We start from the raw sequence: 288,358 nt of genomic DNA, 5'->3' as shown, positions 1-288,358 counted from the left end.
TAAAGCTCTGTATCCCGTTCGCATAAATAAGCCTCCCTGCCTTGTATGAACCTGCCTGAGTCCTGTAAGGTGCTATATGTGTTATTTCCATTAACTGTGCATCATGATCAGATAGCCCATTAACAACTGGGTACACACTAATTGTTTCTGCCTGAGCACTGTCTATGAAAATGTTATCGATAGGTGACCTACTATCCTGCTGCACATGAGTTGGAAAATTTACAACAGATACTAGATTGAAACAACCAAATAAAGATTCTAGCTCATTTTTCCTATCCATATCGTTTAAGAAATCTACATTAAAATCACCACAAACCACTAACTGCTTCTTTTTGTCTCACAGGTAGCTCAATAATGCCTCAAGATTTTTCATGAATAGCTGAAAGTTACCCTGAGGAGATCTGTAGATTGTTACAATTACTATAGAAGTATATTGCAGTAGCAACTCACAAGCACATGCTTCAAGGATGCGATCTACACGAAAACTATTTGTTTCAATATTTTTGACTTTGTGTCCAGTTTTTATATAAGTAGCAACTCCTCCTTTTTCCATGTTGACTCTACATGAATAAGATGCTAATCTGTATCCCCTTAAATTTAACTTCTCCATCCCTGCAGTTACATGGTGTTCAGAGAGACACAAAACATCTCTACCTACAGAATTTACCCCATTTTCTAGGCATACAAAAAGCTCATCTATCTTATTTTTCAGTCCTCTAATGTTCTGATGAAACACACAAATGTTATTTCTTTGGATACTGCTACAGACATTATGGCACTGTTCTGTTTTAATTTCTTTCAATGCTCTGTCTGTAACCTGACTCTAACCTAAAAAATGTGTCCCTCTGACTCCAGTAATCACAGGCATTTTGTCTTGTGTGCATGTGGCCCCCCTTACATTTTCTGCCAGAAGATCAACTAATCTATCCATCCCCCTCTTATTCAGGTGCAGGCCATGATTAGTGTAACCACACCTCCCAATTGCATCAATAGGCACAGCACAGATATGAGATTTAGTTTCTGTCAACAGTAACCCCCCCCCCCTCCTCCCCCCCTCCCCACAGCTCTCTGTTAACACAGTTGACAGCCGTATTAACCCAGGGCTGGTCGTGGAGCTGCAAAACATCCAAAAACCCCACATGATTGTGAGCTGTTGCTGCACCTATTACCTCCAGGTCACACCTAATACTATTGTCCGAATTGCTAGCCAGGCTGTTTGCTGCTCCTCCTACTATAAGAACATGTTCCTCACCATCAAAATCTTTGCACAAGGCCCCTAGGTTTTCTGTAACCTGACTAAACTTAGCACTAGGTTTCACAATGCTTGTGACCTTGTACTTGACTCCTAGCCTGTCCAGTAGCAACTGGCCTACTCCTCTCCCGTGACTGCTAGCAGGACTCTTTTCTTCCTGCTTGACTTTACGCCTGACCTTGCATTACAATTGTTACTATGAGTCTGCTGCACCCTACTTTACTCAAAAACTGTTTGCGGCTCTTCTACTTCAGGTAACAAATCAAACTCATTGCTCACTGGAATCTGAAAAGTGATTTCTGAGGTTTTCTCCTTCTGACTACAACTTGTTACCTGTTCACCGCTTCCATTGTCTCTTTCCCCCTTCAACTTGTCTAATTCAAAGTACACCATTTCTAGTTTAGCCTGAAGGGCCGCTGCTTAAATCTGAGGTGGTGAAACAACGGCATTGCCCCAGACTGTCTAATGTCTCTGTGACAAGAGGCATGAGTTATGCATCAGCAACAATTCGCTGATTTACGAATCTGTAGCAAAATATATACATGTTTTTCCCATGTAATGACTCCTTGGGCATGACTACAACTGGGGCTAACAAGGTGCTAGTACTTTCTTTTATGATTCCACCCTGGATGTGTGGGTCTATGAACTCCTCCATTACTGGTTGCAAATATTAAGGAACACATTATGGTTTTTTGTATACTAGCAGCTCGTTCCCAGTGAGAATTCTGTGTTGTACCAGAGGTGTAGCTGGTAGTGGTCTAGACAGGTTAAACAATCCTGCACATTGTTCTAGTAGTTTCTCCATACCTATTATCTCACATTCATTCATATGCGACACTTTTCCTCTCAGTGCAGTTAAATCGACAGATTGTCCCACCTTTTGATATTCTGCATTGAAATCCCCTTCTAATTCATCCTCTAAAACCTCTAAGCTAGCTATCAGAGTTCCTTTTGATAGCCTTGCCTCCTCTGAGCCAAAATTATTTATTCTGATGGGTACTACTTGGCTACTGTCTAACTCTTGCACATATGACAAACATCAGCATGCAAAGCATTGCACCTGATCCAGTAGCTCATTCCCTGGCAAGGGCTCTGCTATGTACTTACACAGTATTAACCAGCAGATCAGCAGGTACGTTCATCCAGACTGGTGTTCCTATACCTTTCGGTATCACATCCCTTGTGACAGTTCGGCCCTTTCAGCCATAGAACAGAGATGGAACAATGCCCATTCAGCTGTACTGTGCACTGCTCCAGATTGACTTTAGCACAAAGGAAGTCCAGACCCAGAATGACATTGTAGCTAATGCCCATATAAGGCAGAACTTCCACACATTTTTGCAAGTCCCCAATCTCTCTCACTTAGAAATCCAACAATGTGGAACCGAGTGAATTCACACTTTTGCCACCTAAATCATTTAAATTCATGGTGGCAGGTTCAGAATCACTGCTAGCCACGGATACCTCCGATTCTGTATCCAACAACACACACTGAATTGCCAATGAAACTGCTATAGGCATGCGTATTCAAATACAAAGGTATGTGCACAGGTAGAATACGACGCTACGGCCGGGAACACCTATATAAGACAACAAGTGTCTGGCGCAGTTGTTAGATCAGTTACCGCTGCTACAATGGCAGGTTATCAAGATTTAAGTGAGTTTGAACGTGGTGTTATAGTTGGCGCACGAGTGATGGGACACAGCATCTCCGAGGTAGCAATGAAGTGGAGATTTCTCCCTACAACCATTTCACGAGTGTACTGTCAATATCAAATGTCTGACATCACTGCTGCCAGAAAAAGATTCTGCAAGAATGGGACCAAGGACGACTGAAGAGAATCATTCAGTGTGACAGAAGTGCAACCCTTCCGCAAACTGCTGAAGATTTCAATGCTGGGCCATCCACAAGTGTCAGCGTGCGGACCATTCAATGAAACATCATCAATATGGGCTTTCAGACCTGAAGGCCCACTCATGTACTCTTGATGACTGCATGACACAAAGCTTTACGCCTCACTTGGGTCCATCAACACCGACATTGGACTGTTGATGACTGAAAACATGTATCGAGTGGATGAACTTGTTTGAGTATGGAGACAACCTCATGAATCCATGGTCCCAGCATATCAGCCGGGGATTGTTCAAGCTGGTGGAGGCTCTCTAATGGTGTAGGGCATGTGCAGTTGGAATGATATGGGATCCCTCATACATCTAGATACGACTCTGACAGGTGACACGTATGTAAGCATCTTCTCTGATCACCTGCATCCATTCAAGTCCACTGTGCATTCCAATGGACTTGGGCAATTCCAGCAGGACAATGCGACACCCCACACGTCCAGAATTGCTACAGAGTGGCTCCAGGAACACTCTTCTGAGTTTAAACACTTCTGCTGGCCACCAAACTCCCCAGACATGAACATTATTGAGCCTATCTGGGATGTCTTGCAATGTACTGATCAGAAGAGATCTCCATCCCTTCTCTAACGGATTTATGGATAGCCCTGCAGGATCCATGGTGTCAATTCTCGCCAGCACTACTTCTGACATTACTCAAATACATTCCATATCGTGTTGCGTCACTTCTACATGCTTGTAGGGGCGCTATACGATATTAGGCAAGTGTTCCAGTTTCTTTGTCTCTTCAGTGTAATACACTCCTGGAAATGGAAAAAAGAACACATTGACACCGGTGTGTCAGACCCACCATACTTGCTCCGGACACTGCGAGAAGGCTGTACAAGCAATGATCACACGCACGGCACAGCGGACACACCAGGAACCGCGGTGTTGGCCGTCGAATGGCGCTAGCTGCGCAGCATTTGTGCACCGCCGCCATCAGTGTCAGCCAGTTTGCCATGGCATACGGAGCTCCATCGCAGTCTTTAACACTGGTAGCATGCCGCGACAGCGTGCACGTGAACCGTATGTGCAGTTGACGGACTTTGAGCGAGGGCGTATAGTGGGCATGCGGGAGGCCAGGTGGACGTACCGCCGAATTGCTCAACACGTGGGGCGTGAGGTCTCCACAGTACATCGATGTTGTCGCCAGTGGTCGGCGGAAGGTGCACGTGCCCGTCGACCTGGGACCGGACCGCAGCGACGCACGGATGCACGCCGAGACCGTAGGATCCTATGCAGTGCCGTAGGGGACCGCACCGCCACTTCCCAGCAAATTAGGGACACTGTTGCTCCTGGGGTATCGGCGAGGACCATTCGCAACCGTCTCCATGAAGCTGGGCTACGGTCCCGCACACCGTTAGGCTGTCTTCCGCTCACGCCCCAACATCGTGCAGCCCGCCTCCAGTGGTGTCGCAACAGGCGTGAATGGAGGGACGAATGGAGACGTGTCGTCTTCAGCGATGAGAGTCGCTTCTGCCTTGGTGCCAATAATGGTCGTATGCGTGTTTGGCGCCGTGCAGGTGAGCGCCACAATCAGGACCGCATACGACCGAGGCACACAGGGCCAACACCCAACATCATGGTGTGGGGAGCGATCTCCTACACCGGCCGTACACCACTGGTGATCGTCGAGGGGACACTGAATAGTGCACGGTACATCCAAACCGTCATCGAACCCATCGTTCTACCATTCCTAGACCGGCAAGGGAACTTGCTGTTCCAACAGGACAATGCACGTCCGCATGTATCCCGTGCCACCCAACGTGCTCTAGAAGGTGTAAGTCAACTACCCTGGCCAGCAAGATCTCCGGATCTGTCCCCCATTGAGCATGTTTGGGACTGGATGAAGCGTCATCTCACACGGTCTGCACGTCCAGCACGAACGCTGGTCCAACTGAGGCGCCAGGTGGAAATGGCATGGCAAGCCGTTCCACAGGACTACATCCAGCATCTCTACGATCGTCTCCATGGGAGAATAGCAGCCTGCATTGCTGCGAAAGGTGTATATACACTGTACTAGTGCCGACATTGTGCATGCTCTGTTGCCTGTGTCTATGTGCCTGTGGTTCTGTCAGTGTGATCATGTGATGATTCTGACCCCAGGAATGTGTCAATAAAGTTTCCCCTTCCTGGGACAATGAATTCACGGTGTTCTTATTTCAGTTTCCAGGAGTGTATATAATCTTTCTTCAGGGGGTATCTGCCTTGCCCCGGACGGCAGGTTCAGGGGGTGCAAAATTCATATTCTTGAAGAAAAATATACTGTTTCACAAAGCGCCTAGCATCCAGCGTACGCTGGTCTGTCGATTGTGCACATAATTTCGAGATGCATCCCAGTTGGTTTTTAAACATTCTAAGTTAATTTCTGAACGAATCGTAAGTTGATTTTTAAATGAGTGCTTAATGTACTTTAAATCTCTGCCAGGGGAAATCCCCGTCGCATCTAGAAGTAATAAAACTTTTCCACTGACAAAATAGTCGAGTAAACCCAAAGGGGTGAATGCCAATCGCTGTTAGTCTATATGGTTGATGGGCGTGCGAATGATCAGCGTTGTTGTAATTATTAGCAAAATCCATGGATTCAGACTACGAGAGTGGAAATAAACGACTAATGGGAATAACGAGTAAGAAAGATTACATATTATCTTCTCGCTGTATCCAATTAAATGAAATTTCGGCAGATAATTTTTGCCAGATCGTTACACAATTAAGGATCAATTGTACAGTCCCTGGTTAGCAGCCGCTAGTCTCAGAATAGCGCGGAAAACGCGTTGTACGAGCACGTAATAACGACTAAGCGGAGAATAAACGCGGGATAACTGAACAGGTGATTCTGACAGGGTTAGTGAAGTTAATCAGAGAATAAGTTTTGACAATGGCAGGAATAGTTATAGAATTAATTATATCTATGTTGTTTGTTAGAACGATAAAGGAGAAGAAACGGGTACATCTCACAGTGGAAGACTAGATTTATATAAAAATTTCGTACAACTACTTTTCGATCTCATGCTTGAGAAACTGGAGCATATGATTGAAACGTAAAATTATTTCCTAACATAAAACTTTTTGCTTGTAGTAGGCCTAATAGGCATTCGATAGTGGTACCTCATGAATTATATTCTGTCTTGTTGTTTATGTTAATGAGTGGCGTGTGTTAAAATTGCTCCAACATCAGAAAGGCGTATTTCGTTTTCTCTAGCAGACAGTGACAAAATAGCCGTAAGCAAAATGGAGAAACCACACCAGTCATGGATACTACTCGTATTGACAGCTTTTTCAGTATTAGACAACGAGATTTTGATTTTGCATGTAGTAAACCTTTGGCGAACTTTGATGAGGGAACAGATTCTTTCACAGAAACGAAAGCGTGCCTTCCTGCAAAAGCTGTAGCAAGATTAGAGAGAAAAAATGCTGGGCCAAAGACATTAAGAAATGTGTACTGTCTTGCTTGTCTCTTGTCTTTATTGGTTTTATGTTTCCTATATGTAATTTTATGTCACACAAAAGGGAATGTTATGAGCTAATAGGCAATAAAGAGCGCAAATCTTCTGAAGAGTTCTTATTCTCCTGGTCACATATAATCCCACTCAGTATTAATTGTGAGGTTTTCTTTTAATTTTTTTAATTGGGGTAGGATGTCAAACCGGCCGACTGGGAGCGGGAGAGGCACCACGCGACTTTTAATCTCCCTGAACATGGGTTTGATGGCTTCCATTACAAAATATACACTTTTGAATTCCATAGAGGGAAATACAGTATGATTTATACATCAAACTCTTCGGAAAGATGTGTGCTGCAAAATGAACGTATCGTCGATTTTTTAAAAATTTTTATGTCTCATCGTAAACGCTCGAGAGAGGAGGCGGCACCACTATCAAGTTTTTGCTCCGGTTCAGAAATATCATAGATTCGGCGATGTCTTTCTTCCCTATTATTCCTGTTAGTCGTTCATTTCCACTCTGGTAGTCTGAATCAATGGCTTTCGCTAATAATTATAACAACATGGGTCATTTAGACACCCAATCAACCACATAGACATAGATTGGCATTCACCTGTTCAGGTTTACACAACTCAGGTGTTATAGCCCCATCATCTTTTGTCTGTGGGAAAGTTTTTTTTATTTCTAGATGTGACGGGGATTTCCCTGGCAGAAACATCACGTACACTATGCACGCATTCAAAAATCAACTCATGATTCGTTCAAAAATTGACTTAGAATGTGTACATAAATGTTTAAAAACCAACTGGTATGCGTTTGAAAACCATGTGCATAAACGATAGACCAACGTGCCCTGGATGCCATGCGCTTAATTAAGAAAGGTCTTTTTCCTCAAGAATATGAATTTAGCACCCCCTGAAATTCCCGCCCAGGGCAGATACCCCGCTTTGCCCCCCCCCCCCCCCCCCCCCCCCCCCCCCGATCTTGGCCTGTAAAGGGTCGAACTTACTGGGGACATTGCATATGGTCACACCAGCTGCTGTACTGTTAACACAGGGGCTCGAGTTTTACACTGACTCCACCGTCTGTCGCCTGTTGACATTTCTGAATGAATGCCCAACTTTCTTGCAGCTCTGACATAGCGGTTTCCTACAGAAACGTTGAATGTGGCCCAGAGCACCACACTTACAACACACAATCTCCACATTAAACACTACCGCTTATCCCTTGGTCCAGTTACAGGGTCAATTTCAGTCAAAGCTGCTACCTCGCTCATGGTTCTCGCAAATTCCATGCACAATTTCTGCATCATTTTGCATGGCAGATCCCACAAAAACAAATCAAGCGCTCGTTGTTCACCTTCCTACAGAACAGCTTTATTGGCATGTTGATTGATATGTACTGACATTGATTTGCCTGACACAGTCCACAAAACCTCCTACTGGTTCTCCCTGTTTCTGTGCTGCACCATCATGTTGTTCCTGATAATACTGCAAGGTATTCTTCTTCCTGCAGCGATCCACTAATCCTTCCTGAAAGATGGCGAAGGACTGAGCGTCCCACAATTTTTCATTGCACATCACGTATGCCCTGGCATCTCCCACCAATTTTAAATAAGCTATACTTAACCACCGTTCATCACTCCAGTTTCCTAGTCTTACGGGCATATGCAGACTATTCAGGAACACAAAAATATCTTCCCCAGATTTACTGGAAAGAGGTACCCCCAATGAGACCAAAGGTAGATGAAGAGATACCTGCGCATAACCCTTCCCTTCTTTCACCCTCCAAACGATTCACTTCTCTACAGAAAACTTCACTGTCATCTCTAGTGTTAACTGCCTCGTTCAGTAGATGCTGAATTTCCTCCTGCGTTGTTTCTTTATCAGAGACAGCCATTTTGCTCAAAACTACCACCAAAGCGTATAGTATACCCAAAACAAAAAGGAAAGGACAAAACACAACGAGACAGGACCAAGATAAAACACTTGTTGCCTGCACTTACTTGAAAACTTGCGCTGGACTCCACTGCTGCCGTACCTTTTCCTCGTCAGGGCTCCTTTGGATGATCATTTCCAGCCCAGGGGGTATCCTGACACCAATATTGCAACAGGCTTTTAGCGCAAGGCAGGAGTGGGAGAGTGGTTCTTTGCTGGAAACTGGCGATGGGAAATGCAAAGAAGGCAGCCAATCAGTTGATAGAAGACTTTATTGATGGAGAGCTGCAATGGAGTATACCTTCTGACAATTAGAAACAAAGATGTTGAAAATGTTGGACACAGCTGTTACAGGATCACCTCTGTTCCTTTTTTCGTGAGTAGATGCATCATCAAACCTGAGAGCCACCAGTTATACTTCACATCGTTTTAGAGACTTGTTTGCACGAAAAATGGGACGTCTGGTGAAGTCATTTGCAAAAAGTGATGCCAATATTCGTGTGCAGATTTGAAAATGGGCCATAGAACCATCAAACAAATCAGCGCCTCAATTTCAGTTTTGTCTGTATCTTTATAACTGGAGGACGAAGGATTCTTTAATTTATTCCTTACGACTTGCAGTTTGAAATTGAAATGTTTTGCAATCTCATCCAGAATCTCAGTGCTGACAAAAAAACTTCGTATTTCTTCTGGGTTTGGGTTGTTACCTAACCGATTGGCAGGGTCTAGCAATGAGGACAAACTAATTTTTAGTATATTTTGTGTGGTGTCTTAGAGCTGCAAATGGGTGCTCTGGAAGTCCAAGTGAAACAGTTCATCTTGCCATGGTAAGCTATGTCAGTTTCGCTATCTTCATTTCCCCTACTCAGAACAGAGTCACACTATCATGTTCATTCTCAGAGGAGATGAGAATGTCATTCACATCTGTCTCAATCACTGAATCTGTTAGGTGATCTCCTTCAGAAACACAGTATGTGATCAAAAATATCCAGACACATGGCTGAAAATGACTTACAAGTTCGAGCGCCCTCCATCAGTAATGATGGAATTCAGTACGGTGTTGACCCACCCTTAGCCTTGATGACAGCTTCCAGTCTCGCAGGCATACGTTCAGTCAGGTGCTGGAAGGCTTCTTGGGTAATGGCAGCCCATTCTTCACGGAGTGGTGCGCTGAGGAGAGGTATTGATGTCGGTCGGTGAAGCCTGGCACGAAGTCGGCGTTCCAAAACATCCCAAAGGTGTTCTATAGGATTCAGGTCAGGACTCTGCGCAGGCCAGTCCATTACAGGGATGTTATTGTCGTGTAACCACTCGGACACAGCCCGTGCATTATGAACAGGTGCTCGATCGTGTTGAAAGATACAATTGCCATCCCCAAATTGTTCTTCAACTGTGGGAAGCTAGAAGGTGCTTAAAACATCAATGTAGGTCTGTGCTGTGATAGTGCCACGCAAAACAACAAGGGGTGCAAGCCCCCTCCATGGAAAATACGACCACACCTGAACACTACCGCCTCCGAATTTTATTGTTGGCACTAAACACGCTGACAGATGTTCACCGAGCATTCGCCATACCCACACCCTGCCATCGGATCACCACATTGTGTACCGTGATTCGTCACTCCACACAACGTTTTTCCACTGTCCAATAGTCCAATGTATATGCTCCTTACACCGAGCGAGGCATCGTTTGTCATTTACCGGCGTCATGTGTGGCTTATGAGCAGCCGCTCGACCACGATATCCAATTTTTATCACCTCCCGCCTAACTGTCATCGTACTTGCAACAGATCCTGATGCTCGATCGTGTTGAAAAATACAATCGCCATCCCCAAATTGTCCTTCAACAGTGGGAAGCTAGAAGGTGCTTACAACATCAATGTAGGTCTGTGCTGTGATACTGCCACGCAAAACAACAAGGGGTGCAAGCCCCCTCCATGAAAAACACGACCACACCTTAACACTACCGCCTCCGAATTTTACTGTTGGCACTACACATGCTGGCAGATGATGTTCACCGGGCATTCGCCATACCCACACCCTGCCATCGGATCACCACATTGTGTACCGTGATTCGTCACGCCACACAACGTTTCCCCACTGTTCAATCGTCCAAGGTTTATGCTCTTTACACCAAGCAAGGCACCGTTTGGCATTTACCGGGGCGTGATGTGTGGCTTATGAGGAGCCACTCGACCATGAAATCCAAGTTTTTTCACCTCCCTCCTAACTGTCACAGTACTTACAGTGGATCCTGATGCAGTTTGGAATTCCTGTGTGGTGGTCTAGACAGATGTCTGCCTATTACACATTACGACCCTCTTCAACTGTCGGCGGCCTCTGTCAGTCAACAGACGAGATCAGCCTGTACGCTTTTGTACTGTATGTGTCCCTTCACGTTTCCATTTCACTATCACAGCGGAAACAGTGGATCTAGGATTGTTTAGAAGTGTGGAAATCTCGAGTACAAACGTATGACAGAAGTGACACCCAGTCACCTGACCACGTTCGAAGTCAGTGAAAAATGGCTCTGAGCACTATGCGACTTAACTGCTGAGGTCATCAGTCGCCTAGAACTTAGAACTAATTAAACCTAACTAACCTAAGGACATCACACACATCCATGCCCGAGGCAGGATTCGAACCTGCGACCGTAGCGGTCACGCGGTTCCAAACTGAAGCGCTAGAACAGCAAGGCCACACCGGCCGGCGAAGTCAGTGAGTTCCGCGGAGAGCCCCATTCTGCTCTCTCACGGTATCTAATGACTACTGAGGTCGCTGATATGGAGTACCTGGCAGTAGGTGGCAGCACAATGCACTCATATGAAAAACGTATGTTTTTGGGGTCTGGATACTTTTGATCACATAGTGTATAAGAATCGTCTGAATGTTAATCATCTTCGCTCTCCTCGAACTGCTCTAAAGCCATCTGCACCATTATTTTGCTTCTTTATGACACATTAGGTATCCCACCACTAGCAGCCATCTACAAATCGTTCAAATGGCTCTGAGCACTATGGGACTTAACATCTGAGGTCATTAGTCCCCTAGACTTAGAAACTACTTAAACCTAACTAACCTAAGGACATCACACACATCCATGCCCGAGGCAGGATTTGAACCTGTGACTGTAGCGGTCGCGCGGTTCCACACTGTAGCGCCTAGAACCGCAAGGCCACACCGGCCGGCGAAGTCAGTGAGTTCCGCGGAGAGCCCCATTCTGCTCTCTCACGGTATCTAATGACTACTGAGGTCGCTGATATGGAGTACCTGGCAGTAGGTGGCAGCACAATGCACTCATATGAAAAACGTATGTTTTTGGGGTCTGGATACTTTTGATCACATAGTGTATAAGAATCGTCTGAATGTTAATCATCTTCGCTCTCCTCGAACTGCTCTAAAGCCATTTGCACCATTATTTTGCTTCTTTATGACACATTAGGTATCCCACCACTAGCAGCCATCTACAAATCGTTCAAATGGCTCTGAGCACTATGGGACTTAACATCTGAGGTCATTAGTCCCCTAGACTTAGAAACTACTTAAACCTAACTAACCTAAGGACATCACACACATCCATGCCCGAGGCAGGATTTGAACCTGTGACTGTAGCGGTCGCGCGGTTCCACACTGTAGCGCCTAGAACCGCAAGGCCACACCGGCCGGCGAAGTCAGTGAGTTCCGCGGAGAGCCCCATTCTGCTCTCTCACGGTATCTAATGACTACTGAGGTCGCTGATATGGAGTACCTGGCAGTAGGTGGCAGCACAATGCACTCATATGAAAAACGTATGTTTTTGGGGTCTGGATACTTTTGATCACATAGTGTATAAGAATCGTCTGAATGTTAATCATCTTCGCTCTCCTCGAACTGCTCTAAAGCCATTTGCACCATTATTTTGCTTCTTTATGACACATTAGGTATCCCACCACTAGCAGCCATCTACAAATCGTTCAAATGGCTCTGAGCACTATGGGACTTAACATCTGAGGTCATTAGTCCCCTAGACTTAGAAACTACTTAAACCTAACTAACCTAAGGACATCACACACATCCATGCCCGAGGCAGGATTTGAACCTGTGACTGTAGCGGTCGCGCGGTTCCACACTGTAGCGCCTAGAACCGCAAGGCCACACCGGCCGGCGAAGTCAGTGAGTTCCGCGGAGAGCCCCATTCTGCTCTCTCACGGTATCTAATGACTACTGAGGTCGCTGATATGGAGTACCTGGCAGTAGGTGGCAGCACAATGCACTCATATGAAAAACGTATGTTTTTGGGGTCTGGATACTTTTGATCACATAGTGTATAAGAATCGTCTGAATGTTAATCATCTTCGCTCTCCTCGAACTGCTCTAAAGCCATTTGCACCATTATTTTGCTTCTTTATGACACATTAGGTATCCCACCACTAGCAGCCATCTACAAATCGTTCAAATGGCTCTGAGCACTATGGGACTTAACATCTGAGGTCATTAGTCCCCTAGACTTAGAAACTACTTAAACCTAACTAACCTAAGGACATCACACACATCCATGCCCGAGGCAGGATTTGAACCTGAGACCGCGTGGTTCCGCACTGAAGCATCTACAACCGCTCGTCCACCGCGGCCGGCATCTACAAATAAAAGATATTTGGAAAGTATGGAGTATAATACAAAAATAGTATTCTTTTAAATTAATATTCGTCCATCAGACGGAGGAAAAGTCTTACCTTTGCAGTAATATTCACCAGTGAGACGATGTGGCTGAAGTGGATGCGCTAGTAAAACGATACTATCGCGGAAGCGAAACAATGACGTCCGCACACTAATAACTTCAACTTGCGACTGAAACAGTCGAAATAACAGATCAAATTAACACTGTACGTGTGCCAGCAAAGCATTAAGAAATTTTATATCCGCCAGTGAGGCAAATGTTACCAACAAAGGGCTAGTAAAGTCGTCCAAAGATCAAAATCAATTGCAGAATCATTTTGACAAGACAGCTGTATGGTGCGGAAATGGCAATTGACCCTAAATACCGAAAAGTGTGAGGTCATCCACATGAGTGCTAAAAGGAATCTATTTCATTGCAGTTTTGTGATAAATCACACAAATCTAAAGGTTATCAATTCAGCTATATTCCTAGGAATTGCAAGGATTGCAACTGCGAAGACTCAGATGGGCTCACGTAGATAATCTTGTGAGGAAGGTGAGCTGAAGATTGGGTTTTATTTGCAGAACACTTGAAAACAAATCCACAAAAGGGACTGCCTACACTACGCCTGCCCATCCTCAGCTAGCCTATTGCTGTGCAGTATGGGATCCTGACGATTTGGGATTGACGGAGGACATCGAAAAAGTTTAAAGAAGGGCAATTCGATTTGTTCTATCACGAGATAAGGGAGGAGTGTCACAGATACGACAAGCAACTTGGGGTGGCTGTCACTAAACCAAAGGCGTTAGTCGTTGCGGCAAGATTTTCTCCCGAAATTTAAATTACCAGCTTTATCCTCAGAAATCGAAAACATTTTGTTGAGCCATCTTACATGGGGAGAAATTATCATCGTAACAATATAAGAGAAATCAGAGCTCGCACGGGATGATTTAAGTGTTCGTTTTCCCACGCACTGTCCCAGACTCAGATTCAGATTCTTTGTTGGTCATTCAGCAGTATTACATGCAATAGACTTCGTCAGCTTACTTAACCTATTAATTTTACAAAATAAATTTTTACATATTTCAGTTGATGTTGGGCATTTCTAAAAATTCTTCTAAGGAATAGAATGGATTAGCTAACAAGAAGTTATGAACATTGTCTTTAAATAATTTGTCAGGCTTGATTGACCCATTTTTAGACAATTTGTTATATATTTAAGTTGCAGGTACTAGTAGATGGGAACAATAGCAGGAGGCTGTCCACAATGAGGAAATCAAAGAAAAACTGGGAATGAACTCTATAGATGTAGCAGTCAGGGCGAACAGGCTTAGATGGTGGGGTCATGTTACACGCATGGGAGAAGCAAAGTTACCCAAGAGACTCATGGGTTCAGCAGTAGAGGGTAGGAGGAGTCGGGGCAGACCAAGGAGAAGGTACCTGGATTCGGTTAAGAATGATTTTGAAGTAATAGGTTTAACATCAGAAGAGGCACCAATGTTAGCACTGAATAGGGGATCATGGAGGAATTTTATAAGAGGGCTATGCTCCAGACTGAACGCTGAAAGGCATAATCAGTCTTAAATGATGATGATGATGATGATGCCATATACTTATGACTATCGTTAGTTTTAGCTAATCTATTTTGTGGCAACAGCAGAGAAGTACACGTTCTTGTATAGTAGTCATGCCTTTCATTTGTTACACTTAAATTAGGTAGTTCAGCAAGTTTGTAGTTAACACTGTCAAGAGTATATAAATTAATAACTGTTAAAATTCTATATTTAATGAACAATGGTTTACAATGTGTTCTATTATCTACCTTAGCCATTACTCTGATTGCTTTCTTCTGCATCACCATAATTTCATTTATTTTTCTGCTGTTTCCAGAGAGTATTAACCCATACCTTAAAACAGATTGAAAAAAGGCAAAGTACGCTGTCCTTACGCACTCAAATGTCACACAACACATCAGTCTCTTCAACAAATATATAACTCTTGACAACCTAACCACTATGTGATCAACATGAGAGTTCCAAGTTGACTGTTGTCAATTATGATACCTAAAAACGTTGACTTTTGTTTTTCTATTTTTGTAGTCTTTGATAGACTGAACCACATATTCTGTGTCTTTTCCTCATTTAATAGTAGACCATTGGCATTAAACCATGATGGTGCATTTTCTTTTGCCAATTTCATATCACTTACAAGGCCATCAAGTACATGGTTTACAGATAGAAAAGTTGTGTCACCTGCATACATATATGTCTTTACATTTATATTTCCTAGTAAGTCATTTATGTGTACAAGGAAAAGAAGTGGCCCCGATTTAGATCCCTGTGGCACTCCATGTTGAACCTCGAGTATGTTTGACAGATAACTTCCTGAACTCACCACCTGTTTCCTTTTATTGAGATATGCTTTGATGAGTTTTAAACTTTTATCACATATCCCATAGTACTCAAGTTTAGAGAGCAGAAGTGAGTGGTCAACACAGTCAAAAGCTTTGCTCAGAACACATAAGGTTACCTGTGTGTGCGCATGGTCCTCAAATGCTGCTAGAATGTCTCTGACTAAGAGCTCTATGGCATGTATAGCTGACCTTCCTTTTCTGTAACCAAACTGTAATGCACTAGATATACCATTTAGTTCTAGGTAGTCATACATCTGCTTACATATTATGCCTTCAAAGACTTTTCCTAGTACTGGAATTAGTGAAATTGGTCTGTAGTTTGCAGAATCTGATTTGACACCCTTCTTAAAGACTGGAGTTACCTTGGATAGTTTGAGAGGATCAGGAAAAACCCTTCTATGAGACACAGGTTTATAGAATATGTTAATGGTGCTGCAATGTAATGTATGATTTCTTTCAATAGATTGTTTGCCATATTAAAAATATCTGTACTGTATGAATTTTTCTTTTCTTTGGCTATTTTAAGAACTTCACGTTGGCGTACCTCTCTGAAGTGTTTCAATGATGATCTGGCCCTATTATGATTTAGGTTTGCACTCTTAAGATAATCTATACATGTTACATTGGGTTTACTGATCAGCTTTTTGATATCATCAGCACAGCTTACAAAATGTTTATTGAATGTTTCTGCTGGTATTGGGACTGTCTTGTCGAAGTTTCTGACTTCACCTTTAACAGTATTAATTACTGACCATTCTGTTTTGCATTGGTTTTTACTATTTTTTATGAAATTTGCGTTGTATCTTTGTTTCACCAATTGCAACTCTTTCTTATACAGTTTCTTAGTGATTTTTTCGAGATCCTTAATTTCATTAAAATTGTTTACTTTGGCAAGGCGCTTCAGCAGCAGTAGCTTATTTTTTAGATTCTCCAGTTCTTTGGTGTACCAAAATTTACACTTTCTTGTTTTATGGTATTTTTTTTGAACAAGATGGGCTTTTAAAATACCTGTTAAGTAATTGTGGAATGTTTCATAAACTGTTTGGGCACTGGAGCCACAGTTTTGAAATAATTTGTCCCAGTTGGTTATGCTCAGCTGGTGTGTTAGTTTTATGAGATTGTGTTTTGTTAATATTAAGGTATTCGATTTTGTTAACTTTTGTGCAGCCTTGCTCTCATCCCCTTTTATAAAATGTCTTAACTTTACTGTTAACATGGAGTGGTCTGAGAAAACAAACTCCTTTACCTTGGTGGAGTACATATCACGAGCACAGTTGACAAAAGCATTATCCAATTATTGGTTCTGAATTTACATGATGGAAGTTGTGCTGCCTTAGCATATTCAGTAACTAATTTACACTGGGTTTGTTACATGTTACATCAAAGCTTGAATTGAAGTCTCCCCCAATTACAGTTACATACTGTTTCCACTTCGTTATGTAGCAGAGTATACTGTCTAAATTATCTAAAAAAGTTTTATCATCTGAGTCAGGGGAATGGTAGATACATACTATGATAAGTTTCGTCATATCCCATATGATCCCGGTAATTTCAAAGTGTTTCTCTACACATGCCTAGCTAAGATCTAGTGCTCTACACTCTATTTCATTTGAAACATAGATAACAGTACCATCATTACGGTACTGAGGCCTGCAAAAACTGTTTCCATGTTTATTACCTTTTGGTTGGTACATAGTATTGCATTTGTTCAGGTTTAAGCCAATGTTCAGATAAACATAAGAAAGAATACTTATTCTGTGGCAATGACTCCTCCAGAATTCCAACTTTACTTTCACAACCCTGAATGTTTAAAAATAAGATGTTGCTGTGACTTACCTGTGAGTTAGCAGGCTGGTTTTTCACATTTTTATATTCTTCTTGGCTTGAAAGGAAAAAAAAATCACTGAATGACACAGATGTATTTTTCCTTTGGCTCCTCCTTAAACATTTCTGTGTTGCTGCTCCAGTCGTTGTTGGTTCTGTTACTGCTGCTGCTTCTGCTGATAATGATGGTGCTGCTGCTGTTTCACCCATTTCTGGTGTTTGTTGTTCCATAACTGATGTGCCTTTCTGTGAATTGTTAACATTTGGGGTGTTCACTTGCATTGATAAAATTTCACATTTGTCTTCGAGAGGTGTAGCTTCACCGACAGCAGATTTCACATTTGAGTCTCCAGGTAACACACACTTCCTGTCCATGAGAGGTATGACTTTTCTATCATCACACTGCACATTTGAGATTTTATTTACAAGTTCTAAAATTTTTGTTACTATTACGTTTTTTCCAAGTACATTTAGATGAGAACCATGTGTTGTGTGGGATCTTTTCCCTAAATAGCTGATGTTACATTTTCAAACCGCTTGCAAATATTTTGCATCTCTTTATTTGCAGTTTCAATTTCTTTATTTACACAGGACGATTCTATCAAGTCGTAACGGTGTGACACTGAAAAAACAGTAACATTTGTTCCTCTCAGCTCATACAGTTTTCTTTTTAGCGAGATTAAGAGATCGTTTTTTTTCGTTCCTAGCTATATCATTTGATCCCGCCAGGAAGATGGAAAAGTCCTTTCTGCTCAATGAGGAAATTTTTTCTTGACTCATTCACGTAGCAGCACTGAATTTTGCTCCTGGTTTTATTGTACAGTTAAAATTAAAATTCTGACTACTTGTACGCCGAAATTCAGTGGCTATATTTCGTCCTTGGCTGTCGGCATACAGTTCAATTTTACCGGTATTTCCTGTTCCAAGGTTACCTGTTTTCTGCCTACCTTTGCAGTAAGCGAAGTCTTGTTTGACACTATTTATTATGACTTTTTTGCTAATACATGTCGATATTGTCTCAGTAGAGCAGCTTAGCGGTGGATGATTTTTCGTGAGCAATTTCGCATATGATCTTTTACTTAACTGCTGCTGAAATATTCCATGTTTTACCCTATTCACAAAGTCGTTTGGTTTTCCACATGGTACACTCGCACTGTTAACTTCACTTTCACAATCCGTAGTCGAAAGAGCTTGAAAGTAATTTTCGTTCACTACATTTATGTTTCTTTCGCCGTTTTCAGTATCTTGTGTTATCTGTTTGCGTCTTTTGTACTTCACTTCCGTCCAATTCTCCGACATATTCGTACTTTCATGGCGCGAGTTTTTCATGTTCCGTTCACTTTTTTCTTCTTTAAGTTTCTGATATCCATCTGCAAGGAACTGATAATAAATTGTAAACTAGACACCCGTTCGCTGAGCTTTGTAATTTCATTCTGACAACTGTCACAATTTTTCTTTTTCACGGCAAAATTCACACTTTTTCTCGGAGACGCACAACGAATTTTTACACTAGCCGCCAAAGTAGAATGGTACAGAAATGATGTGAAAGTGGTTCGATAAACCCTTTGCCAGGCACTTAAGATTCAGATGCAGAGTAGTCATGTTCATGTAGATGTATATGTAGAAGAAATATGCATCTCCTACGTTGAAAACAGATTTCCGAATTAAGGAAACAGGTACTGAACAAATGAGAAAATTCCAGTCGATTGGAAATTGTCTACAATAATACCTATTGACAAGAAAGGAGACAGAACAACTGGAAAGAATATAGCGGCATATTCCTGCTAAACACGGGGTATAAAATATATTTTCAAATAGTAACAGATATTAGATGAGGACTGGATTCACAGCCTTTGTGAAATTTTTGTACGAAGCTATTCCACTATACGCTGTTAAAATATTTATGACGAATGCAGTTTCAACAGATGCTACTTGTCACGCTTTCTGAAAACAATCAGTACCAAATAAAACAAGTGATTAAGTAATCACAAAATTAACAATTGTAAAATGAAAATTAGAAAGCTATTTACGTGGGATGTTGTAACCCACACTTGCTCAGTAGAGGAGATGTGTTTCACATTAGCGAAGATGAACGAGTGGTCATAGCTCCTCAGGTATGCAATTTAGAGCCCACGTTTACTGGACATTTTTTCTCGTTTTTGTCCACACTACCACCACTTAAAGTTACCAGCCCTACACTCTTCGCAACGTAAGAACCGGTACATGTATTCAACTGTCAGGGGTATCAGAACGGTTTTCGTTTATAACTTTCGACTCGTTATTTTCCGGTACAGGGATCCTTACTTCAAATTAATACATTTATCGTTCTCCATCGTCCTAGAAAGTCTGTGACATCATCACGGCATCACCCCGTGTATACGTACATTTACAGACGCCCGAGCCTGTAACTTTGACGCTCTGTAGTCTAGTTGGATGACGTTTCCTGACATGGGTTCCTATTCAAAATACGGTGTACTCACTCCCCTCTACAAGTCCAAGAAGTCTGTAACGGGAATTTCCGACCACCCTGTATGTTAATTTCGTGCGAAATTTGTACCTTACGAGGCAGCAACTCATCGGCACTGGGAGCGCTAAGCAACAAACACGTCAGTATTTCCCCTGGCAAGTACTCTCTCCAGATAGTGACCAAATTACTGTTCTTTCCTTCTTCATCTTGTTTCATCCCGTGAGGTAGGCCCTTACAGTCAAATTTCCGAACGCAGTGCCGACAGACGTATGCAACATTTAAAATTTATACAGTTTGGCAACATTTTCTTTTATAGTCTCTTATTTTGCAATTTTTCTTCCTTGAACAAAAAGTTCCTACGTTTCACAGACAAATAGGAAATCCGTCCATACACTTTGGAAAAAACAGCCAAAGTCACTACACATGGGAATGTATCTGTTACCGTGAATGACCGAAATTGGAGAATGTCGACTTTCACCGGTGAATGTCAACAGATACCAAATACGTCGGTGAAAGATCGAATATTTCATTACATTGTTGTACATTCGGACCCTCTCCGGTGTCTGTCGACAATCACAGATATGCTCTGGCGGAGGTCCAAAACAGAAGAGTCAAAACACAGACGACTGGCTCTCTCCCGCCAAGTCCTTTGTTCTGCTCGGAGTCAATCAGCTTTGTCAGTCCTATGCAAGCTTTTATAACGCGTTTTCTTAATTTTTTCCGATACCCTAATTTATACTAAATGGATACTGCAGTAAATCGTGATCTTTTTCATGAAAAGTTAAATGCATTAATTGCGGTAGACGAGAAGAATTGTTTTTATTTTTCTCAAAAAAAGTATTTATTCTAAAATACTTTCTGAAGTGGTTTCTGCTAAAATTAAATGCAACACACCTTTGGATTACAGACGATTAAAACGTTTTGATGTTTTAAAAATTATTGATGAAGAGAAGTTAATTGTACCATTAAAATCAAGGGAAACGAACATACAGCATTATGTTACCAATGAAGAATTGTACGGTATAGTATATGAAACTCACATCGGAATAGGCCACGGAGGAAGAACACTTATGCTTAAAGAGTTGCAAGTTAAATACAAAAATATTACATATGAAGTTGTAATGTTGTATTTAAATTTATGCAAATAGTGTCAAATGAAACACAGTGCACCTAAGAAAGGTATTGTTGTGAAGCCAATGGTTAGTTCTGAATTAAACTCAAGATGTCAAGTTGATCTGATAGATCTGCAGTCAAACAGAGATGGCGAATAAAAGTTCATAATGGTGTATCAAGATCATTTAACTAAGTTTGTCCAGCTACGACCTTTGAAAACTAAAAGAGCTGAAGAAGTAGCGCATCAAGTTCTTTAAATATTTTTAAATTCGGTGCACCAGCAATATTGCAATCAGATAATGGTAAAGAATTTAGTAATCAAGTCATATCCGAAATATGAGCTATGTGGAAAGATGTTAAAATAGTTCATGGAAAGCCTCATCACAGTCAAACACAAGGCTCAGTTGAAAGGGCGAATCAGGATATGCAGAAATGCTAACTGCATGGATGAACGATAACGATACAAATAAATAGTCGGATGGTTTATCCTTTGTTCAATTGGCCAAGAACACTACATACCACGAAGGAATACGCCAAAGTCTTTATGAAGCCATGTTTGCCTTTAAAGCAAAAAGAGGCATAGCATGCCTGTTGAACAAATCGCAAATATTCAAACTGAAGAACAACTCGAAGAAATTGCCAGTACTTCTGAAACCGAAGAACAGCTTGAAGAAACTGTTAATTCTTATAAAAAAAAATTGAGCTGTGGTCATACCGAAAACCATATTCCAAAGAAAAATACTGAAGAGGACCTACAATCTACAACGTCTTCACGTCAAATTCTGTCTGAAAAACACGAGTTGATTTCTACAAAAAGAGCGGCCGCGAAAGAAAATATTCTACTGCAAGCAACAAAGATGTTACGAACCTCACAAAATTAATTTCCTCCCGCTCAAATTGGTGATAATGTACGAATACAAGTCCCTGATGTCGACCGTGGTCGTACAGATAGCCGAAATGTGTTAGCGGTTGTTGTTGGAATAGAAGACTCCGACTTCTATAAACTGCCAAAGAAAATGGTACCCTCAAACAGCTTTACACACGTAATCAGTTCGTAATATCTAAAGAAAAGTTACTTTCCATAGATGAGATTTCTTTTCAAGAAATGTCGCTGAGAGAAGCATCTGCAGCTAATTCGAGAAGCAGAGGACAAGGCTATACACGCTGTCATTGCAAAAGGAAGTGTTCTACAAATAAATGCAGTTGTAAAAGCAAGGGACTCTTGTGCAATTCAAAGTGTCATAATAGTTTAACTTGTTGCAATAAATAAGATTTGAATCACATAAGTAAGTACTTTTTTTATAACTATTATTTTCTTTTCTCATGTAGAATGTACTGTGTATTTTAAATTCTTGGTCATTCCTTGGTCACTCTTGTGACGTTTTATAGCGACTGAATTACGGAGAAGAAAATATAAATCTCCAACATGTTCAACATTCACCATTAGTGCATGGTGACTGTCAGCATTTACCGGTGTAAGTCAGAAATAAGGGCATTTAGCAAATATTTCGGACACACACTAAGGGACTATTTGAATGTTGACATTCACAGGTGAAAGTCGACATTCTCCAGATTTCGGTGTTTCACTGTAACATATCCCTATGGTTGGCAACTATGTACTGAACGCTGAATTTACATTGGTGGCAGTGGGCTCTGTATGCGCTATGGCTCATGCACAGTAACAAACGTGTACAGAGTCAGTCTGGCCCCGGTGTACACTATAGTAGTGTTAACAAAGAACACAAAAATCGGAGAAGCGATTCCTAAGAAGAGTATCTGGGTGCATAGTATCGGACGTGAGGAAGAATGCTGAGATCAGGGAAGTACTGGTTGTGAAAAGCTTAGATGAGCAGATTACAGAAGGCATTAAGAACCGGTAAGACCGTTATCACAAGAATACCATAACTAACGGTGAATTATTGCCCAGTAGACAGAAGGTCGTTAGAACGAACGAAGACAAGGTAGTAAGATCAGTAATTTCAACCAAGAGGGTGTGAAAGGCTAACACACGCAGAAAGAAGACGATACAAAATAATATCTGTGCCTTTTGCGATTATTAAAGACGTTCTTCTAATTTGGTGGTGCCTGGTAAGGAATATCACTGACGTAGGCCCTCTCCAGTGCGAGGTCATTTCCTGATGGAGAGCTGGCTGTCCGGAGTTATCTTCGTCCCAATATTTGCCCCGACGCAAGAGGAAATGTAGGGGGGCGTCAGGCAGACGGATCGCATTGGCCGCCACTCACAGGGAAGCCTGTCAGTTTGACAGGAGTGCGGTTAAATACACAGTCGAGCTGACAGGAGAGCGGTTAAACACACAGTCTAACGAACTGGCATCGCTGGGGTCACTGGAGAAGAATCTCTAGGTCGCCTTGACCGTTTCGGTTGTAGCCTGAGGGCAAAAAGTGTTCAAATGTGTGTGAAATCTTATGGGACTTAACTGCTAAGGTCATCAGTCCCTAAGCTTACACACTACTTAACCTAAATTATCCTAAGGGCAAACACACACACCCATGCCCGAGGGAGGACTCGAACCTCCGCCGGGATCAGCCGCACAGTCCATGACTGCAGCGCCCTAGAAGGCTCGGCTAATCCCGCGCGGCGCCTTTGAGGGCATTTAGTGTCTCGAAATTTGGTAAAAAGTCCGAAGAAATTCTGGTCGTATGTAAAGCACACAAGCGGCAAGGCGCAGTCAATACATTTGCTGCGCAGTGCCGATGGTACTGTTACCGACGACTGTGCCGCTAAAGCGGAGTTACTGAACGCAGTTTTCCGAAATTCCTTCACCAGAGAAGACGAATGGAATATTCTAGAATTTGAAACACGAACAGCTGCTAGCATGAGTTTCTTAGAAGTAGATGCCTTAGGGGTTGCGAAGCAGCTCAAATCGCTTGATACGGGCAAGTCTTCAGGTCCAGATTGTATACCGATTAGGTTCCTTTCAGATTACGCTGATACAATAACTCCCTACTTAGCAATCATATACAACCGCTCGCTCACCGATAGATCTGCACCTACAGATTAGAAAATTGCGCAGGTCGCACCAGTGTTTAAGAAGGGTAGTAGGAGTAATCCATCGAACTACAGACCTATATCATTGACGTCGGTTTGCAGTGGGGTTTTGGAGCATATATTGTATTCAAACATTATGAATCTCCTCGAAGGGAACGATCTATTGATACGTAATCAGCATGGCTACGGAAAACATCGTTCTTGCGCAGCTAGCTCTTTATTCGCACGAAGTAATGGCCGCTATCGATAGGGGATCTCAGGTTGATTCCGTATTACTAGATTTCCGGAAAGCTTTTGACACCGTTCCTCACAAGCGACTTCTAATTTAGCTGTGGGCCTATGGGGTATCGTCTCAGTTGTGCGACTGGATTCGTGATTTCCTGTCAGGAAGGTCGCAGTTCGTAGTAATAGACAGCAAATCATCGAGTAAAATTGAAGTGACATCAGGTGTTCCCCAGGGAAGCGTCCTGGGACCTCTGCTGTTCCTGATCTATATAAATGACCTGGGTGACAATCTGAGCAGTTCTCTTAGGTTGTTCGCAGATGATGCTGTAATTTACCGTCTAGTAAGGTCATCCAAAGACCAGTATCAGTTGCAAAGCAATTTAGAAAAGATTGCTGTATGGTGTGGCGGGTGGCAGTTGACGCTAAATAACGAAAAGTGTGAGGTGATTCACATGAGTTCCAAAAGAAATCCCTTGGAATTCGATTACTCGATAAATAGTACAATTCTCAAGGCTGTCAATTCAACTAAGTACCTGGGTGTAAAAATTACGAACAACTTCAGCTGGAAAGACCACATAGATAATATTGTGGGGAAGGTGAGTCAAAGGTTGCGTTTCATTGACAGGACACTTAGAAGATGCAACAAGTCCACTAAAGAGACAGCTTACACTACACTCGTTCGTCCTCTATTACAATATTGCTGCGCGGTGTGGGATCCTTACCAGGTGGAATTGACGGAGGACATCGAAGGGGTGCAAAAAAGGGCAGCTCGTTTTGTATTATCACGTAATAGGGGAGAGAGTGTGGCAGATATGATACGCGAGTTGGGATGGAAGTCATTAAAGCAAAGACGTTTTTCGTCGTGGCGAGATCTATTTACGAAATTTCAGTCACCAACTTTCTCTTCCGAATGCGAAAATATTTTGTTGAGCCCAACCTACACAGGTAGGAATGATCATCAAAATAAAATAAGAGAAATCAGAGCTCGAACAGAAAGGTTTAGGTGTTCGTTTTTCCCGCGCGCTGTTCGGGAGTGGAATGGTAGAGAGATAGTATGATTGTGGTTAGATGAACCCTCTGCCAAGCACTTAAATGTGAATTGCAGAGTAATCATGTAGATGTAGATGTAGAAACCACAGAGATGGGTTATTAGATCATTTCATCAAGTAACACATTTGTCTTGTTTGGGGATGACCGCTGTAACACATCTTTCCAGCCTGGTACATAATAAAGTGAAAAAAAAAGTTAAATCGGGCTAAAAGTACGCAATGCACGAATGCTTCGGGAAAGACACGCCACAAATGCGGAGACACGTTACGGTCACTATTATAGTGCACACCAATAAGTAATCAGTTATCTTACATTTTATCATCTTCGTTGTATTTTGTTGGCAGTCGCTTATTATCTTTCTTTTGAAGTAATAGGCCTTGGTGGCTATTTTACATCATTGTTTAAAAGAATTTTGACCCAAAATGTCAAACTGACTTCCACGTAAAAAGTGCTAGTAAGTATTAGTTCGAACTTCGTAGAAAAGAATGTGGGTGTTCGACTTTTTAAGGACGCAGTATCTAAAAGACACCTATCGGTCTTTCTGCTTTCACATAATGTGTGCACAATTCCTGACGCATTTCCCTGTTAAGATACAACTCTTTTCTGCAATGAACGCAGAGAAAGCTACTGTCAGTATGACAATCATTATTCAATAAATGAGATAAATTACAGAGATCAATCACAAGTACCTCCTAAATGTTTGTAGCCAACATCTGGAGGGAGTTACACGACGATGAAGGCCAAGCTTCCGAATCTTTTGTTTTACAAAAAATTGTATGAGGTTGACAGGTTTTCTTTAACGGTTCTCGTATACTCTGCTTTTGAATTACAACCAATATTCATTCTCTAGCCTTCGATATTATATACGTATTTTATGATATGCCTCTCTTACAGATTAATTGTTTCATAGTAAGAATTAAAGAAAATGAAAAATACTACATCTCTTACAAGATACGTTTCACTGCCATGTTTGCTGTACTTGTTTTTTCCCCCACAATCGCATCTATGTTCCGAGATAAAACATACATGTGATTGTGTCTAAAGATAAAATAAAATAGATAGTTTCAACGAAATGTAGGATTCGAAGTGTAAATATAGGACAGAATGTAGTACGCAAAGCTAGTGTAGAATTTAAAGTCAAAATTAGAAAGCTAAAGTTTCATTCTGTTTATAAACGTAACAACATTATACAGGGTGGCCAGGAGGAATGGTCAGTGGATATGACAGGAACGATCATTTGAAAAAAAAAAAAAAAAGTTGACCTAATTTTCAACATTCTTCTGAAGCAGTATCAAGTGAGAAATACATTTTTTAACACGCTGGCCTCTAAGCACTATCGCACAAGTCACATTACGGCTCGCTGTTGTACGGTTCGCAATAAATGTTGAAATACCCCACCTTTAACTTCAGTGGAACATTTTATGTTGCTTGGTTGAGTGCTAAAGAGAGCACCATCGTTTATAATATAAGCAAGGATTTCATCTCCCGTATTCACCTTTCGTTTGCACACTTCACACTTTATCCAATCCCATAAACAAAAATCTGATGGCGCAGGGTCTCGCGATCTTGAGGGCCGTTAACTGTACTACCGTGACCACGCCAGAGATTAGAGGGTAAGTGTGACTGAGACGTCTGGTAAAGCGTGGAGGGGCTCCGTCATCGTGGAAACACACTGCAGCCTGCGTGGTCAAAGGACCGTTCTTAAGATGCTCAACAAACGGTTTTTCCGAAAAATGTATGTGATTTAGACCCGTTATTCGCTCTTCTAAAATGAATGGACCTATCAATATGTTACTGATCATCCGCACCGAACTTGGAAATTGGTTTCCACCGTTGTTGTTGTCTTCAGTCCTGAGACTGGTTTGATGCAGCTCTCCATGCTACCCTATCCTGTGCAAGCTTCTTCATCTCCCAGTACTTACTGCAACCTACATCCTTCTGAATCTGCTTAGTGTATTCATCTCTTGGTCTCCCTCTACGATTTTTACCTTCCACGCTGCCCTCCAATGCTAAATTTGTGATCCCTTGATGCCTCAGAACATGTCCTACCAACCGGTCCCTTCTTCTTGTCAAGTTGTGCCAAAAACTCCTTTTCTCCCCAATTCTATTCAATACCTCCTCATTAGTTATGTGATCTACCTATCTAATCTTCAGAATTCTTCTGTGGCACCACATTTCAAAATCTTCTATTCTCTTCTTGTCCAAACTATTTATCGTCCATGTTTCACTTCCATACATGACTACACTCCATACAAATACTTTCAGAAATGATTTCCTGACACTTACATCTACACTCGACGTTAACTAACTTCTCTTCTTCAGAAACGCTTTCCTTACCATTGCCAGTCCACATTTTATACCTTCTCTACTTCGACCATCATCAGTTATTTTGCTCCCCAAATAGCAAAAGTCCTTTACTACTTTAAGTGTCTCATTTCCTAATCTAATTCCCTCAGCATCACCCGACTTAATTCGACTACATTCCATTATCCTCGTTTTGCATTTGTTGATATTCATCTGATATCCTCCTTTCAAGACACTGTCCATTGCGTTCAACTGCTCTTCCAAGTCCTTTGCTGTCTCTGACAGAATTACAATGTCATCGGCGAACCTCAAAGTTTTTATTTCTTCTCCATGGATTTTAATACCTACTCTGAATTTTTCTTTTGTTTCCTTTACTGCTTGCTCAATATACAGATTGAATATCATCGGGGTGAGGCTATAACCCTGTCTCACTCCCTTCCCAACCACTGCTCCCCTTTCATGCCCCTCGACTCTTACAACTGCCATCTGGTTTCCACTGTAGCGTGTGGATTTTCCTACGACCATCAATGATTATTAAGTATGTTGTTGATTCCGTGTGAACGTGGCTTCATAAGTGAGTAGTATTAATGGAAGCAAATGGCGATTGTCATTTGACCAGTGACAAAATTCAAGACACGTGGCATTGTCGACAATGTGAAGAATGTGGACACGCTATATGTGAAGTGGGTACAAGTTTTCCGCATGTAATGTTCACCATATACGTGTTTGTGGGATACGTGCAGAAAGTCGTCGTGTGCTTGTAGTAGGACAGAGCTGCACCATTTCAACAGTGTGTCGTTGTTTCAGGACTGGTTGTTGAACTACACATTCTGGAAAAAAAAGGGAACTTGGAAGAATACCCGTTTCGCGAGGCGTCCTGAAAACTGGTAAACACTCGACAATCAGCAATGCGATGTGTCGGAGAGCGCCGATGGTATTCTTAGGCAGCAGCAGGAGCATTACCACTGCAGAAGCCGTAACCATTCACCATATCTGCACGTTCTTCTTTGGTGTAGATACGTGGCATTTTAGCCAACGCGTTGACAAACTTAGTTAACCGGTGTTTCTCCCTGATGTACTCAATCTATCGCACTACATCACTCGAAACACAGTGGAAAACAACGTGATCAATGGGTGAGTTTAATGGTAGAAAGATTCCCCGAGCAAAGAGGAATAAAGTAACACGTTAGGTTGGGCTAGAATAAAACGTCAAAGATACATTTGTGCGCGCCACTAGCCAAAAACAAATGTGTAGGTTAGAGTCATAACTCACATGCTCCAAAATAATGAAAATTGAGATGCCGACATATTCTCATATAGCTTTATACATAGAACATAATTCACGAAACAGTTATTCTCATTTGGCACAAGATCCTTGAGAAAACCGGTGTTAAACTTCATGGTTAGTTTCAAAAGTCTCATGATCTGCCGGATCTTGTGAGTTTGTCCCGTACCTCATCTTGACCACCAGCGATTAGCTCACTCGGGGCCATTTTCTTGTGTAGTAGTAAATATTGATGCCAGTGGAGTGTGTTTTCTGTTCTGTTCAGTTATTTTGGGGAATATAATAATACACTGTAGAAGAGAAAGTGGCTTGCGGTCGGAACCAAAAAGCGTTGCATATCGAGTCGCAACACGATAGTTTCCGCGAAACCAACATTGTCCAAACAGCTCAGTACCTAAACTCACAAGATCCAAAATGGTGATTGTCAAAACTTACATGTTCCATAGCTCATTAACAAAACTCACATGATCCATAATATAACCTTCAATAATTGTAATTTCTCAATAAGCAAACATAACCTGAAATATACACAATTAGTTATAGCTATTGTTCTTCCACGTACTGATGTCAATATATGGGACATGAGCACGGCGCATGTAAAACACGTTTATAGCCATTTGTGAAAATTTTTGTTTCTGGAGCTTGTGAGTTATGCTTCTAACCTACTCAAATGTAAATTAAATGTGTCTATCTAGCAAAGCATTTGGAATAGGGCATACGTCCATATGAAATTTTTTGCTTCAAACGGGCATTTCTATTTCCCTGAATACTGTGCATTCCTCCTGCGACATCGTGTATATTCAACGCGTAGCTGTAAAAAATTTCCTCGGAGTTATAGCAATATTTTTGTGAGGAATTTATCATATTCCGTATCTCTCATTGCCCTGAGAAATACAGATCTATATCGTGCGCGGCACCAGTACGTTAAAAAAATCGCCTAGCGGAAATGTGATTTTTCATGGGAATATAACTCGAGTTCTGTTGATCACAGAGATACGAGAACAAGCATTTTGGATAGCCCTGGCGTAACGAGCGTTTGTATACATATCGGGGAACGGGCATACTGAAGCTATCATACAGTACAGGGTCAAAATTTGAACATTGCTCACTTCTTCCAGCCCAAGCAAATCGTATTGTTCTTTTGCATTGTAGACCTCAGGCGTGTTATAAAAACACCATTTGCTCACGGCCTGTACTTGAGATACCCTCGAAAAACCACGATTTTCGGGTACGAAAAGTACCAGTTGTGGCTTGGTCACTTCTGTAATTACTTCTCTTCATGGCAGATCGTACACTAGTTATGCAGGAAACTCAAAAACAGATTTTAGCCGTTTTTGCTACGCGGGCAGTATTTATCTAAATAACTAACTTACCATAGGTAATGGCTCAAATATTAAATGTACATTCTTTGGACATTTATCTAGAAACGCCATTTTTCCGTTTTCGAAAACCTGTGTCCGTTATCAAGATACACCCGAAACCACGATTTTTGAGTACCAAAAGTAACAAATGTGGGGATCGTCACTTCTACAGTTTCTGTTCGTGGCAAATAGTGCAAAATTATACTGTATATTCTCAAGATGATGTTCTCTGGAAACCTTATTAAAACTTTTTGCGATATCATTATCCGTTATCGTCATTCAGCGGTAGAAAAATTTACCGTACGCATGCACGCAAAATATGCGCGTAATATCTCGTCTGATGAGTAAATGTAGTTTTAACCGACGCAGTGAACACATGGCAAGGGTTCTAGAGTCATTGCAAGTGTTTTGAGGTTCTCAAACTGCGTTTTTAGTCAGCATTTTTTTACCAATAAAATTTTTGACGTTCTGTCATTATATACTGTGCACCTCACGCCCTTGCAAATATACCCAAAGTGGTACACCAGTGAAAAAAGGGCTAAAAAGGGTCTTAACATGTCAGAAAGGAACTTACCATGTTTGCCACAAACTATGTAAAACTGCAAAGACTGCAAATTCTGTAAAATATTTCCATTAACATTTTTTGTCTTTGAAGAAACAAATTACAAGCTGCACATTTTCGATGAATTGCGATCGATGTGCAAAGTATCCATAGAAAACGTAAAGCAAACGATTTTCTGTTACCCCTATGTAATACGTACTTATTCGTTGTTTATCTGTTCAAAGTGTATAAATGCGCCGGAGCCTATATATAAACCGTCAAAACGTTACTGACATATAGACTTTGTCTCATATAAGCAGCACACCCCTGCTGCATCAGGAAAAGGAGGGAACGGCGGAGAAATACTCCTGTCGGAGAACAAGAAAGGTGAATATGCACCACCTTAAAATGATCTAAACTAAACTCCGTCCTAACAGGCCTTGGGAGGCGCATCGGTACCGACCGACCGCCGCGTCATCCTCACCCACAGGCGTCACTGGATGCGGATGTGGAGGGGCGTGTGGTCAGCTCACCACTCTCCCGGCAGTGTGTCAGTTTACGACACCGGAGCCGCTACTTCTCAGTCAAGTAGCTCTTCAATTTGCCTCACAAGGGCTGAGTGCACCCCGCTTGCCAACAGCGCTCGGCAGACCGGATGGTCATCCATCCAAGTGCTAGCCCAGCCTGACAGTACTTAACTTCAGTGTTCTGACAGGAACCGGTGTTACCACTTTCAAATACTCTTGACAAAAAAGTGGGGAACCACGTGCCTCAATCCTCATTCCACCATCCTAACCAAAAATTACGGCTTGCGAATATATTCGCCTTTCTTGTGTTGAAGTAGAACAGCAGACAGCCAGTGACAATGGAAGAGAGAGGACACAGTATCAGTGGGGGGGAAAGAGAGAGCAGACGTTGATGGTGGAAGAGAGAAAGTGGCTGTGAAAGAGAAATAGAGACGTTTTAAAATAACAGCAGTGGGAACCAAAGAGAGAGGACAGATCGATGGTCAATGAGAGACAGTGGCAGTGAAAGACAAATAGAGATGGACGGAGATAAAGGTAGTGAGGGCAAAGGAGAGAGGAGACAGTGGAATTGAAAAACACTGATAAGTGGAGACCATACAATTACATATGCTTGGTAGGTCCAGACCCTCTAAGACCGACAGATTCTAACAATTAGGTATAAGGGAACGCGCATTTTTGACTGATATTTTGAACACATGGGTCTAGGGGAAAAGATGAGTTGGACTCCCCAGAGTTTTTGAGCTGCTGAGGTAAGGCAGAGACAGTGGCGTTGGGAAAGCCAGTCAGAAGGAGACAGTGTGAGAAATGAGATAGTGCACCGAGGTATAGTGTACAGGGTGACAATTATTGAAGTACATGAAATAAAATTGTCATAACTTCTGAACGGTTTGCGTTAGGATGTTCAAACTGCATGGTTGGCAGTGGGATGTGATGGGAATTACACACATCAAAAAAAGTGTTGCACCACCCCAGTTCCCAGAACTCCTGAAGATAGACATTGACTGTGGATATTGTATCACATACACAGTCCCTTTGACTCTTCAGAGATGTCAGTAAACCTGCCCAAAGATGTAAACAACCATGCACAGATTATGGCTCGGAGGAACCCTGACAGCAACGTCACCATGTTGGATAATGCGTTTTGGGCAGCCACAGGACGTCTTGTTACGACTCAAACGGTGCGCAAAAGGTTGCATGATGTGCAACTTGACTCCTGACATCCATGGCGAGGTCTATCTTTACAACCACAACACCATGCAGTGCGGTACACATGGGCCCAACAACATGCCGAATGGACCACTCAGGATTGGCATCGAGTTCAAATGGCTCTGAGCAATATGGGACTTAACATCTGAGGTCATCAGTCCCCTAGAACTTAGAACTACTTAAACCTAACTAACCTAAGGACATCACACACACCCATGCCTGAGGCAGGATTCGAACCTGCGACCGTAGCGGTCGCGCAGTTCCAGACTGAAGCGCCTGGAATAGCTCGGCCACAACGGCCGGAGAGCATCGAGTTCTCTTCACCGATGAGTGTTGCTGTTATAACCAGGAATAACACAATAACCTCGTCAGTCTGGTTTATTAAATCACAAATCACTTTTTAACATTTATGTTAGCCAAGCGTCTACCCAGGCTCACACTCAGAAGTAATGCATAATTAAAGTTTGGTTATACCAATGTCCAAATGTGCGTAGTTGGGTGCACGTCCCGTAATTATTCCCAAGTCCAGTGAAGTTCAGTATCTCCAAGTGAAGTCGCTAGATTTCCGCCGAGCAGCCAGGTAACCTCGAGTGGTGCGGCGAGTCATCCACAAGCAGCTGGAACACGGCGTAATGCACTTCCCGATGAGACTGTCGTTTGCGGCGGCGGCCGGGTTTATATAAGGCTTGCTAGTTAATGGAGCCGTAGGCTGTGGTCGCTGTTTTCCAGGGAAAACCAATCGCAATGTTTCCTGGCGTAGCCAATTGCTGTGTGCTGACAATTGCGCGCGCACGAAGGTGGCCAGCGATGATAGCCGCGAGCCGCCCGGAGAAGTGCGGCCAGCGATGTATTTGGCGGCCGCGTACTGGAGCGCGTTGTTCGGTGTTTGTTAGAAGTGGTGTATACCACAGTTGCACATGCCTTCAACCATAAAATCGTCGGAGACGTGTTTGGAGGCAACCCGGTCAGACTGAACGCCTTAGACACACTATTGAAACTTCTGACATGGGTTTATTTTCAATGAGCTCATCCCAGTGCTGCAGTTCCAAAGCTTTCATTGAATTTTCTCTAACACGCTTAACGAATTTTATGTATTTCCATTAAAATTATATTAATGGCGATATTCCAAGTCACATGCCCCTCCATCTTAGCTCGCTCTGTGGAACACATCCCTCTCTTTGCCTGCAAAAACCCCGATGACCGCTGGGCCTCGTGACTTTCTAGCCACCTGTACTTGCACTCATCTCGCCTGTCACGGTCCATCCGACAGCTGTCCACCTCGACAAACATTGACGCCAGCCCACAGCCGACCTGTCAAATTCAGTCCGTCCTGTGGCAGTCAACCCAGCTCTCTGTGACGTTATACATTCAAACACAGTAATTACTTTCTGTCATTCTGTCACATCTACATGTCGACCCACCTATTTTTTCATTTCTGAGGGAAGTGGATGGGCCAGGTGAGAGTTCTCTGACTCTTTACGAGAAATGTTCAAATATTTATACATTTATACTGTCTTAAAGCTGTTTATTTGTAACTTGGAAGGGTTGGTTTTTTTGCGGGGGGGGGGGGGGGGGGGAGGGAGGGAGCTGGTTGGAAACCTACTAAAATCCCAGCTAGATCTGCTGGTGTTGCCATGTATCTTTCGCACTTAACGTAGACATCATTAAGGATCCTGGCTTCTAGCTGCTGGTAGAGCCTCTCCCTAGCTTAGCTGATGACTGCTTCAGTGCGATTGTTCAGTATAATTCTGGTCGCCTTGTTGTCAAGGGTCCAAGCATCTTTGTCTGTCGCAGCTGCAATAGGATCTACTCTGCGTTCCGTTTCTGACTCTTTTGAGTGAGTCCGGTTTCCCCCACCAATCTTACTGGCAGACATCCTCGTCTGCACTCTGGGTGGGAGTGGCTGCTGCCAGCAGATCTAAAGGCTAGTTTACACGACGACACTAGGTTGCAGGCAACTGCGCTACCGGCCACTGCGCATGATCGCTGTGCGTTTGCGCAACTCTTCGGCGAAACTAAACACTTTCGGCATGTTCCAACTTTGGCGACACTAGTTGCATGAGTTTTGAGGTTATATATGGTCATAAAGTGTAGACAAACTGAAATATGCATTGAGAAACGGAGAATAAAATTCAATTTTTGGATATTTATGCTTTGCATAGATATTTATAGGTCTTCAGTGATGCTGATTACAAAAATAAGCAACATATTGCTGCTCCTGAGACCGTCACTTACGGTCAGAACACAGACGGTTTGACAATATCTGAGCAGCAGGGCAAAATTTATTGAATTAGAAGCACATATACAACTGAATTAAGAAAAATACAAGCAAATGTAAGTCTAGCTGTGGAAATGCTCTCGTCTACAAGACTAAAATCCCAACGTTCGAGTTGGCCGACTTTTTTTTTAAAATGAAACTGAATCACTGACAACAGGTCCAGCACTAGAATCTCCACTTTCGTCACAAACAGCTGAGATAAATGAGTCAACTAGGACAGAAGTTTCCAAAGCAGCTTCAGCAGAAGCAGCTACATACTACGCAACTGCATCATTAACAAGAAAAAAAACGCCTGATGTGCCAACAGCCAATGACCTTTCATCAGTATTGGCCGCTCCTCAGTCTTCAACAGTGAAAGACTTTTCACCAGCTTCACCATCATCATCAGTAACAGAAGCAAACAGAAGAAGCACAAGAACCAGGAAACTTTCAACTCTGCAGGATTTTTGGTACCCGGCCTCAGTTACAAGACTAACATAAGGCAGATACCCTCAGATACACCAACTTCCAAGTCAAACCGGCAACAGACTCACCTCCACTGTCATCAACAGAAGAATAACCATGCCACCAGCTCATCTGAAAGATTTTTTTAGCATCAGGTCTAAAGGGAAAGGTGCCACCAAGATAAGTGAAAACAAATACCTAACAGTGTTTCACCAAAACATTCAAGCCATAAAGAACAAAGCAAAACAGCTAGAAGTAGAATTGGAAAAATTTGATAGCCAAATTTTGTGTATCACTGAACACTGGTGCAAAGGGAAGCAAATTGAACACATTGCATTAGCCTCATTTGACCTTGCATGTTACTATAGCAGAATCTCAATGAATGGTGGAGGTTCATGTATCTATGTAAAAAAAGGTATGTCATTTAAAGTAAGATATGATCTTTTAGATCTAGATGAGGACAAACATTTCGAACTTTCCGTCGTTGAAATAATAGGACCTGGCATAGCAAAAAAATTAGTCATATTTTGTGTGTACCGCTCTCCTAGTGGAGACATTGATATATTCTTCTCAAAACTGAATCAAAGCTTAGACAGGGTTTCTGGACCAAAAGCAAATGTAATTATCTGTGGTGACTTAAACATTAATATGATGAAGCCTGATAAGGCTAGCAACATATATGTGAATATTCTAAGCTGTTACGGAATATCCTCCCTTGTTAATTGTCCAACTAGAATAACGAAAGAATCCTCCTCATCTATAGATCATGTAGCTACAGATATTGATAGTAAAAAATGTCATATTGTTGTCCAAAACCTGGGCCTAGCAGACCACCTCTGCCAGATCTTAAAAACTAACATTCATGTAGAAACTCCTCCTAAACTTTGTACATACAAAAGAATGTTTTCCAAATCAGCCCTGCATCAGTTTAAATCCCAGCTAGAATATGAAGATTGGAGGGAAGTCTATGCAGAAACCAACGCAAATCAGAAATTTATCAATTTCATGTCAATTTTTAAACTCAGATTTGAAGAGATGTTTCCCAAAACACTTTATCAAATTTTCTACAAAGAGAAATCAGTGGGTGACTACAGGTATCAAAAAATCCTCAGAAACTCTTAGATATCTCCACTCCATAAAAAATAATCTGTCTAACCCAGAAGTTCTGCAATCCTACAAAAAGTACAGGAAAATTTACAGAAAGGTGTTGCTAGCCGCAAAAAAACTTTCAAACAACAAAATATTACTTGAAGCTGAAAACAAGAGCAAAGCAGCCTGGAACATCGTCAAACAGGAAACATCTAACTCTGCTAAAAAGGACCTCAATTCACATATTAAAAACAAAGATGTACCAGTAGGTAACCCTAAAAAATTAGCTGATTTTGTAAACTCATATTTCAGTAGTATTGCAAAAAAATTACAGCAGAAATTTCCAGATACGTATGATTTACCTACTCAGAACCAGCCAACAAACTCAATGGTGCTCTTGCCAACTACAGAAAGGGAAGTGGCACTAGTAGTACACCAACTAAAAAATAAAACTTCAGTAGGACTTGTTGAAATTCCAGTCTGCGTAATTAAAGATTGTATAGACTCCATAAAGGGCCCATTAACAGACATAATTAATGAATCTTTCGAGTCTGGATACTTTCCGGAGTACCTAAAACAAGCAAAAGTTATACCTATATCTTAAAAACGGAGATGTGGAAAATGTAGAGAACTACAGGCCGATCTCTATACTGTCTATCATTTCTAAAATAATAGAAATACTAGTCAAAAAGAGACTGCTAAATTACCTGAATAAATATAATCTTCTTTCCAATGACCAATTTGGTTTTAGGCCCCGAAAAGGCACACAATATGCTATAGCACAGTTCACTAAAGCAATTTTAGAATCACTGGACAAAGGTGAAAATGTAAGTGGTATCTTTTTAGACTTGTCCAAGGCCTTTGATACAGTTGACCACAAAATCTTACTTCATAAATTAGGGCAAATAGGAATAAGAGGTGTGACAAAGAAGTGGTTCAAATCATACTTGGTAAACAGAGTTCAACGAGTTGAGATATCACAAGTTTCAAACAATTCCCTTATAAAACACCTGTCTGACCCAGAAAATGTGAATATAGGCGTTCCACAGGGAAGTGTATTAGGCCCAATATTGTTTCTTATATACATTAACGACTTCCCACAAAGTATCAGACATGGCGAAAAAATACTTTTTGCTGATGATAGCAACATAGTAATAACAGGTGAAAATCCAACACAACTGTCAGAAAGCGCAAACGAGGCTCTCAATGATGTCCACAACTGGTCATTAAGAAATAAAGTAACCCTAAATGTAAAGAAAACTAACTATATTAACTTCCAATTGAACAAAAAACACAATGCCACTAGAATAAAAGTTAATAATAATGAATTAGAATGTGTATCAAGTACCAAATTCTTAGGGATGAATGTAGACAGCCAACTGAAATGGACAAACCATGTCAACATTTTGGCAAAGAAATTATCCACAGCATGCTATGCTCTTAGAATCCTTGCACTGGTATGCAATAATACCTGTCTTAAAATAACATATTACGGATATCTACACTCAGTCCTCAGCTATGGGATCATGTTTTGGGGAACAAGTGCCAGTAACATACAAACTGTGTTCAAAGTACAAAAAAGAGCCATAAGGATAATAACAAATAGCAACAACAGGGCCCACTGTCTAGAATTGTTTAGAAAGCTAGGAATTCTAACTGTTTCTTGTGAGTATATCTTTCAGAACATAATGTTCATTAAGAAAAATCTTAACATGTACAACACAAACAGCCTAATACATGACCATGAAACAAGAGCTTGTCACCACATCCATCTAGATAGAAAGAACAAGGCAAAGACACAAAAAAGTATATTTTACAATGGGATAAAACTGTAAAACAAATTACCACAAGAAATTAAAGAAATAAATGAGCCCCTCACTTTCAGGCAAAAGCTTAAAACCTTTTTAGTAAGTAAAAGTTTTTATACTGTAAAAGAATATTTAACATAGATGTAGATTATTAGCAACATATGACATTATCACCAAAATATTACGTAATTATAAATATGTGTATGACTAGTTATAAAAACTACACAAAATATGAGAAACCTGTTTAATTGTAAATGTAAGTGTGTGCTCATGTGTTGTAATCTGACGACATCCATACAATATTTATTGTTCCACGGATGAATAAATAAATAAATAAATAAATAAATGGAATATTGTTGACAGGAGGGAAGACTACACAAATCAAGAAGCTACATTCTTTATTCAATATTATCATCTATTTAAAACGTCGCAGCAGTGCTTTCCATTCACATATGTTTGAATTTTGAAATATTGCCATTGTACAGATCTATCTTCAAGAGAGTAGTTTGCAAATCACTCTCTTCTTAATGTGGCCTGCTTCGAATAATTACTTCTGTTAATGTTAATAATTATTACTATTAATGTACATAATTATTGGTGTTAATGAAAGAGCGCCATCACCAACTAAAACCGCATCATATTGCATGCCGAGTGGTCTAGATTGTAATGTATGCAATGTGATATGTAATTTTAGTTCTGGCGACAGTGCTTCGCCGGCCGGAGTGGCCGAGCGGTTCTAGGCGCTACAGTCTGGACCCGCGCAACCGCTACGGTCGCAGGTTCGAATCCTGCCTCGGGCATGGATGTGTGTGATGTCCTTAGGTTAGTTAGGTTTAAGTAGTTCTAAGTTCTAGGAGACTGATGACCTCAGAGGGTAAGTCCCATAGTGCTCAGAGCCATTTGAACCATTTGACAGTGCTTCATGTATTACAGTATCTTTATTCTTCATCGCATAATGAACTCTATTTAGAAAAAAAAAACGTTAACAGTTCTGGTTACATTCTAAGATACGAGTAATTAAAAGAACTTCTTCGGTCTTACATTACAAATTATTTCAGCAAGGATGCTGTGCAACCAAGCTGACGTCTTTTCTTCATCTAATCACAAATCGAAACACGTTTTTTTTTTTTTCAGCTATTCCACGCAACAACCTTTAACTCCATCACAATTCAACTCGTGCGATGTGCAGCTGCCAAAACTTTCATTTCAGACACGACTCAGGAACCCAACCCACAACACAACGAAACTGAAGTGTATGCTGGTTTCGCCGTGTCTGCAGTCAAACATTAAACCATTTACGTGCAACTCAAGCTACAGTATGAGTGGCGCAACCCAATGTCGTCGTGTAAACTAGGCTTGAGTTCTTCTCTGGCTGTGAGGTTGGAGTCTTGTGATGCTGCCTCCTCTTATTCGTCTTGGTGCACCAAACAGCAGCTGGGTTCACCTGCCTTGATTGCATTTCCTATTTCTTCTTTCTACTGTAAAGTAGCCTGAGAAGGCCTTGCATCCACATCAGCTCGTATCTGCTGCCTGCAGCATCGAGCGCATGTTAGTTGATCTCCTTTTTTCCGTGCGCAATACCGGCTGTCATTATTACTAGCGCATTTGGTGCACGTCACGGGGTTCTTGCGGCAACACTTTGCCATGCATCCTCCTTGTTGACACTTGAAGTACTATTGCTTGGTGTCGAACCCAGTGGGGAGAAATGCTGTCTTGATGTCGAAGCCTTCAAGACTATTTATTTATTTCATGTTCCGTAGATCTCGTATTGTGAGCACGTCACATGAGATGTGGAACGAGTCAAACATACAAAAAGATACAAAACAGTCTTCATTAAATATAACTGCGAGGTCATCGGTCTCATTGGATTAGGGAAGGACGGGGAAGGAAATCGACCGCGCCCTTTCAAAGGAACTATCCCGGCATTTGCCTGGAGCGATTTAGGGAAATCACGGAAAACGTAAATCAGGATGGCCGGATGCGGGATTGAACCGACGTCCTCTCGAATGCGAGTCCAGTGTGCTAGCCACTGCGGCACCCCGCTCGGTCTACTGATTGTGGCACAGCATAGTATTCATTAGGATTTGTCAATGTTTTCATTGTCAAGCTTTGCTCTTAGTGGTTCTTCTGACTGAGTACGGTAAGTATAAGAATCGACTGTTGATGTAATTGTTGGTGTTTCGGTGGCGCTTCTAATTTGAGAGCCAAGTCAAACTGCAGTGTAGTACCATTCCCGGAGTGTGAAGCATATCATTAGTGACTAGTGAGGAAGTTTCAGTTCAAAATGAATAATGTTGTGCTCCGAATTACGGCACTACAATTTTAAATTGCAGCAAGTGAGGGTGTTGCTCCTGTGCAAGTAATAACAATCAGCTGAAGCTTAGTATGTTACAGTTTTGAAGATCAGTGAGGGGACAAATTAGTGACAATTACAACCAGTATTCCCAAAACTAAAATTATAAGCTTGAGTGGGCTGGTTAACGCGAAGAAAAAAGGTGTTGTGCGTATTATAAAACGGGTGATTACGATGTAAACTTGGGAACATCGAAGAAATACGTCTTAGGCACGCAAAAAGCAAAGAAACGAAATAGAAACATACATAGAGAATCGTTGTGCAAACACTTTAGTTTAAAATTAATAATATCACAATCTACCGTAAAGTTAGACACGAAAGTAAAAAAAGGAAGAAATTCGTCTTTCAGATTTCATTGCTGAGCACAATATTGCATTTAATGCAATGGAACATTTGCCTGCTACAATCAAGTCTGTGTGCCCCAATTCAGAAATTGTGGTCGAACGAAAATCGCAGCTTTGTTAAGCATGTTGGAAGAAAAGACGTTGTTTGCGATATTCTTCGCAAACCAAAATTTCTGTGTTAATCGGTGAGGCGACGTACATTAACTGCACGAAACATTTGTGTATTGGTGTTAGGGCAGACTCAATTGAAGACATGTTTTCTTATGCATGTTTTGATTTGGTTCCACTTGGCGATGCCACTGCTATACACCAGAGTGTGGTTGGGTCTCTGGAATCCAAAAGTATCACTTTCTAAAGAAAATTTAATTGGATTTGCTGCCGGTGGGGTCAATGTTATGGCGCAAAACAGACGGTCTTTGACCACTGTAATGAAAGAGGATATTCCTTAACAATTTATGGTGAAGTGTACTGTATGTCAATCTTTCAATGTGTTCCTCATTTGCTTGTGCAAAGCTCCCTCGAGCTTCTGAAGATATGGTGCAGGATATGTACACAGCTGCTTCCACGCTGGTGCTAAACAGGTAGAAGAGTTACCACAAAGGAATTTCAGGCTTTTCTGAACGTGGAGCCAAATTAGCTTTTACATCCATGCCAGACCGGCAGTTTCATTTCATGCCTTTGTATCCCATGTTTTGGGACAAAGAGCGCTCATGTCTATTTCTTCACTCATGCATTAGTAGAAGATATGTTGCTAGCTTCAGAAACTATTCGTCAGAGACTAAAAGGTCCACATAATATGCCCTGTTTAGAACATATAGCCCCTGTTTAGAGTTTTTTGATTTTATTTCGCCTATTTTCAATAATCTCAACAAATGGATGATCCCCGTTTGCCGCCTTGCACACAAGCCCTCCTTGAATTCTATATAAGCTGGATCACTTAAGCGATGCAGAGATGGATTATAGAAACCCTTACACCTTCTTACCTCTCGAAAGAACGTATTTTGGTACAAAAGCAGAGGCTTCACTGATGTCATTAAAGCTAACACAACAAGCAATAAAGATTTTCAAAACAAAGCCTCCGAAATAGTGCGAAGAATCTGTCAGCCAAATTCTTCAATGATTTGATTTTCTACACAAAGTAATGAACGACATGGAGACACTAGCATCCACAAAAATAGTCATTTAAATCTCTTGTGCTCCTTATGATCATTTGGACAAGACTTGGCATGAAGAGTGGGCATAAACTTACCAGACTCACCCCCAGATGTAACTAAAAACTTTGGAGAAAACATCAGATCACAAATATATATGTCACCCAATCATTCTGTCATAATTGCAAAAGACTTTATTCGTCCAGTTGGATAATAAAAGTTTTATAAGTGGTGGTAATGACAAGATATCTTGGGAAACAATACTAAATGTCTTCTCTGGAAATTAAAAAGTGCAGGGAGTTCAGAAGCCATCATGATGGAGCTATATTAGATTTAATGTCTGGCCATCCAGATTTAGGTTTTCTGTGATTTCCCTAAATTGCTCCAGACATGGCCTTTGAAAGAAAGTGGCCGATTTCCTTCCCCATCCATCACATACTATGAGCTTGTGCTCCAATGACCTTGATGTTGATAGTACAGTAAAACCAACATTTCTTCCTATTCAGGCTTCCAGCCCCATCAGGTAGTTGAAACCCCACAAGCTTTTGACCGAGCTCTCCTTGGCCATTGTCAAGTGGTACAGGACTGCCACATTGCTGTGGCCTCACCATTACATACCTGCACTGCTGGCTGTGATGTCACTGGTACGCTCTTCCTCACCAACTGTGGCAAAATTTTCATCCCGCGTCCGTCATGCCCACTTCAACCTAATAGTGGCTGGGTCCCAGGCTGTCCTGAGATGCAAACTGTCATCATTGTTGATGATGTTTTCGGATAAGTTGTCTCAGATGTCGAAAATCAGCGACTAGAACTAAGCCACATCTGAAAAGTCTTCCAGGGAAATGGTTACTATCACTGCCAGGTGTCACAGGCTATATCTACTGGGACAGGCAGAAAAAACACCACTGAAGAAGAGAATAAGAAACTTCCATTTTTGCCCTTCTGTGGCACGGTTTAGGGAAAGATTAGCCAGTTGCTGAAGAGACATAACATCTCATCATTGTTCAGGCCCCTGCAAAAATACGACAGCTAATGAGGCCTGATGAAGGACTATGTAGGACTTGGAACATCTGAGTGTACAAAATACCAAGTCATTGGGGCTGCTACCATGTCAACCAAACAGTACTCACTGCGGAGCATACCAGACAGAACACGAAAGGTGCTTATGCCTACACTATCCTGAAAAATGAGCCATGGTGGAACGTGCTTTAGAAAATTGTCACCACATTCTATTTGACAAAAAAAGATGAGTCATTATGAGAATGAAAGGATTTTGGGATAGCTTCATAAAAGAAGCAGTGGAATTAAAGCTATCTGAAAACCCCATCAACAAGGCTGGCAGTTTGCAGCTCAGCACAGCATGGGACCCGGCTATTGCAAGGTTTAAGTGGGCGCAATGGACACAGGATGAGAAAATTACCACAGTTGGCAATGAAGAGCACACCAATGATGTCAGAGCCAGCCGCACGGCTATATAATGGCGAGGCTGTGGCAGTCATATACCACTTGACAATGGCGGAGGAGAGCTCGGTTGAAAGCTTGTGGGATTTTCACCGCATGACATGACTGGAAACTCAAGGAGATTTTACTGTGAGACCATGCATTCATACATATATTGGACCTAATGGCAACAAATACACCGAATGCCATTGATTATGTCCACAATGAAACTAATATATGTGATCAGGATGCAGTTGTAGCCGCAGTTGAATACAGAAGTATCATATTTAGAGCTAGTTGTTGCTCATTTGCAGTATTGTCTGTAGTAAAATTCTGTGACTGTCTTTTATGTGTGATAAAACTCCCACTTGAATGCAGTTTTTAATGGACCAGAACTGCCAAAAAACTGATGAGAAATGGTAGAAATATATTATAAATGTCATTGATTTTCCTTGTATTTTCTGTTTCTTGCCAAGTGTGCCCTTAGATAGGCTTTCAATGGCTATGATGCAAGTGGACTCATGGGTCTAAATCTTTTTATTTGCTACCTTAGTATAGTGTAGTTTACTATCATGCTTTGTGTTGCCTACAAGATATAGGAATTGTCATAATACTCTACAGCATATGCACAGCACAATTCTACAGATTAATATAATAGATAAATAATATCATATAGCGTATTAAAAAAATTGGTGCAATGAAGTAATGCATTGCTCTTATTCATGCTCTCTGAACAAGTAAATAATAATTTGATATACGTGCAGTACACTTTGAGAAACTCATTTATCATATTGTTTTGATTTAAAAGATTAGACAAACAAAATATAAAATCTACGATTAGAACAGAATGAGTGAAGAGATAGTGAGGAAAATACAAGTATTTACCAGTGATTTAGAGATCCAAAATTTTCCTCTATGTTATAAAAAACATTTATTTATAATTTTTGAAATTCTATCTTAAATTTTCCTGCATCTTCAAATTGGTTGATGAAAGTGATTCTGCCTTAATTTCTTTTAGTGTTTCTATTTGTGCATTATGATTTGGTAGGCCATTACTATATTTTCTCACAGTGTGCCCACAGCTAGCGAACAGTCTATGAAAATAAAATATTGTTGATAACTATGCCACTGTGTTTATTTTCTCTGGCTCTAAAGTGCACACATTGTATGACTCAAGCAGATCTATTAACATTCTTTTCCCTGTTTAATTTGCAAAATGTTGACAGCGAAATCCTCAAACAAAATTAACTTGATGTCTTTTTAAGGACTAAGCCTAGTATAGCAAGATTTTTTTTTTCCCCAGTTAAAATCCTATAGTCGTAACTGAGGTAACTGTGTAATCTCTGAAATCGTTCTTGCACAACCTTTCGATATTTATTCTGTACAATGTTTTGCAGCTGTATGTCAGTTTTAAATGATACATTACATTTGGCTTAAATGGCTACTTCATCCTCCTGCAAAGAAGCCTTCACGTGGAAATCATATTAGAATGTTTAAAATGGGTGATTTTTTTTTAAGGGTGGATGTCTTGGTCTCAGGCTGTACATGCTTGGCTAAGAACCATTTTGCAAAACATTGATGTGGATCTGAATTTGAATCTACACATATTTGTCAATGTGTTTGAGGAAATATCTGGATCCATAGACCATCTGTACTTTATGGCTTTCTGACCTCTCCAGATAGAATGTATACAGAGCCATTTCTTGTAGCTGCATTTGAAAACCTGACAAACATTAACAAATGGACTTTTTCCAACTATGGGATGAACTTACTGTACTTATTCATTTGCAGAATTCTGCAATAAAGACCATTATAAACAAGTGTTAAGGAGAGCAAATTTATAACAGCTGTATCTGTAGTTTATAAGGTAACAATACTGATTGTACTGTGCACAAGACTTGTATAAAACATAATTTTCTGTAACAAAAATGTTAAAAAACATGTTACTATGTGTAAATGATGTGTGAACTCAAATGGGAATTGCTGGAGAGAAGATTTTTCATGTAACATTACTATGAAAATTTAGACAACAGGCACTTGTAGCTGACTGCAGAATGATGAGTCTACTGCTGCCAATGTATGTTTCACATAAGGACTTAAAAGACAAGGTAGGAGAAATTAGGGCCCATACAGAGGCATACAGACAGTTATTTTTCCCTCACTCCATCTGTGAGTAGAACTGGAAAGAGAATGGCTTGAACAGTGGTTCAAAGTATGCTCCACCATGCACTCTGCGGCATCTATTAGAGCATGTAAGTAGATTTACTATGTGTAGAAGAATTGAGAACGTGTTTCAGTCTTGGCAGGTCTATTAAGAGAAAAGGCTGTACTCATTCAGTTAAAGATTACTTAACATCCCATGAAAAAATGATCACTACCTTTACTCAGTAAGAATACTTTACTTACAGTACTAATAAGCTGCCAAAGTAAATGGATCTTTAGAGTGACAGAATACAAGAAAACAAGTATATTATATTTTACCTTTTCATCACTACATATCTCTTGTCAAAATTGTTGCACTTGCTAAAATGTTTGTCCAGAAAGTGTTATTTACTGTTCATAGGTACATTTTTTCATAGCCCTATTTTACAGTCAGAAGATTGTAAAAAAGAATGATGAATAAGCCAGTGCCATTGTAATTCGATAAACCAAAATGTAGTTAAAGCATAGATGCTTGTGGAACTGTTGAAAAATTACACTACAATATAGCAATACTGTATGAAGGAAGACAAACCCAAAAGTAAATCATTTGCTTCAAGATTCAGTAACATTCTCATATAAAACCTTCCATTTTTTCAAGTCAGTTATAGATTATTTTTGCCTAGTGGACTCAAGATATTTCTTTTTATGAAGTAACATACATATACAATCCTAGAATAAAATTGCAATATACTTATCTGATACCAATAACAGTATTTCAGTTTGTTAAGTGTTGTTATAATCAATCGTACAAAACCAATGATTCATACCATACCCACAATACCAGGAGGAAGATGGACCTCAATTATGAATCAAAAAACCTTACTATTGTACAAAAAGGAGTCCATTACATGAGCTGCAAGGTGTTCAATGCTCTCCCACCATCACTGAAATCACTTATCCACGAGATTCCCAAATTTAAACAACAGCTCAAACAGTATTTATTAGATAATTCCTTCTATTCGGTAGAAGAATATTTCAGTAGAGTTAACTGTAATTGATTTTTTCATTTACTAATTTGATATGCTATTGTGCATTACGATACAATTACTGTTAACATTACTGCGTCTTTCATTTAGCAATTAAGATCTACCATTTTTTTTAATGTAATTTTTTCTGTACCTATTAATGTGTATTTTGTCTTATACCAGATATTCTCTGCAAGAAGTACTTTTATGTATTCCTTTTGTATTATTTGTAATAATTCTGACATGTCCTACATCCGTGCGAATGCCTCGCAGTATTGGATTTATGGGATATAAATAAATAAATAATAAATAGCCTAAATAAATATTCAGTCCTATAGGCACATTCTTTATCTTGTGGAAAGTAAAACGTTACATCACTGTGTTTGAGACAGTACAAGGAAAACCCAAGTGTATGGCCTTGATCAAGAGAAACTTTGGCCCTTCTCCCATGTTTGCTCTTGGAAGGCAATATATATAACCAGTGGGCTAATGCGGCAGCAGTAAGAGCCAAGTAAGTGACAACATGGAAACCAGACTACTAATAAGCTTCTCCCTACTCTGTCTCTTCAGTCATCATGTGCAGGTAAAATGCTGTGACACATTAAATCTTTTCTTCTGATCCCTTACATTGTTTCATCCTACTGGTTATATTGCATGCTGAAACTGTTCTAATTTGTGTGACGTATGCAGATGCAATGGTTGTTACTTAAAGAATTGTTGGCCTTTGAAGGTTCTAACTATTTTGTGAGTATCAATCGGCATGATTAGATTAGATGTATTTTTTGTTCCAATACATATATAGCGATGAGATTCTCCAGGATATTGAACATGCAAGAAAAAAAAAAGAATGATTGAGCGATGTGGCACAATGGTTAGCACACTGAACTTGCATTCAAGAGAACAATGGTTAAAACCCACATCTGGCCATCCTGATTTAGGTTGTCCGTGATTTCCCTAAATCACTTCAGACAAATGCCGGAATGGTTCCTTTATAAGGGCACCACCAACTTCCTTCCCCATCCTTCCCTAATTGGATCGGACTGATGACCTCACTGTTTGGTCCCCTCCCCCAAATCGACCAACTGAAAACAAGAATGCACAACAAGTATTTACAAAGAAAAACAAATATGCTATTGTATCTTCCATAGATTGCAAGTAACTCCTATTGGATGTGGAATAAGTCAAACAAATTCTTTCATTTATTTTATTTTCATTTATTCTTTTTATTTTCATTTAAAAGATGATAAATAACTTGTCACAACGTCTGATACACTGTAGTGTATGTGATAATTCTTAGGTTATTTTGGGCGTGCATCATTAAATAGAAGTACCATTTTACAACTTATTGACAATGGATGCTTTACTGCACTGAATTTGTCCAGAAGTCAGATTGTACTAATACTTGCATTATTTGATATTGAGAAATTCATCAATGAAGCAGCAGGTAGCCACCAATAAATCCTTTAGGCCCCTGTTAAACTGAACTTTATTGTTAGTTAAACTTCTTATGGCTGCTGACAAGTTATTGAAAGTGTGTGTCCCTGAATAATGAACACATTTCTAGACCAAAGTAAGTGACTTTAAATCTTTGTGAAGATTATTATTTTTAGCATTGATTTCATAAACTGAGCTGTTGGTTTGAAAAAGAAAAATGTTTTTAATGACATTTCATTCAGAAAAAAATATTGGGAAGCAGTAGTTAGTATCCCTAGTTCCCTAAACAGATCTTTGCAGGATGTTCTCGAGTACACACAATAAATAATTCTTATTACACATAGGGCAAACTTCATTGTACTGTTTTTTGTTGCGTTGAGACAGTGCAGAATTCTCTTCACTGTCATCTAATGAGTCATACCAGGTATGTTACAGAATCCACACACCAACCAGTGGCATGTATAAGATCCAGTCTGGTTCCTAACTCAGCTTACGTGAGACTACATATTGGTTCCTGTACAAGGAATAGTCTTCATTGCTTATCTTTCTTCCTCGCTTTAGAAATCATTTCATTGGCCAGGATTTGATTTTTATCCAGAATCATTGAGACTTGACTGCAATTTTGCATATTGTGCTTATTCAGGACCTGATTCTTATAATGAGTTTGAGCCCTCCAAGGAAGCCAGTGTTTTGCAACCCTTATAATGCAAATACATAAACAATTTGAAATATAAAACTTTGAACATAGCTGCTAAGGTTCAGTGACCGTGTCAGAAGTTATATTGTAACAAATAAGCCCTCGGTCACAAATATTAAGTCAAAATTGACCTGGTTGCAACCCTTGTTGACAGTACGAGCAGCCCTTAGCGGCTCGCCATCTCACAAGTGTTCATGACGTCGCCTTTCCGGCTTAGATCTTTTTTAATATGTGACTTGTAAGTATTGCATCTTTTCCAGTCAGTACAAACTTTAATTTTATTAATGTACTATATACCTAATGTTTTAGTACAGTTAGTCTAATTCCGAAGACGATGCTCATAGTAGCGTCGAAACCAGGTCAATTTTGACTTAATATTTGTGACCGAGGGCTTATTTGTTCCAATATAAATTTGAAATATCTTTTGCACAGGCTTCTTCTGTTGAGAATTATTGCTGGAAAGCATCTGTGACCTACACTAACTGTGGTTTTATCCAGAATAAATGGGACAAAATGGGACTAGAACGCAGTTTTACATATTGTGCTTATTCAGGATCTGATTCATGTAATGAGTTTGAGCCCTCCAAAGAAGCTTGTGTTTTGCAATACTTATAATACAAATGCATAAACAGTTTGAAACATCTTTTGGGTAGTCTTCTTCTGTTGAGAATTATTGCTGGAAATCACCTATCATCCACATTTATTGTGACAATGGACAATGATTTCCATGATAAACTTCAAGATTTGCATTTGATCTTTGTCTTACCCAACTTAAGATCCAAGCGGTTACCTTGTTTTGTACCATTAACATTTTTTGGTTAAGATTGCAGACATCTGTATCTTGAATTAGTTTAATAGTGAGATCAATTTCTGAAACTTTCACATAAATTTATTCATATTGTTGACAGCTCCTTTATATGTGGCACCATGTTCAAAGCTGTACTTAAAGCTTCCATTGCACTAGTATGTAAATTTCATACTCTCTCATCCTGCAGATTAGTATTAGATGCTGACTTTCCTTCACCAGATCATGTATGCAACTCACTCAATTTTTACATTTTATTAATAAGAGAGTCTGTTCCATCAAGATTCTATGCTGCATTATTCATAGGGTCAGAGATAAAAAACAGTCAAAGGAATCTTTTCTATTGCTTTTGTACCGAAACCAAATATTTACTTAATTTTTGTACATAAAGTGCTTTCATTATTTTAATCTCTTCTTTGTACCATCCCCAATAACACAAGTGTGTGTGCAGCTGATTTCTTCTGCAAAAGTTTTCCCTTTGCTTGCTACAATACATTATCAACAGAGGTTTGCCTTGGATGAATTTAATCCACGCAGCTAGTCTGACACATAGAGCTGCACTAGAATCTTTATAACAGTCTGTTATAATAGAATGACCTGACACTGTAAAGAATGTCATATTTTTTGTTGACCTTGTTGACGGCCTACAGTCTTGGTTATGTTCCCACACTTCTTCAGTAAATGGCCATATTTATTACAACTGTGACATCTTGATGCTTCAGGAATGTGTCATGTGTCATTATGGTTATTCTTCCTCTCAGTATGAAGAATATATGTCATCTCTTACATCATGCTGTAACTTTGTATTTATTGAATATTCTGTGATGAGAATATTCAAATTTTCCAAACCCATGATTGTTGTGTGAAACTGTTGAGGCCTTCGTGGCGACTTGTTTACATATTGCCTGCTGGCCCCTGTATTTGAATATTTGACTGATGTTTGTTTAGTGATTTTCCTGATGCTTTACCAGTATAGGTGAAAGGCAAAATGTGAGGAATGTCATTAAACAGACTTCAGCCGAAGATTGATCCCAAGACTGAGGCCACGAGAATATACACCATAATTGTTGGCTTGTACTTTTTAGGTAGTGCAGCAGATAGAACAGAATAACCAGTTCAAAACGCTCTTCTGCAAGAAAAGGTTTACTCAGGAAATCAAAGAGATAAGTAGGGTTACTAAGGCATTAGTAATGTATTACTTTTGCATATAGCTGGCATGAATGTCTTAAGGATTTGTCACACCAGTAAACCAATTAGTTGAAACCAGCATAAAATAAATCCAGGTCCATGTCTAGGATCCACTTTAACAGATGTCATCTGAATGTAGACATTGATTATGAATTGATTTTAACACTAAAAATTCGAGACTATATCCCTAAAATAGTGGCGGCAATCAAACTGCCTGCACCTGTAGAGGTACTGTTTCACATTCTTATGTTAAAAAAAAGCTTCATTTATAAAGAGAACTTTCAAATTGAATTTGTAGGTAATATTGACATCTTTATTTGTGTATGGAATCATTTTGGAGTAATAATACAACAGAAAGTAAAAGTGGGTTTCCTTATAATCACGAATCCTGAATACAAACAATACATTACTTTGAGATCACTTCTGTGCATTTTCCACATACCGGTTTGTCACATGCTTCATGTGTGTTTATCATTTTATGTATTTTGACACTCTACACTGCCATCTCTGTTTCTTACCTGCTGGTCATCTTTATTAATTGATGCATTGCTGGTTAGAAGAAATACTTTTTGGATCTATTTTTCATATGTGCATGTCTAGTTCTTCACCAAGATTCACAGAAACTGCTGACATCTAATAAGTTTCCTTGTAACTGCTGATAAAGATTCCATGCATTTTTCTGGAGTAGTCCAATATAGTGCAAAACACTTGAATTGGGTGCTTTCACAGACTATTTTCTAGTCATCTGGTCCAGTGTATCCGCTTCATAGTTTGTTTTACTATAAAATTCTATGACTTTTTAGAGATATTTTGAATCATTCCCAATTTCTAGACTTGAATAAAATGTTCTGAAAATGAGAACATTTTAATATTTCTCGCCTTGATAAATGAACAAAGTTGTCAAAAAATGTGTTCAAATGTGTGTGAAATCTTATGGGACTTAATTGCTAAGGTTATCAGTCCCTACAAAGTTGTCCTTCCATGCTTTATCATATTACTTACACATAGTAGCCTTTTTTTATTCATAATGTTTCTCTTTGAAACTCTGTATTCATTATGATTATCCCCATCATCTCCAGTATTTTTACCAGTGCAAAGATGTGAACAAATTATCTTTTATTACATTCCTTCTGCTACTAAGGAATAGCGCAGTAAGCTTCATGATGATATATTCAGGAAAGATTTGAATCTCTAGTCAATGTGCATGCTTTCCCAGGTACAGAAATCTGTTGAACAGATATTTGGTGTCTACATCCACTTCTTTTTTATGCCAAATTTTTGCAGCCTACTAGCCTTTAATTGTGAAAACTGACATGTGGCATTAATGGGAAAGAGCTGTTGTGAAAACTGACATGTGGCATTAATGGGAAAGAGCTGTTTATCAGTTGCAAGGTTTTTAGCCAGACTGTAAAGCAGGGAACAGTTTTCAGTGAAGTGATTCCTTATTTTTGACACTGTAGCAAACTTGTGTGTTTTAAGTGTTATTGATCCTTGTTCCCTGATATCAAAGCATATTAATTTTGTAATATCTCTAAATATGTCTCTTGACATTGTTCGTGAAAGAATGGTCATCTGCAGTTGACTGTGGTCTTTTGTCTCAGTGCACCATATTGTATCTTTTAGCATTATATCCTCCTCCTTTGTAGCATCAAATGTCATCCATCTCTGAACAATATGCTGGGTTTGATGTGTTTACCCTACTGCTGATGCAACTTGTGTGGACAAGTGACTACTGCTTACACTTGGTTCAGTGCTATCTGAAATATAATAATCACTACTCATTTCTACTTGTCTTTCAGTTTATCTGTCTTTGAACTCTTGCTCTTGAACTTAAGTGCATGTGTTCTACAAGGTGCATTCAAGTTCTAAGGCCTCCGATACTTTTTCTAATTAACTACTCTCCCGAAATCGATGAAACTGGCGTTACTTCTCAACGTAATCGCCCTGCAGACGTACACATTTTTCACAATGCTGACGCCATGATTCCATGGCAGTGGCGAAGGCTTCTTTAGGAGACTGTTTTGACCACTGGAAAATCGCTGAGGCAATAGCAGCACGGCAGGTGAATGTGCGGCCACGGAGTCTTTCATTGTTGGAAAAAGCCAAAAGTCACTAGGAGCCAGTTCAGGTGAGTAGGGAGCATGAGGAATCACTTCAAAGTTGTTATCACAATGAAACTGTTGTGTAACGTTAGCTCGATGTGCGGGTGCGTTGTCTTGGTGAAACAGCACACGCGCAGCCCTTCCCGGACATTTTTGTTGCAGTGCAAGAAGGAATTTGTTCTTCAAAACATTTTCGTAGGATGCACCTGTTACCATAGTGCCCTTTGGAATGCAATGGGTAAGGATTACGCCCTCGCTGTCCCAGAACATAGACACCATCATTTTTTCAGCACTGGCAGTTATCCGAAATTTTTTTGGTGGCGGTGAATCTGTGTGCTTCCATTGAGCTGACTGGCGCTTTGTTTCTGGATTGAAAAATGGCATCCACGTCTCATCCATTGTCACAACCGACGAAAAGAAAGTCCCATTCATGCTGTCGTTGCACGTCAACATTGCTTCGCAACATGCCACATGGGCAGCCATGTGGACGTCCGTCAGCATTCGTGGCACCCACCTGGATGACACTTTTCGCATTTTCAGGTCGTCATGCAGGATTGTGTGCACAGAACCCACAGAAATGTCAACTCTGGAGGCGATCTGTTCAACAGTCATTCGGCGATCCCCCAAAACAATTCTCTCCACTTTCTCGATCATGTCGTCAGACTGGCTTGTGCGAGCCCGAGGTTGTTTCGGTTTGTTGTGACACGATGTTCTGCCTTCATTAAACTGTCGCACCCACGAACGCACTTTCAACACATCCATAACTCCATCACCACATGTGTCCTTCAACTGTCAATGAATTTCAATTGGTTTCACACCACCCAAATTCAGAAAACAAATGATTGCATGCTGTTCAAGTAAGGAAAACGTCGCCATTTTAAATATTTAAAACAGTTCTCATTCTCGCCGCTGGCAGTAAAATTCCATCTGCTGTACGGTGCTGCCATCTCTGGGACGTATTGACAATGAACGTGGCCTCATTTTAAAACAATGTGCATGTTTCTATCTCTTTCCAGTCCAGAGAAAAAAAATCGGAGGCCTTAGAACTTGAATGCACCTCGTAAATATTCCATTACATCCTTACCGGACACTTTCCAGATCATTTTCAATATCTGTCTCACTGCTTGCACACTAACATACACTTTTGGTATAGTAGGAAGCAATGATCAGCTGAGGAGGTTTAGCATACAATGTAACATCATGTCACAAGCATGTGCAATGCAAGTGAGTATTTGCAGTATTCTCGCATCACATAGCAGTTAAATTGACCACCACCTAAGATCTGGGAACACAATGGGGAAATAAAAATTCAGGTCTATAATTTTTGCAATATAATCTTTGTTGAAAAGAAATAAAAGTCATAAAATTTCAAAGTATTATAAAAAATATCTCTGATATAGATGGACAAAAGTTCAGAATGTCAGATTTGATCAATTCCGCAGTTCTGATGTTAATGGGCAAAAAAAAAAAAAAAACAAAAAAAAACATGAAAATCACTTGGTGTGAAATCTGAGCTAGGAGGGTGTCCTAAAACAGTCCATCGGAAAAGCTGGACCAAATCATGCACAGATGACGCCTTATGTGGTCGACTATTGTTGCACAATAACACAACAGATTTCAATAGCAGTGCCCGTCTTTTCCTCCAAGTCACCTTCTGCAGTGATTCCACCATGACACAATAACTAGCAGCATTCACGATATCTGCATGGATGAGGAAACCAACTAGCAGCACACCTTGCATATCTCAAAAGATTATGACCACAACTGCCTTCATGGATACCATTGCTTTCAACTTTTTTGGGAGGTAGACAAGCAGCTTCTCCATGACAATTGGTGCTTTCTTCATCTTAAGTGTCACATGATGCACCCATGCTTATCCTTGTGATGATATTATGAAGTGTAGATTTACCTTGTCTGTAGCACTGCTGCCATTTATTTTGAACAGCCAGTGATTGTTTTAGACAGCTCAGTCAGGTGCTAGCCTCAACTTGTGAATCACTAAGAGAGTAAATTCTTTGTCTGTCAGCATATAATTAACTAGAACCAGTAACAGACTCACTGTTTTCAAGTAGCTTGAATTTATCTTTAATAAAACTGACGTGGAAAATCCTTATCTAAAAGAAAAGAGGGATAATTTTTAATCTTTCTTTGTACCTATTGTCTTTATTCAAATTTTAGCAGTGAACGGATAGTGTGTGCATATTGACACAGGAGGAGCTGGCCACAGCTCACAAACAACTAAATATGTTGTTGGCTGTGATCAGCCATCCGCAGGCAGCTGCTTCAGAAACTGATATGTCACGTAGCACACCTCAGGTGTCACACTTTTCACCCACGGGCTGAGCTGCTTAGGCCCCTTACAGCATGCCTGTGGTGCAGATTTCCTCTGTCTGTAGCTCTGCTTTTGTTTGTTTTGAATAACCAGTGATTGTTTTAGATGTTACAGTTAGACAGGAGAAACATGTTGTTGGCAATGGTCAGTTGTCTTCATGCTGCAGCCTCGGAGTGTAGCGATGGTGAAAAAACTTGCATTTTGTGTGAGACACGGTTTCGCACATTTCACCCTCAGTTTCTATTGCCAAGGCACCTAACAGCATGCCTGATGTCTGGAAACCTCACTAACCACAGAATGAGTGGCATGTTGTAACATGTTCATGGCACTAGAAGCAGAGAGTCGATGTGGGGACTGACCATCTGCCCTCACACATCCACTCTGTGAGTGAAAAAGTGGCCACTCCTGCAGGAGTATGCAAGCAGGCACACATGGAAGGGGCTTGTTAGTTATTAGGAGCTCCAATGGCATATTATGGAGCTTCTTAGGGAAATAGTACCCAAGACTGGAAAGAAGTCCAGTGTGTGCTCGCTGTATCTGCAGGGGGGGGGGCTCATCTTAAATGTGGAGGATGCCCTGCCTGCAGCTATCAATTGCGCAGGGTGCAGTTGTCTGCAAGTTGTGGTTTACGTCATCACGAATATTGCCTATTGCCTGGGTTCTGCTGCCATCCGCAATTCGTACATGCAGCTGGCGGAAGTGGTGAAGACCAATGACCTCTCTTGTGGGTTGTAACCCATTCTTGAATACTGTTGAAGTGTTTGGGATCCCACCAGAGCAATTCAGAAGCATGCTGCTAAATATGTTATCAACAGATGCAAGCAACGAGCGAGTATTACACATTTGCCTCCTGATCTCAAATGGGATCTGTGGTGGGAAAACAGCATTCGTTTCACAACATACTATTGAGAAAATTTAGAGAACAGGCATTTGAGGATCACTGCAGAATTATTCTTCTGTCACCAACATATATTTTGCCATTTTGCATAAGGACCATGAAGAGAAGATAAGAGAAATTAGGGCTTGTACAGCATATACAGGATGAAAAGTATTTAAACCGACAAACTTTGGGAGGTTGTAGGGGACATCAAAACAAATATTTTTCTCTAATGTCATTTTTTCCTATGAGAATTATTTAAACCGGTGGAGGTCGTATTATGCTCGTCAGTTGTTAGAGGCCATATTACGATCTTCAGTTGTAGGCAACTGCTGTCCACCAGTGTAGTAGGGCATTGTCTCTGTTTACTAATGGAGCGATACACCTGGAGTGACTACACTGATGTGGTTGGTGCATACTACATAGTGCACCACAATGGACGTGCCGCACAGCAGGTTTATCAACAACAATAGCCAAATCGCCATATCCCGCATCATACAACCTTTGCTGCTGTGTACCAACGTCTGCGTCAGACTGGGTCATTTAGCAGATTACCTGGACAGGGACGCCATCGCACGGTAAGAACGCCACAATTCGAGGAAGCTGTCTTGCAGCATGTGGAGCGGGATCCTTCAATCAGTACTCATGCAATTACACGTAACATGGGGACGAATCAGACAAATGTAAGAACAGTCCTCTGAGAGCAATTGTTACATCCCTTTCACTTACAGCGTGTCCACAGCATGGAACCAGTTGATTATCCACCCAGAGCAGTTTCTGCAGCGGTACCTAGAACAGTGTGAAATGCATCCTACATTTCCATCCTCTGTGTTGTTTACCGATGAAGCAGCGTTTGGGCTTGATGGAGTCTTCAGCACACACAATTCGCATGTTTGGAGTGAGTATAACCCACATGCCACAGTTACTAGCGCTCATCAAGTGCGGTTCTTCATTAATGTGTGGGTTAATGTTGTTGGGGACTGTTTAATTGGGCCGTATCTGCTACCTAGGCCATTAAATAGCAACCACTATTACAAATTTCTTACTAGAACATTGCCAGAATTGTTTGATGATGTGCCGCTTCCTACAAAACAATGCATGTGGTTCCAACATGACGGGGTGCCGGCACATTTCAGTCGTCCTGTGCATCGATTCCTGGACCGACTGTTCCCAGAAATATGGATTGGCAGAGGTGGTCCTGTACCATAGCCTGCGCGTTCCCCAGATATGTCCCCTCTGGACTTTTTTGTGTGGGGAGAGATGCGCAACCTTGTTTACGCAACTCCTGTTGCATCAGAAGAGGATCTGGTTGCCTGGATAGTAGCAGCAGCAGGAACAATTCAGGATACTCCTGGGGTTTTTGCCCGTGTCAGACAGAACATGATCCGACGGTGTAACCTTTGTTTACGTGTCCGTGGAGGCATTTTTGAAAATCTACTGTAATTGAAATTGAGTTGTGTTAATGCGTTGTCTGTTGGTCATAAAATAATGGAAAGGTGTTTGTTGATTTAATTAATTTGCCGCCAGAGAAATCTTCCTCTACCGGTTTAAATACTCCTCATAGGAAAAAATGACATCAGGGAAAAATATTTGTGTTGATGTCCCCTACAACCTCCCAGAGTTTGTTGGTTTAAATACTTTTCACCCTGTATAGACAGTCATTTTTCTCCCTTTACGTTTATGAGTGGAACAGTGTAGGGAATGAATAGTAGTGGTACAATATAACATCTCCCATGCACTATATGGTTGCTTGTGGAGCAAGTATGTAGAGGTAGAATGCATGGAACATCCTGTGCCTGATACGACATACGTGCTGATTAGAAAACCACATTTATGTGATGTCATTGTCATCTGAGAGATACTGCGGTACTCATCAAGAAATGCTTTCCATTAGTTCAGTTTGTTGTGCTACATATCTGCTATACTATCACTGGAGATGTTGTGTTCATGAATAATCTGCATGAATCAACCTTTTGACAAGGCTCATTGTGTCACCTGGTACGGATGTGTTAAGGCCACTCTGACTTTTACTTGTCTTCCATATCTGTTCTGTCTTTATCGAATTCATAACATGAAAACTACACCTGTTCTAATAACATTACACTTTCTCTCTACACATCCACTAATTCACTAACTGTCGCTGAATTGTAGCTTTCAGTCCAAAGACCTTATTACGCTTTGTACTTCAATCACCAACCTGACATAAATTAAAGACTCCTTATTGAAACTGTATTTCAAAGTACAACAGCAGATCTACCATCATCTACACTTTGATCTTCTCTTCTGTTTAGAGATAGAATTCAATTTGCATCAGGATACACCCATGAGAGCTCTTACTACTTTACTTATTGAACCAATGTCACAGATATAACTTTGACAATATTATGAAAAGGAAAGTTGCTACTCACCATGTAGTGAGGATGTGTTGAGTCACTGATAGGCACAACAAAAATACTGTCACAAATCAGCTTTCAGCCAGTAAGACCTTCGTCAAAAATAGAGGGGACACACACACACACACACACACACACACACACACACACACACACACATATACATGAATGTAGCTCACACACACATGACTGCAGTCTCTGGAAACTGGAGCCACACTGCGAGCAGCACCAGTGCGTGATGGGAGTGGCAGCAGGCTGGGTGTAAGGAGGAGTCTGGGGCAGGGAGCGGGAGGGATAGTAGGGTAGGGGAGGTGGACAGTGAAGTGCTGCTGGGGCGTGCACAGGGACAAGGTGGAGAGAGGGTAGGGCAGCTATGTGCAATCGGGAGGTTAGACGGTGGTCAAGGGAGGAGGGGGGGGGGGGGGGGGGCGGTTTAGTGGAAAAGGAGAGAAGTAAAAAGACTGGGTGTGACTGTGGAATGAGGGCTGTGTAGTACTGGAATGGGAACAGGGAAGGGGCTGGATGGAGGTGGACAATGACTAACGAAGGTTGAGGCCACAGGATTATGGGAATGAAGGATATATTGCAGGGAAAGTTCCCACCTGCACAATTCAGAAAAGTTGGTGGGAAGGATCCATATGGCACAAGCTGTGAACCAGTTGTTGAAATGAAGGATGTCATGTTTGGCAGTGTGCTCAGCGACAGGGTGGTCCACTTGTTCCTTGGCCACAGTTTGTTGGTGGCCATTCCTGTGGACAGACAGCTTGTTGGTTGACATACCCACATAGAATACAGTACAGTGGTTGCAGCTTAGCTTGGAGATCACCTGACTGGTTTGACAGTTAGCCCTGCTTTTGATGGGATAGGTGATATTTTGTGACTGGTCTGGATCAGTTGGTTGTGGTGGAAGGATGCATGGGACAGATCTTGCATGATATGTTACAGGGGCATGAGCCATGAGGCAAGGGTTTGGGAGCAGGTGTTGTGTAGGGATGGACAAGGATACTGTGTAGGTTCGGTGGGTGCTGGGATACCACTCTGGGAGAGGAGGCAAGAATAGCGGGTAGGACATTTCTCACTTCAGGGCACAAGCAGAGTTAGTTGGAATAGTGGCAGTGAATGTGATTCTGTTGTTCCAGTCTTGGGTGGTGCTGATTCATGAGGGAAATGCTATAATGGTGGTTTGAAAAGTTCTCGGAATCACCACGAAGAATCAGCGCTAGCGCAATGAGTCGTTCACGTGATAATTCATTGGACTGTTGCCTGTAAACACTTGTCACATCAGTGCTCTTGGAAGAAAACTGTGGCAGCAACAGGTCTCTATTGTTGTTCCCATGTTAGTGATTTGCGAAGATGGAAAAAATCGAGATTCGAGCAGTGATTAAGTACTTCGTAAAGGAAGGTATGAAAGTAAAGAACATTCATGCTGATCTCCAGAATACACTGGGGTACTCTGCTCCTTCATATTCAACTGTTTCCAAGAGAACAAATGAATTTAAATTTGGTTGGGAGAGCTTAGATGATGATCCGTGCAGTGGTCGGCCAAGGTGTGTCACTACTCCAGAAATCATTGCTAAAGTGCACAAAATGGTCATGGAGGATCGCTGATTGAAAGTGCTTGAAATTGCTTACGCTTGCCAGATGTCATCTGAAAGGGTACATACATTTAAACTAAAGAATTAGAAATGATAAATCTGTGAGTTGGGTGCCGTGACTCTTTATGCTGGATCAAAAACGCATGAGAATGGATATATCGGAACAGTGTGCAGCCCGTTTTAGGAGAAACGAACAAGATTTTTTGCACAGGCTTGTGACCACAGATGTAACTTGGGTGCACTATTATACCCCAGAGACAAAACAACAGCCAAAGCAGTGTAAATGTGCTGATTCTCCACCACAAAAGAAAGCAAAGACAATTCCTTCAGCGGGATGGGTCATGGCATCAGTGTTCTGAGATATGAAGGGGATTCTGTTTGTAGATTATCTCCCTACTGGGCAAACAATTGCTGGAGAATACTATGCTAACCTCCTGGACAAATTGCAAATAAAGATACATGAAAAAAGGCCAGATTTAGCAAGAAAGAATGACATCTTCCATCAAGACAATGCACACCCACACACATGTGCCATCGCCATGGCAAAATTACACAAACTAAGGTATGAATTGTTGCCACACCCACCTTATTCACCTGATATGGCTCTGCCAGACTTACACCTCTTTCCAGACCTGAAAATTTTCCTTTGTGGGCGTAGATTCACTTCAAATGAAGAAGTGTTAGTCGAAGTTGATAACTATTTTGCAAGCCTGGAGTAAACCCATTTTTGAAGTGGGATGAAGGCACTTGAACATCATTGGACCAAGTGCATTAATCAACAAGGAGACTATATTGAAAAATAAAAAAAAGTTCCAGTGATGTAAGTACTTTTGTTCTATTCCATTCTGAGGACTTTTCAAACCGCCCTCGTATTCTGTGGCCAGATAGTGGGAATTTGGGAGGTGATGGGTGACTGGAGAGATAAGGCATGGGAAATCTGTTTTTGTACAAGGTTGGGAGTGTAATAACAATCTGTGAAGGCGTCAGTGAGGACCGCTCGTCACTGCAGATGTGAAGGCCATGGGTGGGCAGGCTGTATGGGGGAGACATCTTGGTATGGAATGGGTGACAGCTGTTGAAATGGAGATATTGCTGGTGGTTGGTGGGTTTGATATGGACAGAGGTAGTGATGTAGCCATCTTTGAGTGGGAGGTCAACATTGAGTAAGGTGGCATGTTTGGTTAAGTAGGACCAGGTGAAGTGAATGGGGGAAAGGTTTTGAGGTTCTGGGGGAGTGTGGATAGGGTGTCCCCACCCGAGATCCATGTCATGATGAGGTCATCAATGAATCTGAACCAGGTGAGGGGTTTGGGATTCTGGGTGTTTAGGAAGGGTTCATCTAGATGGCTCATGAATAGGTTGGCATAGGATGGTGCCATGCAGGTGCCCATAGCTGTACTCCAAATTTGTTTGTTGGTAATGCCTTCAAAGGAGAAGTAATTGTGGGTGAGGATATAGTTGGTCATGGTGACTAGGAAGGAGGTTGTTGGTTTGGAGTCCATTGGGAGTTGTGAAATGTAGTGTTCAATAGTGGTAAGGCCATGGGCATTAGGGATGTTTATGTAAAGGGAGGTGGCATCGTAGTGACAAGCAGGGCACCATGTGGTAAAGGGCAGGAACTGTGGAGAGTCAGTGGAAGAAGTGGTTGGCATCTTTTATATAGGAGGGTAGGTTCTGGGTAATAGGTTGAAGGTGTTGGTCTACAAGGGGAGAGATTCTCTCAGTGGTGGCACAGTAACAGGCCACAATGGGGCATCCTGGGTTGTTGGGTTTATGGACTTTAGGATGCATGTAGAAGTAGGAGTGCGGGGAGTGGTAGGGGTGATCAGAGAGATGGAGTCTGGGGGAAGGTTCTGGGGTAGGCCTAAGGATTTGAGGAGTGACTAGAGATCTTGCTGGATTTCCGGAATGGGATTATTGTGGAAAGGTGTGTAGATATATCTGACAACTGGCAAAGTCCTTTTGCCATGTAATCCTTGCAGTTCAAAACAACAGTGGTGGTGCCTTTGTCCTCAGGTAGGATTATAAGATCCTGATCAGTTTTTAGATGGTGGACTGCAGTTCTTAAGACCAATGTTTAACCCTGTGTAACTCAGTTCACTCCTTCATCCAACTGTGATGCACCCCCACTGCCCCCAAATCACCCTCTGTTAAATTTCCAGAATTTCTTAACCTCAAACCTTGCTTTACAATCAGTCTCTAAATCCCTCAACAGCTAACCTTACATCAGCAGAAATAAATGCAGTCCTTCTCGAAATATATCAAGGGTCTCACTGAAGCCTTCACAGATCGTAATTATCTTCCCAACCTCATACAAGAACAAATGTCCTGTGCCATATCTTTCCAGTCTCTCACCACTTCCCAATCTCACCGTCCAGCAACAGAGGAGCATTACCCTTGTAACTCAGTACGACCCACGACTGGAGCAACTGAATTACATTCTCTGCCAGGGTTTCGACTATTTCTTATTGCACCCTGAAATGAGAAATGTCCTGCCCACTATCCATCTCACCCCTCCCTCCTTTGAACCTACACAATATATTCGTCCATCCCTACACAACTCCTGCTCCTAACCCCGTACCTCATGGCTCATAGCCCTGTAACAGACCTAGATGCAAGACCTGTCCCATACATCCTCCCATCACCACCTACTCCTGTCCAGTCACAAACATCATCTATCCCATCAAAGGCCGGGCTACCTATGAAACCAGTCTTGTGATCTACAAGCTAAGCTGCAACCCCAGCCTCCTCCTTACCCCCACCCAGTTGCTATTCACATCAAGCACTGGTGCTGCTGCTCACAATGTGGCTCCACTTACCAGAGACTGCAGTCTTGTGTGTGGGAGTTGCATTTGTGTGTGTGTGGGGGGTCTGTCATCTGTTTTTGATGAAGGCCTTACTGGCCAAAAGCTAATTTGTGACAGTCTTTTTGTTGTGCCTATCTGCGACTCAGCATCTCTGCTACATGGTGAATAGCTACTATCATTTTTATAATATTGTTACATTCCATCGTGGATTTCTTGTTGATTAAACATAAATTTGATATGAAATATTATGTAATGACACTGTGAATATTTAAAGACTCTAAAGATATGAGTATGAATCCCTAAACCCACAGTTTCAGTGACTGAAACAAATTGTACTACGCAAGTTGTTCTACAGATGTGAGGTAAGGTCTCAAAACTGATAAAATTGGTTAAGCATACTGAAATACATGCAAAGTAGTTATATATGAACAAACCTTATATTACATTGTACTCAGATATTAAAAATATATGACTGCAAAGATGAAAACAGTACACAAAGTGAGCTCTGGCAACAACAAAAAAAAAAAAACTGATGTTGGTGAATGTGATGAATATGAAGAAATGGGTGTAGGGGTGGTAGGCAGAGGTTCTTTAGGGGTAGTGGTGGATTGGAGGTGTGTGGGAAAAGGCACAGGAGCTCTGTCTGTGGACTAGATCTGGTGGTAGTACCTGCCTGTGGAGGCCGTGGGAGAGCTTCAGCAAACAGGGCCCACCATCCAAGAACCAGCTACAAAAGAGTATCCCCCACATCACCCAGTACCACCCGAGACTGGATCAGCTAAACCACATCCTTTGTCAGGGCTTTGATTAACCATCATCATGCCCTGAAATGAGGTACAACCTACCCAAGATCCTTGCCACCCTTGCTAAATGGTTTTCGTCTCCCACTCAACCTCCACAACACCCTAGTCCAAACCTGTACCACTCCTAATCCTAAGGCCCAGGTGCAAAACCTGCTCAACCCACCCACGCAGCACTTCCTATTCCAGTCGTCACAGATTTATCCTGTCCTATCAGGGACAGGGGCACATGTGACAGCAGCCATGACATTACCAGCGCTGCTGCAATCAGTGCACAGCTTTTTATACTGAGATGACTACCAACCAGCTGTCCACCAGGACGAACGGCCACCGTCAAACTTTGAGCAAGAGTGTGATAAACCACCACCCTGTGGCACAACATGTGGCTGAGCATAACAAGCTTGATTTCAGTGCCTGCTTTACAACTCAGACCATGTGGATCCTTCCCTCTCAAATGCACAGATGGGAGTTATCCTTACAACACATTCTCTGCTCCCGAATTTATTCAGGTAACCTACCGTCCCCAAACACTTCATCCAACAGTTTCTGCTCCCTCTATCATATCATCTTCTCCCTATTCATGCCCCCTCACTCTTACTCTTCCCCCCCCCCCCCATCCTGTTATCCCTCCCCATTCCCTGCCAACCTCCAGATTTCCACTCAACACGACAGTTGCATTTCGATCTGAGTTGCCAAAGATAGTGGTCATGTGTGTATGAGGTGTGCTTGTTTGTGTGTATGTGTTTTCTTTTCTGAAGAAGGCTTTGGCCAAAAGCTAAATGTGTAACAGTTTTTTCATTTTGATCTTATAATTAAATTTTCCTTGTGACATTTTAAGTTACGTCTTTATCTACAATAATGCTGGAAGCTGAAGAAACGAATTAAAATTCATGCAGATGGTCAGGACTCGAACCTAGAGCTTCTTGCTTACGAGGCAGAAATCCTGACCACTACACCACCACAGCACAGTAGTCAACAGTGCTGCACAAACTACCCAAGATGATTGCCCTCCTGAACACAAACTTCAACTCATACCTTCAGCTTATTTCCCCCCTAAATTGTCACTATTGCCAGGGCTCTCCAGCATTGTAATAGCACTCCAGCATTGGACATGGTTCAGGACTTCCCCATTACCTCCAATTCAGGTGGAAAATAAGCTGAAAAAATGAATTGAAATTTGTCTTGGGGAGGGCATTCGGCTTGGGTAGTTAGTGCAGGGCTGTTGGCCATAGTGCTTTGGTGGTGTAATGGTCAGCATTTTTGCCTAGTAAACAAGATGACCTCGGTTCGAATCCTGGCTGTGGCATGAATTTTAATTCATTTCTTCTGCTTTCAGCATTATTGTAGTTTTTTCATTGTCCCTGTCATCAACTCAGTATGCCATCTTTATGGTGAGTAGCACTCTATCATTTTCCTAGTATTATCAATTTTCCTACTGGAGTTTCTGATGTTTTAACAATACTGTGATATTTTTGTCACTTCAGTAGCCTTGTTAAATATTGTTATTGCTGTGATAGCATCTTGTCTGACCAGTTATATACACACTGGGGATGTTTAATGCCTTAGTATATGGTTGCTCTAGGTCAGTAATCTAACTTCAAGTCTTCTATCACTTTCATAACTTCATACCATGTACCATCACTTCTCTTTGCATTGAGCTCTTTTCTATATTTGTCTCCATTTGGGATGACAGGTACATATTAGGTACCTGCTACAACACACAACTGCATAGATCAGGAGTACTCAATCTTTTTTACTGACCATCCACTTCTGGATCTTTGTTAGTAGCAATATTTCCTAACCAATCACCTCTTCCACAGTAATGGTGATTTATAAAGTAGGGAAGTAACTTTACTTCATAAAATTTGTAAAGCAGAGTTACAGTGAGTTAAAGTATTTAATAATAATCAATTTACAAATACTTTATTTCAAAATTTTATGGAACTCTTAATCAAAACGTTTTTAAATGAGTGCCTTCTGGTGCCCACCAAGAAACCTGGAACATCCACTAGTGGATGGTAGGGACCATGTTGACTACCACTGACATAGATGCCGTCCCTAATTGTTGCATATTGTTGCAAATGGCTCCAGATATTTGGAATAGCGTCAAATCTGGTGCTTTTAAGGCTAAAGCAGACATCTAACTGCCCTCAGCTGTTCTTTACCTTTACCAACAGTCTGGGGTTTGAGACCTGTTACCTTGGATATCCATGTTGGTAGTGTTACGGCACTCATTAAGAACTTGATCATTCAGGCAACATGGCAGCCCTGTTGGTGTTTCCTCAACCAAGGAATCCTTTTTTGCCTAATTAAACTGATGTCAGAAACCAGTGGCAGTCGCTGAGGCATTCCATTGGCAGTGTCAAAAAAAACTTAGTTTGGTAGCGTCGAACGTATTACGGCATTTCATCAGTAATTCCTATATAACGTATACAGAAACAGAAATAAACATTTATTACAACAGCACCCTTCTTAAGCACAGTGAGAGTTTGATATATTCCTGAAGAACATGATAGGAAGTGTTTGTATAAGAGAGAGAGAAAGAGAGAGAGTGAGGTTGCTTCCCATGTGTGCATGAGGTATAAAACATAACACTAACTCCAAAAATCTCTCTCGTACACACATATGCATGTGTGCACACACATATCAGCAGCACAATTCTTCACTGCTCACAGGGTATGTGCGGTCAATTGTATGTGGCAGATGTAAGTTGGGGGTGTTTTGATGTATGGTTGCTTAAGATACCAATGGAGATCGGGCCTGAACTACCACGTTAACGACACTGCAAATCTCAACTAACAATTGCGCTCTACCCGTTACCGAATAATTTATGTGCTCCACTTTGCTTTGAGTTGTGCTTGCTGGTTGTTTCCTTTTCTTATTTTAAAATTAGTGCAGACAGCAATCTTGCTCTGTCACAGTGCTCGAAGCCACGTGGTTTGAGATGCCATGCCACGGATTGCATGCCCCCTCCCGCCGGAGGTTTGAGTCCTCCCCCCGGCATAGGTGTGTGTGTGTGTGTGTGTGTGTGTGTGTGTGTGTGTGTGTGTGTGTGTGTGTGTGTGTGTGTGTGTGTGTGTGTGCGCGTGCGTGCGTGCGTGCATGTGTGTTGTTCTTAGCATAACTTAGTTTAAGTAGTATATAACTCTAGGGACCGATGACCTCAGCAGTTCCATGCCTTAGGAATTCACACACACACACACACACACACACACACACACACACAGGGTTTGAATACGAATCTCACAACACCAGAAGGAATCAGCAATTGATATGTCCATTATTACATTGGTTCTGCCTTTGCAGGAGCACAGAACATGGGCGTAGGCTGCCATCCTCATGAGAGGGAAGTGTGGCTTGTCCTCCTATCCGCTCTTCTCCCCTCGACAGCTAGAACTCCTCATTTGGTTTATTGCCAGAAAAGTGTCCACTACAACACGTGTGCCATTACTGGAAATAATAGAGCAAGTATAAATTATTCAAACCTGTAATCTGGATTTTGAGACGCAAATATAATCAAATTGCTGATATTTAAAACTAAAGGCACTCTACTCACCAAAAGTAGTAACTCCATGACTTTGGGAAGACAGCTTCAAAATATTTAGTAGGAACGGTATTGGAAATCCATTCCTTGTTGGCAAATGAATCTGTCACTCTCAAATTGAAATCTTCACTTTTACACTTGAATGACTTTTCACAGGATAACACCCATAAGGCACTCAGTCGTTCTTTTTTCAAGGTGTTTCACAGAAATGTTTTACTTGTCTTGAGCATTGAAAAGCATCATTCAGCTTCTAATGTCATCATTAGTAGCAGCTTCAAAACTTTTAACAGTCTTGTTGAATGTGTCATTAAGTTCATCCTCTAGAATCAGTGAAGAAAATGGAAGTGTGCCAGAAACTGCTCTAGCATGAACTCGCAAAAAGATTATAGAACTGGATTACGAGAAGTTTGCATCCCGATGTATTCTAACGTAATTGCTAGATGGCAGATCATGCTTCTGTAGTTCTACACTGTACTGCTCTCTGGTGGAAGGAATGTAAAGCTCTGAGCCAGATCAGCTGTGGCTTCATTTGCCGCCATAAGAAGCGTGTAGAAACTGATGGCCGAGCCTTTCACATAGTGCTTATGAGAGCAGACGGTGCCAATCTGCAGTTGGCTTCAAGCTTCAGAAAACCACCGTGAGAGCGTGTGCAGCAAAACACGCCTTTTCAAATCAGAAAATACATACTCCAAAACAATGTTCTACATGCAATTCTTATAGATTCCTCTTTCTTTCTTTCTTTTTTTTTTATACAAGTGGTGCCATGGCACAGCAGCACTACCTCAGAAGCTGCCCCTGTCTGAGACACAAGAAAGTCTCCTCCAATTTATACTACCTCTTCTTGACAGTCCTGGAGGGGTTTTTGCCTTCTGTAATGAATATGGAGCAACATATCTTTCATGTATCTAGAGAAAAAATTTTATCTCGCCACCTTCCAGGTGCCTGCAGAAACATTTTTATCTAATCAGATAATATGTTTTGAGCTCTCCAGTAACCCATTGGTGGTGTGCCTTTTCTCGATGTAACAGAGCAATTTTGATGGCAGGAATGAGCAGCAGTTTATTTGAGGTAGCTATGTTACTAATAATTTTATGATGCTATTCCAGTGGAGTGTTCATAATGCGGTAGGCTGAGAAAGACAAGCATTAATATCCTGCAGCCATTCATCCCCCATAGCAATGCATTTGTAGCGACAGGACAGTGAAGAAATTTATAGCACTTGTCTATTGTGGTTGTCTTTTGGCTGGAAATATAATATCTATTCCTTGTAGATCAAGATAGCTACCATTGTTCATAAACATGTTGTCCAGTATGTAACAATACATTTGTGAAATGTGCCACTTCCTTAACAGCATAGTGTTTGGTATACCACAAGGCAATCACTTTCTTTTGTCTCTCAATTACACACACACACACACACACACACACACACACACACACAAATATACTAGCTTCTTCCATATTATTTGCAAGTGATTGTTAGCTTTGACACATCTATATGTGTAGTTTTGTATCTGCAAAAAAAAGAAAGGGAGATATATTCAGGGCAAAAGATTGCAGTAAAAAATAAAGAGCTATGCTATGTTGAAGATAATCATAATTAAATTTCCAGACAAATTAAAACTGTAAAACTGGCACTTGAAACTGGGTATTTTGGAAAATTAAAAGAGTGATTTTGGTAGCCCTAAACTTTCAGTTAAGTTCAGACACAAACTCAATTGGTCCACTTGGAACTGTGTTGCCTATGAAAGATGGAGGCTTAACTTTGAGGTCATCTCTGTCAGAACTTCATTTGTGATATCATAAATGGTTATTCAGCAGAGAATAATATGTGAAGCCAAGCTTCTTTCTCAGTAATCATTGGAAATATTGAAAAGTGAAATGGATGTATAACTGGAGTTACTTCTCCTATTGTAATTTTTGTAGGTGGATGTTACAACTGCACACTTTGGTCACTAAAGTTGTGAATAAACCCCAAATAATAGAACGTAATATATTTTGTATGAAATTTTTGTGACATGCAAAAATTAGGTTAAAAATGTGTGACTAAATAATGTGATATAATTAATCATTGCCTCAATTGGGGTATATGAAAAAAGTCCTTTATAGGTCATTCTAAGTTGTGAAGCAGAATTCCCCATATCGCAGCTGCCTTACCACTTTCTATTAAAGGTACTAGATATTCACAATATTTGTTGTTGTTTTCTTTCAGACACAGCAGTTGTCTCAAACACAGACTTTATCGCTGGGCTTGAACATACCAGGTAGAGGTCGGCTGAACCTCACACAAACACAGTCGAGTTCCATATCATTCAGTAATCCTTGGAACATTCTTCTTATGTTTGATCGCATTGCAGAGCCATTGTTTGTGCCTAAAGGAATAGACAACAGAATTGTGTTCAACCTCCCAACAAATTATCTGGTGAGTTTAAAGTGAATTAATTTTTCAAATTGCTAACAATAATTATAATAATCTTTAGTGTGTGCATCTGAGAGTCGTTTATTTATTGTTTGCTGTTTTAATGAGTAGGAGATAGCTCTGCTTTCCAACCTGCATTTCTTAAATTGAGTGCAGCCGTACATATGTTTCACTTACAGCAATAAATTCCTGTAAAGGTCAGACACAGATCATTTGTTCAGTTAACAGACAAGTGGAATAGCTAACACTTACCTGCAGAAGGTGTAACTTCCATTGTAAACAATAGTAACACACATCAATAAATGTCTGTTTTTCAGTGATCAATGACAAGCACTGGCATCGCTAGCAACATCCATCTTATTGTCTTGTGTGTGTGTGTGTGTGTGTGTGTGTGTGTGTGTGTGTATGTGTGTGTGTGTGTGTGCGTGTGTGTGTGCAGACACATGTGCACATGTGTCTACTGCTTCTCATTGCATTATGTTGTTCATTCTTAGGTCTCTCAGATTGTTCTTATTTCATCAGTCTATCTCAGTCTTAGTCATCCAATGGTTCTTCAACCAACTGGGTTTCCTTACCTATTGCTCTTCTATCTATCCTCTCCCATTTTTGCTTTGTGCAGTAGACATCTCACCTAGTTTCCTCTCAGCTTCTGAGCAATATCAGATTAACTCTGATTCCATATAAAACTGCTGTACTAACCAATTATATATTTTTATAAAGACATCTCACCTAGTTTCCTCTCAGCTTCTGAGCAATATCAGATTAACTCTGATTCCATATAAAACCGCTGTACTAAGCAACTATATATTATTATAAGGGAGGATAGGAATGCAGCAATCAGTTGCAATACCATTGCTTTTTTTATTATTCTTGCAATGCAGATTTCAGCTATAAATAGCCATCTTCATTGTATTTGAGTGAGTTAAAATCCAACAAACTTCCAACAGCACAAGTAACCACTTGACTAGTAAAGTCATATGGTGAAATGTACTGCTGGGAGTTCATTGGATTATAACTCACCCAAATGCACTGAAGACGGCTATTTATAGCCGAAATATGGATATGCAAGAATAATAAAAAACCAATGGCATTGCGACTGATTGCTGTATTCCTATGGGTCCTTACAAAATCAGATTGTTACATCAATTTTTATGTTGCTACATATTCTGTATCTTTGTTCTCTCTTAATTAGCCTCCATATCTTTTTGACTGTTCCTCTGCTTGAATATTATCACTTCATGTCCCTCTTCCTCAATTGCACTCCAGATTTCTGCTACATACAATGTTGTAGGACGTGTAGCATCATAAGCTCTTAATTTTTCCCTTGTTGAATGTTTTGTGACATGAATATTATCTTCAAACTGTAATAGCATTTTAATCCACTTGCAGTCTGCTCCTTGAATTTGTGGTGCTACATACTCATTCTCAGAACACCATCTTGGTGTGATGTATTAATTTCGGCAGTCCGTTGAAGTATTGAATTTGGGTTGCTTCATAACACTTGGAGTTGTATTGCAGGTGATCCTTAATGGAGCTGCTTTATTTGAATAATCCACAACATATCCACACTGAAGTCATTAACAACTTATTCAGTTCACTCTGAATTAACAGAGTAAGCAAAGTTAGTGTTCAGATTACCTCAGTTACTTTTTCTGCAGAAGCTTCACTGGTTTTTTCTCTTTCAAAGACTCTATATAAACCAAATAAATAATGTGATTCTTAAAGTTTCTCCAGAGTGTAATGAGCATTTCATGAAGCTTCAGGATTGCAGCTAGATGATATCAACAGGTTGCCATGATATTTTGGTTGACAACAATTCTGCCGCCTTCAGATGAGCATTTTACACTGGAGATTGCAAGATTATTAATTTGACATTTGAAATTTTAACTTTATTGGTCTGCATTCTCACAGAGTTCATATGTGCAGTATCATTTTTATGCAGGTGCCTGTGCACCATAGATAGAACAATATTTGATGCTAAACTTGACACAAGGTGCTCACACTGTGGTAACCCATGCGCATGGACCTCCACAAGAAATTTTGACATCAACTTATTGACATGCATTAGCAGTCTCCAGTGTAAACAACTCACTTGTGAAGATGGCTGAATGGTTGCCAGCCTAAATATTGTGATAAGATCATTTGGCTGCAATCCCAAAATTTCGTAGGCTAAAAATAATAATGTTGGCACTGGTAAACAGTGATCTGATGGTTAATTTTTTAATGAGTGTATGGGAACAGGATATGAATAGTGGTGTACAGAATAAACTGTCCTGACTAATATCTGCACATACATATATTTCGACAATTATCATACACGTGCGCACAGTACAAGGTATAAGAACAGACTGAATTAACATGGCGGCTCGGTTGAGCAACCTGAGTCCCAGAGATTAATATTGTCTATGGTCGATATGACCTATCGACGCCACACAGCCCCCCCCCCCTCCCCCCCTGCAGTATGGAGTACCGCACATGAGTCTTGAGGGAAGACCGTGTGGGCATCGATGCTGTTGGTGGTCGTACCAGCTGGTAGATGCACGACCGGGACCTCCACCCAGACTGGCGCAGGGTATGGAGGCGGAGCAACGGGAGGCAGGTCCACCTCAAAGTCATTGAGCCAGAAAGAATGGATGATGCAGCGGCCAGCCCAAGAGCAAACGGGTTGAACGGCGGATGGCGGGGTGTAGGCGTGGCAAGCCTGGATGCTAATCGAGCCGTCCGACGAGATGAAGGCGCGAATTTTTGCCTGGCTGCACTCATGAGGGAGGGTGAAGCTATGCACAAGACTGACGTTTAACTGGTCATTGGGTGGTGGGGTCATGGTGTCTGGGAGCAGAATGAGAATTCGATCATCGAGAATGACGATTGAAATGTTGTCCGTGTGGTGTGGGAGTATGTTGCAGAGCAGGGTGACTATGGAAGAGGGTGTCTCCATAGTTGATGAGGTTGCAGTGAAACCCACACACGGGGTGGAGAGTGACATGTCTGAGAAACGCGAAAGGTGGCGGGGAGGTGTCAGATGAACAAAACGGCATGGTGGCCCGAGGAAAAACATTGTCAAACTCCACATCGGGTGGGAGACTGGCGGGAGAGTCATTAGGAGAATCAGACTGAGCCGGCAGAGGGATGTCGGGGTCCACGAATGCTGCTTTGAGTCAGTGTAACGAAACAGTTTGCGGACTGTCTTTGACGATGATGTCAAAAGTTGTATCGCCCCACCGGAGGACTTTAAAGGGGCTGAGATAAGATGGTTGTAGAGGTTGTCGGACCGAATCGTCTTTCAGCATTACGTGGGAGCGAGTGTTGAGAGCGATTGGCATGTAGTGGCTGTGGCTGATAGGTGGGTGCAGGCGTGCATGTTTGACGTGGGTGCGTGTGCAACTTACGAAATCTGGGGAGGGGGAGGGAAGTCTTCAGGTACTTGAGGCTGAATGAATTCCCATGATTGGATGGGGTTCTCCCCGAAAACGAATTCTGAGATAGTTCCCTGTAAATCAGGCTTGAAAGTTGAATGGCGGCCAAGCAGTACCCATGGAAGTGCTTCGGACCAGAGAGAGTCGTGGCACCTGACTGCCGTTTTTAGAGTGCAGTGCCACCGTTCCACTAACCTGTTGCTTTGTGGGTGGTAGGCTGTGGTGTGAATTTTCTTTATGCCACAGACATTACATAAAAAGGTGAACAGGGAAGACTGCCTCTACCCAGTGGGACATGCGGTCAATTGTGGATAGAATGTATCTGTGGCCCTCCAACGTTGGAAGAGGACCGATATGTACATGACAAAATCGTCCTGGAGGGATGTCGAACTTGCCCAGTGGTGGGGTGGTATGGTGGCCGATTTTGTAGCATTGGCAGGGGATGCAGCTGTGTGCCCAGGTCTGACAGTCTCATTTTATATTTTTCCAAATGAAACACTCAGAGAAGAGCAGAGTAGTGGCACAGACACCCGGGTGAGCGAGGTTATGCAAAGCAAAGTATCAAAGGCCTGCCAGCACAGGCAGGGGGGTGGGGGGTAAAGAACAGGCATCAGGTACTGATAGAAGAGTCGCACCACACCCTGTCCACAATGCTGGGGAATTTAGATTTAGTAAACACAAGGGATGTTTGAGGGCCCGTGAGGAGTGCTTGAGATTCCTCGTTGGAGGCTTGTAGGGCGGCCAGGTTGGATAAGTCAATGATGCATCAATAGTATTGATCTGTGACAAAAAATCTGCAGTGATGTTTTCCGTGCCATTGATGTAGTGAATGCCGGTTGTGAATTGGGAGACTAGATCAAAGTGACCGAAAAGCTGAGGTGGTGGGTCCTTGGGGGTGGGGGGAGGGTTGCAGAAAGTGTCTGCGAGTGGTTTGTGATCTGTGAGGATGAAGAACGAGCGACTCTCCATGTCGGTGCAGAAGTGTTTGACCACCTCGTAGACTGCAAGGAGTTCTCTGTCGAAAGCGGAATATTTCCTCTGAGGTGTTGTTAGTTTTTTAGAGAAGAAATGTAGAGGGGAAACTGTGTCTGCCTTGTGTTGATGTAGTACCACTCCCACTGCGATGTCACTGGCATCCGTAGTGATGAACAACTTGATCGAGGGGTCAGGGTGGCTGAGTGTCACAACGTGAGCTAAAGAAGTCTTTAATGCATTGAAAGCCCCCAGCACAGGTGCAGTCCAGCAAACGGGTTTGAGTCCTGAAGTCTGTTTATCCAACAGTGAGTCTGTCAGTGGGGCCTGCACGATGGCAGTGGAAGGCAGCTGATGATGGTAGTAATTTATCGTGCCCAGGAAACTTTGGAGTTCTTTGTAAGTAGCCGTGGGTGGCAGTGAAGTGATGGCGTGCACACGATATTTGGGAGGCTGTATTCCGTCGGTGGAGATGTTGTAACCCAAGAAAGTGACGGAAGGCTGACGCAACTGGAATCTTTCTTTGTTGACCTCGATGCCGTTGGAGTTCAAGGTCTGGAGGACCATGGATAAATGATTTTCATGTTCCTCAGCTGACTTACTGAAAATGAGTATGTCGTCCAGATGTGTGCAGCAGAACTCGAACTGTCATAAGATGGAGTCAATGAAATGCTGTCACATTTGCGCCGCGGTTTTTAGGCTGAATGGCATGAACTTGTATTGGAACAAACCAAACGGCGTGATGACAGATGTTTTATGGATGTCATCTGGCGCTACAGGAATCTGGGGGTAGGCACGTTTACAGTCAATAAAACTGAAGATTGTAGCGCCCAATAACATTTGGCTGAAATCAGTTACGTTAGGCACGGGGTGACTGTCAATGACAGTACAAGCGTTTAAACATCTGTAGTCACTGCACATTCGGAAAGAGCAGTCATGTTTGGAGATGAGGTGGATCAGTGAAAACCAATTGCTGTCTGACGGTTGCAGGATACCTGCCTCCAAAAGTTCGTTAATTTGCTGCCAGGCTGTGCACAACTTAATAGGGTTAGGCATCTAACCTTGTGCCTAATAGGAGGGCCGGCAGTGGTAACTATCTTGTGTGTCATTCCATCAGTGACGGAAGAAACTGAGAACTGCACACGAGACTGCTCAATGTCCTGATGCAAAGTTTTTGGGCGGGTGGGGTGCGATGATGTGTAGCTTCTAGTGCGAGTGGGAAAAGGCAGCATGAAAGTCACATGTCTAATATGTGAGCACAGCGTGTGCTTGTTTGGAGAGGGCGGCTGCACGCACAGCATGGAGTGGACAAGAATGCACGGCGACTGTCTGCTGTCAACCTTGCACTTGGTACCCGGCGTGGGTGAGAGTGGCATTGGTGTCGCGTGTGGGACAGCAACGGCCACCGAGTCTTGTGGCTGGCGTGCAAGAGAGGGGGAACGTTTATCAACAAGTGGGGCAGCTGCCTGCATGGTGAGCATGGTCGTATTGTGCGTGTGACTGTTATTAGAAGTACTGTCTGACACATATGGCAGTGAATGTGGTGAGCGCTTTGGGGATGTGGAGTCTTCCGGACGCGAATCATCACACTCAATTAATGTTTTTGGACTAACCTGATGAGTGTCCAAGCTGGTGTCTGCTGGAGAAACATGATTAGGTGGCTGGACTGTGGACTGCAGTTTCAGCAGTGAGGTACGAGCTGCGACAAGCTAGTTGCAAATGTGTGCTATTCGTCATTTCATCTCATCATTTTACAGGCGGAGTTGTGCCACTGAGTGGTATTCTGACAGTATGTTAGTGACGCAGATCGCAATGTCACCCGCGAGGCCGGAGCGCTCGCATGCCAACTCACATGCTGCAAGAGAAACAGAATGTGGAACATAAATGCAGGAGCACAGTATCTGAGTGTTAGAGGGATAGTGTAGCATTGAGGCCTGAACTATGTTCAGAGAGAGTTTGTAATGGAAAAAAAAATCCATACCGAGAATTGGTTCATCGATGTCAGCAATGTAGAAAGTCCATGGAAAACACAGAGAAGGAGATAGGTGCACCGTAACTTTGACAGAGCCTGAGGTTTGTAACGTTGATGTGTTGACAGCTCATAGAAGTGACTTCGTCAGTGAAAAGGCGGGGGGAGCCATCAGTGTAGATGTGATAGACATGTCAGCACCAGTGTCAACTAGGAAAATGAGCCGTGATGAAATGTATTAAATTTTTCTACTATGTCAGTCACGTACAAATAACCAGTTGGCCGGGCGAGCGAGTGGGCAGAATGCGATGTATGAGGCCGCCTGTGAGGTTCCCCTCAGGACTCAGCATCTTTTAGGTCCTGCAGTCAGCGTTTGGGTGCTGACAAGGTAATCAGCACTTCTTGGCATTATCGCCAAAAATCTTGTGGTACCAGCAGTACGGATGAGCTAGATGCAATGGTGGTGGTGACTGTGGCAGTGGAGGAGGCTTGTCCTTGTTGAGTTGTTCCGGCATGTATACCGGCACGTATGGTGCTTGGGCGATCCTGGAGTGCTTGGATGGTGGAGAGAGTGAGCTGATACTGCCAGGTGACGTAGAAGGTGTTGAGGCAGAGGGAGCCCTGCCTCTGCCAGCAGACGGCAGGTAAGCAGGAGCAGTTGTACCAACTAGTGGTGAGTGGTGAGCTGGTTGGTGTTGTCGTAGCAATGATGCGGATGTAGCAGGTGGATCTGTAGGTTTGCAGACCACACGGCCCACAAAGTGATGTCCGGCATGGTGTGCTCTCTCACAAGTAACTGAAGGTGGCGCCAGAGTTGCGATAGAGTTCGGCCCCCCAGTGTTCCTCATACAAGATCTTGGCAATTAATTCTTGTAGTGAGCAGGCGAGTCGTTCCATGATCGTTTTCTTTGCGAACTCATACTTTGGTGGAGGCAGTGCAAGAGGAGTAGATCGCAAATTAAGTCCAAGTGATCATGGAGGTGCATGACGAGACACAGGAATTGAGAGTTGTTGTCGGACACATGATGCAACTCGAAAAGATGCTCGACAAGCACAAACCATGATACAGGGTTGTCTTCGTGTAAAGGTGGCAGCTTCAGCAGATGATCTGGGGAGGGGATGAAGGCAGCTTCTGTGTCCCTTGGAAAACGGGCTGGTCCATGGCAGGAGAGGCTGTACAGCAGGCCAGCACAGTAGGTGTGGGTGCGTTATTGGTAAGAACGTCTGTAGCAATGGTAGGTTGCATTGTCCTTGACATGTAGCAAAAACCCGACGCGGCTGGCACAGTTGGTACCGTGGGAATGAGCGGTTGTGCAATATGTGTAGGGGTCCCATAAACTGGACCGTAGGTTACAGGTACTGATTTGAACTTGCCCATCTTAGAAATAATGCAGAAGGCCAGTGCGGCAGACACAGGTGGAGCTGTGAGAGAGGTGAGTGGCTGAGCGGTTGGAACTGGGGTCCCTTGGGAATGTGGGGGGGGGGGGGGGGGGCAGGGGGGTTAGTAACTCATGTGACAAAAGAGTGACTTCTTCGCGCACGTTGAAAACATGCCCCGTGGGTTCTGACTATAAATTACCGGTTGAACTTGTGGAAGATCACTGTGGTGTGGTATGACACCCCTGGAAGGCGAAACATCAAAAGATGTACTCGAACCCACGTGGTCGAAAAGTTGAGCAACTGGTCTGGCGGGTGAGCAATGTGGTTGGAGATCGCGAATCACCATGGAGTAATGGAGAGCCGGCCATTGGCGAAGGATTGAAGGGGCCCGGCGGTTGTAGTTGGGCTTTCAAATCTTCTAACAAAGCGTTGGGTGAGGTGGTCATGGCGGCGTGCGCATAACCTGTTGATTTACAACACCCGGCGCGGAATTCGTGGAAGACATAGAAACTTCGGGGTCACCAGCATGGGAACAGGATATGAATAGCGGTGTATGGAATAAACTGCCCCCACTAATATCTGCACATACATATAGTTAAGACAATTATCATACATGTGCTCACAGTACAAGGTATAAGAACAGAATTAATTAACATGGTGACTTGGCTGAGTGACCTGAGTCCTAAAGATTAATGTTGTCTATGGTCAATACGGCCTATCGTCACCACAAGTGTTTCCTCTTAATAGATTGAAAATTGCAAACTCATTTAGCTGATTGACCAGATTTGTGTTGGTGCTTCCATATGGAGAAGGTGTTTATTATTTTAACGAGATCTGTTATTTGAGCTTATAGCTGTTTAAACAATGATGAGCAATTTTTTCTTATCTCTGCCAATATCTTTCTACATGATCCTTAAAAATACTCAGTTAAAAAAAATCACTATTTTTCTCCGTCTCAAAACAGATACACTTTTTCCTTTAAACTGTGTATGTGCTTTCACTAGATAAATCACTTTAACTGAATGAAGTTTCAGCTGTAGCTCCAATAGCAGTAAACTGTAATCTCAAGTACAGCTGAACAACATCTCAACCACACCACAAAGGAATGCAAACAGCAACTGAATATGAAAACAAGTTAGTTAGTTCCACTTTTTTAACAATTAAATAAATAATGCCCAATGATGGCACTGTTAACTGAAGTAAATTCTCTTTCTAATGCTGGCTTGTGCTAAGCATTCTTATAATAGGAAGCTTTGCAGACAATTTTTGATTTATGAAGGATGGAATTTGCTAAGACACAACTTAATCCAATGAACATAAAACACAAGAAAAACAAAGCAATAAATCAGTCATATGCTTTACAGAGATTAATAAAAGTGTAAAATACACACTATTTGTTCTCATTATCAGATGTTGCAGAAGTGGAAGAAATGTGAGTGTAATAGTTTAAATTTTGTGACACTACAGTGTCTTTTTTAGCAGATGTTTGAATTTGTTTGTTCTGTGCAGTGTCATCAGTCCAATTTCAGTTTTACCATGCTTCCTTGATAATAATTGTATCACATTTTTCTTTACGTCTCCAATATTGAATCCAAGCATTACTGCATTCCACCTGAACTCCTTTAGACTTTCTTTCACCTCTTATTTATTTTCAGCCATTATTATCATTTGCATAATCCATCTGTTCATTGTTCATTTAGAAGTACTCTTTGTCATTCTGTTTTCTTGTTTGTGCCCTACATAATCTTCTCCATAATTAAGTTGAAAAGCATATGTGTATTGCATCCCCTTGTTTGATGTCAGTTTTATCTGTAATTCATGTTTTAGCCTTGCTCTTTAATTTAACGCTCATCTCAAGGCCTGTGTGCACCCTACAATAATCCTCCTGAGCTCTTTAATTGCTTTCAGTACACAGTATGTAATTTCTTGGTGAATGCTACTGTATGCTTCGGAGAAAACAATTAAGGTTGTCAATATCATATTCCCAGCATTTTACTGATGTTTCTGTCTTTGTAAATATGTTGTTGATATTTAAATAAATTGGTTTTTTTTCCAGCCTTTTCGTTACCAGTCAATAGCTTCCGATTTAGCTAACAGATTTGGTGGGCCATCGGATAAATTAGAAATAGATGTGAAGTCCATCACCCTGCCTGATCTTTCATTCCCCATGACTCTTGGCCGCAAAGAGAACTTCTCTCCTCTTATACCATATCATAACAGAATGGCAGCACGGCTAGTAGAAACATTTATGGGTAAGTACTATAGTAGAAAAATTTAATATATGTTATATCAGTTTAACCTTAATACCTCTTTAGTTAGCAGAATTTGGAAATAAATTCAATATTCTGATTAAAATAATTAGGCTTTTTCCATTGGCTAGGTTGATTAAAATTTGCTACCGTTATGAGTATCTTTAACAAGGACTAATTAATTATTTTGATATTGTTGATTGAGGTAGCACCATTGTTTCAAGAATGGACTCACATTCTCAAGGGGTGAGGTCCAAGTTCCAATCCATCTTTCCAGATTTGGGTTTTCCATGGTTTCTCTAAATCACTTAATGTTAATACAAAGAAGGTTTATTCAGAAAGGACACTTCCATTTCTCCTTTCCATCCTTTTTTCAATCCAACCAGGTGATCCATTTTCAAAGACCTCCTTGTCAAGGGGGGGTTAAACTCTAATCTTCCTCCATTTCTGTTTTCTTGTTTTATAAATCATGTTTGTGATATTTCTATATGAACTGAAATGTGTAGAATTGTTAGAATGGAGCATACACTTTCTCAGTGAATGCATTGTTACATGGTTGCCATTTGTGTGTTTTCACTTGTCAGTGATGAGTGGCCCGGTGCACCTATATCATCTCGCACTTAAAATTTGGGTGTGAGCAGGGCTGTCAACAGGTGATGGCAGCATTACTGAAATGTGCACGGTACCAGCATTGTGGAGGCGGTGTGGTGGCAGAATCAGATGGCCTGATGCTGTCAGTTGTTGGTGTCATGTCTTACGCATTGTAGGCATTAACAAGAAATTAGTGTAATGCATAATATCACTGTAATAGCGGCATTTCTGCAGTCAGGGTTGCCATTTAGGCAAGGAATAACCCAATGATACACAGAGACTTTGAATCTCAACATACAACAGTGAGCCAAAACATTATTACCAACTGTTTAACAGTGTGATGTTCCACTTTTCAAACACAGTACAGCAGAGACTCTGCTTGGCATGGATTCTAAAAGTGTTTGACAGGATTCCAGAAGTGCGTGGCACCAGATGTCTATGCACAGGTCAAACAATTCTCTCAAATTAAAGGAGGGTGGTTTAAGGGCACACAACTGGCGCCTAATATGTGTTCCAATGGGTACAGATCAGACATATTTGCTGGCAAAGACATCAATGTGAGTTCACTATATTGCCCATCAAACCACTGTAGCATGATTCTGACCTTGCAACACAGACAGTTATCCTGCTGGAACATATCATTGCATGGAGGGAGACTTCAAGCATGATGCAGGTCATCCACAATAACTTTCATGTAGTTCACTGCTATCATGATGCCTTTGATTACCTTCCACAGTCCCATGGATGTCCAACTCAATATACCCCATAGCATAATTCAACCCACACCGGCCTGCATCTGTGGCACAGTGCATGTTTCGAGCAGCCACTCGCCTGGATGAAGTCGTGTAAGGACCCAACCATTGACCTGGTGTAACAAGAAATGCAATTCATTCAACTGGCAATACATTTCTGTTTTATTTATGCCACGTGGCTAGGGCCTACCGTTGGGCAGGCTGGTTGCCTGGTGCAAGTCCTTCGAGTTGACACCACTTTGGTGACTTGCGTGTCGATAGGGATGAAATGATGATGATGATAACAACGCAACACCCACTCCCTGAGCTGAGAAAATCTCCGACCCATCCAGGAATCAAACCTGGGCTGTTAGGTATGATATTCCATCGTGCTGACCACTCAGCTACATTTCTATTGATCCAAGGTGAAAAATCAGTGATGCTGCAACCACTGCAATCATAACTGATGATGTTGTTGGGCCAACACAGAAACACATAGGGGTCATGTGGTGTGGAGCTCCATTTTCTACAATTGCCGTTGAACAGTGTGCTGTGAAACACTTGTGCCTGCACCAGCATTGTACCCTGTCATCGTATCTGCCGCAGATCGCTGCCTATCCTGGATTACACAATGAGGGTCCTCCGACCTCTGTCTTTTGTGATGAGATGTTGTTCAATACGATATGGCCTACTCATTATTTCACCATCCCTTAACCACTTTCCATAGGTGCTCACAAAGGTTGCATACAAACAGGTGACCAGAATCACCATTCTAGGGATTCTCTTTTCCAGCCACAGTGCCACAACAATCTACCCATTGTCAAAACTGCTTATAACAGTGGATTTCCACATTTTCAGCCCGTACCTTTGCCATAATGACTGCTCATTCATCGCTCTTTCACTTACATTCTTTCCTTACTGCATCAGATGCCCACAGCACCACCAGTAGACTTTCAACATCACAGTGAGCAGTGGTAATAATATTTGGCTCATCAATACGTATCATTTATCTTAGATAGAATGATACACAAATATCTTACATTCTCAGTTGTTCAATCCAAACTAAATGTTTTGGACACAGACCAGTCACTCTGTGCTGCCATTGTTGGTCAGTGATAGTCTTAGGGGTGTTGTCCCCACAAGTTTCTTAGCCAAAGCTACCTGTTTCTGTACCCGAATGCTGTTGTCTGGCTTGAGACTGTGGTTAACAAGACAGTAATATTTCTCTATGCACTGCAAATGGATGTATGTGTAATAAACAACAAGGTATTGTTTTAAATTTATCAGATGTAATGCTCCTTAAGCAAAGATAGGGAGAAATGATTAACAGTATTTTTTGTGTGAAATTTCCTGAAGTGAAATTAACTGCTATGTTTGTGTTCATGCAATTCTGTGTAAATTAACTATAGAAAATTTGTGAAAGAATTTAGTTTCAAAAGTAACCAGTTTTGAAAAGGATAGATTGTTACTCACCATATAGAGGAAATATTGAGTTTGCTAACAGGCACAGCAAAAAGACTGCTATACACTTGAGGATTTGGTGAAAAGCCTTCCTGTAAAGAAGGAAACACACACACACACACACACACACACACACACACACACACGTTATTACTGTTTCTGGCCACTGAGGTCAATTAAACAATCACAAAAGAGTTAAAGTTCATAGAACCAGAACAAGATGGGACAGCATGAGTGAGCAAGCATTATGGTGGAAGAACAATACCAGAAAGCCCATGAGTCATTGCAAACTCATTTCAGCACGATAATTAATAATCCGTATTGTGATACTAAGTACAATGTAGTAGAGAGTGGCCAAGTTTCATGATGTCAACAATCTACACTCAGCAAACGATATGTCATTGGGGATCCCGGCCGCTGTTTATAAAAGCATTTTGGCTAGTAGATGGCGGGGTCAGGTAAGTATGATGGAGCATCGCCTAACATGAGTTGCCCTGCTCCCCAACCTCTTTGACTAACTGACATCAATCTTTCTTGTTGTTGAATCGATGTCCTTATCAAAGTGAGACACATAATCCCTCTCCCCTAGAGTCATTCAGTCTGGGTAGTGATGGAGACAACAAGCCAGATGAAGGGAAGTGTAGGTGGGTGTGTTGCCCATTGGTTCCACCAGAAGAGGCTGCACATCTGTCTCCAGTGGTGACAGGGAGGTCAGAGATGCCTCGTCCATCTCACCTCCAAAGGTAGAGTTGTGTCCACAGTTTCACATCAGTGGTGTAATTCTCATAGTTGCTATGTGGAGAAACCATGATGGAAAGACACTGGAAAAGTACAGGGCTTGGGTTGATATTTGAGGTGGTGGAGCTGTTGCCAGCTGATTGGACAGCAGATGAGGGCAGAGCTGATTTGCATGCCCACTAGGCACACCCCTTTTGCTTCAGTGTCGAACATCATATAGTCCCACTTGGCAGTCATGATACCCAGAACCCATCCTGGGAATTGGCCATATGAGTGGTCTCAGACAGTGGTACCCACCGCATATTTGGGGCTGTTTCTCGACATCTGTTATTATGGCACTGGCTTCAAGAGGTCCAGTAGTGTGTGCTGCCAATGAGCCTGCAGAATTTCAGTTAGGGAGTGGCTCTGGACTGGGGTGTTCTTGCAGGCTCATAAAAAAGCATGCAGCACATATTCCATATTGGTAGCGCTGATCGTTTTGGTCATTTGCATTTTGAATGTGCGCTTGAGGCTCTCAGCTTCATTATTAGACGTGGGACAAAGAGGGACAGATAACATATTTTGGATGTTATTGTTTCTGTAGAAGTTCATAAACTGAATGTATCACAATTATGGTCCACTGTCTGAGTCCAAGACGTGACGAGCAGCCTCTGTCACAACTATCTTTTTTAGCGCACTGTGTGACATTCAATATTTGAAATAACAATCATCATAATGAGTGGAAATAACAGACACTGAAAAGTTGAAGATGATCATATTGGATCAATTGCCAGTGTACATCACTGAGAGGTAAAAGTTTGAATGATGGATGCACAACTAAGAACTGTATTATAATTAAATTCACCTGTGGGAAGTGCATGTCCATCGTTTGCCTGGATATGATGTAAATATGGTAATTAACCCAACACCATTTTAAATTATTCTTCATTTATTGCTTTAAATTTCACCAGACAATGAAATATATTAATTTAAACATTCTGTGCTGCAACTAACACAGGCTACCATCTCAGCACATATGAAAGCAGACTCAACACAGAATACAATGCCAGGCACTGTTGCCATGATAACAGTACCATTTAAGAATCACCATTTTATGTAGTACTGTTTAGAAGAGTGCATAATTGGAATTACAGTTAAAAGTTATAATTCATTGACAATTTAAATAAAGTATTGTTACTGTAAAATATGGTTACAAGTTTTGCATAAGCAGAATTTAGTTAGCAATACATTTTATATAATAAACAATTGATAAAAAAAGTCAATTTACATTTTAATTACTGGGTGGTTTTTATTACTAACATTCTCCCTGAGTCCTTGATAAAGGGTGGACTCACTGATACAGTCATATGTGTGGAAGAAATGGCATAAATATGTTTAAGTCAGTTACAAAATATCAAGTCTTCCAGAATTTCCCTTAATTCACTATTTTATACAAAATAATAATATTATGGTATCAAACAGTGCCTCCTTTACATCTAATTATGCTTGAACCTGGTAAAGTATCAAAATTATGTATGTCAGAAAGTTAACTATAGTTACAAATATCATTATTCCATAACCTATTCATCAGGTAATCCTTTTTTAACTGTATCAGCAAGAACATTACATAACAAAAGATGTACCATTGACCAGTCCCATTACAGTGGATAGTTGGGGCTGAGGATGGGGTATTTGAGTGAGTTACATAGGGAGGTTTGGAGAGCATTTCAATGGCCTCTACCCATGTCACCAAGGAAATGCCAGTCACTGTCAAATTGTTATGCTATGCTTGATGAGAGTGTGTTGATGTATAGCATGTGTTGTGCCCCACTTGTAAGAATACTGATTTGGTGTGGCTGTGCCACCATGGTTGTTTCAGTGTCATTCAGGACAAAAAATTTTGCAGCAGCACCGTCAGTGTTGCCATGGAATGTTCTGTGTCCTGGGACAAGTCTGGCCAGTAAATGTGCCATCTGCAAGTGGCATTCTCCAGTGGTCTGCATGCAGAAACCACATGCTGCAAGGGTGATGCTGCATAGGATGAGAATCCGACGGTAGCTTTCAGTTACTGAATACCGAAGAATGCCTCTGATGGTTTGCTTGTGTTTGATGTTGTAGCAAGTGCAGAGTTTGAAGCTCAACAGGGGTGTTGGTGAGCAGGCATATGAAGTGTACTACCTGTTAGAGGACTGGCCCCTCTATTATAGCATGAATAATCTTTTGCATAGTGATGGGCAGCTCATCAAGAATATCCAATAGCCTCCCATCAATAGCAAAACTCATTGGATCTTGTTTATCAATGTGTGGATTGGGATGCATGGGTTTCCAGGAAAACACATCTGCATTGGCATGATGAGAGGCAGATCTCTAGCGGATTTGGTATTGGTATTTGCTTATGAAAATGACTACCTTTGTAATCTCTGAGCTATTTTGTCCATTAAAGGGATGGAGGATTGAAGTGGGAGTCCAGAGCATTTTGGTCGATAGTCAGGTGAAATTATACTTCTTAGAGGAATTTATGAAATTGTTTTGTGCCATGTGTTATTTATAGCACTTTCTTTTCAATGGAACTGTAGTAAAGTCGAGCAGAATTTAGAGTTTTCAAGGCACATGCAATGAGGTGTTCTGTGTGATCAGAATTTTTGTGTGGTAAAGGTGCATCCATGTTGTGTTAGTAGGTATTGGCAATAAGGACATATGGTTTACTGAGGATAAACATGGCTAGGAATGGGCACATTGAAAGGTGCACTTGAGTAATCAAAAACTTGTTGGCAAGAGAGAGCCATGAAATTTGGTGCCTTTTTTCTGAGGAGGTTGAGAGGTTGGGATGTTTCTGATGCCTGGAGGACACATTTCTCATAATAATTGACTTTGCCCAGTAAGGATTGTAATTCTTTAAGTTTACTTTGCAGGTAGGGTTTGATGATGACAGATGTTATCTTCATTAGGCATAACCATACATCCATACTAAGAACATGTTCCTGGTAGTCAACCTTTGATTGAAAGAATCCTAATTTCTCTTAGGTTGCAACAGAATCCTTGCATTATAAAGTTTGGAAAAGAAGGCAGAGATTATGTTGATTTGCTTCCCTCATTTTGCCTGCAATGACCATGTCATAGTGGTAGTTAATGCAACACAGGGAGTTCCATTAATTCTGAAAGATTACAAGGGTACTAACCACACTGAAAGGGAAGTGATTATAGTGGTAGAGGCTGAAAGGAGAACTGATGACCATGAACTGCTGATAAACCTCTTCTAGTGGCAGCTGTATATACAGTACACCTCTGCTAGGTCAATTTTGAAAAAATATTTTCTTCTGACTAGTTTTGATCTAAGTTTGTTGATGTGGGGAATGATGTAAGTATCAATAATTGATTAAGCATTTAAATCGTTTTAAAATCTCCACAGATATGAATTATACTTCAGATATCCAGAGAAACACTTATAGAGTAGCGCATAGATTTGTAGTAATAGGTGTCAGTATGCCTAAATGCCAAATGCTGTGATATAACCCATTCCTGCTCAGAATGTAAGGTGAAGTTTGACACAGTTTGGGTGTACAAGAAAGAAATGTGGAGTGTCTAATGGTTTCATTTCAATGTATGCTGCATAATTGGTAGCACAACTAAACCCAGGATGAAGAGAGATAAGAAACTTTCACACAGGCGGTAAAGATTGTCGAAAGGCACCACATGGCAACCAAATCATCAGTCTGAAACCACATGCATTAAAAGCTTGGAGACTAAAAAGAGTCTCAGCACAGTCTTAAGCAAAGACAGAAAATATTAATTAAGTCTTATAGCGGATCATCGTTACTGTATAGCGATGGTCCGCTATAAGACTCTCTGTTACCTGTAGCTCATTAGATGCTAATGTGTTGGAAGCAATTGAAGGGACTCAGCCGGAGTAAATGTGTTATCATTTATGAGAGACATGGAAGCTCCTGTATCTTCTTGAAATGTGACTGGGCAATCCAAAATGGAGGGTTGTGAGTCACATTTTATGTGGTAGTGCCGAAGAAGGATCTAATTGAAGCAGGATGATGTGACCTCATTTATGCCCATGCCAAGGTGCAATTTGTGCTTTTACCAGTGAGGGGGATGTCTTAGGGGGTTAGTAGAATTATGTAGGTTACTAGCTTGGACCATGGCGTTACGCATGGTTAAACAGCTATTTATAAATAGATGTTAATGTCGAAACTCACTATTCACGCATATGCACTATCAGAAAGGCCATCCCTTGTTATATCTTTAAAAGTACATTATAGGTAAAGGTTATTTACAAAATCATCTACACTCCTGGAAATTGAAATAAGAACACCGTGAATTCATTTGTCCCAGGAAGGGGAAACTTTATTGACACATTCCTGGGGTCAGATACATCACATAATCACACTGACAGAACCACAGGCACATAGACACAGGCAACAGAGCATGCACAATGTCGGCACTAGTACAGTGTATATCCACCTTTCGCAGCAATGCAGGCTGCTATTCTCCCATGGAGACGATCGTAGAGATGCTGGATGTAGTCCTGTGGAACGGCTTGCCATGCCATTTCCCCCTGGCGCCTCAGTTGGACCAGTGTTCGTGCTGGACGTGCAGACCACGTGAGACGACGCTTCATCCAGTCCCAAACATGCTCAATGGGGGACAGATCCGGAGATCTTGCTGGCCAGGGTAGTTGACTTACACCTTCTAGAGCACGTTGGGTGGCACGGGATACATGCGGACGTGCATTGTCCTGTTGGAACAGCAAGTTCCCTTGCCGGTCTAGGAATGGTAGAACGATGGGTTCGATGACGGTTTGGATGTACCGTGCACTATTCAGTGTCCCCTCGACGATCACCAGTGGTGTACGGCCAGTGTAGGAGATCGCTCCCCACACCATGATGCCGGGTGTTGGCCCTGTGTGCCTTGGTCGTATGCAGTCCTGATTGTGGCGCTCACCGGCACGGCGCCAAACACGCATACGACCATCATTGGCACCAAGGCAGAAGTGACTCTCATCGCTGAAGACGACACGTCTCCATTCGTCCCTCCATTCACGCCTGTCGCGACACCACTGGAGGCGGGCTGCACGATGTTGGGGCGTGAGCGGAAGACGGCCTAACGGTGTGTGGGACCGTAGCCCAGCTTCATGGAGACGGTTGCGAATGGTCCTCGCTGATACCCCAGGAGCAACAGTGTCCCTAATTTGCTGGGAAATGGCGGTGCGGTCCCCTACGGCACTGCGTAGGATCCTACGGTCTTGGCGTGCATCCGTGCGTCGCTGCGGTCCGGTCCCAGGTCGACGGGCACGTGCACCTTCTGCCGACCACTGGCGACAACATCGATGTACTGTGGAGACCTCACACCCCACGTGTTGAGCAATTCGGCGGTACGTCCACCCGGCCTCCCGCATGCCCACTATACGCCCTCGCTCAAAGTCCGTCAACTGCACATACGGTTCACGTACACGCTGTCGCGGCATGCTACCAGTGTTAAAGACTGCGATGGAGCTCCGTATGCCACGGCAAGCTGGCTGACACTGACGGCGGCGGTGCACAAATGCTGCGCAGCTAGCGCCATTCGACGGCCAACACCGCGGTTCCTGGTGTGTCCGCTGCGCCGTGCGTGTGATCATTGCTTGTATAGTCCTCTCGCAGTGTCCGGAGCAAGTATGGTGGGTCTGACACACCGGTGTCAATGTGTTCTTTTTTCCATTTCCAGGAGTGTATATACAGGTATACAAGGGGAATTAAAAAAGTAGAGGCACATTTGTGAAAAGCTGTACTTATTCCGATGATAGAAAACTGAAACATATTAATAGGATTAATAGTAAGACTTATTAACAACTTTCAGTGTTCGGCTCCACAAATTATATGTAAAGTTTTACTCCAGTGCGTGGGAAATAAACATCCCAGGTTGGGATGCATAAACTAAAACCAGAGGAGGGCATGGTGTGATGCAGAGGTGGGGAAATCCCCCCCACCCCCCCCTGCAAATCGCACACTGGCCCATGCTCATGCACGGGTGAACATATGTGGCTGCTGCTGATGGCAGCGACAAGGGTGGGCTTGTGACATTCCAAGCAGTATTTGTGTTTATGAGGTCGCTGGTGTCAGAGGTGAGTGCAATAGCACTGTAGGCACATGGGCAGGGGCAATTGTGAGGGCAGTCAATCTGAATGGGATGCAGGGGACTGTTTATCCAAAAGAGCTCTATGAGCAGTTTTGGATAAACAGTCCCCTGCATATGTAAGATGCAGACTGGTGAGCTAGTGTGTGCAGTCTCTGTTAAATGATGGGCTGTTTGAAACCTGGTTGTGCAATTTGGTGTGAAAACTGGATGAACTTTCAGTGTAAGACACAGTGCTGACACTGCTACACGTTGAGCAGTTTGAATCCCAGTTCCACAATTTGCTTTGGGAACAGGATGAGATTTTAATAGAAGACACACACCTTGAACAAATGTAGCATCTTATGTGAAAACTTGTCAGCTTTAGCAAGTTTGAGAACATCTTGTAGGGTCAGATTCTCCAACTGTAGTGCTTTTAAACACTTGTTCTGGTCTACAGGAAACTGACTGATTATATCTTGTACAAAGGAATGTGCATACAATTGATTGCAACTCAATTTAGTACACTAACAATGGCATTTGCAGCAAAGACCTTTAAATACATTTGCCCGTGCTACATATGATTGATTAGAGAATTTGTACCACTGAAAATATTTTCTAAAATGCCTGGCTGCTATTATCTGACACTTTTATTCATAATATGGGGAAAGTAATCTACAAATCTTTGAAAATTCCAGTTTCTGAGTCTAATAAGGACTTTAGTTTTTGAAGCAAATTCAACTATTTAGAATTAGTAGACAGAAGATATGCACATTACAATGCCATATCAGAAATGTTACATGCCTGTAAGTGCAGGGAGGGGCACTGGATATAACTGTCCCATTCCTAAGCATGTGTCTGAACACACTGTGTGATCAAAAGTATCCAGACACCACGAAAAACTTACGTTTTTCATATTAGGTGCATTGTGCTGCCACCTACTGCCAGGTACTCCATACCAGCAACTTCAGTAGTCATTAGATGTCGTGAGAGAGCAGAATGGGGCACTCCACAGAACTTATGGACTTCAAAGGTGGTCAGGTGATTGGGTATCACTTGTGTCTTATGTCTGTATGCAAGATTTCCACACTCCTAAACATCCCTAGGTCCAATTTTTAGGATGTGATAGTGAATTGGAAATGTGAAGGGACACGTGCAGCACAAAATTGTACAGGCCAACCTCGTCTGTTGACTGACAGAGACTGCTGACACTTGAAGAGGGTAGTAATATGTAATAGGCAGCCATCTATCCAGACCACCACACAGGAATTCCAAACTGCATCAGGATCCACTGCAAGTACTGTGGCAGGCAGGAGGTGAGAAAACTTGAATTTCATGGTCGAGTGGCTGCTCATAAGCCACACATCACACCGGTAAATGCCAAACAACACCTCGCTTGGTGTAAGGAGCGTAAACATTGGATGATTGAACAGTGGAAAACTGTTGTGTGGAGTGACGAATCATGGTACACAACATGGTGATCCGATGGCAGGGTGTGGGTATGACAAATGCCCAGTGAACATCATCTGCCTCCATGTGTAGTGCCAATAGTAAAACTTGGAGGCGGTGGTGTTATAGTGTGGTCATGTTTTTCATGGAGGGGGCTTCCACCCCTTGTTGTTTTGCATGGCACTATCACAGCACAGACCTACACTGATGTTTTAAGCACCTTCTATTTTCCCACTGATGAAGAGCAATTTGAGGATGGCGACTGCATCTTTCAACAGGATCGAGCAACTGGCCTGTGGCGGAGTGATTACACAACAATAACAGCCTTTTAATGGACTAGCCTGCACAGAGTCCTGACCTGAGTCCTATAAAACACCTTTGGGATGTTTTGAAACACCGACTTCATGCCAGACGTCACCGACCGACACCGATACCTCTCCTCAGTGCAGCACTCTTTGAAGAATGGGCTGCCATTTGCCAAGAAACCTTCCAGCACCTGATTGAACATTCTGAAAGTGGAAGCTGTCATCAAGGCTAAGGGTGGGCCAACACCATATTTAATTCCAGCATTACCAATGGAGGGCACCATGAACTTGTAAGTCATTTTCAGCCAGGTCTCCGGATACTTTTGATCACATAGTGTAGGTGGAAATGGTCGCAGTTGGAGCCCCAGATACTCTGCTTGTAGCAGTTATTGATGTGTTAGCTGCACTTGGAGCTATAAACGATCAGTTACCTGTAGCATATACATTTAATAATCAATTCTTAAATGTAGTAGAAAATGTAGGAACAGACAATTCATATTTTAATCGTATGGAAATCTCACCCACTTCTCCTTCTGAAATTAAGAAAATTATGTAGGCTCTCAAAAATAAAAGGTCATATGGATTTGATGGTGTTTACAACAGAGTACTAAAGACTTGTTCTCATATAATATGTGGTCCAGTCACATTAATGTGACCACTTCCTACTTTCAAAATCAACTAGCAATAACAAGTCACAAACAGCAAGTGGCACACTAGCAGTGGAAGGCATATAAAGTGTGTTGGGGGGATGGAAAACCCAGTGCAGTCATTGTTCATAATGTAGAAGTGGGGGCAATTTATTAGACACCCAAAAAGGCATGATCATTGGCTTTCAGGCCAAGGGTGGCCAAGGGTGTCTGAAAAGGCTAAGTTTGTAAACTGTTTTATATGTCACCCTGATGAAAGTATGCCATGTAAGGCAAAATGGCATTATTCAAAACTGGCACCGAGACAACTATGATGCACCACGAGAAATAGATCACGGGCAGGGGGGGGGACAATGGCTGCAGAGATGTGTACGGGCGAATAGACATACAACTTCTGAGCAACTGATCACACAGGCAAACCATGGGGCTACCAACAGTGTCTTCTCAATGACTGTGTAGCGAACATAGCCACATATGGGCCTCTGCAGCAGGCGCCAGGTTCATGCATCCATACCGACTGCCATTCTTTGATGACAAAGCCTGGAATTTGCATACCAATACTGCAAGTGGATGTACACTGAATGCTGACAGATGGCCTTTTCAGGTGAATCATGTTTTATGCTCTATCAGATAGGTGGGTATTGGCATGTATGGTGTGAAACATCTGAAAGCGAACATCTTGTAACAATTTTTGGAAGGGACCATGCCAGCGAAGGAATCATTATGGTCTGGGGGAATGTTTTTGTGGCATTACCTGGAAATATGCTTCTATCCTTGGGGACCATGTCCACCCCTATAAGCAGTTTAATATAAATGGATAGGTGAAAAATGTACTCACCAAGCGACAGCAGGGGAACACATACTCAAAAGGGTTTAATCTTTACAAGATTTCAGTGCCAGTAGTTCCTGCTTCTGTCAGAAGAGTTATAGGAGAAGGAAGAGGGGTGAAGGAAAGGGACTGGAGAGGTTTAACCCTTTCAGATCCTCTGGCTATAATCGTGCACATTAACTCTTAACGTGTCTTACCAGCAACAGAAGTATTTTCTCCCAATGGAAACATGAGGTACACATTTGTGAATGTTTGATCTTTTCATCATGAACAAGTGTTGCCAACTGTTGGCCACCACCATGAAAATATCAGCAAGTCAATCTAGCAGAGTGCAGCAGCTCGTGAGGACCAGAATAACACAGTGGTAGATCCTTTTTCTGCTGGGAGGATAATGATGGAGTCTTCAGCTTTTAGGGAACATAGAGCTTGGAGAGGGCAGGTTAGGCTAATGTTGTGGGGACCTGAGGAAAGGTTGTGAAGCACTGGTAGATGTGAGGAACTTTTGGAAAGCTTGTAAGGGATGATTCTGAGGTAGTGGTGATGGATCAAATTGGGATCGTGGTGCGAACTGTTGAAGGCAAGGTTCAATGTCAGGTTTGCTGTTGGGAAGGCTTTGGAATTGGTTTGCAAAGTGATATTTCCAGTTGACATTATGTGTAAAGGAAAGTAGGTCCTTCACCAAAGCAGCATGGTTAAATGCAGGTTTAGAGCTGAAAGTGAGACCCTTGGATAATACAGATAATTCAGGAGGGGACAGTACTTTGGATGAGAGGTTGTGAACACTGTACTGTTGTGACTGGTTCTTGTGACTGTGAGTTATTACTGGTCTGGGAGGCAGTGGCGAAGGCTGTGGGATGTTAAGGAGGTTGGTCAAGCTCGGTTTGTAGGAGAAGAGCAGTGGATGATGGTGTGGCTGTTTGGGGAGCTGCAGAGGGACAGAAAGGGAAACACCACTGTTGAGGTAATTTAGGAGAAGGTGGGATAGCTTTCTGAGGTGAAGTCTGCCATGTTGTTGCAGTCTGAAGTCTGCTTGGGACCTTAATTTTGATAGTGCAAAAGTATGTTTTCGAAAAGAATGGATGTAATATGTGATGGGATTCACCATGGCAAGAGAGGATGGTTTGGAGTGTTAGATATGATGTGAGTGGCAAAAACGAGAGGCAGAGGGTGGAAAAAGCTAGAAAAATGGGAGAAAACAGGGAAAAATTCAGGAAGATCAGAAAAATTGGCAGGAAAATCTTGAGAACAGACTATGGTTAACTTCTTGCAACAAGAGTGGTCTACATGATCAGAAAAAATGATTAGAAAATAAAAAAAATTAAAAAGCGATAGGGAAACTTGTGATGAAAGGAGAAAACATTTTAAAAACTGACCAGACAGAAAGAGAAAGTCACAGGTGATAATGTAAACTTCTTTGCTTGACAAATAAAGTAATGTAGGAGGAGGCAGTAAAAGTTGATCAGAGCAGTTTGGCGAAAAGCAAACACACAAAAACGTGAAAGAATTACATATATACGGGGTAAGTGGAGGGTAGGAAAGAAAATAGCTGTCAAATTTGAAAATAAAGAGGCGAAAGATGTTCAGGAGATGGCCCTGCTATGTAGTGGACTGTAGGCAAATTCATAAATCACAGTGGAATTCTGATATGCAAATTCACAAATAATAATGGGGCCATCTACGTGCATGAAGACCAGTACTAGAAAAGATGCAAAGGCAAAGTGTTAATTAATCTGGGTGCTACAAATAAGTAAACAATCAGACTACTAGCACGAAAGGTAGAGAACATAGTTTGAACAAGACAGATGACAACAGAGACTGTCAAGAGGGTTACATAAGAAGGAATGATGGCCATATGGGCCAATATAATAACGAAAATAATCAGTTATTGACAATATAATGTAAATGGATATAAAAAAATCTACTCACCAAGCTGCGGCAGGGGAACACACACACAAAAGTGTTTAACTTTTACTGGCTTTTGGAGCCAGTGGCTACTTCTTCTGGCAGAAAAGTTGAAGGGGAAGGAATAGGGGCGAAGGAAAAGAACTGGAGAGGTTTACAGAAAGGGGTACAGTTCAGAAAAGTCATCCAGAATCCTGGGTCAGGGGAGACTTACTGAATCGGATGAGAAGGGGAGATTGATTCTTGGAGACTGAACCAGACGAGATTTGAAAACCTGGGAGCTTAATGGCGGAAGACAAGGTAATACACAAGACAGAGATAAGTACTAAAACATCAGGCATGAGTAAATAAGAGTGAAAAGCTAAGTGCATTGCATGTAACGGAGGTGCGAGGGGGGATGTCGAAAAATAGACAGGTGAGAAAATAAAAGATGTAGGAAACTAAAATGGTATCCAGAAAGGAGTAGTTACTTTGAATAAATGCTGAGATGGAAGGAATTATTGTAAATTAAGGCCAGGTGGGTGGTAAGAACCGAGGACATGTTGTAGTGCTAGTTCCCACCTGCAGAATTCTGAGAAACTGGTGTCTGGGGGAAGAATCAAGATGGCGCATGTGGTGAAACAGGCACCTAGGTCATCACTGTCATGTTGTACAGCATATTATGAAATGACACGTCATACAAAAGCTGTTATGTAAACACTTTTGGCCTTTTAGGTTGGCATGCCTACCACCCAGTTATCAGTCAGGACAAACGGGCATAGGCAGAGAGTGTATACAGGCAGCATACAATGTCCTGTTGCAGAGCATGCTGTACAACATGACAGTGATGACCTCTGTGGCTGTGTCACCACATGCGCTAGGTGGATTCTTCCTCCAAACACCAGTTTCTCAGAACTCTGCTGGTGGAAACTAGCACTATAACACGTCCTTGGTTCTCATCATCCATCTAGCCTTAACTCACGTTAATTCCTTGCATCACAGAATGTATTCACAGCAACTACTCCTTTCTTCACTCCATTTTAGTTTTCTACATCTTTCATTTTCTGACCAGTCTATTTTTCACTGTCCTCCCTTCCACCTTTGTTACATGCAATGCACTTAGCTTTTCACTCTTATTAACTCATGCCAATGTTTTAGTAGTAATCTCTGTCTTGTATATTACTCGGTCTTCCATCTTTAAGCTCTCACAGTTTTCTAATCTCATCCACTGCTGTGCCTATCGGTCTTTCCTTCTCATCCCGTCCGGTTAGTTTCCCCTGACCTAGAGTTCTGGATGACTTTTCTGAACTGTACCCCTTTCCCTAAACCTCCCCTGTCCTTTTCATTCACATTTCTTCCTTCCACTTCAACTCTTCTGCCAGAAGAAGGAGCCACTGGCTCCAAAAGCTTGCAAAATTTAAACTCTTTTGTGTGTGTTCCCCGTCTACCACTTGGGGAGTAAATTTTTTATCTATCCATTTACATTATATTGCCTATATGCAGTTTGTTTTTTCTTTGTGTAATGGCATCTACCAGTAGGAGAGTGCGATGTGTCACACAGCCCACAGTTTATGTGTGTAGTTCAAAGAGTACCGGGATGGGTTTACCATACACCCCTGGCCACTAGACATCCTAGAATTAGATCCAGTTGAGAAACTGTGGCACCACTTCAAGCAGGCTGTATGTTCTATGGATCCTCAGCTGAGAAACCTGGGGCAGCTGGCCACAGCATTGGCGTTGGCATGGTTCCCTGTCCCTGTCTGTACCTTCCAGAACCTCATTGTCTCCCTTCCTGCACATCTCTCAGCAATCCACACTGCAAAAAACGGTTATTCAGGCTTTTGACAGGTGATCATATTAACATGACTCGACAGTGTAAGTACTGTCTTTTCTGAAATGCATCACTAACCCATGCGTTTCTCCAGGGAGACTGAGATGTGCCACTATTAAACCCCTCCATAAGAAGGTCATAGGAGAGGTGTTAATAACTACAACCCATATCACTAACATCCTTTATAGCTCACTGGAGCAACAATAATATCCTTAGTTAATCATAGTTGGGATTTCAGAAATGTTATTCAAGTGAGAATGTCATTTCCATGTTCACTTACCAAATTTTACAATCACTAAATAACAAAACAGCACCAGTTGGTGTTTTCTGTGACCTATCTAAGGCATTTAACCATGTTAATCACAGTATTCTCCTGGATAAACTGAGGTTTTGTGGAATTGATGGTATAGCTAACCAATGGGTAATGTCATATATAACCAAAAGAATTCAGAAAATTATGTTTCATAATTCAACCAATTTAAGCAGAAGAGGTGCTTCTGTGGCGGCAGCACCGTCCAACGCACGAAGGGCTGAACTACGGCACTGCCGACACAAGTAGGGGCAGCTGTACCGTTATGCGGAATTTCGGCAACGGTGCGTCGCACACCGGACCGCACGGGAACAAAGCTGCCAGCAGTGCGAGCTAGTCGACGCGACGCGACACACGTCTCCCCAGTTCTTCCGCCGCGGACCACGTGCGTCGAGTCAACGTGACTCCGCCGTAAATGCGTACGCGCGGTCGTAAACGCAGTCGCCGTTAAATTGTCTTTCGCTTCTTCGCGGACGTTACGGCGCCTCCGGTCGCGCCAAGAGCAGAACATTCTGTGACGCGGCCTTTTGTCTCGCTCGGTCCACGCGGTCGCGCCACGGCTCGTCACTGGAGTGTACACCCTCCGGGATCGGTGACCGAGCCGTGCCGCCGGTGCAACGCGCCTATATAGGCGGACATTAGCGAAGTATATTATTTGTCATTTATTGTAACGGCAGGAAAAATAAATGTGTCCTGTCCAGAAACCGCTTTAGTCATTTATTGCCACAAAGCCTCTCCCATGAGCATAGTGCGTGGGCGCGGCGATAAATGCCGGTTCACTGCACATGAGCGACTGTAAGCGGGGATACAACACGTTCCCGCTTCACTTCTGACTGGGGAGAAATCACTTATGGGGATTCCACAGCAGAAGAGGTGCTTCTGACGGGAGAAATCACTTATGGGGGTTCCACAGGGCCCAATCTTAGGTCTACTATTGTTTCTCCTATTCAAAAACATAAATAACAGTACAATTTAAAAAATTACAATTTCAGAAAAATCATGTGATTTATTCGAGAGAAAGAGCTCCAGAAATTGAGTGAGCCAGTAATGTGTTGGTGAACCTTTGGCCCTTACACGAGTGGTTATTCGGCTTGGCATTGGTTGACAGAGTTGTTGGATGTCCTCCTGAGGGATGTCTTGCCAGATTCCATCAAGTTGGTGCACTGGACCATCAAAATTCAGAAATGGTTGGAGTACCCTACCCATAATGCTCCAAACGTTCTCAGTTGTGGAGAGATCTGACAATCTTGCTGGTGAAGGTAAGGTTTGTTGGTCATTAGGGCACAATTCAAAGTAGGTATCACTGCTAAAGACAATTCTCCTCCAGCCAATGAGGTTTCAGACCAAAAATGCGTCTGAAGATGCCCTAGACGGTGGTGGTATACCAATCTGATTGCCTGCCTGCCATGTGGCCCCACAATCAGGAGTGCTGGTCTGGGGTCTGTTTCTTTTCATAGCAGGACACCTTTGGTTGTCATCTGTGGCACTCTTTTATAGCACAGTGGTACATCTGTGATATTCTATGCTTTGTTTTGTTGCCCTTCATGGCAAGTTGTCCTGGGCTTACATTCCAGCACGATAATGCCCACCCTCACACATCAAGAGTTCATACTGCTTGTCATTGTGCTAAGGTGTCAACTAAAAAGTTTTGGGTGTTAGTATTGAAGAGAATTTAAACTAAAAAAAGCACATTTTTGAACTCCTACAACATCTTGGTTCAACTACATTTGCACTTCGAATCATTGCAACTATTGGGGAGAGACATATGAGTAAGTCAACATTTTTGCTTTTTTTCATTCAGAAAGATCATATGGAATAACATTCTGTAGTAACTCATCTTTAAGAAAGAAAGTATTCATTGCTCAAAAATCTGTTGTAAGAATAATATATTGTGCTCAACCATGATCATCTTGTAGACATCTGTTTCAGGAATTGGGCATTTTGACTAGTGTCTCAAAAGAACAGTGATGTACGTAATTACAGTAGCAGAAAAATGACATTCATTAGTCCACATCATGTTGGTCTTTAGCACAAAAATGGGTGCACAATGTTCCCACAAAAATTTTTGATCACTTACTTGTCTGACAGTCAGTAAATTTTAAAACAAACTGAAACCGTTTTTGCTTGTCAACTCTTTCTGTTTCCTAGAAGAATTTCTATTATTGTAACATGTATAGAAGGTGACGGGTAGGAATTACTAACTCACAACCACATTAACAAAATTGTAAATGTTCAGCATGCAGTGTACATATGAATATGTAATGTGTATATAAAATGACTTGTTCCACTCATTATGAATAATTATACAAATGATTGATGGAACAAATAATTGTTGGATTATGAAACTAACTAACTCCATTCACTGTTCCAAGTAGCCTCTTGCTGTTGGAGTGTTGCTATTGCTTTTGATGTTATTACTGTTGCAGCATTAATTACTACTTCTAAGGTTTAAGAAACTCAGTGTTCATATTTGCCTTCACTGATTGTGTGCTGGGATCCAGTCCTGTGCCTTCATGCATGTACCATTTTTGTACAGGCATGTTTGGTTCTTGCATACCAACATGTACAGCTTGTATTAATTTGCAATTAGACAACCAGAAAACAAAAATAAATTTCACGAAAACCTCAATGACCTGGGTGGCATGATCAAGCAAACTTGATAATGGAAGAATAATACCAGGAAGTCCATATATCTTCACAAAGTCATTATCAGTACAGCAATGAACAGTCTGTATACTGACCCTTAGTCCAATCCAGTAGAGAATATCCAGGTTTTAGTAGCATGTCACAAGGATGATATTAGTAATACTCTCAGAAAATAATACATTGGTGGGGCTCCCTGCTGCTACTTATAAAGGTACTCTGGCCCGCAGGATGCAAGACAAGGTGAGTTGCTGCAGGCACCGCCTATCCCAAGTTGTTGTGCTTGGCAGCTCTTTTGACTTGATAACATTTACATAGTGTCCTTATCCAGGTTATAAATGAGGTTCAGGAAATTTCCATGCTTTTGAATGTTATTCTGAAGTGCTGTCAGGCTCCCTGTTGGGTACACTTGGTATCAGTTGAAAAATGCAATGCACTAACCTTTCTCTGTGATCAAGTCAGATATAGTAATGATCCCATAATTTATGTAAGATAATCTTAGTGGTATTTGGTTATAATGTAAATGGCTTTCTGTGGTATGTTTACTTATCCTCAAGAAAACCAGATATCATGGCAAATGTAATAATGTAATCAGGAAGAATTTTCAATCTGCAGTGGAATGTGTGCTCATGTCAAAATTCCTGACATATTAAAACTGTGTGTCAGACCAGGACTAGAACCTGGGACCTTTGCCTTATTACTTAATTGAGTCAAATTTACAAAGAACTTAGCAGTATGATCCCTCTCATCAGCAAGGCATTCCACCCCTCTGCCCTTGGTGCACACACTGTTTCAGTTTGGAAGGGTATAATATAGCTGCATCCTCTCCTGTGACAAGTTGGCACATACAAGAGTGCCTCAACATCATGCAGACAGTAATTTGTTCTAAATTGCTATAACATGCTCACTCTATAAACAAGGGGATTCACATTTACATCAGGGTAACAGTTCCATGCATGTTTCTAAATTTCTGGCTAACAATGTTTTCTGTAAATAAAAATTATATTACTTCTTGTAGTTAATGAAGAACAATAAACTCTAGTATAGCTGAATTTCAAAGCATAATATAATTTTAAAAATAACACTTTGTTCTTATAGCTGTCTAAGCAGTTGGACATCACCCAAACTTGTTATTTCCTTGTTGGAGTGCTGACAAGTACTATCCATGTCGGAGGCACTCTTGTTGTTGACTCACACCACTATGATGCATCTTCTGTACACAAGAATACACACTCTGGTCACTGCAAAACTTAAGAACTTCAATGTTTAATTGCAGGTTATCTCTGTAATGTGAATGTATGAATGTTTGAAATGAACCGTGTTGCAGTTAGCAACAGTGTGTGACAATTGTGGACTTTGTGACTTATCTGATGGTTTCATTTAAATGAACCACTGGAGTGTGACTGTCTTTAACAGGAACTGTGCTAAATGTGTACTGTGTCATTTTTAGATAAATGTGAGCATTTTATTTTGTGACACAATTGAAAATGTCACCATTGTGTTTATATTGCTGGCCTAAAGACTTATGCTAATTAGTGTTTGCAGTGGAAAAACTGGTGACCGTAACTAATAACCATTCTTTTAAGGGGATAAAAATATGTGTGTTTTAATGCCATTTAAAATATGGTGTTGTGTACATCTTTGAGCAAACACCATCCAGTACTAATTTAAACTTTCAGCTTCAAGATGATCAAGACTGGTGCTACCGCGGACGACACTATTAATTTTGTATCAGTTTTGTTATACTCTGAAGAGGCTTCTGCAATGTGTTTAGCTGTCAGCTTTCTGTAATATTCTTACTGTACATTTCTGTAGAATACTTATTTTTTGACTTTAGCTGCATTGTCCCAGAGGTTTTGCCATAGGACAGTATTGAGGGAAAGCATTCGGAGTATGCCAGGAATGTCATCTGTAGGTCAACAGTAAGAGAGATTTGTAAGTGCAAAGCAGGCAAAAGTGAACTATTTGATCAACTTATCCACATGCAGGTGCCACTTCGGGATGTTATCCGTCTGGGTGCTTGGGAAAATCTCATCCAGTATATACCTATTGATGTCTCCTTCCAGTCCTTGCAAGTTTTTTCTATTTATTTGGAATACCTGCTTTTGGGGGGAAATGATAAAAGGTTTGAGTTAATACCATATCAAAATCAAGTTCATTAAATGTGGTTCTCTGTTATTTTAATTTTTTATTATATTAAAAGGTCTGATCTTAGTAGCATCAGAGTTACTAGATTATTTAATGAGTCAGGGTTTCTATAATATTTACAATCACAATTTTTTAAATAAAATTTACAATAATGGATACAGTACTGTACAATATAGTACATTCATGGTAGTACACATATCAGTTAATGTTTCATCATAATACATGAAAATAAATAATGTGCTTAATACAATAAGATAGCAGAATTAATATTTACAAGTACAATATGAGACATACATATTATTGACATCTTAATACTTGAAAATCAATGTAATACCTTTTACCTCAAAAAGATATTTATGCATGCACCAAGGGAACATCCCAGCTATGTAATAAAACAAATCAAATGCACACCCATTTCCACAAAAAAAATTGATAATTGAGTAGAACAAATTTTGCATAAAGCATTCTTTTGATTTGCTCTTGAATTTTGTTGTTTCAAGTTCTAGACTATCGATGTCTGTAGGTAAAGCACTGCAAACCTTCATTCCTGCATAATTTACTTCTTTCTGCACAAGCATGAATTTTGTCTGGTTGCTATGTAAGTCCTGTTTTGACCACATGTCGTGGCAATTACAGGCGCTATTTGTTTTGAAATTAGAGTGGCTTTTATTAATGAAACATATGAGTGAGAATACATATTGAGATAGTGTTGTAGTCTTCTTTTACGAAACTTTTTATTTGCTGAGATTCTTAGAGATCATCATAGATTCTAACACTTTAGATGACAAGAAGCGATGTGGAGCTTGTTTGCAAACATTCCACCTCTCTCCAATAGGTTGACTTACTTGGTATGCACAGCCGATCTTCTTCTCAGCATAGCCGGCCACATTGATCTCCAAAAACTTCTTCTCCGAAGAATAATGCTGGTTAAGGGAATTTGTCAGACTCTCTCTCTACTCTTGAAATAATTTGGTACTCGAAGAATACTTTTAGTTCAGTCATGGTATATTTCAACTTCCACAAAAAACAAATTCACCACTTCCCATATAAATATTCGAACTTGTGCGAGTCAACCAAGTCACCAAACATTAGACTCTATTAGGATATGTTTACAAAAGAGTTGATGTAATAACCACAAGAAAATATGAACATGTCAAGCTTCTAGCAAGTCCAACACATGAATAATCTCATTTCTTCATTTGTTCTCAACAATCATCACAGTCACTAAACCAGCAAAGAAAAGCACAGGCTCTTCTCTACAAATACACTGAAACTCTATGGACCGTACAGCAGGTACTTATCAGCTGCCTTTTGGCCGCTGCATCCACATTTTGCTCGTGACTGTTTTTAGACCGGCACACACAAACATGCAATGGACATAGGTCGGATTCGTCTCTTTCACACTTCTGTTTAAAATATTTTGAGTTCGAGATGGAGGAAGGTCAAGTGGTTCTAGAATTTACATGGAAATTCTCGAAGCACTACCTATTCCCCCTCTCAGGTTGAACACACGATATTTTATATACCATCATTATGTACATTTATATTACTTTATTCTTTATTCTAATTCCTTGTACTATTTTTTCCTTAGTACATACTAGTATCATTATTTATAGTAGTTTGTAGTCTGTGGGAACTCTGGGCAAAATAAAAGTGTTCCCTTTTGATGCAACTATCTGTAAGGCAAAAGTTGCAGAATAAAGTCTTTTTACCATATCTAATATATAGCAGGACCAATTTGTGCAAAGAGGTTAAGGATTCTGAGGAAATGTGTAAGATATTGCAAAAATCTTGTAACTGAAGTCTCCTAGCAGAAACTGTTAATTGTATTAATTAAGACTCCAGGAAGTCTGTACATTTTATAATTATTGTGCTGGGACCATTGCCAACTGACATTGGTAATCTTGTAGTGAGATTAAATTCACAATCATGTCAGTTCAAGGAGAAACAACAGTTGTGTTGTTGAGCAGAAAGAAAGAAAAGGAACATGGTCTGTACATGAGAGAGTGTCATATGTCCCTGTAAACCAAATGCATTACTTCTTCGGGGTGCATTCATGCACCAGTAGAGAGCACTATTTCTATAGCCACACACTAGGAAAATGATTCAATTTTTAAGTGGACTAACACATGTAATTCCCTGGGAGCAAGACTGAGTTAGTATGGAACTTGGTGAAGTGCATCAAAGAAGAAGAACATGCTACTAATAAAGAGCTTTGGCACTTCAATTGAATGAATTTACAATGTTTTCTGAAGATGTTAAAACAGGAGTCTATATTTATATCTTGTTTAGGAAAGAATGCAGTGAATAGTATACCTTCATGATCTCTGAAGACCGTATGCATCATTTTTGTGGCAAATGATTATATCTTTACATTGTATTAATGCACAAATGGTCTCGGTCTGGTAATGGTGAACCCAAGACTCATTACCTGTGACAATTTGTGCTTCTATACTCTGTGAGAATTATGTGCAGCACATACTGTACGCATATTTGTGATCATTTAACATACCAAGAAATGTGGCTTGCGACAAAGTAATAGCAGTGGCTGTGGGCCATCTAGTTACAACTGCTTTGCTTTGATTAGGTGTTCAGTCCATTGCACATTGTCTGTTGTGGTTCTCTTTCAATGTAGTACTAAGTGACCTCCTTTTTTCCCAATTACTTATTCTTCTTTCCTCTGTGGGGAAGGAGCTAATATTTCCATAAACTAGGAGTAGTTTTCCCCACTTTTAATTCCATATATCAACTATACTAGAAATGTACCTATGATGATAAGTACTATGGCCATTCTGTCTCCTTGTAATATGGCAGAAAGGCATTTTTTCTGTAAATGTGAAGAATTTCTTTGTGTACATTCTTTGAGTCCCACACATATGTGTACACAGCCACCACAATTCCTCAAAGTAATTTTGCAGAAAGCAGGTAGTGAAGAAAATATTTGGAATACTGTTGAAGGGGCAAATACACTATCTGGGGAAAAAAGATGAAGCATTCAGAAGAGGAGGAGGAAATGAAGTGAAATGTCTTGTGTTGAGAGGGTCTGTGATATTATTCCAGAAGTTACAAAAACAAGTCATGTTTACAACAAAGCTGGCAGTATGAGCCCACTGATCAGTAAGATGTCGCACCTTCTCTCCCCTGGAAGCCTGCACTGATTCTGTTGGGCTGGGTGTCATAAAGCCGTTGTAACCTCCCCTAAGCCAAAGTGTCCCACAACTGTTGTAACTGGTCGTTAGTGTCCTAGATACAGACTCTGAGGCAGAGCTGGTCCTGTATATGTTCTGTCTAAGAGAGCTCTGGCGATCTTGCTGGGCAAAGGAGTATCTCAACATCATGCAAACAGTTCATTGAGGCCCATGACATGTGGACAAGCACTGTCCTGTTGAAAAATGGCACCACAATGCTGTTGCCTGAGAAGTAACACAAGGATGCAGGATACCATTGTGCTATCAGAGTTCCTTCAGTCACTACCAACCGTGACCTGAAGTCATACCAGGTGGCTCCATACGGCATGACACCAGGAGTAACACCACTGTGCCTCTCCAAAACATTGGAAGAATGGGGTCTCTCCCCAGATCACTACCATGCTTGCCAACAATAATCATCTGGGGTACTACAGAATTGCAGTTCATCACTGAATACTATACAACGAATTCATCGCAATCCATGTTGCCCTGCCACAGCTTCACTCCAAATGCAGCTGGTTGTGGTCACAAATGGTAGTGAACACATGTGATGGTAATTCCCTAGTCCAGCTGCTGCTAGTCTGTGACCAATGTTGTGGTATGGCACACACTATTGCAGGGAGTCTGTTACTTGTTCTTGGACAGCAGGCACAGATGTGAAGGGGTTATGAAGTGCTTGGTGCAAATTATGATGATCCTCCTTTGTGTCGGCCATGTGTGGTCAACTGGAACCTTGATGATGAGCGTGCCTGCTCTCACATTCCCATGCAGCCTGACATTGGACCATTGTTACATACATCCTGATGACCCAAGAATTTGGATACTGCCTGATTTGACCAGCTGACCAAATGGAGAACCACAAGGAAACCCCTATCAAATTCTGTAAAGTATTGAAACACTATTACGCATGAGTATGCTGCGTCCCGGTGCCCTGCACAGTGGTCTCTCAATGCCTGACACTGATCTTGCCCCTTATATGTCCTACCAGGCCTGTAGCAACACCAAACACTAACAAACATTCATGTACCTTGGTGGCCACTCTACCTGTGACAGAGAATTTTAGCTCTAATCATTTATGTACCAGTCAGTGACTCATATGTGTATGTGTTACATTGATATCCAACCATGTCTTCCGTCTACTTCACTTTTTTTGGCAGACAGTGTGGATGTTGTCACCTTGTTTTTCAATGGATAATGATTTGAAGCAGTTCACATGTGCAAGAAAATAAGTTACCAATAAAGTACACAAAGGACATTAGTTACTCACAAATTCAATCTTTGTTTAAAACTCCACATGGCAACACAACTTTTATGGGAATGAAATTTCACTCTGTCTTTTCATTGAAATGATGATGTTTTCATCATATGGAATTTTATTTGTTTCAGGAATGCGCACATACGAGGACTTTCTGTCCCTGTCAATATACTGTCGCGATCGCATGAATCCATATATGTTTGCATATGCATTGTCAATTGCCATTATTCATCGACCAGACACACAAAATATACCTCTCCCGCCTCTTACTGAAGTGTTTCCAGACAGGTTCATGGACAGTTCCATATTTGGACGCGCTCGTGAGGAAGCAAACCTTGTCAGCACTGGAGATAGGGTAAGTTTTGTACATCTTACAGTGTACTGTGTGTCATTGGTGACTAGTGAAAACCTCTTATGTCAGCAAGTATAATGCTTAAATACATTAATCCATCATAAAATAAATTCAGCTTATAAAACATGACAGCAGAAGCTCTCATGTCAGGTATATTTGACAAGCCCATCTGAGTCAGTGACAAATAAGTACAAGATAATGTGATGAACTGCTGCTGTTCTACAGAAGTTTCATATATTTATTTAGTAATGATCCTGTAAGTCTAGTGTTGTACTTTGTACAGTAGACACTGGACCAGTCCTTAAGAGCTATGAAGAACTTCTTACATTAAATCGTCTCCAAGAACCATGGAACTTTCCAAGGTGGGGTGGCTTGAATACTCGAATGATACAGACAGAAACCACAGTTGAGGAGTATCTGTGGAGAGGCCAGACTAACCCATGAACCCTGAAGGAGACAGCTGTCTTTTCAGTAGTTGCAGGGCTAGTAGTCTGGAAGGTGTATTGATCTCGCCTTGTAACATTAGCCAATATCACAGTGCAGTATTGGTATGCCCTGTTGAAAGCAAAGGAAAACTACCGCCATTATTTTTTTCTGCCAAAAGCATACTGCTCTACTGTATGGCTTAATGATGATAACATCCTCTTGGGTAAAATATTCCGGAGGTAAAATAGTCCCCTATTCGCATCTACAGTCGGGGACTACTCAGGAGGATTTTGTTATCAGGAAAGTCAAAGCTGGCATTCTGTGAGTTGGAGAGTGGAATGACAGATCCCTTATCATGATGGTAGATTAGAGAAAAAAAGGATAAAAAAACAGATAGGTTTAAGTTAGCTATTATGGGAATTAGTGGAGTGTGGTGGCAGAAAGTGCAGGTCAGTACAGTGTATCAACACATAATGAAATAGGGGTATTCCAAGAGTAGGCCTTGTAATGAATAAGAAAATAGGAGTGCAGGTAAGTGACCACAAATAGCATAGTGAAGAAATTACAGTATTCAGGAGACACATGAAGCCAACACCCAGCACAATAGCATACGTTTATATGTCAACAAATTCTTCAGATGATGAAGAGATTGGAAGAATGTGTGATGAGATAAAGGAAATTATTCAGGTTGTTAATGGAGACAAAAGTTTAATTGTGATGGGGCTGGAAATTGTTAGTAGGAAAAGGAAGAGAAGGAAAAATAGTACAAGAATATCAGCTGGGGGAAAGAAATGTAAGAGGTTGACATCTAGAATTCTGCACAGAGCGTACTTTAATCACTGCTAACACATTTAAAAATCTTAAAAGAAGGTTGCATATGTGGAAGAGACCAGGTGACACTGGAAGATTTCAGATCGATAATAGAATGACAAGACAGAGATTTTGGAACCAGGTTTTAAATTGTAAAATATTTTCATGTGTGTATATTCTATGACTGTAATTGACTGGTTATGAACTGCAGACTAAAACTGAAGAAGTATGAAAAGTGAGGAATTCAAGGAGGTGCCACATGGATAAATTGAAAGAGTCAGAGGTTATTGAGAGAGCATTAGGCACTGTTGGGCTGAATCAGAGGAAAGTAATACATTAGAAGATGAATAAGTAGCTTTGAGAGATGAAGTAATGAAGACAGAAGAGAATCATGTAGGTAAAGAGGTCAAACCCAGTAGATATCCATGGATAACACAGGAGATACAAAATGTAATTGTCAAGAGAAGAAAATTTAAAAATGCCACAAATGAAGCAGGCAAAAGGAAATATACATGTCTAAAAAATGAGACTGACAGAAAATGCAAACTGATTAAGTAGGCATTGTTGTTGTTGTTGTGGTCTTCAGTCCTTAGACTGGTTTGATGCAGCTCTCCATGCTACTCTATCCTGTGCAAGCTTTTTCATCTCCCAGTACCTACTGCAACCTACATCCTTCTGAATCTGCTTAGTGTATTCATCTCTTGGTCTCCCTCTACGATTTTTACCCTCCACGCTGCCCTCCAATACTAAATTGGTGATCCCTTGATGCCTCAGAACATGTCCTACCAACCGATCCCTTCTTCTGGTCAAGTTGTGCCACAAACTTCTCTTCTCCCCAATCCTATTCAATACTTCCTCATTAGTTATGTGATCTACCCATCTAATCTTCAGCATTCTTCTGTAGCACCACATTTCGAAAGCTTCTATTCTCTTCTTGTCCAAACTATTTATCGTCCATGTTTCACTTCCATACATGGCTACACTCCATACGAATACTTTCAGAAATGACTTCCTGACACTTAAATCAATACTGGATGTTAACAAATTTCTCTTCTTCAGAAACGCTTTCCTTGCCATTGCCAGCCTACATTTTATATCCTCTCTACTTCGACCATCATCAGTTATTTTGCTCCCCAAATAGCAAAACTCCTTTACTACTTTAAGTGCCTCATTTCCTAATCTAATTCCCTCAGCATCACCCGACTTAATTAGACTACATTCCATTATCCTTGTTTTGCTTTTGTTGATGTTCATCTTATATCCTCCTTTCAAGACACTGTCCATTCCATTCAACTGCTCTTCCAAGTCCTTTGCTGTCTCTGACAGAATTACAATGTCATCGGCGAACCTCAAAGTTTTTATTTCTTCTCCATGAATTTTAATACCTACTCCGAATTTTTCTTTTGTTTCCTTTACTGCTTCCTCAATATACAAATTGAACAACATCGGGGAGAGGCTACAACCCTGTCTTACTCCCTTCCCAACCACTGCTTCCCTTTCATGTCCCTCGACTCTTATAACTGCCATCTGGTTTCTGTACAAATTGTAAATAGCCTTTCGCTCCCTGTAATTTACCCCTGCCACCTTTAGAATTTGAAAGAGAGTATTCCAGTCAACATTGTCAAAAGCTTTCTCTAAGTCTACAAATGCTAGAAACGTAGGTTTGCCTTTCCTTAATCTTTCTTCTAAGATAAGTCGTAAGGTCAGTATTGCCTCACGTGTTCCAGTGTTTCTACGGAATCCAAACTGATCTTCCCCGAGGTTGGCTTCTACTAGTTTTTCCATTCGTCTGTAAAGAATTCGTGTTAGTATTTTGCAGCTGTGACTTATTAAGCTGATAGTTCGGTAATTCTCACATCTGTCAACACCTGCTTTCTTTGGGATTGGAATTATTATATTCTTCTTGAAGTCTGAGGGTATTTCGCCTGTTTCATACATCTTGCTCACTAGATGGTACAGTTTTGTCAGGACTGGCTCTCCCACGGCCGTCAGTAGTTCCAATGGAATATTGTCTACTCCGGGGGCCTTCTTTCGACTCAGGTCTTTCAGTGCTCTGTCAAACTCTTCGCGCAGTATCGTATCTCCCATTTCATCTTCATCTACATCCTCTTCCATTTCCATAATATTGTCCTCAAGTACATCGCCCTTGTATAGACCCTCTATATACTCCTTCCACCTTTCTGCTTTCCCTTCTTTGCTTAGAACTGGGTTTCCATCTGAGCTCTTGATATTCATACAAGTCATTCTCTTATCTCCAAAGGTCTCTTTAATTTTCCTGTAGGCGGTATCTATCTTACCCCTAGTGAGATAGGCCTCTACATCCTTACACATGTCCTCTAGCCATCCCTGCTTAGCCATTTTGCACTTCCTGTCGATCTCATTTTTGAGACGTTTGTATTCCTTTTTGCCTGTTTCACTTACTGCATTTTTATATTTTCTCCTTTCATAAATTAAATTCAATATTTCTTCTGTTACCCAAGGATTTCTACTAGCCCTCGTCTTTTTACCTACTTGATCCTCTGCTGCCTTCACTACTTCATCCCTCAAAGCTACCCATTCTTCTTCTACTGTATTTATTTCCCCCATTCCTGTCAATTGCTCCCTTATGCTCTCCCTGAATCTCTGTACAACCTCTGGTTCTTTTAATTTATCCAGGTCCCATCTCCTTAAATTCCCACCTTTTTGCAGTTTCTTCAGTTTTAATCTACAGGTCATAACCAATAGATTGTGGTCAGAGTCCACATCTGCCCCTGGAAATGTCTTACAATTTAAAACCTGATTCCTAAATCTCTGTCTTACCATTATATAATCTATCTGATACCTTTTAGTATCTCCAGGGTTCTTCCATGTATACAACCTTCTTTCATGATTCTTAAACCAAGTGTTAGTTATGATTATGTTGTGCTCTGTGCAAAATTCGACCAGGCGGCTTCCTCTTTCATTTCTGTCCCCCAATCCATATTCACCTACTATGTTTCCTTCTCTCCCTTTTCCTACACTCGAATTCCAGTCACCCATGACTATTAAATTTTCGTCTCCCTTCACAATCTGAATAATTTCTTTTATTTCATCATACATTTCTTCAATTTCTTCGTCATCTGCAGAGCTAGTTGGCATATAAACTTGTACTACTGTAGTAGGCGTGGGCTTCGTATCTATCTTGGCCACAATAATGCGTTCACTATGCTGTTTGTAGTAGCTTACCCGCATTCCTATTTTCCTATTCATTATTAAACCTACTCCTGCATTACCCCTATTTGATTTTGTGTTTATAACCCTGTAGTCACCTGACCAGAAGTCTTGTTCCTCCTGCCACCGAACTTCACTAATTCCCACTATATCTAACTTTAACCTATCCATTTCCCTTTTTAAATTTTCTAACCTACCTGCCCGATTAAGGGATCTGACATTCCACGCTCCGATCCGTAGAACGCCAGTTTTCTTTCTCCTGATAACGACATCCTCTTGAGTAGTCCCCGCCCGGAGATCCGAATGGGGGACTATTTTACCTCCGGAATATTTTACCCAAGAGGACGCCATCATCATGTAATCATACAGTAAAGCTGCATGCCCTCGGGAAAAATTACGGCTGTAGTTTCCCCTTGCTTTCAGCCGCTCGCAGTACCAGCACAGCAAGGCCGTTTTGGTTATTGTTACAAGGCCAGATCACTCAATCATCCAGACTGTTGCCCTTGCAACTACTGAAAAGGCTGCTGCCCCTCTTCAGGAACCACACGTTTGTCTGGCCTCTCAACAGATACCCCTCCGTTGTGGTTGCACCTACGGTACGGCTATCTGTATCGCTGAGGCACGCAAGCCTCCCCACCAACGGCAAGGTCCATGGTTCATGGGGGGGCAAGTAGGCATTATTAGAGAGCAAATGCAAGGCTGTAGAAACATGTATAACTAGGGAAAGTTTGATGTCACCAATAGGAATATTAAAGACACCTTTGGAGAAAAGAGAAGCAACTCTATGAATAACAGTAACTCAAGTTGCAAGCCAGTACTTAGCAAAAAAGAGAAAGCTGAAAGGTGGAAGGGATAAACAGGTCTCTGTAAAGAAAAGAAATGTGAAGACAATGTTATTGAAAGAGAAGAGGAACTATCTGAAGATGAGGTAGGAGGAATACTAGTGTGAGAAGAGTTTGCACAGAGCTGAAAGACCTAAGTAGAAAGAAGGCACGTGGAGTAAATGTCATTTGCTCAGTATTATTGAGACTTTTGGGAGAGCCAGCCGAGACAAAATTATTCCACCTGATTGCAAGATATATGCAACAGGTGAAATACTCTCAAATTTCAAGATTTGCCAAGATAGTGTTATAGGCCCTTTGATGTTACTTATCTACATAAATGATTTGGGAGATAATCTGAGCAGTCATCTTAGGTTGTTTGCAGATAATGCTGTCGTTTATTGACTGATAAATTCATCAGAAGATTAAAAAAAAAATTGCAAAATGATTTAGAAAAGATGTCTGAATGATGCAAAAATTGGCAGATGACCCTAAGTAACGAAAAGTGTGAGGTCGTCCACATGAGTGCTACAAGGAATTCGTTAAACTTCAGTTACAAGATAAATCAGTCTAATCTAAAAGCCATAAATTCAACTAAATACCTAGGTATTACAATTACGAACAACTTAACTTGGAAGGAACACATAGGAAATGTTGTGGGGAAGGCTAACCAAAGAATGTGTTTTATTGGCAGGACACTTAGAAAATGTAACACATCTACTAAGGGGACTGCCTACACTGCGCTTGTCTGTCCTCTTTTAGAATACTGCTGTGTGGTGTGGGATCCTTACCTGACAGGACTGATGGAGTACATCGAAAAAGTTCAAAGAAGGGCAGCACATTTTGTATTATCGCGAAATATGGGAGAGAGTGTCACAGAAATGATACAGGATTTGGGCTGGACATCACTAAAAGAAAGGCGTTTTTCATTGTGATGGAATCTTCTCACAAAATTCCAATCACCAACTTTCTCCTCAGTATGTGAAAACATTTTGTTGACGCCGATCTACATAGGGGGAAACGATCACCATGATAAAATAAGGGAAATCAGAGATTGTACAGAATGATATAGGTGTTCATGCTTTCCACACGCTATATGAGATCGAAATAATAGAGAATTGTGAAGGTGGTTCGATGAACACTCCGCCAGGCACTTAGATGTGATTTGCAGAGTATCCATGTAGATGTAGATGTAATAATTCCAACTCCAAAGAAGGCAGCTGCTGACAAGTGTGACTACTTCCAGATCATCAGTTTAATCTTCTTGGTTCCAAAGTATAGCACAAATTATCTACAGAGGATTGGAAAAACTAGTAGAAGTCAATCTCAGGGAAGATCAGTTTGACTTCTGGAGAAATTTAGAAGCACATGAGGTAATACTGACCCTATATTTTATTCTAAAAGAGAGACTGAAGAAAGTTGTACGTACATTTACAGCATTTGTAGACTGAGGTAAAGCTTTTGACAATGAAGGGAAAAGCTCCTTGAAATTTTGAAGATAACAGGGTGTAAAATACTGAGAATGAAAGATCAATTATAATTTGTACATAAACCTGACAGCAGTTATAAGAGCCATGTGACATGAAAGGGAAGCACATGCCCGCACACCCCACCATCGTCGCGACTGCACAGATTATGATATCGCTTTGCCGTTTCCCCCTGGCAGCGGAGCTGATCTCTAAAGTTTGTGTATATATTGTCCCAGCTAGTTAAGAACCATTCCCTGCCTTGTGGCTCAGGCACAAAACATCTCTGAATCACATTGTGAATCTAATTGTGTGAACTAGCAGTTGAAAATTGATCTCGTTTTTTATTTCCATAGATATTTTATACACTTTCGACTATGACAGATCCAAAGACAGTGATTTTATTTATTACTCAGGAATAACATAGCAATTGAGTTCCAGTCTATTTTTTCTAATTTTTGTTTCCCAAATAATTTTATTTAGTTATCCTTGTAGCCAATATGCCTTTGTTAAATCCTGTTATCTGTCTATAACAGGTTGATCAGCTTTTCTCAATAACCCTTGAATATCCACGGATATAATTGTCTATGTACTAGCTGATTTTGGGGGATTTAGAAAACGCTGGGAAAGTTATTCACTTCTTAAATTAATGAGAGATGGCACTGAGAAATCAATGAAGAAGGAATTGATCCTAGTGTGTATCGTTTCAGTATAATAACAGTCAATCTGTACCACATTCCTTCACATTCCTATCAACAAAGATATGATTTCCCATGAAACTGTCCTTGTTGTTGTTGTTGTTGTTGTTGTTGTGGTCTTCAGTCCTGAGACTGGTTTGATGCAGCTCTCCATGCTACTCTATCCTGTGCAAGCTTCTTCATCTCCCAGTACCTACTGCAACCTACATCCTTGTGAATCTGCTTAGTGTATTCATCTCTTGGTCTCCCCCTATGATTTTTACCCTCCACGCTGCCCTCCAATACTAAATTGGTGATCCCTTGGTGATATCCTCTCTACTTCATCCATCATCAGTTATTTTGCTCCCCAAATAGCAAAACTCCTTTACTACTTTAAGTGTCTCATTTCCTAATCTAATACCCTCAGCATCACCCGACTTAACTCGACTACATTCCATTATCCTCGTTTTGCTTTTGTTGATGTTCATCTTATATCCTCCCTTCAAGACACCATCCATTCCGTTCAACTGCTCTTCCATGTCCTTTGCTGTCTCTGACAGAATTACAATGTCATCGGCGAACCTCAAAGTTTTTATTTCTTCTCCATGGATTTTAATACCTACTCCAAATTTTTCTTTTGTTTCCTTTACTGCTTGCTCAATATAGAGATTGAATAACATCGGGGAGAGGCTACAACCCTGTCTTACTCCCTTCCCAACCACTGCTTCCCCTTCATGTCCCTCAACTCTTATAACTGCCATCTGGTTTCTGTACAAGTTGTAAATAGCCTTTCTCTCCCTGTATTTTACCCCTGCCACCTTTAGAATTTGAAAGAGAGTATTCCAGTCAACATTGTCAAATGCTTTCTCTAAGTCTACAAATGCTAGAAACGTAGGTTTGCCTTTCCTTAATCTTTCTTCTAAGATAAGTCGTAAGGTCAGTATTGTCTCACGTGTTCCAGTATTTCTACGGAATCCAAACTGATCTTCCCCGAGGTCGGCTTCTACTAGTTTTTCCATTCGTCTGTAAAGAATTCGTGTTAGTACTTTGCAGCTGTGGCTTATTAAACTGATTGTTCGGTAATTTTCACATCTGTCAACACCTGCTTTCTTTGGGATTGGAATTATTATATTCTTCTTGAAGTCTGAGGGTATTTCGCCTGCTCTCCCAAGGCCGTCAGTAGTTCCAATGGAATGTTGTCTACTCTGGGGGCCTTGTTTCAACTCAGGTCCTTCAGTGCTCTTCACGCAGTATCGTATCTCCCATTTCATCTTCATCTACATCCTTTTCCATTTCCATAATATTGTCCTCAAGTGCATCGCCCTTGTATAGACTCTCTATATACTCCTTCCACCTTTCTGCTTTCCCTTCTTTGCTTAGAACTGGGTTTCCATCTGAGCTCTTGATGTTCATACATGTGGTTCTCTTATCTCCAAAGGTCTCTTTAATTTTCCTGTAGGCAGTATCTATCTTACCCCTAGTGAGATAAGCCTCTACATCCTTACATTTGTCCTCTAGCCATCCCTGCTTAGCCATTTTGCACTTCCTGTCGATTTCATTTTTGAGACGTTTGTATTCCTTTTTGCCTGCTTCATTTACTGCATTTTTATATTTTCTCCTTTCATCAATTAAATTCAATATTTCTTCTGTTACCCAAGGATTTCTACTAACCCTCTTCTTTTTACCTACTTGATCGTGTGCTGCCTTCACTACTTCATCCCTCAGAGCTACCCATTCTTCTTCTACTGTATTTCTTTCCCCCATTCCTTTCAATTGTTCCCTTATGCTCTCCCTGAAACTCTGTACAACCTCTGGTTCTTTCAGTTTATCCAGGTCCCATCTCCTTAAATTCCCGCCTTTTTGCAGTTTCTTCAGTTTTAATCTACAGGTCATAACCAATAGATTGTGGTCAGAGTCCACATCTGCCCCTGGAAATGTCTTACAATTTAAAACCTGGTTCCTAAATCTCTGTCTTACCATTATATAATCTATCTGATACCTTTTAGTATCTCCAGGGTTCTTCCATGTATACAACCTTCTATCATGATTCTTAAACCAAGTGTTAGCTATGATTAAGTTGTGCTCTGTGCAAAATTCTACCAGGCGGCTTCCTCTTTCATTTCTTAGCCCCAATCCATATTCACCTACTATGTTTCCTTCTCTCCCTTTTCCTACACTCGAATTCCAGTCACCCATGACTATTAAATTTTCGTCTCCCTTCACTATCTGAATAATTTCTTTTATTTCATCATACATTTCTTCAATTTCTTCGTCATCTGCAGAGCTAGTTGGCATATAAACTTGTACTACTGTAGTAGGTGTGGGCTTCGTATCTATCTTGGCCACAATAATGCGTTCACTATGCTGTTTGTAGTAGCTTACCCGCATTCCTATTTTCCTATTCATTATTAAACCTACTCCTGCATTACCCCTATTTGACTTTGTGTTTATAATCCTGTAGTCACCTGACCAAAAGTCTTGTTCCTCCTGCCACCAAACTTCACTAATTCCCACAATATCTAACTTTAACCTATCCATTTCCCTTTTTAAATTTTCTAACCTACCTGCCCGATTAAGGGATCTGTCCTTAATATCTGTCCTTAATATCTGATAAATCATAAATATGTCTCTGGCTTTACAATGTCTAAGTTTCTTAATTCTCACGACATGATATTAATGATAAGTTTGAGTTCTTTCAATGTCTGTTCAGCACAAATTTAGTCTTTTCATGGGCGCTATATCTCACATCTCGTTTATTAGCAGAATCGCCTTGACAACGATCGGCAAAGATATTAGTATTAAAAGGTCCAACTATTTTCTGTCCCAATATCTCAAAATAATCTATTATCCACCACTCCAGTGTCTAAACCAGTCATAAGAATGATATTTAATTAGGCTTATAATACCACGGAAGACTGCAAAAATGCGTCATTGAAAACAAAGACTCAAGTTAGCTAACAATGCTGTGCATTGGTATATATTATATTCAAAACAGAACACAGCTCCATTATGTCTTCCTTGGATTCCCTTTGTACTGCTTTGAATTACTCTATTTCAAATATCTACTCTTTGTAAAATTTTAACTGACTATTACTTCAAAATACAACTACTGTTTTTTGGCTCTTGAGTCATTTCGTATTACAGAATTTAGTCTAATATTCATTTCTGAATACCCACTCTTTAAAGAGTGATTACAAGTAGTAAAATAGGAGGGAATGAGACAGATTTGTAGCCTATCTGTGGTGCTTTTCAATACATACGTTAGGCAAGCAGTAAAGGAAACCAAAGAGAAATTTGGAAAGGGCACTAAAGCTGAGGGACAAGAAATAAAAAAAGTAAAACAAAAATAATGAGATGGTATCAAATTCAGTCAGGCAGAGCTGAGATTAGATTAAGAAATGAGACAGTAAAAGTAGTAGATTACTTTTGCTATTTGAGCAGCAAAATAATAAACATTGGTAGAGATGATATAAAATGCAGACTGGCAATAGAAATAAAAGCATTTCTGAAAAAGAAGTATTTGTTAACATTTAATATAAATTTAAGTGTTAAGAAATCTTTTCTTGTGGTATTTGTCTGGAGTATCACTTTACATGGAAGAGAAATGTGGATGATAAGCACCTCAAACAAGAAGAGAATAGAAGCTTTTGAAAGGCCATGCTGTAACAGAATGCTGAAGATATTTGTGTTGATCAAATAACTAATGAGGAATTACTAAATCAAACTGGGACAAAAGAAATTTATAGCACAACTTGATTAAAAGAAGGGATTGAGTGATAGGTCACGATCTGAGGCATCAAGGAATAGTCAATTTGGCAATGGAGGGAAGTGTGTGAATTAAAAATTGCAGAGAAGAATTCCATGGTATCTATGAAGTTGTTAAGATACTTTGTTTTCTCAGTCTCTGGATGTATAGAGCTGGCACATTTTTATCCCCCCCTCATTACAAAAGTTCTTCAAACTCATGTGGATGCAAAAATGCTTTCACTTGTATTCTGTCACTAGGACAATATTTTGTTGATGTGGATCAATTAAAACAACTTTTTAATGCAGTAACTGAGTGTTTTAATCACATGGATGAATTTCAAATAAAATAGTGCTTTATATAGAACTGAAAAATGGAAAAAAACAACTATTCTGTAAATTGGAACAGAACTATGTGATGCAGGTTTTTTACTAACGTCCAGAAACCATTGAATCACTGACTTACGAAGTACACCACTAAAAAGTGCATATGTTTACAAAAGCTACAAGATTTTGCAAATGGTGGCTCAACAATGTCTCTACAAGATTTAAATCCCTCTCCTCATATGTCTACTTTCCTTGAAGTCCAATTGTCATTTCCCTAAAATTAATCTTTGTCCTTTATTCTCTCCCCACACACATGGAGCTAACATTGCGTGGTAGCTATTTTTTGTACAAAGGCTACAGCTTTCATACATCACATTCTGGTAATGACAACTTTTGCACATAGTTTTCTATGAAGTGTGGTGTGTGGGATGTAACCAAATGATATGTCAAAAAGTTTTTGTTGTGTTACTGTAGCTTGTGGTTTGTTAACGGAACACATACTCAATTTTAGTATCACAGGTTTTAAAGTGTTTGTAATAATATTTGTTGTACATTTTTGTGATTAAGTAGTAAAACATAACTTTATAACTTAATCCGCTACATACTGTAAAGTAGAGAGAAATGTAAAATTGATTTCATATGAAGAACTTTCAGATAGTGTACAGTTATTTAGTATTAGCAGGTTTTCACACACTAAATAATACAGCTTTATTTACTACTTGAAAATTGGTAAACTTGTTTTTTGTCTTAACATCTAGCTGCCAATAGTAATTCCACGAGACTACACAGCTTCTGATCTCGAACCAGAACACCGTGTTGCATATTTCCGAGAAGACATTGGTGTTAATTTATTTCACTGGCAATGGCACCTTTACTATCCATTCTCTGGCTTACGATCTATTGTCAATAAAAATCGGCGGGGTGAGCTCTTCTACTACTTGCATCAGCAGATTATTGCAAGGTTTGTGCTATTGGCTAATTTCATTACACTGCAAATGAAAAGATATTTTTTCATTTATTTTTGTTATAATACATATATTGTAAGTTTTCACATAAATGTATAAACATAAATTAAAACACTTTAAGGAAAAGATCTAAACTTTTGCTTGTTGTTGGATAAAATTGACAAAAATGTTGTGATGCCCCTGTGCCTGATTTGATGTTAGCTGGTTCAGACTAATAGAAAGAATTTGAGTCCCTAACATTTGTCCAGCAAGATAAAATACAAGGTTTGGTTATAGTTCTACGTAGACAGTGTAACCACTGCAGTTAAGATCAGCAAGACAGTGATGCATGATTCTAATTACTGTATTGGGCACAAACTGGAAGCTCAAATGTTTTTCTACGTGACCCTAAGGCGCTGCTGATGGCTGTTTGTCTGTTGTGTAGACACAGGGAAGTATAAAACATTTATAGTGTATTTCACATTGTCATCTTATGTAGTAACAGCATTTTTCATATTTTTCACCCTTAGATTTTAGTGCTGAAGCACGAAAAACAAACAAGATTAAGCACAACATTAAACCATTAAGTACCAGTGTCCTATTTTGAGGACAGAGCACATATTTATTTATAAATACACAATAAATTATTAATTTGCAACTATTACTGTTCTGTATCATTTGCTGATGCTTTTTATAACAAATGTATGCTTACAGGAAATTAAAAGCAATAAATCCTACCATTAACTGATTATTGAATACTGAGGCACATTTTTTATTATTATGGGTATTCCCTTTATCGACAATTTAGTAATATTTGAAATATGTGGCAAAGATCTTTTTGTGATTATTTATAGTCAACAATGTGTCGTTTAAACAACTTGCATTGTTAGCTTAATTGGAGTTATATTCATTGTTTTCATATGTTATAAAATTTGGTGTACTTGAAATAGAACACTGGGACTTGTCGTTATCATTTCAGTTATTTGTATTGCTGCACGTTCGAATATGAAACTATGCTACTGCTGATGTATTTTCTTTTTAGAACATGGTAATTTTACCCGATTTTGTTGCTGAGGTAAGTAACGACCCCTCATATACATATATTTTACAGGATATGAAGTTACTTTGAAATTTACAGCATATTATGTAAGTATGAATATGTTACCCATTAGTAAATAATACAGTTCCAGATGGACAGAGGTATTTACACATTCCCTTTTCTGTAGTTTGTGCTGATGTATTATTCTTTCATTTCACTTTATTTTATTACATTTTATTTCATTTCATTTTATATAGATTATAATGGCATTCAGATGAGATAGATACCTCACTAACGAAGAAATAGAAGAAATAATAAACAGTGACGCATTCTATAATGCGGTGTCAGATGATCAGGACCATATTGATATCACCGTATGTCCTCCTGAAGTAGACTGTATGACCGATGAAGAAGAAGGTCCAGATGATGTTACTGGAACCATGGAAGTCTCAGATGTGCCAGGGACTATTGAACTACATTATGTTGCATCAAAGAATAATGAAGAAACTGTATGTAAAACTTCACTGCCAAGTACATCCCAAGTTTCCAGAAGTAAATCGAAGAAGAGACATCTTACTGAGGAAAAAAACAATTGGAAAAAGACACCTCCAGTTTATACAAAGCTGTCTCAAACTCGTGAGCATGACATCAGCACAAAGAGAGAGGAATTGAAGGAACAACTTTCTTCCTTGACTCCAAAGGAGATGTTTGAAGAACTGATGAACGAAAACATATACGAGTTCATAGTGAAAGAAACTGTGAGATATTCAGTAAATATTAAGAATATGTAGGATTTTATCCTCACAGTTGAAGAAGTGAAGGTATTTGTTGGATTTCTTCTTTTTGCTGGCTACCATAAGCTCCCTGCTGAGAAGCTATACTGGTCTGAAGATGAAGATGTTGGCATACCAATTATAAAGACAGCTATGTCAAGGAATAAATATCAGAAGTTGAAAAAATTGCTTCATTTTCAAGACAATGACTCAGCCAATGAAAACAAACACGATCGGGGATTCAAAATTAGACCTTTCTTGAAAATGATAAATGAATCTTTTCAAAAATTTGGAATTTTTCAGGAAAATTTGTCAATTGACAAAATGATAATCAAATACTATGGACGAAGTGGGCTGAAACAGTTTATCTGAGGCAAGCCTATAAGATTTGGCTATAAGTTGTGGTCTCTTTGTGGAGCAAGTGGCTACTGTTTCAAATTTGATTTATACTGTGGAAAGGATCCAGAAGATACTGCAAGAGATGACCTACTATTGGGATCAAGAGTAGTCCTAAACATGCTGGACTGCATTGAAAAACCCGAGAATCATTGTGTGTACTTTGACAATTCCTTTACTAGTAGAGATCTTCTGATTCATCTGAGAAATTTGGGTTTTCGAGCAACTGGAACTGTCAGAGAGAATTGAATTGGTGACTGTCCACTACTGAGGAGCAACGAACTGAAAGAGACAGTTTGAGGAAACTATGACTACCAGTTCAACAGGAATGGTTATTTGTTCGATGGCACGACAACAGATGCATCACAATTGATACAAATTTTGACAAAGCTGAACCTTTGGGAGCAGCTACGCAGTGCAGTAGATGAGCAAGTAAGAAGACACAAGTGCAACAACCTGCCATTTTGAAGTCGTATAACACGTAAATGGGAGGTGTTGACCACCATGACTGGTTAGTTGGAAAATATGCGACGGTAATTAGAGGGAAAAAATAGTTCTGGGTCCTATTTACACGTATGCTGGAAATGGCCCTCGTAAATGCCTGGCTCTTCTACAGACTAGTACATGGGAAAAATGTACTGGCAGTACTGGATTTCAGATGCTGTTACAGTTACATACCTGATATGGACACTAGAAGACCGAATATTGGACGTCCAGTGGAATACCCATCAAGTCAGTTGAGAGTGATACCAGACATAAGGTTTGATGGAATTGGTCATATGATTGACAAAAGAAGCACACAAAGAAGATGTGTAAGAGCTAAGTGCAATGGGAAATCAAAAACATATTGTGTTAAATGCCGTTTAACACAGTGTGTGTGAAGTGTTTTGTACCGTTTCACAAGAAATAAATAGTCTTAACTATTTGAATACAGTTTAGTATGCTATACGATACTGTTAGATCCTAGCATCCTATTTTGAGGATGGCCATTATATCAGCATGTATAAATATTTTTTGGCTATTTTTGTACTTATTGTGGTTCATACAGTATGTACATCGTAATTAAGGAATAAAAAATTCAATTTAAAAATTCAATTAAAAAAAAATAATTTGGGACTTAATGGGTTAATGAGTACCTGTACAGTAAGCTCTTTTATTACACATTTGTAACATGGGACATAAGAATGGTTGTTGATGAAATACACTACAATCAACCACTGTTGTAGACGTAGCTTGATGTGTGTGTCTATGTGAGGGGCAGGAGGGAGGGGGTGGGGTGTAATTCACAGATGAGTTTATATCATTGTGTCATTCTTTTACTCTATTGTACTGAACCAGCTCCAAAATACAAAATTAAAAATCCTCCAGTAAATGGAGAAAAGTAAAAATGTTTTACCATACTTGGTTTTACCATACCAATGGTCTCACTGAAGCCTTCACAGACCATAATTATCCTCCCAACCTTGTACAAAAACAAATCTCCCGTGCCTTATCTTTCCAGTCTCCCACCACCTCCCAAAGCCCCATCATCCATCCACAGAGGAGCATTCCCCTCCTAACTCAGTACCACCCAGGACTGGAGCAACTGAACGTCATTCTCTACCAGGGTTTCGACCACCTCTCGTTGTGCCCTGAAATGAGAAATGTCCTGCCCACTATTCTTCCTACTCCTCCCACAGTGACATTCTGCCATCCACTGAACCTACACAATATACTTGTCCATCCTTACACAACCCCTGCTTCCAACCCCTTACCTCAAGCCCATACCCTCTAATAGACCTAGATGCAAGACCTGTCCCAACATCCTCCCGCCACCACCTACTCCAGTCTGGTCACAAACATCACTTATCCAGTCAAAGGCGAGGCTACCTGTGAAACCAGTCATGTGATCTACAAGCTAAGCTGCAACCACTTTTCTGCATTCTATGTGGACATGACAACCAACAAGCTGTCTGTCTGCATGAAGGGCCACTGACAAAATGTGGCCAAGAAACAAGTGGACAACCCTGTTGCTGAACACACTGCCAAGCATGATATCCTTCATTTCAGTGACTGCTCCACAGCCTGTGCCACATGTATCCTTCCTGCCAATATCAGCTTTTCTGAATTGCACAGGTGGGATATTTCCCTGCAATACGTCCTACATTCCCGTAACCCTCCTGGCTTCAACCTTCTTTAGTCACTGTCCTCACCCATCCATCCCCTTCCCTGTTCCAATTCCAGCACTACACAGCCGTCATTTCACCATCACACCCAGTCTTTTTACTTCTATCCTTTTCTGCTCTTTCCCCTTCCCGCCTCCGCACCTTTCCCCAGCCCTTCATCTAACCTGCAGCACTTCACTGTCCGCCACCCTACCATACTATCCCTGTCTGTCATCTAAGGCCTTACTGGCTGCAAGCTTTACTTGTGACAGTCTTTTTGTTGTGCCTATCTGTGACTCAGCATCTCTGCTATATGGTAAGTGGCAACTTTCCGTATCATAATACTGTTACATTCCATTCTGGATTTTCTGTTGTTTGATTTTTACTATACTTTTAAATTAATCTTTGTTATCTATCTGGCATTTCTAATTATTAGATACAAAATGATAAATCTTTGTATTAACATAATTCACTTCTCATTTGCACTAAAGTAAATTTTAGTAAAGGATACAAAGGCAATTACATATAATGGTACCACAATTCTAGAAATATTTATTCATTGTGAATTGTTACATATTCTTAACAACAAATTATTCTTAAGAACAAATTTAAAATGATTGATTCTTCAAACAGTTGTCTACAAGACAGTTGTGAAGAAACACTGGATTTCTTTGTTAAAAATTATTTTTGAGAATTTATGATTCTATGACATGCTATTCAAAGAAAATAAGCAAAGTACACTGCTTTCCACTAAAATTGCAACACATTGAAAGCTGCCAAATAATGACATTTTACTTATTGTGAATAAACAGTATAGAAGAAGGTTGTATGATTAAATTTGTTGGTATCTTGGGGGTATACATTTTGTATGCAGAGCTGCCATCTCTGGCAGAAATAGTGGCTCTGACACTGATGGGTGTGGAGACTGGAGAGTGATGGCATGCCATCTCTCCACAACTCGTCACCAGATGATTTCAGTGGGTGAGAAATCTATAGAACACGCTGGCTAAGGCTACGATCAGGCATGATCTGTATCAAGATAGTTCAGGGCAGCAAAAGCAACATGTGGTCTTGCATTACCTAGTTGAAAAGTAACCCCATGGCGACATTTAACATAGGACCCAGCCACCGGACTTAACACATCGGAAATGTAATGTCTCCAGTTCAAATTACCAGCTGTGTGAACCAGAGGTGATCACATTGTGCACACAGTGGTAGCCCATAAATGTTGCCAGGTGCTGGGCCCTTATTGCAATGACAAATGCAGTCTGGCGCCATTCGCTCTCCTCTAAGTCTTCATACTCGGTAAAATCCTTTAGGATTCTGTATAAAGAACCAAGACATGTCTGAAAAGGTGTTGTGGTGCCACACCTGTGTCCGATAGTCTGGCAGTGATCAATGTAAAAATTAGTCACACCATAACATTTGGTTCAAAGTTTTTTTTATTTCTTTTCCAGGTGATAGACATGAAAGAATTCATATTCTGGTGGGTGCCACTTTGGAACTCTTGAGCATAAAATTTTATGATGCCATATAGTTTGTCATATTTCATAGTATACAATGTGGTCAATTTCACTGAAAATGTTGAACTATCTTGAAAACTATGCATTGAATCAAAATAAAATATGTTAGACTCACAGTGAGAAAGAGAATTATGGGAAAAAATTTTCCATCCTCCCTCCCCCCCCCCCCCCCCCCCTGCCCCATTAGGAGTGGAGTGGGGTGGGCATCCTTAAAATATTAAATTACACTTGTAAAATGACTGAGAGATTTATGTATGGTAGTCACTGTTTTCCTTCATACTTTCATCACTACTTATCTTTTTAATATGGATAAACTTCAGAAAACATTGGAGAGAATTAGAGATAATCCTACCAGTAGGTTATAGGTAGATATGTTTATTTATTCCATAATAATCAGCCATATCTTAATAAAATCACAAACAGAAGGAGACTGATTATTAGAAATGCACTGTTTAAAACATGTGCTTCCATACATTTTTGCTGCTGAACACTGGAATTATGCAAGCTATATGACAATTTACATAATAGAAATGGAAAATATATAGCCAGAAGGTACAAAAACTCTTCTAAGAAAAGGAGCACATGTCAACACAAGGCCAGGTTTTGGAATACTGTTCTTCTTTACCAGTCTGGTGAACGGACTTACATCCACTATGGGGAAAGCAGGTCTTGTAGGGATGATTCTGCCTCCTGATCAAATAGTTGGATGTGTACATGTAATGGAGTGTCCGTGTCAGTGGACCTAATGTTTGAAACGTTAAGAAGAAGAGTAGCCACTTCTCATAAGGAGACTGAAATTTGTAGATAAATGTTGGATGCCCACAACAAAAAGAAAATACAATTTGGTCTTTCACAACACATGCATCCATTGTTAAATGAACAAGGTACTACTATCAATATTGTCATTGGACATAAATCTGATAAAAGAGTAAATGTTCACAGTGCTCTAACTATTTTTGACAGAATGATGACTGGTCTTAAAAACAAATTACTTACATGCTTTTACAACACAATTCATAAAGAAGTAACAACTATGTCTATAATGAAGAAAAGCATCACAGCTAGGGGGGGGGAAAGATTCTTTCCCGACAAATGAAGATAAATTCATTATATGTTTGTAAATTGAACTGTCTGCAGTTCTGTTATCTTTATTTGATGAATATAGTAATAATAGCTCTGCTACAGAAATTTGCTGTCACTATACCAGTAGCTAATTCTCTAGATGCTCAGCTCATTGACAGCAATAATTTCCTGTATCATATGGAATGGCCAACTGGTTCTGATGTGTCCCTCCTCAACCCCATCACAATAAGTGCTATGAAAGGGGATTATGACAAATATATTGTTTTTGATAATAATGAGACTCCATCTATTAAAAACCATGAATGAGAAAGATGCATATCTGCTGATGCTGTTAAACAAATACTCCTGACAATGACAACAGCAATTCCAACACAAATTGTTCCAAGCAGCATTCAAATTTGGACTGGTACCATAACATAATTACAAAAAATGTAACATTAAACAGAACACTGACATGGCAGTGTTTTAACATATTATTTTATCTTTGTCAACAAAGTTTTTTGTGTCACACATATAACATTATGGTAGTCTTCTGGTGTACAAATATTGAACGTGGCTGGAGATATAAAATTGTAGACACATGAAATCTTGAAAGTGTATTATTTTTTATTAAATGATAAATATTTTTGGGTGGGACCCATCAAAATTAGCATCCCTGAGTATCCCTTTATCACATAAAAAAGAGAAAAAAGCTTTATACCCAGTGTTATGGTTCAGGTCTGAAACTGCCCAACTACAATGTTATCATTGGATGTTATGCTGTTGATGCATCTCTCTTTGCTTCTGCATCAAGAGGAAGCTTCAATGATAGTCAGCGTGCAGACAGTCCCAGGTTCTCCAGACATCGTTGCACTGTCTGAACGGAAACTTGCCTTGCTGCAAATGAGCCCATTTCCTGATGCAATCTGTGTGACATGGTTGTATGATCCTGCAAAGCTAACTGAGCATTATGTCTGTCCTCTTGGGTGCAAGTTGAGTTGGGCCATTAAGATACTGCACAGCACTGATTATGTTGATTATATGTCTGCATGGCACTGAGTATACTGATTCCATATTCCCTTGACTGTTGTAGGATACTGACCAGTGTTGTGATCAGCAATATTGCAGAACAACAAATCACACTTGTGACAGAGCACAATTCTGCTGCTGACAAATTACAATGTGTGCTGGTAGATGTTTGTCCTTCTTACACAAGACATTAACACAGTCTTCTCACAAAAAACCAACATTCAGATGAATTATGGACCAACTGCATAACCTTTCCTTACACAAAGACTGTAAATGATGTTAGTGGTACCTACATTGTGCAGTTATACTGAATTGCGAACTATTTGCATATCCAAGTATCCAGTGCACTTCATGCCAGTTTGACATTTGTTTGCATTGTTTCACAATTTTAATGAAAAGCAGTGTACTGGGTCGTTTATCTCAGATGCTTCCAGTTATACAGGTTGAACATTAACAAAACTGATAAACTGCAGGAATTGGTTCCTGACTGAAAATGGAGGAAAAATGTACTATGACCACATGTCCGGCAATGGACGGTGTGTGTGCAATGGCAGCAAATTGTCTCGAAATACAGCACAGAGCTGCTTCGCATCCACATTCAACAGATTTCCAAGGCGGTCTCTGTGGGATGCAATACGTGCATTCACATTCCACATCGTGGATTGCCCCACACTTTTGCACTTTTCAGCCTCTCTCTGAATAGCATCACAGGGGTCATGAACACATTGTTGAAGGGTCTGCACATCAGGAACTGGTTCAGCACACACAACGCTTTTCAGATGCCCCCATAGGTAAAGTCCAGTGACCTAGCATTCCTTGTTACAGTGCTTCTATGAGCTATCTAATGTCCCGAGGAAGATGCTGTTGAGGTGTCAGCAAACTGTAATGTGGAAGTGGGGTGGTGCCTCATCAAGCAGAAGTCACATAACCTGTTGTATTGCTAAAGGCTCATTCACAAGCAGCTTAGGCAGAATATTCTGCAGAAAGTCCAGGTATGTTCCTCTGTTGAGGTGTTCAGGAATAATAACTGGTCCAAATATGTAGACACCAGGAATCTCTACCCACACTTGATGCTGATGAGATGTCTCAACCATTCCCTGAAGATTGTCTGTAGCCCACAGATGACAATTATGCAGATTGGTGATGACAGTTCTGGTAAAGGTTTCTTTCTCAGTAAAGTGGACTGATGACAAAAATCTCATTATAGTGATGGTCTGATGCAAAAACTTTCATCATAATCCTTTCTGTAGAGGGAAATATGCTGCTGATAAATCTCGTATTTGTTACAGGTGATAGTGATATTAGCGGTTGTCGTGTATGATACACATAATAATACTTTGGCGTACACCATGTTGGCAGGCCATTTGCCTGGAGCTTGTACTCAGGTTTGTCTCATATCCTGTAGAACCTGGTCCACCAAATCTGGTGTATGTACAGTCAGCCCCTCCCTGTGTGTTTGTCTGTCTGAAGGACCCATGATCACACAAATGACGAAATAGGGCTCAAAATGTTGTGTGATGTGCTTGATGTCTGTAAGGTTACTTGTGTTGATACAGCCATGCCGCCTGTTGACCATTACTTCCGATTGGCCACACACAAACATCATTTTGGCTCGTTCCTGACATAGATACCATAACATTCTGCTGTTTACAGAATGCCATGCCAATCACCCCAGCTGAAACACACAAGGAATGGCCAGAGGAACTTTCATTCATCAGCACCATCTATCATGGCAACTTTGCATTTCTGGACACTTGTTCATAGGACCCTCTTTTCCAATTTCCAGTCAGGAATCTGTCCTTACAGTTTGCCAATTTTATTAATCTTCATCCTGTATAAAGTGCAAAATTGGATGCACTAAACTGTTCGACATGCTCCATATTGTGTGTATTTTTTTATGCCTTGCTCTTTTTTCAATTTAAGTCCTCATCAGCTCTGGGTCACACACTAAATCTATCATTTCTAAACTTCTATTTTTCACTCTTTCCTTGCCTGTGAAGCTTATTCCTTTGTGCCACACTAATTTGTATGCAGTTTTTTCTATCCTGCATCTAATTTTAAATTATATGCATCTTGCATACTTTCTTTATCTAATGGTCTTGCTGTTTTCACTTGTTTGCTGCATTTTTTTATTACATTTGTGTGTATTTTCATTATGGCCATATATGTACCACACATACCTCTATGTTTTCTGTCAGTGAAAGCACCTTGAACAATTTAGGTATTACATTTTTGATATCATTCTTTGCCACTGCGCATGCAGGTATTTCTTTTATATCTAAAAACAAAGATGATGTGACTTACCAAACGAAAGCACTGCCAGGTCGATAGACACACAAACAAACACAAACATACACACAAAATTCAAGCTTTCGCAACAAACGGTTGCTTCATCAGGAAAGAGGGAAGGAGAGGGAAAGACGAAAGGATGTGGGTTTTAAGGGAGATGGTAAGGAGTCATTCCAATCCTGGGAGCAGAAAGACTTACCTTAGGAGGAAAAAAGGACAGGTATACACTCGCACACACACACACACATATCCATCTGCACATACACAGACACAAGCAGACATTTGTAAAGGCAAAGAGTTTGGGCAGAGATGTCAGTCGAGGCAGAAGTACAGATGCAAAGATGTTGTTGAAAGACAGGTGAGGTATGAGCGGCGGCAACTTGAAATTAGCGGAGGTTGAGGCCTGGCGGATAACGAGAAGAGAGGATAAACTGAAGGGCAAGTTCCCATCTCCGGAGTTCTGACAGGTTGGTGTTAGTGGGAAGTATCCAGATGACCCGGACGGTGTAACACTGTGCCAAGATGTGCTGGCCATGCACCAAGGCATGTTTAGCCACAGGGTGATCCTCATTACCAACAAATACTGTCTGCCTGTGTCCATTCATGCAAATGGACAGTTTGTTGCTGGTCATTCCCACATAGAAAGCTTCACAGTGTAGGCAGGTCAGTTGGTAAATCATGTGGGTGCTTTCACACGTGGCTCTGCCTTTGATCGTGTACACCTTCCGGGTTACAGCACTGGAGTTGGTGGTGGTGGGAGGGTGTGGGAGGGTGCATGGGACAGGTTTTACACCGGGGGCGGTTACAAGGGTAGGAGCCAAAGGGTAGGGAAGGTGGTTTGGGGATTTCATAGGGATGAACTATTTCTTTTCTTGTACATAACAAATTAGCTATAGTTTAACAGTTCATACTTTCCTAATACTCAAACACCTTGACAAATGAGCCTCTCATTGTAATACTATGTATCAAAAAGTATCCTTCATTGTAGTCAACTAACTTTTACAAACTATCTGTGTCATATTACAATGCAGCATGTTATCTTTTACCTTTTAACATATGTATTTTCACCTGTACAGGTACAACTTTGAACGACTCAGCAATAGGCTTTCTCGCGTCAGACGTCTGTCGAACTGGCGTGAACCGGTAGAGGAGGGTTACTTCCCAAAACTTGACAATATTGTAGCAAGCAGAGTCTGGCCACCACGACATGCATTTGCCAACTTAAGAGTAAGAACTTGCCTTCATATTTAGCAGTTAACATACTCACTCACATGTTCCAAAGATAAAATTTGTTGTTCTGTATGCTATGAAACATGTCATTTGTATAAGAGTTACATACGTGATAGTGATCAAGAACTGAATTGTGGAATTGAAAAAACTGCTGAGAAGAAACACACTTAATCTTGTTTTAAAAATATTTTTCCTGTCTGCTTAGGATCACATTTTCCTGAGTATTTTTAGCTATGTACTTCACTCCATTCAGAGTCCAAGGCTTGTGTTGCACAATTCCCCATCCACTTTTTCGTCTAGACTATTATTGATAGTGGTACCAATAAGATATTAATATTTCACTTCCTTTTTTACAAAAACTTGGAAAGTTCTAATGTGACTACTTAGCCCTATAGTTACTTTTTACTATTCTTACATCCTGCATGTTCACCACTCAACTACAGTAAATGCAGACAAACAAATTATCTGTTTAGAATTACAAAACTTTATAAGGCCCAGGTGTTTCTGTAAGGAACCTCATGATATAAATAAAAGTATTCTATGCTGTAATTAAATTTTCTTCAGAAGTTACACAATTTGTACAAAAGACCATAATAACACTATGTAATCACTCTTTTATTCATTAATTGTGTTCTGGACATTCCATAATAAAAGAGAGTTGTCAGGCATGTGCAATTTGACAAGATACATGAACAAACATAAGCAGAAAACCAGAAACATGTTTCCAATACAGTGGAATATATTGTAGTTGGCAATCAGTGAATGTGTGTCCACCCATATTAGTCTGGACTTGTCATCCATACACTGTGTTGTAAAACTGTAAACATTTCACTTAAAATTGCTGTTTCCTTAGCACTACAAAACTACAATAAATGCAAATATATATTTTTACAGTCACATTGCAGTGGAAAATGATAAACAGAAACAAAAGACTAACAATCAAATCTCACAAAGTACTCCCTCCACAGTGACAACACTGAGCTTTATCTTTTGGAAGTGCACTCTACAACCAGAATATAGCTCATTGGAATGGCTGATGGTGCCGCGAGGTTTGCTGACTGCAGCTTGTTGTTTACTTCAAGTTGATGTGGTTCTTCTTTTATCCATATTCTGTTTTTCCAGAGAGACTGAAATGTGCCATTGTTAACACCTCTTTAACAAAGGTTATAGGAGAGATGTCGGCAACTGCTAGTATGTTTCACTATTGATATCATTTTCCAAAATTCTTGAGGTTGGTTAGTTAGTTTAGTTTCATGTTCCATGGATCATTTGCGTGATAAACTGTAACAATGTGAAATGAGTCATTTTACATTCACATTGCAAATGAATTTGTAAATATGGCTGCATGCTGAACATTTATAAGTTTGTCATTATTATTATTAAATACACAGGTGTGAGTAGTAATTCCTACCCATCACCTTTCACATGTTACAGTAGTAGAAATTCTATGGAGTAGAAGAAGTTGTTTAGGATAAACTTTTTCAGTTTTCTTTCAAAGTTTACTTTCCCATCTGTCACACTTTTTGTATCACTGGGTAAGTTATCAAAAATTTTAGTTGCAGTGTTGTGCACTCCTTTTCGTGCTAAAGAAAATCTTAATAAGGAGTAATGAATGTCATTTTTTCTTCTAATTGTAATAATGTAGATTATTGTTCCTTGCAGTAGATTATTTATGACAAACTTCGTGAGGAAATAAATATGCCATGAAACACTAGTCAGAATGCCCATCTCTTTTTGAACAGATGGTTAGAAGGTGACCATGAGTCAGCACCACATATTATTCTTACAGCACGTTTTTGACCAATGAAGACTTCCTTTCTTAAATATGAGTTAGCCCAGAAAATTACTCCATATAATATTACTGAATGAAGGTATACAGAATATGTCAATTTACTGATTTGTCTCGCTCCAAGATTTGCAATGATTCCAAGTATAAATGTCGCTGAACAAAGTTGTTTTAGGAGTTAAAAAATGTGCATCTTCCAGTTTAAGTTGTTATCACACGTCACATAGAAGAAGGTGTCATTAGATGAATGACAAACACTGACTTCACTAAATCAAGGTTTATTTAGCACTTCCACATACAAGAGCATGGAGTGAACTGTCTCCAGCCAGAACACACATACAGCTACAGAACATTCCAGTACACTGATTCTTGACATTTGTGGATACTTCTAGAATGTACTCAAACTGAATGTAGAAATTAAAATTGTACAGTCCAGGTGAGTTTTGAAGTCTGGACCCGCCATGTAATACCATAGCCACTACACCACAGTGCTACTCAGCTTCCTCTGTGACAATATGTGCACCTAAGAATTTTTAAGTTTTCATCTTATTTATTATTTCCTCATTATGTGTTACTTGTACCATTGGTGTAGTACTCCTAGATGTGCAGAACTGAAATATATTGTCTTTTTATAATCAAGAGTGAGACCATTTGCAGAAAACCAGTCAATGATACTTTTAAGAACCTCGTTTACCATTTCTTCTGTGGTTTGTGTATGACTTGATTGATTACAATACTAGTGTCATAAGCAAAAAGAACTGATCCTGCTTGTTGTATTTTAGACAAAAGATCATTTACATATATGACAAACAATAGCAGACCTAAGATTGAACATTGGGGAACTCAACACGTGATTACTTCCCAGTCAGAAAAATGTCTCCAGACAACATTGGTTGAATTACCAAGTACAACTTTCTGAATTCCTTTAGTTAGATATGACATTATATGGCATATGGCTATACCATCACTCCTATAAAACTTCAGTTTATCTAGAAGAATATTACATTTGTACAGTCAAATATCTCAAATAGCTTGCAGAAAATACAAACTGCCTCTATTACACTATTTAACACCTGCTGACTGTACATGTAAATGAGATTCTTAGTAGAGCAACTCTTCTGAAATCCAAACTGTGAATTTCTAAGGATAACAATGTTGCTAGGATGAGATAATAATCTAGAATACACCACCTCCTCAAAAATTTTGGAAAATGATATCAGTAGAGAAACAGGTTAGTTGTTATTGATATCTCTCCTGCAGCCATTCTTATGGAGGGTTTTAACAATGCCATATTTCAGTCTCTCTAGAAACATCCCGAGAGTAATTAATACATTAAATATTTCAGATAAGGCAGGGTTTGTTATATGGGAACAAATCTTTAGCACTCTGTTGGAAACACCATCAAATCTAGATGAGATTTTATTGTTGAGAATATATATAATTTTCTTAATTTCAGAGGTAGAAGTTGGTGATACATTTGTATGACCGAATTTTATGTGCGTCGCTTGTTCAACATACTGCTGTACTTTTTATCTTGAACTGTTTGTCACTAGATTTTCCACAGTATTTAATAAATGATCATTAAGTGCATTTGCTATCTGTGACTCATCATTTCTAGCTCTTCCATGTAAGTCAGAGGTGATGTTACCCTGTTCTTTGGCTGTTTATCCAGTCTCTCATATCACCAAATTCGAAATAGCCTAAAGTGTGTTGTCAGAATAACTGATTTCTGACATAATGTGCATGCTCCTTGGATTTTTAATAACTTTTCTTAATAATTTTGAGTAGTTCTTGCCAACAGATAAAATTCCCTTTTCCTATCACAAGATACTTTATCCCTCTAGTGATCCATAGTTTTTTACATAGCTTGTGCGGAAAGTTATTTTCAAACACTGTGTGAATTTATCATGGAACAGATTAAATTTTATGTTAGCATTTTCTTAATTTTAAATTTCATCACAGGTCATCTCTTGTAAACTATTCTTAAAAACGCTTGTTATGGAACCATTAATTATTCCAGTTGATTTCCACTGAGGATATCTGTACTGTAAGCCACATCTCATTTATTCTAACTGTTCATCATGATCAGAGAGAGCATTTGTTACTGGGTACATGGTGTGCTTTGAGCCGCATCAAAGAAAAACTTATCCTGAAATTTAATTGAGACTCAAAATTCAAGGGCAGAGAAAAGTTTTAGACCCCACCTCCAAATCGAAACAAAGTTGGTCCATTGTAATATGAGACACAATTTAGGTCGAATGAATGACGATACAGCTACAGTAGTTTGGTTCGAGTCGTAAGCTTAGCAGTTAAGCTTTACCAGGTAGCCATTGCTATGCGTCAAGCGCTCCGTCCATATTTATACGGGTATCCTTCTTTTTCACGTGCTTCGTCTTGTTTGAATCAATTGCTTATTTTTCTTTGATCTGATAAGTGCCGTTCTCTTTGTTATAGGTGTTTACACCACTCTAAGCTGAAAATGCATTACTGTACTGTGTCATGCATTGTTTGTCGCATTCTGATGATGAGTGTTTACGACCTGTCGCCGCTCGCGGCATGGCTTGCTTTTGTGCGCGCTACCGCTGCTTACAATACAAAAAAAAGAGGGGAATCGTCTCATTAGCGAAACAATTGCAAGAGACTGCTATTTATTGTTACTAACACTGCTGCTTTCTTTGATAATGATCAACAAGAACCAAATAATAGACTGCTTATGGTAGAAGATGTTCTGAACGAGAGTTCAGCGAAAATTTTTCTCCGTTTGAAAATCTTTGCTGATGCCTCTTTAGAACATTACATTCTGCACAGAAATTAGAGTCACCTTAGATTTAAAAACCTAGTCAACTGCCGTGCTTCATTTCTGAGTGTATCACTATTAGGCATAAGAATAATATGAATATAAACATGACATGACATGTATATTCTTCTGCGTTTGCTGTTGTATCACTCTAGTTTCGTAGTTTATTAGGCAGACAGGATTTAAATGAGATAGCAGCAAACATGAAAGAATATATGGCAAAATGTTTATATTCGTTTTATTCTTATGGTGAAGAGAATACTGCATGTGATTCACACTTCATAAGAGTTTCTATTAGCAACTATCTCTTCTCACAGGTAGGAAAAAATTCAGAACGTAGATCTGGCCATATTGACACACATCCCAAACAGTCTTGTCAGTTGGATTTTCGTAGTACATTGAAATGCTGCTGCATTCGAAGATGCACAATACGGAATTTGTATTTACTTCATTGGATAATGTATGAAAATGCAGTGGTCGAAACTCGGGGTGGAGAAAAAGCTCGTCTTCCACCTCTTTTTTAAAATTTATTTACTGACGCAGAGGTTCTTGCGCCAGGATTTATCTTTGTGCATGCAAAGCATGCCTGTGTAGCGCTACATATATTCAATGGCAGAAGTTAGTTGTGGCGGCACCTACCAACATTTTTCAGAACTACTGCTTACTTTGCACTCGATTCTAAGCCACAGGCAGTTTTTTGGATTACAAAAACCGGAAAAATTGTGTGGCTTAGATTCGAGTAAATACGGTGACTACCTGTGTTGGAAAGTTAACTACTAAGGTTATTGTAGGATCCAAATAAGGCTTTCAGATCATTTTTCCTGTCAGAATCCTTTTAAAAAATCTACATTGAAATCATCACAGACTATTTATTTTTGAAAGTATTGTTGGAGAAAATAGGCAGTCACAATATAATATTTGAAATTCATTATAAAATAGTCTAGATTGCAGGACATGTTTATTAAAAGGTGACCGGTTTTGATCATCACATAATCATCATCAGACCATCAACCATGTTGTTGTTGTTTTGGTCTTCAGTCCAGAGACTAGTTTGGTGCAGCTCTCCATGCTACTCTATCCTGTGCAAGCTTCTTCATCTCCCAGTACCTACTGCAACCTACATACTTCTGAATCTGCTTAGTGTATTCATTTCTTGGTCTCCCTCTACGATTATTACTCTCCATGCTGCCCTCCAGTACTAAATTGGTGATTTCTTGATGCCTCAGAACGTGTCCTACCAACCGATCCCTTCTTCTAGTCAAGTTTTGCCACAAATTTCTCTTCTCCCCAATTCTGTTCAATACCTCCTCATTAGTTATGTGATCTACCCATCTAATCTTCAGCATTCTTCTGTAGCACCAAATTTCAAAAGCTTCTATTCTCTTCTTGTCCAAACTATTTATCGTCCATGTTTCACATCCGTACATGGCTACACTCCATACAAATATGGTACTTTCAGAAACGACTTCCTGACACTTAAATCTATACTTGATTTTAACAAATTTCTCTTCTTCAGAAACACTCTCCTTGCCACTGCCAGTCTACCTTTTATATCCTCTCTACTTCGGCCATCATCAGTTATTTTGCTCCCCAAATAGCAAATCTCATCTACTACTTTAAATGTCTCATTTCATAATCTAATTCCCTCAGTATCATCCAACTTGATTTGACTACATTCCATTATCCTCGTCTTGCTTTTGTTGATGTTCATCTTATACCCTCCTTTCAAGACACTGTCCATTCCGTTCAGCTGCTCCTCCAAGTCCTTTGCTGTCTCTGACAGAATTATAATGTCATCGGCGAACCTCAAAGTTTTTATTTCTTCTCCATGGATTTTAATACCTAATCTAAATTTTTCTTTTGTTTCCTTTACTGCTTGCTCAGTATACAGATTGAATATCATTGGGGATAGGCTACAACCCTTTCTCACACCCTTCCCAACCACTGCTTCCTTGTAACTGCCATCTGGTTTCTGTACAAATTGTAAATAGCCTTTCTCTCCCTGTATTTTACCCCTGCCACCTTCAGAATTTGAAAGACAGTGTTCCAGGCAACATTGTCAAAAGCTTTCTCTAATTCTACAAATGCTAGAAATGTAGGTTTGCCTTTCCTTAATCTGGATTCTAAGATAAATAGTAGGGTCAGTTTGCCTTATGTGTTCCAATATTTCTACAGAATCAAAATTGATCTTCCCCGAGGTTGGCTTCTACCAGTTTTTCCATTCGTCTGTAAGGAACTCATGTTAGTATTTTGCAGCCATGACTTATTAAACTGATAGTTCAGTAATGTTCAAATCTGTTAACACCTGCTTTCTTTGGGATTGGAATTATTATATTCTTCTTGAAGTCTGAGGGTATTTCGCCTGTCTCATACATCTTGCTCACCAGATGGTAGAGTTTTATCAGGGCTGGCTCTCCCAAGGCTGTCAGTAGTTCTAATGGAATGTTGTCTACTCCCGGGGCCTTGTTTCGGCTTAGGTCTTTTAGTGCTCTGTCAAACTCTTCACGCAGTATCATATCTCCCATTTCATCTTCATCTACATCCTCTTCCATTTCCATAATATTGTCCTCAAGTACGTCGCCTTTGTATAGACCCTCCATATACTCCTTCCACTTTTCTGCTTTCCCTTGTTTGCTTAGAACTGGTTTTCCATCTGAGCTCTTGATATTCATACAAGTGGTTCTCTTTTCTCCAAAGGTCTCTTTAATTTTGCTGTAGGCAGTATCTGTCTTACCCCTAGTGAGATACACCTCTGCATCCTTACATTTGTCCTCTAGCCATCCCTGCTTAGCCATTTTGCACTTCCTGTCATCATTTTTGAGACGTTTGTATTCCTTTCTGCCTGCTTCATTTACTGCATTTTTATATTTTCTCCTTTCATCATTTAAATTCAATATTTCTACTGTTACCCAAGGATTTCTACTAGCCCTCATCTTTTTACCTACTTTGTCCTCTGCTGCCTTCACTATTTCATCCCTCAAAGCTACCCATTCTTCTTCTACTGTATTTCTTTCCCCCATTCCTGTCAATCATTCCCTTATGCTCTTCCTGAAGCTCTCTACAACCTCTGATTCTGTCACTTTATCCAGGTCCTATCTCCTTAAATTCTCACCTTTTTGTAGTTTCTTCATTTTTAATCTACAGTTCATAACCAGTAGATTGTGGTCAGAGTCCACATCTGCCCCTGGAAATGTCTTACAATTTAAAACCTGGTTCCTGAATATATATCTTACCATTCCATAATCTATCTGAAACCTTCTAGTATCTCCAGGCCTCTTCCATTTATACAACCTTCTTTCATGATTCTTGAACCAAGTGTTAGCTATTATTAAGTTATGCTTTGTGCAAATTTCTACCAGGCGGCCTCCTCTTTCATTTCTTACCCCCAATCCATAATCACCTACTACGTTTCCTTCTCTTCCTTTTCCTACTCTTGAATTCCAGTCACCCATGACTATTAAATTTCGTCTCCCTTCATTATCTGAATAATTGCTTTTATCTCATCATACATTTCATCAATCTCTTTGTCATATGCAGAGCTAGTTGGCATACAAATTTGTACTACTGTGGTAGGCATGGGCTTCATATCTATCTTGGCCACAATAATGTGTTCACTATGCTGTTTGTAGTAGCTTTCCTGCACTCCTGTTTTTTTGTATTCATATCTAACTTTAACTGATCCATTTCCCTTTTTAAATTTTCTAACCGACCTGCCCGATTAAGGGATCTTACATTCCACGCTCCGATCCGTAGAATGCCAGTTTTCTTGCTCCTGATAACGACGTCCTCCTGAGTAGTCCCCGCTCAGAGATCTGATTGGGTGACTATTTTATCTCCGGAACATTTTACCCAAGAGGACGCCCTCATCATTTAAACATACAGTAAAGCTGCATGTCCTCGGTAAAAATTATGGCTGTAGTTTCCCCTTGCTTTCAGCCGTTCACAGTACCAGCACAGCAAGACCGTTTTAGTTAGTGTTACAAGGCCAGATCAGTCAATCGTCCAGACTGTTGCCCGTGCAACTACTGAAAAGGCTGTTGCTCCTCTTCAGGAACCACATGTTGGTCTGGCCTCTCAACAGATACCCCTCTGTTGTGGTTGCACCTACGGTACTGCTGTCTGTATTGCTGAGGCACGCAAGCCTCACCATCAATGGCAAGGTCCATCGTTCATGGTGGGGGGGAGACCATCAAACATATTGATGGACAATGGCTGTGCATAGAGCAGGATCTGTTGGTATAACTATCATCATTCAGTAGTTCCTGCTATGCACAAGCATTTTCTATCAATGTGGCTGAAGGTCTGAAGATGATCATGTGATGATCCACACTGGTAACCTGTTAATAAACATGCCTTGTGATCTAGACTGTTTTTTTATGAATTTCAAATACCACAGACTGTTAACTGCTTGACTGCTTGTTGCTATCTGATAGCATAGTAAGGAATCCAAATTTCTCATAAACAGTTCAAAATTTTCTAGTGGGAATCTGTATATCGTTACAATGAAAAAAAGGAAATTATTTTTCAGTGTAATTAATAAGCACACACTTCTACATAGAGATCCCTAAAAATCTACTTGTCTCAATATTTCTTGACTAGTGTTCTGCCTTATACAAAAACTCCTTAATATATGTAAAACTCTTCCTGCTTCACAGTATATGTTTTAACTCAAAAAGTTAGTTGTAAATAATCTAACACATTTTAGAAAGAACACTGTTATATGTAATTACAATACCAGGTGGAAAATTATGTTCATAACTTCTTGTTAAAGTTGTCTTTAGCACAAAAAGAGATGCACAGTGCTGCAACAAAAATTTTTGATCACTTATCCAATGATATAAACTGACTGACAGATACAAAATACAGTTTGAAAACAAACTGAAAAAGTTTCTCCTGAAAACTCCTTCTATTCCAAAGAAGAATCTGTGTTATTGTAATGTTGTTAAAACACCTCATGGTCAGAACATTATTTCCGTCGACAGATTTGAGTCCTGTTTTCACACATTTATCCTCTGTTGCTCTTATTACAAATATTTTCCAGGACAGTTTTACTTCATACATCCTGTATTTTGTAGCTACTGTTAGGAAGAAGTCATTGAATTTATCATCAGTGAACTGAATTTAATACCGAGTGAGCCAGAAAAATATAAACACACTTTAAGGAACAAAAGGTATTACTTACGTGTTTATTTTACATTTAATAATTGATCACACATGTTGCACAACCTTCAGTTTAGCACATGATTACTTTAAATGTCCAAAATGTTCACAGTTGGTGTCTATACACATAACAGAATGATGAGTGGTTGCCGCAAGTAGGTCAGTCATTGTTACAGTTGAGATTGCTGCACATGTCGCTGTAATTTTACAGCAAAATTCCTCCAGCATGTGAGGCTTACGTCGATAGACGTTATCTTTCACAGTTACCCACAAGTAATAGTCCATAGGTTTTACATCTGATGACCGTGGAGGGAACTCAATGGACACTCTTTGTCCAATCCAATTCCCCGAAAAATTGTCATCCAGAAAAAGATCGTATGGCTAGGAGGCAGTGTGGTGGCATCCCATCCTGTTGGTAAAATACCTCTTCATCAACTCCATAAAGTGCACATATACCTGGCAAAATCGATGTGCATAACATTTCCAGGTACACTTCCCCAATAACAATAGCATCAAAGAAAAAGGGTGCTACTAAGCTCCTAGATGATAATCCACACCACACATGAACTCCTAGTAGACTGATTACTTTATCCACACAAACATGCAGATTTTCTGGTGCCCAGTACACACTGTTATGACGATTCACAGTTCTACTAAGTTTAAATTGTGCCTTGTGAGGTAAGGGGTGAGCTGTGGCATCCTGAAAATATTCTAAGTTCAGAGTTGGTGTGGCCGCACTGGGGCCTCTTGGTGGGCTGCGGCTCGTCAGCGGCCACATGGTGCCAAATGTTAGCTGGGGTCCAGGGACTGTGTGGCTGGGAATTCCATGGTGATGCTGTGTCGATAAAGGAGACATGCCGGGAGTGCCAAAGATGGCAGACCTTGTGAAACCTTAATGGCAGACATTTTACAGTTCGTATAGACGTTAATAGTAGCCAGATGAATCATGATACCTCAAAAATAAACATATACATTACCATTATTTGCACACTAATTCGGATGATGTAATCAGATTTTCAATAACTTTATTAGTTTAAAGTTTAGTATCTGACTGTAAATTATACAAGTAACACCCAGCAATGAATTTCCAAACTCTAAACGGTTCATCCGATTTTGTCATCCGACATGTCTTTAGAAAGCTATTAGTGTAAACCTAAATTGGTATAAATTACAGGCATCTAACTTGAATAGTGCATGAGTTATTGGAGGTCAAAGGGGCCGATTACTATCGATCAGATCTGGCCATACGTACTCCACAGTTACACGAAAAAACGGTAGCAGCACGCTTATAAATATATTTATTCATCTATGTCTTTGTTTATTTCTCATATATATACTATATATGAAGAAACTGGTCATTTATTTACTGTGTTTTAGAAAGCACAGAGACATTAGGCTACTGGCTTACTGCTGTTGTATTCCTCTGATATATGTTTATTTGATTTGTTTATGTACCGTATTTAATAATGTGTGATAGAGAGTCTTTATGATTGAGCTGTAGGAATATTTATTTAATTTTAAGTTATTTAAATGTAAATCCAGTATTTTGAATGTGTTTCATTATGTTTGTGAGGGCGCTTGAGCACTCTAGCCAGTCACAGCCCTCATGAATGGGGAGACTGGATGGAAGTGGGAGAAGAGTACGGGAGCTGACAGGCAGAGTTCTGAACAGTGCAGCATGAGGGACAGCCGCACAGGACACGGGGAGTTCTGGACAATACAGCGTGATAGAGGGATGGTGACGGGAAAGACTTGGAGAGTGGAGCAGTTTTGCGCGTGGTAGTGGGAGATAGAAATATTTCGTAGTACCGCAATCTTTCATTTATAAACGTCTATTCATTCAAAATTCACAATTGCTGAGTGATTAGAACCTTTGACCATTCAATTCATTTGTATATTCATATTGTATACTGTAGACTGAGCAGTATTGGCCTGTAATGTGGCAGCTAAGTATCCCAGCCTCTAGACAATAAAACCAGCCAAAACTTTTAATATTTCAACTCTGAGTCTGTGGGTACACAGTTGAGGGCCACGACACCACATCACATTTTTATTTGAAAGCCTGCAGCCTCCTCACTCCGCACTACCATTTGCTGATACCATTTGCCAATACCAATTGCAAAATTGCATTCGGCAATCAGGATCATCATCATTGATCGCATGCAGTAATCGTGGAATGTAAACTTTCCATTTTGCAGCTTTCAGAATTATTTGTACACTTGTACTGCTAACACCCACTTTATGTGCACATTGCGTAGCAGACTTCTGTAGAGAACTATCAAATGCTGCCAACACAAGAGCTGACAAAGCAGGACTTGTGGCTGTATGCTGTCTTCCTGATACTCCTTTGTTAATATCACAAATTGTTCCATGCAATTCAAACTTGTCAATGATGCATTTAGTTGTTAGGGAGGTTGTTGGTTCTGTTTCAAACTCCTGCCTCCACTGATGTTGCACTTCAATGGCATTATCAAACTTGAAAACCCACTTCATAATACAATTTTGTTGCTCGAATGTCAAGCATGCTCCAGCCATCTTGTTTTCTCAATGCCGAGATGAAAGTACTAACATCTGTTGCGCTAAAGACCATACTACAACACATTCTCAACTCAAATCGAATGGCAATATCGATATCTCGATAGAGCCTGACAAAGAGTGTATACATTGTTCTGGTGGATTCTGTATTATCTGTTTCACCGCTACTGTCATCAGAAAGTTGAGTATCATGAGCCTTGTTGAGTTCATTTGTTTTTTATTAATAATGCTGCAAATTGTCTTTAACTTCTTCTTGAAATTTTGAATTTTTTACTTTTTTGTAACACAGTGAAGAATTTTACAGTACTACTTGTAATGCTTTTTGAAGTCTTGATTAGAGCCTCTGCATTAAATAAGCTCTCTCTCCCAGGCATATGGTACTTTGGTCTCACAAGTTAGCCGCCTTTTCTCTTGACTTATATTGTAGTTGCCCCTTTTCCCACTGTGAAAAACCATACACATAGTGTTATAAGAATATTTTTAGGAAAGAATTAAATTTCTTATGTGCTGTGTATCCTTTGTAAACTTTTTTCCAGTTTTCATACTTTAAGTTCTCCCGGAATAATGTAACTGAATCAGCGGTTATAATTCCGTTAAATTTTGCTTTTCACTTCTTAGGTAAACCTGATTGTTGGGCATGCATTATTGCTGCCATTTGACCACCATGGAGAGATAAACAATTCATTATGGACCCACATCTCTCCAGGCCACTATTATCATCAAGTGTTGATTTTTCACGTAATATGTGTTGATAAATAGAAAAATGTTAAAATAACAGATTAGAGGAGACAGGAACACATAGGTGCAGTCTGAGAGACAAGGCTGATTTGATTTGATCTGATTTATTTCGTGTTCCATAGGTCCAACTGTGTTGGATACACAAGGACGTGGAACGAGTCAGTTTTTTACAAATACATCTGGTAATCTTATAGCAGATACAGAAATTTGAGTACATAATTATATAAAGATATACAGTAACTTCTTTGGGCAGCAATACAGAAAAAGAAAATACATATTTTCTTAGAATCATTAAAACACTACAGAAAACAGATAGAGAGCACACACAGATACAGAGCTCAGGTTAAATAACATTCTTAGTAGCATTATGTCAACTTGTATTATATAATATTAAAATATTACAATTTATTTAGATAAAAATTCATCTAGACTGTAAAAAGCTTTTTCTAGCAGAAATATTTTTAGTGCTTTCTTAAACTTACTCTTGTTATGAATCTCTGTCTTTATATCAGGAGGAAGAGCATTGAAGAGTTTTGCTCCAGTGTAGTGGACACCCTTTTGCACCAAGCTCAAATTTCTGAGCTCGCTGTGTATGTCATTCTTCCTTTGTGTGTTATGCTCATGATAACTACTGTTTGGTTGAAATATCTCTATATTTTTGCAAACAAAACACATAGAGAAAAAATATATTGGCATGTAGTTGTGTATATTTTAAGTTTACGAAAACTATTTCTACACAAGTCTCTTGGGCGCAATCTACATATAATTCTTAAAGCTTGCTTCTGTGCAATGAACACTTTCCTGGCTAATGACTGGTTGCCCCAAAAAATGAGAGAATGAAAATAGCCATAGTATGCCACTTTTGCAGTGTTAGGTTCAACACATGTAGTGACAACCCGTGAAGCATAGGTAGCAGAGCTAAGCCTCTTACAGAGATCAATAATATGTGAAGATCAGTTCATTTTCTTGTCAATGTGCACTCCAAGAAATTTTGTTGTTTCCATTCTTTCTATTGGTTGATTACCACATGTCACACTTATCTCTCTCTCTCTTTCTGTTTTTGTACAGAATTGAATAGAGCTGGACTTACTGGAATTTATTGAGATACCATTCACCTTGAACCAGTTAACCACATCTGAGAGTATGTGATTAATGAGTTCCTCACGATTGTTGTCTGTTCTACTGCTCATAAAAATTGTGGTATCATCAGCAAATAATGTAAATTTACATGGCAGGCTTGTACATGATTGTAGATCATTTATAAAAATCAGGAATAATAGTGGCCCAAGAATTGAGCCCTGAGGCACTCCACACATAATGGAACTCCATTCAGAATCTGAGGACGTGTCACATACTCCACCCCAGCTATTCAAGACAACTTTTTGTTTTCTGTCTTGGAGGTACGACTGTAGCCAATTGCCTGCAACACCACTTATTCCTATTAATTTTGATTTTTGCAAGAGAACCTGGTGATCAACACAGTTAAACACTTTAGATAAATCACAAAAGACACTAATTGCTAGCAGTTTTTCATTAAGGGTTTCTAGGACTTCATTTGCAAATGCATAGACTGCTGTTCTGTTGAACGGCCCTTTTGAAAGCCAAATTGGCTCTTGCTGAGAACTCCATTCTTCATGAGATGATCAGTAATTCTTACATGTATTAGCCTTTCTAGAATTTTGGAGAAAGCTGTCAGCAAAGAGATAGGTCGATAGTTAGTTAGTTCAGCTTTATCACCCTTTTTGTACAGGGGCTTCACAATGGCATACTTAAGCCTCCTGGGAACAACACCTTTCTGAAGGGAAGCATTGAAAATATGACAGAGAATGTCCCTTATCCACACACAAGAATATTTCAATAAATTTCTAGATATATTATCAACCCCTGCAGAGTTTGTACTTTTTAGAGACATGATAATTTTTGAATTTCTTCTACAGTGATAGGATTAAGGTGCGTTTCTGAAATTGTGCTTGAATATACTGCTTGACAAAGAGTTACAGCTTCATCAACATTGGGCTTGCAACCAATCTCTTGAGTTACTGATAGGACGTGTTTATTAAAAATCTTAGCCACCATTTTGGGGTTATCTACTAGGGTACCTTCAAATCTGATTTTATTTACATCTTCTTTGCTTGTTGTATCTCTTCCTGTTTCTTTTTTTACAATGCTCTAAATTGTTTTTATTTTATTATTAGAATTATCTATTTTCTTCTCATAATAAAGGGCTTTTGATTTCTGTATTAGTTTCTTCAAAATTTTACAGTATAATCTATAGTGTTCCCATTTTTCTACATTTTTACAGAATCTTATTGCAGCATAAGTTTCCCTTTTCATTTTACATGACTGTTTTATACCTTTTGTAATCCAAGACTTACTTACAGAATTGGAAGCACTGTTTCTGACCCATTTATTGGGAAATATTTCTTCTAAAAGAGCACAGAATTCATTTATAAAACAGTTAAATTTAGTATCAACATCATCATGGCTATATACTAAAGACCAATCCATTTGCTGCAACCTGTGTTTGAAAGTTCCTTTTGCCTCTTCATTCATTACCCTTACGAATTTCCATTGAGGAAATTTTTTTTTGAACAGATTAACATCATAAAGATTGAGATTTTGTCCATCATGATCTGAGAGCCCACTTATAACCTGCCTGACAGTATAATTCTGATGTCTACTTACATCTAAAAAAATGTTGTCTATCATAGTTTGGCACTCGGATGTAATTTTTGTTGGGAAGTTTATTACTGATGTCAGATTATGTAAGGTCATCACAATCTCAAAGTCAATTTTATTCTTATTTTCTGTCATAAAGTTTACATTGAAATCACCTAAAACTACAATATCCTTCAATATCCTTTGCTTTTGAAAGTAATCCTGACAGAAGCAGTTCCATTGAATGCAGAATGTCACCTGAAGGAGCCCTGTAGACAGCCAACACTATTATTGGGTAGAATTTAGTTATTATTTCTGTGGCACATGCCTCAAATTGTTGTTCCACACAGTATTTCTTAATATTTATAGCTTTGTATGCTACACTATCCTTAACATAAATTGCTACTCTACATTTGTCTTTACTTTCCCTGCAGTAGTATGTTACTAAACTATAACTTACTATAGATGGCAAGGCACATTTATCAGTAACATGGTGCTCAGTTAAGCACAAAATCTGAGCACTATTTATACTGTCCTTTTCACTAATGTTAATAAGAATTTGATCTGTTTTGTTTAAGAGACCCCTTATATTTTGATGAAAGAAAGAGATGCCTTCCTCTTGCTTTTTCATTCTATTGGTGCTGTTATCTGACTGAGAATCCATTGGAGTCTGTCTTGAGACAGGAGAGAGGAGACACTTGACGCTACCTACTGTTGTCCCTTCTTTTTCTTCAGGCCCACACATAAAAAATTGTTGAGATGAGGAGGCAGCTCAGCTTTTCTTCTGCCCAACAGTCTTCTATTAGTTGTTGTCGATAGTGATGCTGCTTGTGACACTTCCACTGTTGGATCTACCACTACTGCTGTGTTTACTTGTGAACTTCGAGTCTTCCCATTTTTCTTATTTTCGTCTAAAATAGTATTTGGATGATGAGGAACTGTAGTTCTTTTGTCGTTGAAATCGATGTCCACTGTTCTTCCTATTAATTTTTTTTTTTTTTTTGCTGGTGCTGATGATGTTTCTAATGCTTTTACCTTTTTTTGAAGTGTTTTCGTTATTGAGTCAGGTGATGGCAATGCAATTATCGTTTTGGTTTTGAATTTATTTTGGTGGTTTTTTATTACCTTGGTTATCAGGTTTGCCAGATATTCTTTCCCCAAGCCATTCAGGTGAAGTTCATGTTGCATGTGGAATCTATGTCCAACACTGCTTATATCAACACATTTCACGTTTTTAAAATGCCTGCAAGTATGTTAGAGGACCACATGAGTGCAGTACAAAAAATACTGATGTATGCAGTCTCATTGATTTTTGTACAGGTACAGTTTTGTTGCTGGTAATATACCAGAAACAGAAAAACTGTTAGGTCATTAGTTATGGATGAAATGGACACTAGAAATATGTAAGTGGTAACAATATACTTTGTTCAACAAACAATTATATAAAACATGCTGGATGAAAAAATATACCTAGCGTATTACTTTAAAAGTGCTCATAGCCTTCTTATGGGTGTGTTCTGGCCAAAGTAATTGAAATAAATGAGAACTGGTCATTGAAAGAAATCTAGAGTATAGAAACTTAAGAACAAATAGAAACTTTAGGAATTGCTACAAAATTTCAAACACAGCTGATGTTTAATTGTTCTCTATTATTTTGAACATGGTTTCCCCTGACGAAGGTCACTGCATGCTTTGCAACAAATAAAGTCATGCTCACTGCCACAGATTCAGTTTCAGATGAAGACAGAACTTCAGACAGGTAGGACAGTAGGTTGTTTGTAATGCCCTGAGTTCTCCTTTGTCCCTGCCTCCACTATATAGGGCCTCTAGACCTACCACTGGCACACTACTCGCAGTGAAGAGGAAAACCGATGACAGAGCCTTTGCTTCCTGTAGAGGAGACAGAATCCATTTGATATGATATTTGGGATAGTAGACAAATGTTCATTTGCAGAATCCTTTTTAAGGGCTCTAGTATTCTTAGACTCTCTTCCCTATACATTTAGTTTTTATGGTTTTTATTGCCGAAACAAACCCTCATTCAACCAGTTCAAAAGAAAATTAAAAACATACCTCATCAGTATCAGTAATTTTTTTGTTCAGGGATCATTTTACAGTTACATAGGACCAATCACCTTAAAACACGGAAAATGTGCCATATATATATATATATATATATATACTGATGTATGAATACACACATGTGCTTATCAAGGGGAGGGCAAGACAGTTGAGTGATGACAGGTAAGATTTAGAATGGGTAAAGATTATTGTACTGATGAAAGGATATAAGTGGAACATCATAAAAGAAGAAACAAGATAGGTAGATAATAGTTGGTGAAAGGATTCCGTTCATCAATACATCATATTGATTGATTATTTACGATATGTGTGAATGTATGTCTTCTTTATTATTTCACAGTTGCCCAAATTTAGTTTGAAATCACTTATGGGTACCTTAAAGAAAAGTAATTGTACATAATAAATTAACATTAAATAAATATTTTTAAGTTCCGTGAGTAAGGTTTTCAATGTTCCTGAATGGTACTAGAGAATTTTTTGATCATGTGAATTCCACAAACTTCAGTGACAATGGAAATGAATACTGAGAGGAAATGGCATAATAACTTTTACTTCTTTTATTCCCTTTAATTAACCTATTGAATAAATTATAATACAAAGTTATTCTTCTCAAAGGACATCAACCGAGAACTTGATCAACTTGAATTTGACATAGAAGATTTGGAACGCTGGCGAGATCGATTTTTTGAAGCCATTCAAAGTGGTTCTGTTGTAAATGTAAGTAATAAATGGTTTTCATACTTCTAAAAAGAATTAGAATTATCTTTTCTGGCAGCTAAGACAATTCACTGAGTGTAATCTTTGTACTTACCCTTAATACAATCAATGTAATTTAAAACTATGCATTCTTGCTGTACATTTCAGTTGTGTTTTACAATAAGAATTGTTTAATATGAGCATGGAAACCTTTGGGCCATACACAAATATACACACATGGGAATGAGTAAATCATTTCTGTCTAAATGAAATGCTGAATAGTGTGTAGGCACATAAACAACAAATTGAAACAGTAGCAGAGTTTTTTGAACTTGATTTCTTCTTCAGAACACACACACACACACACACACACACACACACACACACACACACACACACACACACACACACATGACACTCTCTCTGCCTGGCCTCAGAGTTAATAAAAAATGCATCCTCCAATGTTGCAGTGATTAGTGTTCGAAGCTTATTCTTTAGAAGTAGAGTTTATGGGAAGTTCACAGTAATAATCATAATACTGTGGGCTCCATCTGATGATTTTGAGTTATTTATGAAACAATTACTCTGCTATTCCATTTCATCATCCATCTGCCAGTGTACCATGGGATCAAGGTTTATATCACCTTCTAGTACCTGTGCATTCCAATTTTCCAAATCCTGTTCTGACCATTGCAACTAAACACGAGTTCTGTGAGTCAGATATCACATCACTGAGATCTCAGCCACGCTGGGCATCACAACTGACGTGCTTCCAGACCAAGCTTCACATTTGCATCGCACGCACCCAGTATCAAAACCAACTGTGGACTCCAAGAATGTGTTTTTCATGACCTCTCCTTGGCGAGACCAGAAACTGCTGCCTCCCAGTTCAAGTGACGTCACCTCCATGTCAGCCATGCCGCGAATGACTGTACATCTGCATTAATTCCCATGAGACACAGAAACACTGCTGGATAATAAACGGACTACGCATTCCTACTCTTCACACCCTCTTCCTACTTTCCTGTACATAGATCATCATCCATTGGCAGTTGCATTCCGCAACCTGTCAGTGGATTTTCCACCCATGAGATTCCACAACCTAGATTTTGTACCACAGTTCACTACCAATATGCGACATGTTAAAGGTACAAATAATATTGTGCAGACTATCTTTCCCATATTGCAGCTACCTCCACTCAGTTGGACTTCAATAGAATTGCAGATGCACAAGTGACAGATGCCGATCTTCACAACGTGTATAACAAATCAGAATTGCAACAATGCACACTACCCAGCATTTCCAAACAAGTTTGGTGTGACATATTGAATGGATGGGTCTGACCAGTCATCCTAGAGTCATATCGTAGGACAGTTTTTGACCTTCCCAACAACTGTGCACATCCGGTCATGCGCCCACCATATCCCTCATCACGGAATGTTTTGTCTGGCCTAACATTAAAAAGGATTGTGCCACATGGACCAGGACTTGCATTCCATGCCAGCAGGCTAAAACTGGCCACCATGCACAGCCCACCTATGGTAAATTCCCAATTTCAAAGAGGTGGTTCCAGCATGTTATTGACATCGTAGAGCCACTCTCCAAATTACATGATTACATTCTATCAATGGTAGATCATGTGACACAATGGGTGGAGGCCACTCCCATTTCTGATATATCAGCAGAGACTTTTGTCAACAGTTGGATTGCCAGATTCAGATGCCCAGCCTCCTTAACATCGGACCAGGGGCAGCAGTTTGAATCAAAACTTTCAATGACTTATGCCACCTACGCATCGGTTCCACATAACTGCCTGCCACCCCCAATACAATGACCTTGTGGAATGGTGGCATCACATGATGAAAGCTGCTCTCTTGTGCCACTCAGATTCATGGGCGGAGGACCTTCACTGGGTTCTCCTGGGCATTCGGACGACGCATAAAGATGACCTCAGAGCATCACTCACCAAAATACTAAACAGCAAACACCTCACTCTACCCACTAAATTCATAGTGCACGAATCAGTCCACACTGACCAAGACTTACCAGACTTAATCACAAGTGTGTTCACAAATATACAAAACATCCATGTGCCACCCACTCCCATCACATGACACAATGAATATTTATTCATAAAGATCTGTCCATGCATTTTCATGTGACGCTACATACAGACAAAGTGAAACCTGCCCTACAGTCGCCATTTACAGGACCATAATGAGTTCCGAAACACAATACAAACACTTTTGATATCAAAATTGCTGGAAAACAAACAACATTGTCGGTGAACTGGCTTAAACCGGTGTAAACTTTAGCAGATCTATCACAATGGGCCCCATCTCCTCCTGTGCACCCATTAGTCAATTTCCAAGTGTGGGTGAATCTCCATAATTTTCTGCCTGATGACATATCTGTCTCATTATGCAGTACCAACATCGTACTTACCACTACCTGCACAGATAGGCAGTCATGTTCAAGCACTGTCACTCACAGTTTTATGCACACGACTCCTGTCCCACCAGAAGTTGATATAGCAGGACTCACCTCCCATTTTTCAGCAGCTTTTCCACTCATCATTACCACCCTGTCTTACACTGGTACTGGCATCCTGTTGATGCAGCAGTGCAAGGTAATGCCATCATAATGGCTCCCTCAGAAAACGCCGTCACCCAGCCAGCAACAATTAAAGATGCCACTGAGGCTTCTTCCTTATTTTCTAACACGCAGCAACCCATGAGTCACACCACCGATGTTATGCTTTGGGGGTGCCTTGCGCCCCCTGGTGCACCTTGCTGACTATGACATGTCTTCCATCACATCCCCTGTCACACAGCCACCGAGCCACCCACATCACTTGAGACAGATGACGCCCCACTGCAGCCTCTCCCTCTCCTAACATGCTATGCACTAAAGGGGGGGGGGGGGCACTCTCTGGCAGCATAACATCTCTGAATCTGTAAACGATGATTGCTGCTCCGCGAGGCAGTAAGAATTAGTATGCTCTGTATGCTCATAATGCTTAAACGTGTTATGTATATGTGCCTGCTAATAAATAGTGTGGAAATCATATCTCTATGCTGTGTCACTATTCTGCTATCACACAGCTGGTACCTCACTTCCCACACATATCTTACAGTGTTGTTAATTTGCTTTCTGTGTCCTTAGTTAATTCTAAAATAAACGAGTTATGTTTTTTATTTACTCATATCAGAAGTCAATCTTTACAGTACACCAGTACATGCAGTTATACACAGTGTGTGTGTGTGTGTGTCTATATATATATATATATATATATATATATATATATATATATATATATATATATATATATATATATATATATATATATATATATATATATATATATATATATATATATATAAAAAAAACAAAGATGAGGTGACTTACCGAACAAAAGCGCTGGCAGGTCGATAGACACACAAACAAACACAAACATACACACAAAATCCAAGCTTTCGCAACAAACTGTTGCCTCATCAGGAAAGAGGGAAGGAGAGGGGAAGACGAAAGGAAGTGGGTTTTAAGGGAGAGGGTAAGGAGTCATTCCAATCCCGGGAGCGGAAAGACTTACCTTAGGGGGAAAAAAGGACAGGTATACACTCGTACACACGCACATATCCATCCACACATACAGACACAAGCAGACATATTTAAAGACAAAGAGTTTGGGCAGAGATGTCAGTCGAGGCAGAAGTGTAGAGGCAAAGAAGTTGTTGAACGACAGGTGAGGTATGAGTGGCGGCAACTTGAAATTAGCGGAGATTGAGGCCTGGCGGATGACGAGAAGAGAGGATATACTGAAGGGCAAGTTCCCATCTCCGGAGTTCGGATAGGTTGGTGTTGGTGGGAAGTATCCAGATAACCCGGACGGTGTAACACTGTGCCAAGATGTGCTGGCTGTGCACCAAGGCATGCTTAGCCACAGGGTGATCCTCATTACCAACAAACACTGTCTGCCTGTGTCCATTCATGCGAATGGACAGTTTGTTGCTGGTCATTCCCACATAGAATGCATCACAGTGTAGGCAGGTCAGTTGGTAAATCACGTGGGTGCTTTCACACGTGGCTCTGCCTCTGATCGTGTACACTTTCCGGGTTACAGGACTGGAGTAGGTGGTGGTGGGAGGGTGCATGGGACAGGTTTTGCATCGGGGGCGGTTACAAGGATAGGAGCCAGAGGGTAGGGAAGGTGGTTTGGGGATTTCATAGGGATGAACTAACAGGTTACGAAGGTTAGGTGGATGGCGGAAAGACACTCTTGGCGGAGTGGGGAGGATTTCATGAAGGATGGATCTCATTTCAGGGCAGGATTTGAGGAAGTCGTATCCCTGCTGGAGAGCCACATTCAGAGTCTGGTCCAGTCCCGGAAAGTATCCTGTCACAAGTGGGGCACTTTTGTGGTTCTTCTGTGGGGGATTCTGGGTTTGAGGGGACGAGGAAGTGGCTCTGGTTATTTGCTTCTGTACCAGGTCGGGAGGGTAGTTGCGGGATGCGAAAGCTGTTTTCAGGTTGTTGGTGTAATGATTCAGGGATTCCAGACTGGAGCAGATTCATTTGCCACGAAGACCTAGGCTGTAGGGAAGGGACCGTTTGATGTGGAATGGGTGGCAGCTGTCATAATGGAGGTACTGTTGCTTGTTGGTGGGTTTGATGTGGACGGACGTGTGAAGTTGGCCATTGGACAGGTGGAGGTCAACGTCAAGGAAAGTGGCATGGTATTTGGAGTAGGACCAGGTGAAACTGATGGAACCAAAGGAGTTGAGGTTGGAGAGGAAATTCAAGAGTTCTTCTTCACTGTGAGTCCAGATCATGAAGATGTCATCAATAAATCTGTACCAAACTTTGGGTTGGCAGACTTGGGTAACCAAGAAGGCTTCCTCTAAGCGACCCATGAATAGGTTGGCGTACGAGGGGGCCATCCTGGTGCCCATGGCTGTTCCCTTTAATTGTTGGTATGTCTGGCCCTCAAAAGTGAAGAAGTTGTGGGTCAGGATGAAGCTGGCTAAGGTGATGAGGAAAGAGGTTTTAGGTAGGGTGGCAGGTGATCGGCGTGAAAGGAAATGCTCCATCGCAGCGAGGCCCTGGACGTGCGGAATATTTGTGTATAAGGACGTGGCATCAATGGTTACAAGGATGGTTTCCGGGGGTAACAGATTGGGTAAGGATTCCAGACGTTCAAGGAAGTGGTTGGTGTCCTTGATGAAGGATGGGAGACTGCATGTAATGGGTTGAAGGTGTTGATCTACGTAGGCAGAGATACGTTCTGTGGGGGCTTGGTAACCAGCTACAATGGGGCGGCCGGGATGATTGGGTTTGTGGATTTTAGGAAGAAGGTAGAAGGTAGGGGTGCGGGGTGTCGGTGGGGTCAGGAGGTTGATGGAGTCAGGTGAAAGGTTTTGCAGGGGGCCTAAGGTTCTGAGGATTCCTTGAAGCTCCGCCTGGACATCGGGAATGGGGTTACCCTGGCAAACTTTGTATGTGGTGTTGTCTGAAAGCTGACGCAGTCCCTCAGCCACATACTCCCGACGATCAAGTACCACGGTCGTGGAACCCTTGTCCGCCGGAAGAATGACGATGGATTGGTCAGCCTTCAGATCACGGATAGCCTGGGCTTCAGCAGTGGTGATGTTGGGTGTAGGATTAAGGTTTTTTACGAAGGATTGAGATGCAAGGCTGGAAGTCAGAAATTCCTGGAAGGTTTGGAGAGGGTGATTTTGAGGACGAGGAGGTGGGTCCCGCTGTGACGGAGGTCGGAACTGTTCCAGGCAGGGTTCAATTTGGATGGTGTCTTGAGGAGTCGGATCATTAGGAGTAGGATTAGGATCATTTTTCTTCGTGGCAAAGTGATACTTCCAGCAGAGAGTACGAGTGTAGGACAGTAAATCTTTGACGAGGGCTGTTTGGTTGAATCTGGGAGTGGGGCTGAAGGTGAGGCCTTTGGATAGGACAGAGGTTTCGGATTGGGAGAGAGGTTTGGAGGAAAGGTTAACTACTGAATTAGGGTGTTGTGGTTCCAAGATTGTGTTGATCGGAATTTTGAGGTTTTGGAGGGAGTGGAGCTGGAAGTGGGAGATTGAGTAGATGGGAGAGACTGGGTTTGTGTGCAATGAGAGGAGGTTGAGGTTTGCTGGAAAGGTTGTGAAGGGTGAGTGAGTTGCCTTTCCGGAGGTGGGAAACCAGGAGATTGGATAGTTTTTTGAGGTGGAGGGTGGCATGCTGTTCTAATTTACGGTTGGCCTGTAGGAGGATGCTCTGAACAGCCGGTGTGGATGTGGGAGAGGAAAGATTAAGGACTTAATCTTTCCTTAATCTTTCCTCTCCCACATCCTTTCATCTTTCCCCCTCCTTCCCTCTTTCCTGATGAGGCAACAGTTTGTTGCGAAAGCTTGAATTTTGTGTGTTTGTTTGTGTGTCTATCGACGTGCCAGCGCTTTCATTTGGTAAGTCACATCATCTTTGTTTATATATATATATATATATATATATATATATATATATATATATATATATATATAGACAAATGTCGGCTTGTGTATGTGCGGATGGATATGTGTGTGGGTGCGAGTGTATACCTGTCTTTTTTTCCCCCTAAGGTAAGTCTTTCTGCTCCCGGGATTGGAATGACTCCTTACCATCTCCCTTAAAACCCAAATCCTTTCATCTTTCCCTCTCCTTCCCTCTTTCCTGATGAGGCAACAGATTGTTGCGAAAGCTTCAATTTTGTCTGTATGTTTGTGCTTCTTTGTGTGTGTATCGACCTGCCAGCACTTTCGTTCGGTAAGTCACATCATCTGTGTTTTTAGATATATTTTTCCGATGTGGAATGTTTCTCTCTATTTATATATATATATATATATATATATATATATATATATATATATATATATATATACAAAGATGATGTGACTTACCAAATGAAAGTGCTGGCAGGTCGACAGACACACAAACAAACACAAACATACACACAAAATTCAAGCTTTCGCAACAAACTGTTGCCTCATCAGGAAAGAGGGAAGGAGAGGGAAAGACGAAAGGATGTGGGTTTTAAGGGAGAGGGTAAGGAGTCATTCCAATCCCGGGAGCGGAAAGACTTACCTTAGGGGGAAAAAAGGACGGGTATACACTCGCACAAACACACATATCCATCCACACATATACAGACACAAGCAGACATATTTAAAGACAAAGAGAGGAAACTCTTTGTCTTTAAATATGTCTGCTTGTGTCTGTATATATCCCGTGTATCAGAGAGTACCGAATTGCGTAGGGATCCAAAGGGAACGGTGATGGACCTTAGGTACAGAAGAGACTGGAACAGCACATTACGTCCACATACTAACACCTTTTTATTGATCTTTTTCACTGACGCACATGTACATTACCATGAGGGGTGAGGTACATGCACACATGTGGTTTCCATTTTCAATTACGGAGTGGAATAGAGTGTGTCCCAACATGTCAGGCCAATACATGTTCAATATGGTGGCTCTCATTTGCTGCACACAATTGCAATCTCTGGCGTAATGAATGTCGTACACGCCGCAGTACATCTGGTGTAATGTCGCCGCAGGCTGCCACAATACGTTGTTTCATATCCTCTGGGGTTGTAGGCACGTCACGGTACACATTCTCCTTTAATGTTCCCCACAGAAAGAAGTCCAGAGGTGTAAGATCAGGAGAACGGGCTGGCCAATTTATGCATCCTCCACGTCCTATGAAATGCCCGTCAAACATCCTGTCAAGGGTCAGCCTAGTGTTAATTGCGGAATGTGCAGGTGCACCGTCATGCTGATACCACATACGGTGACGCGTTTCTAGTGGGACATTTTCGAGCAATGTTGGCAGATCATTCTGTAGAAACGCGATGTATGTTGCAGCTGTTTGGGCCCCTGCAATGAAGTGAGGAGCAATGAGGTGGTCGCCAATGATTCCACACCATACATTTACAGTCCACGGTCGCTGTCGCTCTACCTGTCTGAGCCAGCGAGGATTGTCCAAGGACCAGTAGTGCATGTTCCGTAGATTCACTGCCCCATGGTTTGTGAAGCCCGCTTCATCGGTAAACAGGTAGAACTGCAACGCATTCTCTGTTAATGCCCATTGATAGAATTGCACTCGATGATTAAAGTCATCACCATGTAATTGCTGATGTAGCGACACATGAAACGGGTGAAAGCAGTGATGATGCAGTATGCGCATGACACTATTTTGACTCAGTCCACTGGCTCTCGCAATGTCCCGTGTACTCATGTGTGGGTTCATGACAACAGCAGCTAACACACCAACTGCACCCACTTCTCCTGTGACGGGCCTGTTACGGACCCGTTTGCGTGCTACGACCATACCTGTTGCATACAGTTGGTGGTAGATGTTTTGCAATGTGCGGCACGTTGGATGCTCTCTGTCCAGGTACCGTTCTGCATACACCCTGCAGGCTTCAGCTGCATTTCATCGACACTCGCCATAGATGAGTATCATCTCCGCCTTTTCAGAGTTCGAATACACCATGGTCACAGTTCCTACAACACTACACTATCACAGACATCTGGTAACTCAGTATACTACAGTTGATCTGCGTGTGGAGACGAATGCAGAATAACAACAGCAGCAAGCGCTACATGCGGACACTGCGACAGCTATACCAAACCGCAACAGTGCACTACAGCCACACTCATAAACACAGTCGCCATCGTAAACATGTCCCTGAAGATGCTGCTCGCCAACCGTGGCCCGTGTTTGTTACAACATGCAACTGAACGTCAGAGGGTTCAAGCGTCAACTTTAGGTTACAGTATCTCCGGATGTAATTAACATTTTACAATGCAACAAATGGCACTGATTACGTATTTGTTTATATGTTCAGATGTGCTAACAAAACTAATGGGGTTCCATTTAAAAAAACGTAGGTTTGTGTTAAAAAACATACTTCCGTGCAGTTTTGTATTGTTTGTATTAAACAATTACACTAGCCCCTCTCCTCATGGGTGGTCTGTGGAATCGGTTCGTCGGTATTTGATGTGGTTTACGAAATATATCCAGCAGTAACATTAGGTGACTCACCCTGTATAGATATCTCCCCCTCATGAACCATGGACCAAGCCGATGGTGGGGAGGCTTGCGTGCCTCAGCGATACAGATAGCCGTACCGTAGGTGCAACCACAACGGAGGGTTATCTGTTGAGAGGCCAGACAAACGTGTGGTTCCTGAAGAGGGGCAGCAGCCTTTTCAGTAGTTGCAAGGGCAACAGTCTGGATGATTGACTGATCTGGCCTTGTAACAATAACCAAAACGGCCTTGCTGTGCTGGTACTGCGAACGGCTGAAAGCAAGGGGAAACTACAGCCGTAATTTTTCCCGAGGGCATGCAGCTTTACTGTATGATTACATGATGATGGCGTCCTCTTGGGTAAAATATTCCGGAGGTAAAATAGTCCCCCATTCGGATCTCCGGGCGGCGACTACTCAAGAGGATGTCGTTATCAGGAGAAAGAAAACTGGCGTTCTACGGATCGGAGCGTGGAATGTCAGATCCCTTAATCGGGCAGGTAGGTTAGAAAATTTAAAAAGGGAAATGGATAGGTTGAAGTTAGATATAGTGGGAATTAGTGAAGTTCGGTGGCAGGAGGAACAAGACTTCTGGTCAGGTGACTACAGGGTTATAAACACAAAATCAAATAGGGGTAATGCAGAAGTAGGTTTAATAATGAATAGGAAAATAGGAATGCGGGTAAGCTACTACAAACAGCATAGTGAACGCATTATTGTGGCCAAGATAGATACGAAGCCCACACCTACTACAGTAGTACAAGTTTATATGCCAACTAGCTCTGCAGATGACGAAGAAATTGAAGAAATGTATGATGAAATAAAAGAAATTATTCAGATTGTGAAGGGAGACGAAAATTTAATAGTCATGGGTGACTGGAATTCAAGTGTAGAAAAAGGGAGAGAAGGAAACATAGTAGGTGAATATGAATTGGGGGACAGAAATGAAAGAGGAAGCCGCCTGGTAGAATTTTGCACAGAGCACAACATAATCATAACTAACACTTGGTTTAAGAATCATGAAAGAAGGTTGTATACATGGAAGAACCCTGGAGATACTAAAAGGTATCAGATAGATTATATAATGGTAAGACAGAGATTTAGGAACCAGGTTTTAAATTGTAAGACATTTCCAGGGGCAGATGTGGACTCTGACCACAATCTATTGGTTATGACCTGTAGACTAAAACTGAAGAAACTGCAAAAAGGTGGGAATTTAAGGAGATGGGACCTGGATAAACTAAAAGACCCAGAGGTTGTACAGAGATTCAGGGAGAGCATAAGGGAGCAATTGGCAGGAATGGGGGAAATAAATACAGTAGAAGAAGAATGGGTAGCTTTGAGGGATGAAGTAGTGAAGGCAGCAGAGGATCAAGTAGGTAAAAAGACGAGGGCTAGTAGAAATCCTTGGGTAACAGAAGAAATATTGAATTTAATTGATGAAAGGAGAAAATATAAAAATGCAGTAAGTGAAACAGGCAAAAAGGAATACAAACGTCTCAAAAATGAGATCGACAGGAAGTGCAAAATGGCTAAGCAGGGATGGCTAGAGGACAAATGTAAGGATGTAGAGGCCTATCTCACTAGGGGTAAGATAGATACCGCCTACAGGAAAATTAAAGAGACCTTTGGAGATAAGAGAACAACTTGTATGAATATCAGGAGCTCAGATGGAAACCCAGTTCTAAGCAAAGAAGGGAAAGCAGAAAGGTGGAAGGAGTATATAGAGGGTCTATACAAGGGCGATGTACTTGAGGACAATATTATGGAAATGGAAGAGGATGTAGATGAAGATGAAATGGGAGATATGATACTGCGTGAAGAGTTTGACAGAGCAATGAAAGACCTGAGACGAAACAAGGCCCCCGGAGTAGACAGTATTCCATTGGAACTACTGACGGCCGTGGGAGAGCCAGTCCTGACAAAACTCTACCATCTGGTGAGCAAAATGTATGAGACAGGCGAAATACCCTCAGACTTCAAGAAGAATATAATAATTCCAATCCCAAAGAAAGCAGGTGTTGACAGATGTGAAAATTACCGAACTATCAGCTTAATAAGTCACAGCTGCAAAATACTAACACGAATTCTTTACAGACGAATGGAAAAACTAGTAGAAGCCAACCTCGGGGAAGATCAGTTTGGATTCCGTAGAAACACTGGAACACGTGAGGCAATACTGACCTTACGACTTATCTTAGAAGAAAGATTAAGGAAAGGCAAACTTACGTTTCTAGCATTTGTAGACTTAGAGAAAGCTTTTGACAATGTTGACTGGAATACTCTCTTTCAAATTCTAAAGGTGGCAGGGGTAAAATACAGGGAGCGAAAGGCTATTTACAATTTGTACAGAAACCAGATGGCAGTTATAAGAGTCGAGGGACATGAAAGGGAAGCAGTGGTTGGGAAGGGAGTAAGACAGGGTTGTAGCCTCTCCCCGATGTTGTTCAATCTGTATATTGAGCAAGCAGTAAAGGAAACAAAAGAAAAATTCGGAGTAGGTATTAAAATTCATGGAGAAGAAATAAAAACTTTGCGGTTCGCCTATGACATTGTAATTCTGTCAGAGACAGCAAAGGACTTGGAAGAGCATTTGAATGGAATGGACAGTGTCTTGAAAGGAGGATATAAGATGAACATCAACAAAAGCAAAACAAGGGTAATGGAATGTAGTCTAATTAAGTCGGGTGATGCTGAGGGAATTAGATTAGGAAATGAGGCACTTAAAGTAGTAAAGGAGTTTTGCTATTTGGGGAGCAAAATAACTGATGATGGTCGAAGTAGAGAGGATATAAAATGTAGGCTGGCAATGGCAAGGAAAGCGTTTCTGAAGAAGAGAAATTTGTTAACATCCAATATTGATTTAAGTGTCAGGAAGTCATTTCTGAAAGTATTCGTATGGAGTGTAGCCATGTATGGAAGTGAAACATGGATAATAAATAGTTTGGACAAGAAGAGAATAGAAGCTTTCGAAATGTGGTGCTACAGAAGAATGCTGAAGATTAGATGGGTAGATCACATAACTAATGAGGAAGTATTGAATAGGATTGGGGAGAAGAGAAGTTTGTGGCACAACTTGACCAGAAGAAGGGATCGGTTGGTAGGACATGTTCTGAGGCATCAAGGGATCACCAGTTTAGTGTTGGAGGGCAGTGTGGAGGGTAAAAATCGTAGAGGGAGACCAAGAGATGAATACACTAAGCAGATTCAGAAGGATGTAGGTTGCAGTAGGTACTGGGAGATGAAAAAGCTTGCACAGGATAGAGTAGCATGGAGAGCTGCATCAAACCAGTCTCAGGACTGAAGACCACAACAACAACAACATCATATATCTATATGATATCAATCTGAACTTGTTTCGTCCACTCTTTCCGGAGAAAGTTGGTTCTTAAGAATCAGGATTTTGCCATGTGATTTACCAACTGACCTGCCTACACTGGACACCGGCAGACAGCGTTTGTTGGTAATGAGGATCACCCTGTGGCTAAACATGCCTTGGTGCACGGCCAGCACATCTTGGCACAGTGTTACACTGTCTGGGTTATCTGGATACTTCCCACTAACACCAACCTGTCAGAACTCCAGAGATGGGAACTTGCTCTTCAGTATATCCTCTCTTCTCGTTACCCACCAGGCCTCAACCTCCGCTAATTTCAAGTTGCCGCGGCTCATACCTCTCCTGTTTTTCAACAACATCTTTGCCTCTGTACTTCGCCTCGACTGACATCTCTACCCAAACTCTTTGCCTTTACAAATGTCTGCTTGTGTCTGTGTATGTGCGGATGGATATGTGTGTGTGTGCGAGTGTATACCTGTCCTTTTTTCCCCCTGAGGTAAGTCTTTCTGCTCCCGGGACTGGAATGACTCCATACCCTCTCCCTTAAAACCCACATCCTTTCATCTTTCTCTCTCCTTCCCTCTTTCCTGATGAAGCAACCGTTGGTTGCGAAACCTTGAATTTTGTGTGTATGTTTGTGTTTGTTTGTGTGTCTATCAACATGCCAGCACTTTCGTTTGGTAAGTTACATCATTACAGAGGACTTAATTATAAGGTAATCAATGCATTATTGAATCCAGTGCATTGTAGTTTTGTATGAAGTACCCCAGTAGTGTACTGGGGTGTAATTGTGTATAAATGAAAAGTAAAATACATCTCAACAGTCTGTGTTTGTGTTTATGATTATCAAAGAGTCTGAGGGTTAAGTTCGGGTCAGTTACACCAAATAACACTCCCATTTTGCAGTAGTTCATTTATTCACCTAAACACATCAGAGGCTTGCAAAGAACTGACATGGCGGAACTGCACAAAGATAATGTTTAGCGTAGTTCAAAGACGATACTCAGATTCATGCTGGTGTTGGTCAGCTCAAGAGCGTCAATGGGGAGTTGTGTGGGTAGATGTCTACATCTACATCTACATTGATACTCTGCAAGCCACCCAACGGTGTGTGGCGGAGGGCACTTTACGTGCCACTGTCATTACCTCCCTTTCCTGTTCCAGTCGCGTATGGTTCGCGGGAAGAACGACTGTCTGAAAGCCTCCATGCTCGCTCTAATCTCTCTAATTTTACATTCGTAATCTCCTCGGGAGGTATAAGTAGGGGGAAGCAATATATTCGATACCTCATCCAGAAACGCACCCTCTCGAAACCTGGCGAGCAAGCTACACCGCGATGCAGAGCGCCTCTCTTGCAGAGTCTGCCACTTGAGTTTATTAAACATCTCCGTAACCCTATCACGGTTACCAAATAACCCGGTGACGAAACGCGCCGCTCTTCTTTGGATCTTCTCTATCTCCTCCGTCAACCTGACCTGGTATGGATCCCACACTGATGAGCAATACTCAAGTATAGGTCGAACGAGTGTTTTGTAAGCCACCTCCTTTGTTGATGGACTACATTTTCTAAGCACTCTCCCAATAAATCTCAACCTGGTACCCGCCTTACCAACAATTAATTTTATATGATCAAGGAAGGTGAAGGAAGGTTCGGCCACTGAACCTGGAAGTTGTTGAAGCGAGCCGGGCATCGTACTGGATGTGCTGGTCGTGCGGCGACAGGTAGCCTGGCGGCTTGTGGGAGGAACGGAGCGACAACGATGATGTCTCCGGTGGGTGTGGTGAACACACGGAGGATGTCCAGGTCGACGATGGGCGAGAGGGGAAGACATTTCACCAGGTGTCAGGGAATGGCGGAGGTTGTGTCATGACCACTGGATGAAGGGAAACACATGACGAACAGTGTATCATTGCACAGCATTATTGAGATGTCGTGGACAGGCACAAACACCTTGAGAGAGGACATGTTCAAGATGGGGGGGTCTTGAGAAACCTCGACAGGGAGAGGCAGGCGACAGTGGAGAGGTCGAAGGGACCAGCGGTGAGGGCGTGATCATAGGTAAGCTTGACGTGGGGAGCATGTGGTCACTCGACGAAGTGCGTGAGACCAGAGTAGAGGGGCAGGTCAGAGGAGAGCTCGACGATTGGAGCTGGAAGTCACTCGACCGAGCATGTAAGTCCGATGTGGAGGGAGTGATCGGAGCGTCGTGAGCCACAGCAGTGAGTGGCGTGGTCGTGGCCTGAAGGGGTTAGAAGCAGGCTCGACATGAGCAAGCTTAAGTCTGTTGAGAGAGACGGTAACAGCTGAATCTTTTATCTGGATGCCATAGGTGTTGGCTGGGCGCTGGAGAACTTGGTATAGGCCAGTATATGGAGGATGGAGGGGAGCACGGACAGTGTCATCTCGGAGCATGACGTATTCGCAATTGTCCAGAGATTTCGGAACGTGAACCTTAGGGTGGGAATGGCTGGCGGGTGGAGGGATGTGGAGGTTGATGAAGTGGTGTCTGATGCGGTCCATGAAGGAAGGTAAATCAGACTGGGGGAGAGAAGCAGAAGGGCTCACAAGTTCACCAGGGAGAACAATGTTCTGGCCGTATATGAACTCGGCTATTGTGCCTTTGAGGTCTTCCTTATAGATCGCACGAATGCCGAGTAGCACAAGGGGAAGGGCCTCCATCCATAGAGGCTCATGGCATCGAAGAGCCGCTTTGAAAGTGCAGTGCCAGCGCTCTACTAGCCCGTTACTTTGCGGGTGATATGCTGTGGTATGGTTGCGCTGGATGCCGCAAATGTTACAAATCTCGTTGAACAGGGCCAACTCAAATTGTCTGCCCTGGTCAGTCGTGATGATAGCTGGACATCCGAAACACAGTACCCATGACTCAACGAAAGCTCGAGCAATAGTTTCTGCTGTAATATTGGGCAGGGGGACAGCCTTGACCCAGCAAAGTTGTTTGGGCGATAGATGAGAGAACATAATGAAAGTCGTTAGAGGGGGGGAGAGGGCCGACAATGTCAATATCAACATTCTGAAAACGCCCAGGAGGGATCGAAAAGGCACCGATGGGAGGGTGAAGTGTGCTTGTGTACTTTGCATCATTGGCACGTGACGCAGGAGTGTGCCCATTGCTGGCAATCCTTGTTGACATTTCTCCACACAAAGCACTCCGCTATGAGGTGGGCCGATGCACGAACACCGGGGTGGGCTAAATTATGCAATGCATTGAAGACAGCTTGATGGAGCGTGGTTGGGATAAGGGGGCGTAATGTGCCTGTACTGTCGTCACACCAGATCTCACCAGAAATGTCAGGGAAGCTGGTGCGGACAAAGTGTAGTGAAGAGGTAGAGTCTGAAATGAGGTTTTGTGTGTCCTCGTCGGTGGGTTGGAGGTTAGGCAGTTCAGAGAGGTCAAACAGCGAATGAACAGCACCGACTCATGAAAGGAAATCAGCAACTATATTGTCAGCACCCTTTATGTGTCTGACATCGGTGGTGAACTGAGATATGAAGTCCATGTACCTGAAGTGGCAAGGAGGCGGGTCAGCTGGCGGGTCTGTAATGGCTGCAGCCAGGGGTTTGTGGTCCGTTAAAACATAGAAAGGGCATCCCTCAATGTCAGTCTTAAAATGCTTGATCGCTTTGTAGACCGCAAGCAACTCCCTGTCAAATGCAGAATATTTCCATTGTGCATTAGTGAGCTTGCGCGAGAAGAACTGCAGAGGCAAAGTCTGGCCGTCGATTGTCTGGATAAGGACAGTGCTGATGGCAGTATCACTCGTGTCTGTGGTGCTGAAAAGCTACGCATTGGGATGAGGATGCGCGATGGTGCAGGCCTTGGCAAGAAGATTTTTGAGGGCAGTGAAAGAGTCAGTCATAGCAGGATTCCATGGAACGGGCCGAGATCCAGAAGAGTTGGTGCCTCTCAAGGCGTCCGTCAGCGGAGCCTGAATCTCTGCAGCCTGAGGTAGATGTCGGCGATAATAATTAACCATCCCCAGAAAGTCCTGGAGCTCTTTGAATGATGCAGGTCTGGGTGGGTTTAGTATTGTTTGTAATTTCTCAGGGGGTGGTGAAATGGCATCGGCGGAGACCTGGAAACCAAAGAAAGTGACAGCGGGTTGATGTAGCTGCAATTCGTCCTGGTTGGTCTCGATGCCTGCTGCCGCAAGAGTGTTCATAACAGTTTGCACATGTCGAATGTTGTCCTCAACGGAGGAGCTGAACACAAGAATGTCATCAAGATATGCAAAGCAGAATTTTAGGTCGAATAGCACTTCGTTAATGAAGCGTTGTCAGGTCTGGGTTGCGTTTTTCAGACCGAAGGGCATGAATCGAAACTGAAATAGCCCAATCGGGGTGGTGATTGCTGTCTTCTCTATGTTTTCCGGTGCCATGGGGATCTGGTGGTAGGCCTGTTTGCAATCAATGACAGAGAACGTTGTCGCACCTGCAAGGGAACTGGTAAAGTTAGCAGTGTTGGGTATGGGGTAGGTGTCCATAATTGTTAGTGCGTTTAATCGATGGTAGTCTCCGCACATGCTCCAGGACCCGTCTTTCTTGGGTGTCATATGTATGGGCGTGGACCAGCTACTGGCAGAGGGTTCAATGCCACCAGAGCCTAGTAGTTCAGAAATCTGCTTTTTAAGGTCGGAGAGGCGCTCAGGACAAAGTCGACGTGGTTTTACTGCATATCCGGGGACCTGGCGTGAGGCGAAGCTTGTGAACCGTGCCGTTTGTGAAGAAATGTTGCCGGCGGTGTGGGAGGCAGTTTGTTTACAATGTGTGGCGGGCTGAGTGGGCGATGTGTGGTCGTGGTGTTCGGAGCCACTCGGCGGATCCGACGGGAGCCGAGGCGGCAAAGTGTTCCAGGAGTCAACACGACAAGATGGTCGCCGACCCAAAGCAGTGGCACCAAGGTCAGGTGAGCTCGGTAGAGCTCATGAGCCTTTAGTGAGACCATTGTCCGAGGGCGCGGCCTGTGGCAGCACAGTCGCGTGTGAAACGCTACGCGCGAGTGCACTGTTTGTGTTGTCAGTGGCATGGCGGCGTGCAGGAGCCGAATTTAGAGGTGCTGTCCGCGAGGGAGGGGGGGGGGGGGGGGTAGGAGCTGTCAGTTCGGGAACACATGACGCTCGTCGCCCATGCGCACTCGTGTCCAGCCGAGTGTCAAACACTGCCGTGTTAGGGGTGTGTGGCCCTGTGGAACTGTCAGTACACGTTGTGGCAGACTTAATAGCACAGTTGCGAGGGGCAGTGGGAGGTAAGCACACGGAGGCTCGATTTCTGGGACTACAAGCAGATTCGGCACACTTACTTACCTCACTTTGTCCTTGCTGCAGTGTCTGTAATTCCTTTGCTGCATCGGAGAGCTGGAGCTGTGTTTCATGGAGCCAGAGGGAGAGCTCGATGTTTTCCTTGCGTAGGCGAGTGACGTGTTTGAGCTCGACAAGGCACTTATTCATGGTTTCTTGTAACGTCAGCAACAGAGATGAGCATGATGAATGATGAGATGAGCCCGGATCGATTTGTCACGAGGGGGGGGGGGGGGGGGGGGGCGGGGTTTGCTCAACAGAGCACAGGGGAAGTGAGTCTTGGACTGGTGATGAAACACGCTGTTTCACACTAGGTCCGGTGAAAGTTTGTGGTGTCGCAAGAAGTCACTGCCTAGTATAGGTTGGTCAATTTCATACACTAAAAAAGTCCACTTGAGTTTACAGTTTGTGGAGAGTGAGACGATGTGGGAAGTTGAACCTGAGCATTGTAGTTTAGTTGAATTCACGGCCTGCAGTGAAGTATGATGAGGGCGGATGTTTGACGATGCTAAGGACGTAGGCAGCAGCAAAACATCGGCGCCTATGTCCACTAGGAAAACGTATCACGACGAAATGTCTTTAATGTAAAGTCGTCCGCAATTATCCGGTCGTTCCTGGACAGAATGTAGCACTGGTATGTGCCTGTCATGTTGTGCGCAGGAGGCATTTGGGAAGCAGCAGGGTTGTCTGCAGTTCCTTGCCGCCTCACCAAACCGTGTGTGGGAGTAACAGTACGAGTGGTGCGATTGCATTTCCTGCGGAACGTTCGTTGCCAGTGGCGGTGGCTGAGGTTCAGTAGCTGCAGCAGGCTCGGTTGCAGGAGGGGGCATGACTGTGGGCAGAGCCGGTGACGTCCCAGTAGCTTGCTTACTGCTTCCTGGAGTGAGTGGAACGGTCAGCACAGTGCGGCCCCGACCGCGTCCGGCCGCAGGACGACGACCCTGAACCTGAGACTTGTCAGGTAGGCAATGGCTGGCGAAATAGAGCAGTGATGCATCGTGTAGCTTGTCAGCAATTGTCACTGTTTGCTCAACAGGTTCAGGAGACCTCTGAGCCAGAGCAAAGCGGATGTGAGGAGATAGTTTATCTGACCAGATGGTGAGGAGAGCTGTGTCAGAGAGTAGATCAGCACTGACCAGGGCACGTAGTAGTCTCCAGAGCTGGGAAGGTTTGTCGTTGCCCAGTTGCTCGACGTGGAGCACTTGCCATATTGCTGCCTCAGTTGAGCGTGCAAGCCAACATAGAACTGTCTTTTTGGCTAGAGTGTACCGGGTAGATGAGTCCGGGGCGTCGACCAGGTCGTGCAGGTGGGTGATGAGGCAGAGAAACCGGGCTGACTCATCGAGTTTGTAATGGTCGAACACTTCATCTGCAATTTTGAACCAGGTTGTAGCTCTATCAAGATTAAATGGCGGCAGCATCGGTAAGAGTTGTAGACTGTTCAGAAGAACAGGTTGAGTTGAGTTAGTCGGGGCACTGCCTGAAACAAGCTGTTGTTGCTGTAGTATTCCAGGAGGGTGTTCCTCATGGGGATGTGGCAACAACAGCTGTTTGGGTGGCATCGTGAAGGTGATACATTGTGGTTGAGCACAGTCCGTTGTGATATGGAAGGCTGACACAGATGATACACTGTAATGTGTCAATTGCGGTTGTGGAAGCTCCACACGTTGCAGGTGTGTTTGGATTGATGCATGGCAGAAGACCAACGCGGATGAGGCACCGAGATGTGCCGAGAACGGTAGTGGAAGCTGGACTGGAGCCAGCGCGGGGGCGACAGGTGAGAAAAAGTTCAAAGTTTCAGAACACGTGTTGTACCGCAGAAAGCTTGATGTATGATCAGAGCCAGGGTCACCTGTGTTGCAGGGAGGCTGCGGAGGTGTGGGCTGTCCAGAAGCACAGTGTGGGAAATGATGTTGACTGTGGGATGGAATGTGTGAATGTTCACTGTTCATAGTCACCCCACTCAAAACAGTGTGCGGATAAGGTGAATCTCATGGCACAAATCACTGAGGTGTAGCAGTGGGACGGAGGTAGAGGTCAGGCACAGATAACAAGTTATTGTTCCTGTTGCAGGCCTAGGTATCAAAGTAGGAAGGCATGTGCTGATGCTGAACCAAGGTAGGCACGGGCGTGGCTGGATGCTGAGCAGGTTGACCTGTTAACGAAGCAGTTCCGGCCACGTGGCAAGTATCTGCATGGTGCGGCATGGATTGCGGCGTAGCAAATCGTTGTCCTGGTGGTGGTAGGTTGTCCAACGAAGCATTCACAGAAATCAGCATTGGTTCCGCACTGCACGAAGATCTGTAAGAGGTAACGGCACAGTCGATGAGGGAGGGCACATGTAGTGGGAACAAAGGCGTTTGATAGCTGGAGTCATGCACACTCCTAACCTCACTTATTGTTGCAGGCTCGAAAACGTCCGGCGTAATCGGCGTAATCGTCGAGTGAGAGGCATCGTGTTGCAGTCCTGGCGGGTGTACATCGCCTGCAACACGATGCATGTCAATCACAAAATCCAGCATTAGGTGCTGGGCTGAAGTCATTGTTCGAATGCTGTGTCAATGAAATACACGTGAAAATAACCGATGTGGAGGTCGCGGACACAGTAAAACGGCGAAAACGGAAGATGTTACAGCTCGGGGTCACCAGTGAGGGTGAAGTTTGGGTCGGTTACACCAAACAGCACTCCCATTTTGCAGTAGTTCATTTATTCACCTAAACACATCAAAGGCTTACAAAGAACTGACATGGTGGAACTGCACAAAGGCAATGTTTAGCTTAGTTCAGGGACAATACTCTGATCGATGCTGGTGTTGACCTCATTGGCGCCACAAGTCCATAATTTTTTTTTTTCATTGAAAATAATCTTCAAAGAACGGTGCATTTGAAAATAACAAGGTAAGATGGAAATCAACAATGATGTTCCACCAACAAACAACCTCTGGAAACTATTTTGTTAATCTTGCTTGTATGGTCTTTCCTCATACTTCCCTTGACCTGTGACACTGGTTGACTTTCCTGCTAGGTTTTTCAACAGTCTTGTTGTTCAGGTTACCGCCAGGTACTCTTAGGTGACCTGTGCTTATATAGTAATGAACAACTGTAGCAAACTCTTAGAATATGTTTTCGAGGACTGCACTGGTGAGAAGAAAATCTAACAGTAGCTCATAGGGAATGTGTGCAACCATACATAATGCGGCTAGCAAAATATTCTTTGTTCAGTGGCCAGAAATAACAAATAGTCAAGATAAGACACATGGCCAGTTAAAGGCTGGCTTGCACGTGGTGTTCCTTTTGAATTGTCAATTTTTGGATGAACAGAGTAACAAAGTTGCAGTCATTGTTTTCAAAAAGCTCACATTTATGTTCAGAGGTTTTACCAGCAAAATACATAATAGATGTTGTCACTAAGGCTTTAGCATAAATCATGCTTTACATCTTTATCTGAGAACTAGGAAAAGTGTATAGCTACTGATGCTTTATTACAAAAACAGCACTCAGTGATTTGGAGAAGTGACTTCTTGTATTTATGAAACAGTAAAGCAAACACTGAAACTTTGTAATGAAAGTATGAATTATAAAAATGAAAAATCATGTAGGTTATTCATCCTCCTTGCAAATTGCATGTGATTCTCCATACTTTAAGTTATTCATAGTGAAAAAGTAGCTAAATAAGTATACTGATATTTCAGAAGGTAGTGAATCATTGTGTCATCACTAATGATAGTGCTAATTCCTATCTACTGCTTTCCATTATTATGTGAGAATTTTAAAATTCATTATTTCTACTGTTATTTTTTTAGGAAAGGAAAGAAGTAGTTGACCTTACAGAAACAGAAGGCATTGATGTTCTTGGTAACATGATGGAAGCAAGTACATTATCAATAAATCCGAGCTTTTATGGTGATTTGCATAATCTTGGACATCTCATGATAGGCTATTGCCATGATCCTGATGCAAGACATTTGGTAAGCATAATGTAACTCCTTAATAACTCTGGCCAAAACATAATATACTTACATAGAAAGGTTGGACCAAATAATATGAATATTTGCACTTGGTGGAAACCTGTCACGTATAAACTACATCCTACAGGCCTGAAGCATGCTGCCTAGTTGGTGAGATTGATTGATTGATCGATTTTTATTGCTCAAAAACAAAACATTTACAGGGATGTAAAGTTTGTATAAGCAATGTCAATAAATGTACAAACAACAATGACTATAAATACACAAATAATTAATCTATGTTAGAAATTATGCTCACAGAAATCTTCCATTGTATAAAAACAATTTTGAATTATTAAAGTTCTTACAAATATCTTAAATTTTTTCAGCTCCAGACTCTTAACTGACTCTGGTAGTTTATTAAATAGCTTTACAGATGTGTTTGAAGCTGTTTAGAGTTTTGGTATATGAGCAGTAGTCTTTTCTTACATCATTACAGTGTTATAACTACGTACATCAGAATTCAGATCAAAACTAGACAAGTTCTTTTTAATGTACAAGAGACATTGAAATATGTATATACATGGCAAGGTCATAATACTAAGTTTAATCAATAATTCTCTACAGTGAGTTCTAGGTGGTACTTTACATATCAGTCGACAGCTTTTTTCTGGGCTGTAAATAAGCATTTTGAGTAGCAATTATTTCCCCACAAGATTGTCCCATACGTCAAATGAGAGTGAATATCACTATAATAGACAGAAAGCAAAATTTTCTCATCTACTGTTGCTTGTAATTTTCAGAGCATAAATATTCCTTTAGAAATTATTGGTGCTAAGTAATTCACATGTGCCTGCCAGCCTAAATTATTTTGCAAAACAATGGCTAGAAACTTTACAGGAACTGCCTCTAAGGTGATTCTATTGTTATAAGAAATGTTTAATTCCTGTGTTTTATTTGTGTTCATAGACAGGCTATTGGCATTGCACCAGTCAGAAAGTATATCTGCCTTGAGTGAGGCAGAGTTACTTATATTGTTGTTCATAGGCACTGTAACATTTAAACTGATATCATCTGCATACAAGTAACAGTTTGTAGTATCATCTGTTACATTGCTAGGTAGGTCATTCATATATAATATGAACAATAGAGGGCCCAAGATTGACCCTTGAGGAACACCATGGTTAACGGGTAAGAAACTAGAATATTGGTTATTGAAGTAAACAGTTTGAGATCTATTAGATAAGTATGACTGAGAAACCTACAGTTTTTAATCTCAGCAGCAGAGTGTTGTGGCACACAGTGTAAAACGCTTTTGATAAATCAAAAAACTTTGTACTTACAATAAATTTTTCTTCTTTTGCTTCAAGACAGTTACATATGTAGCTCATAACAGCATCACATGTTGATAGATTTTTCCTAAACCCAAACTAGTTATTTGAAAGTAATTGATGAGAATCTAGAAAATTGATTAGTTGAACACTCATTAGTTTCTCAATGACCTTGGATAAAAGTGGTACGAGAGAAACTGGTCTATAATTGCTAGGCAAATTATTGTCACCTTTTTTGTGGACTGGGATTACTTTAGCTACTTTTAATTTTTCAGGGAAACAACTTTCATCAAAGCAGTAGTTTATGATGTGACAGAGAACCTCTGCTATATTATGACTACTAAGTTTCAATATTTTAGAGCTGATATTGTAAATATCCAGTGAATCACTTTTGCTAAGAGAAAGAATAACAGAGCGTACATCTTCTACACAAATGTGTTAAAAATAAAACACATTTTCCATAGCATCTTGGTTTTTATAGGCAACATCCAAATAGTAGCTAGGTTCATGTTTACTATCAGGTATCTTAGTAACTACACTATCTACACTGTTTACAAAATAATTATTAAAACTATCAGCACTAATTTTTGATCTAGATACAAATTCTTTGCTACCCAATGCTAGATTCTCATTAATGATTTTTCACATTTCTTTTGGTTTATTAATAGCTTGTGCAACCAATTTGCAATTATATTCTAATTTAGCTTTCTTAATACCCATTCTATACTGATATTTGCATTCTTTATATCTTACTTTGGCATGCAGACAAGATGAATTCTTTGCTAGGTAGTAGAAATTGTTGCATTGATCTTTAAGTTTTCATAGTTCCTGTGTGTACCACTTATTTTTATTGATAGTCGATACCCTGCTCATTTTAACACATTTGTTCTTTAGTGGCAGGTCAATGTTAACTGCCCACATGAATAATTCAAGAAATTTGTTGAACTGGTTTTCTGCTCCAGTGTTACCATACACACACACTCAATTAATTCCTCTGAGACGTTTTAGAAAAACAGATATATTACAGTCACTAATAGTACGTTGTGTCTTATAAATCACAGAAGGCTTGGTGACATTAAAAATCATTGCATCCATGTTTACATGAATAATAATTCCATGATGATCAGAAAGAAGAGTGTCAATCACATTTGTATCATATTTTGAAGAATGAAAAGTTGTAACAATATTGTCGATACAAGTACCCATGCTTACACTACCAGGTCTGGTGATCTTCAGCATGATATTCATCCCATAGCTTTTAACTAAGCTATTTATTTCCAAGTTGTCAGAAGTACTGGAGTTGAAATTAATATTAAAATCAGCCATTAGAATTACATTAACTGTCATTAAAAACAATATGTTTAATAAGATGTCCAGCCTTTCAAAATATTCTCTCTTATTTTCCATTACTGGGTTTCTGTAAATACAGATAAAGACTGTTCCATAAGTCACAATGTAACAGGCAGATATTTCAAAAGTCTCCTCCACAGTTAAATTTGTTACACTAGGTAGTGGCTCAAAACCAAGGTGGTTCTTAATTAAAATAGCAGAGCCACCTCATTTCTTATCTTTACGGCAAAAGTAAGAGGCTACTTTAAAATCTGTAATGCCTGTCAAGATGCCATCAGGGTTCATCCAATGTTCAGCTAAACCAAGGACTTCTATTTGCTTTTCCTCAAACAGAACATGCAATGCATCTGTTTTATGTAATAAGCCCTGTATGTTAAGAAACATAATCTTAGCAGTATATTTAGGTATAATGTAATTAGATTTGGAGATACTGCCTGCTGAACTATTTATTTCCTGTTTTTTTAGTATGGATTAGGCCCTGGTCAACAGGAAGTGACCAAGCCTGGTCTGGACTAGGCTTGGTCAGTGACTCACGTTTCCCTGGTTCTTTAAACCTGCTTTCATTTTACTATATTGGATTGATGTAGAACTACTCTCACTTAATATAGTGCCAAAGTCTTATACTACTTTTTTGGAAAATCCGAGAATTCTTTCACTTACATATTTTTTACCAAGACTGTTCAGGTGAAGTCCATGTAATGTATGAAATTTACTTCCCAATCTACTAATGTCCACAAATAATACATTTGTATTTTTCTTACAAATATTAAACATAATTTCATTTGCTTTTCTTACTTCTAAATTGACGCAGGACCACATGGGTAGATCATGGCTGTGAGGCACTGAGAAAACTAGGACATTAGTGTTTCTTAAATGATGTAATGTTTTGTTAAGGGAAAGCTGAAGTAGACTTGTTTCATTCCTACCCACATCGTTTGTGCCAGCCAGCAACACTGCAACACATTCAGTATCCAGATCATCCATTTCAGCTTTTCTTGCTGCCTCATCCTGGAAACAAGCATTTGGCTTAATTGTACTAGTGATGTCTTGTAGGTACTTTTCTCTCATCACTCGAGCAATATTTCTTCCATGGCTGTCTGCATATATACATATACGCACTTTCTTGTTGTTGCACGGGTCAGGCCTAGGTTGATTGTTAAACAATGGGCACACCATGTCGGATTCTTCTGCTTCTTGTAAATCTGACAATGGTTCAAAAGAATTGTTTATTGACAAAGTTTCCGTTTTGTTTTTCTGGGCCACAGCTTTTCCACTACCACCTTTGAAAAAAGTTCTCCAATCTGAATCGTCTGCCGGCTGCAATGGCCGTGTGGTTCTAGGCGCTGCAGTCTGGAGCCGAGCGACCGCTACGGTCGCAGGTTCAAATCCTGCCTTGGGCATGGATGTGTGTGATGTCCTTAGGTTAGTTAGGTTTAATTAGTTCTAAGTTCTAGGCGACTGATGACCTCAGAAGTTAAGTCGCATAGTGCTCAGAGCCATCTGAATCGACTTGTTTATTTGTATCTGAAACGGTAATCTGCTTGGTATTGTTTACATGAGATGTTTTTGTATCACTGTTATTAGGTTTTGTTAGTTCACACATTGCATTGTCACTGTTGTTTATTACCGTTTTATGCCTGCAGGAATCGCATCTCCATTCTTTAGTGCATTTCCTGTCCTCTATTAATGAGGGATCCACCTTACCACATCGAAAGTGAAATAAGTCATTACACTCAATGCACAGAATACCAATTCTTATCGTTTTCTTACACTTTCTGCAAGGATTATGAGAAGTTGTATTTATTGCCGCTTTTGTGCCTACTTCCTGTTCATTTTTAGTTTGCACTTGACCCATTTGTGATTTAAATCACATATTTCTTAAATTAGAAATTTAATAATTTCACCTGTACAGTCCTTGTTGGTAAGTTTTTTACTGAGACTGTCTTTATCACAACGTGAGCATAACCAAACTTTTTGCTTTGGATTCACTTTAGCACAGTTAAAATGATACACATTTTTACATTTTATGCACATCATACCTTTTCCGGTGCACTTTTCGCAGTAGCAGTGATCGGTAGTCGACTCACTGCTTGGTTCTTCATAGTACGATGTTGATGGTGAACACACTATCTCACTTTCATGTTTCTTTGGTGTCCCATTACGTTTTTCACCGACTTTTGTAGTAATGTAACACGAAACACATGCATTGTCACAATAAATATCGTATTTGTTGCACATTAAGCACTTTCCTATTGTGTTTTGATATTTATTTATAGAGCTAACATAAAACGTATCTATACTTGGCGCATCTTGCCAAAGAAGAATGTTATAGACATCAATTTATCTCTAACAGTAATAGTAATTGGATGGGAGATACACTGTGATGTTAAAACTTCATTATGCCTGATCTCTCAGATTTAAAAAAGAGACATGTCTTATCAGAACCACAGCAAAAAAAAAAAAAAAAAAAAAAAAAAAAAAAAAAAAAAAAAAAAAAAAAAAAAAAAAAAAAAAAAACAGATACCCCTATTATCAGAAGTAGTGTGTCAACATGTAAGCTTTCCGGCTTGTTCTTGATGCCTCATAAATCTCTTCGATCTTCTACTACAGATATCTTCTCAATGATTGTTAGCTACTTTGAACAGTAAATAGTGATTCAACACATCACTGTCAAGATTATATTTCAGATTTCAGTTATTGACTTAGATATTACCTTACAAGTCAGCAGCTCACACAGTTTCTAAGTGACCTAGCACGAATTAACAAGTGGCCATCTGCAGCTAAACAAGTGTTTGAATAACATATTTTTCACTGTAATAATTATCATAATTAAATACAGTGGCAAACTGACTGTATGAATATTCTGACATGGAGTGTGGAAGACATCAAATTTGTATTAAGATGCAATGTGTGCTATATTTGTTCTTTGGATTGCAGAAACATCTTAATACTGTTATGTTTACTGTTTGTTTTTCTGTTTGACAGTTCCTTGTTTACTGGAGTTCTTGTAAAGTCCCGTTTACCTACTGTCTAAAATAAAACAGTTAAAGCAAATATTGCTGACTCATTAAGTTAGGATTATTGAATAACGGAACCTGACTACAAATTGATGATCTGTCGAATACTGAAGAGTACAGAGAGCCCAGAAAAGCTGCAAAGCAAAGCAGTGACATCACATTAAAATGCCAAAAGGACTCATACATTGACACAGCTGTTACAGCTGCAAAAATATCAACAAAGCCAAATAAATGATCTTCAGGCTCAAACCAGAACAAAAAAAATATAGAGTTATACCCAAAAATGGTGAGATTGGCTAAAAGCACAACAAACAGTTTAATCGATGAATCTAATGCGGTTTCTCACACACGAATGAAAGTGCATATTCCTCAGCCTGTGCTGAGAAAACCAGAGTTGTGGTTCGCAATTCTGCAGAACAACATCATCAGTGACCAGAGGAAGTCTGATGTGATGTGGTAGTCAGCAGTTTAGATGCTTGGATGGTAGCAGTTATATTGGATATTGTAGTAAAGCCATCTTCAAAGCAACAATATCTTCATTTGAGGGAGACGCTAGTCAGCTGAATATGCAAATTGTTAAACCAACACATGCAACAGATATTACAGAGTGAGGGTATTGATGATAGAACACTGTCGGAGTTTCAGTATCCCCTAAAGAGAATCATTGGAGAAAAGCCAATATCTAACATGATGCATGCAATGTCACGTATGGTTTAGGCAGCTACCAAGTGGGGGGGAAAAAAAACCCAGCTGTTCTGCTGTGTAAGAGAGATGATGTCGACTCAACTTATACTTGCAGTAGTGGAGTAGTGGACAAAGTGGATGTGATAATAGATCAAGCATCACTTCAGTAGTGATGCAGGTAGCCAATGATGACAAATCGGGAGAGGTAGCTGCTATTCATAAGGAGTGGCAAATAATTGAATCACTTAGAAGTTTAAAATGCCAAATAGGTGAACTGCAGAAGCAGTTGTTGGCCCTGATAGTTGGTAAGTGAACGTGCACCAGACAAGATGAAGAGAATTGGCGTCCATCATTTACAAAGAAGACGATGGACAAGGTGGTACGAGGGAAGCAGCACAACCCAGTGTGTTGGTATTATTGGTGCGTTGGTGATTGGCCCGTGTGTCCCAGTGTGCATACTGAAACAGCTTCAGCAGCCTGTGATAGGTGTGGCAGACTATGAAATTCTGCAAGAACTCCAAATTACAAGCAAAGCCACAGTGTTCATTATTGGTCAAGAAATTAATGACAACTCAATCATGCATGCAAAGAACTGATCTGCTTGCTCAAATTATTGTGCCGGTTACATGTAAGGGACAAAAAAACAAGCCAATCCTACTTGATCAACTTGGGTTCTGATGTAATCACACTACCAGTCAGCCAGGATGAAAATGCGTTGGTATTTGTGCCAATCTGTTTCACAGCAGCCATCAATTCACCTGTAACAATGTACAGTATTTGTGAGGTGGAAGTGAATCCAGGTTTTAACAGGAAGTTCAAGAGGAAGTTCATGATCGCAAATGTGGTAGAACTGATATTAGGAGCAGATTTTATTAGTCAGTGAAGCATGGAGATTAATCTAAGTATGTCACAGGTAACTGTGAATGGTAAACTCATTACAGATACTATTGCCAAAGGTGCTACAAATACTGTTTCCTTGCCACTTAGCATGGTTGTACGGGAGGCTGGAGAAGAAGTTGACAGCCAGATAAGTAAAGTTCAGCGTACCATGGTGTATCATATCAAAACAACACCTTGCCAGCCAATCTCGCAACAGCCAAAAAGATTAGCACTTGACCATTTTGCTGTAGCCAAATCAGTTGCAGAGATACTACAAACTGGTTCAGGCAGCCCATGGGCACCACCATTGCATCTGGTAAAAAATAAAGGTAGTATCTGGATGTCCTGGGGAGATTATCATGCATTAAACACACATACCATCCTGAGCCGCTATCCAGTCCCTAATAAAATGGATTTCACTATTGTGCTAGCCACAGCTAAGCTCTTCAGCATGGCTGATTGTAAGAAGGCTTGCAATCAGATGCCAGTAGTGGTAGAAGACATACCCAACACTGTCTGTGTGTGTGTGGGAAGCATCAACTTTGGGTTAAGATGCAAAGTGTATTTTATTTGTTCTTCGGGTTGCAGACACATCTGACCACTGTTATGTCTAGTCTTTCTTTTTATGTTTGACAGTTCTTGTTTACTCCAGTTTTTGTCAAGTTTACCTAACTGTGTAAAATAAAACAATTAAATACAATATTGTTGACTCATTGAATTGATATTATTGAGTAATGGAAAGGAATTACAACATAGTGACTACTGGACACAAACTGAATAAATTGACAGTATTTTCACTGGTTGAATACTCTCCTCCAGCTGACTGTGGCTTTGTCCATGCTGGATTTTTAATGTGAAATGTGATTTATTAGTCTAATTGCATACAATGTACAGATCATTACATCAGTTGTACAGAAGCAACATCAGGAATTTTTTAAATAATTAACAGAAGATATTTTTACACTATTTTAAGAAAGTTATCCATTATAGATTAATAGTTTTTTGTGAAAGTGCATCAAAAATGCTGATACATACAATACAGCAAAAATACAAAAAGAATATTTACATGCAAAAAAAAGAAGAAAAACGCTGTTAGGACCATCTTGAACAAGAACAATACAATATTTGTTGTAGGGTAACAGTTTGCAGGTTTCTTTTGTTCAATACATACAACACTGCAATATTAGTTACATATTTAAAAGTCCACAGATTTCTTTTATTCAAAGTGCCAGACTGTCTTCTATGAATTCTTCAATGAGATAACAACACTAATCATCATCTTGGACAGTTTCCAGCCTCTGGCCAGGTCATTTTGGAACATAAGCCTCTCCATCATCTTCTGTCTTGCCACCATCTCTCCGTCTTCACCTTGGTCCAGTCTTCTCCTTTCTTCTGGACACGTTCCTCCACTCCTTTCAGCCATCTGTCTCTCTGTCTTCCTCTTGGTCTCTTTCCTTTCAGTTTCATCTCATGTATCCTCCTGGGTATCCTCTTCTCTTCCATTTGTTTAACATGCCCATACCATCTCAGCCTTGATTTCTCTATCTCCTCCTGTTATGGTTCCGCCTTGATTCTGTCATTTCTTAACCTGTCTATTTTTGTCACTCCAATACTGTTCCTCAAGAATTTTATCTCACTAGCTTGTACATTGATTTTTCCCTTCCTTTCATAATCCAGGTTTCAGATGCATATGCCAGGATCATGACATAGTATGACCAGTATATAACCTTTTTACTGATTTGGGGTACATCCTTGCTCCAATATCAGACTTCTGACACACTTGCAAAATGCTTCTGCTTTTCTCCCCGACTCGTTTATTTCTCTGCCATTTTTTCCATATTCCTGTATCAGGATTCCTAGGTACTTGAAACTCTCCACTCTACTCAGTCGTTCCCTACCAATTGTTATTCCAGTTGTTCCTCTCTCCTTCATTCCTGTTGTGATAATCATCTCACTCTTACTTATACTGAATTTCATCTCATATTCTTGTACTGTTCATTCCTATACATCCAACTGCTCCTGTACTTCCTCCTCCTTATTCTCCCAAATCATCAGATCGTCTGTAAGCACCATAGCTTTCATCTTTCCTTCACCAATTACTTGTGCTACTGCACTCATTATATCATCAGTCATTGCAATGAAGAGTAATAGTGAAAGTGCACTTCCCTGTCTCAAGCCATTCTTCTGTTCAATCCAAGCTGATCTCTCTCCTCACACTTTCACACAGCTCATGGTTCATTTCCCGTATCCTCCAGGTAATCTGTTTTGCTACTCCTCTATTCTCCAGGGCTTTCCACACTTTGCTTCTACGTGCACTATCATATACTTTTTCAATGTCCAAGAAGATCATTAGTAGATCGATTCCATATTCATAATGCTGTTCCTGTAATTGTCTTACAGCAAAAATTAGATCCGCCATGGACCTTCCTATTCTTAAGCCATGTTACTCTTCTCTCATCCTTCTTTCTAATTTTACCTGAATTTGTGCATCCAAAATTTTTTCAAAAGTCTTTGCACAATGACTCATCAATGTTATCTCCCAATAGTTCTTGCAGTCTTTTCTATTTCCCTTCTTAAATATCGGGACAATTATTCCCTTCTTCCATCATCTGGGATCATCTTTTGTCTCCACACAATTTTCATTACTTCATATTGCCATTGTATCCCCACCTCTCCTGCTGCTTTCACCATCTCTACACTTAGCTCATCCAGACCTGATGACTTCTTTCCCTTCATGTTTCCCAATGCCTCTTCCATTTCTCTCCATGTACCTGCTGCACCCGCTATTCTTTCTCCTCAGCTTGTTCCTCCTCATCCAGGTCTCCATTCGGGCTTAATCTGTGGTATCGTTCTTCCTCTTACTTTTGATCATCCCATGTAACACCTTTTCTGACCCTTCATTATCCTCCTCCATCATTCTGGTCCACTATTCCATCCACTTTCTTCTCTCCTCCACCACCACTCTTTTCGCTTCTTTCTTTCTTGCTTGATACTCTTCTCTAGTCTCTTCTCTTCTGGAACCATACCATAAAGGCTCTATTCTTCTTCTGTACTATATCCTGTGTTTTATCATTCCACCAGGGTGTTTCTTTCCATCTCTGTGATAGGCCCAGCAAGCCAGTAGTGGATTACGATTTCTGCTTTCAAAAATAGAATGGGATAGCAACATTATTCTCCTAAAATGTTTTGGAATAATCTTTGCAGAAATCCAAATTACATGTTTAATGTGGTCCTACCTTTTAGGGTGTTATGAATTTTTAGCCCCATTTACAGTGGTGTCTGATCATAAAGCTTTAAGTGATGTGATGAAAGTTTGAAGTTCTCCTTGTAGTGTACTATAACTTCGCTTAAAGCAGATATTTTAAAGTTTGTATTGATTGTGTACAAAAATCAAAATTTAGAAAATGTTTGAAAAAGGAATAGTTAGTATTTTTAATTTCTTAAATAATTTATGATATTACTCATTTTTATGGCAGCACAGACTTCTAATGATTATCTTCGGAGGAATTAATAGCCTTGGTGTGTTTGTAGAATTTCCCAAGAAAATTATCCCCTAATGCATAACCAATTCAAAAAACTATGATAGACCATCTTTCTTGTGTCCATGTGAGTGGCACCAGATACAATAACATTGCAAAAGTTAGGGTATGTGATTTATGACAAGAAGTCTGTTGGTGTTCTACTGTAAACTATTGTCGAGGTTTAAGCCCAAGCATTTCACATGGCTTGCTTCTATCATAAATTGATTATTATTAGCTTTGTTACAGGATAGATTACTTAAAGATGTGGATAGGACAGAAATTACAAAACGATAAAATCCAAGCTACTACTCTATAGATATTAACATTAAAACTGAAAAAAAAACATCACAAACATGTTAAGCAGTGAAGTAAAATTCTTTAATCATAAGTTGTATCCTCTTCAATTGATATAAATGATGGTTCTGTTTTATGGGGCAGAAGCTCTCACATGCATCTGGATCTACTAAAGCCCACCAAGAAATTTTTGGAAAGTTAAAATTTATAATTTAAAAATTTTATGAACTACTTCTAGGAAACTGATAAATTTTTAGAATCAGAAAAAAAAAAAAAAATGGAGATCCAAATTGGCAACCCACTGAAATTTTGAAAGGATTACATTTTAAGATTTGAACACCGCCACCACCACCACCATCATCAGTTTCCCTTCAGTATTAGGTTACTGCCTTTACTGAACTCACAAACAAAATCATTCCCATCTTTTCTGAGGCCTTCCAGTATCTCTTTCCTCATTCGCCTTGTAGTTCATGGTCTTCTGTGGAATTTGAAGATTTGAATATTATAGGATAAAATAGTTTTGAGTGGGAATAAGTTTCAAAACATTAAATTTTTCAAAGAAGTATAACATTTGTGTGTGCCAACCCTACAACAAATAATCCCTAGTGGGGGTCAAATCTTGAAGTGATGATGGTTTATACGACTTAAATTGTGCATATTTCGTTATATAAAATGTTTTCTCAAAAACCAATTATACTGTTATCATCAGTGGTCTGAAACAAATGCATTGATTAATAAAGCTTAGCGAATTACAGCAGGTACAAGAATTTAGGAATTTCAAGTATTCATGGTACCCTACCTGCATTATTAGATATCTGAAAAAAAATTATTTCTGTCAGGAGTGATATTATAGGAAGTGGTGTGGTTCCACCATGCTACTATTCAGACTCTAATGACAGTCTATATTAAATAGAGAGAAACATCATCTGCTGAGTAATATGAGGGGTAGTTACAAAGTTTTAACTATCACCTCAAAAGTACAAAGTTGCAAAATTAATTTGTTGTTTGTTGCAAATACAACTCTCCAATTTTGACATGCATTGAATTCCCTGCTCTGCATTATCAAAGTGCACTGCTATAGGAGACAAAGCAAAATGGTGCACCCCACCTCCACTTTATCAACAACTTGAGTCATTTTTTAATGTCTGCTTTAATGGTGTGCTGTGGTAGTGCAGTATAGGGTTTTCAATGTGTACCAGCACTGCAGATATCCATTTGCCAAACAAACAAGAAATTAATTGCGCAACTTTATTCTTTCAAGGTGACAATTAAGACTTTATGATAACTCCCCATACAGTAGCTTTGAAGGCCAACAGCCTAATAGTAATGATTTTGTCTCCTTCACATGTATTAAATTATAGAATATAAGATTAATAATTTTCACACGCGCACGCACACACACACACACACACACACACACACACACACACACACACACACACACACACACACACACACACACACACAACTTTTGTACAGACAAATGTATCTGTATCTGCCATGAATACCATAACTGTTATATTCCCTTTACTGGCTTTGAGGATTTGTAGTGGGGACCATGGTATTTAATTAGAGCATAGAAATTCACGTCCTGAAACGTACTGTTTTCCCACTACGTGCAAAATACCAACACACATTGCTCCTTGACTGCTGGTGCTTGTCATCTGGATACACTTACAAGTAGGGCTCAGTGTGACAACCACTGATGTTAACACATGTATGGTATCTCAGTACCATGTTTTGCTACATATGATCACCAATTCATGATCCTCCAGTATTTTTCACAGCCATAACTTGCACTTGTAGATCTTCCTCAGAAGCCACAGAGATCTCATAAATCAAGGATTCTATGTGATCCCACAGGTAGTAGTATAGCAGGTTCAAGTCAGGAGAATGTGCAAGCCATACAATCGGGCCATCACAACCTGTCCACCATTGCCAGATTGTTGGTCCAGGTGATCTTGTATGACACATGAAAAATAAGATGGTGTGCCATTGTACTGGAGCCACATTTTGACACACATGCAGTGGCACATCTTCCAAGGGCCCATGCAGTATGTCATCAATGAATTGCAAGTATGTGACATCAGTGAGATGTGGTGGAAGAAGATATGTTACAGTCACATGTCCATCAAGGAAACCTACCCAAATCTTCAGATTGTATCATTCCTGGAATCCATGAGGGTATGCAGCATGCAGGTTTTCATCAGCCCACACATGACTGTTGAGGGAATTGAGAACAGCTTCCCTGGAAACTTGGCTTCACCCATGAAAAGGATCCACCATGGGAACCCAGGCTCATCCATACAATGGTGCAAGAACCCCTGCAGAAGTGGGTTTGTGACGTAAAGTCCTGTGGCTTCATTGCCTGTACCTTCTGTGGGTGGTACAGGTGTAGCTGCTGCTCATACAGAAGACACCTGACAGTTTGCTAATCCACTTGCAATCTACCTGATATGTTTCTGGTACTCATCATCACATCCACTTACACTGCATAAAGTACAGCCTCTTCAGAGGCACTTCAGTGTAGCAATGAAGGAATGTGGAAGTGTCTGGCAGTGTGGAAAATGCTCTGCACACATTTGACAAGCAGCCCTCCTATTGCACTGAGCATTGCCGTACCACAACATCATGTATAGAAACACAGTGTAGGTATGGTCTCTAATTTGCCAGGAAATGTATAGTCCTTCTTAGACCCTTCCTTGGAATTTAGATATGATATCTTGGTGTTTTCCCGTCTGCTTTGAAGCTGTAATACTTCTGTATTTGTGATGCTTATTTATCTGTTCAAATTTCCATTTGACCACATACTGATGGCAGCACAGTTCCCACTGCCGAAGTAGCACCACATTATTCATTGTGGTAAGTGTATCACTAATAGCACATTTAGTCCAGCCATTGTTGTTCATAGTGTTTGACACTTGTAGCATGTAATATTTATGAGAAATGACCTCCCCATGTTTGCAACTGAACATGGTTGTTATTATAAGGAAGAGTGTGGCCCTCTTCTGACATTGGGGTTGCCATAATCTGTTGAAGACAGTGTTGTCACGCAAATCACTGAATTACATTGAGTTTTTTTACATAAAAATCTACATTCTACATGCCTGTACACTTCCTTACCTTGCAGCCCACTCAGAGAGCATCCCATCCTCTATAATTCAGCCATTGCTAAATATCTGAAACATTGCAGATTGTGTGTGTGTGTGTGTGTTTGTGTGGGTAGGTAAAGGGGGGGGGGGGGGGGACCATGCGCGCACACACACACACATGTGGTGCATGTGAGCATGTTGTATTTGCTTATTTAAGATATGGGAAGATGAAACTGAATAACAGTGTATTGACATACATTAATTATATACTTATGTCATATCTTATTTGTGTAATGTATGTGCATGTTTTCATCAGTCATTTTGTCTACCAGAGCATATCTCATATCAAAATCATGTCATGTTATTTGCTATCATATCATAATATTACATTTATCAAACCCTAATCTGTATTGTCTTTGTACAGCAGTATAATGTGCAGTTCTTATACAAAAATGGCTCATAAGGCCAGTAAATAATAATAATAAATTTTACTTGTTGTATGCCACATAATTAAGAGGGTCAACAGACTACAATACAATACAGAGTATTTGCTGTGTAGTATTGTGTAATCGTATGCAGAAACATAGATCATTACCATACATGAGAGCTTAACAATTACAGACAAATTTCTAATATTTTGTTTATGATTGTCAATGAATAATTGATATGCCTACAGATATTTAGCAAAAGTTGTTAAACAATCTGTGAACAAAGTGTTTTACTTTTAGTCAAGGCATCATATTATTCTGTATGAAACTGTTATTACTAGAATCTGCATTTTTATTGGTATGTTTATGAACTGTTACTCAGTACAGTAATTTGGCTCAAAGATAGGCTTGTTTCATGCTTTTGCACTTCTCACTTCAGGACTCATAATTTAAATTGTACTATGTTTAACTGAGAGTTTAATTGAATATGTATGCAAATAATTTCATTTTTCTTACAGGAATCATTTGGTGTTGTTGCTGATCCAGCAACGAATATGAGGGATCCTGTTTTCTACAGGTGGCATGCCTTTGTAGATGGAATCTTTCAGAGACACAAAAGTGTTTTACCGAGATACAACGTTCAGCAGGCAAAGTTTAATACATTCCTGAATACTTACATGTAGTTATTTCCTTTGAAGCGTTATTAGAGTGATATCAACAGTTGCTTTAATAGCTTTGTAATATTATTATTGACATTGAAATGATCTTTATCCCCAGAAAACAGTGGTTATAAATGATACAGTTACTTTACTACAGGCAGCTATGGGTGTGTACATAACTTTCCATCATTAATTCCATGTTAAGTAGTAAGTCTCCCAACACCTCCCAAAGTCCCACAGTCCAGCCACAAAGGAGCATTCCACTTGTAACTCAATACCATCAGGGACTGGAACAACTGAATTACATTCTCCGCCAGGGTTTCGATTACCTCTTGTCAACCCTGAAATGGGAAGTGTCCTGCCCGCTATCCTTCAAACCCTTCCTACAGTGGTCGTCCACCAAACCTACACAATATACTCGTCCATACTAACACAACCCCTGCTCGCAATCCCTTACCTCATGGCTCATACCCATGTAATAGAACTAGATGCAAGACATGTCCCTTACATCCTCCTACCACCACCTATTCCATTCCGGTCACTAACGTCACCTATCCCACCAAAAGCAGGGCTACCTGTGAAACCAGTCATGTGATTTACAAGCTAAGCTGCAACCACTGTGCTGTGTTCTATGTAGGCATGACAACCAGCAAGCTGTCTGTCCACATGAATAGCCACCGACAAACTGTGGCCAAAAAACGAGTGGACCACCCTGTTGCTCAACAAGGTGCCAAACATAATATAGGTCATCTCAATGACTGCTTCACAGCCTGTGCCGTATGGATCCTTCCCACCAACACCAGCTTTTCTGAATTGCGCAGGTGGGAACCTTCCCTGCAATACATCCTATGTTCCTGTAACCCTCCTGGCCTCAATCTTCATTAGTCACTGTCCTCATCCATCCAGCCCCCTCCCTGTTCCCATTCCAGCCCTACACAGCTGTCATTTCACCACTACATCCAGCACTACTTACCACCCGCCCCCCACTCCCCTCCTTCTCTCCTGCCCTCCATACAAACTGCAGCACTTCACTGTCCACCACTCCCACCATACTATCCCTCCCCCTCCACACCCTTGCCTCCTCTTTACCCCCAGCAAGTTGCCACTCCCATCATGCACTGGTGCTGCTGCTCACAGTGTGATTTCAGTTATCTGAGACTGCAGACGTGTGTGCAAATTGCGTTTGCATGAGTGTATGTGTGTGTGTGTGTGTGTGTGTGTGTGTGTGTGTGTGTGTGTGTGTGTGTCTATTGCTGAAAAAGGCCTTAATGGTTGAAAGCTATAATTGTGTGAATCTTTTTGTTGTGCCTATTGCGACTCTGCAGCTCCACTATATGGTGAGTGGTAACTTTCCTTCTCTAATATTGTTATAGTCCATCCTGGATTTTCTATTGTTTGAATTAATGTGAACATATTCGTTGACAAATGTGTTATATTTTTGAAGAGCATCTGCAAAGATCTAGATGCAAACTTCCAAGCAGTTTCATTGTAGTACACTTGAGCCAAGCAAGCTTTCTAGCTGCACAAGGATACATGCTATGAACTTTATGATTCTGTGGCAATTTTACATTCCAAACTTCTAGATGCACAGCTATAAATGTTATCATTCTGTGGGCAGGATGCAAGTTTTTGATGAAGTGGTCAGCACTAGGGATGGATGCCAAACTCACTGAGGGCTTTTAGGAAATGTTGTGAACTAAATTCTCCTTGTTTCTTCTTTGCAGCTGGAGAGTAGTGGAGAGTTATGATGCTGTAACACAGTATGGAGCCAACAATTGGCATAGCCAGCAGCTGCTGGAGCTTGAGTTGGAAACTGCTCTGTTGAATTCACTGCAGCAGTTTGTGTTCTGTACTTCAGTTACACTCCATGGCCATTCATAACTTACATGCCTTGACTAGGCTAATACAGTGTGTTCATATGAAACCTTCTTGATTTTCAAATGCAGTGAGACATAGATATTTGCAATTTGTTGCATCACATAAATTAACTCGAATAGTATTGTACAAAAAATTAATACACCTCTACATGAGCTCCTTTTGTAACCCTTAAAATGTCTAGATGATACTGTATCTGAAACCAAGCATCCACAAGCATGTCAAGGATGAAGTAGGCTATTGCATCCACATTTTTTTCTGCAGAGATTAATATTCTCACATCTGAGGAAGGTTCTATCATCAAAGAAAACAATATTTCCCTGATAGGTCCTGTCAGATATCTCAATAGCAAATTTGTGACAAAGCTGCAAGTCCTTTTGTTTCAGTGACTGCACAATTTAAACTTTGTAAGAATGCAAGCAAAGCCATTTATGCAGCACCTTGTGGATTGTTGAGTAAGGGATATTTAACTCTCGTAGTGCATAACAGAACGACTGTGATTGGCTTCTTTGAAAGGCCTCCCAGAACTTGTCCAGTAACTCATCAGATGCAAGGAAAAGGATAGATTACTACTCACTGTAAAGAACCTGTTGTGTTGCAGACAGGCACAATGAAAAGACTGTTTCTCATTACCACTTTCAGTCAAAACCTTTTTCAGAAAGAAAACACATACACATTCATACAAGCAAGCACACTTCCTAGATTAGATTAGATTAGTTTCAGTTTTAGTTCCATAGACCAAAAATTGAGATGACTCTCATGTATGTGGAACATATCGAAAAGTATAACATAAAAAACATAAGAATTTGAATATAATACTTACTACCCTGGTCATTTGTAAGGAGATTGTCAAAATAGGTGACTACATTACAGTAAACTGGAACTGCTAATATTTACAGAATTAATGTGCTATCAGAATGAAACATTGTTATGCACTTTTAATATATTTATCATACACAAAATACCTAATCTTGACTGTTGTGACCAAGTGCTGTAAAAACTGAATTCTAACAGACATTTTTACTTAAGTTGGTCTAACAGTCCTTGTTAAGATATTCATCTATAGAGTAGATGGAGCTGCCTCTCAAAAAGTCTTTCACCCTCGGTTTAAACTGTGCTTTATCTGAAACCAAGTTTTTAATGGTTGCTGGCAATTTACTGAAAATGTGCATTCCTGAATATTGGTCCCCTTTTTGGACCAAGGTAAGTGATTTTAGGTCTTTATGTAGATTGTTCTTATTCCAAGTATTGATAGTATGTATTGAGCTATTGGTTGGAAATAGATGTATATTACTTGCAAGAAATTTCATTAAGGGATAAATATACTGAGAAGCAGAGGTTAGAATACAAAGTTCCTTGAACGGGTTTCTGTACGATGTTTTGAATTTACACCAGAAATTAGTCTTATAATACGCTTTTGTATGCTAAAAACTTTTTACTGGTTTGATGAGTTACCCCAGAATATGATCCCATATGACATAATAGATGAGAGCACGCTATTTTTTTTTCTTTTTTTCTTTTTTTCTTTTTTCTTTTTTAATATTTATATCGCCTGCTTCTGACACCATTCTCACTGCAAATACAGACTTGTTTAGGCACTTCAGCAATTCTGTGGTATGTCCTTCCCAGAAATTTAACACTGTCAACCTCTTCGATCTGCAGGACTTCATACGTTATACACATGCTGGAAGGAAATCTCTGACAGGTTCAGAGCTGCATATAGTGGATCTTTTCAAAGTTTAATGACAATGAATTAGCTATAAATCATTTATTAATGTCAGTGACAAATTGATTAGCAGGTATTTCTAAGTCTGTACTTGACTTGCTACTTATTGCAATGTTTGTATCATCTGCAAACAAAACAAAGTTGCATCTGGCAATGTAACAGATGATAAGTCATTAATGCACACAAGGAGAAGCAACAAACCCAAGTTGGAACCTAGAGGAGCACCATATGTAATTAATTCCCAGTCGGATGAAGACTAACTGCTTACTGCACAGGTATTTCACAACAACACCCCTTGTTTCCTGTTAGTTAAATAAGACTCAAACCATTTCGCAGCACTGCCAGTGACACCACAATATTCTAATTGATGTAAGAGAATGCTGTGATTCACACATTCAAAGGCTTTTGACAGGTCACAGAAAACACCAGTAGCCTCTAATTTATTATCTAAATGAATTAATACATTCCCACTGTAAGTGTAAATAGCTTTTTCTATATCAGGACGGTTAATAAATCGAAACTGTTACTTGGAAAATATATTATTTGCAGTCAGATGCTTAAGGAGACACTTCAACACAACCTTTTCAAATATTTTTGAGAAAGCCGGCAAAAGTGAAATTGTTCAATAGTTGGATGGTATCTCTTTATTCCCCATCTTGTAAAGAGGCTTAACTTCGGCATATTTTAGCCAGTCGGTAAATGTTTCACTGATAAGGATTGATTACACAAATAGCTTAAGATAGAACTCTACTCACATGAACCCTCTTTGATTAACGTCATTGATATGTTATCATACCCACTAGAGTACTTAGATTTTAAGGATTTTATGATGGAAGGGAAATGAAGGAGATGGGATCTGGACAAACTGACTAAACCAGAGGTTGTACAGAGTTTCAGGGAGAGCATAAGGGAACAATTGACAGGAATGGGGGAAAGAAATACAGTAGAAGAAGAATGGGTAGCTCTGGGGGATGAAGTAGTGAAGGCGGCAGAGGATCAAGTAGGTAAAAAGACAAGGGCTAGTAGAAATCCTTGGGTAACAGAAGAAATATTGAATTTAATTGATGAATGGAGAAAATATAAAAACGCAGTAAATGAACCAGGCAAAAAGGAATACAAACGTCTCAAAAATGAGATTGATAGGAAGTGCAAAATGGCTAAGCAGGGATGGTTAGAGGACAAATGTAAGGATGTAGAGGCTTATCTCACTAGGGGTAAGATAGATACTGCCTACAGGAAAATTAAAGAGACCTTTGGAGAAAAGAGAGCCACTTGTATGAATATCAAGAGCTCAGATGGAAACCCAGTTCTAAGCAAAGAAGTGAAAGCAGAAAGGTGGAAGGAGTATATAGAGGGTCTATACAGGGGTGATGTACTTGAGGACAATATTATGGAAATGGAAGAGGATGTAGATGAAGATGAAATGGGAGATATGATACTGCATGAAGAGTTTGACAGAGCACTGAAAGACCTGAGTTGAAACAAGGCCCTGGGAGTAGACAACATTCCATTAGAACTACTGACGGCCTTGGGAGAGCCAGTCCTGACGAGACTCTACCATCTGGTGAGCAAGATGTATGAGACAGGCGAAATACCCTCAGACTTCAAGAAGAATATCATAATTCCAATCCCAAAGATGTGAAAATTACCGAACTATCAGTTTAATAAGTCACTGCTGCAAAATAGTAACGCGAATACTTTATAGACGAATGGAAAAACTGGTAGAAGCCAACCTCAGGGAAGATCAGTTTGGATTCCGCAGAAATATTGGAACACGTGAAGCAATACTGACCCTATGACTTTTCTTAGAAAGTAGATTAAGGAAAGACAAACCTACATTTCAACCATTTGTAGACTTAGAGAAAGCTTTCGACAATGTTGACTGGAATACTCTCTTTCAAATTCTGAAGGTGGCAGGGGTAAAATACAGGGAGCGAAAGGCTATTTACAATTTGTACAGAAACTAAATGGCAGTTATAAGAGTCGAGGAACATGAAAGGGAAGCAGCGGTTGGGAAGGGAGTGAGACAGGGTTGTAGCCTGTCCCCAATGTTATTCAATCGGTATATTGAGCAAGCGGTAAAGGAAACAAAAGAAAAATTCGGAGTAGGTATTAAAATCTATGGAGAAGAAATAAAAATGTTGAGGTTCGCCGATGACATTGTAATTCTGTCAGAGATAGCAAAGGACTTGGAAGAGCAGTTGAACGGAATGGACAGTGTCTTGAAAGAAGGATATAAGATGAACGTTAACAAAAGCAAAACGAGGATAATGGAATGTAGTTAAATTAAGTCGGGTGATGCTGAGGAAATTAGATTAGGAAATGAGACACTTAAAGTAGTAAAGGAGTTTTGCTATTTGGGGAGCAAAATAACTGATGATGGTCGAAGTAGAGAGGATATAAAATGTAGACTGGCTATGGCAAGGAGAGTGTTTCTGAAGAAGAGAAATTTGTTAACATCGAGTATAGATTTAAGTGTCAGGAAGTCGTTTCTGAAAGTATTTGTATGGAGTGTAGCCATGTATGGAAGTGAAACATGGACGATAAATAGTTTGGACAAGAAGAGAATAGAAGCTTTTGAAATGTGGTGCTACAGAAGAATGCTGAAGATTAGATGGGTAGATCACATAACTAATGAGGAAGTATTGAATAGGATTGGGGAGAAGAGAAGTTTGTGGCACAACTTGACTAGAAGAAGGAATCGGTTGGTAGGACATGTGTTGAGGCATCAAGGGATCACTAATTTAGTATTGGAGGGCAGCGTGGAGGGTAAAAATCGTAGAGGGAGACCAAGAGATGAATACACTAAGCAGATTCAGAAGGATGTAGGTTGCAGTAAGTACTGGGAGATGAAGAAGCTTGCACAGGATAGAGTAGCATGGAGAGCTGCATCAAACCAGTCTCAGGACTGAAGACAACAACAACAACATGATAGATGCTACTTCTTTGGGCTACATGAGTGTCACTTCCATTTTACTGAAATTATTTTTAAAGACTGGTCTCAGATACTCCATGCTGTCAGTAACAAAAATGAGGTACTTGTTTAGAGAGGTTTGCAACACTACGTGCATTTGTTACCAAAGTTTCATTTATTTCTAGAGATGTCTGTTGCTCTTCCTTTTTGGCCCCAACTGCCTCTCTCTTCACTATATTCCATACAGTTTTTATTTTGTTGTCTGATGTAATTATCTTTTTCCCATAATAAAGCTGCTTCAACTTCTGGATTACTTGCTTCAATATTTTGCACTATTCTTTGTAATGCATTACAATGCTAACATCAGAGCTGTTCCTAGATAGTAGATAAAGTCTTCCTTTTGTCTCACATGGTATCTTTATTCCATGTGTAATCCATGGTTTATTTTTTGACTTCTGTGTGATCTAGTTACCTTTAGGGCAGAACAGTTTTCAAAAGTGGAAGTAACTTTATTAATGAATGCTTTGTATGTTCCATTTGAGTCAGAAATATTGTAAACATCTATCCAGTTCATGTCGTTCAGGAATTTCCTGAATTTCTCAATTTTTGACTGATTTATTACCCTCCTGCACTCAGATTTAGTAGATTTTTTCTTCTTCTTTCGTTTCACCCTCTCTGGGGTACGGTGAGTACATCATTTCTTTGTGTGTTGTTCTTTTCTTAGGGCTCAGTATTTCTTCATTCTTTCTGATCTTCTTTTCCTCTCTTCTTCCGAGATGAAGCGTTTGGACTTTTGTGCAGATTTGCCTTGTAACCTTATGTTTTCATCTTTAGTAATTAATTTAGCTGTTCGATCAATAAGTGAATTTTCTGAAATCTTTAATTCCACTAGGTATTTCTCAGTTTAAATCAGTTGGGTTTTATTTTACAGTTATGGAAAAAGTCAAAGGTTTGTTTAGTTAATTTGTTGAAATTCATTCTGAGAAGATGACCATAAAAATTTATTCTCCTTTTTCGCATAGTATCTGAAAGTTTTCAATTTTCTTGTAGAGAGTTTCATTTTTGATGTATCTTGACAAGTTTCAACATTTAACACAAGATGCTGCATATCATTATCAGATAGCCAATTCACTATTGGTTTTGTGATATGACTTTTTTTTCCTAGATTTGTCTGCAAATATATTATCAATAGCACTCTCAGAGCCTTTATATATTCCAGCTGCAAAGTTCACAGTAGGAAATGAATTGAATGATAGTGTTACTGATTGCAATAATTGTTCACCGACAGAGCTTTTCAATGAATCCACATTAAAATCACCAGCAGCCACTATTTCCTTGTTTTTTACTGAGGGATAGGACAACAGAGACTCCAAATTTTTTTATGAAGAGGTTAAAATTTCTGGGAGGTGATCTGTATATACTTAATATTATAAAGGACTTATTATGAAATACTACTTCCGTTGCCCAAGCTCCTAAGTGCTGCTCTAAGCTAAATGTATTCGTATCAATATTCTTGAAATCAAAACAATTTCTGGCAAATGTGGCAACTCCTCCTTTCTCCATATTTTCTCTACAGAAGTAAGAAGATAACTTGAATCCTGTAACATTTGACATATCTATACCAGTGGTCACATGATGTTCAGAGAGATATGATATATCAGCTGGTTTGCTCAACTCTAATTCTTCCACAAATAAGCAACTCATTAAGCTTACCCCTTAGTCCTCAGATATTCTGAAGCAATAAGGATAACTGATTCTTTGCACTGGCTGAATTACAACTAGATGAATCTAATTTTCCTGTCAATTTTTGTATATCTCTAGTTTCAATCAGGGGTTGTCTACTTGAATTGTGTACCTTAAAATTTGCTTTCTGTCTGTCTGTTTTATCAGTGTGGATGTCATTTTAATCTGTCTCTGGACATCTTTTGTTTCTGCCCTCCCTGCCCTAAAAAACTGTTGCTCTATCACTTGTAACATTGGTACATTACCACTGGCACTTTACCTCCCACACATATGCTGCCACCATCAGCAGCTCCAGTTGAAACGAAGCAGTTGGTGGTAGTGGTCATGTATGTGTAAAGTTTGCTTCCTTGAATGGATAATATGTGTGTTTTCTTTGTTGAAGAAGACTTTGGCCAAAAGTTATAATGTGTAACAGTCTTTTCGTTGCACCTGTCTTCAACTCAGCCGGTCGTTCTTACAATGGTTAGCAATCTATCCTTTTGTCAATATTTTTGATATTCCAACCTTGAATTTTCATTGTGTTATTTCATTATGTGTGGGTTTTCTGCCAGAACCTGACTGTTTACTCTCCCAGAGGGCAGGTACTTGTCATACCAAGCCTTAATCATCTTAACTTCTTTGAAATTTACAATGAAAATTTCTTTTGACACAAATGAGTGATTTTGTTTTTGCATACCACATTATCCATTGGCCTCTCTCTGGTCATTATTTAGCACCTCAAACAAAACAAAGGTTTCATTTTCAGAAAAATCTACACAACATTTTCAGTTGCTTTACATGATGCTGCAGATCACAAGTATTTATATCTTATAGTATTTTTTAAAATTCTATTTGGATATCAGGAAGCTTTCATGTGAATACCTTGTACTTCATTTATGCTAGGACCTGTATGCCGCTGAATAAAATTCATGATTATGGATGATGCAAACAAAGTTGTACGCAGGCAACAGCATATGTTATTTGAAAACTGAAGTTGATGGTCATGGCTTGCCCCTTTTTAATCTGTCACCCATGTGATATATAGGGTGTTCTACAAATCCTATTACAGGCTTCTGAGGATTGTAGGGGAGACTTAATAGATAAAGTTTTGATTAGGAATATGTCTGGAATATACCATTTGGATGTAAAATAAAATTTTATGATCAGATCACTTTCAGATCTCTTCCCTTACTGTACGCACACATGGAGACAACAAAACTTTGACCTGTTGTGCTCCACAAGAGGCCAAGGCATGGGCAATGTTTCAGGTACTTATCTTCAGGTTCTCCTCTATGTGATGAAGGACGTCCTCTTTGAAGTCGAGAGTGTACTGAATTCATGGAGCACCGCAGTCAACCATTCTAATTGTGAATGTACCAGTTGCTCACAGCCATTGTTGTAGTCCGATGAAAATGGTATGTGATGTCATAATTGCAACAGGAGTAAATGATGAGACCCTATTTTCAATTTTTTTGCCTACTGTGGAGTGGAGTCTTGAACTGATCCAAATTTCAAACTTATATTATATTCAAATGGTAAATTTCTGGACACAGTTCCTTATCAAAACTTTATCTACTAAGTATCTTCTATGACCTCTAGGAGCCTGTAATAGGAATTGTGAAACACTCTGTAAAACCACGATTCAAGCTTACCACTCTACAAAAATTACACCCTAGCCTTTACAATTGGTATATTCTGAGCTAAATGAGCCATTAGTAAATCGTAAATCACTTCAGGACACTGTGGTCCAATGAATGTTTCGCTTTACACAGTAAAAAAAGAATATCAGGAGACTACAAAAAGAATAAGAAGAGCAAATCATCTTGTAAACTTCCAATCCGGTTTTCTGTAGTCTCCAGGAATTCACTGACAGAAGGGAAGAAATGATCCATGAGGAAAATCTTAAGTTTGGACTTGAATGTGCGAGTATGACTGCTAAGATTTTTTATTTTGAATGTTGCTTATTGAAAATGGATGCAGCAGAATCCTGCACTTCCTTCTGCACAAGAGTGAAGGAGATGTGATCCAAATGCAGACTGGATTTCTGCCTATTAACTGAGTGAAAGCTATTAATTCTTGGGAATAAGCTCATATTGTAAACAACAAATGACATTAAAGATAATGAATATTGAGAGGCCACTATCAGAATTTGAGTATAACAGGGATCGACTAGAGATTCGTGAACTTAAACGCATACTGCTCAGACTGCCTATTTCCAAGCCAAAAATATCCTTTGTGAATGGAATGAGTTATCCCAGAATATAATCCTGTATGTCATAAGTGAATGAAAATAAGCAAAGGAGACTAATTTCACATTTGACTCTCAGTTATTGTAGATACTGTCCTAATGATAAATACAGCAGCATTCAGTTTTTGAATTAGATCCTGAACATGGGCCTTCCATGACAGTTTACTGTCTATCTGAACGCTTAGAAAGTAGAATTGTTCAGATTCACTAATCACATGCCCATTCTGCGTGTTTCAAATGTCAGTTTTAGTTGAATTGTGTGTTAGAAACTGTAAAAATTGAGTCTTTGTGATTTAGCATCATTAATTTTTTTTATACAGACCATGAACTTGTGTCATACACTGACTATGTTGCACTTAATATCCTTCACTACCAAACTAGTGTCATCAGCAAACAGAAATATTTCAGAATCACCCGCCATATTAGAAGGCATATTGATTATGTAAAGTAAGAAACAATAGTGGTCCCAGCACTGGCCCTTGAAGTACCTCCCACTTAACCATGCCTCAATCAGACGTCACCACATTGCCATTCTCATTACTGTGGAAAAGGACCTTTAGCTGTCTGTTCTTAAAGTATGGAATAAGAACCAATTGTGGCGTAATCCTCTTATTATGCAGTTGTCCAGCTTCTGCAGTAACATTTTGTGATCCACAAAATCAAACACCTTAGTTAAATCAAAGAAGATACCTAGTGTTCCCATCTTTTTATTTAATCCATCCAGTGCCTCGCCAAGAAAAAAAAGAGTATAGCAGTTCAGTGTAAAGCCTCTTCTGAAACAAATTTGTTTGTTTGACAGTGAATCATGTGCACTGAAATGATCAGTCACTCTTATACAGATGGCCTTTTTGACTACATTTGCAAACACTAAGTTCTTATTTAATTCAGCTGCTGTATTTAGAAAGTGAATGTTAAAAACTGTACATTTGTACGTACTTACAGGTAACAAAAACATCTTTAGTACGTATTGACTTTGTATCCTCGATCCTGTGTTGTTGGCCATGCAGTTCCTTCGTGATTGATCAAATGGTTTCAACTTTATCATGACAATTACCTATTCTATTTGCATAACACATGTTTTTTACCCTTATAATGACATTTTTAAGCATCTTATAGTACTGTTGGTAGTGGACTACTGGGGCTCAATTGTTACTGTTCCTAAAATTTTGATATAATTCTCACTTTGTTCTACTGGAGATCCATATCCCATTAGTCAGCCATCCATATTGCCTGTTAGTGCCAGTATGGTATTTTAAAGAGCCCAATAGAAAGCAACTTTCAAAGAACATGAGAAATGTGGTGAGGAATGCATTTTCTTTATAGTCTATGTTATCTGGGCTATAAACTTCCTGCCACTCTTGCTCTTTAATGAAGTTTGAAAAAGTCTCTGTTCCCACTGAATTAACATTTCTGGATATTTTGAAATTATATTTATCTTCTGTTCAAGCATTCCTTTTAGTGTTGAAATTTGTGCACCATGGTCTGAAAGGCCATTACCCTATTACTAAGTGCTGGTATACACATGAGAGTTTTTTGCTCTCAGAGAGTTTGGTACTCTCAGGGGAAAGTTGCAGATCTGTTTACACTAGGGATCAACTTTTATTGATAGTTCTGTATGATACTTCCATGTGAGCACTTTCTGTAAGTATCTGAGAGTATTGTGAGGGTTAGTTTCGAAAGCATTTATGCACAGCAGGATGAGAGTGCGAGAGCCAAGAGATCACTTTCTGTGAGATTTTTCTTTCTTTGTTCTGTGCATGAAGGAAGAGGCTGTGATGGAAGAGCATTGGGCTGCAGCTGCACTTTTGATATGCTAAGGGGCATGGAAAAAGTGTAAATGACCATGTCTATGTTTGATAAGAGAGCAGATCAGGTAGCAGGACGATTTTGGAGCATGCAAGAATCCCACTGTAGAGCTTGTCATGGAAAATCCACAACTCTATCAAAATTTTATGAGAATGACGTTGATGGAGATGGAAGAAATACTCTTTACACATGAACTCAAAATTGCCGATCTAGATAATAATATGCATCAATCCAGTGTTAAAGACAGACTGCTGGTGCAGTGTCTGACTAAGAGTTCTTATCAGTTATGCTGCATCTCCTATTCATCAGAAGTAGGAGAAGCATAAAGACAGAATGTTGCCGAATTTTGTAAGATTGCTGTTCTCACAGCTCGTCTGAATATTGATATGTGCAACATGAGTGTAGTAAGCAATAGCATCAGTGATTGTCAGAATAAGAAAAGCCGCAGCTGTGGCAACAACAGGTGGATTTTGCCCTGTGTTTAGTGCCATGGACAGTAGAAGTTGGTAGGCAGATTTATTGGTGAGTGGACAGGGTATATGATCATACAGGTCGGTCGTGAAAATTTGATTTTGAAGCGATTTGTCTGATTGTGCAAAATGGTTCAAGGGTTAATTAAATTGATAATCAGGTAGCTCATTTAAAAGCAGTGGCTTATAGTATTCAGTGAAGTTTGATTATTGTGGAAATTAATTAAGATGATTAAATCACTTTGCAATTTTTTTCTGTCTCCTGCTCAGGACAAGAGAGAAGGAAGAGGTCTATGAGATGAAATGGCAAGTGATGAGACTATAGTTGGGGAGATGTTATAATGCTGATCAAGTGCTGCAGTTGTTCTGATGTTACTTCTACAGCATTTATAACTGTAGCTGGCACTTCCCCTCCAGCACGTAGAATTGTTGTTGGTGAGCCAAAACAAATTTCAAGCTTTCGCAACCCAAGGTTGCTTCATCAGGAAAGAGGGAAGGAGAGGGAAAGGCGAAAGGATGTGGGTTTGAAGGGATGTGCTTGTGTCTGTATATGTGCGGATGGATGGATGTGTGTGTGTGTGTGTGTGTGTGTGTGTGTGTGTGTGCGCGCGCGAGTGTATACCTTTCTCCCCCCCAAGGTAAGAGTTTCCACTCCTGGGATTGGAATGACTCCTTACCCTCTCCCTTAAAACCACATCCTTTCGTCTATCCCTCTCCTTCCCTCTTTCCTGAAGAAGCAACCTTGGGTTGCGAAAGCTTGAAATTTGTGTGTGTGTTTGTGTGTTTTTTATTGTCAACAACCAACGCTTTCCCGTTTGGTGAGTTACAACATCTTTGTTTTTATATATATTTTTCCCGCATGGAATGTTTCCCTCTAGATTCTGTAACTTACCAAACGAAGGGTAAGGAGTCATTCCAATCCCGGGAGCGGAAAGACTTATCTTGGGGGGGAAAAAGGGACAGGTATACACTCGCACACACACACACACACACACACACACACACACACACACACACACACACACACATCCATCCTCACATATACGGACACAAGCACATCTTGGCCAAGCTGAAAAATACAACTGACTGTTTCAACACAGCTGTTCTTACAGTTTACAATGCGGCTACTACAAGAGACAGAGATGTGTATAGTGATGGATTAGATAAGCATGGTGCCTCTGCATTGGTATCCTTGAGGTACAAAAAGGCAGTGGCATGTGCAGTTGTCTATTACAATGTATTTCCTGTTTTGAGAGAACCTTTAAGAAGTTCTTTAAGTGGTGCAGTGATCAGTGCTTGCTTAAAGACAAACCTTTGATAGAAGTTTGCATGATCCAAGTATTACTTTTGCTTGCATATTGTAGAAGGTTTGGAAATGTGGTAATAACTCTCACTCGATCCTGTGGTAGGTGAATCCCTTGCCCACTGATTGAGTAGCTCAGAAACAACTTCTGTTGCTTCAGAGATGCACGTGAATGTATAAATGATCAAGTAGTGTTCCTGTAGCTGTACACAAATGTGTGAAAGGTGGTAAAAATGTTCTGTCTCAGAGTATGACATGAGATTCTCACCAGTGTATACAAAGAAGAATGGCATGGCACATATTATGCCATCTATGGATCACTGAAAAGCCCAAATAGCATTCAGATAGAATCAACAGTCCAAATGATGTACAAATCAGCTCTTGAAATATCATGCAGACTGACAGACACTTGCTAGATGGAGCAGACTAGGTGTTCATTGAAAATATCTATTTGCCACGGATAGTCATGGCAAAATCTTCAGTTTACAAGACATTAAGCTGTTTGTAGGTGCCAGGTCAGTGCCAATAGTTATCCTTCTTTGGTACAAGGTGTGGTGATGAAGTCCAGTTGCTGTTTGAGTGGTGAGCAGTTGCTATAATTTTTGTCTGATCACCTTTAGTTTTTCATGTGTCACTCTACATGGCCTCACATGTATGGAAAGTACAGACATTGTAATAATGTGGTGTACAGTTGACTATAAGTACTCACATAGGTAATAAGTAGATGATAACTAGCATAGTAGGTAACTATATGCAATCTCACCTTGTCTGTGATATGATGGAAATATAAATGGCTTGTCAGTCAGGTTGTGGAGTCAATGAGCTGCTGGTGGCAAAGATCAGCTTAAAGGCCCTTAGAGAGGCAGAACACATGCCCCAGTCATTGGGTAAATCACATTATCACCAGTGAATCAATAGGTCAACTTGCACTGAAGAGGAAGGGTGACCATCTGTGTGAAACAATTGTATGTCCAGATGGCTGACCCATTTCCAGCATAAAGAGTGTGTCCAGAAAGTAAGGCATCAAATTTTTTGTGATGAGGGGCGTGGACCATTCAAGGAGAGTGGGGCGAGGAACCCTTAGTTTTGCAGTGGTAGGTCACTCAGTTGCCTCCGTGCTCTTGGAAAAGTAGAACAGCTTCTTCTGTGAACCTCTACATGTTGGTTACATCGACCTTATGATGGAGAAAGCTTTAGAAAAATGCTATGTGATGAAGTTTTACGTGAAGCTGAACAAGATGATGGTAGAATTCCTTTGCAGAACACGGTCGAACAGGTGGCGCAAGGTGTTTAGAGAAAGTCGATAGGAGGTTGCCAACAAGCACCTCGCAGGACACCCACCAACATCATGAACAAATGACCCTGTGACTAGTGTGCACCAGCTACTAAATTCTAGCCATCGAGCGAGTTTTTGCCTGATCTCAGAATTATTGAACTTGCTAGAACCTGTTGTTCATGAGACTGTATTGGAAGACTTGGTCATGCGGAAATTTGTACCCAGGGTTTTGATCAACATGCATAAGCAATGCTGAGTATGAATGTATGAAGAACTCAAGTAAATCTGTGAAGATGATCCTAGTTTCCTGAACCATGTGATGACTGGATATGAGTTATGGGTCTTGCAGTAAGATCCAGAGTCAGAGAGATTGTGTGCAGAATGCCACATGACATCATTGCCTTGCCAGAAGAAGGCTCACATGAGTGAATCACAGGTAAATTCCATGTTTGTTGTTTTTTTATGCAAAGGGGATAGTGCACTGTGAGTATGTACCACCTGACCAGACCATCAATGCTCAATTTTACAAGGAAGTGTGTAACGTAAGATGACATTTTGCTAGGAAAATCCATGGTAAACTCTTAGGCTCTTTGAGAAGTGGAAGATAGTCAAATAAATATAGAGAGAAAAGCTATTATTTTAAGTTAACTGAGCTAGAACAGAGCAAAACACTGTTGCTAGGCTTCTGTTTCTGCAGAGCCAAGAATATATGCAGGAGTCGCACCTCCCATAGGCATGAGACATTGTCACTTGCTGTGGTGGGAATGTTATCCATGTAGCTGCTGATTGAAGATGTTGTGTTGGCCTACCAAAGAATTCCTAAAAACCTTAACAATGAATGTTATGTTAAATGTATTGTAATTTATCTATTCTAATGTATATGGACCAGAGGGAAGGAGGAGCCCAATGCTCATTGTAAAGTTCTCTATTAATGGTTCATTTAACAATATGTAGTTGAAATGATGAAGCTCTGGTTATGAAAGCTTTACACTACTCAGGGGTCCGCCCCCGGTAGCTGAGTGGTCAGCGCGACAGACTGTCAATCCTAAGGGCCCGGGTTCGATTCCCGGCTGCGTCGGAGATTTTCTCTGCTCAGGGACTGGGTGTTGTGTTGTTCTAATCATCATCATTTCATCCCCATCAACGCGTAAGTTGCTGAAGTGGTGTCAAATAGAAAGACTTGCACCAGGCGAGTGGTCTACCCGACGGGAGGCCCTCGTCACACGACATTTCATTTCACTACTCAGGGAGAGAAATGACCTTTTTTCCAGATAATTCTCAAAATCTTCAGGGCAGAGGATCTTAGCTTAGTCAAGAAGATTATTAGCTGCTACTGAACAACAGTACCAGCTCTTTTTTTTTTCAGTCTCTGTCTTCCTCTACATTTTTTACCCTCTGCAGCTCCATGTTGTTCCATGGAAGCTACTCAATGATCTCTTAACAGGTGTCCTACCATCCTGTTCCTTCTTCTTGTCATTGTTTCTCATACATCTTTTACTTGCTGATTATACAGAGAACCTCCTCATTCCTTACCTTATCAGTTCACCAAATTTTCACCATTCATCTACAGAAACACATCTCAAATGCTCTGATTCTCTTCTTTCCCAGGTTTCCCACAGTCCATGTTTCACTACCATACAATCCTGTGCTCAAAACATACATTTTCCAAAATTTTTTCCTCAAATTGAGGTCTGTGTTTGATATCAGTTGACTTCTGTTGGCCAGGAATGTCCTTTTTGCTAGCGCTAGTCTGCTTTTCGTGTCCCCCTTACTCTGTCCATCATGGGTTATTTTGCTGCCTAGGTAGCAGAATTCCTTAATTATGTCTACTTAGTGATCGCTAGCACTGATGCTAAGTTTGTCACTGTTCATTACTGTTGTTTCTCATTACTTTCGTCTTTTGTCAATTTACTCTCAGTCCAAATTCTTTACTCATCAGACTGTTCATTCTGTTTATCGCATCCTGTAATTCTTCTCCATTTTCACTGTGGATAGCAATGTCATCAGTGAATCTTATCATTGATATCCTTTTATCTTGAATTTTAATTCCACTCTTGAACCTTTCTTCTATTTCTGTCATTCTTGTTCAATGTATAGACTGAACAGTAGGGGTGAAAGACTACATACGTACCTGTCTTGCACACTATTTAATGTGAACACTTCATTCTGGGTCTTCCACTGTTATTGTTACCTCTTGGTTCTTGTATATATTGTATATTACCCATCATTCCCTACAGCCTACCCCCATTTTTCTCTGAATTTCGAACATTTTGCACCATTTTATATTGTTGAAAGGTTTTTCCAGGTCGATAAATCCTATGAACGTGACTTGATTTTTCTTTAGTCTTGTTTCCATTAGCAATCCACAACATTAAAAGTGCCTCTCTGGTGCCTTTACCAGCTCTACAAGATAAATTCATAGGCGACCACAGTGTCCAGAAGAGATTAGCAAAAAAATTGAATCTACAAGTCATGTGCTATTCCAGGAAGATATATGTAATTGGTAGGTTTGATGTCTCCCCATTAGTACTAGGCACACAATAAGCACTCCAGAAGCGGAATCACAAGGTGGCCCACATCCAAAAGGAGTTCCACATTTTGTGGAAACTGCACCATAACAAGATGGCCGGCTCACACCGCCTTTGGTGTGATGGCCTACCTGACTAAGGTCAGTGAGACAACATTGTTGCATCCGCCCTTTGGCTGAAATGGGGCCTCAAAGAAAAGTATCTCAAGTCAGTGGATAATATGCAAGCTACTTCGATGGCTCTCCTGAAGGGCATCCCTATTGGAGAGTTCCAGAAAGCTTATGGCACATGGAAATTATGCTGACAAAAATGTATTGATGCAGAAGAGTCACACTTCAAAGAATTTAAATTTTTGAACCTATCCAATCAATAATTTTTTTAAAGAAGTGGCAGATATTACTTTCTGGACAAACCCTATGCAAGGGAGATTCATGTATTTTCCGTTGTGGAAGTCACGATGCTGGATAGACAGATATATCAGCACCTGTGTCCGCTTTTGTGATGGAGGACTACTGTCTGTTAGGAACACTTGACAGCCTTGTATGACAAATTTGTGATGGTACCAACATAGGACTGTTTGTGCAACAAGTGGGCACCTACTGCAGCTTGTGAAAGACTGTTGTTGCAACAGGCATGTAGGATGGTTTAATTGAGGTTCTGCTACTTGCTCAGTTAGTTCAGCTACTTGTGTTCTAAGTGTTCTGTGGGTTCTTCTACATTTGAAGATACAGCAGTTATGTTTGTAAACTGGTACATCTCTAGTATTGAATTGGACATCTGTACTGGAATCTCAATATTCCCTGTCGCATACTTTCAAGAGTTCCTGGGTGTTGGCAGATGAATAGGACAACTGTATATTCAATATTAGAATAGAATAGAATCTTTATTTTCCTTTCAGTATGTTTTCCATACAATTGGCATTGTCAGTGTGTTCAATACATTTTTTTTAAAATTACAATAATTATTATTGTACATAATTGTGCCTGTGCAGGGCAATCAGATATGCATGCTAAAGTAATATTTATGAAATGGATAGTTGCTACTCAGCATATAGTGGAGATGCTGAGTCACAGATAGCACAAAAAAAGACTGTCAGAAAGTGAGCTTTCAGTCAACAAGACTTCTGTCAGAAAAAGACAACATATGCACACACACTCACCCAAACACAACTCACACACACATGACTGCAGTTTCTGGCTGCTGAGGCGACACAGTGAGCTGCACTGTAGCATATGATGGGAGAAGTAGCCAAGTGGTTGGAGTAAGGAGGAGGTTGAGGAAGGGAGGGGAGGGATAGCAGTGTAGGGGTGAGGGACAGTATAGTGTATGGGGATGAAGTGGAGAGATAGTGGGGCAACTAGGTGCATTTGGGAGGGGGGGGGGGGGAGGGGCAGGAGTTAGTGGAAAAGGAAAACACTGTGTGTGTGTGGAATAATGAGCCATGAGGCAAGAGGTTGCAAGCAGGAATTGTGTAGGGACGGAAGAGGATACTGTGCAGGTTCAGTGGATGGTGGAATACCCCTTGCCTTATTGCTCGTGTCCCTGTAATAGACCTAGATGCAAGATTTGTCCTATACATCCTCCCACCACAACCTACTCCAGTCCAGTCACAAGCATCACCAATCCCATCAAAGACAGGGCTACCTGTGAGACCAGTCATGTGATCTACAAGCTAAGCTACAACCACTGTGCTGCATTCAACATGGGCATGACAACCAACAAGCTGTCTGTCCACATGAATGGCCACCAGCAAACTGTGGCCGAGAAGCAACTGGACCACCCTGTTCCTGAGCACACCACCCAAAATGATGTTCTTCATTTCAATGACTGCTTCATAGCCTGTGCCATCTGTACCCTTACTTCCAACACCAGCTTTTCTGAATTGCACAGGTGAGAACTTCCTCTGCAATATATCCTACGTTCCTGTAACCCTCCTGGCCTCAACCTTCATTAATCATTGTCCTTATCCATCTAGTGCCTTCCCTGTTTCCATTCCAGCACTACACAGCCCTATAGTGCACCAACATACCCATAGTCTTTTTACTTCTCTTCTTTTCTGCTAACCCCCCTTAGTCTAACCTCCCGACTGCATCTAGCTGTCCTGCCCTGTCTCCAGCTTGTCCCTGTATGCTTCCATGCAGCATTTTACCATCCCTCACTGTTACACTGCTAAGCCTCCCCCTTCCTGCCCCAGCCTCCTCCTTATCCCCACCACCTGGTTGCTTCTCCCATCATGTGCTGCATTGCTGCTCGCAGTGTGGCCTCAGCAGCCAGAGACTGTGGTCACATGTGTGTGAATTGCATTTGCGTGAATGTATGTGTTGTCTGTTTCTGATTAAGGCTTTGTTGGCTGAAAGCTCACTTTCTGACAGTCTTTTTGTGGTGTCCATTTGTTTTTCAACAGAAAATGCCATATATGCTTTCACCAATCAAATTTTGAATGATCTGAATAACTGAACACCACCCATTGGAATTTTTTGTGATATCTCAAAGGCTTTTGATTGTGTAAATCATGAAATTCTGCTAGACAAGCTCAAGCATTGTGGCGTGAGTGGGACAGTGCACAAATGGTTTAATTCGTACCTAACTGGAAGAGTGCAGAAAGTTGAAATAAGCAGTTGTCATAATATGCAAAGATCAGCACATTCCTCAAACTGGGGAACTATCAAGAATGGGGTTCCACAGGGGCCAGTCTTGGGTCCTTTGTTGTTCTTAATATATATTAGTGACTTGCCATTTTATATTCATGAAGAGGCAAAGTTAGTTCTCTTTGCTGATGATACAAGTATAGTAATCACACCTGACAAACAAGAATTAGCTGATGAAATTGTCAATAATGTCTTTCAGAAAATTACTAAGTGTTTCCTTGTAAACGGACTTTCACTGAATTTTGATAAGACACAGTACATACAGTTCCATACAGTAAATGGTATGACGCCATTAATAAATATAGACCTTAATCAGAAGCATATAGCTAAGGTAGAATGTTCAAAATTTTTAGGTGTGTCCATTGATGAGAAAATAAATTGGAAGAAACACATTGATGATCTGCTGAAACGTTTGAGTTCAGCTACTTATGCAGTAAGGGTCATTGCAAATTTTGGTGATAAACATTTTAGTAAATTAGCGTACTACTCCTATTTTCACTCATTGCTTGCATATGGCATCATATTTTGGGGTAATTCATCACTGAGGAATAAAGTATTTATTGCACAAAAGCATGTAATTAGAATAATAGCTGGAGTCCACCCAAGATCGTCCTGCAGACATTTATTTAAGGATCTAGAGATATTCACAGTAGCTTCTCAGTATATATACTCTCTTATGAAATTTGTTATTAACAACCAAACCCAATTCAAAAGTAATAGCAGTGTGCATAACTACAATACTAGGAGAAAGGTTGATCTTCACTATTCAAGATTAAATCTAACTTTGGCACAGAAAGGGGTGAATTATACTGCCACTAAAGTCTTTGGTCACTTACCAAATAGTATCAAAAGTCTGTCAGATAACCAACAAGTATTTAAGAAGAAATTAAAAGAATTTCTGAATGACAACTCCTTCTACTCCATAGAGGAATTTTTAGATATAAATTAAGAAAAAAAGAAAAGAAAAGAAAAAAAAAAACAAAAATTATAAAATAAAATTTAAAAAAAAAACAAAAAAATAAAAAAGTTGTTATATTAACTTAATTATGTTGTTAAATTAACTTAATTATGTCATGTATTGGAAAATTTGACTCATTCCACATCATTATGAAATATCGTGTTCATGATCCATGGAACTAGTATTAATCTAATCTAATCTAATCTAGTGCTTTGTGGTGAGTAGCAACTATCTTTTTCATAAAATTTTTATGTTTCATCACAGATTTTCCATTGTTGAAGGTAACCATATATTCTCTAGACTGTTTAGCACTTTAAGGCATGGAATCTCCAACTGTTTCAGTACATGAAAGTTTCTCTAAGTATTTGGTCTCAGACTGCAACTGCTGGTGGATAATGCCTTGCTTGATTGTGCAGCACCTCTCTCTACTTGGCAGTGCACATTGATGTGAATCAGAACAAGTTGATATTCTAGCTGTGTGAATCATAACAAAGGACTGTTTCACCAGAGTGGTGTCTTTACAGCAATAGATCCATATCTGGCTCAACAGCAAGATCTGGTCAATGTCCTTGGGGATCCTTCATAAGATGATGGCTCCAATGATTGCCCCTGCTCCTTCGTCCCTCCTGCCTTCCGAAAAGTGGCATTTGACTGCACCCATGGCCTTGCATACCCAGGCATCTTTGCTTCTGCCACCCTCATGAAACAACACTTCATCTGGCCAGGCATCCAGTGTGACTGCCGCTACTGGGCCCAGTCCTGTGTTACATGCCAGCACGCCAAGGTTGGACAGCATTTCACTCCCCTGCAGCCACCATTACCTCGACACAATACTGGTTCACACACGTTCACCTCGACATTGTCGGCTCACTACCCTCCTCCAGCAGGTATTGATATTTGCTGACAATTACTGATAGATTTACTCACTGGCCGGAGGCCACCCCTATCCCAACGTTTCAGCCAAAACTGTGGCTGCAGCCTTTGTTCAGGTCTAAGTGTACCATTTTAGTTGCCCACACAACATCACTACAGATCGTGGGTGGCAGTTTCTAATGGTTTGGCGACAATAGAAGCGGTGCAAAACTGGATTGCGCGCTCTCCTTTTCTCTTATTACAACTGACTTACTTGAAATGTTGAGCCAATCCTCTTCTCTGGATACACGACTGCATCGATCTCCACAACTTCTTCTCTGAAGAAATAATGCTGGTTAGAGGGATTAAAAGCAAAACTCTCTTTCTCTCTCTCTGCTCTAGAAATAACTAGGTACTCCCATAATACTTTCAGTTCAGTTCTGGTATATTTCCATTTGCACAAGTCTCACATAAGTACACAAATTCTTGCAAGTCAATTGCATCTTTAACCATCAGATACAATTAAGTATATTTACAATGTGGTGAGTTTAATAACCATCAGAAATTCAAAGACAGTTCTTGCTTCTAGCAAGTCTAACACCAAAATTAAGAGTCTCTAGTCAAATCATATTTCATTTGTTCATAACAATTACAGTCATTACACCATCAAAGAATAATGTGTGCTTGCTCCTTGTACATCACATACAGCTTCTATGGTGCGAGCGGCAAACATTGTCTGCGCCGATCATCTGCCACAATTGCAGTATTCTCCTGATTCACGTCCATCCTGCACACACAAAAACCAGTGGCACGGTAGACAAATCTCCACTCTCCCACACTCATACTTAAAATATCGAGTGTTCAAGTCAGTGGAAGACCAAGTATCTCTAGAATTTACCCCGAAATTCTTGAGGCACTACATATCCCTCCCTTTAGCTCTAATGTGTGACATTTTATACATATTTATCACGTACATTAATATCTCCCATAACACTAATTCACATTTTAATTAGTATACATTATATTTCTTCTAGTAATTGTGCACTTAGTATCTAGCTCTGCTTTCTTCGTTTTGATAATTAACTCTCTGAGCATTTCACCTACTATTGGAGTTAGTACTTTTATATCTAGGAGTCATGTGGACGACATTCTTGATTTCCAATCACCAACTTCATGTGTCATAGACACTTAATTGTCTCATTCTTTACTCTACTTCTCTGTACTGGTTTTTCTTTAGTACGGATTAGTTTCATTATCTACCATAGCTTGCAGTCTGGAGGTACTCTGAGAAAATGAAAGTGTTCTCTCCGACACTCATAAACATAAAACATAACAATGCTAGTGGAATAGAGAATCCAAACTTACCAGAATAATCTCTACAAAATTTTGTGACTTTTGTCACAATACTGTCCTTTCCCTCTAGGAACAGTACCTATGCCTTACATACAGGTTGGTCCTATGAGTACCCTTTCTCCTTCTGTTTTTGGCAGGTATGCCCCTTTTTAATTCCTATTTTTCTATGCTACAGGTCAATCCCCTTCTTGGTGCCTCTGTCTGCACAGTATAGGTCAGCCTTTCTTAGGTCTGTCTACCTGCCCTTTTATATCCAATACATGCTGGGTGTGCTCTCCTTATCCTTCCTGAGTAGGCATCATGGTTCATTACCCTTGTATACATCTTTATGTACACTATAATTAAATATTGTCTGGAAACTAAATCTGTTTCACACTTAACACTCACTTCTTAATACTTGATTTAATCCCTTAGAGCCCTCCATTACGCTTCCACTCCTATGCTTCCAATATACACCACACACACACACACACACACACACACACACACACACACACACACACACACACACACACATATACACTCCTGGAAATTGAAATAAGAACACCGTGAATTCATTGTCCCAGGAAGGGGAAACTTTATTGACACATTCCTGGGGTCAGATACATCACATGATCACACTGACAGAACCACAGGCACGTAGACACAGGCAACAGAGCACGCACAATGTCGGCACTAGTACAGTGTATATCCACCTTTCGCAGCAATGCAGGCTGCTATTCTCCCATGGAGACGATCGTAGAGATGCTGGATGTAGTCCTGTGGAACGGCTTGCCATGCCATTTCCACCTGGCACCTCAGTTGGACCAGCGTTCGTGCTGGACGTGCAGACCGCGTGAGACGACGCTTCATCCAGTCCCAAACATGCTCAATGGGGGACAGATCCGGAGATCTTGCTGGCCAGGGTAGTTGACTTACACCTTCTAGAGCACGTTGGGTGGCACGGGATACATGCGGACGTGCATTGTCCTGTTGGAACAGCAAGTTCCCTTGCCAGTCTAGGAATGGTAGAACGATGGGTTTGATGACGGTTTGGATGTACCGTGCACTATTCAGTGTCCCCTCGACGATCACCAGTGGTGTACGGCCAGTGTAGGAGATCGCTCCCCACACCATGATGCCGGGTGTTGGCACTGTGTGCCTCGGTCGTATGCAGTCCTGATTGTGGCGCTCACCTGCACAGCGCCAAACACGCATACGACCATCATTGGCACCAAGGCAGAAGCGACTCTCATCGCTGAAGACGCCACGTCTCCATTCGTCCCTCCATTCACGCCTGTCGTGACACCACTGGAGGCGGGCTGCACGATGTTGGGGCGTGAGCGGAAGACGGCCTAACGGTGTGTGAGACCATAGCCCAGCTTCATGGAGACGGTTGCGAATGGTCCTCGCCGATACCCCAAGAGCAACAGTGTCCCTAATTTGCTGGGAAGTGGCGGTGCGGTCCCCTACGGCACTGCGTAGGATCCTATGGTCTTGGCGTGCATCCGTGCGTCGCTGCGGTCCGGTCCCAGGTCGACGGGCATGTGCACCTTCCGCCGACCACTGGCGACAACATCGATGTACTGTGGAGACCTCACGCCCCAAGTGTTGAGCAATTCGGCGGTACGTCCACCCGGCCTCCCGCATGCCCACTATACGCCCTCGCTCAAAGTCCGTCAACTGCACATACGGTTCACGTCCACGCTGTCGCGGCATGCTACCAGTGTTAAAGACTGCGATGGAGCTCCGTATGCCACGGCAAACTGGCTGACACTGACGGCGGCGGTGCACAAATGCTGCGCAGCTAGCGCCATTCGACGGCCAACACTGCGGTTCCTGGTGTGTCCACTGTGCCGTGCGTGTGATCATTGCTTGTACAGCCCTCTCGCAGTGTCCGGAGCAAGTATGGTGGGTCTGACACACCGGTGTCAATGTGTTCTTTTTTCCATTTCCAGGAGTGTATATATATATATATATATATATATATATATATATATATATATATATATATATATGGTCTTTAAATATGTTTGCTTGTGTCTGTATATGTGTGGATGGATATGTGTGTGTGTGCGAGTGTATACCCGTCCTTTTTTCCTTTTTTCCCCCCTAAGGTAAGTCTTTCCACTCCCGGGATTGGAATGACTCCTTACCCTCTCCCTTAAAACCCACATCCTTTCGTTTTTCCCTCTCCTTCCCTCTTTCCTGATGAGGCAACAGTTTGTTGCGAAAGCTTGAATTTTGCGTGTATGTTTGTGTTTGTTTGTGTGTCTGTCGACCTGCCAGCACTTTCATTTGGTAAGTCACATCATCTTTGTTTTTAGATATATATTTCCTACGTGGAAAATATATATATATATATATATATATATATATATATATATATATATATATATATATATATATATATATTATTCAATATATCATACTTTTACTTATGCTATACTTGTCCCACTCTCCTACAAATCGTCAGAAAAAATGTTCAACTGACATTCCTGAATAATTATCACAATTAGTTCCTGCTTGGCTTATGCTCATTAGTTTGTCCTTGGCTTATGCCATTAGTCCCTCCTTGGCTTATGCTCTCCTTAACTACTCACACTTCCTTCTTATGTATTTACTCACACTTTCTTCTTATGTATCCCTGATGTGGAATTGTCATAGTTTTTATATCCTTATGTACATATGCTGTATAGAATTGTCATTGTTCTTATACATATATTTCCTATATATACATATTAATAAATATCTGCATGATAGTTTTCTCAAGTAACTAGGTGATGTAGAACTGTCACAACAAACAGCCATGTGTGCATACTTCTCGATGTGCACATTCCTCCCCTACAACACTTGATGGTTCTTACATCATTTTTATCTGTACTTTCATTGTTTGTGTCTTCGTGTTTCCTTGTGTGTATGCGTAAGTGTGTCTGTGTATCCTGATTCTTTGGCCTACTTATATGAAATAAGTTGAAGGTTATTGAAAACCATGGAAAATAAGAAGGACTTGAGTGATAGAAGTATATGAATATGTAACCCTTCCGACCTGGTACAGAAGCAAATAACCAGAGCCACCTCTTCTCCTCAAACCCAGAACCTCCCACAGAAGAACCACAAAAGTGCCCCACTTGTGACAGGATACTTTCCGGGACTGGAGATCAGACTCTGAATATGGCTCTCCAGCAGGGATATGACTTCCTCAAATCCTGTCCTGAAATGAGATCCATCCTTCATGAAATCCTCCCCACTCCACCAAGAGTGTCTTTCCGCCGTCCACCTAACCTTCGTAACCTCTGAGTTCATCCCTATGAAATCCCCAAACCACCTTCCCTACCCTCTGGCTCCTACCCTTGTAACCGCCCCCGGTGTAAAAACTGTCCCATGCACCCTCCCACCACCACCTACTCCAGTCCTGTAACCCGGAAGGTGTACACGAACAAAGGCAGAGCCACGTGTGAAAGCACCCACGTGATTTACCAACTGACCTGCCTACACTGTGACGCATTCTATGTGGGAATGACCAGCAACAAACTGTCCATTCGCATGAATGGAGACAGGCAGACAGTGTTTGTTGGTAATGAGGATCACCCTGTGGCTAAACATGCCTTGGTGCGCGGCCAGCACATCTTGGCACAGTGTTACACCGTCCGGGTTATCTGGATACTTCCCACTAACACCAACCTGTCAGAACTCTGGAGATGGGAACTTGCCCTTCAGTATATCCTCTCTTCTCGTTATCCGCCAGGCCTCAATCTCTGCTAATTTCAATTTGCCGCCGCTCATACCTCACCTGTCTTTCAACAACATCTTTGCTCTGTACTTCCGCCTCGACTGACATCTCTGCCCAAACTCTTTGCTTTTACAAATATCTGCTTGTGTCTGTGTATGTGCGGATGGATATGTGTGTGTGTGCGAGTGTATACCTGTCCTTTTTCCCCCTAAGGTAAGTCTTTCCGCTCCCGGGATTGGAATGACTCCTTACCCTCTCCCTTAAAACCTACATCCTTTTGTCTTTCCCTCTCCTTCCCTCTTTCCTGATGAAGCAACCTTAGGTTGCAAAAGCTCGAATTTTGTGTGTATGTTTGTGTTTGTTTGTGTGTCTATCGACCTGCCAGCACTTTCGTTTGGTAAGTCACATCATCTTTGTCTTTAGATATATGTAAAGAGGGAAAGATAGACCAGTAGTCAGATGAGAAGTAAGAAAGCAAAAAGTAGAAATGGTTGCTAAGATCTAAGAAGAGAAAGAAGATAACCCCAAAGACAGGAAACCCACCCACCCCCCTTCCCCAGGATCCCTACTTTGCCAGTACTTGAGTGAGAAGCCGGAGGAGGTATGGTGTTAAACGTCTCCTACAGAATGGACATTCTCACCTTCACCTTTGAAGTCCCCAAAGAAAATCTTAGAAACCCCTATGGAATGGCAAATGGTGAAGAATCAGTCACACTTGTTTGCGAGGGTCATTTGGAAGGTGTGGTGTCTGTTCTATGTTAGCCATGTTTGTATTTACACTACCCACCACTTCCAAAACTAATACAAACCCTCTGCTTTACATCACACCTCATAAAAGGTAAAAATATTCTATAAAAATAGAAAATTATACACTACAATCAAGTAGTTGTTTAGTTAATCAATTTACACTATATTTTATACACACATAAAATACTGTGTTTATTTTATGTCATCTAGACATTACTCAGTTTAAATAGTGTCATCATATTATACCTTTCACTCAAATAATATTTTATTCATTTCATTTCATGTTTTGAGATCATTGTTCATCTGTGATTCTCTTAAGTTTTCTACTTTGTTGTCATATCCAGTTTTCTATGTGCTAAAATTATAGGATAGTTTAAGAATCCAAGAATAGATTACAAAATAGTTTAAGATTTGAAGGGAATTCAGTGCAGGAAAAAATAGCACAGAAGAAACACCGAAAACAACTAGGTCATCACTCCACCCATTAACACAGAATGTTAACATCCCTGGGAGATATACAACTTTATGTCTTTAACATTGTATTTTCCTTTTTCTGATCCTGTTATAGGACCTACTAAAGCTAAGGCTTTGGGATGTATCACCACTTGTACTCGGTAAGGTCCTTCATACTTTTGGAAAAATTTATGTGTCTCCTTCTTCAGGGAAGAGCTCTGAAGATGCTGTTTTACTAGAACCAGGTCATTGACCTTGTATTGAGGTTCAATAGCTTTTTCATTTTGTCTACTTACTCATTGTTGTGCCCTTTCAACCAAGTTCTTAGAAACTATTGTTTGATTAAATTTGTCATCAACAATAGGTTGTTCCGGCCAAGTAAAACATTTAATAAGAGGTTCTCCCACAACGTGTTGGTCTGTTACTTCCAAAGGTGTTAATTCAGTTGATAAATGCAGTAATTCATTTAAAATAAGCTCAAAGTCTTTACTATCAATTCCCATGACATATGTTTTTCATGGCAATAGGTGCAGCATAATTTCCCAACTTCTTTCATAACCTTTTCACTTGGATTGGAAGACTGTTTATAGTTGGATATTAGTACTTGATGAACGCCTTCCCACACTAAAAATTATTTAAATTCATTACTGACAAATTGTGGCCCATTGTCTGTAAGAAATCATTTTGGTTTACCTACCTCGAGAAAGTATTGTTGCAGACAGTGAATCACTCTTAATAGGATTTAATTTAACATACTTCGACAAACACGATTGCAGTATTCTCCCGATACATGTCCATCCTGCACACACAAAAACTGGTGGCATGGTAGACACATTTCCACTCTCCAACACTCATACTTAAAATATTGAGTGTTCGAGATGGTGGAAGACCGAGTGTCTCTAGAATTTACCCCAAAATTCTCGAGGCACTACAAGTTCACCTTGGCCCTCTTCTGATCTCTGGCAGCCACCTCTGGCTTCAATTTTCACAATACCATCAGATACCACCCTGCAGCTAATGGCATGGTGGAGCAGTTCCACCCCACACTTAAAGCTACCCTCACATGCTATTTTTCTGAATGATCTGCTGCCCTGCCCCGGTAGTTCCAGCCTCTAGATCACACGCAAAACTTACTTGGGAACTTTGGCTGCTGAGCTGGTATATGGACAGCCGTTTGCCACTCCGGCGTGTTTTTGGAAGTGACCCCACTCCTTCCTGACAGCATCATCCCTGATCTTGTACAGCAGATCCAGGTCCACATGGCCCAACTGCGGCCAACACCACTGCAAAAAAATGGTTCAAATGGCTCTGAGCACTATGGGACTTGACATCTGAGGTCATCAGTCCCCTAGAACTTGTTGTTGTTGTTGTTGTGGTCTTCAGTCCTGAGACTGGTTTGATGCAGCTCTCCATGCTACTCTATCCTGTGCAAGCTTCTTCATCTCCCAGTACCTACTGCAACCTACATCCTTCTGAATCTGCTTAGTGTATTCATCTCTTGGTCTCCCTCTACGATTTTTACCCTCCACGGTGCCCTCCAATGCTAAATTTGTGATCCCTCGATGCCTCAAAACATGTCCTACCAACCGATCCCTTCTTCTAGTCAAGTTGTGCCACAAACTTCTCTTCTCCCCAATCCTATTCAATACCTCCTCATTAGTTACGTGATCTACCCACCTTATCTTCAGCATTCTTCTGTTCCCTAGAACTTAGAACTACTTAAACCTATTTAACCTAAGGACATCACACACATCCATGCCTGAGGCAGGATTCGAACCTACGACTGTAGCGGTCGCACGGTCCCAGACTGAAGCGCTGAGAACTGCTCAGCCACAATGGCCAGCACACCACTGCAGTGGCAGAATGTGCATCATACCTTCATCCGCCATGACTTCACAGCATGCACACATGTCATGCATCGGGTGGATGCATACCAACCGCCAATACGCCCTCAGTATTTGGGCCCACAATGTTTCAGCGTGGGGACAACACATTCCCCATTCATCTGAATGGGTCATGACAACCATCTCCACAGATAGGCTCAAGCCAGCCTACATCCTAGAGCCCCCTCCAAGCAATGAGCTCAGCACCTTCGAGGTAGAGTTACCCTTATCTACTATTGATCTAGCCACAGCTCCATCAACAATGCGCCCGATACAATGCAGGCCAACACCGTCCTCTCTGGTGTTCCTGATGTGCCACTGGCTGATGCCACCCCCGGCACCATGTCCGACACACCACCAGCTGACACTGCCTCTGGTCCACCACCAACTGACTACATGAGTGACACACCTCCCAGTACCTGGGACCCTGATGCCGCCAGCGCACTACCCCCCTACCCCCCTCGTTTCCCCCGCACAGGTGCCCGCCATGCTCAACAGAGTGTTATCACCACTGCCACTAGCACCTGCACCATTGGAGCAGTGACACTACTTCTCATGCTCCCTACACCATGTGCAGGATCTGCCCCTGCCCCTGCTTTCACTGGAAACCGTAGCATGAGCACACCAGCAACAACCCATGCATGCCCCACAGCAAGCATTGTCAGTCACCTTCAAGCATCCCTCTGTACAGTTGACACCGGTGTTTTACTCTCAAAAGGAGGGAACTATGTGGTGACTTCTTCCCTTGCCTCCATCTGTAGCAGAAGATGACAGGCTGCATAGACCAGAAACCAGCCACACACCACCCTCACTGGTCGCTTCTGCTGTAGGGAGAACTTAAGACGGCCATGCTTTCTGGATGCTGGGCATGTCAAACCATCACTCGACCAGCCTCTTGTTCCGCTCCGACGAGGCAGCATCCCTGGCCGTGCATTTAGCAGCTTGCCCTTGCAACACCACATGATCTGTGTTGCTGTCCACCACACTTTGCCAGGGTATGCATGAACCACAGAACACTTATCCTGCACTCATTGCTGTTGTCCTGTCACGATCCTTTTAAAGAGATGAGTGCTACTGCATTTTTCCCACGCCACCTTCCTGAGCTGCATCTTCTTGAGGTAGTTCTACTGCCTACAGGAGTACAGAGTCTGATGCCAGATGCCCAATTCCTCTCCCTGGTATCAGCAGTTGGAATACTGCATGCAGTCTAGTGCAAATACTGCAGTGATGTGCAGTGTGTGCCAGGACTACTAGGCCAATTTGCGAAGCACGCCATTGAAGCGTTTTTCCCACACCGTTGGATGATGTCAAACAAAGGTTGCCAGCCATCCATGATCCATCCAGTCCAGACCCTCTTCGATTAAGAGGTATTAGCCTGTTTTGAATTTTAATATAGTCGTTAACTTTTGGGGTTAGTATATTACAACCAGCCCCCATGATTCTTCCAGCGCACCCCTTCACGTACGGCCATTTTCTTAACTAGCACACCTCTTAGGCATATACCCCCTTTCCTGTAAAGAAGGGAATATAATTCTTTCCTTCAGGGGTTTACAAGTAATATTCACAACCAAAGAATGAAAAAAAAAATTAATTACAATATTTCGTTTGCCACCATTGAAATTCAGTAATCAGACAGTCTTTAGATAAACTAAAGGAAGTCATCCTAACTGCTCTACCAAAACTCTTATAAGTTTTGGATTGTATCTCTTCTAGTATTAGACATTTATTATTTGGATTATGCAAACTTGCTATGTTATCACAAATAGGCACACATCCAAAATGAGCAAGAGGAAAATGTAATAAAAAGCTATGATATTCGAATGCCTTCACCAGGATGGCTGTCAACTCTAAACAAACTTCCTATCATACTTGAAATTTCATTGAAGTTGTTCCAAGTGCCCAAAAGCTCTCTTCAGAGAACCCTTAGCAGCCTATAAAGCAATTGATGCAAATATTGCGTGAGAGCATGCTTATCAGATGAGATTTTAAGTGAGAGCCTATGCTACAGATGCAGTAAAGATATGAAATACACTAATTAATGTTCTTAAGATATAAATAATGTAACTGGATAAAAAAAAAGACTCCTTTCCTTCTCATCCTGTCCAGTAGGCCTCCCCTGACCCGAGCTTCTGGGTGACTTTTCCAAACTCTAACTCTTCACCTAAACCTCTCCAGTCCTTTTCCTTCACAGTCTCCCTTCCCCTTCCGCCCTTCTGCCAGAAGAAGGAGCCACTGGCTCCAAAAGCCTGCATACTTAAAACTCTTTTTATGTGTGTTCACCTGCTGCTTCTTGGTGAGTAGATTTATTACCTATCCAATTATATTAAATTATGTTTTCTGCAGCTTGCTTATAGATTCTTGACAGCTAAAGGTGTGGTCAGTATCAAATTGCAAAGTTTTATTTATTTTTGTTTAGACTTCAGGTGAACTGAAGTAACAACAATACCAAAGATTGTTATATGATTTAGGGAGAAAATTACTTTGTACATCTCCTTGTAGGCTGTGCACCAACACACGAGTTATATGATCAAAATGTTGCAATAAACATATGTTGTACATATTTTGGCTGAAATAGCCTTGATGTCCATACATTCCACTTTTGTATAATTTGGACTACTTTAGATAGTGTCAGTTAGTGTCCAATAAATGTTAAATCTCTGCAATGTCTCAATTGAAAATGTAGGCAAGGAAGAATCACAGCTATCATAAACTTCAGGCTCAGAATTGACATAGTGATTAAATCAAATAACTCTGCACTGAATAGCATAAGCTTAAATTGTTCATAAAAGCAATAAATGAAATTGTAATGTTTGACCTGTTAACTTTTATTTAAGAAAAAAATGCCCATTTTATGCTGGAGACTGCTAGTAAACCTACACATCTCATATAGAAACACAGTGGTTTATTTTTATTGTCTGTATAGCATTTTGTGATTGTGATATTACTGAATAAATTTCTGATGATGCAGAAGTTCATCCCTCTCTTTTTCTTTCCTGCTCTAGAAAAAGTCTGTGGGGTTTCAGCACCCAGGAATCCATTTTGATATTTCTGTGTAACAACTGTATCTTATCATTACTCCCTCACTCTGCCAGTAATTATTTATCCATTATGTTGTTCATGTAAAAGAGCAAAAATTAAACAGAAAAATCAAGTAGGGCATCTCAATAGTAGTTAGATAAACAAAATTCCTGGTTACTGTAATACTGTGTTACATAGTTCCATTGTTCTAACAGCTTTTTTATTTTGTAACATGCAGCTCAACTTTGATGGAGTTCGAGTTGCTGCTGTGGAAGTTATGTCACAGAATGTATCAAAGAATGAATTTCTCACATTCTGGCAACAAAATGATATAGATCTTTCAAGAGGATTGGATTTCGCACCAAGAGGCTCGGTACTAGTTCGGTTCACTCATTTGCAACATGCACCATTTATCACTCAATTTTTGGTAAGTGCTTTATAACTAAAATACTTCAAGGATAATGCGGGCTACTTGTCAAATTTAATATTGATTTTGTTATTAGTTGTACAATAGTTACTTGTGTGAGGCAGTCCATAGTCACGTGTTATCTCTTTTGGTGATGTTTCTTTTACCTCATAAATTTTCATTCTTAGCTTACAATGACGCTAAGCTTGTTTCATAACTTGTGTTAAAATTTCTAAATCTCTCACACACCTCATACCATTAGGCTACAATATAGTTTTGAAACAGAATATTTACTTATATCTAGATAAGGGAAGTAGTATAGACCATAGTGAAGGCTGTATTTTTATCGTAGCATTTTTGAGTATTGCCACAGTTTTCATAGTTGGCCTGTTATACAGAGAAAGTACAATTAAAATTTTGTAATATTTGTAGTTAGTTACCTGTACCATTTCTGATATTCATGCTAAATGTTATATTCACTCTCTTTGGTAAAGGTTTCCGTATATAATAAAAGTCAATAGTGACAATAACATTATATTAAGTTTTTAACTCCTGTTCCCTATTAAAAAAATTTCCTGAGCCCTTTTGCTAGGCCAAAACTATGTGAAGCAGTACTAACCTGGTTTGGGTCTCATCTTCTCATTCCCAGTAGCACCTCTGCCTCCAGGTCATCATCTCAACACTGAAAACTTTTGGGTATTGAAAGATGTTATACAATAATGAATGCAACACCAGCGTTTTTTAGTTCCATGTTGGCACACTTTTATTATCTTTAAACTGACTATAAAAACACCTCTAATGCTTCCATTCATACTTAAAAAGAAAGAAGCTAGACCACTATCCAGTGATAGTTTTAGTGGGAATACTTACTTTGGCTCTCCTCATTTCATAAATCACAGTTTATAGAAACAGACAGCTGAAGTCACCATAAACAATTAGTGTGGCACAGAACAAAAATATTTACGAAGTATAGTTTGGTGAACATTGTTTATTTTTGCAATAAACAAAGAATTTCCCATAGATATTTCACACATACATGTTGTTGACAAAAGAACTGACAAGGACAAGTGAATTGTTCCAGATATTATGGTGGACCAACTTTTATTTTTCTCACTGGAGAATTTAGTATGAAAAAATAAAACTTTCATTAAACTTTTTCTAGGCTCAACTCCATTACATAATCATGAACACCAACACAGAGACTCAGTCATACGGGTGTGTGGTGTCAGGTTGATGATTTTTGAGAGGGAAGGGTGTTAATAAACTGGTGTAAAAATATTATGGAATTTTGGAAACTACATAATTTTTCCTAAAACTTCTGTGCTGAAATTTATTAAAGCTGATGAACTAAATATTGAGGCAATAATCCAGTGTACATAATTACGTGTTAGTTAACAAAGTAAAAAAAATTACAGAACTATTTTGTGTGTCTATCCTGCGAATTACCTATTTGGGAATACAGTATTGGAAATTATTGTAACTTATGCAAATTCTTAATTAGTGACTTAATTGATTAATGATGGATGTCATTTGGTCCAGAAAATGTAGGACGACAAAAGTATTGTGTTGAACTTGGGAATTGAGCAGGTATAGGCGACAGTAGTTTTGGGTGTTCCCTGACTTTAATATTAACTATGTGTTAAATTAATTACCTTCGGGAAAATGAAAACACGTTACAATAAAGTCTGGAGTCACAGCTTACTAGTGGTATACATCAATGTTTACAAAATTATGGAGTAGCGCACTCAAAATGTGCTATTATCAATTATTAGTTATCCTTCATTAACACAGTTTTCAGTAAACCTAAATATACTACTGTAATTTTGTACAGACCATAGCATTGTGCTGTATATGTATTATAGTTGACACTCGCAAACAATGCAATAAGTTTATCCTTCCAAAGAAGGGCACTAAGTGCTCGAAGCTGGTAAAGAAATTAAATTTATTTCAATTGGTAAAGAAATTAAATTTATTTCAATTGGTAAAGAAATTAAATTTATTTCAATTGGTTTTGTTATATTGACAATTAACTCCTGATACTGACTTTACATAACATATAGTCTGAATAAAATTTTTACAGATTTGGGTACACACTACATAAATTCATTGTGGATAACTATATTTAAATGGAACTTAGGAAAGAGAAATAAATGTAGCTATTACTAGGAGTGCCATAAGAGCAGAGGGAAAGCTTCGAGCTTGCTCTATTTCCCAGTTGCTCACTTCCATGTCAAAGAGGCTTGCATCAGAATTCAGTTAACCTCCCAGGTAGTTGCCCCTTCCCTCCACTTCTCTTTCTCTTGCTCTCTCTCATTAGCTTTAAGGGGCAGGTGATACCCTCTCCCTCCCTCCTCTTCCTCCCCCCTCCCTCCCTCCAATCACCGGTGCACACCCAGGCCTTAATTGTCTCAGCAGATTAACCCACAAGGGCTATGTCTTTCTGAAGTGCAGTCCTGAAATGAAACCATCTCCCACTATTATTCTCCACACCACCTGCCATCTGTTACCCTCCTAACTCAGACTATGTCCTTGTTAAACTGTGAGATATTCACAAACCACCACCTCTATCCGTAAAGTTCCTACCTCTGCAGTCATTCCCATGAAAATACTTGTATCAATGCAGAAGCCACCACCATTTACAACATTAAATGTAGTGCAACCATTTTTTTGTTTGATGGATTTGCTACATAGCTGTCTGTACAGAGACATACAGTTGACAGCAGGCATTAATGGACATGGAAGAACCATTTGCTTGTGATATCCATTACTTAGTTTTTCACCATGCTCTATGCTCTGCTCCAAGGATCTGGGTGCCTGCTGTAACACGTGGGCCATTTGCATCACCCTCCCCCCTACCCCTCCTACCCCCTCCCCCTCTCCTTCTCACCCCCCAACCTCAATCAGCACTAGCTTCCCTGAGCTCAAGAGACGGGGACTTGCCATCCAATACATTCTCTCACACTCCTAAACTTAATCTCATTAGCCTGAGCCCCCCCCCCCCCTTCTATTTCTTTATGGTGTTTTATTAGAAATTTATGCTATTTCATTCTTTACGCTTTCTCCCGCACATTATAGCAGTACTTCTTTGTTTTTCCCCTCTCTTTGCTTCCCCTCCCTCTTTCCCTTTTTTTCTTTCTTTATATTCTTAAGCTATGGTATTCTTTTCATCTTTCATTTTCTTTTCCTCTTCTAACCTATCTTGACTTCTTGCACCATTCTTCCTATCACTCTGAAGTGAAACTGGTGCAGTACTTACTAATTAACTATCTTCAAACTCCTAGTCCTGTTGATACTTTTGTCTTATCTGTGTGACTTATTCCCCTTCACTTTCCATACTCCACCAAGCAATTCATCTTTCCTCCATGAAGAAGGAGCCCATTGTTCCAGAAGCTATCAACCCTGCATTTAATTTTAAATGTTTCTGTTAATTTTTTTAGGTTGATAACAGTGGACCTCCAAGAATAGGTACTGTGAGAATTTTCATGGCACCAAAGTTTGATGAAAGGGGTCTTCCAATGTTGCTTCGTGACCAGAGACGCCTCTTCATTGAAATTGACAAGTTTTTTGTGCAATGTAAGTCTCTCTATTGTATTTGCATGACATATGTATAATTTAAATTTTTTGAATAGTGTTTATGTTATCTGAATACACTAAACAAGGATATTGTGGGTTAAGTGAAATAAAGTAATCTTTCATTTATATTCATTATTAAAAATGAATGTGAGATGCACAGTTACATCTAGGTAGCATTGTTTTTGGTAAGTTGTTTAGCTGTTAGGATACCAATTCCACATAACATGCTAGGATGGAGAGGATGGCACATGACAGCATTTGGATACTGCAGCTAAGTGCCAGGCATTAGTAGTATTTCAGGAAGGCAGTACAGCAAACACCAGATGAGAAATTCACCATCAGTGTTGTTCTGTCTTGACACAAAAATCTCCATTTCTTCTAAAATGTCTAAGTGTATATATTTTTTGTTCACATGTAATATCGCTAACTGTTCTTGAATGAAAACAACATTTTGGAAAGGAGAATCATAAATTTGCTCTGTTCAGAACAGTGAAAGATCTTACAGGTCAATGTGTCTTATAAGTTATTAATGTGTTTGCATCAGTGTTCCTATCAATTAATATTAATTAAAACATTTTTTGGATTAAGCAGATTACCTGTGTCAAGATATACCAACCATATACAGATTCAGATTCAGATTCTTTATTAGTCATTCAGCATTATTGTGTACAATAGACTTTGTCAGTTCACTTAACCTATTAATTTTATAAATTTTTCCATATTTAAGTTGATATTGGGATTTCTAAAAATTCTTCTAATGAATAGAATGAGTTAGTTAATGAGAAGTTGTGTAACTTTTCCTTAAATACTTTGACTGGCATGCTTGAGATATGTTTAGACAATTTATTACATATTTTAATTGCCATGTACATATGACTATTGTTAGTTTTTGCTAATCTGTTTTGTAGCAAGAGGAGAGAAGTACAGATTTTTGTACTGTAGTCATACCTTTGATTTGTTACACCTAAATTTGGTAGTTCAACAAGTATATGGTTAACACTATCCAGAATATATAGATTAATAACTGTTAATATTCTGTATTCAATGAACAATCGTTTACTATGTATCCTATTATCTACCTTTGCCATTAATCTGATTGCTTTCTTCTGGATCAACAGAATTTCATACTTTTTTTTGTGTTTCCTTGGAGTATTAACTCATACCCTAAAACATATTGAAAAAAAGCAAAGTATGCTGTCCTTACATATTCAGATGTCACACAGCACGTAAGTCTGTTCAGCTGTAATATAACTCTTGACAGCCTAACTACTATGTGTTCCACATGAGAGTTCCATGTTAGTTTATTGCCAAGTATGATACCTAAAAATTTTGCATTTTGTTTTTCTATTTTTACAGTCTTTGTTAGACTCAACCACATATTCTCAATCTATTTCTCATTTAAAAGTAGACCATTCACATTAAACCATGATACTGCATTTTCTTTTGCCAAATTCATACTTCTAGCAAGATTATCAAATGTGTAGTTTATAGACAGAAAAATTTATCATCTTCCTACATATTTATCTTTACATCTCTGTACCTTGGTAAGTTGTTTATATGTACAAGGAATTGAAGTGGTCCTAATTTAGGTCACTGTAGCACCCTGTGTTGAAGCCCTAGTGTGTTTGACAGATGACTTCCTGAACGCACTACTTGCTTCCTTTTATTAAGGTATGATTTGACGAGTTTTAAACTTTTATTACTGGAATTAGTGAAATTGGCCTATAGCTTGGTGGATCTGATTTGCTACCCTTCTTAAAGACTGGAGTCACCTTGGATAGTTTGAGAGGATCAGGAAAAACTGCTTCTATGAGAAAAAAGTTTATAGAATATGTTAATGGCACTGTGTTGTAGCTTTGTTTAGCCTATTGTAGCTCTTTCTTATACAGTTTGTTAATGGTTATATGAATGTCCTTAATTTGATTAGAATTATTTGCTTTGCCAAGGCATTTTAACGGCAGTAGCTTATTTTTTAAATTATTTCTTTGGAACAATATTAGCTTTTAACGTACCTATTAAGTAGTTGTGGAATGTTTCATAAATTGTTTGTGCATTGGAATCTGATAACTTTCGTGCAGCCTTGTTCCCATCACCTCTTATGAAGTGTCTGTTAAGACATGTAAATTGATATCAACATTTTTTTAACTCCATTCTGTTATAATTACTCAGTGGTTATTATGTGGTCTGGGGTGTGTAGTTGTTGTTAATCACATATTGATTAATTAATAAAACATTGTTTCAGAAAGCTTTCATGTGTATATTAAAAAAATGCCCAACAAATGTTTATGGGCCCAGCACAGGTGTGAAGGTAAGGTTTTATAAATGTTAAAATTGAAGTCGTCCACGGAAATCCTGAGCTGGTTCAGAAGTTACGTGTTTGTTAATCATTCATACTTTGCCAACTGATCATTCTTGCATGCAAACTGCTGATATTTTTTCTCTCATTCAAAGCTAAAAATGAATGGTACAGTCTCAATTGGACTTCCAGTGGTTGAAAAGTTGACTGGGCATGAAAATTACTTGACATTGAAATTTTGCCATGAAGGTGTATTTGGTCCATGACGAATTGTGGGATTTGTTGAAAATGCTCCTTCAGATCCGACGAAATGGGACAATTCTTGGAAGAAGAGAGTCAAAAAGGCACATTTCTGGATTATACTTTTCATCAACAAGATTAATTATTCCCATGTAAGAGACACAAAGACAGCAGCAGAAGCCTGGATGGTCTTAGAAAAGGCATTTGAAGACTGAGGACTCACATGTAGAGTGGGATTGCTTAGATCATTAATCACTACCAAATTAGATAAATGCAAGTCGGTAAATGACTGCTGCGATTGTATAATAATGACTGCATTTAATTTAAATGAAATGAAGTCTGTGGTGAATGAAGACTGGATAGGAACTTTGCTCCTGGCGGGATTACCTGAACATTTTCAGTCTATGATCATGGCACTTGATAACAGTGGCACACATATCACGGGAGATTCTATTAAAGCGAAACTGCTACAAGACATCAAACCCAAAGACACAAATGGAAATGAAGAATCTGCTCTATATACAAATAAGAAGAGGCCTACTAAATGTGTTATTAAATGCTACAAGTGCAGTAAACCGAATTGTATTGCTAAATATTGTTCTAGCAAGGACGAAAAGGAGGAAGCTCTTAAAAAAATAATGAGGATATTTATTTAGGAAACAGACAAAACAAAATAAGATTTTCTTGCTGTTGATGGCAAATGGTTTCACAGAGAGGATATGTGGTATTTAGATTCCTGTGCCTTGACTCACATTACTAATGATGGAAAGAAGCTTCACAATGTCAAGCTATGTAATAGCTCAGCGACCAGTGTGGGTGGTGATGGCTTCATAGCAGAGACTACTGGATGTGTTGATCTGACCTTCTACACTGGTGATATAACAGTAGAAGTAGAAGCATCTGTCATTATTCATATCCCAAACTCATGTGTAAATTTGCTTTCAGTTAGTAAAATTGTAAGCAAAGGGCATAAAGTGACTTTTAACAAAAAAGGTGGCTTCATCTACAATGCAGAAGGTGAACTAAATGCCAAAGCATTGCCTAAGAATTGCATCTATTGTTTAAATACAAGTGAAATGAAACAATGCTACTATACAAGAGATAGTGGATTCTTATGGCATCACAGGCTAGGACATATGAATCAAAAAAATATGCTGAAGTTGCCAATGGTTTCAACAGGACTAAATGAAGATATTGTGGCTAAGGATCCCTGTGAGTTGTGCATCATAGGAAAACACATCTTCCATTCAAACCTAGCAAAAAGGTATTCCAAACACATCTTAGACTTAGTACATTCTGATTTGTGTGGGCAAATGGAGACATCGTCTGTTGGTGGAAATCAATATTCTCTCACTTTTATTGATGATTTTTCAAGACTCAAATTTGTTTATTTCTTGAAGAAAAAATCTGAGGTAACATATATATTTAAAAAATTCAAAGCCATGGTGGAGGTGTAGACAGGCAGGAATATCAAGAAGTTGCAGTCTGACAGCGGAAAGGAGTATGTCAACGATGAAATAAAAGGATTTCTGGCTTCTGAGGGTTTCATCCACCAGCTTACAGTATGTTACAGTCCACAGCAAAATGGTGCTGCCAAGAGAGCTAACAGAACATTGGTTGAAAAGGCTCATACTATGATGTTCAATACTAACCTACCAAAGGAGTATGGGCTGAAGCTGTGTCTACAGCTACATACCTGTCAAATTGTTCACCATCCACTACACTTGGAGATAATCCAGGATAGAATGTAACAATATTATGAAAAGGAAAGGAGCCACCCACTATATAGCAGAGATGCTGAGTCGCAGATAGGTACAACAGAAAGACTGTCACAAATAAATAAGGCTTTTGGCCATTAAGGCCTTTGTCAACAATAGACACACACACACACGTACAGATGTGTGCGCGCACAAATTCAATTCCTTTTCATATATTTTCATAATATATAATTAGATGCCATATGAACTTTGGCATAGGAGAAAGCATTGTTTACCACATCTGAGAATTTTTGGTTGCAGTGCAATGGTTCACATTCCAAAACCACATCGCAAGAAATGGGATAAGAAGTCACAGAAGTTGACATTTGTAGGCTAGTGTCAGGCAACCAAAGGCTATCATTTCATCAATAGGGAGACTGGCCAGGCAGTTGTCAGCAGGGATGTAAATTTCCTTGAGGATGAGAGTTTTTCAAGTTCGAAGACAGAGGAACCTAAGACTATAAATGCCTTATGATTGGAACAAGAAACGGTTCTTCAGGACGTCAATACTTCACAAACTGAAGAAGTAGTTAAATCAAATGACAGTGATAATCAACCTTTTTATGCCTTTGACAGTGATTCAGTACAAACTGAAGCTCAAGACAAGGGTCATGAGAATCAAAACCAAACTCAAAGGTCAAACAGAAAACCAAAACCCGAGGCAAGCCTGATCACATTACTTACTATTTGAAAGAAGAACTTCCAGGTGAAGACATTGATGTCAAAGAAGCTTTGGAAGGGGTAAATAATGAAAAATGGGAAAAGGCAATGAAGAAAGAATTTTCATCTCTAGTTCGTAATAAAACATTTGAAGAAGTAGAGCTACCTAGGGGGGACAGAGCACTCAAGACTAAGTGGGTGTTAAAAATAAAACCTGGGACTAACAGTAAACCAGGCATTTAAGGCATGCCTAGTGGTAAAAGGATGCGCTCAAGTTCAAGGTGTTGATTATCAGGAAATCTTGGCACCATTGGTCAAGCATGTATCTATTAGATATCTCTTGTCTATGGCAGCTTGAAAAAAAGCTGGAGATTGACCATGTTGACATCACTACTGCTTATCTCTATGGAGACTTAAAGGAAGAAATTTATGTCTTTCCACCAGTAAATTTTGCAACTCTTGGAAAAGTATTGGGGCTGAAGATAGCTGTTTATGGACTCTAACAGGCTGGTAACAACTGGAATCAAAAAATTGATGAGGTGTTAAGAAAACTGGAACTGAACAGATCAGACACTGATCCATGTATCTATTTTCACAGAGATGGAACCAAACTAGTCATCATAGCGTTATATGTCAATGATATGTTATTATTCTCAACTAACAGAAGTGTTTTGGACCAATTCAGAAGTTCTTTGAAGATATTTCTTGAAATGAAAGATTTAGGACAGATACGCCAGTGCCTAGGTATGAAAATTACATGGAATCATGGTAAAGGAAAAATTTGGATATCCCAGAAATCCTATGCAAAAAAAGTTTTGGAGAAATTTGGAATGAGTGAATCCAAGCTGGTCTCAACACCACTTGAACTTGGTTTTGACTTTGAAGCAGATGGATCAGACCTGATATGTGTTTCGCTTTAAATCTCCTGAGCAGATATAATCATTACTTTAAAAAGATTCATAGGTTGCCAGTAAAAAGATTGTTTAGATATTTAAAGGGAACTATGTGTAGTAACCACAATCAACAGCGGGAACGCCTTGGGCTGCGGACAGGAGACGCCAGTCGGGGAAGCCGCTGGTGGTGGAGCATGCACCACCGGGTAAACACAGGACGAGTCGGACGACAGACCAACAACAACTTACAACAACCGACCATGACCGACTATGAGTGACACAACTAGGAAGAGATACACAATGGAGGCTTGTGGAAACCATAACACCAAACACCAAACGTAAATCCACTCGGAACCAGAGTCAGGCAAATGTCAACAACGCGCAACGACCAGAACGCAGTACCGCCGAGATAGAAACGAAATCCAGAGCGAGTACCAGACTGGCTGGACTAGGGCAGAGTGGGTCCCTATATACAAAACCAGAGGGAGCGGCTATTGGCCGCTGTCGGCACGTGGCTTAGTGGTGGTGCCCTCGCTGCGCGGAACCCTCTATGGGCTGACCACGTCCATTTGTTCTGCCGCGTGTTCAACTTCCACGGCGGAAGGTACTAGACTATGGATTACAAGCTAAAATTTTCTAGAGATGGCAACAGAGAAATAATGGCCTTCAGTGATGCAGGTTGGGGAAATAAAATCAATGACAGACACAGTAACTGGTTCATACATAAAATTGCAAAACTCTTTAATTTAGTGGTCTAGTAGAAAACAAAAAACTATGAAGCTGAGTATATGGCCTTGGCATCAACTGTTCAAGATTTACTGTGGTTAAATTAACTTATTTTTGAGGTAGATCCAAGCAATGTCATAAAGCAAGTTACAGTGTATTGTGATAATAGAGGAGCCATTCAGTTAGCCAAGAATCCAGTGAAAAACTCTAGATCAAAGCATAGAGCTATAAAGTATCATTTTATAACAAGGCATGTTGAGTCAGTGGTTATTAATGTTGAACATCTGGTTTTTGAAGAAATGTTAGCCAATGCTTTCACAAAACCACTTAGCAATGCCATACATGAACCATGTGTAAGAAACTGTAGTCTTGTGAAATAAGTGAAGGAGTGATTATACACTTAGACTTCATACTGTGTGAAGATGTCAGTTTCAGGGGACATGTTGTGATATGTAAATTAATCTTGTTGTTGTTGTGGTCTTCAGTCCAGAGACTAGTTTAATGTAGCCGTTCATGCTACTCTATCCTGTACAAGCTTCTTCATCTCTGAGTAACTACTGCAACCTAAATCCTTCTGAATCTGTTTAGTGTATTCATGCCTTGGTCTCCCTCTATGATTTTTTACCCTCTGCACTTCCCTCCAATACTAAATTGATGATCACTTGATGCCTCGGAATGTGTCCTACCAACCAATCCTTTCTTCTAGTCAAGTTGTGCCACAAATTCCTCTTCCCAGCATTCTCCTGTAGCACCACGTTTCGAAAGCTTCTATTCTATTCTTGTCTAAACTGTTTATTGTCCATGTTTCACTTCTGTACATTGCTACACCCCATACAAGTACTCTCAGAAAATATTTCCTGACCCTTAAATCTATGCTTGACGTCAACAAATTTCTCTACTTCAGAAATGCTTTCCTTGCCATACCCAGTCTACATTTTATATCCTCCCTACTTCAACCACCATCAGTTATTTTGCTCCCCAAATAGCAAAACTCATCTACTACTTTAAGTGTCTCATTTCCTAACCTAATTCCCTCGACATCATCTGATTTAATTCAACTACATTCCATTATCCTCATTTTTCTTTTGTTGATGTTCATTTTATATCCTCCTTTCAAGACACTGTCCATTCTGTTCAACTGCTCTTCCAGGTTCTTTGCTCTCTGACAGAATTGCAATGTCATAGGCAAACCTCAGAGTTTTTATTTTTTCTCCATGGATTTTAATTCCTACTCCAAATTTTTTTTCATTTCCTTTACTGCTTGTGCAATATACAGATTGAATAACATTGGAGATAGGCTACTACCCTGCCCCACTCCCTCCTCAACCACTGCTTCCCTTTCGTGCCCCTTGACTCTTGTAACTGCCTTCTGTTTTCTGTACAAATTGTAAACAGCCTTTCGCTCCCTGTTTTGACCCCTGCCACCTTCAGAATTTGAAAGAGAGTATTCCAGTCAACATTGTCAAAAGCTTTCTCAAAGTCTACAAATGCTAGAAACATAGGTTTATCGTTCCTTAATCTATTTTCTAAGATGAGCCATAGGGTCAGTATTGCCTCACATGTTCCAACATTTCTATAGAATCCAAACTAATATTTCCCAAGGTTGGCTTATGCCAGTTTTTCCATTCATCTGTAAATTGATATTGATAGTTTTTTTGTTTACTCCATTGTGTTGCATTTACTCGGTGGTTATTACGTGTACTGGGGTTTTTAGTTTTTGTTATACACATACTGATTAATTAATAAAACATTGTTTCTAAAAGCTTTCACATGTATATTAAAAAGTGCTCAACAGTGTCTTAACTCTATTGTTTACATGGAGTGGTCTGAGAAATCAGATTCCTTTACACCGGTGGAGTTCATATCATGAGCACAATTGACAATAACATTACCTAAACACGCATTTAGTCTTGTCAGTTCTGAATTGACATGAAAGGAAAGTGTGCTTCCTTAGCATATTTAGTAACTTATTTACACCGGGTTTGTCATATGTTATATCATAGTTTAAATTGAAGTCTCCCCCAATTATAGTTAAATATTGTTTCCACTTTGTTATGTGGCAGAGTAAACTGTCTAAATTATCTAAAAGTATTTTTTCATCTGAGTCAGGGGAATGGCAAATACATACTCAGATAAGTTTCATTACATCACATATGATTCCAGTAATTTCAAATTGTTTCTCTACACATGCCCAACTAAGATTTATTGCTCTAAACTCTATTTCATTTGAAATGTTGATAACAGGACCACGATTACGGTACCGAGATCTGCAAAAAACTGCTTCCTTGTTTTTAACCCTCTGGTACATAGTATTCTATTTGTCCTGGTTTAAGCCAGTGTTAAGATAAACGTAGGGAAAAATTACAATGCATTGTTAATTTTTACTTGTTGACCATCTAACTGCAACTGAACGAAACACAATTTCCGTGCCATATGCGTTTTCCTTCATTCTTTGCAAGACATCTTCAGTGGCCTGGAATATGTACATATTTTTACTACTTGGTTTACATTTTGGGGCAATGTATACATAGGTTATAAACCATTCTGGTGGTTGATTTTTCTGTGGCATAGTAATATTTTAAAGTCTACTTAAGGTTCTGTGGATGATTTTCTGCATGTTGTGCTTTAGAAAACAAAAACCTAAATGGCAATTATAAGATGAAGAACAGTGCCAAAAATGGAACTAAAGCACAACATGCAGAAAATCATCCACAGAACCTTAAGTAAAATTTAAAATAGCACTATGCCACAGAAAAATCAACCACCAGAATGGTTTATAACCTATGTATACATTGCCCTAAAATGTAAACAATATAGTAAAAATATGTACATATTCCAGGCCACTGAAGATCCCTTGCAGAGAGTAAAGGCAAAATGCACATGGCATGAAAAATTTTTTTTCAGTTGTAGTTAGATGGTCAACAAGTAAAAATTAACAGTATACCACAATATTACATGCAGCTGAGGAAGACAGGACTACAAAAGTTGAAGATAGGAAAGAATACTTATTTCCTGGCAATGATTCATCCAGTTTCTCAGCTTTACTTTCAAGACCCTAAATTTTAAAAAAGTATCTCACTTATCTGTGAGTTTGCAGGCTGATTTTTCACATTTTTATTTTATTCCTGGCTTGAAACCATAAGAAATTTTCATTAAGTGACCTTAATCAGTGCTGTACTGCTGTTCCAGTTGTTGTTGGTTCTGCTGCTGCTATTGCTGTTGTTGCTGCTGCAGTTGGTGCTACTGCTTTTGACAATGATAGTGATGATGATGATGGTGGTGGTGGTGCTGTTGCTGTTTCACTTACTATAACCTTCTTTCCCTGTTGATTTAGATGAAAATTATGTGATGTGTGGAAACTTTTCCCCAAATTGCTGATGTTCACAAATGTTACATTTTCAAACCACCTGCAAATATTTTGCATGTCTGTCTTGCATTTCCAACTTGTTTGTTTACACAGACCATTCTCTCAAGCCATAAAGATGTGGCACTGAAAAAACAAAAATGTTTGTTCCACTCAACTCATACAGTTTTCTTTTTAATGAGATTAAGAGATCCTTTTTTTAATTTCTTGCGACACCATTTGTTCCCACTGGGAAAGTGATAAAGTCCTTTTTGCTCAATGAGGAATTTTTTTTCCTGGCTCATTGATGTAGCAGCACTGAATTTTGCTCTGGCTTTATTATGCAATTAAAATTCTGACTGCTTGTCCACCGAAATTCAGTTGCTATACTTTGCCCTTGGCTGCCTACATACAGTTCAATTTTATGTGCACTTCCTGTTTGGAGCTTACTGTTTTCTGCCTACCTTCACTGTGTGTGATCTCTTGTTTGGCACTATTTATTTTGTTTCTTTTGCTAATGTAAGTTGATAATGCCTCAGGTGATCAGCTTATCAGTGGCAAATGTTTTGAGAGCACTTTTGCTTATGATCTTTTACTTAACTATGGCTGAAATGTTCAATGTTCTACCTCATTCACAAAGTCGTTTTGTTTTCCATGTGGTACAATTGAACTGTCAACAACACTATCACAATCCATAGTAAAAAGACCTTGAAAGTGATTTTCATGCACTACATTTATGATCTGTTCACAGTTTCCTATATTCTGTATTATCTGTTTGTGTCTTTTGAACTTTACTTCCAAGCAATTCTCTGACAAAGTCGAACTTTCATGCCGTGATTTTGTCTGTTTTATTCTGCAGACTGTTTTCTTCTTTAAGTTTCTTGATATCCATCTTCAATGAACTGATAATAAACTGTAAACTAGACATACGTTCTTTGAGCTTTGTTATCTCGTCCTTGCAACTGTTACAGTTTTTCTTTTTAACAGCATAATTGACCTTTTTTTTGCAGGGCTACACATCAGATTTTTACACTAGTGACCATCTTGCCTCACACTGAGGTACTTCAGTTGCTTCAGACTGCTTTCAGAAATTCTGGAAAAGTAGGTTGGCCAATGCCTTCATATCACACTTTGCAGGATTAGTTGGCAGAAGCCAGTGCCCACAAAACCCATTACATCACTATAAATAAGAGGTGGTTCTGACTTCCTATAAATGTAAGTAATGCAGGGGTAATTTCTAAAAGAGAAAGCATATAGGAAAACTTGAATCACACAAAGAAATCTGATAAAGGTAATACAAGTAAAAATATCAACAGGGGAAGAGACTTATGATTTATAGTTATAGATCAAGTGCTGGCTACTGGACTTTGATATATGAAAAGAGTGAAGAACTCATTAAAATTATATAACACTTGCCAACTAGAGAGCTGAGATCGCACCTCTTGAATGTGCCTCCTCTGCATCAGCAGCGTCCTGAGTTCTGCAGTACAGACAGCATTGCTCATCCAGTAGTGGGTAACAGTAGTGAGTGACATATCTTCTAGCCAAACATTTGCTTCTTCAGTTTATTGTAAGTCAACATGTACTGATGCATACTTACGAGCATCAAGTTGTCATCACCCATTGCAAACTATGAGCATGTTTAAAATACTCATACACAGAGCTCACACTGTCTCAGGCCTAGATATTTTGCCTAAAGAGCTTGCCCACCTAAAGACAGTGTTCAGAGAAAATGAGTATTCTAACCGGCAAATTAAGGAGGCATTGTTAGTTAAAACCAAGAATCAGAAAGTGGATAAAGAGGAGAACATGCTGACAAAATCTTTGGCTTTTGTTCCATTTGTGGGCAACATCTCATTTAAATTATCAAGAATCTTCAGTAAATGGCAGTTGACAGTGATTTTCCATCCATCATATAAGATTGCAAGTCTCTTGGGATCAGTGAAGGACAACTCATTATTGTGGAAGGCCAGAATTTACAAAATATTTTGTCAATGTGGTATGGCATACATAGGACAGACCACACAAACTGTGAATGAATGCTGCACTAAACATCAATGTTGCATTCACCTTTTATAACCAAGCAAGTCCAGTAATGCTGAATGTTGTGTTTCCACTGGACTTTCAATGGAGTGTGATAGAATGATGAGTCTGACCACAGCAACATCTTTTTGGGACTCCGTTATTAATGAATCTGTGGAAATATGCCTGGTGAAAAAGCTGATGAACTGTGATAGCGGCTACCAGTTGGAACAGTGCACAGAACCCTGTCATCTCCATGATGTGTTCTAATTGAAGATGACAGAGTGCACCGAAGGTTTGCGGAAAGTGGTAATGCAGATGATAGCTGAGTACTGCAGTTCCATCAGTGAGGGCACTGCTGCCAGAAAGTGTAGGCTGTCTGTCAACTTAATTTTGACACTTAAATGGAATACTTGCAGTGTGCTATATATTGTGAAATGGAGCTTTGTCAACTTCAATGGCTCACCTGAAGATGACTGGCAGATGCCCGGTTGAAATGTGGTGGGATGTATTAAACAATGACTGGCTGCAAGCCCAAAATTTGTTAGAACAGTATTGTCTTGTCACTAGAGAACCTGTAATGGCAGACTGGATTGGCCAGGAGAGCTCAGTGTCTTCAAACTTGAACTGGTGATTAAACCCCACCTGAGTAACAAATCCATAAGGGACATTTCAACTGTTCTAGACCTACCCAAACTGATTTTTGGTGGTATGATTCTGAAGTGAGAATGTGAAGGTACAACCATAGCTAAACCAAGCTGACCTCACATGCTGGCAGACAGGAACAATGGAACACTGCAGAAGCTGGTTGTAAAAAAATCTCAAGAAATCAGAAGAAGAAATAACTCATGGGTGCCAAAGTGCTACCAGTAGCCCAGCGAGGACAATAATGATTACACATAGGGAGTTGAAAAGAAGATAGTACAGTGGTCAAGTAGCTCCTCATAAGCCACACGTTTTGATAGTTATACCCCCCATGAGCCATGGACCTTGTCATTGGTGGGGAGGTTTGTGTGTCGAAACAAGCCCCGGAGTAGACAACATTCCACTAGAAAACTGATAGCCTTGGGAGAGCCAGGCCTAACAAAACTCTACCATCTGGTGAGCAAGATGTATGAGACAGGTGAAATACCCTCAGACTTCAAGAACAATGTAATAATTCCAATCCCAAAGAAAACAGGTGTTGACAGAAGTGAAAATTACCGAACTGTCAGTTCAGTAATAGATAGTGGCAAAATACTATCACTAATTCTTTACAGAAAAATGGAAAAACTGGTAGAAGCTAACCTCAGGGGAGATCAGTTTGGATTCCATAGAAATGTTGGAACACGTGAGGCAATACTGACCCTACAACTTATTTTCAAAGGTAGATAAACAAAAGGCAAACCTATGTTTCTAGCATTTGTTGGCTTAGAGAAAGGTTTTGACAATGTTGACTGGAATACTCTCTTTCAAATTCTGAAGGTGGCAGGGGTAAAATATAGGAAGCGAAAGGCTATTTACAATTTGTACAGAAACCAGATGGCATTTATAAGAGTCAAGAGGCATGAACGGCAAGCAGTGGTTGAGAATGGAGTGAGACAGGGTTGTAGCCTATCCCCAATGTTATTCAATCTGTATAATAAATGAGCTGAGAAGAAACAAAAGAAAATTTTGGAGTAGGAATTAAACACATCGGAGAAGAAATAAAAACTTTGAGATTTGCTGATGACATTATAATTCTGTGAGAGCAAAGGTCCTGAAAGAGCAGTTGAACAGAATGGACAGTGTCTTGAAAGGAGGATATAAAATGAACATCAAAAGAAGCTAAACAAGGATAATGGAATGTAGTCTAATTAAATCAGGTGATGCTGAGGGAATTAGATTAGGAAATTAGACTCTTGAAGTAGTAGATGAGTTTTGCTATTTGGGGAGCAAAGTAACTGACAATGGTCGAAGTTTAGAGAATATAAAATGTAGACTGGCTATGGCAAGGAAAGCGCTTCTGAAGAAGAGAAATTTGTTAACATCAAGTATAGATTTAAGTGTCGGGAAGTCTTTTCTGAAAGTATTTGTATGGAGTGTAGCCATGTATGGAAGTGAAACATGGACAATAAATAGTTTAGACAAGAAGAGAATAAAAGCTTTTGAAATGTGGTGCTACAGAAGAATGCTGAGGATTAGATGGGTAGATCACACAACTAATGAGGAGAAGAGGAATTTGTGGCACAACTTGACATGAAGAGGGGATAGGTTGGTAGAACATGTTCTGAGCATCAAGGGATCACCAATTTAGTAATGGAGGGAAGCGTGGAGGGTAAACATCGTAGATGGAGACCAAGAGATGAATACACTTAGCGGATGCAGAAGGCTGTATGGTGCAATAGTTACTCAGAGATGAAGAAGCTTGCACAGGATAGAAATGCATCAAACCACTCTCTAGACTGAAGACAACAACAACTATAATTATTCACTATAGATAATGATACAATGTTGTGACTAATCCCGGAAAGTTAGATGTATGGTACAAAAAACATTGCAGTTGATTCCTGAGACAATTTTGGAAGCTGACTATTTCATTATCGTCATCATCATCATCATCAGGATTTGCTTCCAGCGAGATGGGTAGTAACTTGGTGAACAATGTGCCTTCATTGGTTTCTGTTCTGGTATAGCTTTTCCCTCTCCACTACATCCCATGTTACTCCTCTCCTCTTGAGATCTTCCTTAACTTGGTTTGTCCATCAATTTCTAGGTCACCCAACTGGTCTTCTTCCTGGTACCTCCATCCCTAAATACTGGTGTGGAGTTTGAGTCGGATGCATTTGCATCACATGACTGAACCGCTTCAGTCTCAAAGCACTCATCCTCTCCTCTGTAGTCAGTGTCACCTGCAGGTCTCTCCTTACATAATCATTCCTGACTCTGTCTCTCCTAGATTTTTGTAGAGGTGACCTAATGAACTTCATTTTACATGTTTGTATTTGACTCTCTTCTCTCTTACTTGTGACACAGGCCATATTTCATTAAAAGTGTGTAAAGCTTCTTATATTTTCTTACCAAGCTCTTGTGGTGTGATTTTAGTTCTACATATGAGGAGAATTGTTCCAATGTCTTTTTATAGCCAAGATGTTATATCTCTTCTTTTTTGACTGTGTCACCTAGAATTTGAAATGGTGAACTTTTCTTCCCAGCATTGTTTCATGTGAAATTCAGATCTTAGTTTTCTTTCATTTGCAACTGCATTCTTGCTGTAAGTACAGTTGCAATACATTACAGTTCACTTCTTTATCTTTTCTGTGATACAGTAACTTTACTATTCTCACAAAAATAGCTCAAATATTGTAACAAAGGATTCGTAAGTCTTCATCTAATAACACATCTTTAATGTGTAAGTGTCTTCAGTGTAATACATTCTTTCACAGTAATTATTCTTAGACATGGAACATTTATGCTCAAGGCACAGCAAATTTTATATTCTATAAAAGTAAAAATTAAAATATTCTTATTTGTTTTTGTTTCTCATATAGAATCTTTTTACATTTGTTAAGAAAAATTTCATAATTTTAAACATCAGCCTACAACACTTAAATGATACACTATGTAATGAGGGGTAAATGACACTTAAGGTGGTGTAAAGAGCAACACCACTGCACAGCAGATGACTGAAAATGAGTGATTTTGAGTGATGAATCATTCTATATTCTGTGGCAGTTTGATAGAAGGGTTTGCATTTGGCAAGTGCCTAGATGGTGTTGCATACTGGCAGCAGGGATATGTGGATGAGGCAGTGTTGTGGTATGGGGGTATTTTTCATGATTCAGGTGTGGTCCCCGTACTCTTCTTAAGAAAAATGCTAATTGTGTAAGGCTGTGATCACATTTTACTGCACTGTGTACAGTAGAGGAACAGTTTGAAGACAATGTTTGTATCAGCATGACAGTATACCCTGATGTAAAGCAAGCATTTGCAAGGCAATTTTTGTAGACAACAATATTCTTCAAATAGACTGCTCTGCCCAGAGCCCCAACCTAAACCCAATGGAATACCCTTGGTATGAGTTACAATGTCAGCTTCACTCCAGACCCCAGCATCCAACATAAGTACCTTCTCTGGTTTCTGCTTTTGAGGAGGAACGGGCTGGCACTACTTTGCAGATTTTTAGACACCTCATTGAAAGTGTCCCCGGCAGAGTTCAGGCTCTCATATAGGCAAAGTTTGGACACAGCTCATATTAATGTCCAATAATAGGTGTCTGAATACTTTTGTTCAATTAGTGTATTTTCATTCTGAACGCTTTCATAATATTTCGAAGGTATTATTTTATCATTAGTAAGGTGCTAGTATATCACAACACACAGCATGCTAGCTTGCGAGACAGTGAGGTGAGCCAGACCTACATTGAAACCACTGGCAGATTAATGACTGTGGGCTGGTACAATGGCCAGCCTGTGTTTGGTTTTTAGGCAGCTTCCCACGCTCCTTTAGGCAAATGCTGGCTGATCCCCAAATTCTGCATCAGATAATATGATCCACAAACGAGCAAAATAGGATAATTCAGAAAACGCAATTTACATAGCTCACAGACAGATGGTACATGTCTCCCCTCTATTAGGTTATCTAGATAGCTGTGGCACCTGGAGGGGAATCCAGCCACAAAATTATATAGTGAAGCAAATAAAATACACCAAGTCCCATACAAGTGGATCCTGAACTAGACAGGAAAAATTCTAAGGAAAAAGAAGGGAAAAAAGGTAGACAGAGGATGAAATGAAATCATGCTTGCCTCTTTTGGCGCAGTGTTGTTGGCAGCTATACCTTGTTGGTTCAAATTTTGGCGTGAAGTGTGGAACTACATGTCAACCACATTAACAAACAGTTGTCGAAAATTAAGATTCTTCTTCTTTTTTTTTTTAAATCTAAACATTATTTTTGCATTTTGTTTTGAACAGCATTTATCTAATATAGCACCCATTTTAAAAAGATGTATTAATTCTTCATATGAAATGTACTGAACCCTTTCTCTTCTGTATTACCTGTGGCATCGATATTTCATACATTTTAAATTAATCAATACTACTGTGCACTTTCTTCATCCTTTTAGCTGCAGTTGCGATTATGTGACATCTGTTGCATGGGCATGGCAACATTTAAATTCTTGTTCTTCTTTTTCATATACCTTTGTCTGCGCATAGACACTTTCAGAGTACCGGGTAGAAGGACTGATGGCACATGTAAACATGTTCAGAGCACACAGGGACAGGTACAAAGGTGCGCGCATTAACACGTCCAGAGCAGTTAAAGGGTTAATGGATCTGGCATGGTTAATTTAAGTGGTGGCCAAACCTCTTCCTGTTGCCACCCCATTACTGACTAGGCTGGAATGTGTGTACTCCAACTGTCTGCATATAGTGTGATTCATGTGAAAGTGTGCAAAAGTTACCTAAATGTTTCCATATCAGGTAAGTAGGGTGGGCTGTGGGTACCAGCCTGTTTTTCACCTTTGGATATAGGAAACTGCTTAAAAGCCACATCCAGGTTGCCCGACACACTGACCCCGTGATTAATCCGCTGGGTAGATTTGATGCGGGGCTGGTGCACGTCCTTATCCTGGAAGCAGCACTTTAACATGTGCGGCTATCCAGGTGGGTCAACATTCGAATACAATGACCCATCTGTTAAGTGGTGAACATGAAGAAGCAAGGTTCTTAATATCTTTCACCAACTTTGATAAGGTTTCTGTTGGTGGTATTATGTCAAAAAGAAAGAATGTTATGATGGCTCAGTATTTCAATTTATCCATCTGAATGAAACATATACATCACTATTACTGTAAAGTCTGTGTAAAACTACCATATTTACTCGAATGTAAGATGCACTTTTTTTCCAGTTTTTGTAATCCAAAAAACCGCCTGCGGCTTAGAATTGAGTGCAAAGTAAGCGGAGGTTCTGAAAAATGTTGGTAGGTGCTGCCACAACTAACTTCTGCCATCAAATATATGTAGCGCTACACAGGTGTGCTTTGCAGGCACAAAGATAAATACTGGCGCCAAAACCTCTGTGTCATTTTCACACATTATCCAACGAAGTAAATAGAAATTCTGTATTGCCCATCTTCGAATGTAGCAGCCTTTCCAATATTCGTAGCAACAAAAATAAATTTCTTTACACAAAAATACCAATAATGCCCAAGGCTTTAGGATTGTTACACGAGTTTGTATGCTGGGACTCATCAAGATTTCGTGTAGTGGCACCTATTGCTTTGTGGAATTTTTGTGAAGTGCTTGTTGGTGTTAGTGAACCATAATGAAGAGCTTTCATTATAGCGCCAAATTCAAGAGGGGAATTATTTCTTTTGCGGAACTCAGTTCTAATGGTACTGCAGGTCTGTGATACGGGATCGATGAGAGCAATGTCAGGTGATGGAGACTGCAGAGAGAAAATTATTTGAATGTTCAAGTAGCAGGAAAGCATTTAGTGGGCCAAAGTGTGGCCGATATCATGCACTAGAAGTGATTTTAAATGAATTTGTTAAGGAACAGCATCAGAAATTCCTGCCTGTGAATGCCGAAATTTGAACAATTAAGGCACGTGAAATTGATAGAGAGCAAAAAATCGAAAATTTTAAGGCTGGTCGCAGCTGGATTGATCTGTTTATGAAGCACTGGGGTTTGCTACTTTGATGGCGAACTTCAGTTGCACAGAAGCTGCCGAAAAATTATGAAGAAAAACTTGTGGAATTTCAGCGCTTCATAATGCGGCGGTGCACAGAAAAGCAATACCTTCTCAGTCAGATAGGAAATGCTGACCAAACTCCCATATATTTTGACATTACGTCACATTATATGGTTGACACCAAAGGAAAGAAAGACATAAGTGTTCTTAGATCAGGGGGTGAAAAACAGTGGATGTCCGTCATGCTTGCTTCCACAGCAGATGGACATAAATTACACCCATTCATAGTTTTCGAGAAAAAGACTTTACCGAAACCAGAAGTGTTTCTAAAAACTGTAATTGTACAAGCAAACAAAACTGGGTGGTGTTTGGAGAACATGGTGCTGGAATGGATTAGGCATGTGTGGAATTGTTGTCCTGGCGCAATGCTTGGTTTCGCAGTCTGTTGGTATTCGATGCGTACGCAGGCCATATAGTACCTGCAGTAAAATGACAATTAGAGGAAAACAAAACGGACTTGGGAGTAATTCCAGGTAGATGACATCAATTCTGCAACCACTTGATGCATGTACACAGAAAGGCTTTCAAAAAGCAACAAACAACTGACACCAACAGGATGTGTAAAACACGCAAGTTTGTTGCAAGTGTGCCAATGGATTTATGATGCTTGGAAGTGTGTTCCAAATCAGACTGTGCAACAATAATTTAAAAAATGTTCAATATCCAATGCACTAGATGGTATGGAGGACGATGCTCTGTATGAAGAAATGAGCAAAAAAGAAAAGTGTTGTGTCTACACAAGACAGCCCAGACACAATGAGAGGAAGCCGAAAGGCATGCGCCAAGTTAAAGCAGGATGGCGTGAGGTCTGAAACAGGACACGCAAGGAATGCCATAAAGAAAAGTATGCAGCTTCTGGAATACTTAACTTTAATCCATCCTTTTGGTACATCTGGAGATTGTGGCGATACAAGTGAGACTCTTTAGATACATGCAATGTTACTAATGGTGCCTTGCTAGGTCGCAGCCATTGACTTAGCTGAAGGCTATTCTAACTATCTGCTCGGCAAAGGAGCGAGGCTTCATCAGTGTAGTCACTAGCAAAGTCATCCGTACAACTGGGGTGAGTGCTAGTCCATATCTCGAGACCTGCCTTGTGGTGGCGCTCGGTCTGCGATCACACAGTGGCGACACGCGGGCCCGACATGTACTAATGGACCGCGACCGATTTAAAGCTACCACCTAGCAAGTGTGGTGTCTGGCGGTGACACCACATTCCTCCCCCGCAAATCGGCGAACGGTCGTGGTATAAGGCTTCCGCCTGCCGTGGGGAGGACCCCATGTTGACGTAGGCGATGAGGTGGGGAGCCTAACAACAGGCGAGGCTGTGCCACCCGCACCCGGCCATTCGGTCCGAGGGGATCTAGGAAACGCCTGAAAACCTAGTCCAGGGTGCACGTCAACATGCGGTGTATGCGCCCATAAAGAGACAGGAGGGGCCGAAGGGTCGACCTCCATTGCGTCGGGGTATCCGACGCGCGATGACGTCATGTGGTCCGGAGCGGGCAAGAGTTCCATGGCGGAGGACAGCTGGTCACGGGAAGCGATCGGCGGCGCGTGACCCAGGGAGGTGCGTGGCGGCTGCAGCGAAGCGTCCACTGCAGGCGGCGCCGGCTGGAGGACAGGCGGCGGCAGCGGAGCGTCGCCATGGAGCAAAATGGAAGGCATCATCGGTAACACCTGGGGATGAGGCGAGCCAGTAGATGGGTCCCCAGGGCGCTGACCGGACGGCACCGTCGCTGAAAGCAGACGGGGAGCGGCAGAACCCGTGCGACAACAGAGGCGCAGCTGATTGAGATGCCGACGCACCTCACCAGAGGCCCCCAAAACCAAATACATCGCGCGGCCGAGGCAGCGAAGAATGCGCCCTGCGAGCCAACGCCGTGAACCTCGAAAGTTGCAATAGAATACAACGTCGCCTGGAGCAAAAGCAGGAGTCTGCCGCTGCACAGGAACCTGATGTGGCGGATGCAGCAAAGACATCAAGGTTCGATGAGGACGACCGTGGAGCAACTCAGCTGGTGAGCGACCATCTCGGGGCTGAGAGCGATACGATGACAAAAAGAGCAACAACGCGTCCTCCCGAGAATGCGACTCTTTCAACTTCAACATCTGTGACTTGAAAGTCCGGACCAATCGTTCAGCGGCACCGTTTGACTGAGGCGAAAACGGCGTGGATGTCAGATGTTGAATACCATTGGCCTGGCAGAAGGACTGAAATTCTGCGGACATGAATTGTGGGCCATTGTCGGAAACAATAGTCTGCGGAAGACCTTCAATGCAAAAGATAGCAGACAACGCTTGGATGGTGGCAGTTGATGTCGTGGAAGACATCCGGACAACAAAAGGAAAATTACTGAAGGCATCTACCAGAACCAACCATCTAGCATTCCAGAATGGACCAGCAAAATCGATGTGCAAGCGTTGCCAAGGGGAAGTGGCTTTTGGCCATGCAAAGACTTTCCGCGGCGGTGCGGATTGTTGTTCGGCACACGCCATGCAAGAAGAACACGTATTCGTAATCGCAGCATCGATTCCGAACCAAGTACAGTGCTGACGAGCAAGTTGTTTCGTTCGCACTATACCCCAATGTCCTTGGTGAAGAAGCCGTAAAACAGAGGACTGTAACGAATGTGGGACCACGACTCTGGACTGATCATTATCAGAACGCATCAACAAAACACCACGTCGAACAAAAAGTCTCTCCTTGTGAGTAAAAAATCGGCGAACCAACGGATCCTCGATCCGAGACTTTGACTAAGGCCATTGCGTAGCAACAAAACGCAAAACGGTAGCAAGGACCAGGTCAGCAGCTGTGGCTGTAGCTACACGACGAAAATCAATCGGAAACGATTCAACCACTTCATCGGTTTCTGCATCAATGAACATGCAAGCAAGTTCGGAAGAATCGAATGCTCTATCCTCAGCAACAGGCAAATGGGACAACGCATTGGCGTTTCCGTGCTTAGCAGTGGACCGATACAAGATATCGTAGCGGTACTGCAAGAGGAAAATAGACCAGCGAATGAATTTCTGCGCTGTACGTGGAGGTACAGGCTTGTTCGGATGAAAAAGCGATGTCAAAGGTTTGTGGTCTGTGACGATAGTGAAGGGACGACCATACAAGAAATCATGAAACTTAGTAACACCAAACACGAGAGCCAAAGCTTCTTTCTCTATCTGTGAATAATTTCTTTGCGCAGACGAGAGCAATTTGGATGCAAAGGCAATAGGGCGATCATGCGACCCATCTCTGTGTGCAAGCACAGCACCGATCCCGAAATCCGATGCATCTACCATCAACAAAATGGGTTTCTGGGGATCAAATGGCATAAGGCAAGTATTTGAAAGCAACGCCGATTTCAACTGGCGAAAGGCGCGTTCGCATTCCGTTGTCCAAACGAACGGAACACCCTTACGGCGTAAGCTATGAAGCGGAGCTGAAATGGAAGAGGCACGCGGGATATACCTGTGGTAGTAATTAATTTTTCCCAGCACACTCTGTAGCTGCTTCAAATTTTGCGGCGAAGGCAAGTCTTGTATGGCACGGAGGTGCTCTGGACTCGGATGTATGCCTTGGGCATTGATTACATGTCCCAGGTATGGTAAGTCACGAGCAAAAAACACACATTTGTCCTTCCGCAAGCGAAGACCATTTTGTCGCAACACTTGAAATAATGTTCGTAGGTGTGCTCAATGCTCATCTGCTGTCTTTCCGGAGATCACAATATCGTCCAGATAGTTCGCTGCAGTAGGGACTGACGCACAAACAGTTTGTAAATATTGCTGAAACAATGCAGGGGTGGACGCACACCCAAATGGCAGTCTTTTGAATCGGTACAAACCAAGATGCGTGTTAACCACCAAGACGCGCTGGGATTCTTCGTCCACTGGGATTTGCAAGTACGCATCTGCTAGGTCCAACTTCGAAAAGTATTTACCCGGGCACAGTTTTTCAAAAAGATCTTCCGGGCGGGGTAAAGGATAAGTTGCAATCACTAATTGTGGATTCACTGTTGCCTTGAAGTCCACGCAAAGTCTCAGTTTTCCGGAAGGTTTTGGCAAAATTACTAAGGGTGAGGCCCAGAGAGAAGCCTGCACACGTTCAGTTACTCCTTGTGATTCTAAATCGTGTAATGTTCTTGCGACCTCATCACGCAATGCGTGAGGAACATTGCGCACTCTGAAAAATTTCGGTTCCCGTTGACTTTCAGTTCCAAATGTGCTTCATAGTTCTGAGCGCAACCTAAGCCCGGTGCAAAAATGTCTGCATATTCTTCACAGAGACGAGAAACACTGTCTGAAGGCACAGTCTGATTCACTGATAGGACCTGATTTACTATAGACATGTTAAACAACTGAAATAAATCTAAACCAAACAAGTTCACTGTAGAAGAAGAACGAAGAACGTAAAATGACACCACAAAAAGAGTGACAGTGATTCAGAATTATGACTGATATTTTGAACATTTCGTATAAGATGTATTCGAAATCTAATAAAATTTTGTTTTAAATTTCAGCATTTAATTTCTAAGTTATTTTAATTTCTGTTTTATAAGTGTTGCTGCTCTGCATTGCACAGGATAGAAAAATGTGGAGAGCTGCAATCAAATCAGTCTATGGACTGAAGACAACTACAACATACTCTGCATTTGAAGTCATCACTAAAAATCTACCACGACAATCCAGCTGGCAAGACTGTTTGGGATGTATCTCAATATGACCAACTCTGCGTTCTAACAGTGGAAAATCCAGGATGGAATGTAACAATACGAGAGAAGGAAAGTTGCTACTCGCCATCTAGCGGAGATGCTGAGCTGCCATAGGCACAATAAAAAGATTCACACAATTATAGCTTTCGACCATTAAGGCCTTTGTCAGCAGTAGACACACATACACACACGCACACACACACTCACGCAAGCGCAACTAGCACACTTATCTGCAGTCTCAGAGAGCTGAAACTACACTGTGAGCAGCAGCACCAGTGCATGATGGGAGTGGCGACTGGGTGGGGGTAAAGAGAAGGCGGGATTGGGGAGGGGGAGGGATAGTATGGTGGGAGTGGCGGACAGTGAAGTGTTGCAGTTTAGACGGAGGGTAGGAGAGAAGGTGCGAAGGGGGGATGGGGTAAGTAGCGGAAAGAAGAGAAATAAATATAAAAATAAAAGAAATTAAAAGACTGCGTGTGGCAGTGAAATGATGGCTGTGTAGTGCTGGAATGGGAACAAGGAGGAGGCTGGATGGGTGAGGACAGTAACTAAAGAACGTTGAGGCCAGGAGGGTTACGGGAACATAGGAGGTATTGCAGGGAAAGTTCCCACCTGCGCAATACAGAAAAGCTGGTGTTGGTGGGAAGGATCCATATGGGACAGGCTGTGAAGCAGTCATTGAGGTGAGGGGAATCATGTTTGGCAGCGTGTTCGGCAACAGGGTGGTCCACTTGTTTTTTGGCCACAGTTTGTCGGTAGCCGCTCATGTGGACTGACAGCTTGTTGGTTGTCATGCCTACATAGAATGCAGCACAGTGGTTGCAGCTTAGCTTGTAGACCACATGATTGGTTTCACAGGTAGCCCTGCCTTTGATGTGACAGGTAATGTTAGTGACCGGACTGGAGAAGGTGGTGGTAGGAGGATGTATGGGACAGGTCTTGCATCTAGGTCTATTACTGGGGTCTGAGCCATGAGGTAAGGGATTGGGAGCAGGGGTTGTGTAAGGATGGATGAGTATCTTGTGTAGGTTCGGTGGACGGCGGAATACCATGGTAGGAGGTGTGGGAGGGATAGCGGATACGACATTTTTCATTTCAGGACATGACGAGAAGTAATGGAAACCCTGGCGGAGAATGTAATTCAGTTGCTCCAGTCTACATCTGCATCTACATCTACATATATACTCCGCTAGCCACCAAGCGGTATGTGGCGGAGGGCACAATTTGGGCCAAAGTCATATTTACCCCCCTCTGTTCCACTCGTGGATCGCACGAGGGAAAAACAACTTTCTGAACGCCTCAGTACGAGCTCTTATTTCCCTTATCTTTGAATGATGATCATTACGTGATTTGAAAGTTGGTGGTAATAATATATGCTCTACATCCTCTGTGAAGACTGGATTTCGGAATTTAGTGAGCAGCCCCTTCTGTTTAGCATGTCATCTATCTGCAAGTGTGTCCCACTTCAAACTTTCTATGAAATTTGTAACACTCTCACGATGGCTAAATGTACCAGTCATGAATCTTGCTGCTCTTGTTTGGACCTTCTCAATTTCTTGAATCAGACCCAACTGGTAAGGGTCCCATACAGACGAACAAAACTCGTAAGACTGGGCGAACTAATGTATTGTAAGATATTTTCGTTGTTGAAGCACTGCATCGCTTTAGGATTCTACCAATAAACCACAATCCAGGGTCCGCCTTACCCGTTACTTGTGTAATCTGATCATTCCATTTGAGATCATTTCGAATAGTCACACCCAGATACTTGACTGATGTTACCGCTTCCATAGACTGATCATTTATTTTGTACTCATACATTAATGGGGATTTTCGCCTTGTTATACATAGTAGGCTACACTTACTAATATTGAGAGATAACTGCCTGTCATTATACCATGCATTTATTTTCTGCAAGTCCTCATTGATTTGTTCACAACTTTCGTGTGATACTACTTTCCTGTAGACTACAGCATCATCGGCAAACAGTCTAAGGCCACTGTCAAGACCATCAACCAGATCGTTTATATAAATCGTAAAAATCGGAGGACCTATTACCCTGCCCTGGAGCACACCTGAAGTTACTCTTGTTTCTTTTGAAGTTACCCCGTTCAGGACGACATACTGCTCCCTGTCTGTTAGAAAACTTTCAATCCAACCGGATATGTCACTGGATAGGCCGTAAGTGCGCACTTTTTGTAGCAAGCGACAGTGTGGAACTGAGTCAAACGCCTTTCGAAAGTCAAGAAATATGGCATCAACCTGGGAGCCGGTATCTAGAGCCTGTTGTATATCATGCACAAAGAGTGCCAGCTGTGTCTCACATGACCGCTGTTTCCTAAAACCGTGCTGATTTCTGCAGATGAACTTCTCAGAGTCTAGAAAGGTCATTATGTCTGAACACAAAATATGTTCCATGATTCTACAACAAATCGTTGTCAGTGAAATTGCCCGGATAATACTGAGTTACGAGGGGAATGCTCCTCTGTGGCCAGACTGTGGAACTTTGGGAGGCAGTGGGAGACTGGAAAGATAAGGCACGGGAGATTTCTTTTTGTACAAGGATGGGAGGATAACTATGGTCAGTGAAGGCTTCAGTGAGACCCTCGGTATATTTAGAGAGGGACTGCTCGTCACTGCAGATGTGACGACCACGGGTGGCTAGGCTGTACATAACGGACTTCTTGGTATGAAACGGGTGGCAGCTGTCAAAGTGGAGGTATTGCTGGTGGTTAGTAGGTTTGATATGGATGGAGGTACTAATGTAGCCATCTCTGAGGCGGAGGTCATCTGGGAAGGTGGCATGTTGGTTTGAGTAGGACCAGGTGAAGCAAATGGGGGAGAAGTTGTTAAGGTTCTGGAGGAATGTGAATAAGGTGTCCTCACCTTCAATCCAGATAGCGAAGATCAATGAATCTGAACCAGGTGAGGGGTTTAGGATTCTGGGTTTTTAGGAAGGATTCCTCTAGATGGTCCATGAATAGGTTAGCATAGGATGGTGCCATGCAGGTGCCCATAGCCGTACTGCAGATTTGTTTGTAGGTAATATGTTCAAAGGAGAAGAAATTGTGGGTGAGGATATAGTTGGTCATGGAGACCAGGAAGGAGGTTGTTGGTTTGGAATCCATAGGGCATCTGAAAAGGTAGTGTTTGATAGCAGTAAGGCCATGGGCATTATGAATGTTAGTGTACAGGGAGGTGGCATCAATAGTGACGAGCAAGGCACTGTGTAGTAAAGAGAGGAACTGTGGAGAATCGGTAGAGGAAATGGTTGGTATCTTTTATATAGGAGGATAGGTTCCGAGTAATAGGTTGAAGGTGTTGGTCTATGAGAGCAGAGATTCTCTCAGTGGGGGCACAGTAACCGGCCACAATGGGGCGTCCTGGGTGGTTGGGTTTATGGACTTTAGGAAACATGTAGAAGGTGGGAGTGCAGGGATTGGTAGGGGTAAGTAGAGAGATGGACTCTGGGGAGAGGTTCTGGGATGGGCCTAAGGATTTGAGTAGTGACTGGAGATCCTGCTGGATTGCTGGAACGGGATCACTGTGGCATGGTCTGTAGGTGGAAGTATCTGACAGCTGACGGAGTCCTTCTGCCACGTAATCCTTGTGGTTCAAAACTACAGTGGAGGAGCCTTTGTCTGCAGGTAGGATTATAAGATCAGGATCAGTTTTTCGATGGTGGACTGCAGTTCTTTCTGCATATGTAATGTTAGTATGCATGTTGAGGGATTTGGGGAATGATGGTGAGGCAAGGTTCGAGGATAAGAAATTCTGGAAAGTTTACAGGGGGTGGTTTGGAGGCAGTGGGGGTGGATCACGGTTGGATGGAGGAGTGAACTGAGTTAGTTGCACTTGTGCGAGTGTGTGTGTGTGTGTGTGTGTGTGTGTGTGTGTGTATGTGTGTGTGTATGTGTGTCTACTGCTGACAAAGGCCTTAATGGCCGAAAGCTATGATTGTTTGAATCTTTTTATTGTGCCTATTGTGACTCTGCATCTCTGCTATATGGTGAGTAACAACTTTCCTTCTCTCGTATTGTTACAACTCTACGTTCTCATTTTTTTCCCACCTGTGACAAGAGATGGTTGCTAATACATCTATATCTACATCTACATCCATACTCCGCAAGACACCTGACGGTATGTGGTGGAGGGTACTTTGAGTACCTCTATCGGTGCTCCCTTCTGTTCCAGTCTTGTATTGTTCGTGGAAAGAAAGATAGTCGCGTGCCTCTGTGTGGGCTCTAATCTCTCTGATTTTATCCTCATGGTCTCTTTGCGAGATATGTGTCGGAGGGAGCAACATACTGCTTGACTCCTTGGTGAAGGTATGTTCTCGAAACTTCAACAAAAGCCCCTATCGAGCTACTGAGCATCTCTCCTGCAGAGTCTTCCTCTGGAGTTTATATAACATCTCCGTAACGCTTTCGCGATTAGTAAATGATCCTGTAATGAAGTGCGCTGCTCTCTGTTGCATCTTCTCTGTCTCTTCTCTCAACCCTATCTGGTACGGATCCCACACTGGTGAGCACTATTCAAGCAATGGGTGCACAAGTGTAGTGTACCCTACTTCCTTTGTTTTCGGATTGCATTTCCTTAGGATTCTTCCAATGAATCTCAGTCTGGCATCTGCTTTACCGACGATCAACTTTATGTGATAATTCCATTTTAAATCACTCCTAATGCCTACTCTGAGATAATTTATGGAATTAACTGCTTCCAGTTGCTGACCTGCTATATTGTAGCTAAATAATAAAGGATCTTTCTTTCTATGTATTCGCAGCACATTACACTTGTCTACATTGACATTCAATTGCCATTCCCTGCACCATGCGTCAATTCGTTGCAGATCCTCCTGCATTTCAGTACAATTTTCCATTGTTACAACCTCTTGATATACTACAGCATCATCCACAAAAAGCCTCAGTGAACTTCCAATGTTATCCATGAGGTCATTTATGTATATTATGAATAGGAACGGTCCTACGACACTCCCCTGCAGCACACCTGAAATCACACTTACTTTGGAAGACTTCTCTCCATTGAGAATGACATGCGGCATTTTGCTATCTAGGAACTCTTCAATCCAATCGAACAATTGGTCTGATAGTCCATAAGCTCTTACTTTGTTCATTAAACGACTGTGAGGAACTGTATCGAATGCCTTGCGGAAGTCAAGAAACACGGCATCTACCTGAGAACCGGTGTCTATGGTCTTCTGAGTCTCGTGAACAAATAACACGAGCTTGGTTTCACACAATCATCTTTTTCGAAACCCATGCTGATTCCTACAGAGTAGATTTCTAGTCTCCAGAAAAGTCATTATACTCAAACATAATTCGTGTTCCAAAATTTTACAACTGATCGACGTTAGAGATATAGGTCTATAGTTCTGCACATCTGTTCGATGTCCCTTCTTGAAAACGGGGATGACCTGTGCCCTTTTCCAATCCTTTGGAATGCTACGCTCTTCTAGAGACCTACGGTACACTGCTACAAGAAGGGGGGCAAGTTTCTTCACGTACTCAGTGTAAAATCGAACTGGTATCCCATTAGGTCCAGCTGCCTTTCCTCTTTTGAACTATATTAATTGTTTTTCCATCCCTCTGTCATCTATTTCGATATCTACCATTTTGTCATCTGTGCTACAATCTAGAGAAGGAACTACAGTGCAGTCTTCCTCTGTGAAACAGCTTTGGAAGAAGACATTTAGTATTTCAGCCTGTAGTCTGTAGTCCTCTGTTTCAGTACCATTTGGGTCACAGAGTGTCTGGACATTTTGTTTTGATCCACCTACTGCTTTGACATAAGACCAAAATTTCTTAGGATTTCCTGCCAAGTCAGTACATATAACTTTACTTTCGAATTCATTGAACGCCTCTTGCATAGCCCTCCTTACACTACATTTCACTTCACGTAATTTTTGTTTGTCTGCAAGGCTTTGGCTACATTGATGTTTGCTGTGAATTTCCCTTAGCTTCCATAGCAGTTTTCTAACTTGGTTGTTGAACCACGGTGGCTTTTTTCCATCTCTTACGATCTTGCTGGACACATACTCATCTTATACATATTGTACGATGGTTTTGAACTTTGCCCACAGATCCTCAACACTATCTGTACATGAGACAAAAGTTTTGTGTTGAGCCGCCAAGTACTCTGAAATCCGCTTTTTGTCGCGTTTGCTAAACAGAAAAATCTTCCTGCCTTTTTTAATATTCCTATTTACGGCTGAAATCATCGATGCAGTAACCGCTTTATGAATGCTGATTCCCTGTTCTGCGTTAACTGTTTCAAATAGTTCGGGTCTGTTTGTCACCAGAAGGTCTAATATGTTATCGCCAAGAGTTGGTTCTCTGTTTAACTGCTCAAGGTAGTTTTCAGATAATCCACTTAAGAAAATTTCACTGGATTTTTTGTCCCTGCCACCTGTCGTAAATATTTGAGTCTCCCAGTCTATATCCGGCAAATTAAAATCTCCACCCAGAACTATAACATGGTCGGGAAATCTGCTCAAAATATTTTCCAAATTTCCCTTCAGGTGCTCAGCCACAACAGCTGCTGAGCCATGGGGCCTATAGAGACATCCAATTACCATGTTTGAGCCTGCTTTAACCGTGGCCTTCGCCCAAATTTTTTCACATTTCAGACCTCCATCAATTTCCTTCGATACTATTGCACTTTTTATCGCTATAAACACGCCTCCCCCTTCACTGTCCAGCCTGTCTCTGCAATATACATTCCAGTCTGAGTTTAGAATTTCATTACTGTTTACATATGGTTTCAGCCAACTTCCTGTCCCTAGTACTATGTGGGCATTGTGACCATTTATTAATGAGAACAGTTCTGGGACCTTTCTATAGACGCTCCTGCAGTTTACTATTAGCACATTAATATTGTTATTCCCTGTTGCATTTTGCCTACTCCTACCTTGCCACGTCTCAGGAGGCGTCTTGTCGGGCCTAGGGAGGGAATTCTCTAATCTAAAAAACCCGCATGTGCACTCCACACGTACTCCGCAACCCTTGTAGCCGCTTCCTGCGTGTAGTGCACGCCTGACCTATTCAGGGGGACCCTACATTTCTCCACCCAATAGCGGAGGTCAAGAAATTTGCATCCCAGATCTCCGCAGAATCGTCTGAGCCTCTGGTTTAAGCTTTCTACTCAGCTCCAAACCAGAGGACTGTGATCGGTTCTGGGAACGATACTACAAATAGTTAGCTCAGATTCCACCCCGCGAGTGAGGGTGAATCGCATGCAGTATTCTTTTCACCATAAGAATAATACAAATGTAAACATTACGCCATGTATTCTTTCGTGTTTACTGCTCTCTCATTTAAATCCTGTCTGCCTAATAAACTATGAAACTAGAGTGAGGCAATAGCAAACGCGGAAGAATATACATATCATGTCATGTTTATATTCATATTATTCTTATGCTGAATAGTGGTACAGTCAGAAATGAAGCATGGCAACTGACTAGATTTTTAAATCTAAGATGACAAATTTCTGTGCAGAATGTAATGTACTAAAGAAGCCTCTGCAAAGATTTTCGAATGGAGAAACATTTTCACTAAACTCTCATTCAGAACATCTTCAATCATACGCAGTCAATTATTTGGTACTTTTTGATCATTATCAAAGAAAGCAGCAGTGTAAGTAGCAACAAATAGCAGTCTCTTGCCATTGTTTCACTAATGAGATAATTTTTTTTTATTGTAAGCGTTGGTAGCGCAACAAAAGCAAGCCATCCCGTGAGCGGGGACAGGTCATAAGCACTCATTATCAGAATGCGACAAACTATGCATGACACAGTACAATAATGCATTTTCAGCTAACAGTGACATAAACACGTATAACAAATAGAATGGCAGTTATCAGATCAAAGCAAAATAAGCAATCGATTCAAACCAGATGAAGCACGTGAAAAAGGAAGTGTACCCATATAAATACAGACGGAGCACCTGACGCATAGCAATGGCTACCTGGTAAAGCTTAACTGCTAAGTTTACGACACAAATCAAACTACTGTTGCTGTATCTTCATCCATTTGACTTAATTTGTGTCTCATGTTACAATGGACCAACCTTGTTTCAATTTGGAGGTGCGGTCTAAAACTTTTCTCTCCCCTTGAATTTCGAGTCTCAAATTTCAGGTGTGGCTTAGATTCGAGAAATTTTTTTTTCCTTGATTTCAAGTCTTATTTTTCAGGTGCAGCTTAGATTCAAGTGCAGCTTAGATTCGAGTAAATATGGTAGTTATTCCATACAACTTGTCACTTGAGTTACATTTTTTTCCCTGTTTGTACCAACATAACAAAAACAAAATTTCATTGACTTCATTAACATATTTCTAAACAATAATATTCTTGGCGTGATTTGAGGTGCCATGTCATGGATTGTGCGGCCCCTCCCACCGGAGGTTTGATTCCTCCCTCAGGCATGTGTGTGTTTGTTGTTCTTAGCATAAGTTAGATTAAGTAGTGTGTAAGTCTAGGGACCAATGACCTCAGTAGTTTGGTCCCTTAGGAATCCACACATTCACACACATTTGAACATTTAATATCCTTGGATAGTATAATATGTAAATAAAAGGAAAAAGAAACACATAACAAAAACCGCATTCACACTAGCTTCCAAGCTCTTGCTCTTTTTCTAGTAAATGTACTCACACACAGATACCCAGACACCTACCCACCCTCTCTCTCTCTCTCTCTCTCTCTCTCTCTCTCTCTCTCTCTCTCTCTCTCTCTCTCTGTCTCTGTCTCCACAGTATGACTTAGCCATGGGCGAGTGGGTGTCTGTGCAGTTACGTGTGTGTGAATGTGTGTACATATTTATGAACTCCACACATCAGTCCATTATAGGTGAGTGGTTGCCTTTCCCTTATTGTACATATAATAGGATATTTCTGCTTGACAAGAATGTTTCACCTTGCCTCCATATTTGTCACGAACAGTAACATCTTTATAACAGTTCAGTAGGTGCACCTGATGCCACTTTTGCACCTGACAGTTTCTCCCCTTTAAGAATAATGTAATGAGTTCCTCTTATAGACTATTTTTCATTTATGTGATGTTTATTATTCCACTGGCGTTAACTGTAATTCTATTGTAGTGAACAGTGGGCGAAGCACCTTTCAGCGTCGCTCTGATGCATCATCAGTAACAATACCATTTGAACGGACATTTCGCAACCTTACCGGAATTGGATCATCACAGCAACAGGCACCATACACCTACTGTGGATGTGGGTGGCCACAGCATATGCTGATACCCAAGGGCCAACCTGAAGGCTTCCCTGCGGAATATTTTGTTATGGTGTCTGATGGTAGTCAAGACAGGGTAAGTCCAATTTTATAACCAGCTTCCAACATATTCAAAAAATTCATTTTAAATTCAGAACACACTAAAAATGATTTGAAAAGCGATAGAAGTAGTTGCACAACAATAATGTATCTTGCATTTGGTTCCTTTTCTGTTCTGCCCACTGGGGACAGACAAGGTAAATAATTATGTTTTAGATGGGGTTGGAACATACAAGCAAAGAAACTTAGTGATCAAATCAGTAATGAGTTATCACTGAGAAACAGAATCAAAACATAAATGAGAAATCTAATGTCTCTAAGGAAGGTCTCATTTAAATATGGAATTAGGCTGAAGGTAGACAAGCCACAAAAGAAAAGAAATGACTATTACAGAATAAAATATTACCTACATTTTAATATAACAATAGAAATTGGCAGAGAAGACAGACTAGAAATGAGAAAGACAAATATGGAAAGAATGTGGGCAGAGGCAAGCTTCATACTGGCCACACCACATGAAACAGCTAAGATATGAAGTCAAGGAAAGAATGGAGTGATAAACATTTTAAGGGACCACAAAGCAGACAGAAAAATGCAAATGCTGTGGAATGCAAGTGATAATCAAAAAGAGATGGCAGAAGATTTTGTTGTCCAGAAAATATTACATGCTCTAAACAGAGTATGAATCAATAGCAGATGTTACTAGCCAAGAATTTCTTGTTTTCTTTCACTCAGCAATTTAAGTACTATACACCTATTGTATCTTTTACTTGGTTGCTTTGAATAATTTAGCTGATTTTTGTATTAAAATAATTAACTATCCTCATTTTGGCTTCATCCAACATAGTGTATCTGCCACGCAAGTTACCACTGTGGAAAAACACTGTACTTCAACCTCAAAGGACTGCAGTTCAAATTCTGATCTGAGATTTAGGTTTGAGTGTGGCATCAGTCACGGTGGACGCCATCCACACCACATACAGGTATCTGGAGTATGCATCCATAATGAGTAACCACACTGATCCCAAGAATGGGCCCGCAAATTTGAGATGGATGTGGTTGTGTGTCAGGGACCAAATGATCACAGCGGGCTGGTCGGTGATGCGCAGACACCGTGCACCCATGGACCAAGCATTTGATGCCAGAACAATACACTTGCTGGCGAACCATCTTCTTCATACAGGACACCCCTCAGTTCTGTGGTGTAGCAAGCATAGGACGCAGTGATGCAAATCGGATGGAATGACCACCCGATGGGTGTCAGGCTCCGTGGGCATCAGAAGGACACCCACCACAACCAAGTGCCTGTGGGTGGGTGACACCAGGGGCTGAATTAAGTTTTCAACTAGTGAGTCAGACAGGTGGGCCAACCATGGGTCACATAGTGGAGAACCTGCCACAAAATGGGGTCCCGGAGTATGGCAGAGGTGAAATATGCAGCAGTGATGGAAAATCCATCCAGTGTATCTTGGTTAGCCGTATCAATGTGAAAGCAGAGGACTTCCTGCTGGTTGAACTCAGGATCAGGGCCTGAGGGGAAATGTGACAAACCATCAGCATTGGAGTGTTGAGAGATGGGCTTATATCGGATAATGTAAGTGTAATTGCATAAGAACAGTGCCCAGCATTGGAGACGCTGAGCAGTTCAATTGGGGAGGTGTGTGTGTGGGCAGAAGAGGGTGACCAAAGGCTTGTGATCAGTGAGGAGAGTGAACTTCATCCTGAACAGATAGATGTGAAAATTTTGAATGCATATACAATCGCCAGAGCCTCTTTCTCAATTTGAGAATAGTTCATCTGTGCTGGAGGTAGCAACTTGAACACATATGCAATGGGCTGTTCTGAGCCATCTGCATTTCTGTGAGCCAGGATTGCTCCAATACCATAGGCAGAAGCATTGGCCACCACAACCAAGGGGCAGTCTGGAGAGAAGGGTGTTGGCAAGGGGCAGATTTGGGCATAGTTTTCAAGCAGAGAAAAGCTTGATCACAGGCAGGAGTCAGTTGCATGGCACCCCTTTGTGATGCAAGCGACTGAGGAGTTGTGCAACCTCAGCAGCCTGTGGTAAGAACTTCAAGTAGTAGTTAACCTTGCCCAAAAAACCTGGAGGTCAGATAAATCCTTGGGGCTGGGAAGGACATTGATGGCCGCAGAATTGCAATCCGATGGATGAATGCCCTCTTTGCTGAGCCAGTGCCCCAGATATTCAACTCCAGTTGAAAGAAACTACACTTTTCTAGCCAACAGTGTAAGCCTGTGGCCTCCAGAGCATCAAATAAGGTACCGAGGTTTTGCAAATGTTTGTGGTTGTACGGCTGGTGACCAAGATGTCATCAAGATAATTGACACAAGCCGGGATGGACTGTGTGAGCTGCTCCAGGTGCCGCTGGAAAATGGCCAGCACTGAGGAAATACCAAATGGAAGGCACTTGTATTTATATAATCCGAAAGGTTTGTTGATGGCCACAATGTTTGGGATTCCTGATCTAAGGGTAATTGGTGGTAACCTTCCGCCGATCTTAGAGAAGCATTTGCCATGTGCAAGTTTGGCGAGGAGATCTTCCTGCCTGGGAATGGGGTAAGTTTCAACCAGGGACTGTGTATTGATTGTAACTCTGAAATACCCACATTGGTGGAGGGAGCCATTGGGTTTCCTGATCGCCATCAATGGGGTCACCCAAGCACTTGCCTTCATGGGCACGATGATGCCAGCAGCCTGCAGTCAACTGAACTCTTTCTTGACTGCTGGATGTAAGGCCACAGGAATGGGTCGAGCCCAAAGAACTGCGGCTGAGCATCTGGCCGGAGAGCAATGTGCGCCTGGAAGTCTGAAGCACACCCTAAGTCAGACTGAAACAGAGAGGCATAGGCCAAACACAGATCATCAAGGTCTGGAAATGGAAGGCAGTGGAAATGACCTTAACTTAATCAGAAATTGAAAAGCCAAACAGTGTGAAAGTAACAAGTCCAAAAATGTTTGAAGCCATGGGGTGATCAACCACCAATAGGATCAGGAGCTCGGGAATATGTTTATAAGTGGCCAGGACCACAAACTGCCCATGGAGGGGAATAGAACTGTCACTGCATGCAACCAATCACCGAGAGGTGGGAGCTTTTCCCATTCCTTGTGAAAATAGTTCAGGAAATTCTTTAAGTAAGCTATCTACACTGTCTTGTGGTACCAATGTAGAGACCAATGGTACATTGTTGTGGATGCTAAGGCCAAACCAGTCAAAGACATCTAAACCAAAAATGTTCTCACTGTCTCTTAACTTCAGCACAGTAAAATTCACTGTAAGATTTGTAAGTGGAAGGCAAACTACGCTGTCCAAGCACTGGAATTTCCTGTCCATTGTAAGCTGTGAGGTGCTTGCTAAATTTAGAAAGGCATGGTGACCCTAACTGTCCATGCATGGCACGATTTAGCAAAGTTACTGAGGCACCTGTGTCTAACTGAAAGTTCACGCAATGCTCAGCAATTCATAATGTGACAAATAGTTTATTAGAACAATGTTGCACAGCACTAGGGTTAGTAGGAGGCACAACCTTAATCTTATTTTTGCCAAACCTGTTGTAGATTTGGAAAACACAATGTTCACTGCATGTGCACAAGCTTGTTTTTTTCTGGGAGCAGGTAAAATTGCTGTATTTGTGCTGTTGCAAACAAATTAGTTGGACATAGCCTTTTTCTCCAGACGTGTAAAAGGTTGCATTACGTGATGGGCAATCTTGTCTCCTATGGCAAGCAAAACATCTAGGGCAAGACTTCACTAAGTTCACCAGTTTGTTTACATGTTTACTTGGCTGTCTGCATGGCTGTGTATCCACTCACTGTTGTGGCTGCTTGGGGCAGTTACGAGCAAGGGGCGACTCGACCCGACAAATTGGGTGAAATTTATCAACCGCTATGGCACCTGAATCATATTCTTCTAAGATTTGCAACACATGAGGAAGTGAAGGATCAGAGTACTTTAGGATCTGTTCCCGTATGCTACTATTGGGATGCTGAATGTTATAGCATCCCTCATCATTAAGTCACTGTAAAAGTTGCCACAACTACACTTAAATTTATACTTCTGAGTCATGCTTGTTAGTTCTTATACCACTGACGGAATGTCTGTTCTGGCTTTTCCTGCAAACAAAAAAAAACTGATATCTGGCTGCAGCTGCTTGAACTTGCTGATCATAGTAGTGAGTTAATGCAGGGATTACTTCATCATAACAGAGTTCATCAGGAGATGCAGTTGGGAATAGTTTTTCTATTAACCTGAACACTGGGGACCATGCATAGGAAGAAAATATTGTAGCTTCACAGTACCTTGAATGTGATGAACTGCACAATGAGCTTGGAACTTTGTTGGGTATTCATGCCATTCCTCTTCTGTGTCATGAAATTGCTGGAATAGTGGTATGCTGGTTTGCGGCACTTGTTGGGTGTGTCAGTCAGTGGGCTTCTGTTATTGTGCCCCCGACACTGCTTGTGCAGCCAGATGTTGTTGTACCGTCATCAGCAAGGCAGCAATTTGTTGGTTCTGAAACTGAAAAGCTTGTGTTAGATCCATCACACTGGCCATCTGGCACTGAGGCGTGGGGTTGGGAGGTGGAGGGGGTGGGTTAGCCATGGTTTACAAAAATATGCTATAGCAAAAAAAAAGGCAATCAAAGCCACTAAAAAGAGAAAGTTGATTAGTTCTGTGGCTCCCCTCCTGGAATACATGCAAGAACACAAGAAAACTTTAGCAAACACTTGAATACGATTCCCCATGCAATCTGAAACACATTAGAAGCAAGCAATTCTTCGTCACTAAAGGATTCTTGTTGCCATCTTTTATGTCCTCTCACCTCTGTAGAGCTGTACTGTGGGAAGCAAGGAGAGGATGTTGTTTAGTAACCAGTACCCTCTTTCTGTAACACAAACTGCATGCATAGATTAACTGGGTTCTTTATTCATAAGAATAAAAAGTTACTTATCTCAAGATTGTCATTGTGGTACAAGCTCTCTGTAATAGTCCATATTAACCTCACTGCTGGTGAAGTACAAAGTCCGCTTTGTTCACTATTAGGGTTGTTATGTGCTGTCTGTCTCTGAGTTAGCAGCGGAGCTAACTGACACTGCGATTCCCACTGGGCTGCGTCTGATGACACTGGAACTTACTCATGTGGCAGACTTGCCGTCCGGTCTGTGGCAACAATCCTAAATACTGGCAGCCGAGAGGGGGTTGGCGGTGTGTTTCCCGTGAGTCTGTTGTAGGCCTCTACCTATCATCTTGCAACCTCTTTGCCAAATGGTGTGCTGGCACCAGCTTACGCCAGCACAGTTCCGACCATGATCCCAACTTTATCCACCACCACTATCCCAAAATCATCCCTTACAAGCCTTCCAAGATTTCCTCACACCCAGCATTGCTTCACAAACTACAACATGACCCTAACCTGTCCTTTGCAGAACTCCAGGCTCTATGTTTCCTAAAAGCTGATGACTCCAGCATTATCTTCCCAGCAGATAAAGTATCTACCACTGTGGTACTTGACTGACAGGAGTATGTTAGGGAATGTCTACACCAGCTGTCTGATATCTCTACATACAGTGTCTGTCATCAACATCGCATTCCTGTAATTCAAACTGGCCTACAGTTCATCCTAAAAACCTCAAGCCTCTAATAAGGACTTACACCTCAATCCATAGAACTAATTACGCCACCAAAACGACCCCCCCCCCCCATGTTTTACTTTAATCCTAAAATCCACAAACCCAATCCTCCTGGCCATCCTGTAGTTGGTGACTTCAAAGCATCCACTGAACTTATATCTGCCTTCATTGATCAACACCTGCAACCCATAGTACAAACACTTCTCTCCTATATTAATGATACCAACCATTTCCTATATCATCTGAAATCCATGCCCATTCCACTCCCACTTTCACTCAACGCCAGTCGATACCAACATCTCCCATGTACATGGTCTGTCTGCTGCTGAACATTTCCTCAGTCAACATCCACCTGATTCCAAGTCTATGACATCCTCCTTGCTCACCATAATCAACTTTATACTTACCAACAATTACTTCACCTTTGATGGGCAGACTTAGAAACAGATCAGGGGTGCGACCATGGGACCCAAGGTGGCTCCTTCCTGCGCCAACCTTTTCATAGGTCACTTGGAGGGGGCTTTTGTGGGATCCGTAAGCCTTCATTACTTGGTTTGGTTTAGATACATTGGTAACATCTTTGCCATATAGACTCATGGTGAAGCTGACCTGGAATCTCTAAATACCTTCTCCCAATTAAATCTGACATGGCCCTATTCTGAATCCCACATCAGTTTCCTTGATACTGATCTCATCCTCACCAAAGGCCGGGTACACACTTCTGTCCACATCAAACCTACTGCAAGCAGCAGTACTTACATTTCAACAGTTGCCATCCTTTCCTAAACATTCCCCCCTATACAGCCTTAGCATTTGAGGCAAACTTATTTGTTCAGACACAGACTCTTTACAGTAATACACTACCACTGTCACTTCAGCCTTCACTGGATGTAATTATCCCAACAGCCTATTTCTAAAGCAGATTTTCTGTGCCATTTCATACAATCCTGGTATTGCTGATCCATCCAAAAAACAATTTCAGAGCACATCACTTGTCACCCAGTAGTATACTGGTCTTGAATGTATTAATAAACTATTTCAACAAGGCCATGACTTCCTACAATCATGCCCTCCTTCACTCCATTTTAGTTTCCTACAACTTTCATTTTTTGACTTGTCTCTTTTTCGCTGTCCCACATCTGTTACATACACTCAGCTTTTCACTCATATCAACTTGTGACGATGTAATTGCTGTTTTGCACATTACCCTGTCTTCCACCTTTAAGCTCTCAGGTTTTCAAATCTCGTCCGCTGCAGTCCTCTACAGTCAGTCTTCCCTTCTCATCCCGTCCAGTAAGTCTGCCCTGACCCGGGGTTCCGGGTGACTTTTCTCAACTGTACCCCTTTCCCTAAACCTCTTTAGTCCTTTTCCTTCACCCCTCTTCCTCCTCCTTCAACAGTTCTGCCAGAAGAAGGCACCATCGGCTCTGAGAGCTTATAAAAGTTAAATCCTTTTGTTTGTGTGTTCCCCTGCTACCACTTGGTGAGTAGATTTTGTATCTGCCCGTTTACATTATTTTTTAGCGTGTGTGGTATTTCGCCATACTGGTGCTGCATATTCTGCTGCAGAGAAGCACAATGCAAGGGCAGATGTACAGAGCACATTTGACTGTGAGCCCCAGCTTGTGCTAGTAAGTTTACAGAGGACATTGTGACATTGTTGCAGGCAGACACTTTTTGCTTTGTTTCTTGGCAATGGCCTTTGAATGAGAGACCAACATCCAACTTTATTACCAGCTATTTTGGAGTATCATAGTGGGATTGTTGCTGCCCTTTCCAGATAATATTTAACTTTCTCCTGGCTTCATGGTTTCTCAGATGAAAGCCACAGACCTGCATCTTTCTGGGATTTGGCTTGGGTGGTTATCATCATAGTACTTGCCAAAATCTTCAAGGACTATTGTCATCTTCATCTCTGTTTCCTCAAAAGTTTTGCCTTGAGCTGCAGTTGCTGTGTCACCTGCATAAATAAATGTTCTTCTTCCACGATTTATTGGTTGGTCATGAGTGTAGATGTTGTATAGTGGGAATGCCAGTACATTACCCTGAGGAAGACCATTCTTCAAGGTCCTATACCAGCTCTTCTTAATATGCAGAGTGACAAAAAGAACATCCCATACTCTGAATAAATTGTAGTAACAGTAGTCTTTTTTTAATATACCTTTATAATCATAGTTTAGTGGTTGATGGTGTCGTACACTACTGACACTTCAATGAATATCACTCCTGTAACTTGTCCTCTTTCATATCCATCTTCTATGTACAGAATCACATTAAGGTCCACAGCATGACTTTCCTGGCTGTAAACCTAACTGCTCACTTATTAGGTTTTTGTCAACATGTGAGATGCAGTTAAGGATCACCCTTCCCAAGACAAAGATTGAATATAAATAATTTAATGAGTAAAAAGAACAACTCACTCAATATTTGAGACACTGAATCTTCAATAAGCTTTCAAATGAATTCTTCTTCAGAGACACAGAGTACCCATACACATACACATACAGGCATCTGAACACATGAAGCTGATTGGTTACATAGTGCCTGCTGAATACATTGTTCTGACACTGAAGTACAGTTTGGAGCGAGTAGCTGTGTAGGGTGGAGTAAGGTGGGGCTATCACAATTGTTCTTATACCACTCTCCATGACAGTATTACTTTTCTTCTTCTTTGACCTCTGTTTTGTTACTAACACATAACAATAGTTACATGAAATAACCAGTTTCTTATTTAAGCAAGATTGCATTAAATTTTGACAGTAAAGACAGTCAAGCATGTCACACATGACCACTGTCTCTGGCCCCTGAGGCCTTGGCAGCCAGAGACAGTGGTCATGTGTGTGTGTGTGTGTGTGTGTGTGTGTGTGTGTGTGTGTGTGTGTGTGTGTGTGTGTTGTCTAATTCAAAATATTATCTTTTTGGCCAAATGCTAACTTGATTACCGTCTTTTCATTGTGCCTATCTGTGACTCACCATCTCAGCTATGTGGTGAGTAGCAATCTATCCTTTCCATTACACCGTTATTTTATCACTATTCCTTCCTGGATTTTCCATTGTTACATTGAAATTTGTTGTTCACATGATAATTTTTAAATTACTGGTGTTAAGGGTACATTTGGTTCTTATGTACATTTTCTTTAAAGAAATATTAGTGATATACTACATATTGCAAACCAAGTGCACAAAAGTTATCAGTGTTGCAAAACATTGTTTCTAGATTGTTATGGCTCATTTAGAAGCTGCCATTCTCCTCTTTTTACCAAACATTTTACTTTTTTCAAAAACTTTGTATTTCAAAAGCTATTTGTATTAAAACTTTTTGTGTTCTGGAATGTTTCAATCTTAAAATCTATTTATTTTCATAATTCAGTACCATAGTTTGTACCTCTGATTTTTCTGTCTCATAAAAATAATTTTTTTTGTATGTTAATTATTCCAATTAGAAAATTTCACTTTCTCAAAAATTTTCATTGTAGTTTGGGAAATCCCTTTCACTTTAAACTGTTTTCGCATAAAACAGTGTTGATAACTTTGCCATTGTCTAAGTATACAGCTACTAGTTAAACATACTCACTTAAATGCCTGTTGTATCTCTGTCTCTTTTTAATTTTCCTGTTTGTTGTGTTAATATCAAGCAAGTAATAAGCATACATTTTACCATTTTATAATTTTCTATAATTCATGCATCTGTGAATAGGAATCACACAGATTTATACATCCTGACCACTGGACAGTTAAAATATTCAATTATTGTGTGTGAGTCAGTTAGTGCCCAGTTGTCAGGATGTATAAAACTATGTGAGTCAGTGAGCACCAAACTATTCAAATGTAAGGATACTAAGTCAATCATTGCCTGGGAGTGAAACTATAAGCATCAGGCAGTTTTCAGAAAGTCAGAAGCCAGTATTCCCTGCCCAATCATGTTACCACATTAGCTGTGCTACCATTTAAAGAACTGTATGAAGCCACTCAGGTTTTGTGAAGTGCTGACCTTCGATGTTGTAACTGTTAAGAGTTCTCAGTACAACTTTGTCACCATAGTTTTAAAGCAATAAATGCAGTGACTGAAAGAAGTGAACTTGACTGTTATGATATTAAGTCATTATGTACTATGAGTAGGCCTGTTGACTGCCTAAAGAAGGTTTTTGGAGGTGAACATCAACACGAGTCATAAGGCAATGTACAAGTTCAGAAACTTTAGAAGGTAAGGGAGGAAAAGAGGCAAGGAACACAGTGGAGGATTCAGAAAGGGTGGCTGGCAGCTGGGAGAGAGAGGCAGCAGATTCACTGGATAGAAGGGTGACACTAGTGAGCTCACTCTGGCTGCAAACGGGGGCAGTTTTGCACATCCCACAGTCTTAAGGGGTGTATTTCGAGTGGCAAATAGAACAGAGGAGAGGGAAACTGTGGGTGTGGGGAAGAGCATGTGAGTGCAAGATTAGTGGAGGTTAAAGTCATAGTGCAGTTATGGAGGTGGGTTTGAGGTAAGAGGGTGAGACCAGAAGGATTACAGAATCTAAGGACATGTTGCAAGAACAAAGCTCATTATTCAGAGAAAGTGGTGTTTGGGGGGGGGGGGGGGGGGGTGCAGTGTGCTCAGCAGTATATTTTGCCAACACTAGGCTACTGCATTGTGACTGTTCATTTGGGTCAATGCCAGGTTGGCAGTCATGCTCTCATGAAATGCTGTGCATATATTACAGCGATATGACTACTGTAACAAGTGGCTCTGCCTCTGATAGGGTAGGTCAAATCTGTAATGGGTCTATGTTTGGTGCTTAGTCACTAACTTAGCTTATATTAAGACTGTATTTCCATCACTTCCTACAGAGTGGAGCAGAGTCTTGGTAAGGCATTGGGCTCACATTCAGAAGGATGACTTTAAAAATTCTTCTTCTTGGCATCCTGATTTAGATTTCTCTTGCTTTCCCTAGTCTGCTTACTGTAATGCTCGGGTGATCTCCATGAAGAGGACAAGACTGGTTGCCATCTCCAGCTTTTCTCAGTCCAAACTTGTGCTCCATCTGTAATGAACTTATTGTCAGAGGGATTTATGTATTTATTTGTCACCAGTCTTCTCAACGGTTTGATGCAGCCCACAACAAATTCCTCTCCTGTGCCAACCTCATCATCTCAGAGTAGCACTTGCAACCTGTGTCCTCAATTATTTGCTGGATGTATTCCAGTCTCTGTCTTCCTCTACAGTTCTGCCCTCTTTAGTTCCCTCTAGTACCATGGAAGTAATTTCCTCATGTCTTAACAGATGTCCCATCATCATGTCCCTTCTCTTTATCAGTGTTTTTCCATATATTCCTTTCCTCTCCAATTCTGTGCAGAACCTCCCCATTCCTTATCTTATCAGTCCACCTAATTTTCAACATTCATCTGTAGCACCACATCTCAAGTGCTTCAATTCTCTTTTGTTCCTGTTTTCCCATAGTCCATGTTTCATTACCATACAATGCTGTACTCCAGACATGCATTCTCAGAAATTTCTTCCTCAATTTAAGGCCTATGTTTGATGCTAGTAGACTTCTCTTGGCCAGGAATGCCCTTTTTGCCTTTGCTAGCCTGCTTTTGATGTCCTTACCCTGTCCATCATTGGTTATTTTACTGCCTAGGTAGCTGAATTCCTCAACTTCATCTACTTCATGACCATCAATCCTGATGTTAAGTTTCTCACTGTTCTCATTTCTGCTACTTCTCGTTACTTTTGACTTTCTTCTATTTACTCCTAGTCAACATCCTTTACTCATTAGATTGGTCATTCTGTTCAGGAGATCATGTAATTCTTCTCCACTTTCACTCAGGATAACAATGTCATCAGTGAATCATATCATTGATATCCTTTCACCTTGAATTTTAATTCCATGAACCTTTCTTTTATTTCTATTATTCCTTCTTTGATGTACAGATTGAGCAGTAGGGGGGAAAGACTACATCCCTCTCTTACATCCTTTTTAATCTGAGTACTTTGTTCTTGGTCATCCACTCTTGGCTCTTGTACATATTGTATATTACCCATCTCTCACTATAGCTTATCCCTATTTTTCAGAATTTCCAACATCTTGCACGATTTTACATTGTCAAACACTTTTTCCAGGTTGACAAATCCCATGAAAGTGTCTTGATTTTTCTTTAGTCTTGCTTTCATTATCAACCACAATGTCAGAGTTGCCTCTCTCGTGCCTTTACCTTTTCTAAAGCCAAACTGATCGTCATCTAGCACATCCTCAATTTTCTTTTCCATTCTTCTGTATACTATTCTTGTCACCAATTTGGATGCAAGAGCTGTTAAGCTGATTGTGTGATAATTCTTGCGCATCTCAGATTTTGCAGTCTTTGGAATTGTGTGGATGATATTTTTCTGAAAGTCAGATCGTATGTCGCCAGAGTTATAAATTTTACACACCAACATGAATAAAGATTTTGTTGCCACTTCCTCCAATGATTTTAGAAATTCTGTAGGAATTATACCTATCCCTTCTGCCTTATTTGATCATAATTCCTCCAAAGCTCTTTTAAATTCTGATTCTAATACTGGATCCCCTATCTCTTCTAAATTGACTCCTGTTTCCTCTTCTATTACATCATACAAATCTTCCCCCTCATAGAGGCTTTCAGTGTATTCTTTCCACCTATCCACCCACTCCTCTGCATTTAGCAATAGAATTCCTGTTGTACTCTTATTATTACCAAGGAAGGTTGTTTTGACTTTCCTGTATGCTGAGTCTTTCCTTCCAACAATCACTTCTTTTTCGATTTCTTCACACTTTTCCTGCAGCCATTTCATCTTAGCTTCTGTGCACTTCCTATTTATTTCATTCCTCAGCGACATGTATTTCTGTATTCCTGAGTCTCCTGGAACATTTTTGTACTTCCTCCTTTCATCAATCAAATGAAGTATTTCTTCTGTTACCCATGGTTTCTACGCAGTTACCTTCTTTGTACCTACATTTTTCTTTCCAACTTCTGTGATGGCCCTTTTTAGAGACGTCCATACCTCTTCAACTGTACTACCTACTGAGCTATTCCTTACTGCTGTATCTATAGCCTTAGAGAATTTTAAATGTATCTTGTCATTCCTTAGTACTTCTGTATCCCACTTCTTTACATATTGATCCTTCCTGATTAATGTCCTAAACTTCAGCCACCTCTTCATCATTACTATATTGTGATCTGAGTCTATATCTGCTCCTGGGTGCACCTAACAATCCAGTATTTGATTTCAGAATCTCTGTCTGACCATGATGTAATATGACTGAAATCTTCCCATATCGCTCAGCCTTTTCTAAGTATGCCTCTTCCTCTTGTGATTCTTGAATAGACTATTCCTTCCCCTACAGCTGCGACATTGACATGTGAGAGAATCAAATAGCAAAGTGTCCCTCTAAGGTCCCCAAGTTCAACAATACCCTCTTTATCTTTGCTGAACAATTTAAAAAGGTGCAATCCTTGACCAACTCCTAGGCTCCTGCAGGCCAGCAACCCCCTTTGGTGCCACTCAGATTACACAAACCCACAAGTAGGTTCTATAGCAGCAGCATGGTGCCACTCAGCTGAAGGCTAGACATATGGACAGGCCCACATGCTCACAATCCAACCACCACCCAACACAGAAGATGTCAGCCATCAGTTTTCTAGCTATCCACATGCAGCACCTAAGTGAAGCTGAAAACATAATACCTGAGCTCAAAAGACTGTGATCAAATTTCTTGGCCAGTGGTTATAACCATAAATTGATACACTCAGTCATGACAATGAACAAAAGAAGTCGAAATAGGCAAGACATTCACAACTGCAGCGAGAAGCATGCTTATCATATATGAAGAATATCTCTTACCAGATTGGTAAACATGTTCAACCAGGTTGGGGTCCAGCCTGTCTTCCACAGCAGCCACAAGATCCAGGATTTGCTACACCCCACAGAGGACTGGGTAGATGCTATGCGCCCTGCAAGCATATGGAATTTGAGTGTGGAGAAGTACACATTGGTGAGGTCTCAGTAGCAACACATGTACAGGAATACAAACATCACATTTGACTTGTGCAGTACAACAAATATGCAGTGGTTGAACACCAGAAAGACTGCAGCAAGGAAATAAAAATTTAATGAAACCTGCATACTTGTCAGTTATCTGGGGATGGTGATATGCCACAGCAGAGAAGCCATTAAAATACTAAAACACCCTAATAACATGAATAGAGAGGATGGAGTCAGGCTTGCCCCACCCTGGCTGCCAGCCATGAGATCCCATCAGCCCGCACCAACAACACAATACGTGAGCGTTACCAGCTAGTAACTGCTAGCGTATGGTGCGTCCAGCTGGAGGAAAACAGGAATCCACACCTCATTATCCAGTGATTACCAATCATGGCACACAGTGTGAAGCAACAGACATGACTCTCTCCATGAGAGTAACATATTACAAAGTTCCCATTCCTTCTGCCTTTAGAAATCGATCATTAACGATTTTTAAAATTATGATGTAATGTCATATCCAGTGAACGCTCATGAAAAAATTTAAGTAACTCTGGACAGCAAGAACACACCAGCAGACCCAGAAGAAGGCCACTGTCATTGGAGCCAAAACATAGTTTCACAAATAATAGTTTTTTACAATACGGTGAGGTACGTATGCAGTATGTCAACTGTCTTTGGTTGCAGGATCCTACACAATTATATTTTTGTAAAAAAGTCAGAAATTATAATCCAGCATGCCAAAGAAGTTTGGGATGGACAAAGGAGAGATGGGCACTTTTCCAGCAATAGCCTAATACTTAACATGCAGAAAAAAAAGAATGTGCACTTACCTCTCTTTGTCAAGAAACACTGGATGCATCAAAGCCCTGCTGGCTTTGTGAACTAGTTGCTACAAGTGCTCTCTGACCATCACTCATCATAAAAACAAAAAATTATCAGGTGGACCATAGGAGAACAAATAGACGGTTTCCAAATGATTCAGTCTTGTCCCTGCACCTTTTTAACACATTCACAATGGACTTCCAAAGTGCCTTAAACCCAAAGTAACTGTGGTGTAACAGATTAATGATGTTGTATTTACACACTGTGTGACTTGCTAGCTGAGGCTTCACATAAAATTGCCCAGGCACTGCATAAATTATTTTCAAACTTGTAGAGAGACTGACTAAGTATCTCTGGTTGAAAATCTTCTGTAGTCATATTTACTAGGTTATGGTTATCATAAATCCACACTTTGAAAGTAATGCCATATGAACTTAAGTTCCAGACAATAGTCATACATATTAGTCAATTTAGTGTCAAGTTCTGATGGAATTTTAACATTAAATTTGTTACCTAAAAGCGCTAAAAAGTAGTAAATGTACTCCATTAATTTTCAGATATGCAGCCATACAAATTCCATCTCTACTACTAGTACAGAATATACAATTTGCATGGTTGCATGTCCAAAATTTAATGGAATATTCAGTATGACATGAACAACTGAAAATGCTTAGTAAATTTATTAGTTTTGTTAATGGAAGTTGACAGGTGAGCAGACAAGATGGTCAGTGTAATGTTATACTGTAATTCATTAGGGTCTCATTTGCATTACACAAATCTGTACTTTTGGTTCCCTTTATTTATTTTACATTATACTCCACACCATGGTTGGCCACAGCTTGCAAAAGTTCAAGAGTACACAATGTGCTGCATGCATGTAGTCCAGGACTCTGTGTGTTTTGCCACCACTCAGATTTGCTAGGTCTGTCTCAAATTACACTCAGTCTTTCTTAGAACTACTCGCTACAGTGCAACAGTCCATTTTTCAATGTGATGTGGCACTGTTTCTTCTGACGTTTGATATGGCAGTATTTCAGTATTTTCTTGAAACGACTTTCTTCACTTTGGTAAAAACATAATGGCAGCACTGTTTATCATTCGCTATTTGTTCTTGGAATAAAAGGAAGCTCAAAGGCCCAATGGCTGTTTGCACAAAAAGAGACAATCTAGTGATCTATAACTGCAAGCCTTTAAAAATGAATGGGAATCGTAGTTCTTTATCAAAGACAAAACTGAGAATTCTGAATATCTATCATGTAATAGCATAATTGATGGGCACTGCAAATTTACTATGGAATGGCATTACAACACTGTGTATAAATAATTTAAAGATTTAATTGGTAGTGGAATAGCACAAAATTACAATGATGAACTGATAGTTTGTGCAGGATTCATTGTTTTGTACACCAGGAAGCAATTTGTGCTAAATTTACAGGTATAGAGCATATGATGAAGCTGGAGGGATGAAGAATAAATTTTCTGGAGTTGCATACATTATTACACCATTAGTTTAAACAGTTTTTCATGGAACTGAATGAGGAGTATGGAGACATTATATATTACTGTGAAGCATGTTGGTTAAGTCAAGAGGAATGCCTGGAATGATTTTTTGATTTTAAGACATGCTACTGTTAAATTTCTGGAAGCAGAACCAAAATTAAGATATACGAAATGAATTACACACCTCTAATTTTTAGTGCACTCCACAGCACACTTGAACAACGTGTATGAGATGTTGGAAGGCAAGAAACAACTTATTTCTGATTTGGTGGAGAAAGTTGATGCCTTTAAAAAGGAAATGGCATTGTGTAAGGGATAACTTGCAAAGAATGCTGTCCATTATCCTATGCCCTGTGGTATTTGAAGAATTAATTGTGGTGTTGAAAGCATTATGGGAACGCTTTTCTAAATTTTTTCAGGACACTGCCAGTCTCACATCTGTGTTTGAGCTATTTTTGAGACCATTTGCCTGTTAAGTTGAAAGTGCCCCTGTGCATTGTGCAGAAGGAACTGACATATCTGCAGTGTAATTTCTGGTTAAAAAGCAAACTGTTTTACGTTAAAATTGTGCAGGAGTCTTCCTCATCAAGAGTTTCCATGATCCATAATGAAGCTGCAGATGTGATATCAATGTTTCAGTCACCATGTGTGCGTGAAAGACTTTTTTTTGTATATGAGAAGAAATAAGTCACAATTAACTGGCAAAAAATTTGAGTGACAAAAATCTGCAAAACTCTGTCCACCCGTGTGCTGGTAGTTTTTGCCAGATACAATTTTTATCATGTCTTAAGCAGACCAAAAATAGTTAAATAACAGTGAACGTTGGTTTTTCTTGTGATCTGTGTTGATGGGACATACGAAATAAGAAGCCAAACCTTTCAATGTTCCTTGTGAGACTGCATTGCTATCTAATGTGGCACATCTGCAGTTTACCTGTCTTCTTGCTCAGAAAGTGTGGCTTGGTATTGGGGGAAATGTTCAATCCCACAAGAGTGATCCACATGCTTGCAACAGCTCAGCATGCATGCAGAGTTCTGGGCCATCCCAGGTCTATACTAATCTACACCAGTAAACACCTTGCAAATGGATATGAATGAACCACAACTTCATCTATGACATGAATACCACAATGAGCTTGTGTCAGAGCACAAGAGTCACATCTGCCCAGAAGCTCCACTTTTTAATGCACGCTATCAGTGAACTGTATTTCAGCCTAAATCTTCTTAAACCTCATTTTTAGGGATAGACATATTCAGGGTGTCCCAGCAAACTATCTCTCTAAATTGAGAAGTATCAGGCCCCAGTGCCCCACTAAGCAAAGACAGATGCATTGATGTGAGGGTGCTTGCTGACAACAAAACATCCTACAGGACCTCAATAGACTTACTAACATGCAGAAGAACTGATGATCATGTTATTGGATTTCTGATCAGAGTTTACACTCCGGAAGCATTCATTCAGCAGAAGTAATCACTCCATTGTACATAATGTAAAGAAGCTGCTATCATTATTACACAAAAGTCAACATGAAATTAGCCTTTTCTGGATAAAGGAATAATGCAGTGTTAAGGGAACTGAAAAGGTTCTAGTTTTGGCTAAGGAGGCCACTCTAATAATCGTCATGGAATGCCAGTTGCTGATTTCCTGTGCAGAGTTAGAGCTTCAGCCGATGGAACGTAGAGCAGAAATGCCAGAGCCCTCCACAACTGATGGAAGAGCTTATATAAAAATGTACTCTTGGCAACCTCTGTATGGATGATAACTGCTGATTTTCAAGGAGCTTTATAAGAACGATTGTGTACTAACTTTCAATAATTCATTCATTCATTTTGTTATGTAGATCCCATGGAAAAGGAAAACTTCCATTAGGGATGTGGAATGAGTTAAGATAAATGTTAACACAAGACAAGCAACTCATTGAAAGCTAACCTGTAGACTGTATTAACAATAATCTACTAGTTTTCTGTTGAATACTGTTGGTCCTTTTGCCAGCTAAATGTTCCATAGAGAATTAAAAGAAAAGTTGCTGCTATCTCAGTTATATTAAATATTTCCTGTTTTTTATGTTTCGTCAAGGTAATACACTGTTGAACTACCTCCTTCTGACATATAATGAATCTTTATACGGGATATAGTTCATGCTGCACCTATGCCACTTCTTTGAACTAAAAACTCTCTTCTTAACATATATGGTACCAACGTATTTTAAAATTCTTTATACTGACAAAGCACTTACCATTGAAGTCTGCATAACTGTAACACATATTTGTGATGTCAGGAATTCATCATTCACATGGAGCACTTTAAAACATTGTTGTTAAAATGATGTTACAGGTTCCTTGCGATTTCTGTTTTCCAGGTGATACAAAACCAACTTTTTCTATGGTTCCTCAAGCTCTGACACTTTCATTTACAGTTCTCTTTACAGTTCTGTTGCCAACATGACATGGTTTTGGAGTCCGTTCTTGTGCTTTCAAATGTCAGCAGTAGGAAAGCTGCTTTCAAATTCATATACGAAAAAGTTATAAATGCAGTAAATAATCCCCTTCGCCTTCTTGTGAAGCACCTCACATTTATTGCTGTCATCCTGCCTTTTTTTTTTAATCGTGCTTAAATATTTACAGCTATTCACAGCTATACTGCTGCAGGAAAGGAAAAACGAAAAGTTGAATGAATAATTCGGTTGTCGCAAAGTACGGGATCAGTGCAGCATATAGGAGTGAGATTCTCGCTCTCTGACTGTAACTCTCTGCTAGCCACTCAGAAAGAGAATGAATATTATTGGCTGCCAGTGGCTAGTGGAGGGGGATGTGCAGAATGGCTGAAAATTGGACCGCCTTCTTACAACTTTGGAAGTAAAAAAAAGTCCAGAGGGGTGAGATCTGGAGAATACAGAGGATGAGGGTTCAAAGTGATTTTGTTTTTTGTGCAAATGTCATGCACCAATGAGAGTGATTGTGCAGGGGGTTTATTGTGACACAAGAGCCATGAATAGTCTCGGCACATTTCAGGCCATTTCCTCCTCACATTTTCTCACAGGCATCACAACACATCGCGTTATTACTATCCATTAACAGTTTGTTCCAGTGGAATGAATTCATAATGAACTAATCCTTCAAAGACATAGAAAACTATCAGTGTGGGTTTGACATTTGACCTGACCAGAGGAGATTTGTTTGGTCTTGGAGAACCCATTGTGTAGACTGAATGTTGGTCTCAACATCGTAACCATAGATCCACATCTCATCACCAGTTATGATTCTCTGAAGGAACATCACATTCTCATTTGTACAGTCCAAAAGATTTTCACAGATTGTAAGGCAAAGGTCTTTCTGGTCTTGACTAATGAGCCATGGGACAAACTTGGCAGAAACTCATAATTTTTCTCATGAGAAAGAAATGTTTGACTGGCAAAGGCTGTGGTCCTATTTTCACTTCTATTCTCTGTTTTGATGAGTTGAAAAATTTCTGCCCACAGTAACTAGCATCAGTATTCATACAGAATGGCAAATAAAAGTCTGGATGATACAGAATTTTACTATTAACCTATTCCTCTTTTAATTTTTGAAAAGCTTCCATTCATTTATGTGCCCAGCACCAGTCTACATCTTTCTTTAATAAATTCCGTAAACATGGGTTATTAAATGATTGATCACCCACAAACTTATGGTAGAAGCCAAACAAGGTCAACATGGCTTTCAATTCTTTTTCTTTTTTCCTAGGAGGTGGAAAATCTTCTACAGCCTTTAATTTCTTGTGGCCTGGATAAATCCCCTTTTCATTTATCATATGTCCCAAAAATGCAATCTCCTTTTTAACCAACTCTGATTTGGTAACATTTAATTTCATGCCTCCTTTTTGAATATCCTGTGAAACTTCAACCATTAAGCTACAATGTTAAAACCAGCTTGAATTTGCAATAGTATGTCATCTACGTAAACATTTATTCTATTTAGTAATTCATTACCTGGCACCTGATCCATGGCCCTGATGAATACACACACACATACATTCAATCCAAAAGGCATCACACAGTAATGATAACACCTACCTTCATGTAGGAAAGCAGCACAAGATTTAGTTTCCATAGCCAGACTAAAATTCTGGTACCCAAAGGTGACATCAAAAGAAGTTAAAAATTTAGCATTATGGAATTTTTGTAGAATTTCATATACATTAGTAGTCCTATCAAAAGTACGTAAACATTTTCCAGAATTTTATAGTTGTTTGGTTACTATATGAGCTGAAAGTCTGAGCTGGTTGAAATCTTTAATTAATTATGTCTCCTGAATTAATTAGGTTTGAGGTAAAACATACATGTCTTTGAAATGAGCAAAAATTGGTATACAGTTTAGAGATAATCTACTTTTCTTAATCTCTATATAAACTCTCTAGATTTTTGTGGATGCCTTCTAGATCAAGTTTTCAAGTATAAAAGACAAAGTAGGATGGTAGGAGCCAAACCTGCTTTGTCTCAAGATCAGTTTACAGTAAGTATTACTTATGATGCAGATTTACAATGAACACTGTTACTTGCAATGTATTTAACGGGGAAATTCTAACCTTGAATCTAGATAATTGAATAATTTTAAATGGGCAACTGAGAAGGTTTCTTACATCCAGCACTATTGCACTGATAACTATTAGTACACTGTAGTCAATAAATGGTCTATAACTTGATACTAATTTCATACAACACCCCATACGGTAAGTCTCCCCTAACACACAGTTCTGGGTGACTTTTCCAAAATCTACCGCTTTTCCTAGACCTCTCCAGTCCTTTTCCTTCACCCCTCTCCCTTCCCCTTCAACCCTTTTGCCTGAAGAAGGAGCCACTGGCTCCAAAAGCTTGCCAACTACAACTGTCTTTTATGTGTTTGTTCTGCTGCCACTTGATGAGTAGATTTTTTATCTAGCCAATTAAATAATACAATATTTTATGTTCTACACCGGTTGCTTCATATTAAAGGTGTATCCAAGATTGTTAGAAGTATGTGCAGTAAGTGTGTAAATCTTGGTAGCTCATCTCTGATAATAATAAAATTTTTGAAGCTGTAGTGTGCAATTCAATTTTGGGAGATATTGCAATAGTCTATTTGTGGAATCAAGCCAACTAATACAGTTGAAGCATATATGGTTGGTATCCTCTTCTTCAACATGTGTACAAAGTAGAAATGATGTAAGACCAATGCAGTCCTGAAGCCTCTTGAAGCAGCTGTGATGTACAAATTGTCTCATTACAGTAATTTTTGAAAATATAACTGAATAGATAACAAATCTACTCACCAAGTGACAGCAGAAGAAAACACACACAAAAAAGTTAAGGAAATGTGCAAGCTTTTGGGACTGGCAGCTCCTTCCCCCAGCAGGGGCATTGAAGGGGAAAGAAGAGGGATGAAGGAAAAGGACTAGTGAGATTTAGAAAATTGGGAGAGTAATAGAAAAGTCATCATTCACTGCTGATAGACACATTATTGCAAGATTTGCTAAAACTGAACTGCATCCTACAAATTAATAACGTTCTGATTAATGATGAAGAACAGCAGGATTTAAATACTTTTAAACATATTTATAGTCGTCTCAGATTCAGCTCTAATATGAAGCTAGTTGTGAAGTTTATACTATATTGTGTGAAATCAGTAACAAGTTGTAAACTGAAACTGCCTAGCAGATTAAAACTGTGTGCATGGCTTCAAACCTTTCATGGACAATTCTCTTGTTGCCTTTTGTGGACAATTCTCTTGACAACAAACCATTATGGTCATCACTCTAGACCCATCCTTGCAACTTTGTACCTCTCTCCTACTTTCCATATACCAAAGAAACTCACCTTCTTAAATTTGATGGACTAGCACTCCTGAAGGAAAGGAAATTGCAGACTAATGGCTTACTTACCACCTAAGCCAACATGTAACCATGCCATTTGTGGATGATTCTCTTATTTGTTGAGGAGGGGTGACTCACAACCTGCCCTCTTTATTTATTTATTTATTTATTTGTCCATATAACTCTCTTTTTCAGTGCATATATTGTGCACAGGATATTGGACAGAAAACCTTTTTATCTATTGGTTTTTCGAACATCAAACATACATTATTTAAATTTTTATAACAAATGGAATCTATACAATTAATGATTACAATTTTTTTAAATACTGTATATTTTTAACTTATTTCTACAAGTAAAGATACAAATTACATTTTTGTTGCATGAGATACTGTGAGATTGAATAGTAGCAGTTTTCAGAAGGTAGGCTGTCACAGACTTTTCAGTGTTACAATGATTAACATGTATGTCACTGTCTGAAATTCATTATTGAATGTACTTGAGCAAAGTATACAGCCCTAATCATTTCACAACACTAGTAGTGTTGCAGAGAATTCTTACTACATAGCTCATTTTTGTTAGTTTTGAATTGAGGTACGTGATATGAGTGCCCCGTTTAAGATTTTCCTGGATATGAAACCCAAGAAATTTAGTTTCATTGACAGCACTAATGATTTGGTTATCTATACATATTATGGGTTGTGCCACATTTTTATTTTGATCTGTGTGGAAATTCATGAGTACCGTATTTTGGGGATTAACTATTAGCCTGTCTCTGGTAAACTATTCAGACACTTCTAATGTAATATCTTTTGCAGATGCAGTGAGATTTTCTTCTTTATGTCCTTCAGTCAATAGATTAGTGTCATCTGCAAACAGTACAGGTTCAGAATCCCTAACGTGTGATGGGAAATCATTAATGTATACCAAAAAAAGAATGGGACCTAAAATAGAGCCCTGTGGAACACCATGACTTACTCCAGATGGTTCTGAAAGGTGTACCTGGAATTCATTTCCTTCCATGTACTTACTTTCAATAACCTGAGAACAATATTCCAAATATGATGTAATCCACTGATTTGGCACACCTCTTACACCATACTGTTCAAGCTTCCTAAGGAGCACAGAAGACTCAATCACATCAAAAGCTTTTGTTAGATCCAGGAATAAACCTGAGATATTTCTTCACTTTCACTAGTACTGTCCAGCCCAGCTGCAGTACCAGTACAACATAGTCAGCTAGTACAATGTTGCCAGTTAAGTGTGTTTTCTGTATTAATTAGCTCTGAACATTGAATTCTTATCAATGTTCTCAGTCTTGTCATTTTTTTGTTTTCCATCATTCCTTAGTTGCTTCAAAATTCATGGAGGTGTGATCTGTCTATCCAGCCAAATGAAAGGCAGTTTGTTATTGTAACCACAACATAATACATTTATTGTATGTATAAAAAGAAACAGGTATTGTAGACCACTGAAGATGCTTCACAAATAAAAGAAGCAAAACACACATGGCAAAAAACAAACTGCCTTTCATTTAGTTGCATAGATAGAACACACCTCCACGGGAAGTTCTCAGTCTCTTTGTGTGTCCATTGCCGCCCAGCATCTCTATTATATTGTGAGTAAAACTACTGCCATTATTTTTATTTGAGCCCTAAAAAGACTTTGGAAGTTTTGCTCTTTGGATGACTTCATGAATAAGTTTAACTGCAACAGAGTACACATGGTTCTGTTAGTCCATTTGTCAAATACTGTGGGGCAGAATCCTGTACACAACTTTATTCTAAAATTGGTAACTATATCACAAGCAGCAACATTTATAGGACCAGCCAGTAGTCTCTAGACAATACTTAATTGGGTGAATAAATGAGAGTGGCTCATACAACCACATCTGGTTATCTAGAATGAAGAATCAATGATAAAGATGGAGCTTGACCAGGCATTCCGAACTCCCAGATGCTTCTCATCTGGAAAAATTGCAAGTTCTTGTTTTGGAATTATGTCTATGAGTCCTATCACAGTATCTCCACAATTTAGTAATTGTAAAAGCACTGTTACTACCCATAGTTTTTGCCAGATGTCAGTTTTGTGCAAAATATGCTGTTGAAGCTTTCCTGGTTAACATGTGATTTAAACTGTTCTTTTAACAGTTTCCAGAACATAGTAGTAAGTCTCATGCTAAAAATTCCTGCCAAATCAATTATTCAACTTCACAGAACATACCAGAAGAATCAGAATTACTTTTGTGCTTAATATCACTGATGTTTGCAATAGGGGAATGTGTGAAGTTACCTGAATTGTATTTCAGTTACCAGTAATATGCATACTTTTGGTCTGCGAGGGGATCTTACTATTTTTCAACTAACCATATTTTTGTTTACTTCTTTACAGTTCAATAGATGGGAGAAACTAAACTAAGTTTTAAGTGCACTTAAGATGCAACCTTATCTCTGTAAAAATTGTCAACAGGTGGAACAAGTTGATACAGACACTGCAGATACTAGCTGCCTTCCAGCTCATAGCTACTGTGGTCTGCACAATCGCTTGTACCCAGATCGGCGCAACATGGGATATCCATTTGACCGAATGCCACGTGATGGTGTATCCACTTTACGTGAGTTCATGACACCTAATATGGCCATGATAGATGTGAGGATACGACATATTGATGTTGTTGTTGGTCCCCAACCTGGAAATCAACCGGGAATACCTTCAAATCTTGGATGATCAAACATGTCACTAATTCCATACTACTGCATTTATCATGCAGACATACTTAGCATTACTGTAGACAAAAATCTACTCATCAAGCAGCAGCAGGCAAACACACACATAAAAGAAGATTATACTTATGCAAACTTTCGGAACCAGTGGGTCCTTCTTCTGGTAGAAGGGTTGAAAGGGGAAGGAAAAGAAGTGAAGCAAACAGACTGGAGAGGTTTAAGAAAAGGGATAGATTTTGGAAAAGTCACCTAGAACCGCAGGACAGGGGAGACTTACCAGATAGGATGAGAGGGAAGTCCTTTCCTTCACCCCTTTTCCTTCCACTTCAACCGTTCTGCTGGAAGAAGGAGCCACTGGCTCTGGAAGCTTGCATAAATATAACCTACTTTTATGTGTGTGTTTTCCTGCCACCACTTGGTGGGATGATTATCTATCCATTTACACATCAATAACTGATCATTTTCATTGTTATATTGGTGTTATTGCAGGTTTTATAGCATAAGTACTACAGTGTTATGAACTGTCATTGAATATTATACAATTATTACATCTCACTCTTGAATCTGTATATTTTCATCTACAATTTATGTCTAACTGAACACAAATTGAGAGATGTATTTCTGACAGCTCAATGCATATTTTCTAGTCTGTATTTGTTGACCCATAAGGAAATCTATTTAACTGTTATAAAGGAAATATTATTTAAGTTTTAATTTTTAATATTTACTCTTTTTAATTTTTTCTTGTTTAAATGTGTGTTAATGTCATGATACATTGGACTGTATGAAAGTGTCATACCAAAGAAACCAACAAAATTGTCATCTCCACCCAGATGTTATAAATAAATATATTTATTAAAAAAAATCCCGTCTTTTATTGGGGGGAGAGCAGGGGTTCTTGCAATAAAATTTCCTGTGCTAAATAGCTACTGCAATCATTATTTGACTTTTCCTTTGATATTATTTATAATAAATATAGGAAAATTATGTTTTGCATAATCTAGTCATACACTCTAGATGCTCACATAAAGTTTACTTTAGGAGTCTTGAATCTCAGCCAGAGGCTCCGACTTGAAAATATTTTTGGTGGGGCAAGAATCATTTTATTAGGTACTACATATAACAGATAACTTTGTGTTTCCATCTACATGTTTGACACTCCAAACCAGTCCTATTTGCAGATGACACCAGTGTATTGATTGAAGGTGGAAATAGAAAGGCTCTTAGGCTGTATGCTGAAGTCACAAATGAGAAGATTTCAGAGTGGTTTGTGAGGAATAAGCTACTCATTAACTCTTAAAAAAAAAATCACCACTACACAATTCCACACACAGCAAAATTAAAAATTCATTAAAACCAAATATTTCTTTGGAAAACCAAAAAGTTAAGTGTCACTGAAACAAAATTGCTTTGTTTACTTACAAGACAATCTGAAATGGAATTCCCAAATCACATTCTTAAATTCTAAGCTTTCTAAAATGACCTATGCCATGAGAATTATATAGAACAACACAAGTGCTGAAGCTCGGTTTTCTTTCATTTGTGTCAGTTTTTCTTTGGAAATCTGGCTAAATATATTGACATTTGACTTTAAGGATTTGAATTTCAGTACAGCTTCTCTGTGGCACCCCGATGCTTCATGCACTTTCGACTTTTCTACCCCTTTCTTCCAGTTCGAAAAAACCAGTTTCCATGAAAGTTTTTACCATTTTGTGAGAAAACTGAAAACGATTTTCTTCAAACATTTGTCTGCAAATTTTGCAAAAAATAACATCTTTTACCTTATTGTAATTGATCCATGCAAATTTCTGTTTCCAAGAGGGCTGATAACAACGTTGCTTTTTTCTGGGAACAGTGTTTTTTGTCACTGACACAGTTCCATCACTATCTGTGTCTTTGTTGTCACACACAGCACCACTAACACTGGGTCTATCTTCACCATCGCTAACACTTGCCACATTGTCACATTTCTTCCTAATTATAAACTTGTCCATTTTAAAATGGACAGTAAGGGACGAAAGATTAACAAAAAAACCGAGTCACAGTAAGACTAACTGACCACTGGCGATGCCCAGCTCCAGAATATTTACGTTCGCTACCAAATAGTGTTGATTATTGTCAGGGCCAGCTCTATGGAGGGGGGCGGGGGAGGGGGGGGGGAGGGGGCGAACCATGCCATCGCCCAGGGTGGCAGATTTTTGGGGGCGGCAAATCCATCTTGCGTAAATGAAGGAATGTGAGAATAAATTGGAAATACAAATTATTCATAAAATCAATGTTCTTATTAAAAATTATCTATGGTACAGAAACAGTGTGCTCTGATTTTCAAAAGAAACGTTTCCTCCAACAAAAATGGCTTGAAATGTATTGCACTGTAACAACAAAGAGACAAATGAGTGTGATATGTGAAAATAAGGCGTCATGTATGAAATATATTTTGGGAAAAAGGGGGAGGGGGGGGGGGGGGCGCTTGACATGTTCGCGCGGGACGGCAAAATCCCTGGAGCCGGTGCTGATTTGTGTGGTGTTGTACCTAGTCATTGTCAATAGAGTTTACAAAAATGAATGAAGAGTCTTTAACATTACCTAGTCCTTCTAGTGATCGCCATCAAATTTGGTGTTACTATTGCTCATTAGTTTCTTTTACAAGCTGCCAGCAGGCTGCTGTGGGAGGAAGTGGAGCTCGTCCTAGCAGCCAAAGCGCTACGAGCTCATGGTGAGCTTTCGTTCCCGCATACCTCCATACAGTAAAAGTGTGTGAATAGTACAGATGCAGGGGACAAACCCTGTCATGACAGTTCATCATATGCAGAGGTTGGAGGAGTAGCAGAAAGGAATACACAATAGCTTGTAAAATTGGTATTTTTTTCCTACATAATCATTACATACCATTATGCAAAAATGTATGTGCAAGTTTTAACAAGTTTCTCAGTAAAGGATGAGGAAGGGGGAGAGAACAGTGAGAAATGCATGTTTGAATATTGGAGGGGGGGGGGGGGGGGGGGCGAGGCCCCTACTTTTAACTTGGGGGGGCACAAAGTACCTTGCCCCCCCAAGTCGGCGCCACTGATCTCAGCCTGACATTCTGTGCTGATGATAAGATCACAAAGGCAGAAAATTTAGTTTTGTCCCTCTTTTCTTTCCGTTATCTGTGTGAAGAATAGGAAGTGGGTAGATATGCTGGTACTAGTTACCTGGTACAACACAATGAGCAGTATCTTTAGTTAAAACTTAGTTGAAACACCTGAACGAAATCCAAGAGTCTTTACTAACAGACATGTCACAGCAGGTGACTGCATGTACTCACAGTTGTAGGATCATCACAGAATGTCTACGTGCAGTATCATCTCATGTCTAAGCATACATTCATATAATCTTGAAGTATATCAGGATTTCCTTCACACACACTCAGGGTAAAGGGATTAATGCCTCCTTTTAACTACTACATAAATACCACCTGAGTGATTCCTTTATGGGTTCTTCAGAAAGATAAGCACATGAGTCATATACCACCAAATTGAATGTGATCTTTTTGTTGTTTTGAATATGGCAAATGACTGTATAATCCAGTTGAGTTGAATCAGTAACATGTTCGAAGTAAACTTATGTCTTAAAATTGTACATATGAACGTGTACACTACATGGGAAATCCTAGATTTCTGCTATCTGATTTTACCATACCGTATCATGTTGACTATTAGAATAGTTCCAGTAACAGATTTCAACAATTTGCTGTACTTTACCAAAGATTCAGAATTTTAATTGTGTTCCAAACATGTGCCATGTACCTATAAATGCATTATAGTCAAGCATCATTAAGTACAAGTTCCTTGCCTTACACATCCGGTTATCTTCTATGTGAAGCATAGGTAAATTTAATTTCATTTAAATACGAGCACCATTGATTCAAACAGAAAATGAATTCCTATAATATGCAATGAATCAAGATTTTTGCAAAATATAATTACCCTATTGCAAGTATCTTACAACTGAATATAAAAACTTGAGGATTATATGGACCATAAGAATGTGTAATAAATTTAAGACAATATCTCAAAGATAGAATCATTTTCTTAACATAAAAATGACTAGTGATGTAGTGAAAATTTAAACAGGCAAGTAGAATGATTTATCAAGAAAACATTTTATCAGCTGCCTGTTAAATAACACCAATAGACTTAAAAGCTTTCGAAGAGAGTTGAATACTATAATGCTGGAGTGGAGTTCACCTTTCTGCACAAGACTAAGATTGGTATTTGACAACAGGATATGTATTACAAGTTCTGTCACTTTCCTGCTACACACAGGAAATATGAAATTCCAACAGACAGAATAATAACTGTTGTTGCTAAACAGGAAGGAAGTGATAACCTGTAACGTGATAAGATCCTTGGCACAAAATCTCTTTTCATCAACAACAAATCTGTCTCACATTCAAGAACCAATGCTTGGAAAAAAGCTTACTTCACAAATTAATTGATGAAGTTTTCACTGATTGATGCAGCACTTGCTGTGTTTATTGATTTGCTTATTACAGTATCAATATAATTTTTTTTTTTTAAAAAAAAGGTGTTAGCATATTCAGAAGTTGACATACAAAGTGAATAAATTCGTTTCTTCAGTTTTAAAATTGGAAGAGAATATTTTAATTATTAACTGAACAGTATACAGCTGCAACACATTTCTGTAATTGTCATACATTTGTGCATCTACATTAAAGTAAATTGTTATTACACAAGTGTTTTCAATAATGTTGAGATTAAAATACATATAAAGTGACTTATCCAATGTCTTATGCATAAACTGCTTTTGTAGATAAAAGGACCAATAAAAATACAATACAACACAGTCTGTCGACTGTGTGATATATTGCATAATTATATTCCTGGTTGTTATTTGGATATCATATGACATATATTCATGGACCCATGCTCTTGAAAATAGATTTGTAGCCAAAATTGTCCAATAGTAGTTTGCATGAACATTAATCTACAGTCTTAGTGTGAATATTATCATCTCATTAAGAGTCAGCTCCATAAAAGTCTTTCATAAATTAGCACCCTTAACTTGGTCTGTCTTGGAAATTGTTTTAAAGTAAACTGTCTAGCCAGCTGGTTGAAACAGTTTACAATATAATAATTTTTTTGTGTACATAGTGCTAATATGACAGTTAAAAGTCAAAAATCATGACTATATGTCTGTAATAACATATGTTCACAATTATACATGTCTGCAACTACATATAAGAGACTAAGCCTATTTCATTATATATATCATCAGTGGTGAATAAAGATTCTGAATTCTCAATAAATAAAGATTCTTTTAAGGTATTTCACAAAACAGTGAGGAAGCAAAGCTGAAAAAGCTGGTTACATACACATTCATTAATTTTTACATTCATTCCATAGCTACAGTCTCATAGTTCAGAGAGAGAGAGAGAGAGAGAGAGAGAGAGAGAAGATTCAATGTGTCAAGGCATTGCACAGAATGGGTAATACCAACAAAGTTGAAAACTACCGACAAATCAGTTTAACTTCCGTCTTTATCAGAACCTTAGAAATAGTTATTGTACTGAGATAAGAGAGCTTTATTGTCAAAGAAAAGGTTTAAAAAAACATAATATAGTTTTAGGAAATGTTACTCAACTTCATCTGCCATATGCAATCTAGTACATACTGTATTAATCAAGTCGGGCAACATGATAAGGTTCAAATGGCTCTAAGCACTATGGGACTTAACATCTGAGGTCATCAGTCCCCTATACTTAGAACTACTTAAACCTAACTAACCTAAGGACATCACACACACATCCATGCCCCTGGCAGCATTCGAACCTGCGACCATAGCAGCAGTGCAGTTCTGGACTGATCTGTCATGCACATTTGACTCAGTTTTTGATGACTTGCTGCTTAATAAATTGAAAAATTAAGGTATCAGAATAATATTGAAAAGTCTCTTACAATCATGCTTGCAAGACAGTCATCAAGCTACACAAATTTAACACAGAGAGGCTGGCATTATTAAGAAGTACGACTCTAGTTCAGTTATGGTAAACTGTGATCTATACCAAAGGTCTGTCCTGGGACCCTTATTGTTCATGTCATACATTAAAGATTTGCACATAGTGCACAACATGTATCTACTTAAGTATGCTGATGAGACAGCAGTTGTTAGCTGGGAACACCACTCCAATGATCTGGCACTGAATTGCTCTAGAGTCTTAAGTGGCTAAGGAAATGATTCTGAAGGTAATTGCTTAAGCTTGAACCTCTGTCAAATGAGTCTAATGTACTTTCAACTACACCACCAACTTGAAAGAGAACAATGGAATGTTGTACAGCTAATTTGAAGATAGAAGTAGTATAATAATTTAAATTAAAATGTTTTTGATCATGGACATACATGTAATAACATTCCGAGTTGAATTACAAAAACACAATATGCCTCTATTACATATGAGTACACTGAGTCCTAATGGTGCCGATGCTTCTTTATTCGAGTAGCTCCTCATTTGTCTTTGAAGGTGGAGTCATTTGATGGGATCCATAGGTAATTTGTTAAAATTGTACATTGAGTTTACATTCATCATCCTGTAATCAAGGAAGGCTATGCCACATACTCTTATAAAGCTTTCCTGGTGTTTTTATTTTAAGGTAAGGCATCACCAATAGTTAACTACCATGTGACTCAACAACCTGGTGCAAGTCTTTCAGCCAGATGCCACTTTGGTGTCTTACATGTCCTCTAGGCAATGGCACCCAATTTTCCCTGGACAGTCACGCATCCTAGTACTAACTAGGCCCAAGGCTGCTTAACTTCATTGATCAGCGGGGGACTGATGTCACCCACATGGCAGGGCAGTTGGCAGAGTAGATAGTATAAAGCAAACGTGACATTAGGAAGCTGAAGTTAGATATTAAAATTTAGAAGATTATGCTGCTAGGTAGCAGGCATGGGGGTGGTGTAGCCCCTCTGTTGTAGGAGACATCAGATACATAAGGAGTACCATGTCACCAGCAATTTTAAACCTGGTGCTGAGCTCAATAAAATGAAAGAAGACTTATGGGCTTTGTGTAAGGATGTTTGCAAAGAGGATGAAGTAGTTGTAGTGGGAGGGGTTGGAACAGTCTTGGTAGGAAGTAGACTTATGATTTAGGCATTGGCTTGAACAAGATTTCTGCACAAATTAGGACCAATAATGTTCACTTGTACAACTGTTCCAATATTATAATCAGTCAGATCTTTACAGTGTTGTGAGATGAGTTAATAAGGGACTTGAGAGATTGCTAATGACTGCTGACAAATACACATTTCAGAGGTATCAATGGACTGAATCAGTAGGTCTAGCTGTACTATACATGGCCCATACCTAAATAGTATTGGGAATAGATGGTTGGTGAAACTTATAAGTGACAGTACAGGAGGTGGGTCTGAGCTCACTCAAGACAAATTCTGGTAATAATATGTAGAAGAGAAAGACCTTTTATAGGATGAAGAGAGGTATGAAGTATCCTGCATGTGCAAGTTTCCTTTAAAGCTGTAGGATACATCTTACAAAAAAACATACCATGTACAGATGTATGATGCTAAACTTTACTGGTATTCGACCTGTGTACATAATACTTTAAGTCATTAAAGACATTGATGTAGCAAAGAAGAGAGACACAACCTTCACTGGTAAAATTACAATCCCCACCAAATGCAGATAATCAGTTAGAAAAGGGACTGACTGGAGCATGCATCATCCTCCATAAATGCATGGAAGAACATGTTATCCAGCACATTAAAGTATTATGTACACCTAAGGATGTGGCTATAGGCCATGAAACCTGTTGTGTCCCAATAAAGATTATCACACAGCTGTACACAATGCTCTATTTGCAAGTTGTATTTCTACAGCTGTGGATGCAGGAGCACAGAGTTTATATATTATTAATTTGTTGATGCTCTCATATAGTCCAATGTCCGTGTATGTGAAGTTCAACTTTTTACCTTTTATTCTCCTGGTCGTTCCTTGTTAGTTCTATCTTTCCAGTAGTTATTCCCATGATAGCTGTAATAGAGGTGGATTGGACATAACTGTTGCTGAAGCTTCTTAGTTTAGAACTGAGACTGATTGCAGTAGTTGATAATGAGTTAATTTGTAACATGTGTATTTCACACTGTATACTTTACAGTTAGATTACACAAAGTACAGCCTCATCTCCTGATACAGGTCAATAGGCTAGCATGACTTCCATCCTTTACATTAGAATAAGATGAGAGACAATTTCAAAAGGTAAGAAAGGATCATAAAACTTTACTTTTAAGTCATGATTCTCTGACAGTTTAAATGATAAAATTGTTTTTCTTATATAGAATCAGAGTTATGCTTCCCTAATAAATACCTATTTCTTCTTACAAATTTTTTAAATGACGCTTTTTTCTTTTACAAAATTTTTATCACTTACTAAATAACATCACAAGTT

General features: G+C 40.4%; 1 protein-coding gene and 1 long non-coding RNA gene across 2 annotated transcripts; one reads left to right on the top strand and one right to left on the bottom strand.

The window, feature by feature from the left end:
* The first annotated feature begins 47,085 nt into the window (after positions 1–47,085).
* LOC126418943 (phenoloxidase 2-like) lies at positions 47,086–280,660 on the top strand. Its single transcript, XM_050085979.1, has 13 exons — positions 47,086–47,152; positions 69,356–69,565; positions 79,356–79,551; positions 105,765–105,988; positions 118,204–118,406; positions 129,721–129,871; positions 148,246–148,347; positions 169,850–170,014; positions 185,108–185,236; positions 218,979–219,167; positions 222,584–222,719; positions 255,196–255,422; positions 279,637–280,660. Exons 1-13 carry the CDS (start codon positions 47,093–47,095, stop codon positions 279,892–279,894), a joined length of 2,250 nt encoding a protein of 749 aa, XP_049941936.1. The 5' UTR covers positions 47,086–47,092; the 3' UTR covers positions 279,895–280,660.
* On the bottom strand, positions 208,090–284,187 carry LOC126418944 (uncharacterized). The gene is made up of 4 exons (XR_007575914.1): positions 284,120–284,187; positions 268,879–268,988; positions 259,704–259,923; positions 208,090–208,361 (listed from the first exon to the last, which is right to left on the bottom strand). It is a non-coding gene; the product is annotated as an uncharacterized LOC126418944 (long non-coding RNA).
* Positions 284,188–288,358: the final 4,171 nt, after the last annotated feature.

The sequence above is a fragment of the Schistocerca serialis genome, chromosome 9, assembly GCF_023864345.2.
Source record: "Schistocerca serialis cubense isolate TAMUIC-IGC-003099 chromosome 9, iqSchSeri2.2, whole genome shotgun sequence".
Taxonomy (NCBI): Eukaryota; Metazoa; Arthropoda; class Insecta; order Orthoptera; family Acrididae; genus Schistocerca; species Schistocerca serialis.
This window is presented reverse-complemented; position numbering and strand designations above follow the sequence as displayed.

Coding starts and splice junctions, on each gene's coding strand:
- LOC126418943 (XM_050085979.1), top strand. CDS start 47,093: ATGGAAACCAGACTACTAATAAGCTTCTCCCTACTCTGTCTCTTCAGT. Junction 79,552..105,764: donor GCTAGTAGAAACATTTATGG/GTAAGTACTATA, acceptor TATTTGTTTCAG/GAATGCGCACATACGAGGAC. Junction 222,720..255,195: donor TGACAAGTTTTTTGTGCAAT/GTAAGTCTCTCT, acceptor ATTCTATTGTAG/TGAACAGTGGGCGAAGCACC.